The sequence below is a fragment of the Malaclemys terrapin genome, chromosome 2 (genome assembly GCF_027887155.1).
Source record: "Malaclemys terrapin pileata isolate rMalTer1 chromosome 2, rMalTer1.hap1, whole genome shotgun sequence".
NCBI classification, from domain to species: Eukaryota; Metazoa; Chordata; order Testudines; family Emydidae; genus Malaclemys; species Malaclemys terrapin.
The window spans coordinates 127,480,194-127,722,619 of NC_071506.1; the positions used below are offsets into that span (position 1 = coordinate 127,480,194).

Here is a 242,426-nt window from a genome sequence, read left to right on the forward strand (position 1 = left end):
TCCTCAGCTTTTACCGGTTGATATAATGCCATCATGCGTTGGCATACAATTTGATTAGCCATTCGTCGGACTAATGCAATTACACAGGGAGCCACTCTTGAGCCCCCCACTTTTGGGAGCTTCCAGCAGTCAATGCGGAATCAACGAACCGCCTCTCCCTAATCAAGTCGTCATATACCTTAATTCCTAATTTATTTCCCTGGATTTGGGGTAGTAGAAAGAATAAGGGCCTAATGTACCCAACATAACATATTCCTGACCAATTTGGAGGCAAGCTTCGATAAGCGTATTGCCCACATATCCAGTAATGGCCTTTTAGGGCCCATTGTCCATTCGCAAAGGGGCCATCCCAGGTTTCGGGATAGTCCTTGGGGCCTGGTTCTTCGTAATACAAAGAGTTACCCATCTCCAGGGGTCCCCCTAATACAATAGATGTACCGTCAGGATTACAATAGTCACATTTCCAAGGCCCAGCCCCTTCCTTCCAAGCGCAATTACAACCAAATTTAGGGCTATTGGTAGTAGACCAAAAATGATTAAAATGGGTTACCTGAGTTCCATTAGAATGTTGCATGCCCACTGATACCAGCGTACCACGTGATCCTTACTGTCGGTATTATCTCGCTGGCAACTTAGAAAGAGGGCATCAAAGAACCCATCTTGTCCAACTGCCTTACAGCCCTCGCCGGTATGCTGTTGGTAGGAACAACTTACCCAGCTATGATTAGTGAGTTTTACGTGGGTATGGTTCCACCGTCCTTGATATTTAGAACAGTCATACGTATGGCAACTAGGGTGATCATAGCAGTCAAATCCTAGAGATAGGGTCCAGTCACATCGGCTTTTGCCCACATACACCCCTTCTGGTTTTGTTCGGTTTAGACAAAGGATCCCCATCTCAGAGGAATAGAGTCACCAAGGGCTACTATCCTCATCCCAAACTTCTGTTCCTTTGTGGACTATACTTAAATTACTGATCCACCATTTAGCTTGCACTGGCTGGGCTACCCAAGGCCATTCATTTCAATCCCCTGGACCTCCACAAACCCAGCAGCTACTAAGATTGAAGGAACTCGCTATTATTTCTCCCAGTTGTATAAACCTATTCTCCCAACCATAACCAAGATAGACACCTATGAACAGAAATATTAATAATGAGTTCATTATTGCTTTTTCCTAAACAGTCCTTTTAGCCCATCGAGTCCTTGATACTCCCAGACGGTGTCTTCGCCCGTGCCACCCCGGACTTCCGGGGCCGGGGTGGGCAGAGGGCCGGTGTCCTCTTCCGTGGGATTGGTTCCCTGGTCAGGATTCAGAAACCGCTTTACCCGGGTGTGATGTGTCCATTTGTCGCTCCCGAGAATTTTAACTGCGGCCTGGCTAATGAGCGAAACGGTGTGTGGACCGTCCCACCTTGGCGTAAGGGGGTCGCGTTTCCACTTCTTGACAAGGACCTGGTCATCGATCCGGAACGGATGCACGGTCTGGTCCAAGGGGAGAGCCTGGAATGGCGCCGCGTCGATGCAGCTGTAACAAAACAGATTGCAACCCGGAAACCTGTTTCCATAGTAAGTCATTTCCCACTTCCCAGGTTACATCCTCCCGGAATCCTGGGATAAGTATTCGGGGAGGGAACCCAAAGACCAGTTCAAATGGTGAAAGCTTAAGACCCTTACGTGGGGCCCTTCGAATGCAGTTAAGGGCGAGTGGTAACGCATCAAGCCACTTTAAACTAGACTCTGTGCATAGTTTAGTGAGGGTATCCTTGAGAGTTCTATTTATTCTTTCCACCTGACCCGAGCTTTGCGGCCTCCAGGGTGTATGTAGCTTCCATTGTATACCGAGTGCCTGGGACACCTGTTGCAAGACTTCAATACAGTCATGAGTGGGGCTGGTCTCATAGGAAACCCAAGGGTCAGGCAATAGGGTAGCTAGGTTGAGGGAGCTAACTGTCCTAAAGGTTAAGTTAGGGGCTAGCAAGGGCCCTACCTCATATCTGGTATGTCGACTGGGATTTAAATGCTTTTCCCCAGCGCCCGTCCCCAGTATTTGAGGCACCCCGTGAGGAACCACAACCTCAGTGTCCCCTCCCAGGGTTAATTTTTCAGCCTCTTGTACAAGAAGAGCGGTTGCTGCAACGGCCCGTAAACAGGCAGGCCACCCTTGGCGACAGGGTCCAACACCTTTGAGTAGTATCCAATGGGTCGCCAGGTTGGTCCCGACCTTTGGCATAGAACTCCAGCAGCCACCCCTCCCCTTTCATGAACGTATAGAGTAAACGGCCTCCGAGGGTCGGGGAGGGCTAGAGCAGGAGGCTGAACCAAGGCTTCTTTTAGCTCTCGAAATGCTTTTTTTCATCTCTTTGGTCCACGTCCAATGGAGCAGACCCTCTTTAGTTAAGGATTCATACAGCGGTTTGGCTCTTCCCCCGTAGTCAGGGATCCAGAGTTGACAAAACCCAGTCAACCCCAGGAAAGCCCTCAACTCTCGGGGGTTTTGAGGTCGAGGGTTATTGAGTATCACCTGGATTCTTTCTTTACCTAGACTACGACTTCCCTGGCACAAATGATACCCAAGAAAAGTGACCTGTCGCCTAACCAATTGTGCTTTTTCCCTTGAGACCTTATACCCCTGTGCCCCAAGGTAATTAAGGAGCTTTACAGTCTGCTCTTTACAAGCTGCCTCTGTTTCAGTACTTAAGAGCAAATCATCGCAATACTGGACTATGTTACATGAGGGGTGTCTAGCCAGGAATGGGGCAAGGTCCCTTCTCAACTGGCTGCCAAAAATCTCAGGTGCACAGGTAAGTCCCTGTGGGACCACGGTCCAAAGGTATTGGGCCTTATAATGAGTATCTGGGTCCTCCCACTTGAAGGCAAACAGTTTTTGAGATTCCAAATCAAGGGGGATAGAAAAGAAGGCATCTTTTAAGTCTATTACAGAGAACCAACTGTGCTCTTTGGGAACTTGGCCCAAAATAGTATGGGGATTTGGGACGACTGGATAGGGAGCCTCTATTAACTTGTTAACCTGTCTCAGGTCCTGGACCAACCGATACTGCCCATTAGGCTTAGGCACTCCCATTATCGGAGTGTTGTACGGGGACGTGCCTTCCCTGATCCACCCACACTGCAGAAACTTTTGAATCAGAGGTTTTAACCCGATTCTAGTGGTCAGCTTAAGAGGGTATTGTCGAATTTGGACCGGGCTGCTTCCTTCCTTAAGGGAAATATGCACTGGTGAAGCATTCCGGGCTCAAGCGACACCTCCCTCCTCTGCCCAAACCTCAAGGTTAACCCCTGACAGCTGGCTTTCTTCATTCCTCCCCAGCATTCCGGGAGGTGATTTCCAGCGCTTATCAGGGTCATCTGGTAATTTGAAGACTGCTGCTTAGGAAGTCTAACTTCCATAGTCCCTTTATCAAACGAGATTTCTGCCTGTAGTTTAGTAAGAATATCTCGTCCAAGCAGTGCGATGGGGCAAGAGGGGCTGCAAACAAATTGGTGGGAAATTTGGTGGTCCCGTACCTTTACTAGGAGAGGCAAAGTTTTTTTTTCAAAACTGTAGTTTGTCCCTCTATCCCCTGTACCATGGCACATTCCCGAGCTCTACCTCGGGGAGCCTTACTAAGGGGGAGCAAACTAAGAGTGGCCCCAGTGTCAATAAGGGCTTCAATTGGGCGGCCCTCCACATTAATTTTTACCGTGGGATCCAGACTGGCAGCTTGCGCAGCCAGGAGGGGCCGCTGGGTCCCTCGGCTTCCCTATGGGGAAGATCCCTCCCCTGAACGTCCCGTGTTGTTGTAAAGGATGGGAAGGGACGGGGTTTTGTTTTTACGTTCCTTTCCCATGGCCTGTCGCCGGGGGCATTCATTCTTCCAGTGCCCCTCTTCCCTACAGATAGCGCACTGGTTTTGACCCAGGCGGGGGTCCCGTCCTCTCCCAGGTGGCCCTGGCTTCTCCTTAACCTTGTCCCCCCTTTCTGCATATCCTTCTCTCAGGGCCATGGCCAAAACACGGGCCTCTTTCTTTCGCTCCTCATCATCCCTCCGATCATAAACCTTCATGGCTATTTCTAAAAGTTCCTCTATATTCTTGCCCGAAGCCCCTTCCAATTATATAGCTCACTAGTGGTAAAGGGAACATATACCATAGTGAGATTACCCTCAGGGGCTACAGTTTCCTGCAGTGGACACAAATAATTCTGTTGCAGGGGCCCTTGGAGTACCGGGCCACCCTTGCTCCTGGTGTGGTTAGACACCGGGGAGCTCAGAGAGATCGGAGGGGGGTCCCGTTTGGAAAAATCCTGGTTGCTTGGCTCACTCCTTTCAGCTGAGGCATTATCCTCAGAGATGGGGGGGGGGGGATTTCAATTGAGGGTACCGGAGCCGGGAGGCCAGGATACAAAGGGGGAGGGGGCATAGGATCAGGGGCAGAGGGAATCACAGCCCGCAGACAAGATTTCTTAACAGGGAAACAGGGTTTCCTAACAGGGGCACGGGCCATTAAGGTTTTAATAGTTTGTGATCTACATTTTTGCAACCATGGGGGATGATTGGCCACAAGGTCCTGCCAAATATCTATATAGGGATATTGGTCCCAATGCCCATCCCAGATCACAATGCTATGTACTGCTTGTACAACCCCTGGTTTCAGCGTCCCGCCCTCGGGCCATTCCACCCCGAATGTCATCCATTCAAGAGTACAGAATTTTACAAGCTTGTCTTTACATAATACAATTCCATAATTAGCCTGGCGTCTAAACGCCTTCCAGTTATGCAGCATACATCCCAGGGGTGTCCAGGAGAAGGTGCTTTGTCCGGACCCCATTATGCTTTACCCAGAGTTTTCCGAGACAGAGATATCAAGAGGGGGAAGAGGTATAGATCTAGTTCTAACTCAGATATCCGCTGGGTCACGAGGTTCGGCTGACCCCCCTTGCAATCAAGATATCCTGGTCATCGGGTTTCCCCTTGCAGGAGTCTTGGGGCGGCTGAAGTCAGCTTAAGCCTCAGACCTGTCAGCAGCACTCATTCATCTTTCACACAGATCCTTTAATCAGTTACAATCTCGGTTTCCAACACACCATTAAGAGGAGAAACAAGATTACCCTTCCTATAGACAAGAGTAATCCCTGAGGTTGCTCCAAGTCCCAATAATTGTTAAAAACGGCCCATGGACTTGTGGAGTTAGTTACGTTACTCATTGGCCGTTATTTGCTTACCCTTTAACCAAAAACACAACAACAAGACATTTACAAAGCTACAATAATGTTAACATACCTTCCCGTATACAGGCTGCCTAGGGGATTTCCACTGTCCAACCCACACCTCGGGGGCGTTATTCCTCAAACCCAGGAGGTAAACGCACTTACCGCCCGAAGTGGCCGCGTCCGGCAGTCAGACTTCCCCTCCTTCTGAAGCCGTCTTGCTTCCGTGTCCTTCAGAGTTCTCTTTAGAGAGGACACAGCCGCCCCGGCCGATTATGACGATCCGAGGCCCGAGCAAAGCAACAGCTCGAGGTGGCCACTCCTCGGAATCGCCCTCGGCCGTCGGTCAGTGCCCTCTATAGGGAGAGAAGTCCCGGCGGAGTCGCCATTTGTTAGCCAAATGGGCTCGTTTCCCCCTGGAGCTGCCCAATTACCCCAAGGAGGCACGGGAGTCTAGAAGACGGCTTCAAGTTCTTTATTGATCAGTCAGCTGAGCGGGTGTCCCCCTCGACTCATGCCAGAGGGAGGAGCACACCTTACAAGCGGAGAGCAAGCCTTTTTATACCCAGTAACAAATGACTTAACGTGCATACATTCTGCTGACCTAAGGAATTTTAAATTCCTTTCTAGGGGTATATAGGATACATCTGTTGGGTCCCCTTGATTGATTGCCCTTCCAGGGTCCAGGGGTAGGGGTAATGGGATACATCTGCTGGGCCTCCTTGCTGTTGGGCCTCTTTGATTGATTGTCTTGCTATACCTTTATATATGGGAAAAACAGCTGGGATAATAGGCAAGTATTTGGCCTTTATTCTAACACTAGCCTGGTGCCCCCATCTACTGACCCAAGCGGCCTTTCCTCTGGTTGCAGGAGCTTTTAATCCAGCTCAGACACTGCACTGGAATGAAAAACCAGAAGTTACCATGATGCTAGGTACAGATCCTGTCAGTGCTGATTCCTGTTGGCTATTGTTCCAGCAAGGCCCACAGTTCCCTTTAAGCAGCCCTGGACTCCAGCCAGGCAAAAGGGCTGTAGCCCACGAAAGCTTATGCTCTAATAAATTTGTTAGTCTCTAAGGTGATAGTCTCACAAGTACTCCTGTTCTTTTTGCGGATACAGACTAACACGGCTGCTACTCTGAAACCTAAAGTATTGTGTTCTCTCCCCAAAGGGAACAATGTAAGCTGTACTAAGCACAGGCTGTATCTTAGTCTCTGTGCTTGGATAAGGTGCTGCTGATTTACCTTGCCTGTGCCAAGGATATTATTAGCACATACTTTAATGGAAACCAAAACTGAAGCTGCTGTCACAAAAATAAGCATCACAGCAGGGCATAAAATAATTTCCTAATACTTGTTTCATGTCACTTGAGGATTTCTTTGAGGTTCCAGCTAACTTCCTAATGATTAAATGTATGCTAATGTTGTTATGAATTTGCCAATGCCAAATAGAGCATAAGATACTAATGCCTGTTTTAATTTGCATTAGTAAATTACATGCTGCTAATGTGCTTGTCACTGGAGCATAATATGCATCTGTACCTACTGCATGCACCCAGCTAATGGAGTATAACAAATAGCTATTTATGGGAGGGTCATTAGAATAAGGCTATGTTAATTTCCAAGCTAATTGTTTCAGTGATACATGGGAACAAAACTCCCTGCCCACTAGGTGGCTAATGCAGACAAGGCTAAGGCTGCTGTCTGATTAGGGAACTGAGACAAGACTGAGCAAACTCTGCTTAAGTGCAGCCCTGCTCAACGTGTTGCCCACGGATACCAGCCCTAAAGGAAGGGGGACTGAGTTGTCCTAACTGAATGTGAAAGCTCAGAGCAAAAACATTTAAAATCCTTCACTGTTCTCAGTTCAGCCCAGCTCTCTCGCCATCGCTTCTCTGCTGGGAACACTTACAATCTCCTAGAGGTTGTCAGCATTACTGGGCTCATTTCTATAAACGTTCCATGGAAAGCCACTAAAGGACTGGGAGCCAGGACTCCTGGGGTTCTCTGCTGGCTTTGCCACAGATTGGCTCTGTGCATGATGACCTAGGGCGAGTCAATTTGGCCCCTAAAACTGGCTATCCAAGTTTGACTATTCAGGTCCTTATGCCTCTGGCCAAAATTTTTAAATTATTACATACACCTCCTGTGGACTGACTGGGGGCACTTTCCCCCAGAGCCCCTGCCCCCCAGCCTGAAAGCATGGCCAGGAAACTCTGCTCCTTCACCCCCCTCCGCCCCCCCCAAGTGACAGCTTGCGATTCCAACACAGTTCTCAGTACATCAGACCTAGCGTCATCTTCTCAGGCGGCAAAGTAAGATCCTCAGGTGAAAGATAATGCAGCAAACACAGGGAAAGTGTAACTTCCATCTCTGGCTTAGAATGGGGTCTCATGACTAGCCAACGTATGGTCGGGGTTCTTCTCTCAGCACAGCTTACTGAGTCCGTTTGCCCTTGGAAAGGGGGCCTTAGGGCTTGGGGTGCACACCAAATGCTGAGCTCTCTGGAAATCTGGCCCTACATGGCTTGTCCAGGGTCCTGCAGGAGGCTGGCGGTAAAACTGGAATTAGAGGGGGGGGGAGGAGTTGTGGCTCCACACCTGGCTCTGAACCACGAGACCATCCTGACTCCGGCCATGAGTCAGCACCAGGGCCGGCTCCAGGCACCAGCCGAGCAAGCTCGTGCTTGGGGCGGCATTCCATCTAATCCTTTTTGTTTTGTGCTTCACCGCTTTGGCTGCCCCTGCAGGTTTTTTCTTTTTGGTTTGCTGCTCCCGCCGCCCTGTAGGGGGCAGAGGAGGGGAGCGCCCTGCAGCAAGCCTGGCAGGGCAGTCCGCGTCCTTCCCTGCCTGCCGACCGGAGCGGCATGGAGCCCTCCCAACAGGCGGCGCAGAGGGAGGGGCCGCTTGGCAAGTACCCCGCTTAAGGAAGCCCTGGCTGCCCCCCTTCTCTCTTTTCCTGCCCCACTAGCTGGGGTGCACACTCCGCTGCCCGGGGTCTGCAGGGCCGGGAGTCCCCCTGTACCCACACTCCCACCGCCCCACAAGTATTTGGTTTTTTTTCTTTCCTTCACTGCTCCGGCCGGCCGGTTTGTCCCCCACCCCCACCCCTCGCTGCTCCGGCCGGGGGCAGGTTTGTTCTCTGTTTTCCCCCCTCCCCCCTTCGCCGCTCCGGCCAGCGAGTTTGTTCTCCCTCCCCCACCGCTCCGGCCGGGGGCGGGTTTGTTTTCCTCCTCTCCTCCCCTCCCCTCTCCCTTTGCTGCCCCAGCCAGCCAGGCGTTTTTTGCTTGGGGCGGCAAAAAAGCCAGAGCCGGCCCTGGTCAGCACCTGCTTGGAGCTTTGGTGGGGTGTGAGGGGATTTCCTGAAGGGTTCCTGCCCTTATGAATCAGACTTCCTCTTGTCATACCCCAGCCAGCAGCTGCCCCCACCTCCACAGCCACAGAGTGTACAAGTGCATCAATCTGAAACCTGAACTTGGGCAAAATGGGGAGGGTCTGAGCCTCCGCAGCCCGGACAGGCAATGTGGGAGTTATGTCAGCTGATCTCTTCCAGTCTGGGGCAGAATGGAAGTTCACCAGGCTCTGCCTGGTGGCTTTTCATGTTCGGCCTGTTCAGCTTGCCACAGTTGCAATGTTTTTCGGTTGCCCTGGATTTTGGTTGCCTGTATCTTTCTAAGTTGCAGCTGCATCCCCAACTGACGGGCTCTCAACAGGGTGAGCTACACCTGCTGCTGCCGCTTGGGGTTCCTGGCAGATGAGTTTGAGACACTGTTTGCAAAAGCTGCTTGGGTGTTGCAGGGGGGAACGTCGGTCCATTTCCCAGGGCTGTGAATAGGCATTCCTGTCATGCAGTGCCCTGGCGTGTGGCTTTTGCCTCAACTGTCTCCAGGGGCTGGTGGGCCAGCAGCAGGCCCCTGGGGTTGTGGGCATCCTGCTCCCCTAGAAACCAGTGTAACAGGAGGCCAGATACAGAATCAAGTATTTAGCAAGTTGCATTATAACTTTCTTCCCCCTGTGGCTTTGCAGCCTGTTTGCACTTCCTCCTCCTCCTGGGGGATTCACAAATATCACCTGAGTGCAGGGGAAGTTAGAGCTGGAAGAAGCATGTGTCTCTCTCAGCAACCCCAGCTAGGGGCAGAGCTCTAATAACCGCCAGGTGGGAACAGGAGCCGCACCACGGTTTTTGCCACCCTAGGCGGCAGCGCTCCTCCTCTGAGCATTTGGCGGCGGGGGTTCTTTCGCTCCGCGTCTTCAGGGCACTTCAGCGGCGGGTCCTTCACGCGCTCTGGGACCCGCCACCGAATTTCTGCTGAAGACCCGGAGCGGAAGGACCCCCCACCACCTAGGGTCGCCTAGTGGAAGCGCCGGCCCTCGATGGGAAGGGCACTGAAATGTGCTGTTACCGCAGATACCATATGGACAGAGGTACAAAGCACTTCACTTTCCCGCCACTCCCCAGTGCAATGAATGTGTGTCAGGGTTCCTCCCCACTCTGAACTCTGGGGTACAGATGTGGGGACCTGCATGAAAGACCCCCTAAGCTTATTTCTACCAGCTTAGGTTAAAGCTTCCCCAAGGCACAAATCCTTCCTTGTCCTTGGACGATGTGCTGCCACCACCAAGTGAGTTAAACAAAGATTTAGGAAAAGGACCACTTGGATATTTTGGGGAAACAGGAACTCCTCCCAAGCCCCTTCACCCCCTTTCCTGGGGAGGCTTGAGAATAATCTAGCAAAAATAATCTAGTTAACAAAGTGAGCACAGACCAGACCCTTTAGTTTTTAGTGTCCTAAAAACCCATCCGGCTCTTAAAAGAAGAATTTTTTTAGAGGTGCTTCTTTTATTATAAAGGACAAAGTAAATCAGGATGGAAGGTAATTTTACAGGGTAATAAAAAGATTTAAAACATAGAGGATTTCCCTCCTAGGCTCAACTTCAAAGTTACAAAAACAGGAATAAACCTCCCTCTTAGATTATCTTTTGTTTTAGCTTGTGAATTTTCCCTGTGCTAATCATTGTAAGTAATCGCAAGAAAATTTCTGTAATTTTAGATATATCATTTCAATAGGAGCTGGGTTACCTGCTTGGTCGGGGTCGGTGTGTCTGTGTCTGTCGCTCTCTAACCAGAGGGAACAAACAACTCCTGCCCCTGATTTGAAAGTATCTTCTTTCCCCATTGGTCCTTCTGGTCAGGTGCCAACTAGGTTAATTGAACTGATTAACCCCTTACAGATAAGTGATTCTGTACCTCTGGCCAGGAGGGATTTGATGTTACTGCTTACATAAAGGTTGTTACCCTTCCCTTTATATTTATGACAGTGTGCATGGCTCTTTACACCATAGATATAAATACAATCTAGAAAGCAACGGATTTGCTGGCCGTAATGGCTGGGTTGTCCTTGCCCATGCTGCAAAGTGTGCACAGGCACCATTCAATGGGCCAGGGACCCCAGCCAGTCCTTGTGGTTTCAGTGGATGCACCCACTTGCAATGGTCCACAGATCAGGCTGGGTGCTGCCTTCCTGCTCCCCTGGACTGTGGAGGAGAAGGCCCAATCCTTCCTCATGTCCAGGCTGTCCCATCCCATCTCAAGGTCATGGCTAACCCAGGGCTGACAGCAACAGGAGAGGGGCAGGGCATGGAGGGGCCCATCTGAATGTGCCATCACTGTGGGCTAGTCAGTGTGTTGGCACCGTTGCCGCCTCCTCCGTGAGCTGTGCCTTTTGGGTGGTGTCTCTGATGGCTTTGAGAAAGCGCATAAACCCTGTCCCGCCAGTTCCCCTTTCTGAGAGCACTGACATGCCCTCGTGGACGCAGCCCCCGAGCTGCTGCTGCTCCACTCGGCACCTCCCAGCCGGGATGGTGATGTACTTGGTGGCGATCTGTATGTGATAGCTCCGTAGGTCCGCCAGCACCGACACGCACTTGTTGAAAGCTGCGTGCAGGCCTGCATCTCCTGTTGCCAGGACAAACTGCCGGAGGGAGGGGCCAGAAGCTAGGGTCTGAATGAAGGCCCTGTGAGCCGCTGGCATGTAATCCCTCATGCAACTGAGGTACTCTGCTGAGAACCCTGCAACAGCAAGGCAAGAGCATTAGTTTGGGAAATGCAGTGAGAGAGCTCGGCACTGGCCCCCACTAAAGAAAAGGTGCTGGGCCAAAACGGTGGTGGTTACCCAGCTCAGCCCTTCCCTGCTCCTCGCTGTGTGACAAATATCACTCCTCTGAGTGAGTGAGTTACAAAAACGAATGTAAATCATTGGCCCCCTTGGTGACTGATTCTCTCTCCCAACTCCAGTGCCCTGCTCTAAACTCTTACCCCGGGAAGTGACTGCACTATTGCTGAAGTATTGATTCCCTCTGAAAACTATCCGAGCCCATTGCTTCTCTACTGAGTGATGTGGGCCAGGCAGCTGGCAAGCGGGGAGTGTGCACACACGGTTTCTAATAACCTGTTGTTAAGCTGAGGCTAGTGGCTCCCCTGTTTGTTCTGGCTCTGGCCCACGGGAGGTTTGTTTTTTGTTCTGTTCTGTTCTGAGGGGGAAATCCCTTTCTGGGGAGACCCCGGTCTCTTGCCCACACGTGTCTGGCAGGAGTCTTCTGGACTAACCCGCTGAACAATATTCTAGTGGCTGGTTCACTAGAACCGGAAGCTCTTGGTGAAAGGCTCATGTACTAGTCCCACAATAACTGCAGCTTCCAACCGCAGCTATTTCCACTTACCCTGGGTTGTGCTGTGCTGGATTCCTAGCAGTACGTCAAAGCACTGTAATGTAGAGCTCTGTGCCGCACTGCCGCCGAAAAACTGCTTGGGGCTGTCCCACACCCCCTCGTACACCAGCCCCTCCGGCATCAGGAAATTGTCCTTCCAGCTGGTTCCAAAAACACGAAGCAAGAAGCAATTGCATGGCCTTTCCCATACTGAATGTGCTAACTGCCTGTTGGGGTTTCCGTGTGGCTTGACCCGCCATGGTGATAGACATTAGTGACTTGCAGCACAGGCAACTTCTCACCAGACAATTGTTCCTGGAAACAGTGGTTCTGCTGTAACGCAGCCCAATGCAAGATCTGTGTTCTGTTAACTCGGAATGACCTTAGCACCACCGAGGCCTAACCCACCCCCTAGTTATCCCCATCGTGAAAGCGCTGTGCTACCTGCAGGAAGGGGAACTCAGGGCTGTGATGCAGGCTTCCAGGCAGTGCCTGTTGGACTGGGCTGGGAACTTAGTTCTTTATCCAACATGTGATGGGCAAAGTTTCTCAGGTAACATCACGGTAGGGTGACCAGATAGCAAGTGTGAAAAATCTGTGGTGGGGGGGGAATAGGGTCCTATAGAAAACAAAGCCCCTACTATTGGCACATCCGGTCACCCTACATTTGGAAGGGAACGGAGCTGGTGTCAGGAAGGGGAAGTAGAAGGCTAAATACCCGCTCCTGCTGGGAGGTGAGAACTCAGTGTGCATTTATAAAATGATGGAGCAAATGTTATAGATGATATTGCTTAATGATAATGGTTGGTTGTTTTTTTTTTTTTTTTTTTTTTTTTTTTTCCATTTTAAGTGGGTACATTCTCCTTCCTTATACCTAATTGGAAATTACACACCTCCTGCTTTGGGGCAGGATCAGCCCCTAACTGAGCGGGCTGGAAGAATTTTTTCTGTACTAGGCGGGTTATACTGTAATTGATGTTTTCTTACACCATCCGGTGCCAGTCCCTGTGGGAGGCAGGGTATTGGTCTGATGCAGTCTAGTGACTCCTTTGTTCCTAATAAGAGAGAGTGACCCAGAGAAGGTACATACCCTGAGAGGTATATGCGAAGGGATCTGAAAAACACTCCTGGATTTACACACTCTGCGGAGACACGGAACATTCGTTCAGGTTAATGAGTGCATTGGAGCCATAAGCAACATGTGAAACTAACCCTTAGAGCCCTGGCTTTTCAGATACCGCCCTTTGCCAGCAATGTGAGTGTTACGTCAGATATTATTTGGCTTGGAGAGATTCCATGCCCCTTCCTGATTGATTTAAAGTATTTAATCTGTTTAATGGATACATTTCTAAAATGACACATCAGCCTACTCCTGAACCCAGCACTGCACAAACTGGGGTGATCACATTCAGGGGAGCCCCTTGCTTGCTTGGCCTCTCCGCAGGATAAAGTACAATTTGTGGTAGCCCACTGGGAACTGGCTCTGCTGCTGGCACAGAGGATTGGCGCGTTGCTCTGTGGTGCCAGGCAGGGCTCGGCCCCAGCCATGCACAGGCAGTGGTTTGCAGACATCCCTTGCCCACAAATACTTGGGCAACTTGAGTGAAGTAATGCTATTGGCAGTTAGTGGTACTTGCAGTTCGCTTCATTTAGTGAGCCAAAGTGGTTTGCACAACAGTTCCCAGACCCGGCATCGTACTATGGCTTTAGCACCAGAGATGGTAACTCATGATGTGGATTCAGTTCTGAACGTCAGTCTCCTGCTCATTTCAGTGCGTAACAGTGCTGCTGTCTGTTATTTGTCTCTGCGATCCCTCTCACGGGCATGCTGACTGGCATACATGCTAAAACGTGTATTTGGTGAGACAAGCTTAGAATAAAGCGCATCTCATTTCAGCAGAGCACTGACCGTGGGATGTCTTTAGGGACAGAAAATTAGTTCTTTGGCTGAAATACACTTCTGCGGATGCCCAGTTTTGGACAGTGAGGAAGCTCCTGCATCCTTCCCACATCAGCATTCAACTCAACACATCCCTGGGAACCATTACACACTCATTCTAATTGCCTATCTGACCACAAAGGAGACTCTGCAACAGACTCAGGGAGCTAACTACAAGCTGTTGGGGGGAGGGAGCGTGTCTCTCTACCTGGAAGTAATAAAATAGGGATTGATTGTTGCATGAATGTAAATTTTGTTGTGGGATTTTTGGTCAGAATTCGCAAGCGCAGCTATCAAGTCTAAGCACTTACCGTGAATCAGTTTGAAAGCTTCACGCATCTTGCATATAGACAAGGCCACATCCTGCAGTGCTGTTTCCAAGGAGCAAAGGCCATGGTGCAATATGGCATTGACAATAATGGGGATTGCCTTAGAGGGAACAGAGGGAAAAACACTCTTGGTATCCAGGACACAAGGGTCAGACTTTCTGAGGAAAGAGACTGCAGAGTCTCCCAGGTCACTACCAGTTGTGATACTGTCGGGTTCTCCAGCAGGAGCCATCTCGGGGATTGGTAGGGAATGAAACTGGGCTTCATCCCTGGTGCCTCCTTAGCAGGGATTCACTTACAGTGGGGTCATAAAGATGCCACCCTCTTAAAGGGATGGTGTCCAAACCCCTTCTCCACAGCTCTGCAGCTAGAACCTGCAGAGAGATGCTGAGGTGACTCCAGTAGTCGGCAACAGCAGGGAAGGGTGGAAAAGAACAGAGCTAACAGCAGACTGAGGCTTAGGACCCATTTGCTCTTGTTTATGATGCGGGTCTCCCATCTGCGGGCAAATAAGGAAAAAAAACTATCTCGGCCTCTGCTGGGTGAAGAATGCAAAGTGATTGATTTCTACAGCACAGGGGTTTACGTGGATGGTGGAAAAACCTGCACTTGTACTTGGTCACCATGTCCTAGGTGCGTTTGATCACTTTAAACTGCCGTAGAATCTACTGGGCAGAAAGCTAGGTTCCTGTGAGGTAAACTTAATGGAGTTTGTAAGCAGCACTTAGTCCAGCTGCGAGCGAGCCCCCTTGCTATTTCATTAGGACTCGGTACCTTGATTCCAGCTGCAGCTGCTGCTTCAACAAGAAGAGAGACTAGGAAGAAACCTTTGTTGCTGTCCCCTCCAGGGAATGAAAACAGGATGTCGAGATTCCTAAGGGAAGAAAGATGCATTCCTCAGGGCTAGGTCAGTAAAATGACCTCAAAGAAATAGCAATTTGTAGCTGATGCTGAGAAACTGTATCCAAGGAGAACTGTGCAGTGTAAAAATATCATTAACCAGAAGCTAGTGTGGAATCCAAAGGAAAACATGCAGTGGCTTTTGTGTGCAGCTAGACTGCCAGCTCTTCAGATGAAACTGCATGTAGAAAAGCAAAACCTTTTGAAAACCTGAATTAGGTCCCAGAACACGCATTCAGGCTGACGTATAGAAACGACTGTGAAATCAGTTGTGTAAGGTGCTGCGTGCACATGTTTGCATGTGCTCTCTAAACTATCCTGCAGAATTGAATGGTTTGTTCCTTTCCCATATCTGTGTATACTATGCTGGTATTCTTTCATACAAGTCACTCCAGGAGCATAAACTAATCAATCCCTGCCTCCCTCTCTCCCCACCAAAAGTAGTTTTATCCCAGTTTTATGATGGAGAAGCTGTAACACAGCGGTGAAGAAGACCACCCCCACCCCCCCCGTTTGGGGTCGGTGGTGCACTTGTTAGTCTGTGCAGGTTGAGTTGGGGATGCTGCTGTAGCCGTAAGACCAAGCCATCTTTCCTTTCCTTGCTCTCCCCCATGCCTGTCAGTATGTGCCTGCACCTCCAGCTGGAGGCGTGATTCCAGCGCATGGAGACATACCTGCCCTAGCTTGATGGGCATTAGCACGCTAAGAACTGAATGTAGCCATGGTGGTCGGGGGGGGGGGGGGGCTGCACCTGAGTATGCACCTGCCCAAGATGCTAGGCATGTACTCGGGGTGGCTAGCCTCGCCCACCCGCTGCGGCTACACGCTACTTTAAGCATGCTGGGCATGTCTCCTTGGGAATTGCACCCCTGGGGTCACTCTGGCACAGCGCTCTACAGTCCTGTCATTCGCCAAGACAAACCAGATCTACTTACTCTGTGTTCAGGGGTCTCCAGGCACAGCCGGGACGGAGCCGCAATTGAGGAAGAAAAAAGAAAGCCGTGAGGAGGAAAGATTTTAAGGCTGTTTTTAAGTGAGGACAACCCAGCGCTGTTGAGTGGCCATGACATGGGTTTCCAGGGAACCCTAACTGGGGCTGCATAGACCGTGGGGTGTCCAGCACCCAGTCACGGATGGGGGGCTCAGGGTGGGAATTTACCTTCTATCTGGGTTCAGCTCTTTGAAGAGAACAGCCCCTAGTGTCTCACCCTGCCACTGCCAGAGCTGTGTGACCCCAAGTCTCGAAGCAGTCGGTAGCTGAAATGTCCTATGAGGAGGCTTGTACCAGACAGGAGGATGCCTGGATCAGTTAATGGGGCCCCAGCAGGTGAAAGCGTCTGGATAGCACCTGTATGATTGCACTGACTGGGTTCACTGTAATATGTTTATATGCATTCAGGTGACCTGATCTGGGCATGACCTACAGGTGAGAGCTGCATGCCTACACCTCCAACAGGCGCAGGGTGGTGGTGTCGTTACTGTATACAAAGCGCTGTGGCGTCTGACAGAGGTGGTCCCGGAGCTCTACATACCCACAGGGGTCTCTCTTCTTCCAGTTTGCCAAAACGCAGTCTGCATAGACAAGGATGGGCGGCAGGTCGAGAAGCTCCGAGATCGTGCAGTAAGGCACCGCGAGCGCTCTGGGAAGGATCTAGGTTAGACAAGAGTGTTACAGGAACAGCAGATGGCTACTGTGCTGGGTAACGAAACAGGAGAACTGGGGAGATTCACCCTGTTGGGATGGAAACTCTGCTTCTAACAAAGGCAGTTTTGCAGATCAGTGCCGAGCGGGGCACTGTGACCCCAGGGCACTGTCAGTTCCTGCCTTTCATCCACCGCTTTACGTTGACACACCAGTTCAAGAGGGTGGCACTCAGGCTCAGAGATCATGCTTTTTGCCGCAGTTTGTGTCTTCGGGGACAGAGGGTGGGTGGGCTTCTTGGTGCTTGCTCTCCATGCAGCACAGGGGAAGAGCACGGTCATGTTACTGAGCACTGCATGCTGTACAGGTAGGTAGGCTAGTAACGTTCCCCAGTACTTGCTCCTCAGTCTTTGACCTGCCCTAGTGAAATGGGAGCCAAGCCAGACACTGAGTGTTGGCATCGTTGATGTAGGACATCAGAGGGTAACAAAGGTGCTGACCTTCACTGTCTGTCTGCCGCCTCCTTGCCATACGTATCCCATTGTGATGAAGCCGAGAGCCAGGCGAGCCAGGCGCAGCTGCCTGTGTCCTCGCAGGTACTGTGTGCTGAGCAGTGGCATCTGCGAGGGGAAAGAGACATTAGCACAGCCCCGGGGAAGAGTTAGTTATCGTCTGATAACCTGCTGCGTGCAGCACTGGTTAGCTAACCTTTGCTACTTCCCGGCGGAGCTGATGTCCCTCTATCAGGTGGGGCAGGTTGGCTGCGACATTCATCCAGGGAGCGTAATAATCTGGCAGTTCCGTCTGTATGAAAGAAATCTAAATGAGGGCGGTCCTTTTAACGACGGAATGTTTTCCCTGCTGCGACCCAGCTTCCTTCTGGGTCTGAACCGAGCAGAATCCCGCCTGCCCGCTCACCGGCCTTCCCATATTAGCACAGAACTCCCACTGACTCTCCCCCGCAACTCCAGCGGGAGACTTACGAGTTCAGCTGCAGGCCGTTGAAGGCCAGGTTTTCAAAAGAGCTCGGCGTCCTGGATACGCGTTGGGCGCAGGGCACTGCTGTAAATCTGGCCCCAGTTGTGTGGGCTGAGCACTTGGCTGTGGCCAGGAAATTCCAGCCCTTCAGAGATCAGAACGTTCCTCTCGGGACGTCCTAACCAAGAGAACCTGAATCTAGGGGAGAGCTGGAAATAGCGATCGCTTCCCTCTTGGTCCCACCCCATTCCCAATTCTCCCTGCCCAGCACCTCAGTGGGAGCTGCGGTCTGAACAGACTTGGTCACAAAATCTGGGAGTGCCGCTCGTTCTCTTGCCAAGGGAAGAACAACAGGAAAGACCTCATGAGGCCTAGGGCCTGAATATTGGATGGGCTGCTAGTTCTTCCTGCTTCTGTCTTTGCTACAGCAAAACTCAGCTATGTTAAAGACTGAGGGTATGTCTATGCTGCAATTAGTCCTAGCCCAAGACAGCTGGCAAGGGCCAGCCACACGTGTCTAAGGGGTTGCTGAATTGCAGTAGAGATGTTTGGGCTTAGCCAAGGTCTGGTATCCTCCCACTTTGCAGAATCCTAGAGCCAGGGCTCTAGCCTGAGCCTAACCATCTACACTGCATTAAACAGCCTCTTAGGCTAAGCCTGAGTCAGCGGGCCTGGGCCAGCCGTGGGTTTTTAATTGCAGTGTAGGTGCACTCTTTGTGTCTGGCCACTAATCCTAGCTCCAGCATATCACCTTGGAGTCCAGCGAGCCTGCAGTGGGCATAGCAGGGAATAATAGCATGCCTTGAAATACAGTTAGTTATTCATCATTAGCTGCAAGGGGGAAGAGGCTGCAGAGGCAGAATATTCTGTCATTCAAAGTAAAACACACACAGTTGTGAAGAAATTGTTCTTTGTTTTGTTTTTACAAATCAAAATTCCATTTAACCGAGTGGCAGACAACACATTCGCTTGTCCAACCGTGCTCCCTGGGCATGGGCAATGTGGTTTGGCCAGTGTAATGAGAACAGACAGAATAAGCAATCAGGCTTGACAGATGCATCTAATTTGGGATCACTCAGACACTACGTAAGCATCATGCGAGACAGAAACGTTTTGGTTTTATTCACTTACTGATGGGGAAACTCCCATTTTAAAACCACCATGGCCTGATGGTGCTTTTAGCATGCTGTACACGTAGATCTGAGGCTTAAATGCGCTTCTTCCTATTTATTGGTCTCTCACTGTATGTTTGTGGAGCCCAAAATGTGGCCTGATGTCATACTACAGCAAGGCACTATTTCTCCTGAATTTTTGCACTATTCATGCTCAAATATATCATTTTAGGAGAAATAGTTTGGTGACTTTTTCCCCCCCCTCACTGACGTGATGAAAACCCTTTTTACAGTGGTTTGAAAATGATACAGGCACAAATAAAAAGGAAGTGCAGAGATGGTATTGCGTCGGAAAATAAAACCGGTTGATTATATTTCTCGTATAGCCCAGGATGAAATGATACTTAAGTGTCAGTAGTAGATGGAAAGCTCATGAGCAAGCGACATGAAAGTTTCTGCTCTGCTTGCTGGACATTTTGATCTTGTAGAAACTTCACTGTATAATCGCAGTAAGTATCTAGGGATGCTCTGAGGTACAACGTGTATTTACTATGGGTATTTTAAGTCAAAAATTTCAGTCCATGTAAGTCATTTCTATTGAGAAAAATTAAGTATTAAATAATCCCTTCTGTCATGTCAATGTACACAAATTTGTTTTTAAATTCCCGTATCTAGATTGTATGTAATCTCCCCTTGTCCGTTGCTAGATTCCAAGGCCAGATCTAATTTTGTGCAAGATGTTGGGCCTCCTTCTGATTTTATGCTGTAACTACTTTCTCTGGAGTGAAATCAGAATCTGGCCTGTTATGACCATGTGAACATATTTGTAGAGTATCACGTCAGTCTGCTTTACTTTGGGGCTGGAAAACCAGCCTTGCAATGAGGCTTAAGGAGCTCAAGTCATCTCTCACTTTTAGTTTATCAAAGAGAAGGTAATCAATTATCTATACACAGTGATCGCCAGTGTGGTGATAGGGGCTTTTCAACCTCTCTGACAAAGGCATAAAAAGATTTAGTGGCAGGAAGTAGAAGTTATTTAAAATAAAATGATCAACTTCCAGTGCTGGTGATTCTACCCCGTCCCCTGCTAAGAGCTTTCATTATTTAATCATCCTCACAGCCAGGAAATTACATCTTACTTCAAGGTTGAATTTATCTATCTTTTTAAAAGATCGGCCATAGAATTTCTCCCATCAGCTGGAATAATGCATCTGTATGCAGGGGGTCAGGCTGGTCCATTCTGACCTTGGAATCTGTGAATGAACTGGGGGATTCATACATCTCCTTTCCTCATTGGCCATGGGGAGAACAGGATTACCTGCATTGCTATCAATGGGTTCATAACACTTAGAGCTTTGCATTGAGATTTGATTATAATCACTGGCTTATGTTTCAGGGGTCAGGCGGGAACACCCACCCACCCCAGTTGGCCAGATGGATGCTTCACAGAAAGGAGGGTGAAAAACAGCACATGAGATTAGCTGGAGAAGGGGGATGGGTGGTCTGAAGTGGTACAGAGAATTCTTTCCAGATAGGGGCTGATGGGTCGTGCTCAGATGCTCAGGGTCTAACCACCGATTCTCTTTTCTCCCCCCCCACCCCTTGCGATTTGGGGCTCAGGAAGGAATTTTTTCCCAGGTCAGATGGCAGAGAGTTTTGTGCTTTCCAAGGTCTCTGATCCTGTGTGGCTGTGCAGATCACTTCCTCCAATTATCTGGGCATATCTAATCAATTCCATGCCATTGCCGGCCCTCAGACACTGGTGGTACCTTGGTCTCTCCCTGGGGTCCACAGTTTAGGCTCCTGAGGACTGAAATGCTGTGGTCGGACTAAAGTTTTTGGGTAAATATAGGGTTATCTGGCTAAAAAATAATGGCCTATACAGAATGGATGTACAGAAGGTCAGGTGAGATGATCTAATAGTTTACAGAACGTAAGGCCAGAAGGGACCAAGAAGCATGAAATGGTTGGGCACTTAGGTCCCATTGAAGTCAAAGGTGCATTTTGAAAATTATACGTTCAGGGTAGCAAGCGCCTAAATCATTTGAGAGTTTCATAGAATATTTAATTCATCCACTGAGTCTCTTAAACCAACCGCAAGTGTGTAGCTTATGGCAAATTACACCCATATGACAGGATGGGCTTCCAGCTACTGGTTTAAGGTATAATCTGAAAGTCAGGTGTGGTTTGAGAATTTTTTTTTAAGTTCTCAACCGTTTTTTGGATAATCTTTAAAACAGATGGTGAATCCCAGTAATGATGGAACCTGGGGCCATTCTAAAGAAAAAGAGCTCTCAGCCACACTTGAGGCTGTTTCCATCACTTCACACTGACTCTCAGACGTTTTCGGCTTCAGGGTGATGTTTGGGGTTACTGCACGTGCTAGTTGTGGTGTTACGTGGGTGATGAATGAGGGGGGTGTGCTGCGGTGAGGGGCTCTGTGCATTTGGGATATTTGTCACATGGATTTGGCAGCTGGACCAAGAAATCCACCATCAATGCAGTCTCTCTCGTACAAATAAGGAAACTGCTTTGTGCAAAGTAGTTGAAGAGTAAGGGCGGTAATGTGTTATTTCTGTTATCACAATAGTCTAGGACTCTTGGAGTGACATGTATACAGTTTGTAGCTATGGTCAGGCATGAGTCTAATTTCTGAGAACTTAAAAATTGGCCAGTAGCAGACAGCAAAATCCATTGCTTATTCAACCTGGAGATATTCTGAGCAAAAAGAGCTCTCAGCCACGTTGGAGCTGTTTCCAGTGCTTCACACTGTGACTCTACATACAAACTCTCAGGCAAGTCACTCTGAAGCCTTAAATGTCTATTACAAAAATTGTTTGTTATACATACAAATTACTAAAATATACATATGCTAAGGAATGGTGTGTGTGTGTGTGTGTGTGTGTGTGTGTGTGTAAAACATATAGCATTAAATAACTAAGTAATATTGTATTACACATACACTAATGAGCACTTGGCATATAAAATTGCAATAATTGCTAATTAGTAAGCAGCAGTGTTCTATTTTTGCTATATATAATAGAGCAGATATTATTTTATATTGCAATATAAATAATATCTGCTCTATTTGCTCTAATTTTATGTATATTGGTTTAGCAGACCAGGCAAATGTGCTGCGTAAAATTTTAACTTGCTACTGTAATACTAAAACTCTTACCAGTGGGTCTGGGAGAACAAAGCCGTATTCTTCTGAAACGTGAAACTCCTCCAGGTTCTGCAGACTCTCACTTTTGTCTTCATGTTCCATGCCTGTGATGTAGCTTCTTAGTTTCCCTGCCCATCAGTCCCTGAGCAATGAGAAATTATCACTACATCAGGAGTAGAAATTGCCGTGTCTTTTTTCATTTACTTACCTACTCTTTGGAGTTTAAATAAGTTGTAATGTATGGGGACTTTTTTGTTCCCCAGTCAAAATCACCTGATGGCTTATTTTTCTATTTTCTGTTGTGTATCAGCAAACTGAAAATAGCATCACTTCTTCCTCTTAATGCTTCTCTTTATTCATGAGGTTTGGGAAGTTACAGAGCTGAATCGATCCCTTATCAAATGTAGTGTGTAATAATCTATTGATGCAAATTGTCCTGGTCACACGGCAATTGTTCTTTAGGGCAGGGCCGGGCCAGTGCAAGGATGTTTCGCGCCCTAGGCAAAACTTCCACCTTGCACCCTCCCTCCTCCCCGAGTCCTGCGGCAGCTCCCTGCGCCGCCCCCCCCCCCGCAGCAGCTCCTCACCCCCCCTCTGCCCTGAGGCACCCCCCTATGGCAGCTCCCCACCTCAGCTCATCTCTGCTCTGCCCCCTCCCCAAGTCCTGCGGCAGCTCCCCACCCCCTCCTCCACTCTGAGGCACACCCCTCCCCCCCGTGGCAGCTCCCCCTCCTGCCCGGGGAGCTGTGCGGCAGCTCCCCACTTCAGCTCACCTCTGCTCCGCCCCCTCCCCAAGCCCCGCGGCAGTTCTCCCTCCCCCGAGGCTCCCCCCCGGCCCGGGGAGCCGTGCAGCAGCTCCCCACCCCAGCTCACCTCTGCTCCGCCTCCTCCCTGAGCACGCTGTCGCTGCTCCACTTCTCCCACCTCTCAGGCTTGTGGCGCCAATCAGCTGTTTGGTGCCGCAAGCCTGGGAGGGAGAGAAGCAGAGTGGGGCGGCGTGCTCAGGGGAGGAGGCGGAGCAGATGAGCTGGGGCGGGGAGTTCCCCTGCATGCCGCCCCCTGCCCTTACTTGCTGCAGGCAGCCCTCCCCGCGGCCCCCCCCCCCCCCCCAGCTCCCTGCACATAAATGACTATGACCAGGGCGGCCGAAGAAAATGCCACCCTCCCAAATGCTAGTGCCCTAGGTGACTGCCTAGGTTGCCTAATAGGTTGCACCGGCCCTGGGTCAGGGTTAAAGTCAGTTTTTGTTTTTCTCTCCAGGGGGCTATAAATTACGGAACAACTTGATGGCACCCAGACACAATTTCCCAACAATGGTTGTGTCTTGGTGCCTTTCATCCTGAAGGATCACACAGTGTTGGGGACTTCACAGAGAGTCTGTGAAGTCCCCATCTCTGAAGAGCAGTCATTTCTGAGCTGGGATATGGCAACTATTAAATAGGATGCAGCAATATTAAAAAAAGATTGGGCAGGAAGTGTAAGTGTGTGTGTGGAGTGGGGGGAATTAGGAAGGCATAATTCCTGCACAAATTCCTTTTGGACAATGTGGGTTCAATTTGGCTGGCAACTGTCAGGCACAGCAAGTTTTGTTCAAGGACGGTTGAAAATGTTTGCTGTACCAGGACATGCCTTGTAAGAGAAGCCATGTTAATGGGCAAGTGATCTGGCCCCTGGTTTTACCTCCAGCACCCTGGGACTTCAGCAGAGTTACTTCCAAGTAACGGAGCACCTTCCAGGTGATGCTCCTCTCGGCATTTAAATATGAATTCTGACCCAGACCAAATCTGTCTCGATTAGCAGATCTCTCCAAGCTATTTTTCACTTCTGCCTATGTGAACAGGTCATTTTATGCAGGCTTTGAAAAGCAGTTCTGTTGCAGACTTCCAAGGGTACAAAAAATCAACACCCCTAAGAGGTAGTGTAGAGTAACCCAGAGAGACCTATGCTGATCTGACCCCTGCAGTAGGCAGCATTAGCTCAACGGAAGATTTTTCTTCGTGGACTTAATCCACCTCCCCAAGAGGAGGTTGCTAACTGCAGCAACCGGAGAATCGCTCACTACAGCGATACTCACAATGCTACAGCCGCACAGTGCTTCCAAGTGTGGATGTTGTCTTTGGGCAAATCTTATCTGATTGAGAACCCCTGCTTTACAGGAAGCGCTTGACAATTTCTGTGTCTCAAACTGGGGGTCGGGACCCCTCAGGGGGTCGTGAGGTTATTACATGGGGGGCCGTGAGCTGTAAACCTTCACTCCAAATCCCACTTTGCCTCCAGCATTTATAATGGTGTTAAACTTTTGACCCCTTTCACATAGCAAGCCTCTGAGTGCGACCTCCCCTCCTCCCCCCGCTTATAAATTAAAAATACTTTCTTTACAGCAGTGACTCTCATATATATATAAAAGACTGCATTTTGGAAGTGTAATTCACTACAGTGCTCGTTTTGGCCACAGGGTGGCAGTACTGCGTGCCAAATGAACAGAGGATTTCAGCGAGGGGGGAATGTCACATTGCGTTGCATTCCAGAGGGAACCAATTCCAGCCATTCCCTGCAGGGAAACCACTCTCTCCATTTGATTTCTATAGCCAGGGAAGTTGTGTGGAAATGCCTCCTAAGGTAGGGTTACCATATTTTGTGCCTCCAAATGGAGGACACTCCACGGGGCCCCGCCCCCGCCCCAACTCCGCCCCCTCCCCAAAGTCTCCGCCCCCTCCCCTGCTTCCCGCGAACATTTAATTCGCGGGAAGCCTGAAGCAGGTAAGGGGGGGTCTGGGGGGAGGAGGCGCGGCCCAGGCTGGTCCCCCGGCGGCTCCAGCCTGGGTCGGCTCGGGCCCTGGGGTGCCAGCCCCGGCCGACCACCCCTGGCCCGCCCAGCACTGCCGGCCCCCGGCGGCCCGGCCCCGCGACCCCGGACCGGCTCCGCGGCCCAGCGCACCCCCTGGCGGCCCGGCCCAGCGCACCCCCGGCCCGGCCCCGCGGCCCAGCGCACCCCCCGGCGGCCCGGCCCCCGGCCCGGCACCGCGCCCCCGGCTCCCCGCCCGGTCCCGCACCCAGCCCGGCCTGGCACTGTGACCCCGGCCTGGCACTGCGCCCCTGGACCCCGGCCCGGCACCGCGTGCCCAGCCCGGCCCTGGCCAAAGAGGCCCCGGCCGAGCCCGCCCTCCCTCCCTCCCGATTTTCCCGGACATGCCCGGCTTTTGGGGATTTCCCCCCGGACGGGGATTTGAGCCCCCAAAAGCCGGACATGTCCGGGAAAATCCGGACGTATGGTAACCCTATTCTAAGGGTTAAAGCTGAAAGCACTTATCCTGACTGCAAGTCTCGCTCCCACCAGTCCCGCGGTGTGGGCCGTACTCCAACTGCAGACAGAGCGCTTGTTTATCTCCAGGCTTGTCTACACTTGCAGCAGCACAGCTGTGCCGCTGTAGCACTTGGTGGAGATGCAACCTACAGCCATGGGAGAGCTTCTCCCGCCGGCACAAGTACTTCACCTCCTGTCGACATAGCTACCGCCTCTCGGGGAGAAGTCCTCGCATCAACAAATCCCGACCAACCTCCCGGTACAGACAGCGCTAACGTCATTGCTCAGTGTGTCGGTTTTCCACACCCCGAGCAACATAGTTACACCGACATACATTCGTAGGGTGTAGGCCAGGGCTCGGTCTGCTGTCATGGCCTGTTGGTTCAAATACAGGTCTGGGAACCAGGAACTCCAATGCTCCATTCCCATCTCTCTCTCACTGAGGCTTACAAGTCTTAGAAACACGACCTTATGTGTATGGGCATTTTCTAGATCTGCAGAATTGTGACCTCTGTGCACAAAGGGTTACCGTAAAATCATATAATTGTAGGCCTATTTTGACACAGGAAGTCATCAGCCAGGGAGGCTTTTTTTTTTTTTTTTTTTTCCTAGTGGGGAATTGGTTTTTGGCCCCGCACTGCAGATATCAGTGATGTTAGTTTATTTTTGTGATGTACAAATATTTTATGTACCACTTCCCCAATTTAAGTGTGTCCATGGCCTTGAATAAAGAAAATCTCAGAGCAAGTCATTGACATGTGTACATCAATTTGAATGACCTCGATCACTTTTAATATGGCCTAAGTGTTTGCTTCCCAAGATCAAGTCCCCCATTCTGTCAGTATGGCCTACATTCTTAGGCATGGTAAGCTGAGCTCAAGCAGTGACTGAAAAAATGTGCGAGTTGTGGTGGATAATCAGCTGAACATAAAGAAAACACTGTATGAAATGTTATTGCTGCTGCTGTTAAGCTGTTAAGTGTAGACAAGCCAAAGTCCAGTTCCAACAGCTCTAATACCATGTGAAAGAGAAGTTAGTTGTGTTGGGCTAAAAACAAACAGTTGTTACTTTGTTGGGGCAAAAGACGGTCAAGGATGAGCGTTAAAAACTTACTTATTTTTATAAATTTCAAGGAAAACCAACTAAAAACTACCTGGACTAAGGAAACTAAGGATTGTTAGAGAAGATCAGACTCTCAAGCATTTCAAAAGAAAGTTAAGAAGGGAAAACCGAGGGTAAGCAATAAGAAACTGGGGTTCAGTAAATAAACACGCCATCAGCCTGAGGTCTCAGTGGTATACAGTTTGTTACTCAAACTTTAATATTGGACAAACACCAGCGATTGGGTTAATAACACCTTTGTACGGTGTTGTAACTTAGATGGAATATATGGGCCCAATGGGCTCTTCAAACAAATATTTATCAATCTAGCAATGGCTGGAAGTTGAATTGAGACAAATGCAGCCTGGAAATAAGGTGTAAATTTGTAACAGTGAGGGTAATTCACCAGTGGAACAATATCCAGTGTCGTGAAGGATTTTCCATCACTGGCAAGTTTTAAAAAGTCCAATCTTAAATCTCAAAAAATCGATCTACAGCCTAATTCCTTTTGCTCTAGAATGTCCCCAGAACATGTTGTACAGGAGGTCAGACTAGATGATCACAACGGTCCCTTCTGGCCTTGAAATCTATGAATTAGGCATATACATGTGAGTCTGCCCTCCCCCCTCAATCTCTCAAAGCGTCTCCTGCTCCTACAGTTACTGCATGAATGAGCATGCGCTGCTGGACAATAGTACCTGAGCTACAGGTTAAAAGCAGACCCCTCTGATTACGTAGGTCCCTGCCTGGCTTGCTGTGAAGAATTCAGCAGATAACCAAGTAGCAGAAAGTTCCAGGGACAAAGCCACAGCTCCATGGCACTTTGCCCCAGGTACCGAGAATGTAACATACCTGTTTGGGGGGGGGGCAGAGAAGAGCTGCAGTTTCCATACCTTTGTTGTTCATTACAGTGACCCAGATTTTACCAAGTTCTCTCCCAACGTGTTCTTTTTCTCTTCAGTAAGGTGAAGGTGAGCAGTAGGGTTATCGCTTTGTTCTTTGGTAGCCCCTTTATCATTAAAGTGAGCCATATGTGCAGATGAAGCCATGTATATTGTGTCGAATGTCTCCTCCTGAGTTATTCAGCCTTATCAGACCAGCTTCTTCTAGCATGGGGGGTGCCTGCACTTCTTTGACATCAGCAAAGGGATTTGTCATTGATTGTTAAACTTTAACTTGTTGTCCCCACCGAACAGGTCTTTCCAGGTGGGAGTCTGCATGCCCCGCCTATGTACGGGAACTAAATCCAAGAAGTATTTGCTGTGCTATCTTTTGCATTTGTAGAGGTTAATGGCTTTTCCTTTTAGGAACTGCTTCTTGTTAAAGCAGCCCCAGTATGTTTCATATAAAAACATCCAGCACATGATATTCCTTATAAGAACTGGCTTTGCGGTTGCAGGGGGATGTGGGGACTTGCGTTATTTCAGTCCTTCGCCACTCGTGAATAATCCCTGCCCATCTCTCTTTAGGTCTGATTCAACGATTGTTTTCCCCCTCTCCTCAAAGGTCAGCTGATATCTTTTAACTTTTGCCCACTTCTCTACACGTGCAGGTTCTGCTAGCAGCAATGCTGTGGTGCTAAAACAAAGCAATTCCCTCTTTGCATTTTTCTGTCTGATTCATAATAAAAATAAAGACCCCCTTTGAGTAACTTCCCTACCTTATCGTAACTGGAGTTCTTGAGATGTATGGCCCCTCTCAGTACGTGACGAGCTGCCCTCCTTCTCTTCTGCTTCAGATCTTGGCAAGAGAGTTGATAGTTGATCCACCCCACCCCTTTTAAGCCCTGTCTCTCAGTGCAGAGCAATGAGGAGGCACGGTCTGGACAGGGTGCAAACATGGACCAATGGACACTGCTTGCAAGAGTTCTTGTCTCGGGCGCGTGGAGCGCATGCATACCCACGCTGGAATACGCAGAGTGACCAGCACTCGAAGAAGGGGAACTTTACACAAGGAAAGAACTGGAGTTGTTTCAGTGCTGGTCCCATTATATATTCCAGTGTAGGTGACCAATAGTACTCCCTTCCTCTTCCTCAGTAAGGATGCAGATGGGATTGCTGCTTGTAGAACCACTGCTCCAAAGGATGCCTCAGCAGAGAAGTCTCGGACCCACGGCGTAACGTCTTGTGAACGTGTGGATGGAACTCCGCGTTTGCTTGGTATTTGCAAGGCAGCGACCTCTGAAAGTGATGCCACTGAGGCAGTTAGTCTACAAGGGTACAGAGCCCTTGCCCCGTGTGGAGGAGGAAGCTGGGCCAAGCTGAAACGGAGGCTTTCTTCTCTATGCATCTGAAATGTGTTGTACGGTCGTTACTAAAAATGCTGTGGGTTTAGGAGGCACCCAGATACCTCCCCTTGTCATTGTCTCTGGAGACTAGTAACCAGCGCCCAGGTGGGTGCTGAACAGAAATTAGCAGCCATTCTCCAGCAAGGGAGCGACAATTCAATGACTCACTTGCGTCTGGCCCTACCAGGGGAATTGCTCAATGTTGCCTGGGGACTCGGCAATGGCCCCAAGACATGCCTGGACTTCAGTTTTATACCCTCGGTCCATGTGCTGGGCGAACACAACATAGTGGCCACGTGCTGGGCCTTTCTCCTGTCCCCCTCCGCTGCAAGCGACACAGACGCTCGGAGTAGTCAGTCGTTCGGCCCAGTTTAAGGGACAAATCTGCGTATTAAGGACTGCAATATCCAGGGAGGTGAGAAAAAGTGACTTGGTGACAGATTAACCCTAATAGTTAAAGTGAGACAGTTTAATGCCCAATCTCTCTAGATTTTGCCTCTTTTGCCTGCCTAGATGTTCTTTTATAGACTACAGTCTAAAGAGTTTGGACCGCATGCTTACCACACACTTTAACGTTTCTTTTGGTACTGTTTGTTTGGCTAAAGATTGTGACAGGTTGGACCCCCTTGGCTGTCCCCTGGTGTGCTGGGAGGCCACGAAGAGGGGGCCCAGGCTGGCAGATTAGTCTTTTACCTGGTGTTGCTGGACTAGGCTCCCCACCCTTTTCCAGCCAAGCACCTAGGCAGGGCCACACCCAGCTGCACAGAGACACACACATCTGCTCTGGGAAGGCTCAGCTTCAAGGCTGGTGGCAGCACCCGGGTGCTGTGGCAAGCGCCTTGAGTACAAACCCAAAATGTATATGAAATGTGCCTCTTCCCTCAGTGTGCAGGAGGGTATGCACAACTTCTCACTTGACCGGGGGGGTAGTGTGCTTTGTGACCTATAACAGGAGGTCAGGTGTATTTAACCTGGGTTATATTGTAAAATCACTATTTCTTGTTTTATTCAGACAATTATACTATTAAGCTATCTGCCGTCTTCTAAGTTTGCTCGCTGTAAGAAACTGGTTTTGAGAACTACAGGCAAGTTCTTACCCTGAATGCGATCTTCTTCACAGGCCAGATGCCCTTCCAGCCTGGTTTCAGTTCTTTTCCCCCCAGTTCAGTCTTTGCTGGAAACAACTGTCATCTTGGGTGGGGTCACAGCGGAGAACTGATGACCTGGATTACCTCACTCCCCACCCCGAAATAGGATTTACATAAGGTGGGAGTCCTTTGTTTCCTAGTTTGACACCCTCCTCCCCCCGCCTCTTGTGGAAAAGTACAGAATGCAAGATGGATTCCAATATCAGGTGACACGGTCACGTGCCTGTGTAGGGCCCCCGTAGCCATTCTTCACATGCTTACCCACACAGTGTCTTCCTGTGAACCCAGACGTTAATGAAAAAGTCAAAATACATATGTTGATGGCCCATCACCAATGGACTGTAAAAGCCAGAGAACTTCAGATACAGGCATATATCTGTTGTACTTAGGACCCTATATAAGAAAAAGACCCCAAAATTGGGACTGTCCCTATAAAATCAGGACATCTGGTCACCCTATTACCCCCCCACCCCCCGTCCTGATTTTTCACATTTGCTGTCTGGTCACCCTAGTTGTACCTGGAGTGTTTGACTGGCTCATAAATTGTTACTCTGACACAGAAATAGCGGGGGCATCAAGGCATCAATTTATCTCACATAGGAATCATTGGAAATCGCATTCAGTAAATGGCTATACACCAGCCTTCGTCAATACATTCCAAAGAATGCGATAGATCTCGATCGCTTTCCCTTATGTTATGAAAACAATCTTTCCGCAAGATGAAAACGGTCATATACTGACATGATTATATTCTTAAGTATCTGCTCAGGTTTGCATGTTCCTAATGGATAATTAAAAAGAGGTGAACCAATGAAGCAGTGCAAATTTATTGTCTTGAACAGCACAAGTTGGTATATTCCTGAGGTAGAGTGCCGGGAGCTGGAGGGATTTGGTTGTGTGATTCATGAGTGGCTGCGGGAGCATTCATGCAGAGAAAGGCACCAATCTAGCTGGGTGTGGGGCTCCACATGCGGTTGTGCTGAGCGATCACAGCGCCTGGAGGGGCTCGCTGCTTGTCACTAGCAAAGCATTGTGAGAGACAACTCTCTAGCCTGGGCTAAGGGGGCACAGCGGTCCCAGGCTGTATCCTGGGGATCCCGTCACAAGGGGTGGGCAAGATTTGACACCTGGCCCCCTGGGAATAAGGGCCTTAAGACTTTTTGCTTAATGTTTAGCAACATGTTAAAACGTGTCAGGGGAGAGGGGAGGTTTCTTCCCCCTAACTAAAATGATTTACCGGTGAGTGGAAGAAGAGAATAGAATATATGGACACAGGAGGATTCCATTCCAGACAGCAAATGGTAGATGAGGAAAAGACAGTAACAAAGGAGGAGGAATTTCCAGTTCTGGTTGGATGGAGCACATGTGTACTACACAGTGACTACTGTAGGAAGTAAAGGCCCTGAGGCCTGAACTAAAGTAATGGTCAAGACTTTGCTAGCATAAAAGCAAAGTTAAGCTGTGAGCAAGAGGCAGGCCCTGCTCACAGAAGCTGGCAAGGAAAGGGCTGATGTTGCATAGTTACGGTATAAACATGGTACCAAGACACACTATACCGGAACATTCCACAGATAACATGGAACAGGCCGACCCATCCCAATGACAGGGGCAAAAGGGTAACATGATGGATAGAGTTGTTTTGATCAAACCAACAGGTACAAGGCGCGAGGCGGCACCTTACTGCGTAGAGGGGTTGTACCTCGCTGCGTAGAGGGGTTGCACCTCAATACGTCAGGAGTGACGTGTAACTTGTTTGTACCTGTGTATAAAAATGTATCCCTGGGGTGGTGTCTTTGTCCGGCCGAGGGGGCAGTGGAAAGTCCCGCCACTGAGCCGAGTCCATTGCCGAGCGGCACTTTCTAGCAGTATGCCCGGTAGACTAAGTAATCTACGGGGAACTGAAATTGTGTCAGGGTCGCAATAAACCTGGCCGAGGTGCCTTTGTACCTTACTAGACTCTGTGGTTATTGGGGGTTCTCGTCGGGTTTGCTGTGTCAGCTATCTGCGCAGAGCTGGGGCAGCACACAGAGGGAACGCACGCACGCAGCCGAGTGATATCAACAGGAGAAAGCAGAGGCACCACACCGGTAGCATCTGACAACAACTACTCAACCAGCACGCGAAGAACTGGCTAGGTTATGAGTAAACATGCCACAAAGCAAGGTAATGCAAACTGCCGTTGTTTGTACAGGATGGAATTTAGTTAATCTGTTCTAGCAACGCCTGGCCCTTTTATTGTGAATTGGACCCAGCTCCAAGTTCAAACCTATGTGCAGCCTGTAAATCTCAAGAAGGACAAGAATGTGGTGGAAGGTAAGGTTCTAACATACTGCCTCTGTGCCTAGAACCTGCTTGTGCCCTTCAATATTTCCACGAAGGATTTGATCTGCACTAGGACTGTTCAAGGCTGTTTTTGCATTACCTTCTCATCCTTCGAGTGTACCTTTATAAGCAAACACGTGCACAAAATTTTTCAGTCTAGGGTAGCTGTGGACTGATTTTTCTCACATCCATGTAATACCAAACTTCTGCGGAAAGCAGAAGAAAGAGCTCACGCTGCCACTGCTCTTCTTTGCAGGCTCTTGAAAAGAAAAACGATTGTGACTGCAGTGGGGCCTCTGTTGTCTTCCATATTTGTATTGTTCAGTTCTGTACTCCTGGTGTGCTATTCAATCACTAAACAAAGAATCTGGGTATAGGCTTTGTGCTGTGAAACTCTTCTCTCTCTCTCACACTCACACACAGTGATGCCTCAGTTACTTACAATTCAGGGGTGAAGGAGATGGGTATAGTCACATTTACCGTCATTGCCTGTTTAGTTTGGCTGTGTTGTACACTCTGCAGCAGCTTACGGTATGTCTTCTATAAATTCGACCTAATTTTGTAGTGTAGTCGGTTGTGTGTGTCCCCAATAAAATGCTCTAAGCGCATTAAGTCGGCGGACTTGCGTCCACAGTACTGAGGCTAGCGTCGATTTCCGGAGCATTGCACTGTGGGTAGCTATCCCGCAGTCTCCGCCGCCCATTGGAATTCTGGGTTGAGATCCCAATGCCTGATGAGGCAAAAACAGGGTTGCGGTGGATTCTGGGTACAAGTCATCAGGCCCTTCCCCCCCCGCCCCCCGAGAGCAACGGCAGACAATCGTTTCGTGCCTTTTTTCCTGGGTTACCTGTGCAGACGACATACCACGGCAAGCATGGAGCCCGCTCAGCTCAGCTCACCGTCACCATATGTCATCTGGTTGCCGGCAGACGTGGTACTGCATTGCTACACAGCAGCAGCTAATTGCCTTTTGGCAGCGGATGGTGTATTACAACTGGTATCCGTCGTTGTCGTACTCCTCGGTGAGTTCAGTCAGAGGCACCTGGGCAGACATGTTTTGTCTCCTGCCGGCAGTCCTATTGCACCGTCTTGATGATGATGGCTAGCAGTCGTAATATAGCATCTTCTGCCAAGCACCCAGAAGATGCCGATGGCCATCAGTCATGCTGCACTGTCTGCTGCCAGCCTAAGATGTAAAAAGGAGATGGACCAGATTTGTTCTGTATTCATTTGCTTCCCCCTCCCTCCGTGAAATCAACGGCCTGCTAAACCCAGGGTTTTGAGTTCAATCTTTGGGGGGGGGGGGGGCATTCTGTGTGACAGTTGTTTGTGTTTGTTCCTGATGCACAGCTACCTTTGTTGATTTAAATTCCCTGTAAGCCATGTCGTCAGTCGCCCCTCCCTCCCTTTCGCGGCTTTTTTGAGCCCAGACACCATAGCACTGGGATCATGGAGCCCGCTCAGATCACCGTGGCAATTATGAGCACTATGAACACCACGCACATTATCCTGGAGTATATGCAGAGCCAGAACCTGCCAAGGCAAAACCAGGCGAGGCGGCGACTGCAGCGGGACAACGAGAGTGATGAAGAAATAGACATGGATATAGACCTCTCTCAAAGTACAGGCCCCAGCAATGTGCAAATCATGGTGTTACTGGGGCAGGTTCATGGTGTGGAAAGACGATTCTGGGCCCGGGAAACAAGCACAGACTGGTGGGACCGCATCGTGTAGCAGGTGTGGGACGATTCCCAGTGGCTGCGAAACTTTCGCATGCGTAAGGGCACTTTCACGGAACTTTGTGACTTGCTTTCCCCTGCCCTGAAGCGCCAGAATACCAGGATGAAAGCAGCCCTCACCATTGAGAAGCAAGTGGCGATAGCCCTGTGGAAGCCTGCAACACCAGACCGCTACCGGTCAGTCGGGAATCAGTTTGGAGTAGGCAAATCTACTGCGGGGGCTGCTCTGATCCAAGTAGCCAACGCAATCAAAGAGCCATTGATATCAAGGGTAGTGACTCTGGGAAACGTGCAGGTCATAATGGATGGCTTTGCTGCAATGGGATTCCCAAACTGTGGTGGGGCAATAGACGGAACCCATATCTCTATCTTGTTATGGGAGCACCAAGCCAGCGAGTACATAAACCGAAAAGGGTACTTTTCAATGCTGCTGCAAGCCCTGGTGGATCACAGTGAAACGTCCCTTAACAGCAACGTGGGATGGCCGAGAAAGGTACATGATGCTCGCGTCTTCGGGAACTCTGGTCTGTTTCAAAAGCTGGAGGAAGGGACTTTCTTCCCGGACCAGAAAATAACCGTTGGGGATGTTGAAATGCCTATCGTTATCCTTGGGGACCCAGTCTACCCTTTAATGCCATGGCTCATGAAGCCATACACAGGCACCCTGGACAGTAGTCAAGACCTGCTCAACGGTAGGCTAAGCAAGTGCAGAATGGTGGTAGAATGTGCATTTGGACGTTTAAAAGCGCGCTGGTGCAGTTTACTGACTCGGATAGACCTCAGCGAAACCAATATCCCCGCTGTCATTGCTGCTTGCTGTGCGCTCCAAAATATCTGTGAGAGTAAGGGGGAGACATTTATGGCGGGGTGGGAGGTTGAGGCAAATCGCCTGGCCGCTGATTTCTAACCGCCCTGGTGTCTGGCTGCGTGTAGAGTACAGCAGGGCGCGGTGCGCATCAAAGAAGCTTTGAAAACCAGTTTTATGACTGGCCAGGCTATGGTGTGAAGCTTCTGTTTGTTTCTCCTTGATGAACATTCCCTCTCTTCTCCCCCCCCCCCCCCCCCGGTTCACTCTACTTCGCTGCAAGCTAAGCACCCTCCCCTCCCCCCTCCGAGCACCGCTTGCAGAGGCAATAAAGTCATTGTTACTTCACATTCATGCATTCTTTATTAATTCATCACACAACTAGGGGGATAACTGCCAAGGTAGCCCGGGAGGGGTGGGGGAGACGGGAAGGACAAGGACACACTGCACTTTGTTAAAGTTTTAAACACTTATTGAAAGCCAGCCTTCTGATGCTTGGGCAATCCTCTGGGGTGGAGTGGCCGGAGGCCCCCCCACCGTGTTCTCGGGCGTCTGGGTGAGGAGGCTGCGGAACTTGGGGAGGAGGGCTGTTGGTTACACAGGGGCTGTAGCGGCGGTCTCTGCTCCTGCTGCCTTTCCTGCAGCTCAACCATACGCTGGAGCATATCAGTTTGATGCTCCAGCAGCCGGAGCATCGACTCCTGCCTTCTGTCAGCAAGCTGACACCACCTATCCTCTTCAGCCCACCACCTCTCCTCTCGTTCATATTGTGCTTTTCTGCACTCTGACATTGTCTGCCTCCATGCATTCTGCTGTGCTCTGTCAGCGTAGGAGGACATCTGGAGCTCCGAGAACATATCAGCCCGAGTCCGCCATTTTCTCCTTCTAATCTTCACTAGCCTCTGCGAAGGAGAAACATTTGCAGCTGGTGGAGGAAAAGGGAGAGGTGGTTAAAAAAAGCCATTGTTCTCTAAAATGTGTCTTTTTTTAACCTTCATAACATGTGGGAATGGTTTCAAGCAGCAGCGCCCTCATTTCCCATACCAAGCACCCGTTGGGTGTGTGTGTGGGGGAGGGGGCTTAGTTGGGTTTGTGCAGCCCCTCCTTTTACATTGCTGTGACGGTATTGATATAATCTGGGACCATATAGATCATTGTTGCAACCAAGGTCCTGTAGTGGCACCCAAATCTTGTATAAAGGGGGTCAAATGGGGTGTCTAAGACAAGGCTATGGTTTACTGGTTACGATTATGCCGTCTATATGTGTGTATCAATTTTGTAGTTGAAGTTATGAATATTGGCTCTATACTGTCTGTATTTCAAATGTATGCTATGCTGCTGGGTGACATCCCAGACAAACTGGTGTTAGCTCTGCCTAGCCTGCTTGATGGCCCATTAAGGACCATCAGCTATACAATGGACCCACGGAGAGAAGGCAGATACACCTTGTAACCCAGCAAAATATGCAGGGACTGGCCCATGTGACTCCAGGCTCCATTTTGCTGTAATTTTCCACAGTAAGAACAAAGGTGTTCTTACATAGTCTTTTCCAGGTGTAAGGCTGATGCTTCATCTCCATCTTGTCTTCAGTCCTGCTTCATATCTCTGGAGGAACTTTGCTACAAGCTGAAGCTTTGAACAAAGGACTGAGGACCCATCCCAGCGGGGGATGTATTCTTGATTTGACTTGATTTGAACCTGCAGTTTATTCTATCGCTGCTGCAAGCCTGAACCAAGAACTTTATTACATACAGTAATGGCAGAGATGAGAGTTTGATTCCATTTAGCCAATTCTATCTTTTTCCTTTTATGAATAAACCTTTAGAATCTAAAATCTAAAGGATTGGCCACAGCGTGATTTGTGGGTAAGATCTGATTTGTATATTGACCTGGGTCTGGGGCTTGGTCCTTTGGGATCAGGAGAACCTTTTTCTTTCACTTGGGTATTGGTTTTCATAACCATTTGTCCCCATAACGAGTGGCACTGGTGGTAATACTGGGAAACTGGAGCGTCTAAGGAGATTGCTTGTGAGACTTGCGGTTAGCCAGTGGGGTGAGACCGAAGTCCCCTTAGTCTGGCTGGTTTGGTTTGCCTTAGAGGTGGGAAAAACCCCAGCCTTGGGCTGTAACTGCCCTGTTTGAGCAATTTGTCCTGAGTTGGCACTCTCAGTTGGGTTCCGCCAGAACCGTATTGTCACACTTGCAAACCCATTTTAAATGGCCAACCCAATTGACTGGGATGATCACTTCACCCGTCCCCCCCCACCACGTGGCTAACAGCGGGGAATATTTCTCTTCAGCCGAGCAGGAACGGGCACCTCTGAATGTCCCCTTAATATCCTTCACGGTCACCTGGTTGAAGTGGGGTGAGATTGTTATCCTCAGGAGAGTGATAAAGAGAGATAAGGAATGGATGTTGTCTGCATGCCAGCAAACACCGGGACCATACGCTGCCATGCTTTGTTATGCAATGATTCCAGACTACGTGCTACTGGCCTGGCGTGGCACAGTGTCCTACCATGGTGGATGGGATAAGGCAGCCCTCCCCAGAAACCTTTTGCAAAGGCTTTGGGAGTACATCAAGGAGAGCCTTTTGGAGATGTCCTTGGAGGATTTCTGCTCCATCCTCAGACACGTTAACAGACTTTTCCAGTAGCTGTACTGGCCGCGATTGCTAGGGCAAAATAATGATTACACATAGTTTAAATCATTAAACACGCTTGCTTTGTAAATATTAAAAGGTACACTCACCAGAGGTCCTTTGTGCGCCGTCAGGGTCTGGGAGCACACCTTGGGTGAGTTCGGGGGTTACTGGTTCCAGGTCCAGGGTGATAAACATATCCTGGCTGTTAGCTCACAGCAAGGAAGTGGGGAAACCTGTTTCCCCATCTTCTTCATCTTCCTCGTCCCCCAAACCTGCTTCCACATTGCGTGATTCTCCATTGATGGAGTCAAAGCACGGGGTTGGGGTAGTGGTAGCTGCACCCCCTAGCATGGCATGTAGCTCCGCATAGAAGCGGCATGTCTGCGGCTCTGCCCCGGACCTTCCGTTTGCCTCTCTGGCTTTGTCGTAGGCTTGTCTTAGCTCTTTAATTTTCATGCGGCACTGCTGTGCATCCCTGTTATGGCCTCTGTCCTTCATGCCCTTTAGAAAAAGTCTCAATGTTCTGGCATTTCGTTTACTGCAACGGAGTTCAGCTAGCACTGATTTGTCTCCCCATATGGCGAGCAGATCCCGTACCTCCCGTTCGGTCCATGCTGGAGCTCTTTTGCCATCCTGGGACTCCATCACGGTTACCTGTGCTGATGAGTTCTGCGTGGTCATCACCTGTGCTCTCAACGCTGGGCAAACAGGAAATGAAATTCAAAAGTTCGCAGGGCTTTTCCTGTCTGCTCTGGACAGCACTCTCAACTCAGATGCACTGACCAGGTATTCACAATGAAGCACTCTGGGATAGCTCCCGGAGGCCAATACCGTTGAATTCCATCCACACTATCCCAAATCCGAACCAGAAAGGCAGACTTCTTTAAACCAATTTCAGCGCTAATCCCCCTCGTCGGAGGTGGAGTAAACGGCCCTTTAAGTTGAAAAAAAAAAAAAAGGGCTTCGGTGTGTGGACGTGTCCAGGCTTAATTCGATTTAACGCTGCTAAATTTGACCTAAAGTTGTAGTGTAGACCAGGCCTCAGGGTGTAGATGAGAGTGCACTGTTAAAGAAACTTACCCCACTTTGCAACAGGAGTAGATCATGCACCATGGAACTTCCAGTGCAAGAGGCCATGTTACCGTGGGGTGTGTCCTGCATTTAGAAGAGTCTCTAGAGGTGTATGGTTACAGCCTCCTATACCTGATGATGCACCCATAAGAATATACACACAAACTCTGTCAGCAGCCTGCAGCATCACTGTGAGAGCTTGTATGATTTGTGTGTATACATATATGAACATGTATGTGATTTGAATTGTCGACAAAAATCTTCAAACTATATGTACTGTGACGTTGTGCAGTCTATCTCAGTTACATTATATTGACTTATTATCAAGTTTTTTATAAAACCATATAGTTACCTTACAAGAGACCTTTTGCATGAGGCATATCCCAGTTTTAGAGAAAATACGGTAATAAGTGAATGTAAGTATCATTCCAAAGCTTATAATCTACTGAATGTGATCATCTGATTTGTATAAATGTACCACTTTAGAAATATAAAATGTAACTCTGAGGGCCTATTGTAATTGTGTAGTTTTAGATACAAAAGTGTGGACCATTAATGATGGTTTGGAATCTTGATGACTCCCATTGTCTGCAGATGGCTGTATTTACCTGTGAGTCTTCCTGTATATGTGTGTGCTGGCAAGTGAGTAATGAAGTCTTGCAGTGACATGTGATCATGTCACCTGAACTGGAATCCATCTTTAACCTGGTGCTTTTCCAGTGAGGGGGGGGTGGAAACCCAGAGAGACAAAGAGTTCCCGCCTTATGCAAAAGATATATAAAGGGGGGAAGAGAAGAGAGAGGGAGAGGAGCCATCATGAAGAATCCCCTAGCTACCACCTGAGCTGCAACAAGAGCTGTACCAGGGGAAAGAATTGTGCCCAGGCCTGGAAGGTGTCCAGTCTGAGAAAAACTTACTGAAACATCTCTGAGGGTGAGATTATCTGTATTTAGTTTGATTAGGCATAGCTTTGCGCATTTTATTTTATTTTGCTTGGTGACTTACTTTGTTCTGTCTGTTACTACTTGGAACCACTTAAATCCTACTGTCTGTATTTGAGTAAATTACTAAATAATACATACTCTAATAAAATCACTTTTTAATACCTGGGGGAGCAAACAACTGTGCATATCTCTCTATCAGTGTTATGCAGGGCAAACTCATAAATTGTTCGCCCTCTATAAGCTTTATGCAGGGTAAAATGGATTTATCTGGGTTTAGACCCCATTGGGAGTTGGGCATCTGAGTGCTAAAGACAAGCACGCTACTGCGAGCTGTTTTCAGGTAAACTTGCAGCTTTGGGACAAGTGATTCAGACCCTGGGTCTGTGTCTGGAGCTAGACGGGAGTGTCTGGCTCAGCAAGACAGGGTGCTGGAGTCCTGAGCTGGCAGGGAAAACAGAAGCAGGGGTAGTCTTTGCACATCGGGTGGCAGCTTCCAAGGGGGTTTCTGTGATCCAACCTGTCACATGTACAACTAAAAAGTGCATCTGATTAGAAATATGTTAGTTTAGTTTGTAGAAACTGTTATGCATGCAGTAGTGTTCCTGTGAACAGGTCTGGCTGTTCACAATCTACAATGTATATAGAGTTTAGCATCTACAACTCAATGCCTGTCCATGTGAGTAAGAGTGCTACTGAGTGCAGCAAGGAGTACTAGACTTGTATGCATATTTGATTTTAGTTTCTATAAGATGTCAGTGTAATATACAGATTATTGGTGTGTTTTGTACTAGGTGCTTGTTAGATGTGTAATCTCGCATAAAAAGATTTAATCATTTAATGTTATGTTTGTTTTTATAGAGGAATTGTTTGTACATGTACAAAGTATTTGTTTACCACATGCTAATGGATTTGTTGTTGTTACTTGTGCAGGCAATGTAAACTGAGAATTATTTAACAATCTTACCTCATCTGTCACATCAAACACTGATTTGTAAGTTTATAACATATGTAATGGATTTCTTGAATGTTTTAGTTAAAAACTTGTTGTCTCTGTGGTGTAACAGTACAACTGTGTTTGCATACATAGTTACATGTATGTGTTTAACACACTTCACATCTGCAAGTTTGTTTCAGGAATATTATGTTGTACATGTGCTAAGCAAGATCTCACAGATTTCATATGTTAATCCTTTCAACACCATTAATCAGATCTACTTGTACTAGTTTAGAAATCAGTTTTGAGGTACTTAACTGTACACTTAGATTTAATTATTTAAAGATGGTACCAGTAATTTTTACTGTTAAACAAATTTTAATCCATACCCAGATTTACGTTGTGATCACAAACTTATACAAATTCTAAATTACATCTAGAAAACAACAATCCATGTTTTGTGAAGATGTGATTAACTATAACATTGTTCAATCTCTCATTAATATCAGTTAAATCTGTGTGGGTTTCTGTTAATGTGTCTTTCTCATAATTGGTTAGTGATTGTCAAACACTGAGACATGAACAATTTTCTATCTCATGCCAAATCTATCTAGGTCACATATTAGGTAACAGGTTACAGTGTTTGTTTTCAAAATATTTGTGCCTCCTTTAACACACATTAGGTACTCAGAGTAGTCTCTTACCCCTTTGTAAACTGTTTGATTTTTACGAGAGCTGAGAGAGAAGAATGTTGCTTATCAAAGAAACCATTGTTTGAGAACAAACTAAGAGTAAATCTCTCCATGTCTCATCTTGTTTTCTCTGATTCTCTTCTGTCTGATGTTGGAGAGATTGTGTGTGATAACATTTTGTGTGTAATATTGAGATGAAAATTTTCATCTTAGTTGTCTATTGTTTATTTGTTAATGTGAATCGTGTAAACAAACAATCAAGACACGTCTTTGTTTCTAGGATTTTAACAAAGTCTCTGTATGTATAGACAAAACAGTGTAACGCTACTAAACGTCAGAAGTGTTAACTAAAATTTAATAAATCCTCAATCTCCGTGATTTAACTTTAAATTTGTCAGTCTCAATGTAATTAAGTGTTGATGATCATATCTGTAGTATCTTGTGTCACACTTAATCAAGATGTTGTTTATAAAACTTGTTTTTAGATTTGTTCTATATACAAATGTTTTGTTGATATCAGTCCAATTAATTCTCTGTTTATGTTCAAGATAAACATCTTACTAGATATCTAGGATGGGTGATCTAGACATTAGGATGAACATTTGATTTATCAATAACAACAAGTCAGATGTTCCTAATTGTTACAACTGACATAGTTCTTTCCTTTATACCAGTTGATAGATTCTAATCTAATCTTCTCAGACATCTGTCAACATGTAACAAACATCTCAGATAATATATGGATAATGGAGAATCTGTAACAGATTGAGATTTGTGTAATTATCCATATGACTGTTTGTTAGACAAATCTGTTAAACTCACCTACCTTATCTTGTTATGGATAGTTCAAGCAGTCTGTAATCACAAGTCAATCGATTCGGATAGTTGTCTAACAATCTGTTGTTTGGCGGTTATTGAACTGTAGTAGATTGTATAGTTGAAGTGTTACAAATTATGAAAGTCTGTGTCAATTTCTCACCAGAGGAGTGTTTGTATGAGTGTACATCACTAATAGTGAAGATTCCTAAGTAACAGTAAAATAGTAACACAGGTAAATAAAAGGTACGTATTCTATCTTACCTAATTGAACGTTTATTGTGAACAATCAACTTAACAATTTTACTATTTTACTAACTTCATGATCAAGTATTTACCTATGTTACAAGATTTAGGATATCCTATGTGACCATCTTCTAAGTGCACTTTGGTTCTCACCAAAGTTTAATGCTTGCTTGACAGTTAGAAATACCAACAGTAACTTGTTAAGCTAGCTGTGACAAGATTACTAACACGTTAACATTACCAGATGAAGCATGAGATCATCTTTTAAGATCTTTTACCATCCTCTTAAAGTGCACTTGTTATGATAAGTTTGATCTTGATCTTATAGCCAAAATTGTCATCAGGAATCAAACATGTCAATACTGTAAACTAGTATCATCTAAAAAATCAATTTATTACAGTCCAATAGTTTTTGGTTGTTGTAGTTAATAGTTACTATTAACTAATATCAATGAAAACAATTTCACTTACTTTAACATATAAGAATTGTCTGACTAGAGATCTGTTGTCATAATGTAACTATGTGCTTGGAAATGACTGACTGATAAGCTGTTTAGAATAATACCAACTATTTGTGGAACTGAAGTTCTTACAGTCAAATCTTTGATCAAATTTGAGCTTGTAATCGAAAATTTGTAGATCAGAAGACTATTAAATTTGTTAATTGTAACTGATCAGCAAATCATCAGACAAATTTCATTGTAGCCTAATTATAATCTGTACGTTGAATACTACTACTGAGATGTTGGAGAGTACAGGCAAGTGTCAAGAGATGTCATTTTTTTAAAGATAAGATATTCGAAAATAACAATGGACACAAATATTCAAAAAAGTACAGGTAGATGACAAAGATTTATCAGGTGATCTGTGTAGCCACTTTTTTTCACCAACTACTATCCAGCTTTGAGAAACATGTTATCTAATGGAATAGATAACATGTTTCAAACTACAATAACCTATGAACAATTGAACTGATATCACCTCATAATTGGTATGATTTCATTTAAGTGATGTGATGAATGTTTGTTAACCTTGTTTCTAAATCTGATCTGAAATGGAATAACAGGTACAGATTAAGTTAATCCAATATTCGAGTTATGTAAGTGATGATGTACTGTTGTACAAGTGTAAACAACTAATCAGTGATGTTTGATAGTAAGTCACTTGTTGACCACTACCAGGCAAATTTATATCTAGGTATGCCAGTCAAGATCAACTGTAAGCTTTGATCGAATCAACTTTTTTACTTATAGATACAAATAACAGTTTAAACACATCTAACAACAGTTACAAGTAGAGACAATTGTGTGTTTAAACTCTTGCCATCAGTATAAGAACGTTCTTAATTCTTGCTGATCTGAAGTTGCCTCTCTAATCTGTTATTAATAACAGATTGAGTCATGAGTTGCCTCTCTAGAGTTTAGATTACATTATCTTGTTCTGACCAAGTTGAAGTTGTAGTTGTTCAACAGGATGATCTAGATGCATGAACTCCAAGATAAAGTGCCTAGTAAAAGACAAACTTAATCATAATAAAATCTTGTTCTAAATCTAAAATGTTTTGTGAGGGTATCTGCCATAATCTCTTATATTCCCATAAAGCCTTTAGACAGAAATTTCTAAGAATATTGGGTGTATAAAATCATCATTTCATCCTAAGCATTTGTACACATTCCAGTTGACCATAACCTCAAGTACACTTTGATTGATATGTTTTGTGCTGCCTGTGCCATGTAACATATATAGTAAAGGTTAAGTAAGCTTTGGGAGGCATTTGGTCAGCTTCCTTAGGAAGGAATTTGCAAGGTTAAGTACCCAAGCAGGAAGCACTTGGAGAACAATGCATCTTTGAATGTTCCAATCCACATCAGAAGTCTTCCTTTACAGGCAGAAGCCATTGTCCACATGGTCTCTTGTGACTTGCCTAGGTGACGCCAGAACTCCATCTTGGAGCTGGACTTTATTTGCATAGGAGTAAGGTTTAGACTCTCTTGTGGGTGGAGACCCCCCCCTCCTATGGGAGACCCCTCCATTTTGTCTTCAGCTGGCTAAAGCGAGAGCCTCCCCACCCCCCAGGATACTTGGAGAAACTGGAACAAAGGGGTGTGAGTGATTTCCTTTTAGCCTGGGTCCAGCAATTTTGATACAGATAAATGCTCTATTTACTGAGACAATACAAAGCAAGCTCCTCACCACTTCCAGACAGATTTGTGCATGTTAAATGGTTTGCTTGGTGACAGGATTTGAGTGATTAAAAGTGAGCAGTCATTAAAAAGTAAGTACCACTTTCTGTATTGTTTTAACTCTGCTCCCCCAGATAACAACTGTGCATCTTTTTCTGTGTTATGCGGGTGAACAATTTACCCCATGTTAAGCTTTATACAGGGTAAAATGCATAATTTGTGTTTAGACCCCATTGGGAGTTGGGCATCTGAGTGAGTGCTAAAGACAAGCACACGTCTGTGAGCTGTTTTCAGATGCCCCAAAGCTGCAGGTTTAAGTAATTCAGACTCTGGCTCGGCAAGACAAAGACCCAGACACTCCCATCTGCTCCAACAGTGTGCTGGAGTCCTGAGCTGGCAGGGAAAACTGGAACAGAGGTAGATTTTGTTCTTTCAGTTGTTAGTGTTTTTGTGATCCAAGCCATCACATGGCACATATTAGTCTTAGAACAATGGAAAACAATGTGAACTGTTTCCCTTATTACTTAGATATATGTAGAGTTCAAGTTTAAACAAGGTGTTTACAGATGTGCTTCAGTGTAGCAATGGCTTGGTTTGTATGAACTTACACAGGCACAAGACTATTGATTAGCTGGCAGCTCCCAAGTAGTTTAAAGTGTTTAAACTTTAAACTGCCTGAGCCTAATTGATAGTTTTGTTCTAGATTTTTCTAACACAATTTTCAGATCTTGGAATCTACAAATCTGCTACAAACAGTACTGGAAGTTTAAATCTGAACACATAAACAAATCTTTTGAGATAGAAGTTTTGTAATCCAAACGTGAACTGATGGTGTAAAAACCTTAGAAAACTGAAATACAAGTCTGGTGTACAAAGTTCTTGGTGTAAAGATCTTTTTGTTTCAACTACTGTGGTGTACAGAGTACAGATTAAGTTTACTTGGTGTTTACACCATCTAGACTCATAGATCTTTGTGTTCTTAGGTCAAGTTTATTTCCAGAGACAAACTGTAGGTTGAAACTGAGAACATCTGTACACTTACGAACATGTTCGTAGTGTGAAATACGAACAACAAAAAACAAAGATTTAGTTGTTAATTTGTTCTGACTCATTGTTTGTAGGTTGAGTACCATTTGGTCAAAAAATAGTTTACAGCTCTTCTAGTTGATTCAAAGGTTTAGGTTAATAACAACCTACATTGATTTGAATCTACAGCTCTTCTAGTTTGAGATTACTGTTTCTGTACACACCTTGATTCTCAGAGAATGAGGCCTATAGGCCTCAATCTGATTTTAGTTGTTTCAATGTATCGGGGGTAGCAGTGTTTGTTGCTTTTTCCAGATTCAGACTGAGGGTCCTGTGGCACCTTTGTTTAGTTTAGTTGATCTAAAGATCTATGTGTTATCGTACAAACTGAAACTGAAACAGTTTGAGACTCTTACTTTATTCGTCACTTCTTCTGTAAACACATATAATGTATTGAAGCTCACAGGGTTTCATCATGTAGTTATGTGTTTAGTTTTTAGTACATTAAATATAATAAACACTTTGATCAGATAGTTTGTTGATCCTAGACTGTAAAACTATGAACACAGAAACACTAAAATCCAACATCTACCACTTTACCTCACCCTCACCTTCTTTAACAATCTGCCAGGTAAACGGTGTGAAACTTCGTCTTTTTAGATTCTGACACTTTACAGATCAGGTTGTTAGAGATTTACTAAGTACTCTACATTAACAATCATCTGTAAACCGACACTGTTTGAGCAAAGATTTAGTTTAACTGACAAAACAGAAAACATTTTAGTCACCTACATGACAAACGATGTACAGTCTAAAACAGAGAATCTAAAGATGTTTGAGAGAGATGAGATTCTGTTTGTTAGATTACATGAGAATGTACTGAGAGATGTGATTCTGAGTTCCCTGAGAAAAATGCAATATGACAAACTCTTAGATTCTGTTAACTGTACATATGATTACACTATTTACTTTGTGGAGAGTAAATTACTTGTAAACTAAACTAATCTTTCAGTTTTAGTAAAACAAAGATTAGGTAATTACACTGTTTTGTCAATTGTACTGACTGTAATCAAAGATTATCTACATGTACTAACAGTTTACAATAACAGATCTAGTTTAAACTAGAACACAGGAGTACTTGTTTTGAGATATGTTTAGATAGTCAACAAACAATCTCAACGTAAACTCAGTTTGTGATCTCAACTGTACTTTGTTTGAGTTTAGAAACAGTGAATCAACTATCTATCAATCAAACTCTGACACTGAAACTAAAGTACAGTTTGTTGACTGAGTACTCTCAAACAAAGAGTACTCGAGATCTCACATTGTTATCAGAATCTGATTGTTCTTACTTTACAATGTGAATAGTGTCAATTGAGATCTTCATCTAACAGAAATTCAATTGTTAGTAATAGTGAGATGAAACATGTTTCAGAGATTACACTTAGATTACTGAAACAATTTGAGCTGGTAGAAAGTTAAAGAACAAAGTTATTTAACTCTGTATTGTCAATGATTAGATTCTAGCTAACTGAACAAGTTCATAGATCTAACAACTTGACTGACAGTTTAAGTTAGATCAAACAGATCAAACACAGAAAATCTAGCTGAGAAACTCTGAACAGTTACTGAAACTGTTCAGATTAGCTATGGTTAAACTCAATCTTATAGGGAGTTAGATGTGGGTTACTGAGTTTTCAAAACAGTGAGATTATCTTAGGTGAGGTTTACGTTCTGTAACACAACAGCAGCAGATTAACACACTTTCAGTTAAAAACCCACAACACTTTGAGTCAGAGACTACTCTGTTTTAGGGTGTTTGTGTGTGTGTGTGTAACAAAGATTTGAATTTGTTTGTGTGAGTTAAGATAAGATAACTAGTTTACACACGTTTAAACAAATTTAGATTTCAGGGTTTCATTGAGATTTGTTGTGTGTTTTCAAACAGACAGCTAAAGGTGAAAGATTTCACCTTTAGTGTTATGGTTTTTGTTAACTTACAAGCTCACTCAGCTGTGTGTTTAAACACAAGTTCTTTACCATCTCAGATTCAGATACTAAACTAAACCTCAATCTCTTGGAGTTATCTAACACATCTATCTGTTTGAGGTAAAGATTCAGATCTCAAAACCCAGTTAGTTTTTCAAACAAATCATAGTGTGTGTTAGTAATTTGGGTTTAGCTGTTTAGTATATTCTTGACTCAAACTGAATCTTAGATACTTTGGTTAACCATCTACCTGCTAAACTCATTTATACTGAGGTGTCTGGTTACAGGTAAACAGTCTGATTTGTTAATTGATAATCAGTTTCGAAACTCAATAACTCAAAACTCAGATAGTGATGGAGTCTGGTTTTCAGAGTTTCTAATGTAAGAGTTTAAACACTCCAATGCATTGTTTCTGTTCACTAAACAAACACTAAACTCTACTTGTGAGTTTAGATTCTATTAACAAACTCTACTCTACTTTACTCTAGAGTAGAGTTTGTTGAGTTTGTTAAGTGAAACAGTTTGTTAATGCATTAACATCTAGACTTCAACCAATGGATTGTGTGTTTCGAAACAGATCAAACACACACACAAGAGTTTAGTGTAGATGAGTATTCATCTGGTAGTTTTAACACAGTTCCAATTTACTGATCTAAACTAATGCAAAACTACCAGATGAATACTCATCTACACTAAACTCTTTGACAACAAATTCACTTTAAACTCCAACAAAACTGAGAAACAGAGAGTAAATTCAACTAACTCGACCCACCAACTTCTAATCACAAACAGGTTAACTGTTACAATCAACAAACTGAGGTTAATGACTTAAAAGCACACTATTTAACACACCAGTAAACCTGAACTCAAAATACCAATAGAAAATAGAGTGTTTGATTTAGGTGTTTTGTTGGTGAAGTTCAACAAGAGTTGAACTGTTGTTTGAGTGTTTAATCTGTTTGTTTTAAGAAACTGAGTGTTGAACCAAACAGTGTGTGATCTCAGTTTCTTAAAACAATCAACCTCATCTGAGAGTCAGTATTCTGTGTTCAGGATCTTGAACAGAATCAACACAGATCAAGAGTTAGATTCTACTCTTTGTTACAAACGAGTAAACATATCACAGTTTAGACACTGTTACTTGATCTTTGATTGTAAAAGATTGTTTAAACAGTTGCACAGAAGACATTCCAAGTCATTCTAGTCACAAAACCTGCAGTTTTAACTGTTTGTTTGTTATTAATAAAAACTGTTCAACAGTTTTTATTAATAACAAAGATGTTCTACAACAAAATTGTTCAACTTTCAAACTTAAAATCTTTGAAATGTTTCAAGAAACTGAATGAAATTGTTCAGTTTTTATGAAAGTTCAACTAGTGTTTAAGGTAAGCTTCTAGAGGTCATCTTGTTTCCATTAGGGTTCAGAAAACATTTTGATTTTAAAGTTTGACTTTGATTCTGTGATTGAAGATTCTTAAATGGATTTAAATAATCTTCAAATATGTTGACATCTTAGATCCTGAACTCAGTACTCAAACACTCGATCAGATTCATCTACACACTCAAAGATTCTAATCAATAAGATGTACCTTACCTAAGATTGTTAAAGTAGATGTAATGTGAAGATTTAGTTAACGCAGGCTTTCACTAGAGAGTGTGTAGAAAAAAAGTTGTTTAACACTCTAAGTTTTAACACTCAGAGTATCTAAAATTTGTGTTGAGTTCAGATTATGTGAAGACTCATATGTTAATCCATAAACTCTCAACTAAGCTGAGTTGAGGTTTAACTCAGCTTAGAGTTAGATTCTGAAACAGATAGTTATAGGTGAGTTTAGAGACTTCAAACACCACACCTTAGTTAAGTTGACACAATGATTAGTTCAATCGATAACTTGTGTTAAACATTATCTTGTGTCATCAGGTTTGAGGTTAAAAGTAACTTATGATTTGACTGATTACGTTGTTAAGTTTTAAGTTAGACATTTGTTAGCAATCTAAGTAAATAAATTGAACTACAAGCAACCAATTTAAACAAACAATTTGTCTAAAGACGAACAAATTGATGTCAAACTCAGCATCAGAAACTCAACCAAATTGATGGTTGCTTGCCTGTCTAAGTTAACTCATTCTGCTTAGAGTTTTATTGATTAAAATCAATGACAGAGTTTTGTGTCTTACATTAGTAAACACAAACGTTTACATTATTAGATTCAGAGGTTTTATTGAGTGTTTTGTTTATACATTTGTTTCACTTTGTCAGTTTCAGTGTAAGCAACCATTTGAGTTTGAATGAGTGATTAATCAATTAAAACTTTGACACTAAGCAACCATGAAATTTGATAAACAAAACTATTTCAAACTCAGAGATATTAATAACTAAAACTATAAGTGTTAAACCTTGTAACTGTTTCACAGTTTAGATAAACGTAAGTGTTGTTATCTGAGTTTAGTGTGTTAGTATTAGGTTTAACCTGTTTGACACTAGTTTAGGTAAACTACTGTTTGAGTTTCACTCAATTGTTTGAGTGTCACTCTCTGATCAAAAGTAACCGAGTTTCTCTCTGACAGCCTCTCAAACTCAGCCTCTAATCTAACTCTCTGATGTAAACTCTGGGATTTTATCAGATTAAACTGTAGAATCTTTAGAATCAAACTCAAAGTAACTTTTATCTCTGATTGTCAGACTCAGATTGGTTACTCTGAAACTGATTCTAGGTTTCTGAGTGACTCTGTCTGAAATTGTTTAGAATCAACTGAGTACATATGAATCTTTAACTCTAGATTAGATTAGATAGGTTTAAACTGAAACTTTAGAATCACTCTGACTCCAACCAGATTGAGTTTATTCTAAGAATAAATAAATCACTGAAGATATAGATAATCTCAGAGTTTGATTGGTGATTCACTCAGGTGCAGTTTTACTCTCACTCAAAACTTAGAATAAAGTAGAGTGAATCACCAATCAAAGTTTTGAGTGAGAGTAAAACTGCACCTGAGTGAATCACCAATCTTGTCAAACTTGGTTCAATTATAATCTTAGAAAACATTAAAGAAACTCATTCTCAATGAACCTATTGTGATTGAGTTTTAACTATTCTCAAATTTTCAAACAACTAACAGGGTTTCAACTCATCTGAGTTGGAGTTAAAATTAGCTTAGGGTAAATGTAGATGAGTTTACCCTATGAACCTATTCAAACTAAACTACAACTGAGCTTGGGTTTACTTAGATGAAACTCAAATCTAATCAAGGTTTGAGTTTGTAAATTGAGCTGATTAGATTAGATTGATTTTAACATTTATCTACAGTTTGAGTTGAGTTTATGTAACTCTAATCAAACTCAGTTTGTTAGATAAACAAAATTTGAATCTTTAAAATAGAGTTAATCAACCTTTAGAAAGTTTAAGAATCAGTTATGATTGAAACTAGATTCTGTCAACTCAAGCTTGAGTTCGTTTTACTGTAACTAATGTGAGATTAAACTCTAAACTGACTCAAACTCAATCAAACAAAGAACAGGAGTACTTGTGGCACCTTAGACTCAGACTCAGACTCAGAATAAACACAAACTTTGTGTTTATTCTATCTGCAAACTCAATGTAACTAAAGATTAAGTCTCTAAGGTGCCACAAGTACTCTGTTTAAACTATCTTAAGAAAATTAAACATGGCTGCTACTCTGAAACCTAACAAACTTTCTGACTAGTTTTAAGTTTAACTGTAAATATCTACTCATACTCGTCTAGTTTGAAAGAATCTGTTTAACTTTAGATTAAACGCAGATTGTGTTAGTCTGGTTGAACTCACATAAGCAAATTATTTATCACTGAGATTAAAATCAACTTTAACTCAGTTAGTAACCTGATAATAGAAAGTGAAACTCTGGTTAGATTGTAAGTTTGAGAGTTTGATAGTTTATCTCTCAATTTGAGATAGTGTGTTAAACTGTAAACTGGTTAATACTCAAAATTGAGAATTATCCAAGTACTGTGTTGTGTGTTGGATAAATGTAAAACTATCAGTAAGTAACCGATACTGTTAACCGATAAGGAAAGTTGGATAGATTAACTCTATCCAAGATTAAACCTTATTACTCTGGTTAGTGTTTTAGATTTAATCTGTTTAGATTAAACAGAATCAAACAGATACAATGATTAGACTGTAAAGCCTGAGTAACACTTTTAAAGTTGATCAAACTTTGTGTTTTTTTTATAGTACACAGATTTAAACACTGTTTGTAACACTTAAATTGATGAAACTAATCTGATATTTTACTTGGATTTTCTTTGTACTTTGTTTAGCATCTGTGTTTAAATAAAGATTAAGTATCAAGTGATAACCTGAGTAAATTATTCCTTACTCAGTTAATGTACAGTTTAGTTTAGTCAGAAGTGTAGATCCTTAACGTAACCTGTGTTAGTCAAGATTTACATGTTGATGGTTAATTTAAGCTAACACTACTTTGGATATCTAATGAATCTTCAATTTACAATTACAAAAGGATGTTTGTTTAATACACTGTATGATCTTTAATACACTGTATGAACACCTACTTTAATCAACAGATTATTTAAACATGCTGAACAATCTAGCCATCTAAACTTTAGGATCTATCCTAGATAAACTTTAGAACTGTATCTAAGTGTTTAAAGAAAAACATCGTAATCTAAAGGTAAACATAAACACAAAGATTCTGGTTAAAGAGGATTCTAAAACTTAATCTTTATTTAAAGATGTTTGTCTACGTAGGTCAGTGTTATCTTTGTTACAGATTAGTACACTAAATACTAGATTGGATTGCATCCCACTAAGATACTAATTAAACAAATCGTTATACATAAACATTTGTGTTTTGTATTACCTAGTAGTGGATATTAGTATTTTCTTAATCCTACAAAACAGAAGCAGAGAGCTATAATCTTTGCAATAGCTAACTTTCAAGGTTGAGTTTTTTAGTACATCTTAACTAACAGACTGTCTAAATAATAATTTACCTATCCACTGTAATATTTTGACCCAAAGATATTGCAATTAACCTAAGATTTTAGACATCAGTTCTGCCTGATATTTTAAGCCTAGTTTGGATACTATTTGTTATGTAGTAGGTAATATTGTGAGAGGTAGCTATAAGATTTTATCTGATAACTGCCTAATCAATCCCTACAATGAAGTTTATCCTTAATACAGTGACTGAAATTAGGTGAAATGTATTACTGCTGGATTAATTCAGTTCATATATGGAAAAACTTGACATCTAACTGTCTGATCAAGATAAAATCTTTATCCCAAAGTAGTTTGCTCAGCTATCAATGAGCTAGCAAGACAGATTCCTAGGAACTTGTCACTGTGACAAGTGCAGGTTGTCATTACATAGATTTGTGTGATTCATTAATGTTTTGTTTGACAGATAATTTACCTAGGGGAACTTGGTAGATTACACAGAGGGATAACACAGTATCTGTTCAGTTTAATACTTCATCATCCAACAAAGTAGTACTGTAGATTGATTAGATGTTTGATATCTCCATTGTTGTCCACAAATGGTTAACCTATCAAATAAAGGATTGACATCTAACCTTTCTTTTGTAAATCAACTTGATACTGTTTTCAGAGCTGTGCCTTTAATGGACACTCTATTACCTCAAAAAACACACATCAAATTTTGTTAATTTCTGAGTAAGTATCGAGTAAAGTAACCGAGTAAACCAATTAATCCAAACCTCAAGCAATGTCATTTCATGATTGTAACACAGGCAATCTCCCTGAACAGACAGCTCCTAATCACACTAATATCTTTAAACTTAAATTCTGATCTAAAGATTATCTAAGATTTATTTGTTTTAGATTAAATTGTCTCAGATTGAAACCTACTATGATTTGACTTTAGAAGTTGATAGTTTGATAAATTGCCTTGTCAACCTAATCTTTGATAAATTTGAGACATCTGGCTGGTTTACTGATGTTACCGTTTACTGACTGCACGTATTTCCCTAATAATAGATTATTTGAAGCTTGATGACCACACCTATCAATTATTTGAAGTGCACAAAGATGGCAATAATGAACTCAATGTAAGTGGTCAGTAAATGTGTACTACTCAACTAAATGGATAAACTGTCAAAAGTATCTCACTGTAAATTTGTAAGATTTTAATCAGCTACACACACACACACACTTTGTTGTTCACTTAGTGATCATCACTATGTATAAACTTGACAGTCTGTACATTTGAAGTGTTCACTCAGTAGTGGATAGCGACACAGTAAATCTAACTTCTTAGCTTTCTCATCAAACTTCTCAGATAATTGTTCAACAGCTTGCCATCTAAAAGTACTGAATACATGATTGCATAGATTGATCCATAAAACTTTTTTTAGATATTCACTTTAACAATGATCTGTTTGTTGGTACACAGGTATCAGCTTTGCCTGTGTAGAATTTTAGTTACAAATCAGTCGTTGGGTTGTATTATTCAACAAAGTGGATCAATCTCAAGCAGTTGGTTAGCTCAACAAGTTAACAAACTTTGCTCAGCATAACTGATCGCAACCAACCAAGTATGTTGTTCAAAACAAACTACACCATCACAACTACATATGCTGTTCAATTGAAGAAACTGTCTGTCCTATGATCATTGTAGCTTGCTGTTGATCAACTCTACATGTTTTATGACATTGTGATGAAATGGTAACCTACACACCATCAAACGTGTAAACTTTATCTGACTCTATTTGTAAAACTTCAAGATGTAGGGGTGGATTACAGTTGAGTAATCCACTGAGTTTAGTTAAGCAAGGTGATGAGTTGAAAAATCCATCCTGTAATATCTAAAGTAGTTGAATTGAAAAATTCCATCCGGTAATATCTAATTTTAAACTGTGTGTAAAACAAAATGCTGTTAGTTGTGATTACTTTATCTATACTAGACATTCAACTAATGTAGCTACATCTATTAGTAGTGAATTTGATTATTGTTTGTGTTTAGAAAATCAAGTAGTTAACTAATCCAGATTACTGAGAAAACAGTGTACACTAATACAAGATGTAACTTGGCTTAAGAAGGATCCACACCGGGCCAGTTTTGTAGGGTGGATGAGTATATTTAACAACTTCAGCCAATCATCTTCAGTTTAGGAACATTATGCTTAGGAAAAAAACACCTTTGGTTGACTTGTACATTTTTGTGGTTTGTGACAGCTGAGATTTGTTTATCAGGTAAACTTCAGTCATCACAGTAGACGTTGATATCTCATACTAAAGTTCGAAATATCTCAGACAGTGGATGGTAGGTAACAGTCCCATTGACACAAACATGTTAAACCAGTAACTTTAACAGAGCTAAAGACTTCCTCTAACAAACACGAGTTTACTCTATCCACTTTTACAGAACATAGAATCTAGAGTCACACTTACTTGCTGTCATTGAAAACCATTTATTTGAGAGGCTCCTATCAGATGAAGCACATCCATGCTTAACAGCTAAGTAGATCGTGTATCTCTTACTATCCAAAATTCTATAGATTTGAGTGATGAGGTACTTAAGATTTCATTTGTGTTGTGTTTACCATATAGTATGTAAATCTAGATTTACATACTATATGGTAAACACAAGTGTGTGTGTGTGTGTGCGCGCACTACCATCCAACGCTGATTTATTTTTAAGATAATCTTACTTCACATGTGAGCTTTGAGCGAGGACTCTTAGTTCTGCACAAGTAACATCGATACATACATGTACATTTTTCTGGGTAAATAAATGTTATGTAGATGAGCTCAAGTAAATCTGAGCGTCTGTGTTTTTGTGAGTGAAAAAGCAGCCCTGATAGCGACTGTAGCAGATCTGGAGCACAGAAAAAAAGGTTGCAAAGCTGCTCCACTAAGGAAGTGTTTGCCAAGCATGCGTACCTCATGAAACACATACAAGTGGCAGTTAGTTAAACACTGAGGAAGAGACAGATTTCAATGCACTGCTGCCGTTACGCATGGAATTTTCTTGGTCGTCGGACCGATATTCCAGATGTGGCCTGGATTAATTGACGGTCGGTAAGGTGAAACATTTTTTCTATTAACGTTCCTTTATCCACCACCTTGGCCCCAGTACAGCTATTCCCACCTAAAATCTTTTACAACCACATTTCACATCCTATCTAGTTTAATAAGTAAGTGGACGCTAAAATAGTTGTCTACAATTGGAGTTCCACCAACCTTGCTAAAGCACTTGACCTAGTTGTTTTGAAACTAATGCACTGAATTGTACAAAGCCACCTGACGAAACACCTCCATATCGAGTTTGCTGAGCCGTGCGGAAAAGAAATTTCACTGACTGATGTGCCTTTTTTTGACATACTAATGAAGGTTTGGGCTTTACACGTTGAGGACGACAGTATGTATGTGCCCATCCCCCCCAGAGCTGTCGTGTAGTCTTCAAACTGTTCTGGCTCTCCTTAGCATACAACCAAGTCTCCCACAGCCCCAGGAGCGTCGAGATACGGGCAAAAGCCTCTTTTCCAAAGCAAGCAAACTATAGGCCACCACCTCCTTGCCCAACAGGCGTGTTGCTCTTGGCATCGACGCCAACAGGAAGAGAGCAGCACGCCATACCGTGCTCCGCTGACAGGTTTCTGTTTTTACAATTCATCCTCTCACAAGTAGAGGGGGAGGAGGTCCCCTGTCAACACTACCTCCCAATCCTCTGTGAGCATGGCTGGGCCCTCCCAGCCTGTGAAAATCAATCGCCACAGTTCTTGCTGTTGCATACCGGCGGTATACACGAGGGGGAAAGGAAGCACAAATGGATTATGTCACGGATAACTGAGTCGGGGGAAGGGGGTATTTCTCTCTCACACATTCATCTATCTTCCTCAAGCCAGGTTTTCACAGAGCACACGGGTCAGTAACTTTGCTCAATGAACAAATAGGGAAAAGAGACGCACCAGACTTTACCCCGGCTCGGTAGTGCTAGAAGCAACTGTAGGGTTGACCTCACCCATCCGTAGAGGGGGAGAGGAGTCTTCTGATAATTCACAACTCCGCCCCATTCTCACTCCCACAGGTGTCCGGTTCATCTACTGAACACCCGAATGATCACATTGGGGAAGGGGGCAACCTATTACACACCAGGGAGAATGCTCAGAAAACTCATGTGACTTTTCATTACTTGTATGCTGGTGTAAGGAACCAGACAGTTGGCCACTATGATTACTGACCAAGTTTTTCTGCACACTGTGGACTTTGGTAGTAGGCCTGTCTGGCAAGCCTATGTTTTAAGAGTGGGGGAGGAAGGCAGTGTAGAGTTTGACCATGCACAAGACAGTGAGCAAAGCTATCCCCCCCCGGACAAGAAAATTCCACGAGTCTACAGGGGTGAGGTGTGTGTGACATTTCATAGCACATGCACAAGCCTATCTAAACAAACACAGAGCCGCACCACTCACACCTTTACCGAGTCCCAATATTTTGCTTCATGATTATGTGTACATCGACAAAAAGTTCCATTCCGACTCTCGATCTAAGGGAAAGCAGTTGTCAGGGTAGGCACCGTGACAGGTTGGGTCACAGAGACAGTCCCCTCCCCCCACTTGGGACTACCACCAGATGTGCCGAGACTACCTCGGAGCCCATTTTCCTTGGAAGCTTGGAACTTACTTCAGTACCCTGTCTTGTTGCACCTAGATCCAGGTCTGAATCACGCCCCCCTCAAAAGCTGCAGACTTAATGGAAAACAAACAGCTTAGAAAGTGCTCCTGGCTCTAGCACCCTGCGGTTTAGCTAAAACCGCAATGGGAGCTAAAACCATCTCTTAAATACTCATATAAAAAGAATACTCTGCTTCTTTCAGAAGCATTTTTGTGTAAATTCCTGTGGGAGCAGTGTTCTAGAAAATTGTTTCCATCAAAGTAATATGCACAGCTGTTGATAGAGAGGGTGGACAATTACGTGCTCTGGGTTAAAGTGTGTGTTTGTCTATCTAAAAACAAAATCAATTACCAAGCTGTTCCAATAAGCTGTATAAAGAAGCTTACCTGCATTGTTTAATGTCTCCGACTGTAAATGTCACCCTCACTATAAATATTAGCTTTAATTACTTACTTTTAGATGTCGACTAAGCTTTAGTTCTGCCGCCTTCCTAGCGTGGGTCCAGCAATCCCTCAACCCCTGGAGTTACTGTCCTTTGTTCCGGTTTTTTTTCAGCCTCTCCACCCCAAAGAGATGCCGATCTGCTGAGCCAGCTGAAGACCAAATGGAGGGGGTTCCGGGGCCTTTTATATTCTCTTTTGTGCAACGTCACAGCCACAAGCTAGAGTCTCTACCTGTCTGGGCAAGTCACATGGCCTGCAAAAAGCTGAATCATTCATAGACAACACAACACCATTGTTTACATGTTAGTTTGTGGGAGGCCAAGCCACAGTTGGTGTCCTGGAACCATTCAAAGTCCATTGAAGATAAGCGTAACATTTAAATATTTTGGGAGTACTTACAATGCTCATAAGGCAGATTTGGTCAACCATTACCTGACGAACCGGTTCACGCTATGCTGTAGGAAGCGCATAAGGACAGTAAACTAACAAAGACGCATCGAGCTGACGGTAAAGATATGTTTTATGCTAGGTAGTCCAGGCATACAAATCGGATGAATCTATTCATCCGATCATAACCATTGCATCATTTTTATGAGTGTGAATATGACATACGGTATAGAAATATGCCAAGTAAAGCATTATGGGGTGCAACCTCACAGGCAGCGAGTCAAAAAAAAAAAAAAAAAAAAAGTGCCATCCTCCATAGCGCCACCACAACACACACCCTCAGCACCGCGACAAGAACCCCCCACAGAGCGCTGCGCCGCCAAACCCCCTAGCCCCTCACTGAGCGCTGCTGAACCCCCCCCCTGCAGAGCGCCGCACCACCGAACCTCCCAGCCCCCCGTGGTGTGCCACCAAAGCCGAACACCTCCGCCCCCAGTGCAGCGCTGCTGAACACCCCCCCCCACCACCCACACACCTCCCGCCGAGCGCTGCACCACCAAACACCGCCGAGCCACACTGCCGAACACCCGCCCCCCGCGACACCCCACCCCCGCAGAGCGCTGCTGCCGAATCCCACCCCAACACCCCCTGCGCGCCCAGCCGCCGAAACAAAAACCCACCCCACCCCCAGTGCTGCCCGACCGAACCCCCCCCCAAAACCCTGAGCGCCCCCCCTCCCCGCCACCCCAAGATTGGCCGCCCCTTACCAGGTGCCGCCCCAAGCATGTGCTTGGTCGGCTGCTGCCTGGAGCCGGCCCTGCTTTCCCCAGTTGTAACCAAGTTTTCAATTCAGTGGTGTTCATAACTCCGAGGTTCTAGAGTTACAAACTGACCGGTCAACACCACGCCTCATTTGGAGCCAGAGTTACGCAATCGGGCAGCAGCAGAGACCCTCTGACCACCCCACCCCCCCACCCACAAAGATTCCTTTTAAAAAAAAGTAGTTGATTTAACACAGTACTGTAAAGAGAAAGCAGCGTTTTTCCTTCAGCAGAGTACAGTTTCAAAGGTTTACAAGTGAACATTGCAATGTGTGTCAAAGAACAACCATCATGTTTGGTTCACAGTTATGAACACCTTGGGAATGGAGGTTGTTTGTTAAAAGTACAGTAGAACCTCAGAGTTACAGCCCGGACAGGGTGGTGTTTTTTCATGCTATGCTTTTCTGTTATCACCAGAGGCTTGAACTCCGGCTGCTTCAGGGTTTGAGGGAGACTGCTGCAGACTACGAGAGCCCTTCCGGCTCCTAATCCTTTTTGACTTTTAAACCTCACGAACGTCAAGCTAAGAGAAACTGCATCTAGGAGTTACTTTTTGTACCTAATATTCAAATGGCTGTCCGCAGTCTGGAATTTGAAAACAGTTTATGGCGATATTCAGTCTCCCTAATCATGTAGCCTTTCCTGTTCTTGTTACAGGATATAAAAACCATTAACAGTGGTAGAAATACATCACTCCCACCACGAACGTAAGCCTCGCTTCCGTACTTTTCAAAACAAATTCACACCTTACCAAAAATAAATTGATTCACTTACAACCCCGCACTGTTTCACAGCTTCGATTCACTACTGGCCACTATATATGTTCAAATCTCTCCTCCTATGACTATAATTATTCGCTCTTTAAATACCAAGTGAGTAAGCAGCTCTTCAGCTTTCCGGTACAACCAACCGACCAACGCGTGCAACCTACTTGTTTACACCGAGAGCGGACGTGCATACAAGAAATGCAACGCTGCATTTGCCAAATCGGTCCCTTTGAGCGTTCGCTTCTCTGGGGAACCCGGTTTGCTTTTTGTGCCTGGTGGGAGCCAAGCGAAAGGGGAAGTGGCAGGAGAGACAAACCATTGCGTTATTCAGAACGCCGATTCATCCGGTCATTTCTAGTAACTGTGAGGAATTGTCGGAGGCTAGGGCCGTCCGGCGCTATTTCGGTATGGACGTGCCCATTGTTACTGTACAGATTAATTGACACCGGTATAAGCCGAGAGGAGCTTGGGTAAACTGCAGAAAAGCTTAGCCACCTCCCGCTTCCCTTCAACGCCCCCTCTGGCCTGACACGGGTCCTGGCAGAAATCTGTGCTCCATTTTTGCTCTTTTCAGAATCCATACGGACCTCCCTAAAGAGACTCAACGCTCTGCTCTTGGCTGCTTCTGATCATTAAAGACCCCATGGTGTTTTTGTAAGAGCGGGGGTGTCAGCTCTAAGGGAGCAAAAACCTACATTCCCCCAGCAGCTTCCGCAGGACACAATATTATTAGTCTTTCCCCATCCCGCACGTTCTGCTGCACGTCAGTACACAGCTGCACCTGCATGTCAGCAGTGAATGTGGAAATCCCTATCTACGATTACACATCCGTAAGCGCAAAGGGCTTCGGGATCCTTCACGATGAAAAATGGTACATAAAATGGAAGCAGATGATATATAATAGGATAGGCACCTACAAGAGACAGTAGCATTAAAGGAAATAATACCATCATCTGCATTGCGTTCCTGGTACAGGACCGACCCGGTATCTGGCAAAACCTGTTATTTTTGCGACACTTGGTCTAACAAACACGGAGTCTGGCCTTTGCAAAAGAGAGCTGTGCAGCGTGGGTGTTCATCACGGGAGATGGAACTCCATGCCAAAGCCAGGGCTGTTATTATAGTTATACATGTGTATGACAAAACATCTTCTCGGCACCACGCTGAAATTCTATTGCAATATTCGGGAATATCACATTCATCAAGACTTGCTTGACATACTTTCCCCTGTGGAGGTAATACAAGAGAGAATTCTTGTTCTTAGAGGAAGAGTTCGATTTCCCGGTTGCTGTAGTTTAACATCCTAACATGGGTTGCCTTTGGGGACAGGGCCGGCTTTTAGACCAATTCCACCAATTCCCCCGAATCGGGCCCCGCGCCCAGTGGCAGGGCCGCCGGGGTGGGGGCAAGTGGCAGAGAATCCCTTCCCTGGCTAGAGGCTCCTTTTTAATTTTTACTCACCCGGCAGCGTCTTTGGCGACACTTCGGCGGCAGGTCCTCCACTCGCTCCGGGTCTTCGGCAGCACTTCGGCAGCAGGTCCTTCAGTGCTGCCAAAGACCCGGAGCGAGTGAAGGACCCACCGCCAAAGACATGGAGCGCCGCCCAGTGAGTACAAGCCCCACGTGTTTTTTTACTTTTTTTTTTTTTTTTTTTTTTAAATATAAAAGTCATCCCTGCCAGGGCCCCGTCGAGACTGTTCGAATCGGGCCCTGCACTTCCTAAAGCCGGCCCTGTTTGGGGACCCCTTCTGCCCTCTGCCATAACATTGGCCTTACACAGGTGGCTTGTTTCCCAGTGCCATCATTCAGGATTTGCCATTTCAGGCCATATGAGGAGGAGATTTAAAGGCACCGGATGTGCTAGAGCCAGTGACAAGTGGAAGATAAAGGAGTCTTGGCCTTTTGCATCTTTAGCCATTTATTTTAAAAGTGTAAACATGCAAATGTGCTCCTAGTATTGCCTGTACCTGTTTCTTATGCATAACAGGTGCAAATAGTGTGAACCAGACTTCAAAGACAATAGAAGAGTCTTTGTTTCGTTTTCCCAAGGAGCGCACTCCCATTTCAGTTCTGGAATTACCTGAACAGTGTTAGAAAAAGGCAGACTCTGGAATTAATGCTAAATAGTCAAACTGAAACTGATTCCCATAGCTATTATTTGTTGTTGATTCATTTACCGTATGTTTGGTAAACCAATAATATAAAAAAATTAATAGAATGTGACCTTTCCCTATGTAAAATGCCAAATAAGATATGCTTTTTGGTCTAAGCAACACCTACCTCCCAATGGGAGCTAAACCATCTGGGTGCTAGAGACGGGAGTACTTTCTAAGCCATTTTCCGTTAAGGTCTACAGCATGGCGGCGAGAGCAGCGGCGTTGAGAACCGATGCACACCACCGTGCAAAAGACCACACGCTGCAGGTGTTCAGGCAGTGAGATAACTCCGTGATGTACACCGTTACTATGGAGACACGCTCGTCTCCACAGGAAGGGCCGAAACGGCCCTCCGTCGCCGTAAGTTTGATCGGTGCCCTCGCTCTTTACGGTGCCGAACATTAAACCTACACATCTGAGATTTCACATCTTCTGCCGGGCTAAACAGTCTCTGGGTAAATTTTCAAAGTTCTTACACTTCAACTCACTCACGCTCCCTTGACAGCTGAGAAAAAGTACACGAGGCAAGGCTAGTACACCAGCATTCTCTCGCTGGAACAGCTATTCGTGCCAATGAAATTAAATCAGAAATACATTCAGTGCATTTTATGAAGAACCTTGTTACGTAAAAATAACATGGCACCTTAGAGACATGCCTAAATAAATTAGGTCAAGCTTTCGTGGCCTATAACCCACTTCATCCGATGCGTGGAGCGGAAAATACAGCAGGCAGGTATAAATATACAGCACATGAAAAGATGGGAGTTGCCTTACCGACTGGGGGGGGGGGGGGGGGGGAAGAGATCCACTGCTAACGAGGCCAATTCAATCAGGGTGGATGTGGCCCATTTCCTACAGTTGACAAGAAGGGGTGAATATCAGAGGGAGAAAAAAAAAAAAAAAGTTACTCACCTTTGTAACAGTTGTTCTTTGAGATTCATTGCTTATATCGATTCCAATTAGATGTGCGCACGCCGCTGGTCACTTCAACACAAAAACCATTTCCACTTTGCCAGATATGTAGAGGGCTTCCTGCTGCCCGGCAGGATTTGCCTTACGAGGTCCGAACACAGAAGCTCCGTACGGTTCAGCCATGCGGCTTCCAAGCAGTGAGGTGGAGAGACCGCAGGTCAGGATGACAAAGGCGACAGTGGTCCTGAGTGAGCAGGTCGGGAAGAAGAGGCAATGGGACTGGAACGTCCACTGACAGTTCTAACAGCCTGGTGTACTAATGCTGGCGAGGCCGCGCTGGAGCTACCAGAATCACCCTCGCCCCGTCCCTGTAGATTTTGTGCACGAGGGGGAATGGAGGAAAGGCATAAAGCGGGCAGCCCGTCCAGGGAAGCTGGAACACGTCCGCTAGGGAGCCTGGGCTGCGACCTTGGAAGTGCAGCCTATAGGACTAACCTGCTTGCTTAATTATAGTTTATATATATAAAGTATTTATTGTAATTGGTTTAATATAAATCTATAAACCTAAGTAAGTTTGGCTGTAAGGCGAGAGACCTACAGGCCATATCCTGTATGTTAAGTAAAGGCAAAGTTAGCATATCTATATTAACACCTTTTACTCAGAAAGCAAATTTGACCGATATCTTGTTACCTAAATAGACGAGTACCCACGCCTCTGTCTACGACCTTTATCTAGACCAATAGACAATGGGGAATGGCATGGGGGGGGAGGGGGCTTTCAATTTGTACCCACAGCCTTAAACAGGGACACCACAAGGAAAAACATACGTGCTAGAGTATTCTCACTTACATTCTTTTTCTATTCTCTCTCGTCTATCTAAGGGTATGTCTACACCCAGCCGCTAATTCGGCGGCTGGCAATCCAAGTTCTGGGTTCGACTTATCGCGTCCAGACAAGACGCGATAGTCGAACCGGGAAGTGCTCGCCGTCGACTGCGGTACTCCAGCTAGACGAGAGGAGTACCGCGGAGTCGACGGGGGAGCCTGCCTGCCGCGTGTGGACCGAGGTAAGTTCGAACTAAGGTACTTTGAACTTCAGCTACGTTATTCACGTAGCTGAAGTTGCGTACCTTAGTTCCATTTGGGGGTTTAGTGTAGACCAAGCCTAAGTTTCAAAGGAACTAGGCTAAGCTTGGTTTCCCTAAGTTTTATTCTTAGTTTGTCAGGTTTTGATTTTAAGTTTAACTTAGTCAGGTAAACCCTAAGTTAGTTTTGATAGCTTTTAGCATTCGATTTTTCTAAGCACTCAAGAACTGAGAAACCTGAACTGCAAGGCTGGTCCAGTCTCTCTTACCACCAGGTTATCCAGGAAGGGTGCGAGTATATTAACCAAAGCTTTGTAGCATAATACTATATTACCATATGTATGTTTGGAATAGCAGTAATGCTATTGTAACTCTGGGTATTTTACCATTTACTTACTATTTCACTGATTTTAATAAAAAGTCTTTACGACTATATCTGTCTCAGTGTGAGCTTCCTGTCATACCCCACAGGGTCCGTTATAAATTCTGCAGAGCCTGATTCGGGACAAGAACTTTTATCTTCCGATCAAACGGACTGGCGAGCCTAAAGCCCATACTAATTTAATTAAAATTAAATTAATAGGATTATCAATAATCATATAATATTACCACAAACACCCTAAATCAGGCTACAGAAGGAGCAGAATGCTGGGCATTTCCCGTTGCTGCGGGTGGCAAAACAAGTCAACCTGGGGAAACCCTCCCCCCCCCCCCCTCCATTGGAAAATGGGGTGGACAACATCCGGCCAGAAGGACCGCTCCTGTGAGGAGAAGACCTGCTGAGGCGGTCCACCAGCAGGTTCCGGATCCCAGGAAGAAAGGACGCTACCAGGTGACTGGAGCGGGCTATACAGAACTCCCACAGTCAAATGGCTTCTGGCAGAGGGGGAAGGAATGGGCCCGTTGCTTGTTGATGTAGAACATGGCCGTGGTGTTGTCCAGGAGAACCGCCACACGACGACCACACAGGTGCGCTGGAAGGCTTGACAAGCAAGGCGCACCGCCACCAGCTCCCTGACGTTGATATGGAGGGAAGAGCTCGGATGGAGACCGCAGGCCCCAAGTCCAAAAGGTTTCCCAGATGAGCGCCCCATCCCAGAGCTATGTATCCGTGACTAGGGACAAGGAAGGCTGGGGGCTGTGAAAGGAGTCTCCCTTGCACACCACCCAGGGATCTACCACCAGAGGAGGGAGGCGAGGACCTGCTCCGAGACGGTGACCACCAAATTCAGGCTGTTGCGCCCCGGGCGGTAGACCGACAAGCCAGGCTTGTAATGGCCGGAACCTGGTGTGCCAGGTCATGTACGTACACGAAACCATGTGGCTGGGGGAGGGGGGGGGGGAAAAAAAAAAATCGGGCAACGTCTTGCTGTCGAGGTTGGGAAGCTGTGAAGGCCCCGAATGAGGCCCGCGATAGCTTCGAAACGGGAGTCCGGTAGGAGGGCCCATGCCTGAACGGAGTCCAGGACCGCCCCGATGAACTCTATCCTCTGGGTCCATTCAAGGGTCGACTTTGCTACATTGAGGAGGAGACCCAGCCGTCGGAAAGTACAAATGACCAGGCGGAGGTGGGATTGCACCTGCTCTCTGCTGCGGCCCGAAGCAACAGTCATCGAGACAAGGATACACTTGCACCCGCCGTTGACGGAGGAAGGCAGCCATGACAGACATATGCTTGGTGAACACCCACGGGGCCGTGGAAAGGCCGCATAGGAGGGCTGTAAACTATTAATGTTCATGGATGAATACAAAGCGTAGGAAGCGCCTGAGCGCCGGATGAATCGACATGTGGAAGTACACGTCCTTCCATGTCAAGGGCAGCGTACCAGTCTCCCTCCATGGAAGGAATCATGGTGCCCAGGGAGACCATGTGGAACTTCAACTTGACCATGAACTTGTTGAGTCCACATAGGTCCAGAATGGGCTGGAGGCTCCCTTTGGCCTTGGAGATTAGGAAATATCGGGAGTAAAACCCCTTGCCCCTTACTTCCTGCAGAACCTCCTCTACCGCCCCCAGGGCGAGGAGCGCCTGAACCTTCTGAATAAGGACTTTCTCTTGAGAGGAGTCCCTGAAGAGGGACGGGGAAGAAGGGTACAAGAGAGTGTGGAGGAACAAAATTGGAGAGAGAGAGTATCCTGCTTCCACTGTGCAAAGGACCCAGCGGTCCAAGGTTATTTGAGACCTAGCCCGGCAGAAATGGTATAAACATTTCAAAAGCGGAGGGGACGGATCCTGGGATGAGTCTAGTACGCCGTCCTCAGGCGTCCCTTCAAAAGGCCTGCTTGGAACCAGACGATGGTTTGGTGAGGTCCTGGCCTTGCCCAGACGGGAGGCTGGAGGGCTTCCTCCTGCCATTCGGCCCCTGCTGCCTGTAAAAGTCCCGCCTCGGCCGAGGAGGGTAGTAGCATTGCTGCGGCTGCTGAGGCTTGACGTTTTTCCGCTGGGTTGCCAGGGTATGCGTACCGAGGGACTTCATGGTCGTCTGCAAGTCTTTAGGCTGCAGAGCCTTAGTCAGTCAGTCTGCTCCGCGAACAGAACCTCCCCACCGAAGGATAGGTCCTTCAGCGTCTGCTGAACCTCCAGGGGCAGGCCAGAGGCTTGCAATCAGGAGATGCCCCTCATGGCAATCCCAGAGGACAAGGTACATGCAGCCGAGTCTGCAGCATCCAGTGAGGCCTGCAAAGAGGTCCGTGCCACTGTCTTGCCTTCATCAGCGAGGGCCCCAAACTCCTCTGGACTCAGGAGGCACAAGGTCCTTGAACTTCAGCATGGAGTTCCTGGAGTTACAATTCTAACAACCCAGGAGTGCCCACTGATTGGCGATCTGGAGCTGAAGCCCACCCGTAGAGTAGACCTTACGGCCAAACAAGTCCAGGCGCTTGACATCCTTCGACTTGGGCGCAGGGGCTGGCTGTCCTTGCCGCTCCTTTTGGTTCACAGCCACAACCACGAGCGAACAGGGCTGTGGATGTGTAAACAGGTAATCGTATCCCTTCAAGGGGACAAAGTATTTGCGTTCCATCCCTTTGGCCGTAGGGGGAAATGGAGGCTGGAGTCTGCCAGATGCTCTTGGCATTAGTCTGGATGGTCCCGATGAGGGGCAGGGCCACCCGCAAGGTACCTTCTGGAGCCAAAATGTCCACCACCTGGTCCTCCGATTCCACCACCTCCTCCAGGATCATGTTGTGTGCAACCCTGCGCAGGAGGTCCGGATGGGCATGGATATGTACGGGGGCAGGCCTGGAGATGGAATGTGTCTGCCATGGCCCTGCCCCCGGCTTCAGGATGGCCATGGTCCAACTGGCGGCGGACCAGGTCTGAAAACCTCAATCTCATTTCTGACCCCGAGGAACGAGAACCGGATCGTGAGGGCCAGGGAAGCACCAAGCCGATCTGCGCTGGTGAGCAGCAGTGAGGAGAAGTGAAGCGGAGCCGTGTTGTGAAGTTGGGGAGCGGTGCCGAGACCTGGAGCAAACCTGGAGCTGGGCCGAGATGACGAACAGCGCCAGGTCCAGGATCTGCTCTGCAACGGCAACCGGCGGGCAGAGCAGCGGTGCCGTGATCGGGAGCACCAACGCAAACCAGAACGGTGCCGCAAATATGACCGGCATTGCAATGGAGAGCGGCGCCAGGACTCCAAACAGTGCCAGGAATGGGAGCGGAGCCGAGACTCAACCAAAGGAGCCAACGGGTGGATCGGCGACAGCTTGCCCCGAGACAGTGCCGTCCGCTGGGGCACCAGGGCTTTGGCGTGGAGCAGAGGACATGCCGATGCCGTCATGGCGAGGCAGTCCCTCGCCGCAGCAAAGGTGTCGAGGGTAGAACGCATCTGAACTTCCACCACGCTGCGGGTTGGGGAGTCCAATGGCACCAGACTCAACGGTTCTCCCCCTCACGGCTGGAGTCGACGGTGCCACAGCTATGACCTTTTCTCCCAGGCACTCCCTTCCAGGACGCGCCCCAGTGGCTGGCTCCAGGGAAGTGGGTCACAGCGCAGGTGCCGCTTCGGTCTCAGCGTGGGTCTCGGTCAGAGTCCCACCACGATGCTGCTTCCATGACCTCCGCCGGGGCACTGCGCACCGAAGAGCTCAGTGCCGGGTCCTGCTGCGCCGAAGGAGGCTGGGGATTAAGTGCTGCCTCCATAAGGAGCTGCTTCAAGCAAAAGTCCCCCTCCTTTTTAGTCTGAGGATGAAAAACCTTGCACTTCTTGGCTTGGTGAGCCTCCCTCAGACACTTTAGGCAAAAATCATGGGGGTCACCCGTTGGCATGGGCTTACAGCAGGACCTGCAAGGCTTGAATCCCGGGGACTTGGGCATGGAGCCCCAAAAAAGAAAAGTTGGGGTGGAGGGCAACACCCCCAACCCAACTACCAGCAACTACAACCAAAAACAAGAACTACAAACTGATGATATCCCGTTTGAGTTCCAGTCTGGGGTGGTAAATGACAATTAAGGGTGTGCAGTCAATAGGGGGGGGATTTTACTGTACTAAAGCAGATTCTCCTAACGTACTTGGGCAGCTCTTTCTGAGGAGAGTGCCCTCTGTCTTTTATGGTGCTTGTGGGGCACCAGGGAAGTAGTCCAGTGCCAGGCCTCTGCTCCTTGTTGCAGTGCCGGGAGGATCACTAATGCTCAGGGTCTCTCACCCTAGAGTCCTTCCTTGGCCCCGAGTCGCAAACCAATGCCGGAGTGCTCCGCACTGAAGCGCTCGGCTCTGATCCTTGGTGGTCTGAAGCCATTTGACAAACTGCAGATTCCATGAGCAGCTGCTTCAAATGGAAATCCCACTTCTTTTTCGTCCTAGGTTTAAAAGCGCGGCAGATTTTTCAGTACTGGATCTGATGCGCCTCCCCAGACAAGAATCATGGGGAGGAGGGGTCACTATTTGGCATGGGCTAGTGGCATGCTGCAAGACTTACCCCTTCTTGGGCTCCGGGACATGCCGCGAGCCCAAGGTTTTGAGGGGATAGGGAAATATCCCACACAAACACCTATACTACCTACAAAACAAGAAGAACTAAACTAGGTAACTACGCTAAGGGAGAACTTGCAAAGCAAGCAAGTCACAGTTCCAACAGCTGCCACAGATAGTAAGAAGGAACTGAAGGGGGGGGGGGGGGGGTCTGTTTGGCAGGGTCATATATTGATCACCATGAAGGCGCCAGTCCAAGGGGCTCCCTATCCAACCCGAAGGGAGCTACTAAGGGAAAAACTTCCCAACGACCACGCACGCAGCGCACATAAACCTGATAGGAATTGACGTAAACAAGCACTCGAAGAAGAACAACTTTAATATCTGATATATATCCAGGGATGAGCCCATTTTTCTATAACTAAAAGATTAAAAGTTTCATACTAAGGGTACCATTTTTGACACCTTTTTTGCAGAGACAAGGTGGATAAGGCAATATCTATTACTGGACCAACTTCTGTTGGAAAGAGACAAGCTTTCGAGCCATACAGAGCTCTCCCTCAGCTCACCAACAGTATTTGGTCAAATAAAAGATATTACCTCACCCACCTTGTCTCTCCAGTATCCAGGGACCAAGATGGCTACAATTACGTAACAAAGGTGTTTATCTCTGGATACACGCCACTTGGCATAAACTGTCTGCAGCATCACTGAAATTCAGTACTGCTCCCACGCTCTCCTGTAGGACACTCATATGCCATGCGAGTCTGCAAAGTAGCACTTTTACTGGCAGCTGCAGCATCATTAAACTAAATAGAGCTTCATGGTACAAAGCCACACTCTTGCATAGAGCCCCTGAATTCTGAGCTTACGAACTGAACAGTGCCAAGTTCAATCAGTACAAATAAGAATGCAAGATACTCTCAGTACTCGAAGCATAGCTGAAGGCCTAGTCAGACAGTCTGGACTTGCTGGCAGCCAGTGAAAGAAAGGAAAGAAAAAGGCAGAAACAAGAACATTAAATAAATTAGCCAGGATAATAACAAACCTACTTGTCATTCTGCTGGCTAATTTATTTTGTGATCTGTCCCATGGAAAAAGAAGTAAGTGAGAGAGCTAGGTAACCGGGGCGGGGAAGAAATGAGCAGAAGGAAAGAGCTACCTTTCTGACTTCTGTAAATGCAGCTCAGCTGAGGAATTTGGAGCAGAAAAGTTCCAGGATGTTGAAAAGGTGCCTCCTTCATAGCAGTTAGGCAGGAATGCCATGAAGTAGCCCCCAGACCCATGGATGAATAAACAATAGCCGAACAAAGTGATTTTGAATAATGAACATGGGTCTTCATTATTCTTTTCCTTAAGCTGTTTTATCTGCGTCCGGGCAGAATGGATAGAGAGCACGCTGAACTAACTTGTTCATCTTTGTTTCCAGAATATTGACCATCAGACTATAAAGCCCCAGCTCCTGCAGTCAAGTGGTTATATGACGATTCCAGCCTTCATTCTTAAAGAAAATGGAACTTTCTAGTCCTCACGGCTGTGGAGAAAGCTTCAAAATGAGTCCCTAGTGCACCCTAAAGGCTCAAAAAGCAGACGGTAACTACAAAGGTTACAAAGTCTCATGATTTTTAGTGAGCCGGACAGGATTATTCAACATTTGGGGTTGGGAATACTGTATGCTCAAGAGCTCAGCTAATTCAGGCTGGATTGCTTCACCCACATTACCCCATATCACCTGGGTGAGCATCCAACTTCCTCTGTTCGATGAAGGAGGCGTTACACCATGGAATTGAACTTGCTGAGCCTTTTACATTTTAACCATTCAAGCTGCAGAATTCCCCTAGGAATATAAAAATGGTAGCTAAGAGACCTAAAAAACACCCACCACCTTCTTCAGTGTATAAATCACTTAAATGTCAAAGAATGTTCAGTTGAGTAAAAGCCAATAAGTCTGGAATAGCTTTTTGTCACAGATTTGATTTAGAAAGGGTTTCGGTCATTAAAGGATTTACCAAAATGCAGTAATTTTACACTATACTTTTTGGGTTATTAAACATAATTTCTACAATGAAGAGGATTAGATTTTACTAAATTTAATCATAATCAGTCAGTCATACTGCTTATCTATACTATTAAATCTGATGCCTTCAGTTAAATGTTAATAGGAACAAAATGAACTGTTTTTAAGCAGCAGCAAATTTTTGACATTAGTCTACGTAGAACTCAATACATACAGAACTATCAGGGTTGGAATGGACCTCAGGAGGTCATCTAGTCCAACCCCCTGCTCAAAGCAAGACCAACTAAGTCCCCAAATGGCCCCCTCAAGGATTGAACTCACAACCCTGGGTTTAGCAGGCCAAAGCTCAAACCACTGAGCTATCCCTACCCCCCAAGTTCAAGTATGATCTTTCAGTTCAAAGAAAACTAAAAGCTGTAAGCATTTAAAAATTCCTTCTTCTAAGAGGTAGTTTGGAATGATCACTCTGTTTTGTATAGTTGTATTTAATCACACACACAGTCCTAAAAATTGGTTCCATATACCTAGTGATGCAAATAAGAAAAAAACCCACCACACAACACTTCAATTGCTATAATTTATTCTTTATAATACGCAATGTGTAGTATCTCTGTGTGTCCAGAGCTGACATATCACTGACATTTGTTACAAACGGACAAAACACAAACAGGTAAAGGGGTGAAGGTTTGAACGGCACCTTGAATTCGCCAGCAGTTGTTGCAGACTCTCTGGACTGACAATCAAAAGCAAGGCAGAATCCAGGGCGAGCTTGAAAGGCACTCCAGAGGGCCAGGACTGTGCCGGAAGCGTCAGAGGGGCCGACGTGACTTCCACCTTAACCATGGAGGAGGTCCCTCTGCTGAGCCTAAAGGACCAGAATCCCACAACAGCAAAAAGAGAAGGACCGCAACCCTGATTACAGGGAGGTCCCAAAGGCCCAAGTGATTAAGACCTGAATTCCCCCCATAAGTGAGAGGGACATGACCTGAGCCCCAATTACAGAATGGTCCCTCTGGCTAGCCTGCAAGAGCAGCATAATGACAAGATGCGAAGGGTACAGACCAAAATCCTAAATTACAGAGAGCTCTCGGGGAACCAAGACAGCTCCCTAATCCCACATAAACGAGAAAGAAGTGACCTATGCCCTGCTTACAGGGAGGTCACACCAAGCAGCCTGTCAAGGGTTCGTAAACCCAAGAGACAAAGAGGGGAAGGATCTGAACCAGTTACAGGGTGGTCTCGCCGCTCTAGGTCCCCAAAGGGCTCACTAACCCCCTGTAAGCAAGTGATGTGACCTGCCACCTAATTATGGCACTCAATGAGAAGGGACTAAAAAGAGCCGGGAGGGCCAGGGACGAGACCCGAACTCTTGAGACCGGGGAGGAAGGAGGAAAAAAAGAGGGGGAAGAAAAAGAAAAAACACAAAAATCGCTAAACAAGGTGGCTCACGTACCAAAGGGAAAAGAGGTCCCTCAGACCTAAGGTTCTTGGCAGTCCATCATTCCCCCAGAAGGAAGAGGGGTATGACCTGAGCCGTAGATGCAGGGAGATCACACGGTCTAGAGGAACTTAAGCAAGGGGCCCAAAGGCCCCTTCAGCCTTAAGACACAAGACCCAAACCATCAATCGTGCCACTATATGGGGAAACGGGGGGCCATAAAAAAAAACAAAAAAAACAAAAAAACCAAACAAGAGCTCTTTTTCTAGTTCTGGGAAGAGCTCATTCAAACAAATAAAAAAATAAAAATAAAAAAAAAGCTGCAGCGATTTACAAATAAATCAAAATAAAAAAAAGGAAAAGAAAGACCTTTCACATCCATGCACATCACGTTTGCTCTCAAAACACAGACATACCACATGACACAGCACTTCCCAAAGCAGAAAAAGAGCTAACCGGGAAAGGCTATGGGCACAGGGTCTTAAAAAGGCAACAAAAGGTCACCCTGCTCATGCCACAGGTGAGACCAATGAGACCAGAACCCTACTTACAGGGCGGTCAGGCCGACTATGCAGCGATAATTCTCTATTGCTTGGCTTTCAAAAGGAAACTGACCTGAACCCTGGTTACAGGGTGGTCCACGCTGACTATCTGGCCATAATTCTATATTACCTAGGTTTCAAAGGGGACAGATATGGACCCTGGTTATAGGACTGTCACACTGACTAGCCAGCCATAAGTGTCTATGACCTAAAGTAAAAGGAGGGGCGCGACCTGAACCTTAGTTCCAGGGCGGTCATACCAGTTCGCCAGCCAGAAACATCTATCACCTGGATTAAAGAACGAAAAAGAGACCTGAACCCTGGTTCCGGTTGGTCCATCCGACTTGTCAGACAGCCGGATTTAAGAGAATGGGCCTGGACCCTAGTTCCAGGGTGGTCCATGCCGACTAGTCAGCCACCAGGGTTTAGCACCTAGAGCTCACAAGGGGAGCGACCTCAACCCTACTTACAGGGCGTCACTCGGTCTCAAGGTACTTAAGGGCTCAATATCCTCGTTGAATGAAAGATCCAGACCTGAATTCTTCTGAAGCGAGCGGTCTTTCTGACTGCCTTGCTGGAGCACCACACAGTGCCAAGAAAGCCAAAAGGGGAAAGACCGAAACCCAAAGTTACAGCAGGTCACTGGCGTCCAACCTAGTAAGCAAGCCCGAAACCCCACCACCACCAGAGCCGTGAGCTGGACCCCAATTACAGGGAGGTCACCGAGTAGCATGCCAACGGTTCTTAAACCCACCACAGCAAAAGGCGAGACCTGAACTCTACTGACAGGGAGGCTACATTGCCCATAGGGATTAAAGAGCTCGACCTCCTCACTGAGTCACAGGGGTGTCACCTGCACCCTACTTACAGGGAGGTCTCGCCTTGAGATACTTCCCCCCCCTTCGCCTCCCCCCTAGTTACAGGACGGTGGTTGTGCCTGGTGCGTATTTTCTCCTCCTCTTACATCTTCTGTTTCCTCCTTCCCATTTTCTTCCTCACGTGCTGGAAACAAAAAAGGAGAGGGAGTGTGCAAAACAGGATTAAGAGAATCCTTAGGTCTTCAAATATAAACAGTGTGCATTAAAGTTGCTACCTTGTCTTCTTTCCTCTACAGGCAGCCTTCGACCTATAGCTGGAAGGGAATTCCGAGCTGTCCCATCATGCACTTTGACGGCACACTCGACACCCAGGCCTCCAAGTCTCCTAAAGTGCCAAAGGCTCAACTGATGCCCTACTGCGGAGCCAGACTTCTGGCTTCCTCACTATAAAATAAATCAGCAGTACCTTCTGCCTGGAGGGCAATGAGAAATGCACTTTAATAGCAAGAGTCACAGACACAACATGCACTGTACTGACTGGTTCAACAAACAAACAGGTAAAGGGGTGAACGGAACCTTGAATTCGCCAGCAGTTGTTGCAGACTCTCTGGACTCCAATGACCAAAAGCGAGGCAGAACTCAGAAGGTGTCGCTGCAGAACCGAGGGCGAGCTTGAAAGGCACTCCAGAGGGCCAGGACTGTGCCGCGAGCATCAGAGGGGCTGACGTGACTTGCACCCTAACCATGGAGGAGGTCCCTCTGCTGAGGCTAAAGGGCAAGAATCCCACAACAGCGAAAACGAGAAGGACCGCAACCCTGATTATAGGGAGGTCCCAAAGGCCTAAGCGATTAAGACCTGAATTCCCCCCATAAGCGAGAGGGACGTGACCTGAGCCCCAATTACAGAATGGTCACTCTGGCTAGCCTGCAAGAGCAGCATAATGACAAGATGCTAAGAAGGATTTTGGTCTCTACCCTAAGAGAGGGTGAGCTCTTGGGGGACCAAGACAGCCCCCTAATCCCACATAAACGAGAAAGAAGTTACCTATACCGTGCTTACAGGGAGGTCACACCGAGCAGCCTGTCAAGCGTTCATAAACCCGAGAGAGAAAAAAAAAAAAAAAGGAAATGATCTGAACCGTAGTTACAGGGTGGTCTCGCTGCTCTAGGTACCACTGCCTCCAGATCCCCACGGACGTGACCTGCACCCTTCTTACAGGACCGTCACTTTGACTCAGAAGCCAAAGGAGAAGAGTCACGTGAAAGGAAAAAGGAGACACCTCTGAACTCTAATTGCAGGCAGGTCTCGCCGCTCTAGGTCCTCAAAAGACTCACTAACCCCCCGCAAGCGAGTGATGTGACCTGCCACCTAATTATGGGGCACCCACTCAAGGACAAGGGACTAAAAAGAGCCGGGAGGGCCAGGGACAAGACCCAAACTCTGAGGGGGGTGGGGGAGACAAATCGCTAAACAAGGTGGCTCATGTACCAAAGGCAAAAGAGGTCCCTCAGACCTAAGGTTCTTGGCAGTCCATTTCCCCAGAAGGGAGAGGGACGTGACCTGAGCCGTAGATGCAGAGAGATCACACGGGCTAGAGGAACTTAAGCAAGGGGCCCCAAACACCTTTTCAGTCTTAAGACACAAGACCCAAACCATCAATCGTGCCACTATATGGGCAAACGGGGGCCATAAAACAAAACAAGCCACCCACACACAAGAGGTCTTTTTCTAGTTCTGGGAAGAGCTCATTCAAACAAATAAAAAAAAAAAAGCTGCAGCGATTTACAAATAAATCAAAAGAAAGAAAGAAAAGAAAGACCTTTCACATCCATGCACATCACGTTTGCTCTCCAACACAGACATACCACATGACACAGCACTTCCCAAAGCAGAAAAAGAGCTAACCGGGAAAGGCTATGGGCACAGGGTATTAAGGCAACAAAAGGTCACCCTGCTCATGCCACAGGTGAGAGGAATGCGACCAGAACCCTACTTACAGGGCGGTCAGGCCCACTATCCAGCCATAATTCTCTATTGCTTAGCTTTCAAAAGGAAATGGACCTGAACCCTGGTTACGGGGTGCTCCACACTGACTAGCTGGCCATAACTCTCTATTACCTAGTGTGACACAGTAGGCAGTGGGGTGGATTGACCTGGGAATGTCGTTTAGTTTTACTGGACTGTCTGCGTGAGGGATGGGAGAGCAGGGGATGCCTTTAGGTGAGGGACGGTACCTGAGCCTGTAGCCTGAGCCAGGAAGGGGGGTGGGGCAAGTCAACACCTTTGCCCAGGAAACTGGACAAAGGGAGAGGGGGTTTCAGTTTTGGTTTCAGTTTGGGCTGGCTGGGAAAAGACAGGGAACCCCAAGTCTGGGGTCTAAGATCCTGGCCCCCCAGAGGGATCTGGCTGAGGGATCCTGGTTGTACCTACAAGCCCTGCTTGGGGCTGTGTTCCTGTTGTCTAATAAACCTTCTGTTTTACTGGCTGGCTGAGAGTCACGGTGAATCGCAGGAAGTGGGAGGAGTGCGGGGCCCTGACTCCTCCACACTCCGTGACACCTAGGTTTCAAAGAGGAGAGATGTAGACCCTAGTTATAGGGCTGTCACACCGACTAGCCAGCCAGAAGTGTCTATGACCTAAAGTAAAAGGAGGGAAGAGACCTGAACCCTAGTTCCAGGGAGGTCCATGCCGACTAGTCAGCCACCAGGGTTTAGCACCTAGAGCTCACAAGGGGAGAGACCTCAACCCTACTGACAGGGCATCACTCGGTCTCAAGGGCTCAATATCTTCATTGAATGAAAAATCAAGACCTGAACTCTTCTGAAGCGAGCGGTCTTTCTGACTGCCTTGCTGGAGCACCACAGCGCCAAGAAAGCCGAAAGGGGAAAGATCGAAACCTAAAGTTACAGGCAGGTCACTGGTCTCCAGCCTAGTAAGCAAGCCCTAAACCCCACCAACGACAGGTCTGTGAGCCGGACCCCGATTACAGGGAGGTCACCGAGTAGCATGCCAACGGTTCTTAAACCCACCACAGCAAAAGGTGAGACCTGAACTCTACTTACAGGGAGGCTACATTGCCCTAAGGATTAAAGAACTCGACCGCCTCACTGAGTCACAGGGGTGCCACCTGCACCCTACTTACAGGGAGGTCTCACTGCTCGAGGTACTACCGGGTTCAAGCTTGCTCTCTCTCCTCCCCCACCCCACAAAGAAGAGTGACTTCCACCCTAGTTACAGGACAGTGGTTGTGCCCTGTGCATATTTTCTCCTCCTCTTCCATCTTCTGCATCATCATCCTCTTTTCTTTCCTCCTTCCCCTTTTTTTCCCCTCATGTGCTGGAAAGAAAGAAAGGGAGCGTGCAAGTTAGGTTACGACAGGATTAAGAGAGTTGGGGGTGGGGGATGTCTTCAAATATAAACAGTGGGCATTAAAGTTGCTACCTTGTCTTCTTGCCTCTACAGGCAGCCTTTCACCTATAGCTGGAAGGGAATTCTGAGCTGTCCCATCATGCGCTTTGACGGCACACTCGACGCACAGGCCTCCAACTCTCCCAACATGCCGAAGGCTCAACTGATGCCGTACTGCGGAGCCAGGTTTCCAGCTTCCTCGCTGAAGGAACAATAATCCACACCGTGTAGAGTCAAGCACAGGAGTTTATTACGCACAGCGCTGGCAAAGTGTCACTTTGTAATTAATTCTTCTGCAGTGTCTGAGCCTAATAAGCAATAGATTATATAGGGTGCTCATTGGGCAGAGAGAAGCGACAGGGATGGGTTTTCCCCAAACTCCTGGATAGGTTCTAGCAACAAAACAAGATAAGCACAATAAGCCAATGGTCTAAAAGATTACATAATGGTTCCTCCCAAGGCTCAAATTACCGGTGTGTCAGCAATATGTTAATTACCCCCAAACTATGTCTACTAAAGTGTATAGGTTAAATTCTAATTTTGGGGTTCAGGGGAATGAGGTAGCAGCTCTCCCGGTTGACCAACAGGTATATTCCTGGAGATTTAAAGCGAAAAACGCAGTAATTAGTACTTAACAACAATTGTTCATAAGTTTACCCTTGCATTTCGGTGGGCTAGGATTGGCATACATCTGTGAGGGGAGGGTGTCCTAACTCATGTGAATTATATTGGGCCTCTCCCTGAACTCTGTCTGGGATCTGAGGAGTATTGTACCACTATCTCCTCCCTGCACGAGGGAGTAACCATGAGGCCTTTCTCAGCGCTTCATGTGTCTATAACTTGCGATAAGGACGCCCAATTACATTCCGAGCTATGCTAACTCCGCTCACTTACTTGAAACACACAGGGTTATCCGTTTACCCCAGCTTCCTCTTAGCTGTGTATTGTTCTCCGTTAGCCAGCCCCCATAGCCCAAGCCAAGCTGTGGACTCCGGCCTACATGAAAAGTTCTCAGGAGAAACTGTAGTTAAGATTTTACATCCATAGCTAATGGATTCTGACCCTTCAGTCCCTCCTCTTGACCCTAGGGTTCCCTAACCTGCCAGGTCAAATATAAAACAATTTTCAGCTTACTTTACTGGCAACTCCGAAGTATCAACACCATGAGGAATGTCAGAACGGACACTCTCCACCTAATTTGGCAGAATAGCACCCAGATCCATCCCCAGGGGATCTCTTCACCTGAGATGGCATTGCCCATAATTATTGATTTAACCTCCACTGCCTGATTCCGTGCCTCAGAGTATTTAACGCTGACCTGGTCCACGGTCTCCCCTATCCGAGTGTACCTCAGACGGCCTTCCCCAATGCGCCTTTGGGCCTCAGCCACCAACTCCTCGATCTTCGCCTGCAGGGCCTGTAGACCCTCCTCTAGATACTTACTGCCGTAGTGCCATTCCGGATCCCACGTTAGGTTACTCGTCATTGACGGAGTACGGTGGAGCCGCATCCTGTCAACAGTCAGGGTTGCCCTTCGGGGGATCGTCATGCACACGGATGGATGTCTCGAGGGGGAGGGCTTTCCATTTAGCTCGATGGAGTGGTTCTTGGCAGTCACACACCAGTAGGTACTGTTCATCTGGACCAGCTCCGTGTGCACCAGTTTCTCAGTGACAGCCACTTCGAACTTCAACAGATTTGTTAGAACATTATAAGGGCATATACATAGAATTTCCGTATCAGAGTGGGTGCAGCATTCACTAGGGTACAATGCTTTCCCGGAGAACTCAGAATATGCAATACTTTTTATTTTAGTAACATGACCTCTCCATACTGGCAGAGAGGTCACCATTCTAGCTCGTTGTGAGTGAGGGATTCCCAGAGGCACTAGGAGACTGAAGATTATGCTGTGACCTGTCCAAACCGGTCTTTGGATTCATTGATTTTCTGTTTCCCCATTTCCATGAAGGGGTACTGGGGAGATTGCCATCCAGGAGACCTGTTACAATGCCCTGTGTAGTGATGGCCAAGGTTTGCCCTGCATTTCAACAACTTTCCTCCAATTCCTTTATTTGGGTACCATTTATTAACAGGCTGCTGAATTCTTGACCCAAGTATTTTGTTATATCCACTGAGGTGGATAGAGTGTGACAGATCCTTTAAGCTGTCTAGGATCAGTCGACTGGCCCTATTAGTATCCAATCCTCCCTTTTACATGGCACACTACTTGCGTCCTTCATCGTGCACCACAGGGGCAGCAGGAGCCACAGCAGGAATCTCCTCATGGTCGCCTTTCAGTCCTTCTTCCTGTTCACCTGTGGAGAGACTGAGTATTGACAAGCACTGGTTCAAACAATTTTAACTGATTTTGGTGCCTTTGAAAAGTTTTCATTTTTCCCTAATCCTTAAATGCAGATTTGTTCAGACCGCTGTTATTATTCAGCTGGGTTTGATTTTCTTTTACTTGGTCGTATAGGTATTTTTTATTTTTATTTAATTTATTGTTTAATACCTTTATATAGTTCTGTAACCTGTCTGCAAAGGGCCCAGTAAAATCAATTTGCCGATTCTGCCACGGTCCTTTTGGCTGTAGTTGATGGTTCAGGGGTACTTTCTTCCTTCTACACATATTTTCTTATGCACATGTTACACATCTTTTAATTGTAAAGCTTCCCCTCCTTTGCCCCCCATGGCTGGCCACCACCATTGCTTCAGGGCAGCTTTTATTTTCCTCCATCCCAGGTGAGCTGGGGAGTGGGTGGCATGGAGCAGCAGAGCCCTTATGCTCTCAGGGGCTACTAGCTCCTTACCCCTCCGCCCACCCCAGCCCATGCCAAAAGTGATTTTTATACACACAGCCTTATCCTTCTAACTTGGTTTTTGTGTTCCTTGCTTGAGGTTTTATGATGTGCTTCTATTTTGACTACTGCCAGTTCTGATGGTAGTTTGACAGCTTCTGTTAGTTTAGCTGCATTTATATTATTAATGGGTTTGCCGGTCCGCCTGACCACACACCCATGTAGTCATGCACTACTCCGAATGTGTACCTGCTGTCTGTGTACACTGAGTCTTTTGCCCTCCCGCACTCTAAGGGCTTCAGTGAGGGCTGTCAGCTCTGCTTTTTGAGCTGATTTTGAACCATTCAGCTGACCTGACACTATTACTGTTCCATTACTAACTACGACTGCTCATTCTGTATTTGGCACTTCATTTTCATACTTTCTTGACCCATCTACATACAAAAGGATGTCTGGATTCTTTTAATGGCTTTAACTCTTTTTAACACTTCCTCTTTCCTATCTATGAGACATTCGTGTACCTCTTTATTTATGTTCAGGTATTCAGCTACGTTTTTTCCTTTGTTCCTCACGCTGGAGCAGTTGGGATTTTGCAGGTACACAGTGTTGACTCTCACTGACTCTTCTGGGTTTCAGCACCAGTTAGTACAGTGGGGTATTGAGTCTTACTGTAGTTAGGGTAAAGATGGAACAGCTTTCCCATTTTGGGTAAGCCCAAGCTGGGGGCAGAGGCTAGAGCTTGCTTTACTTTTATGAATGCCTCCTTTTGTTCTGCCCCATATTACTGACTTATTTGCAGGTTTTCCCCCATAAAAAGTTTTTGGATCGGTTCTACCATCTCTGAGTACTCCAGTATGTATGTCCTGCAGTAATTAAGGAGGCCCAGCACTTTCTGGACTTCCTTAAACTGTCCGTGGTCTTTTTAACTCTCGAATTGCCTGCTTGTGAATAAGACTAAGACTATTTTGATTCTTGCCTCAAAGCTAATTTCTTTTAATATGGTTTTGCACCTGAGGATTTTTTTTTTTTTTTTTTTTTAAAAACAGACTAGCATTTCTTGATCTTTACCCTTCTGCATCCTTGGTTTTTGTAACTACTGTTAAAATTCTTAATTTTTGTTTTGAAAGACAAAACATGTTTTACTTTGGGGGGGGGGGGGGTGGAGGGTGGCAGATTATTACTTACAATATCCCTTCCTTTAACAAATATTTTTGCTGATTGCAGGCAAAACAGGAGTTAACCCCCACCATACTTTCCTAGGTTTTTATAGGCAGGCCAGGTTTTAATGGCTTTGACCTTTTAAGGGAAATTATTTTACTGTTCAGTTATTAAATCCATGAGGTAGTGTAACTCAGTTTCTTTTATATAGTAGACTAGGTATGTCTTTATACGGCCATTTATGGGCAGTTCTCTCCTTTATTAGGAAGGTAATTTTCATCAATGCGGATGCTTTCTGGCTTGCTTTTGAATTCAAAGCCATTAGCAGCTCAGAGACTCGGTCTTAAAAAAGGGACACAATCAGCTTTCAGAGTTTTGATTACTTTACCTTCTGCTTCCAAAACACACAGGAATTTGAAAAATAAGACAACATATTGTGGCTCCTTTTGGAGTCCTAATAGGATTTTAATTAAGTAACATGTTTTGTTTGCATTTTTTACCCCTTCTACAATATATACTGCACATGTTCTGGGGAAAATGCACATCTCTTTCATAGTTTACCTTTTATAACTATATTACTTTTTACATAAGGTTTAACTGTGTCTTTTGTGCTTACAGAGTTTTTATGTATCCCTTAAAAACATGACAGTCTAATCACACACACACACACACACACACACACACACACCCACCCACCCCTGTTGCTTTAGAGGGGCACCATCTTTTTTTATTTTTCTGCTACAACTTTTATCTGCTATTTTGTTACCAAAAATAAATTTAGAACTTTTATTTTTCTGGGTTTGATTGCCCTGCTGCAGCCATGACTTTGGTTTTTATAAAAAATATTGAACGTTATGAAGTATTGAGGTACCTTAAGGATTAAATGCAAAATACCAAAGCTAAACAACACTAGTGATCTGTATTGGGCAAGAGTGTTTAGTTTTGCAACTTTAAATGAAAGATTTAAATGGATTTAGTGGTATTATTTTAAAACAAAAACCCAATTTATTTTAAGCTTACAAAAACAGAGGTTTCCAAACCAGGAGTGTTGATTTAGGTTTAAAACCTTACATATTTACTTATTATATAAATTTTACAAAGCTGTTCATAGATTACATTTGGGGGTAGTTAAGTTTCTATTGAAAAAACTCTTAGACTTTGGACAAATTCGCTAAAAAAAAGTATTTCAATCAGATGGTCTCTTTGCCTAGATTATTTACAGACATTTCTTTGGAAAAGGGCCCATTTTCCTTCAGAATGGCTGCAAAGAAGCCAAGAACACTTTTTTGTAACATTTTTACAATGTTTAACTGCTTAATTCCCTTCAGCCACTGCAGAGTTTAAACAAAAAAAAGTTGTTTTAAAACACTTGCTTATCTCCCAAAATGGCACCTTCATTAAGTCAGATTTCACCATTCCAAGTATTGTTCCAGAGGTCTGAATTCCCCATTCCTGTACTTTGGGATTTTTTGTGTGTGTGGTTATGTTGAGTATATCCAATATAACTATTACTGCTTTGTCACTCCACCATTTAACAAATTCTCTCTCTGGTCCGGCTGCAACAGAGTTTGCTTTTTTAACTGCTGCTTGCGGAGTTTTGACATGTTTATACTCCAAATATTCCCGATGGCTGACTCTCTTCTCCCCCTTTGATGCCAGGGGTTTTAAATCACCCTGGCTGCTGACCTTGTTGGGAAATGTACGTCTTCCCCTTGACACCATGATCTCAATCTTCATGGCCGTCAGCCTTGATAGGGATGTGCGTCTCCCCCACCACTTAACACCATAGTCTCAAGCTCCACGGCTGTTTAGCCTTGATGGGGATGTGAGTTTCCTCCTTTAAATTCTGTGGTCTCAATCTCCACACTGACAGCTTTGATGGGGGGGGGGGGGGAGAATAGTGTATGTCTTAAGTTACACACAATTGGCGGCCTTATTGGAGACTTGTGCTATTCAAAGGTGTGTACGTCACATGCCTGGAGGGGGGAGGAGGGCGCTCCCCAGGGCTTGCAATGAGGAAAGGGGACCACCAATTTTCACTGCCTACCGCTTGCGTACCCAGCCAGTCCTGGGCTTAACTCACAGCCAATCGCTTGTTGGTGGTTTGTCCAAGTCCTCCGTAACACACCCCTTGAACAGTACATAACCCTCTTGCACATGTCTCCCCCTCCCAATTGATACCCCCCCCTTTTTTTTTTTTTTTTTTTTTTTTTAAAAAAAACCCTCCGCTTGTACTAACATGTCCAGGTTCCTTTGCACTTAAATTTAAAAAGGGGATGAGAGACCTCTATCCCTAGCCTAATGAGGTGGTAAATTAAACATACTCACCTCTTGGATCTCAGTCTCAGTTCCTCAATCAGTTCACAAGCTTGTATCCCGGACGAGCATCCATCTGAAGGAACAATAATCCACACCGTGTAGAGTCAAGCACAGGAGTTTATTACTCACAGCGCCATAGGTGCCAACTTTCTCTGGTGCCAGTGGGTGCCTGTGCACCCCACCCCTTTCCTCACCCCTGCCCCCATTCCAACCCCATCCCCAAAGTCCCCACCCTAACTCCGCCCCCTCCCTGCCCCTATTGGATCCCTTCCCTGGCCCTGCCTCTTCCCCCTCTTTACCCCTCTTCCCTCCCTGCCCTGCAAATCAGCTGTTTCACAGCACAAGTGCTGGGAGGGAGGAAGAAGGTGAGCTGGGGCAGGGTGAGGCCACGGGGAGCTGCCTGTGGGTGCTCAGCACCCACCAATTATTTCCTGTGTATGCTCCAGCCCGAGAGAAAAAAAAAATAAATAAAAATAAAAAAAAACAGGAGAATGATCTGAACTGTAGTTACAGGGTGGTCTCGCTGCTCTAGGTAGCGCTGCCTCCAAATCCCCATGGACGTGACCTGCACCCTTCGTACAGGACGGTCACTCTGACTCAGAAACCAAAGGAGAAGAGTCATGTGAAAGGAAAAAGGAGACACCTCTGAACTCTAATTGCAGGCAGGTCTCACTGCTCTAGGTACCCAAAGGGCTCACTAACCCCCTGTAAGCAAGTCATGTGACCTACCACCTAATTGCGGGGCAGCCACTCAAGGCCAAGGCACTAAAAAGAGCTAGGAATGAGACCCAAACCCCTCGAGATGGGGGGGGGGGGGAAAACTCTCTAAACAAAGTGGCTCATGTACCAAAAGGGGAAAACAAGAGAGATCCCTCAGACCTAAGGTTCTTGGCAGTCCATCATTGCCCCAGAAGGGACAGGGACATGACCTGAGCCGTAGATGCAGGGAGATCACACCATCTAGAGGAACTTAAGCAAGCAGCCCAAACACCTTTTCAGCCTTAAGGTACGAGACCCAAACCATAAATCGTGCCACTAGATGGGTAAATAGAGGCCATAAAAACAAACAAGAGGTCTTTTTCTAGGTCTGGGAAGAGCTTATTCAACCAAACAAACCAAATAAAAAAAAAACAAAAAAGCTGCAGCGATTCACAAATAAAAAAAAAAAAAAAAAAAAGACAGACAGACAGACCTTCCACATCACATTTGCTCTCCAACACAGACATACCACATGACACAGCACTTCCCAAAGCAGAAAAAGAGCTAACTGGGAAAGGCTATGGGCACAGGGTATTAAAAAGGCAACAAAAGGTCACCCTGCTCATGCCACGGATGAGAGGAATGAGACCAGAACCCTACTTACAGGGCGGTCAGGCCGACTATCTGGCCATAATTCTATATTACCTAGGTTTCAAAGGGGAGAGATGTGAACCCTAGTTCTAGGGCTGTCACACCGACTAGCCAGCCATAAGTGTCTATGACCTAAAGGAAAAGGAGGGGAGTGACCTGAACCCTAGTTCCAGGTGGTCCATCCGACTTGTCAGACAGCCGGGTGTAAGGGAACGGACCTGGACCCTAGTTCCAGGGAGGTTCATGCCGACTAGCCAGCCACCAGGGTTTAGCACCTAGAGCTCACAAGGGGAGAAACCCCCAACCCTACTTACAGGGCATCACTCTGTCTCAAGGTACTTAAGGGCTCAATATCCTTATGGAATGAAAAATCAAGACCTGAACTCTTCTGAAGCGAGCGGTCTTTCTGACTGCCTTGCTGGAGCACCACAGTGCCAAGAAAGCCGAAAGGGGAAAGACCAAAACCCAAAGTTACAGCAGGTCACTGGCGTCCAGCCTAGTAAGCAAGCCCTAAACCCCACCAACAACAGGGCCGTGAGCCGGACCCTGATTACAGGGAGGTCACTGAGTAGCATGCCAACGGTTCTTAAACCCACCACAGCAAAAGGCGAGACCTGAACTCTACTGACAGGGAGGCTACATTGCCCATAGGGATTAAAGAGCTCGAACTCCTCACTGAGTCACAGGGGTTTCACCTGCACCCTTCTTACAGGATGGTCACTCTCTCCAGACGGTTAACAGAGCCAAGGGGGAAGAGACCTGCACCCTACTTACAGGGAGGTCTCGCTGCTCAAGGTACTCTCTCTCTCCCATCCCCCCAAAGAGGAGTGACCCCCGCCCAGTTACAGGGCAGTCGTTGTGCCCGATGCATATTTTCTCCTCCTCTTCCATCTTCTGTTTCCTCCTTCCCATTTTCTTCCTCATGTGCTGGAATCAAAGAGAGAGAGTGTGCAAGATAGGATTAAGAGAATCCGTAGGTCTTCAAATATAAACAGTGCACATTAAAGTTGCTACCTTGTTGTCTTGCCTCTACAGGCAGCCTTCAACTTATAGCTGGAAGGGAATTCTGAGCAGTCCCCTTCATGCCCTTTGAGGGCACACTTGACACCCAGGCGTTCAAGTCTCCCAAAGTGCCAAAGGCTCAACTAATGCCTTTCTGTGGAGCCAGGTTTCCTGCTTCCTCACTATAAAATATATCAGCAGCACATTATGCCTGGAGGGCAGCGAGAAATGCACTTAAATAGCAAGAGTCACAGACACAATGTGCACTGTATTGACTGGTTCAACAACAACAAAAAACAGGTAAAGGGGTGAAGGTTTAAACGGAACCTTGAATTTGCCAGCAGTTGTTGCAGACTCTCTGGACTCCAATGATCAAAAGCGAGGCAGAACCCAGGAGGCGTCGCTGCAGAACCTTGGGCGAGCTTGAAAGGCACTCCAGAGGGCCAGGACTGTGCCGGGAGCATCAGAGGGGCCGACGTGACTTCCACCCTAACCATGGAGGAGGTCCCTCTGCTGAGCCTAAAGGACCAGAACCCCACAACAGCAAAAAGAGTAGGACCGCAACCCTGATTACAGGGAGGTCCCAAAGGCCCAAGCGATTAAGACCTGAATTCCCCCCCATAAGCGAGAGGGACGTGACCTGAGCCCCAATTACAGAATGATCACTCTGGCTAGCCTGCAAGAGCAGCATAATGACAAGATGCTAAGAAGGGTTTTGGTCTCTACCCTAAGAGAGGGTGAGCTCTTGGGGGACCAAGACGGCCCCCTAATCCCACATAAACGAGAAAGAAGTGACCTATGCCCTGCTTACAGGGAGGTCACACCGACCAGCCTGTCAAGGGTTCATAAGCCCAAGAAAAAAAGAGGGGAACGATCTATACCGTAGTTACAGGGTGGTCTCGCTGCTTTAGGTACCACCCTCTCCAGATCCCCACTGACGTGACCTACATCCTTCTTACATGACGGTCACTCTGACTCAGAAACCAAAGGAGAAGAGTCACGTGAAAGCAAAAAGGACACACCTCTGAACTCTAATTGCAGGCAGGTCTCACTGCTCTAGGTCCCCAAAGGGTTCATTAACCCCCTGTAAGCGAGTGATGTGACCTGCCACCTAATTACGGGGCGCCCACTCAAGGACAAGGGACTAAAAAGAGCCGGGAGGGCCAAGACCTGAACTCTGGAGACGGAAAAAAAAAAAAAAAATTCGCTAAACAAGGTGGCTCACGTACCAAAGGGAAAAGAGGTCCCTCAGACCTAAGGTTCTTGGCAGTCCATCATCCCCCCAGAAGGAAGAGGGACGTGACCTGAGCCATAGATGGAGGGAGATCACACGGTCTAGAGGAACTTAAGCAAGTGGCCCAAACACCTTTTCAGCCTTAAGGCACGAGGCCCAAACCATCAATCGTGCCACTATATGAGTAAATGGGATCCATAAAAAAACAAACAAGTTCTTTTTCTAGTTCTGGGAAGTGCTCATTCAACCAAAACAAAAAACAAAAAAGCTGCAGCAATTTACAAATAAATAAATAAATAAAGACCTTCCACACCCATGCACATCACATTTGCTCTCCAACACAGACATACCACATGACACAGCACTTCCCAAAGCAGAAAAAGAGCTAACCGCGAAAGGTTATGGGCACATTGTATTAAAAAGGTCACCCTGCTTATGCTTAGGAGACCTGAACCCTACTTACAGGCCATAATTCTATATTGCTTGGCTTTCAAAAGGAAATGGACCTGAACCCTGGTTACAGGGTGGTCCACGCTGACTATCTGGCCATAATTCTATATTACCTAGGTTTCAAAGGGGAGAGATGTGAACCCTAGTTCTAGGGCTGTCACACCAACTAGCCAGCCATAAGTGTCTATGACCTAAAGTAAAAGGAGGGGAGCAACCTGAACCCTAGTTCCAGGGCGGTCATACCAGTTCGCCTGCCATAAATGTCTATCACCTGGATTAAAGAAGGGAAGAGACCTGAACCCTAGTTCCTAGGAGGTCCATGCCAACTAGCCAACTACCAGGGTTTAGCACCTAGAGCTCACAAGGGGAAAGACCCCAACCCTACTTACAGGGCGGTCACTCGGTCTCAAGGTACTTAAAGGCTCAATATCCCCATTGAATGAAAAAATCAAGACCTGAACTCTTCTGAAGCGAGCAGTCTTTCTGACTGCCTTACTGGAGCACCACGGTGCCAAGAAAGCCAAAAGGGGAAAGACCGAAACCCAAAGTTACAAGCAGGTCACTGGCATCCAGCCTAGTACACAAGCCCTAAATCCCACCAACCATAGGGCCGTGAGCCGGACCCCAATTACAGGGAGGTCACTGAGTAGCATGCCAACGGTTCTTAAACCTACCACAGCAAAAGGCAAGATCTGAACTCTACTTACAGGGAGGCTACATTGCCCATAGGGATTAAAGAGCTCGACCTCCTCACTGAGTCACAGGGGTGTCACCTGCACCCTTCTTACAGGGTGGGTCATTCTCTCCAGACGGCTAACGGAGCCAAGGGGGAAGAGACCTGCACCCTACTTACAGGGGGTCTCGCTGCTGGAAGGACTGCCGGGGTCAGGCTCGCTCTCGCTCCCCGCACCCCGCGGAGTCACTTCCCCGCTAGGGACAGGGAGGCCGTTCGTGGTGCTGCATGGGAAGGGCTCGAGATCGGGAGTCTCTATCCTGCTGCTCCGGGTGTTTCTGAAGGTTCAGAAGCAGCAAGTCCCGCTAGGGCGGAGCAGGTGCCTCGGCGCTGCCGCCCTGCGTGCGGGTGCGGATTCCGAGGGCGGGGCGGGGCGGGCTCGTGCCCCGAGCTCCGGAAAGCTCGGTCGGGGAGGCGCTGTCCCCCCTCGCTGCGGCGAGGCCAATTTCTGCCGGCCCTGCGGACCGCCCACAACCGCGCCCAGATTTCCAGCCAATCACAGAGCCCCTGTCCCGCCCTATCAGGTTTTCTCCTCCCCGCCCCTCGTCCTCTCACGATAGCTCGCCCGCTTCCCGCCAGCTCCGCCGACCTGCTCTTCTCCCCCCGCATATCGCCCTAGCTTCCCCTGTCTCAACTGCCCCCACCCAGCGGTGACGGAAGCGGGGATCAGCCCCCCCATTTTTAAAAGGGGGAGAGTCATGCCCCTCACTGTCTAATATGGGTATAGTTTGGGGGAGCAGGGAGCCGCAGTGACCCCTCCACCTGCAGGCCTTTGCAGCGGGTATCAGCTGCCTGAGGTTTGCAGTTTGAGGGGAGTAAGCTACACCCATATTAAAAAGTGGGGGGCATGGCCCGCTGCCCCTCCTCCATCTACAAAGGCTACAGCCCCCTTGCCCTCACCCCCACTGGAGGCAGCGTCAAGAGTGCTGTAGGGTCCGGGTGCCTGGCCAGCGGCCTCCTGCTTCTCAGGGGTACAGGGAGCCCCCGCTGAGGCACTTTCAGCTGCACCCCTACTGTAGCCTCCACCTCCTCCCACGCAGCTGAGCCCATGGTGAAACATGGGGCTGGCTTGGCACAGGCAGCCCGTGAGAGGGTGAGGCAACGGCACCACAAGAGAGCCCTAGCTTTGTGCAGACAGTGCCATCACCCTCCCCTCCCACGGTATAAGGGAGAGACAGGCCCACCTCTGCTGTCTCCTCTCCCCCCACAATGCTAGCTCATGCCACAATCCATATTCTAAAATTTGCCATATTGCATATGTAACAGACGGTACATGCACAGCGCTGATTTTAAGGTGTAATTGTAGGTAGTGCAGACGTACCCAACCCAGCTTTTATTTACGCGGCACAGGTAACAATTGTAGAGACGATTTAGCATCAGGGGTTCCAGTGCAGGTTAGCAACCTCAGTACCTAGCCAGGGTCCTCAGTGCGCTTGTACTGGGGCAGCCAGTACGTACCCCCAGGTCTACACTCCATTGTTGCCTGCGCTCGCTGGATTAAAGCTAGTGCAGGTATATCTACCCCTGCCACAATTGCACTTTAATTTGTGGTGCAAATGTACCCTCAGCCAGGGTTCATGGGTATGTCATCCTATATATATTGTGTGAGCCAGCTCTTCATCAGCATTTAGAAAATTTTGAGGTTTCCCTTTTAATGTTTGTTTTACTCCTGGTTTTAATGTCGCTAAAGGTAGTGTATTAGATTTCTTTTTGCATGCTCTAATGTATAAAGAGAGCAGCTGTGTTTTCTTCATTTTGCTGGCCATTGAAGGTACGTCTGTACTAGAGCTGGAACGTGTAAATTCCAGCTCGAGACATACCTGCGCTAGCTCTGATTAAGACAGAATGCTGAAAATAGAAGTGCAGCCATGGTGGTGTGAGGGGCTGGTTGCCCTGACTATGTACTTTTGGGCTCTGACTGGATCATACTTGGAGTGGTAGTCCTGCTATGGCTACATTTCTCTTTTTAGTGCATTAGCTAGATCAGAGCTAGTCGGGTATGTCTCCTCTATCTGGAAGTTACACCTTCCAACTCTAGTGTAGACAGACCCTGAGTAAGGCCTTGTTTACACTAGGACAGTGGTTCCCAAACTTGTTCCACCGCTTGGCCTGGAGCAGCGAACCGCGGCCACTGGGAGTCGTGATCGGCCGAACCTGCGGACACAGCAGGTACACAAACCGGCCCGGCCTGCCAGGGGCTTTCCCTGCACAAGTGGCAGAACAAGTTTGGGAACCACTGCACTAGAAGGGTTTTGCCCGTGTACTGATACTAGTATAGCTGAAGGGTTAAAATCCATGTGCATTTTATATAACAATCTGGTATATGGATTGTGTCAGCTCTTTTTCAGACCCAAAGTCCAGAGTTTGGTCAAGAGACCAGAGGCCTAGCTAATAGTGATCAGCTAAGAGAAAGCTGGAGTAAACAAGATAACATTGCCTTTGCTAAGATACGCTTGGTCAGTAGAAATGCCAGATGTTGAAGCAATAACTAAATAATTGTGTCTTATTCAAAGTTTCAAATTGAACAAAGGATCCCGGTTCCTATTGTGTCAGTCTCTTCTGTAGGGAACATTCTTCCCACAGATCCAACCTTGAGTTTATGGAAATTGGCACATATCAGTATAAAGATATGGCATCCTTCCACCTCCCTTTCACAGGGACCAATGCCCGGCCTTAAGACCTAAAGAAGACAATCTGTATTATCATATCCTTTCACTGTTTCTTTGCTTTAACCCCTAGGAATGTACCTGTTGGACAATCAAAGGAGTTGCTCCATTCCTATGGACCCCAAATCAGAATTCAACATATATATTTTATACTAATAACATTTTATCAAAGTATTAATTAAATGTTAACTTGCTAACTTGAGACCATGGGCGGAGACATTATGTAACCTTTTAACCATTGGCTAATGTGCTATCTTGTCTTGCTGCAAAACCTATCCCGGGGTGTGGAACTGCCTACCCCGTCACTTTCCCCCGCCCATGGAAAAATCTATATATTCTATTGTAATCAATTGATTGACAGTGTCTCTGAGCCTAATAAGCAAGGTGACACTCCGCCAGCGCTGTGTGTAATAAACTCTTATGCTTGATCTCTACACGGTGTGGATTTATGTCCTTCAATAGCTATACTGGCAAAACCCTCTACTGTGGATGCCATTGTGCTTATATTAGTAGAACTTATGCTAGTTTGAGAACATGCTCTGTGCAATTGCCCAGTCTTCAGCTACATGGTTCTCAAATTACTGTATTCTGTAGATCACCAGAAAAGGCTCCTTTCACCTCATTTAGAGAAATATTTAAGTTTAGTAAAAATAATCCAAGTTGAAATGGTAACATGAACTTCTGGATTTACCCAGCTCAAATAAGATATGTAGCTGTTTCCAGATTTTTTAAAAAAATATTCCTTTATTTTGTAATTAATTAACATCCAATTCAGAATTACATAAGGAGAAGACTCCTCCAAAATAAAATTAAAAGGTTACAAACATTTCCTAGGCAAATTGAGAATCCATTAAGAGTTCACAGTTGAGGTGCAGGAAGAGAAAATATTCCCCAATTTTCATTGCAATAGCCCACAGAAAAAATATAATGAAGTCAGGTCAAAAAACTATTCAAGTCTAGAGCAATTTTTATGAGAAATCAAATTACTATCTTTTAACTAAATTATTTAAACTACAGGAATTCCTAAGGGCTTATAAATGCCTTCTAGGCACTAGCCTGTGTTAGGCAGAATGGAGTTCTCACGGGGAACTCCTACTGCTACATTGCCTAAGGAGGATGCAGCATACTCTCCTCAAATGCTCGCCAGCTCTGCTGGCCAGTGCTTGTGGTGTCTTCCGAATCCTCACCTTGTGGGGTTTGCTCCTTCAGTGGTTTATGAGAGAACAGTTAATTGAACACCCCTTTAAGATGATTGTGGGAGTTCAAACCTCTAACACCAAGCTATTGTTTCAGGCTGTCTGGAGACAGACTCAGACAGCACTATGTTGATTATATCTGTCAGGCTGTCTTTGGAACTGTTAAGGACTAGAAACATCCGACCCTCAAATGAAAGCTTGAATTCTGCAGAAAGTGAAGTAACTCTCACCCCCAAAAGCTTCTAACTTATCTTAGCAAATGGGAAAGTGCAATTTTCAAGCCCTATGACTGGCATGAATTTACACTAGATATAAATCATTAAATATGTTTAGTGGTTATGTACAGGAAAATGTACATATACAACAAATTTAAGTTCAGTCTTTGCTTTACAGTACTATTACTTTTTTTTTCTTAAAAAAAACCACTCAATCTTTACGGGGGGATGGAAATAGTTAACCTGAATAATTAAAAAAACAACTCCAAATTAAAAGCTGGTTATATATTGCACTGTCCATTCAGAGGTTCCATGCTGGAAGTACTTTGCCATCTGCTTTAAACTGACTGCTTATATAATTTCCAGCCTTCTGGTGTTATTGGCTATACACTGGCAGACAGAATAAGGGAAAAAACACATTGCTGTTAACAGAATCAACAAGAATAAATAAAACATAGCAACGTAAGCAAATTATTTAGCTGGGATTTCAGCCGTAATAAGTATGTCTGTTATCTGTCAGAAGGTAGACTCAAGCCCACTTCCATCATAAGGTAGCTTTCACTACTACCAGTCTTGCCTCAGACAGCAAACTATATTTGATGTTATAATTGGGCTTGAGTTTACCCTCCGACAAACAACAGACATATTTATTATGGCTGAATTCAAAAAATACATGGTGGTGAACTTGGAACAGGATACAGTCCAGGACTAAAAATACAGTAAAAGATGACCAATATTGATGATCAGATTAAATTTGAAATAGTTTAGTAAATATCTTCATACAGTCAAAAAACAGGCTAGATTATTAGTTTAATGATAGGTGTGGAGAAGGTAACTCCCAGACTGATAGTGTTCGAGAGTATTGTGAACACAGCTTGCTCCACTCTTGAAGGGGAAAGTGTACCTTATCACTCAGCTGTTCAGCGGCGTGCAAAAGGGAGGAGCGGGGACGGGGCATACTCAGGGGTGTGACAAACTGGGACTGTTCTTAATGTGGTCTTTGAATGCTGAGAGGGGAGTGTTGGCTGGGAAGGCAGGGGAGTGTGGCTAGGATAGGATGACCAGATAGCAAATGTGAAAAATCGGGATGGGGGTGGCGGGTAATAGGAGCCTATATAAAAAAAAAGACCCAAAAATCGGGACTGTCCCTATAAAATCGGGACATCTGGTCACCCTAGGCTAGGATGGTCTGCATGGGGGGATGGGAGACTGGCCTTGAGGGAGAATACCTGAGCATGTAACGTGAGAACCCAGGAAGGGGTTAGAGGCCAGGTGACCCCTTTGCCCCAGAAACTGACCAAGGGCTGGGGGAGGAGACGCTAGGGAGGGGGGGAGTTTCAGGGGCTGGCTGGTGGAATGGCTGGGAGACAGACGGGGCTCTGACCCCCCAAGGGGGCTGTGGTGCCCTGGGATCCCAAGATGGACCTAACTGAGGGGGTCCTATTGTCTATGCCTGCAAGACCTGTCTTGGACTGTATTCCTGTCGTCTAAATAAACCTTCTGCTTTACTGGCTGGCTGAGAGTCATGGTGAATCGCAGGAAGCCGGGGGGGGGGCAGGGCCTTGTGTCCCCCCACACTCCGTGACAAGGGGAGAGGGTGGAAAGAGGCAGGGAAGAGAAGGGGTGGGGATGGGGACTTGGGGGAAGGGGTGGAGTGGGGGCGGGGCCTGGGGTGAGCGGGAAGCTTGGGGGTCCGTGAAAATTTTTAAATCAAAATGGGGGTCTTCGGGTTGCTAAAGTTTGAGAGCCGCTGCATTAGGTGCTTATCTGCATCTTTAGGCACCTATATACCTTTAAAAAACTGGCCCAACATTCTGTAATATGATAGAGGCGCTATTTACAGAGACTGCTAACTTTTCTAAATAATTTAAGGATGAAATTTATCTTTCTTAATCACAATTGGTAAATTTAAAGATAGCTTATTTTTTTTTTCTTTCAAACTGTACTTTAAAATCAAGTTGGCAATGAAATGTTCAAATGTGCTTCAAAGTCACATTGCAACTATCAAATGCAGATTTTGGCATGTAAATATTAAGCATATTCTAAATAAAAGAAAACTAGATACATGTTCTACTGCACTGACAGATATGAAATTTACCTTGGATTTTCTGACTGATCCATGTCTTCTAATCTAGAATTAGATTAGAAAACTGAGTGGTATGAGTATTTAAAATTAAGCATACAATACACATAGTCTCATAGCTCTAGAGCATACAGTAAATTTATTGTGAAGATTACTTTTACCCAAGTAGTTTGGCTCTCTCTTTAACCAGAGGACACCCTCTCATTCTCCATAGTGGTAAAATGGCCTTACATTTTCTTCCATGCTTCTCTTTACCTTCCTATTTAGCCAGGGCCGTCCTTACCCGTACGCCAAGTATGCAGCTGCGTAGGGCACCAGGAAACTTGGGACACCAAATTTCCTGGTGCCCTGCGCAGCTGTGTACTGCTCCAGCCCCTGCCCCGACTCTTCCCCAGGCCCCCTGCCCCTGCCCCGCCTCTTCCTACCCCTGCTCCGCCCCCACTCCACCTCTTCCCCAAAGCCCCCGCCCTGCTCTGCCCCCACCCCGCCTCTTCCCACCCCTGCTCCACCCCAGACCCGCCTCTTCCCGGCTCTGAGGACTGCAGGAGGGCCAGGCCTGCACTCACCAGCAGCAGGAAGTGCAGGGACCTGGCCCCAGCTGCGCCGCCGGTGAGTGCTGGGGGATGGTTCCCCCCTGCCCCAAGCCAGCTCCCCCTCCCCCCACGGAGGCCTGCTCCCCACCTCCCCGCACAGGGGGGCTGCGTAAGGCCCCAAAATAGCTAGGGATGGCCCTGTATTTAGCCCTGTGGGTTTTGGTTGCCTTTTACACTGTTTCAGTTTTTATTGGAACATGTAGTCTCTTTGTTTGTATCTTGAGTACAGTTTTTACTTTCCCAAGTGCTTTTCCCAGGTATTACTGAATTCAAACAATTTTCTTTAACTCCTTTTGCATTCTCAGGGAGTTTTATTTTCTGAAGTCCAGTATTTTTCATTATAATTCTTTCTACAGAAACTCATCAGAATTTACAACCTGATGAAATTATGTTTGATTCCATCTTGAGAGGACAGCAGTGATAAGGCCAGCACGTCCCTGCGGCCTGCGCTGCTTTCCGCAGCTTCCATTGGCCAGGAATGGCAAATCATGACCTCTGGAAGCTGCGGGCAGCCATGCCTGCAGACAGTCAATGTAAACAAAGTGTCTCGTGGCCCGCCACCAGATTACCCTGACGGGCCACGTGCGGCCCGCGGGCTGCAGGTTGCCCACTACTGAGCTAAAGAGTCATTTTCAATAACTGGTGGCATCAGTGAATAGGGTCTGATCGTCTATCACTGAAGTCAATGTAAGGTTTGACTCATTGCTGGCCTATACCTTTTGGGAGGGAAGGTATCTGCCAACAGAAGCGGGGGGTCCATCAGTGGATAAAATATTACCCTTCTTCACAACAACATTATTTTTACAGGGTCTGGGTTATCAGTAGAAACACTTGCTAGTCTCCCATCTAATTTCTCTAAGAAATCTAGAGAACAACCAAGGATCATCTATTTTTATCTTGTTCTTCAATCCAAATGGTCTGTGCTGTGTAACCAAAATACTAATCGAGAATAAATCAATGTATCCTAACGTTTGGGGAGACACAAAAATAGTTGGTATGAACAGGGGGTTGGCCCTGGAGTGCAGTAAAGTAAAAGTATCCCATCCAACTTTGAAAACCTCAAGCATATAACTGAGCTTCCACTGAGCAGGGTTGTATAGCATCGCCTTCTGTAAACAAAGTTTCCTGTACTGCAACCCCTCATCTTGCTTTGTTTTTATGCCCCTTCAGTAAACTTCATTTACTATTAATTTCATCTCCCAACTGAAGGTCTTGGTTTCACCAAGTCTCTATCATTCTGGTTACATCACACTTCCTGAAAACACAATTCTAATCCAACAATCAATATGTTACTAGCATTTGTAGCAGGCACATTTATCCTTTACTTCTTTCACTCTTTTCTACATTTTTTTACTGGTTTCATTTTACCTTAGGAAAGTTCCCTTTGTGTATCTCTCACATCCACTGTTGAAAGAGTCAGCTTAGAAATCCCATCTATTATACCCTACACACTTTAAAAAACAAGTACTTTCCAATATGCGCCTGTGATAGGCTGTCTACCTCCCTATACACACACACTAGGCCTGAAGAGGAAAAATAGGACAATTAACCTGGAGGAGAGCCAGGACCGGAGAAGGCCTAATGCTGATGAAGCCAAGCTGGGTGAGGAGCTGAGACAGGCTTAGGCCTAGTCTATACTGCAAAGTTTTGTATGCAAAACGGGAGGTGTACACACTATAAAGCTACTTTTGCCGACAAAATAAAACCACCTCAACGAGAGGCTGTGATGTTATCTGATTAAAATATGACCATATAGATCATTGTTGCAACCACTGTTATATATTTGCAACCAATCTTGTACAAAGGTTGTCAAGTAAGGTGCCTATGGAAAGGTTATGATTTGCTGAATATGATTATGCTATTTGTATGCATGTATCATTTTTGTATTCGAAATTATGAGTATTGGCTCTATACCTGTATTTCAAATGTTTGCTCCTGGGGTAACGCCCACAAGGTATTTAGCCTGCACATCTTGAAGGAACTATTCAAGTAGAATGGCCCATTAAAGGACATTTAACTTACAATGGAAGACACCTATCTACTCTTAATGGACTTTCCTGCTGTGACTAGGCAAAATCATGCATGGATATGTGACTTGGAGTTCAAACACCATCTTGTTACTGTAATTTTCCACAGTAAGAACAATGGGATTCCCTCCACATGGCAGAAGATATAAAAAGCACTGGAAACACCTCCATTTTGCCTCTATCCTGCTCCAGTCTCTATCCTACTCAAGCCTTTGGACTAATGGAAGTATTCTAACCAAGGAATTGAGGACCTTCCAATGATTTGGAAGCAGCCAGAGACTTGACTTAAGCCAGCAGTTCATTCCATCACTGCTACAAGCCTGAACCGAGAACTTTACAATTAATGTATGTATTTGATTCATTTAACCGATTTTAACTCTCCCTTTTCTTTCTTTCTTTCTATAAATAAACCTTTAGATTTTAGATACTAAAGGATTGGCAACAGCGTGATTATTGAGTAAGATCTGAGTTTATATTGACCTGGGGGTGTGGCTGGTCCTTTGGGATCAGAAGAACCTGTTGTTTGATGAGCCTGGTTTTAAAGAACCACTCATCTTTAAATCCAGTGTTTTTGGTGGTGATGCAAGGACTGGAATGCCTAAGGAAACTGATTTCTTGTTAGCCAGTGTGGTGAGACAGTTTACTTTCGTTGCTGGTTTGGTATATCTTATGGAGGAATAAAAAACAGTTACTCACTTCTCGTAACTGTTGTTCTTTGAGATATGTTGTTCATGTCCATTCCAATCAGGTGTGTGTGCGTGCACGTGCACGTTGGCCAGAAGATTTTTCTCCTAGCAGCATCCGTCGAGTCGGCCGGAGCGCTCCCTGGAGTCACGCCTTCATGGCACCCAATATAGAGCCCTGCCAATCCATAACCCCCTCAGTTCCTTCTTGCCGGCTTCTCCGACAGGGATAGGAGGGTGGGTATTGGAATGGACATGAACAACACATCTCGAAGAACAACAGTTACAAGAAGTGAGTAACCATTTTTTCTTCTTCAAGTGCTTGTTCATGTCCATTCCAATCAGGTGACTCCCAAGCCAAATTTAGGAGGTGGGGCCGGATCTGTCCACTGATTGAAGTGCTGCTCTTCCGAAGGCCGCATCGTCTCTGGCCTGCCAGGTGATTGCATAATGCACAGTGAAAGTGTGTATGGAAGACCACGTCACCGCTCTGCAGATTTCCTGGGTGGGAACTTGCACCAGGAACGCCGTCAATGAAGCCTGCGCCCTGGTAGAGTGCGCAATGATCGGACGTGTGGGAACACCTGCCAGGTTGTAGCACTCACAGATACAGGACACGATCCATGATGGAATGCGCTGGGGCGAAACCAGCTAAACTTTCATCCTGTCCACCACTGTCACAAAGAGCTGGACCGACTTTCTGAACAGTTTTGTTCTCTCGATATAGAAGGCCAGTGCTCTGCTCCCTGTTGCTGGAATGAGGTTTAGGGTAGAAAACTGTGAGGAAGATGTCCTGGTTGATATGAAACTGCGAGATAACCTTGGGAGGAAAGCAGGGCGAGGTCTGAGCTGAACCTTGTCCTTAAAGAACATGGTGTAGGGCGGGTCTGAAATCAGGGCCCTGAGCTCAGATATCCTCCTGGCCGAGGTTATCGCCATCAGGAACGCGACCTTTTAGGAGGTAGAGCAGGGAACATGTTGCTACAGGCTCAAAGGGGGGCCCCATGAGCCTAGAGAGGACCAAGTTGAGGTCCCAGGCAGGGACCAGTTGATGGATATGAGGGTAAAACCCGTTGAGCCCTTTTAGGAATTGGCTGACCATGCGGTTAGCGAAAACCGAGTGGCCCTGTACACCCTTGGCTGAGATGGCAGCCAAGTGCACTCTTATAGAAGGCAACAAGAGACCTTCTTGCTTCAGATGTAGAAGGTAGTCTAGAATGTGTGGCACCGAGGCTAGCGTCGGGGGCGAGTCGCACTGCGCCAGCCAGACTAAAAATCTCTTCCACGTGGCAAGGTATGTGGCCCTCATCGAGGGTTTCCTATTGCCAAAGAGGACCCGTCTGACCTGGTCTGAACAGGAAAGTTGCGATGGATTCAACCATGGAGCTTCAATGCTATAAGATGGAGCAACTTATAGGGATAGCTCAGTGGTTTAAGCATTAGCCTGCTAAACCCAGGGTTGTGAGTTCAATCCTTGAGGGGTCCACTTGGGGATCTGGGGCAAAATCAGTACTTGGTCCTGCTAGTGAAGGCAGGGGGCTGGACTCGATGACCTTTCAAGGTTCCTTCCAGTTCTGGGAGATGGGATATCTCCATTATTTTTTTTTTTTTTTTTTAACTGTAGGTTTGGGTGTTGGAGACGTCCATGATCTTGTGTGAGAAGGTCTAGGGAGAACGGCAAGGTAATCGGGGCTCCCATTGACATGTCTAGGAGGGATGTGTACCAGTGCTGATGGGGCCAGGCCGGTGCTATCAGTATGATCTGAGCATGATCTCTGCGGATCTCGAGCAGGACCTTGTGAAAGAGCGGTATCGTCGGGAAGGCGTATAGGAGAGGCCCTCCCCAATTGAGGAGGAACGCATCCACGGTGGAGCCCAGGCTGTGATTCTGGAAGGAGCAGAACTGCTGGCACTTCCTGTTGTGTTGTGTGGCGAAGAGGTCCATCGGGGGAAATCCCCACCTCCGGACGACTGAATTTGCGACATCCGGGTGAAGGGACCACTCGTGGCTGCGGAACGACCTGCTGAGCTTGTTCTGAATCCCGGGGATAATCCACAATGCAGGTGGATTATATATTCTACGCAGAAGTCCCATAGGGGGTTTCCTGGCACAGGGGAGAGGAGCATGCACCCCCGTTTGTTGATATAGAACAGGAGTGGCCAACTTGAGCCTGAGAAGGAGCCAGAATTTATCAATATACATTGCCAAAGAGCCACAGTAATACATCGGCAGCCCCCCATCAGCTTCCCCACCCCGCTCCCATCGCATCCCATCCACCGGCAGCCCTGCAGGTCAGCACCTCCCCCTCATCTCCCTCCCGATCAGCTGTTCTGTGGCATACAGGAGGCCTTGGGGAGGAGCGAGAGCATGGCAGGCTCAGGGGAGGGGACGGGAAGGGGTGAAGTGGGGACAAGGTCTGTGGCAGAGCCAGGAGTTGAGCAGTGAGCACCCCCCAGCACATTGGAAAGTTGGAGCCTGTAGCTCCAGCCCTGGAATTGGTGCCTGTACAAGGAGCCGCATATAAACTCCTGAAGAGCCGCATGTGGCTCCGGAGCCACAGGCTGGCCACCCCTGATATAGAACATTGCAGTCATATTGTCCATCATGACTGATACACATTGCCCGGTTAGGTAAGGGCGGAATGTTTGACATGCCAGGCGCACCACTCTCAGCTCTCTGACACAGATCTGCTTGCAAGCAGAGGCCTTGAGTTCTCCAGTCCCCCAAATGAGATCCCCAGCCCAAATCTGATGCTTCCATCACCAACAATAGGGGTGGCTGTGGGGCAGCAAAGGGAACCCCTGAGCACACCTGGAAGGCATCGATCCACCACCGGAGGGAATCGAGGACCGGGCAAGGCAGGGTCACGATCATGTTCAAGCTGTCCCGGGCTGGGTGATAGACTGACGCTAGCCACGACTGGAGCGGCCAAAGCCTGAGTCTGGCATGTCGTACCACGTATGTACAGGCTGCCATGTGCCCGAGAAGCTTCAGGCAGTTTCTTGCAGTAGTGGTGGGAAATTGCATGACTCCCTGGATCATGTCATTGAGGGCTTGAAACCTCACCTGTGGGAGGAATGCCCTGGCTTGGGTCGAGTCCAGTACTGCCCCTATGAACTCTATCCTCTGGATAGGAGACAGAGTCAATTTTGCTTCGTTTATGAGCAGACCCAGGTTCTCGAAGGTGGCTCTGATAAATGCAACCTGAGTTTCCACTTGCATCCTGGAGCGGCCTTTGATCAGCCAGTCGTCAAGGTAAGGAAACACCTGTACCTGATGCCTCTGCAGAAAAGTGGCAACAATCACCATGCACTTGGTGAATACTCAAGGTGCTGCTGACAGGCTGAACGGGAGAACAGTAAATTGGTAGTGGGAACCATTGACCACAAACCTGAGGTACCACCTGTGGTTCTGAGCGATTGCGATGTGAAAATACGCATCCTTCAAGTCAAGGGCAGCATACCAGTCTGCTGGATCTAGTGAAGGGATGATGGAGGCCAGGGAGATCATGCGGAACCTGAGTTTCTTCATGAACTTGTTGAGCTCTCACAGGATGGTGCCAGAGGCGGAGGTGTCAGGACTACAGGCGCCAAAGGCAGGTATGCAGCGGATAGCGGAACGAAGGTGGCTGAGGCCATGGAAGACATCGCGGAGCGGTGACCCTGGGTTCCTCCCTGTCCTTGGTGAAAGGCCCAAGGGGTCCTGAAGGACCACTGAGGCGGGTTCTGCCACTGTGTAGGCCACGCCTGGGGCTCTCTCCTGTCTCTCCCGGACCACGATCTGTGACTTCTGCTCCTCTCAGAGCAATAGGAGTCGGACTCTGACTCCGAGGTCTCTGAGACTGAAGACCACCTCGAATGGTCGGTACCTCGAATGTCAAGAGCTCGGGGAGCGGGTAGGCTCTCTGTCTGAATAAGTTGGTGCCAAGAGGCATGGCGAGGGGAAATGCCTCAACATCATAGCCGGCTTCCCCTTCCACTGCACTGGAGGATGGGGCGGGTCCGCCGGCGTTGAAGGTTCCTCCCTCCTGGCGGGCAAGAACGGTACCGTTAGATGTAGGAGGTTCCAAGCAGCCTGATAAGCTTTTGGTGTCGACGGGAGCTGTAGCTGCTGTGTAGGCACCGGAGACCAAGGCCAGACTCGACTGGCCCTGGCAGGGGATCCAGAGGAGTGGCCCACCTGGGGTCTCACGTTTCTTGGTTTAGCCAGAGGGGAGCGATTGTCTGGCTTCTTCTTCTATTGAGGCACGAGCAAGTGGGAATGGTGCCTACTATCAGACAGGCCCTGGGGGGAGCCATGTTGGTGCCGAGTGTCTTGGGAGGAGTCCTTTCTCAGCGCTGAGCTCGATGACAGTGCTGGGGCGCTCCGTGTCGAGGATGACGCATTAGAGGTCAGGTCCCCTGAACCCAGGTCAGAGTGGGGGCGTAGAGCTGCCTCCAGGAGGATCACCTTGAGCCGCTGTTCCCTTTAAGAGTTCTAGGATGGAATTCGCGGCAGATCTTTTTGATGGGTCTCCCCCAAGCACCGTAAACATGAGTGCAGATCACTCTTCGGCATGCGCTTCACACAGGCCACAGTTTTTAAAACCCGGGGACTGCGGCATGCCATAGTTCCGGGGAGCTGTAGAAGGGGGGGGCAGAGAACCCCCAAAAATCTCTATACTAAGAACACAACCTAACTAACTATATACAACCAGAGAAAGAACGAGTTTGCTGAACAAGAGCTAAGGGAAGTTCCAGCCACCGTCACTAGCGGTAAGAAGGAACTGAGGGGGTGGCGGGTCGCCAGGGGGCGCCCAGGCCAACCAAGCGGTTGCTGCTGGGGAAAAATCTTCCAGTCAATGTGCACGGGGGGGGGGGGGGGGGAGGAGGGAGGGATGAGGGGAGAGAAGAGAAAGAAAATGCTGTGCTGCTTTGGCATTCCTCAGCACAGAAAGGTTACAGAGCTGCTCAGGATGCCGCTCCCAGCAGCTAAGGAGACTGTGGGAGAACTCTGAGAGAATCACAGAACCATAGGCAGGCCGAGCAGGCTGCTGTGGAGAGGTTCAGAATAGGTCAGTCAGCCTGCTGTCTCCCCCACCCCAGGCACGCCATTCTCCTCTCCCTCCCCCACACATTTCAGTTGAAAAAGCACCTGACAATCTACTAGGCTGCCCCTGGAACAATGGGATTGAGAAACCTGCATCACGTGATGCTGCACCTGCCCCATGAGGCATTGCAAACCCTTCCCAAAGCACCCTGCAGCCAGTTGCATAGTGGGATAGTTACCACAGTGCACTGCTCCCTGTGGTGATGCCAGAGCTGTTAGTGTGAATGCACTCTGCCGACACAAGGAGCTAGTGTGGACATGCAACAGCGGTTTTAATTAAAGCGGCATAACTTTTGCCGACAAAACTTTGTAGTGTAGACAAGGCCTTGGAAAGAGAGGAAGTTGGAAGTACGAGAAGAGGGCTGCAAGGAGGAGCTCTTAAGTCACTCTCTAGAGACGGGCAAGTTGGCTAGGTACAAGAAGGAGTTCTATTGGGAGAGTAAGGGCTTGTCTACACTTACCTACGAGCGGCGATGGATGCATCGGCGGTCGGTTTAGCGGGTCTAGTGAAGACCCGCTAAATCGACTGCAGATCGCTCTCCCGTCGACTCCTGTACTCCACCAGATCGAGAAGAGTAGGGGGAGTCAATGGGAGAGCGTCTCCCGTCAACATTGCGTAGCGTGGACCCCACAGTAAGTAGATCTAAGCTAACTCAATTTGAGTTACGCTATTCACGTAACTCAAATTGCATAGCTTAGATCGAATTTCCCCTGTAGTGTAGACAAGCCCTAAGTCCTGGAATCCTGCCTTGGACTACAGACTTTGGCAAGAAGATGGGAGGAGTTAGGTAGGCATGGGGGAGTGGACGAAGTACCAGTGTTAACCAAGAGATGGTCCAGAAGATTGAGAAGAGAGGGAGGAGGGAATCCATGGGAACAGCAACTGGGTCGGAGTTTGAGCAGACTGTGGTTGCTGGGCATAGAGTCCCTGGGTGGGATCCAAAGTAGTGGGCAGGCACAGGTTCCCCTATCAGCCACTGGGAAAGTACCAAAGAAGTGGATCAGAATACTGCCTGAGACTTCAGATAGACAGTTTGTCCAGTGGGACTTTGATACCCCTGGAAGAGGAAGACTATAGTGATCTGGCCGGAAGGCTGAGTCACAAAAAGAGAGCTGGAGCTACCACGGGCCAAATGAGCAATGGAAGGAGGTCCTAGACCTAATGAGAGCTGATCTCTAGACCCAGCCATGAGGAGGCATCACAACAAGTGTGCACATTACAGCACCACTCAACTATTCCACTCCTATGGTCTTGCTCATGAACTCACCACCTTCCCCAGTGTCCGGGAAGATTCCAGATCCCTAAAAGAAAGGTTAGAATTAGATAGGTGAACAAAATAAACTTACTCATCAACTTGTGATTCTTCCTTAGTGCAGCATCTATTCAATTCATTTCGTTTTATAATCATGATGATAGAACAAACAAGGACAGGCAGAAAGAGACAGAAACTTAGCAGAAGCCAGTTCTTCAAAGTGTTCTGGTGAAGTCTGTCAATGATTGCATCTAGCAAGGAAAGAAATATCACAGATCTTTATGATTTAGGGGTCTCCAACCAGAGGAGATATTATCCTGTATTTACCTGTTAGTGATAGAAAGGAATGGAACAAAAATGTGACTATAGCAGACACACCTGAAACCTGCAAACATGAGATTCCCCAAACTGTCACACTTTGAAAAAGGATGCTGTGAACTAGCAAGTTACTTTGATACTTTAAGGAATGATTGCACATAATGTTCAAAACATAGTACAATTGCCAGCTGGTATTCAAAAGTAGTTCAGGACCAGAACAACACACTATTGCATTATAGGATTGAAACGCATTAGCACAGCTATGATCAACAAAATCACTTAACATGTAATTTAGATTAGATTTTAAATCAGCTGAATCATATTAAGAGTCTTAGATTAAACAATGTTAAAATATAACAGCCAGTTGACTGTATCTAATCAAGATAGTACAATACATGATCACTTTCTTGTATCCAATAGCAATTCATTTATTAAAATGCTGTTATCCATACAATTAAAGTAATATAATAAAAAGAAAGAATAGTATTAAACTTTTCTTTTTCACATTTAAGATGTAGAACCTCATTTTATGTATTTCCTCTTATAACGCAAACTCTTAACTGTTCCATGGTATATATTTCAGATATTTTTTCTTTTTTAGTGAAGGAAAAGTACAGAAAAGGGCAATAAAAATGATTCGGGATATGGAACAGCTTCCATAGGAGGAGAGGTTAAAAGGACTGGGACTGTTCAGCTTAGAAAAGAGATGTCTAAGAGAGATAAGATAGAGCTCTATAAAATCATGAATAGTGTGGAGAAAACGAAGAAGGAAGTGTTATTTATCTCTTCACATAACACATGAACCAGGGTCACCCAATGAAATTAATAAGCATCAGGTTTAAAACAAACATAAGGAAGTACTTCTTCACACTACGCACTGTCTACCTGGGGAACTCGTATATTTGGGTTCAAAAGAGAATTAGGTAAGATCCTGGAGAATAGCTCCATCAATGGCTGTTAGCCAAGATGGTCAGTGATGCAACCTCAGCTCTGGGTGTTCATAAACCTGATTGCCAGAAGCTGAGACTGGACGACAGGGATGGAGCACTCGATATACTGTCTTGTTCTGTTTACTCCCTCTGAAGCATCTGGCACTGGCCACTGTTGGATGACAGGATACTGGGCTAGCTGGATGATTGGTCTGACCCAGTATGGCCATTCTTATTTTCTTAAATGTTTCACTGGGAAAAAACCAACACAGGGTACAGAATTTCCCAAGATAACTAACCACTTTTGAAAGTACTGTCAATACTCCCTCCATATCCTTTTGATGAAATTTTGCAATCTGGTGGCTGCCAGCCAGACCTACAGTGACAATTTCCTCTGTTGTTGCACACCTGAAATAAAAGGGGGGAAATCCTGTTTAATTACTTTTTATACTTTGTAGCTGGAAGTCTCAAAATATGGGGAAATCCCATTACACATGCTTTTAGGAAACCGTTTTACTTCAAGATCTCTCTTCTTTATAACCAAATTCTCAATTCTTAAAAACTAATCAACTGTCTGTTTCAGAAAACACATCAAATGTAAAGTACCACAGACTATTGTCTAGAAAGAAAACCAAGAATATGACTCTAAGTATCAGGAAAAACCAAACCAATTAGCCATGGCACGAAGACTTTGCATGCTAAGTGTCAGCCCAAAGTTGCTTTTTCAGTTGGCAATTTATAAGGAAAATATCTGCAAATCCAAAATATCATTAATCTAAACAATATTATAATAATAATAACGTGCTGTTACTTACTCCATGGTCATTGCATTTTTTCTTTACATCACAGTTGTATTTCAGGACAGCAGCATCTACACATTTCTGGTTCATACAAATCTAAAAGCCAAACATACATACAATTCAAGGTCAACAGAAAGCATAGAAAAAAATTCTCTATGTTTGATGGTCCTTTTCAGGCTGTTTAAGAGCAGAAAGCTGTTTACCAGATCCTATTTTATCTCAAAATATTTGGAAATAGTTCTTGGCTAGTTTAGAGTAAATCAGGGGACAAAACAGTTAATTTTATAACTCAGTAAGCCAGTGCGGCTCATCATTGCTCCAATATTACTAGCAACTTCTAAAAAGTGTATGTTTACATGGAAAACATTTACATTGCTAACAGTTTAAAAAAAGATTTGTTACCTTTTGCTTACCACAGAGAGTACCATCCTTCACCAACATTGGATCCTTCACTTGAGGCCCCTTCATATAATCTAAAGTTATGCATAAGGAATTCTGCACCCTAGCATAAATGACAGCAGCCTTTTCCTTAATGAATGGTCTATTACTCGGATATTGACAAACTAACTTCCCACACTGGAGATCCCTACAAACATATGAGAAGAAAATTAAAATTACATATTTGGCATATGACAGTTCAAAATATTAAATATTCAAGCATACCATAATTTCTGTGAGAAGGGATAACTATACTCTGTACAGAGGGCTCAATTTTTGGGATCCCTTAGGTTTGCTTTGGTCCCTTGATGCAAAACACCAAGCTTGGAGAATCCACCTCAAGCTTGGTAAGTTGTTTCAATGGTTAATTACCCTTACTGTTAAAAATGTGTGCCATATTTCCAGCCAGAATTTGACTATTTCAACTTCCAGACATTGGATTTTGTTACACCTTTGTGTGCTAGATTGAAGAGCCCATTATTAAATTTCATTCCCCATGTATTACTTAAAGAAGTACTGCTATGACATATATAAAACACAGAGACTGTTGCACATGTGAAATATTCCATGCACAGTAAAAAAAGGGTTTTAAAAAATTAGTGTCTAGGCTCCTCCTCCATGTGAAGCACCTTCCCAAAGCATCCCGATACTGTGGCAAAACCAGAGGGACACCTGAGAGAACACTTCTTCCCACATAATACCACAATGACAGCTGATATTTTCTTGCCAGAAGTCCTAGATTTATATATCACTGACTGAGGACAGGCTGTTCTTACTAGAGGGACCACAATGCTGGAATTTGTTTCCTGTGTTGGCCCAATGAAGCCTGAATTTTACTTCTGTGCCAAAAAAAAAAAAAAAAATGCCAAGCACAATATTTTAAAATTCTGTAAATGTTATTTGTCAAATAAATATGGAAGCTCCAGCATGGCACTGGGGAGCACAGGCCACTCTATACCAGTTCCCTGGGCACCCGAAACATACAGCTGGGGAGGGCTGCATGACCACTCTTGTGGCTCCCTTTGCTTCCCCATCAGAAAGTCATTTTTCTGCAGGGAAGCAAATAAATCTGTGGGGGACATAAATTTTGCGCATGTGCATTGGTGCAGAATTTCCCCAGGAGTAAAATTTGTTAGTCTTGACTCTTCAGGGAATGCTGCAAAGTCCACCAATCTACTCTGCTTGAAATAAAGTGATTACATTTGCAAGGACTCTTTGGGTCACTTTGGTTAGGAATAACGTTTTTCACTTCCTTGCTTTTTTTAACATGGTATGGAGTTAGTGGTCAGTTTGTGATTTTTTTTATGCAGCCAGTTGTCTGATTAATTTGTTTGTTTGTTTGATTTGCCCACAGGACTAGATAGTGGAGATAACATTTTTAAATTAAAATAAATTGCACCCCTCAGAGCCCATCAAAATTAATTTAGAAGCAGATTTTTAAAAAAGTTTTAAAGCGTCTTTTGAAAGTATTTTATCAACAATAAAACATTCCAGTTTCAAGTTAATAGTTTTTGCTTCAATTTTAATTTCTGTAGGGCAAGAGGAAATGTAAAGTTTAAAGTATATAGACTCCAAATATTTGTATATCAAAGCATTTATCATAAAGGCAAAAATAGGTGAACTGAAATGCCTGGCAAGTGAAGAGAATCTACACAAAATAGGAATTTCTGAACCATGCTGGGATGACAATAATCAATGGGATTGTTATTTACTATTTGTATTACGATAGCACTAATGCCCCCATTTGAGAATGAGAACCCTATTATACTAGACACTGTACAAACAAGTTAAAAAGATATTATCTGCCCTAGAGGGATCACCATCTAGATTTCTACTGAAGCAAACAGAGAGAAGGAGTTAACAGTAAAACAAGGACATTTTGCTTAATAAGCAGTCATCTTAGTTCTCCCTCTGCCTAGGCTTTGTCAGACGGGATACTAGGTAGACCTAAAGTATAAACCCTATAGAAGAACAGAATAGGTCAGCAAAAGTATACTGTGTAACAGGGTGCCTTGCCCCATTTGGGTTCAAGAAGACTGGGGCTGGCCAGCCCTGTTCAATTTTCAGACCCTGCTGGAAGGAAGCAAATGATTATAAAACCAGCAAGTGGCTCAGCTGAAGAGGAGCTGCAGGTGGGAGAGAGGCTCCTGCAATAGACCCTGAAGCAGAGGGACTGAAGTGCATGTGTGTCCTCCTTTCAGTACTGAGAGAACCAAGTGGGGAAAAAGCATGTGGGAGCTGTAGCCTATGATGGGCAGAGAAACTGTTTTGGTTTGATACTTTGCCTGAGTTTTCTGCTAAAGAGTAAAGCTGTGCCCCGAAAAAGATGTGGGGATGGCAGTGAGCTCTTCCTGAGCTGGGAAAACAGGCCAGCAGCTGTTTACATATACTTAAAAGATGCCATGGTTTTCAATTAAATAACGTCTCTGAGTGGAGAAGACCATACAGATCCTCAAAGGTATTTAGGCACTGATAACAATGGGCGTTAGGTATCTAAATACCTTTGAGGATCTGGGCCTAAAAGCCTAAATCAGCATACTGGTAATCTGCCACTGGGCAAGCAAGCTATTGCCTGCTCCTTTTGGGCAGTAGTGGTGGAACGTCAACTGGCAATCAAGCTGCAGTCGAATTCCGCCACCCTGCCTAATTCTTCTGGACAGTTTCTCCATATGATGGTATGCTGGTTGGGTAAGAAGACATTAGAGAACATTTTGATCATGATGCTTGTATGAGAATTTCTCTTATTACAGTAACATCATCCAGTAATTTCACTGCTACCTAATATGTCAGATGAAATAGACCAGCAATCTAGCATGTCACAGTCCAGTGCCAATATGCCAAAGGAAAGTAGGCAATTTAAAGATCACCGGCAAACACTGTAACACAGGAAAAATTACTTTTATTTTTTTAACCACTTTGTTTCTGAACTCTAGTGTACAGAAGCAAAGTTCAGAAACAAACCCGCTAAAAATTTTCAAAATCCGAGTTACTTTCAACACAATCAGCCAAGATGTCATGCTTCATCTTGTACTACTCCTATAGGGAGACATTTCTATTTGTCAAAACATACTTCCATTCGCAAGTCTGGTAACCCGCCTGAGTGGAGCCGCAGTGTCCCATCCTATCCTTTTGACCATTAATTTCTTCATAACATGCGAGAGAGCCACTTTTTGAAGCTACAAATACAATAACATTGATTAGACTTCATAATAGACTTACAGTAGTCAGAATTGGGAAATGCTTTGTTGGAACATCTAGCACATGCCAGTGCAGAATTGTTCTCTGCAATATCTTCAGGTGCACTGTCTAGTCTAGTTTGCTGGTCACAGACACAGGGTTGCTACAAGACAAACTTGGGCTTCCTTCACAGCTATTCAGTTATGGCCTCCTCCTAGAACAAGTGGGCAACCTTCTCTTTTTCATTAGTCCCAAAATGCTCTGACAAGACTGACATCAAAAAACAGGCAGAACAGGCAATTGCCTCGCGCAGCAAAAATTAGTGGTAGAAAAATGTTCAGTAATTGTTTATTTGGGTGACTATAGACTGGTAGAGGTATCTATATACCTAGATCAGCAGAACCTCTAAAGCCAATCCTGTGCTCTACCATAGGAAGGTATATGTGTCAGGTGTGGTACTGAGAGTGTTTGACAACCGTTGGAAATGTGTCTAAAACGTGTGTACGTTGTTTCTGGAGTTAAAGGAATAGGTATAGAGCTTTCCTATTAAACAGAAGATATGGCGGTCCACATGTGGAACCTGTAATGTGTTCCATTTAGGGGCAAGGAGAGGGCTCCGGTTGTTAGCACCAGAGTTGGCATGAAGAATCTTTTATTCCATACACCAGGAGTAAATAACCTGTCTCTGATGAAGTAAGGGGCCTTGTAGCTGCAGGTTGACAGCATTTTATGAACCAGATCAGCCTGGACAAGGATGGCAAAGACCCATCAGATCATCTCATTAGGCTTACTAATATAAGCCTCATTCACCTGCACATCTACCAATGCGATATACGCCATCATGTGCCAGCAATGCCCCTCTGCCATGTACACTGGCCAAACCGGACAGTCTCTACGCAAAAGAATAAATGGACACAAATCTGACATCAGGAATTATAACATTCAAAAAACAGTAGGAGAACACTTCAATCTCCCTGATCACTCAATAACAGACCTAAAAATGGCAATTCTTCAACAAAAAAATGTCAAAAACAGACTCCAACTGCAGAACTGGAATTAATTTGCAAACTGGACACCATCAGATTAGGCCTGAATAAAGACTGGGAGTGGTTGGGTCATTTCAAAACCTAAACCTAATTTCCCCCCTACTAATTTTCCCCATGTTACTCACACTTTCTTGTCAACTGTTTGAAATGGGCCACTCTCATTACCACTACAAAAGTTATTTTTCCTCCCTTGGTATCCTACTGTTAATTGAATTGTCTCGTTAGACTGACCTCACACTTGGTAAGGCAACTCCCATCTTTTCGTGTATTTATACCTGCTCCTGTATTTTCCACTCTATTCATCTGATGAAGTGGATTCTAGCCCACGAAAGCTTACGCCCAAATGTGTTAGTCTTTAAGATGCCACAAGGACTAATCGTTGCTAATATAATAATGTTTACAGCAACTGCTATAGTTATGGCTGCAAAACACTTTCCATGATAGCCTTAATGTGTGGTATGCATCTTTCTAATCTTCATAAAATGTGGGTGTATGATAACAGTTAAGGCCACTAGAAATTCTGTTCAGTCACATACATAATAGGAAATGTTGCTAAATTCTAATTACAGGCTAACTTGGAGTATCCACAGCAAGTTTCTGAAACTAAATTAGCTTCACAGTGAATTAACCAGGCCTTCTAATTGCTCCAAACCAACCAAAGCAACTTTACAAATGATTTTAGAAAGTCCATGACATGGTTAAAAAAACAAAAACTCTTCACACCAAAATACCAGCGCCATTATCTCCTCTTCAGTCCCCCCAACCAAAATGCCCTCTGGACTTAGGGGAATGAGCAGGCTGCTAGGATTCAGGTAGTCATGAGTTCTAGTCTCACCTTTTACACTGACTGGTCTTAATAAATCTCTGCACTACATACATGTATTTTATGCAGGCAGGCTTCACAGCACCACCAGAGGAATAAAATATAGTTATCCATATTTTACCCATGTAGTCACTGAAGCATAAAAAGGTTAAGGGAAATACTCAAAGTTGGCTAGAAAGTTTGTGGCTAAGCTGTGAACAAAACCCAGATCTTTGATGCCATAAACCCAAGTCTTATCCAGAAAACCACAGTGCGTCCACGCAAGTTGCTTCAAGTATCTGTGCTTAGTTATGTCGTCTGTGACAAATAATAATTATCCACCTTCATAAGGTAGAAACATTGATAATAGCATTCACTAGAATTATATTTTGGAAACAAATAACTATCATTATTACCTTTACCAAAGAGTTTTTTACACTGTTTATCAGCAGTTTGGCACACTCCTTTGAAACAATAGGCTGTATTACGGTTGCATGGGTGCCCATCCATGACCCAGAAGTCAGGTGTACAGTGTGCAGAGGAACCATTGCAGTACTCTATTAGATCACAATCATCTTCGCTAGTGCTTCTACATAATGTACCCTTTTGCACAAACTAGTAGAAAAAAAACAGAAATAGGGGGCCTGTTCATGATATATAGAAAGGTTATAACTAGAGCTGTGTGGAGGATGGAGATTTGCAAAGGATTTCAAGATTCTGATACCTGTCTTCTGATTAGGAACAACAACCCCCACATTTCAAATTTCTCTATGAAAGAAAATAGCATGGGGGAAATCATTTAAAGTTGATCTAAATGTTTCATTTTGATTTCACAATTTGTATTTTAATATTACATAATATATCAAATAAAATATTAAAGACAAAGAATTGAAATTATATTGTCAGAATTCTTTTCCCTTGTTTTCTCTTTAAATTTAGACAAAATTTACATGATCTTTCAAAGCATTTAGACTTTGACAGAACTGCACTCCCTGACTGAAAATGGTTTCATTGACATTTTTCCAATCAGCTCTAATTATAACTACTAAGGAACAGAATTTATGCAAATCAAAATATTTGATATTTATACTGATTAGTCAACATAACAGGAAAACCTAACAACTAGAAACACTTTTTTTAAAAACATAAGACAGCTAAGCCTTTCAGCTTTTTGTTTTTAAAAACAAGTTTTTGTTTGATGACTTGAATAACAAAAAGCTGATCCCATGATACAAAGTGAAGATCCGCTCCCTGTTTGGTCATTTGAGTCATTGGCCTCTGCTTAACTCCTATGGCATGTGCACCTTTACTGGAAGTGCTCAGATAGAGTATTAAGTATGTGTTTATACAACTGCTTCCGTCAGGTCTCATTTACAATATTGCCTTGAATTATCAATATAATTTTGACAATATTTTAGGTAGCTTGATATGTCAACAATGACTTGTTCTCTGGTTCTTTCTGTACGTAAGTATAGTAAGCAATAATATATAGTATGCACAATTTCCCGCAATCCTAAATACTCCTAAGTATTGAACTGGATTATTCACATACTTAAAGTTAAGCATTAAGTATCGGGGCTATTGTTAGATATGTGGGTTATAGTTAGAAAATGTGTTATGTTCTGATCACTCAGAATTTATAGCTTACCCTACATTTCCAACAACAATCTCCACTGATACATTTGATGTCTCGTCTAAATTTACAGGTGTGTCGGCAACACTGATTCCATAGACATTCCTGAAAATAAACCATAGAAACATTATAGATTTTAGAACAGGGGTTCGCAAATTGGGGGTTGGGACCCCTCAGGGAGTTGCAAGGTTATTACATGGCGGGTCGCGAGCTGTTAATCTCCACCCCAAGCCCCGCTTTGCCTCCAGCATTTATAATGGGTTAAATATATAAAAAAGTGTTTTTAATTTATAAGGGGGGGGGGGTCGCATTCAAAGGCTTGCTATGTGAAAGGGGTCACCAGTAAAAAAGTTTGAGAACCACTGTTTTAGAATATACCACATTTTAATCCTGGCAAAAGATACCAGTTTGGTGACTCTGGAAATGGAAGTCTCTTTTTTCCCCCAAGGAAAGAAGTTAATTAAAAGTCCCTTTCTGACAGGAGGCATTTCAAAAACATTCTCAAGGGGGCAGTTTGGAGGAAGTTCCCAAAGCCTCAGCTCATGGCTTACTGAATAATGCCAAGGACCCAGATATCTGAGGTAACTAAGCTTTGGCAGAAGGCTTCTGGAAGTATTAGTAGTAGTAGCAGTTCCAAAGTTGACATTTTAACGTCTGCACTTGAGGCCACAGTGGTATTTTAATTCCCGTACTGAAGCACAACATGGAAAGCGCCGATGAGTTCATCTATCTAGACTACAAGCAGAGTTCAAACAGTCACCGCGAACCAGACATTATTTGACAAATAGGTCTTGCCACCTCCTGTATGGAATCCAGGTCTCAATTATGGATGTAAAAATATCATTGCACTGAGACAAAGTTCAGGATTTATCAAATCTGTGTACTACCTGTATTGCTATATAGGTCAGAAACCTGGAGCCTCTTGCGGGAAGACTTGGAGCAGCTAGAGTGGGGGCAGGCAAACTTTTAGGCCTGAGGGCCGCATCGGGTTTCAGAAATTGTATGGAGGGCCAGTTAGGGGAGGCTGTGCCTCCCCAAACAGCCAGGTATGGCCTGGCCCCTGACCCCTATCTGACCCCACCCTGCTTCTCGCCCCCTGACGGCCCCAGCCAGGACTCCTGCCCCATCCACCCATTCTGCTCTCTGTCCCCTGACCACCCCCAGACCCCCTGCCCCTAACTGCTCCATCCAAGCCCCCTCTTCCTGCCTAACTGCCCCCTGGGACCCCTACCCCATCCAACCACCTCTTCTCCCTGACCGCCCCCAGACCCCCTGCCCCTAACTGCCCCCCACCACTGCTCCCCACCGCCCCATCCAACCCCCCCTCCTTCTTGACTGCCTCCCCCAGGACCCCTGCCCCATACACCCCCCCTTCTCCCTGTCCCCTGACTGCCCCTGGAACCCCCACCCCTGACTGCCCTCTGCTGCCCCATCCAACCACCCCTTCTCCCTGACCGCCTCTGGAACCCCTGCCCCCATTCAACCCCCCTGTTCCCCACCTTCTGACCGCCCCCACCCATATCCACACCCCTGGCCCCTGACCACCCCCCGAACTCCTCAGCCTTCTATCCAACCCCCCTCCTCCACTCCCTGCCCCCGTACCACGCTGCCTGGAGCTACAGCCATGTCACCTGGCTGGAGCTAGCCACGCACTGCGCAGCACAGAGCACTGGATCAAGCGGAGCTCTGCAACTGCATTGCCCCAGGAGCTCGCAGGCCCGCCACCCAGAGCATTGCACCCACGGCGCAGTGAGCTGAGGTTGCGGGGGAGGGGGAAGAGCAGGGTAGGGGCTGGGGGCTAGCCTCCGAGGGCAGGAGCTCAGGGGCCGGGCAGAACAGTCCCACAGGCCGGATGTGGCCTGAGGACAGTAGTTTGCCCACCTCTGAGCTAGAGGCATTCCATATGTGCTGTCTGAGCCAAATCCAAGTACAAAGTGGTTTGTGTGAAATGTCACAATCTCACAGAGATTCGGCCTTCCTTCAATAGCTCATTATATTCAAAAGCAACACTGCATGCTCTTCGGCCAAGACACCAGAATGGACAAAAACACCCCAGCACACGGTGTTCTCAAACTCTCCATCGACACATGAAGGGGTGCACATCCTGGCCTACCTTGCGCCATCCATGAGGCCACCCCAGAGATTCATGGATTCGCATTACTGAGCCAGATCTGGGAACTTCACTATATAATGCCTAGTGTGATGCTATCAACCATGATCAATCTGGCTCTTGCAACAGTCCTCCATAGACTGTATGTGTTTGACCATGATGGTGAGGCTCGCTCCTTCCAGTTTTCCCATCTCCCAGCCAGCAGTGGTTGACAAACAGCCTGATTCTTTGCCCAAAGTCTCTTCTTCTAGGGACCCCAAAAGGGAGTGATAGGCAGAATAGCTCATCTTCTCTTTATTCAACATATCAATTAGGCCTAATTTCTGACACTCCAATTTTTGTTCATTGCTTTCCGGTTCCACACTTCTCTTGTTTGCCAGACATGATCTTAACACAGTCCTTTAATAGGCTTTTTTGTTTCGACTAATTTAGTCATTCTGTCTCCTTTTACACATTTTTCTAACAATATTTTGTTATAGGCATTATTACATTTTATGAACTTTCACTTCTCACAGTTGAGTCCACAAATAAGGTAAGTTTTAATTTGTAGGCCCAATTATTACAACACCTCCTGCATAACACAGGCTATAGAAATTCCCAATATATTTCCTGTTTGAACTACAGCAAACCTTTTAGAAAAAATATCCAATATTGATTTTTAAATGGTCAGTGATAAGAAAATCCACCGTCACTTTTGGTAAGTTATTCTGTAGCAAGGTCAAAAGACTCACCGATGTGGCACCTCCTGCTGGTCGTCCTGGCAATTAGCTCTTTTCCAGCCTTGGAGCGCCCTCTGGCAGCTAGTGGCTCACCTGCTTCAGACCCCCATGTCCCTCCTGGACCCTGGTGCCCCTTTACCTCGGAGTTCTGCCCCAGCAGTACCCCCACACTCTGGGTCTCCCCTCCCAGGGGAACCCCCAACCCTCTAAGACCATCTTGCCTCAGTGGCTACTGCCAGTCATCATCTAGCCCCCTCTCACTGGGGCTGACTGCAGTCTTTAATGGCCATTCATCACTGGCAAGGGGGTAGGACCAACTGCCTCTGCCTATCCCTAGGGTACACCTCTGTAGCCCATCCCTGCTTCGGCCCTAACCAAGGCCTCGGCCTGGAGCTCCCCAATTCCTCTTGCCTTTCCCCAGCACTGCTCTGCGTCAGGTACCCTGTGCTCCCAGGCAGCTAGGTCCTTCTCCGTCCAAGGCTGGAGAGAGACTGTGACTCAATTCCTCCCTTAGGCCTTCTTATACTCCCAGCCCGGCCCTGATTGGCTGTCTCAAACCCGCTCCTAATTGGCTCCCTGGGGCAGCCCTTTCCCAGGGCAGTTTTTAACCCCTGCCATACCGGAGTGGGGTGACCGCCCCGCTACATATTCCAATGGTTAATTATCCTCATTGTTAAAAATATGTGCCTTATTTCCAATCTAAATTTAGCTGGCTCCAACTTCCAGCCATTGTCTTCCAGACTGAAGAGCCCATTATTAAATATTTGTTACCCATGTGGGTACTTATAGGCTGCAATCAAGTCACCCTTGAAGCTTCTCTTTGTTAAGCTAAATAGATGGAGCTCTTTGAGACTATCACGATAAGGCATGTTTTTCAATCCTTTAATCATTCTCTTGGCTCTTCTCTGAACCCTCTCCAATTATCAACATCCTTCTTGAATTGTCAACGCCAGAATTGGACACAGTATCCCAGCAGTGGTCACACCAGGACTAAATACAAGGTAAAATAATCTCTCTATTCCCACTAGAGATTCCCGTTTATGCATTCAAGTACTACATTAGCCCTTTTGGCCACAGTATTGCACTGGGAGTTCATGTTTAGCTGATTCACCAGGACCCCAAATCATTTTCAGAATCACTGCTTTGCAGGATAGAGTCCCCCATACTGTAAGTATGGCTTACATTCTTTGTTCCTTGATGTGTACATTTACATTTGGCAGTATTAAAACACATATTGTTTGCTTGCACCCAGTTTACCAAGCAATTTCAGCTAGACTGGTTTAAGTTTTGGTGAAGTTAGGAGGGGTTTATAATAGAATGGTGCAATAGCTCCAACCTTAACTACAGAGAGGCTACTGTCTCTAAAATAAGCAGAAAGTCACTGTACTGTTTCAAAACTTTAGTACCGGAGAACATTTGCTGACCTACCAGTATCAAACCAAATATTATTAGTATATAAAAACAGTTATGGTTGTTACACACATAATACAAAAACACAAAAGGAAATTAAAAGTCACTTTACAGTACATATCCTCTACTCTTCTACCCATAGGCACACATTTTATCTTCATCACAACTGCCATACACCACAGATCATGGATCGCAACCTTAACTCTATCTCCTCAACCTCCCCTTCTGTACACATCCTTTTATGGAACTTCCCCATCTCAATGCTATTAGTTGTGAATGTCTAATATAGTATATTTTTGTGTTGGGAAGGAGTAGATTAGTAATGGAGGTAATGGAAGGCTCTCATCCCAAGAAGGGGCAGATAACATTGTGGTAGATGGTCTCTGGTGTATACTAATTGTAGTAGAGTTAGGGTGTGTGTTTATGGAGGGAGGAATGTTTTGTTGGGAGGGAGTAGATTGGTGAAGGGTGTGATAGAAAACCAGCATATAGTGTTCTTAACTGTTTTCACAATGAATTTTTTTGTATAATTCATTTCCTAGGGCTTTTATGGGGCTTAATCCTGCAAGGTGCTGAGCTCTCTGATCTGAGCCAACAAAGTACTTAACCAAGTGTTTAACTTTAATTATATGAGTAGTTTCATTGACTTTTTTCATATTTTTAAAGTTAAGCACATGTTTAAGTGCTTCCCTGGATTGGACCTATAGTACACAGTACCTTGTAGATACATTGAGATGGACACTTGTCTTAACATTTCAGAGAGGAGACAGATGAGGTGAAGGAAGGGTATGCCTGTAGGGGTGCTTCCTGGAGCTCTGCCACAGAAGTATAGCTGCCAAAGGCAAAGGTTTTATCTGTCAGTAGCTTCACATAAAACGTACTCAGATATGGGATAAAATATGGCATAAAAGCGTAGTTAACGATGGTGGTTTTATCTATCAGCTACCTGTTGGTGAATAAACTGTCAGTTAAAATAAATAACATCTGTTGCACAAGCTTCCTTCAAGTTTATCAATTTTGAAAATGTCACTTAATCAAAAAGGCAGAATGCCATGGACAAATTTCAACAACAATAATTTCAAATACTTTCTATTATAAATTTAAGAAATCTAAGAAAGCTACATTTGAAATTCAAAGGGAAATTTCACACTGAACATCTATCTACATTTAGAGAAAAACAGAAATTTATGTTCCATTTTAAAGCTCATTTCAGAACACAACTCTGACTGTGAGATTGAGAACAACCACCTCCATAGCATTCCAAAGTTGAATGGTTTTTCTAAAGGGCTCCAGTTGGCTTTTCATCCAGAGGTCTTGTTAGCACCTCTTGGACCCAAAAGGTATCTCTTATATTTAATTTTCTCTTCAGTCTCAAGGTGTGGAACTGTGAATTATTTATTCATATTAAATTTCAGGGATTTATTTCCTAACCTTTTTTGTGCCACAGTCACAGTCCTCTCCTTCCTCCACTATTTTGTTGCCACAGACGGGAGCTCTATAAGATGCATTCAAATACGGTTTGTTCAAAAGGCATTCTCCTTCTCCATTTGCAACGAAACTTTGAAAGTCTCCTATACTGCAGTTGCTAAAGGCCTTTGTCCCACTGGAATGTCTAAAACATAAAGTACAATGTCATCGTTAAAATATTCTCCATGCTTTGTAAAATGTATATCCTTTCATGCCACTGAAATACTCTCATAAAGCAAAAATGACTTTGGTTGCAAAATTAAGGATTTGTTTCAATATGTCAACTTGTCTGCCTTGCGGTTGAATGTGGCTATTAACTTGGCACCTTAAGTGCATTGATTTGCCTTCCACATTCTTCTTGGCTAAAATAAATTAAATAGAACTGGCAACCTCAAATTAACATAATTTCTCCAAATTGGAGGCCTCATACCCAGCATGTCTGCCTCAATGAAGGAATAAATATAATTTTTTAAAATATGTTTGCAAGTTTGTGCTAGAATGGTGTTTGGGTCTCAGGCAGACTGCATGCTGCAGCCAACTGTGGGCAAGAAGCAGGCATAACATGCAATGGAGGATGCCCTCTTTAAACTAGGAAAACATAAGCAGAGCAGCAAAACCTTTCTAAACTGTTACTGTCTCAATCTCTACACTAAAGATACCGCAGGCCCTTCCTTTTCTGTCTCTTCCAGAACACTTGTTTATTCTCCTCAGTGAAAATTGAGCAATTGAGGTTAGTTTAATAGTAATCAATCTAGCAGTTACAATTAGGAAACCTATAACATAAATATCAGATTATTTTTTCTTTCCTATCATCAGTGGTTATATTGAATTGAGTGTATTAACACATACAAGCCCATTGAGAGAAATTTGGAGCCCCAGTACATCATGTTTGCTGGGTCCCATCCCCTCCCTTTTCACCCCAGTTCAGACATTCCCATTACAAACATTGGGGGGTGGGGCTGAGCTTATGGGGCTGGTACGATCGTCTCTCCTTTCCCTCCTCTTGTCATCACAGACAATATAGCATCTCACAAGAAGACGGAACTCTCAGTAAATTATATTTTAATGACAGATTACATTATATGCTAATATTAGAAACATTTAGGCCCTCGAGTAATTTTACGTAATAGAACTAACCATGTGAGTAAACTTACTTACATCCATAAGAGTTTGCACGATTGGGCCCATAGTGAGTACACATCTGTACATAGCATAAACTGGAAAGCTTAAAAAAAATGGTGGAGAAAACGGAGAAGTGTAGACTAGTTTTAAACGAAGAGTGACTGAACATTTGAAATTTGATAATAAAAGACCATATGATCTCTGAAGGTCCAAGTTAGGGCTTTTCCTGTATTCAGTGGCACATCATGAATTAGTGTATTTAATTTCAAGACTGTAGCTCGGCGGGAACATAGACATTAAAAGTCACATTGTTATCAACAACTGCTTAGATAGAGAAATAGGATGTAAAAGAGGAGAGAGATTTTGTACTTAAGTGAAAAGTGAAATGTTTCCTGTTACTGTTAGTCTCTGAAAGTACTATTTATTTATTTTAAATTTTTAAATCAACTTAGTGTTCATGGCAAGTACCCGACTGACAGGCAGCCTCAGACTGAATTACTCCCTTTATGCACATGACAAGCAACAATAGAGCAAGCTTTCCTGCACTATGTCACTAATCTGCTTTAAATCTTGTGGGACCATCTCCGGGATGAGAAAGTAAGTCAGTCTGTTGGCTCCTCTGCAGAGATTCCCAGCTGATGACATTTGTGTTGGTATAGTTTGGTTATATGGAAACATACCAACAAAGAGGAGGACTGTGACCTATACCTATATCTATCTAGATATCCATCCATCTATCTATAGGTCACAGTCCTATTCTTTGTTGGTATGTTTCCATATATCCAAACTATCCCAACACACACAGGCGCACACACACAACTTCCAGCCACTAATGAACTGTGATGGATTTAAAACAGTGATATACAGGTACAAAAGTCTACATACATCCTAATATGGCATTAGTTAGAATGATAGCACTTGTAAGCATATTAAAACGGTTCTAAATATAATAAATAATGTAATGCTATGTGAGGTACATAAATTAATAATATTTAAAAAAAAAAAACTTACACTGCTTTGGTATGCATTATGCAGGTGTATCCTGAACACTGACAGTCCCTAGAATCGTCATATGCTATTCCCAGACTAAGCCCGAGCAGCTGTGCAATGATGACTGAAAATGTCTCCAGTGTTATTGTTCTTTGATACTAATATAATAAGAAAGAAAGTACTAAAAGTTCATTCAACTGTGGAAACAAACTGTGATAAAAATCTAAATTTTTTGTTTTCTGCCCTGCCTAAAGTACACAAAGATATCTGTACTAGACATAATATATGAAGGAACGCATACTCCATTGTAAGGCAACTGCTCTGTCCCCTTCCAGGATTAGAAGAAAGTTACAAAGAACATATGTAATCCTGAATTCAAACACTCATTAATGTACTTATTCACTGGAGGTCGAATCCTCTGTGCAGTGCCTAGGCTAAGTAGACAAGATGAGTGCAGAGTAGAAGTGCAGGGGCAAGAATCTTTCCCCCTGATCCTATGGAGTGGCTACCGAGCCCCATGGCTCAAATAATCTGTGATGCCTTTTTGGAGCCAGTGCCCAGAGCAGAAGACCAGAGGACCCCCCCAAACAAGGATATCCTTTGGCTCCATTCCTATCTCATCATCCCCTGCATGCTGCTCCACAGCATCTGAGACAAGGCTCCTCTTCTAATGGTGTTTAACCTCTGAATAGCTCTGTAAATTCTGTGTTCCCCCTTCACAGCATAGCTGCATTGATTCTGTTGCCAGGGGATTCTTCTTAGTTGTAGAGGTGGGTGCAAGATTTGCCCCTACAAGCAAAGGTCAGAACTGTAAGTAACCGATACAGTGTATTAATTATACAGGTAAGTAGATTCTATTATCTCATACCAGAGCAACCCCTCCGGAATAGTTTCTCAGACACAGATTTCCTGCAAAAGATGCCCCTACATAATTTGGTTGGTCCCTGTAACTAAAGCACAAAAAAAGATTCTTGATCATAAATATATTCTTTCTAAAAGCAATGACAGTCTAAAAGATTTCTAGTGCATCTTTAATAATAAAGTAATGTTTTTCTTACACAAATAAATATGCTATGTCATGTGGCCGCAGAATAAGATGGATATTTTTCCACTGTAAAAACCTTCGTAATAATTCATCAGCTTCCCCTGTTGTAGGAATTTTGTTACTATCTGCCCAGAATTCCAATGAAGACAGTACAATTGTCATATTAAGAGGGGTAAACATCTGAAAATGTAACAGAGGAAATACAAGTTAAATTACATGATATGCACTGTAGTACTGTAAGACCTATAAGCAATGGCCATCAGGGACAAATGTAGCAAACTATGGGTTGGACCATCACAGAGTGTATAACCACAGATGTCCCCATAATAAAATGTTGTAATCTATGTTATGGAAAACACAGTACTGAAAGATCCTAAAATCCAACATCTTAGTCCATATCAATCCTTTTCAACCTAGTCAATCAAAATAAATTCTCAGTGCATCACAACTGTTGGTTCTTTTTATTAGAAAGACAAGGTGAGTGAGGTAACATCTTTTATTGGACCAACTTCTGCTGGTGAGAGAGACAAGCTTTCAAGCTTACAAAGAGCTTTTCTTCAGTTCAGTGTGTGCTCAAAAAGTTTGTCTCTCTCACTAACAGAAGTTGGTCCAATAAAGGATATTACCTCACTCACCTTGTCTCTCTAATATCCTGAGACCAACATGGTTACAATGCTGCAAACAGTTCTTTTTATGACCAAGTTAACTTAAAATAAAGGACAGTTACCTGTTCCGTAACTGGCGTTCTTCGAGATGTGTTGCTCCTGTGTATTCCACAGTAGGTGTGCATGCTCACCACGTGCACCGGTGCCGCAAGTTTTTCCCTTAGCAGCATCCATAGTGGGGGAGCACCGCTGTGACCCCTGGAGTGGCGCCGACATATCACACTATAAAGGGGGCTGCGTGCTCCCCCCACCCTCAGTTCCTTCTTGCCAAACAACTCCGACAGAGGGGAAGGAGGGTGGGATGTGGAATAGACAGGAGCAACACATCTCGAAGAACGCCAGTTACGGAACAGGTAACTGTCCTTTCTTCTTCAAGTGATTGCTCCTGTGTATTCCACAGTCGGTGACTCCAAACTATACCTGACGGAGGTGGGTAGGAGTTCTAAATGATAAAGGTTAAGGGTTACCCGGGTGGAGCACCGCCCTACCAAACCCGGTATCGTCCCTTGCTTGGGAGACAATCACATAGTGCGATGCAAAAGTATGGACAGAGGACCATGTAGCAGCCCTGCAGATGTCCTGAATAGGGACATGAGCCACATAGGCCGCAGACGAGGCCTGGGCTCTCGTCGAATGCACCTTAACAATAGGAGGCGGGGGAACCCCAGCCAGGTCATAACACGTGCGTATGCACGAGGTGATCCAGCGGGAAATCCGCTGGGTGGAAACAGGTTGCCCTCTCATGCGCTCGGCCGTAGCAATGAAAAGCGGAGGGGATGTCTGGAATGGCCTTGTTCGATCTAAGTAAAAGGCCAGCGCCCTACACACATCTAGCATGTGTAGGCATCGTTCCTCATTGGAGGAATGGGGCTTAGGACACAGGACAGGCAGAAAGATGTCCTGGTCCATATGAAACTCCGAGACCACCTTCGGTAGGAAGGCCGGGTGCGGGCGAAGCTGGACCTTCCCCTTATCAAAGACAGTGTACGGGGTTCCGAGGTCAGCGCCCTAAGCTCCGAAACCCTGCGGGCTGAGGTGACAGCCACCAAAAACCCCACTTTCTCAGATAAGTGGGACCAGGAACAAGTGGCCAAGGGCTCAAAGGGAGGTCCCGTGAGGCGTGACAGTATCAGGTTCAAGTCCCAAGAGGGAACTGGGGGTCTAGCATAAGTCGAACGCTCTGTCCAAACCCTTAAAATACCTGGAAGTCATGTGGTGGAAGAACACTGACTGTCCTGCCACCGGAGGGTGGAAGCCAAAATGGCCGCCAGGTGCACCTTGATCGAGGAAGGAGCTAGCCCTTGGGTCCTAAGGGACAGGAGGTAGTCCAGGACCAGCTGGAGCGGAGCGGACGTGGGGGAGGAACCTCTCTCCCTCGTCCATGAGGAGAACCGATACCACTTAGCCAGGTAGGCCCTCTGTGTGGACGGCTTCCTGCTTTCAAGCAGGACCCGTCTAACAGCCTTGGTACACCTCCCCTCCTCCGCATCTAGCCACGGAGCAGCCACACCATCAGGTGGAGCGGGGCCAGGTTGGGATGGAGGAGACGACCTGCCTCTTGGGAGAGGAGGTCCGGGCAGAGCGGCAGCCTGCGAGGGGGGACCGCCAAGAGTTGCAGTAAGGTCCCGTACCAATGTTGACGGGCCCAATCCGGGGCTATCAGGATAATTCTCGCCCCGTCTGACTTCACCTTCTGTAGGACCCTGCCTATGAGGGGGAAGGGCAGGAAGGCGTACATCAGGGCCCCGACCAATCGAGCAGGAAGGCGTCCGTTATGGCCCCATCGCCTTCTATCACCCTGGAGCAGAACCTGGGACACAGGCGGTTCTGAGCGGTGGCAAATAGGTCCACTTGGGGAGTGCCCCACTGAAGGAAAATCCATTCTGCCACCTCCCTGTGCTGGGACCACTCGTGTTGATATGAGAACACCCTGCTCAGGCGATCTGCGAGCATGTTGCTCTCGCCGGGTAGGTGGAAAGCTCGGAGGAGGATGTTGTGGGCTATCCAGAACTCCCACAGGAACTGGGCTTCCTGGCATAAGGCCCTGGAGCGCGTGCCCCCTTGCCTGTTGATGTAATACATTGCGGTGGTGTTGTCCGTGAGAACTTTGACCACCTTCCTTTGTAAGTGCTGGTGAAAGGCCAGGCACGCTAAGCGCACAGCCCTGAGTTCCCTGACATTTATGTGCAGGGTCAGTTCCTCGGGTGACCACATACCCTGGGTCCTGATGTCCCCCATGTGGGCTCCCCAGCCCATGTCCGAGGCATCCGACACTAGATCTAGTGAGGGAGAGGGGTCTCGGAAGGGGATACCCCGGAGCATTTTGCTCGGGAGGGACCACCATTGGAGGTCTGCAACCACCGTTGGCGGCACCGTGACAACCTTGTCCAGGCCGTCCCTGGCCTGGGAATAGCGGGAGGCCAACCAGAGTTGGAGGGGCCTCATCCGGAGCCTGGCGTGTCGCACCACTGTGATGCATGCTGCCATGTGGCCGAGGATTTGAAGGCATATCCAAGCCGTGGTTACGGGGAAGGCCGTGACCGAGGCGACGAGGCCTTTGAGCGCCTCGAACCTGTCCCTTGGAAGGCAGGCCGTGGCCGCCTGGGAATCCAGCAGCGCTCCTATGAATTCTATGCACTGGACAGGAACTAACGTGGATTTCTCCTCATTTACCACTAGGACCAGAGCAGAGCAGGTGCGTAGCAAGAGGGATATTTGCTGCTGCACCTGGGACCAGGACTTGCCCTTGAGCAGCCAATCGTCCAGGTAGGGAAAGACCTGCAGCCCTCTCCTCCTGAGGTGGGCCGCTACCACTGCCATACATTTGGTGAAGACCCTGGGGCCGTTGAGAGGCCAAAGGGGAGGACTGTAAACTGGTAGTGGTCCTGACCCACCAGGAAACGGAGGAAACGCCTGTGACCCTCGAAAACGTGGATGTGGAAGTAGGCATCCTGAAGGTCCAGCACTGCAAACCAATCCCCCGGGTCTAGAGAGGGAATAACAGAGGCTAGGGACAGCGTACCAAGAACTGGTTGAGCTTCCGCAGATCAAGGATGGGCCGAAGCCCGCCCTTCGCCTTCGGGATAAGGAAATACCTGGAATAAAACCTCTTGCCCCGGAATTCCCAAGGCACCCTCTCCACGGCTCCCAGGGAGAGGAGGCGCTGTACCTCCTGACCTAGGAGGAGCGCATGTTCCGGGTCCTCCGCCGACTCCCTGGCCGGAGGGCAATTGGGAGGGGGCAAAACAAACTGTACCTGTACCCCAGGGATATAGTGTTGAGGACCCAGCGGTCCGTAGTGATACGGAACCATCGCAAACGGAAGGCAGGTAAACGATTTGCAAACCTGAACTTTATTAATTGGGGGGGGGAGGTGTTAACCTGGCAACAGGCCCAGTGACCCCCCGCAAGCAGTCAAAAACGCCGCTTCCCTGGCCTCCTGGACTTAGAGGGCCCCGGACGAGGGGCCGAACGGGATTGGCATTATGACCGGCGCCTCTAATCCCGCTGCTTCTTAGGCGGGGGCTCATATCTACCCCAAGCCTGTGGAGCGGAAGTGTGAGGCCTAGGCTTGTCCTTGGCCGGCGGGACGTACAGGCCCAGCGTCTGCAGGGTAGTACAGGAGTCTTTCATCCCATGCAGACGCGTGTCTGTTTGATCTGCAAACAGGGCCTGACCATTGAACGGCAGGTCCTGCATGATCGACTGGGACTCAGCCGATAGGCCAGAGAGCGAAAGCCAGGACGCCCTTCTCATGGAAATCGCCGCGGCCATCGAACAAGCAGCCGTGTCCGCCGCATCGGAGGCCGCCTGGAGTGCCGCTTTAGCCACCGTCGTACCCTCATCAACAAGAGCCCGGAACTCCTTCCTGTCCTTCTCGTGGAGGGAGGGCTCAAACTTGGGAAGGGACCACCACAGGTTAAAATCATATCCTCTCAAGAGTGCCTGGTGGTTGGCCATTCTGAGCTGAAAGCTCGCAGACGAATAAACCTTTCTCCCAAAGGAATCCAGCCTGCGAGCGTCTTTCTCCTTAGGGGTAGGAGCGGGTTGGCCATGTCTCTCTCGGTGGTTCACCGACTCCACCACTAGAGAGTTCGGAGTTGGGTGGGAGTATAAGTACCCATGCCCCATGCCCCTTTGTGGGCACAAAGTACTTCTGTTCGGCCTTTTTGGAGATCGGACAGAGAGATGCCGGGGTTTGCCAGAAGCCAGTAGTAATATTGGCCACCCCCTGATGGAGCGGGAGGGCCACACGCCCCAGCGTCGAGGAGGTCAGGACATTAAACAACGTGTCTGATGGCTTCTCCATCTCCTCGGCCTGGAGCTGGAGGTTTGATACCACCCTCCTGAGTAGCTCCTGGTGGGCCTTGAAATCCTCCTGAAAGACCGGAGGTGGTGGCACCATGGAGTCATCCGGTGCCGAGGAGGTCGGTGCCACGGTGTCGTCTGCACCCGGCTGTACCGAAAGCTCGACTTCCTGACCCGGGGCCCGAGTCGGTGACAGAGGGTCGGTGTCCACTGCCTCATCGCGGTGCCGAGGCGGCGACGTCGGCTGGGCCTGGGACGCTCCCACCACGGAACAGGGTCCCGGCGGTGCCAGTGCCTGGGCCACGGTGCCCACTGGCACCACTGTCCCTGCCAGGGAACGGCCTGGCCCTGGGACATGCGGTAGCCCGGAAGGGCCAGCTGGTCTTGCGGCACTTAGCGGCTCGATGAGGGGCGGCTGCGTGCCGAAGCCGAAGTCCGGGACAAGCAGATGGTGTCGTACGAACGGCTGGAGCGGTCCCATACATGACGTCTCCGGCCCCTGGAGGAGGACAGGTAGGAGTCGGGAGTGCTGTCCCTGTAGTGCCTCCGGCGCCCAAGACTACGACGCCTCGGTGCCTGGGACTCCCGTGACGAGCTCCAGGCATAGTGCCTTCAACGGCAGGTGCCAGAGCAGGAACGGTGGTGCCAACAACGACAAGACCCAAAGCTGGAGCACAAGTTCCGACTACCTTCACTAGTGGCAAGAAGGAACTGAGGGTGGGGGGAGCACGCAGCCCCCTCTATAACACGATATGTCGGCGCCACTCCAGGGGTCGCAGCGGTGCTCCCCCACTACGGATGCTGCTAAGGGAAAAACTTCCGGCATCGGTGCATGTGGCGAGCACGCACACCTACTGTGGAATACACAGGAGCAATCACTCGAAGAAGAACTAAGATTATGTCTACACTGCAAAAAAAAGAACAAAAAAACAGGTGCATTCTTAACTTGGGTTAGTTAACTCAGGCTAAAATATCAGTGCAGACACAGCAATTTGGCTTTCAACTGAGGTTAGCAGTCTGAGTTCAATCCCAGATCATCCTATATACTTTAAACTGCACTGCTAACCCAAGTTAAAAGTCGAGTTTGGAAAATTGCCCATCTGGTGCCAAGATTGAGGCTCATCATACTACCAATACTTTATACACCATCAGACATAACCTAAGGAAGCTTAAGACAGAAATAGAATCACGGATATCATAACAGTAACAAGTGCCCACAATTAAGGTAGTCAGAGCAGTTTTACAATAAAAAAATTCTAAAGGGGGACACATTGCAAGTCCCTTTATTTTCAGATGGCTGAGAGTACCTGGAGTCTCGGATGTCTCTCAGGAGTGAATGATCTAATCCTGGCGGTGAGGAATATAAAATGGATTTTAATCTAACTGCTGCAGACTGAGTATCCTGAGGGTGAAAACTGATACTAAATAATCACCAGAGAATAATATCATCTGTAAAATATCTGGACTTCATGTGGTAATAATATTTTCTTCTCCTACTGCATCTTCCATCAAAGGTTCTCAAAGCATTATAAGTCTCACATAACCCTTGTGATGTAATACACAGATAGGTACACCTCTACCCCGATATAATGCTATCCTGGGGAGCCAAAAAATCTTACCGTGTTATAGGTGAAACCGCGTTATATCGAACTTGCTTTGATCCGCCGGAGTGCGCAGCGCCACCCCCCCAGAGCACTGCTTTACCACGTTATATCCGAATTCATGTTATATCGGGTCATGTTATATCGGGGTAGAGGTGTATTATATCCAATTTACAGACGAAAAAGACACAGAAATGTGAGGTGACTTAGCAAAGTCACACAGCAGGTCGGTGACAGAACCAGGAATAGAACCCAGGAGTCCTGATCCCAGCCCCCGGCTCTAATGGCTAGGCTATGACTACCAGCAAAATGAATTAAAACATCCACATTTCCCATATGAATATTGAACGAAAAAAGGTATAACTTACACTGTTGACAAAGCCAATAAGCTGGACTATTTTCTCCGTTACGACATCCTTGTCTGAACCCATATAGTCATACTGAAAAATAACACAACTTTTTAGATTACAACACCACATCACTGCTGTGCAATGTTTCTTTGAACATAACATTTCCCTTAGGAACTGATGCAGTGTCCAAATGAGTTCTTTCTATTTGTGCCATTTCCAGATTGTGGTACCTGCCTTAATCTCAGGGAGATTAGAGAGGCTATTAAAATAAAAAACTCAATAATAATAATGGGGGATTTTGACTATCCCCATATTGACTGGGTACATATCACCTCAGGAAGGGATGCTGAGATAAAGTTTCTTGATGCCTTAAATGACTGCTTCTTGGAGCAGCTGGTCCAGGAACCCACCAGAGGAGAGGCAATTCTTGATTTAATCCTAAATGGAGCACAGGATCAGGTCCAAAAGGTGAATATAACTGGACCGCTTGGTAATAGTGACCATAATATAATTACATTTAACATCCCTGTGGTGGGGAAAACTCCACAGCGGCCCAATACTGTAGCATTTAATTTCAGAAAGGGGAACTACACAAAAATAAGGAGGTTAGTTAAACAGAAATTAAAAGGTTCAGCACCAAAAGTAAAATCCCTGCAAGCCACGTGGAGACTTTTTAAAGACACCATAATAGAGGCTCAACTTAAATTTATACCCCACTTTAAAAAACATAGTAAGAGAACCAAAAAACCACTGTGGTTAAACAACAAAGTAAAAGAAGCGGTGAGAGGCAAAAAGGCATCCTTTAAAAACTGGAAGATAAATCCTAATGAAGAAAATAGAAAAGAGCATAAACTCAGGCAAATGAAGTGTAAAAATATAATTTGAAAGACCAAAAAATAATTTGAAGAACAGCTAGCCAAAGACTCCAAAAGTAATAGCAAAAAAAATGTTTAATACATCAGAAGCAGGAAGCTTGCTCAGTAATCAGTGGGGCCACTGGACGATCGAGATGCTAAAGGAGCACTCAAAGAAGATAAGGTCATTGCGGAGAAACTAAATGAATTCTTGGCATCGATCTTCACTGTTGAGGATATGATGGAGATTCCCAAACCTGAGCCATTCTTTTTGGGTGACAGATCTGAGGAACTGTCCCAAATTGAGGTGTCATTAGAGGAGGTTTTGGAACGAATTGATAAACTAAACAGTAATAAGTCTCCAGGACCTGATGGTGTTCACCCAAGAGTTCTGAAGAAACTCAAATGTGAAATTGTAGGACTACTAACTGTCATCTGTAACCTATCATTTAAATCAGCTTCTGTACCAAACGACTGGAGAATAGCTAATGTGACGCCAATTTTTAAAAAGGGCTCCAGAGGTGACCCTGGCAACTACAGGCCAGTAAGCCTCACTTCAGTACCGGGCAAATTGGTTGAAACTATCGTAAAGAAGATAATTGTCAGACACGTAGATTAACATAATTTGTTGGGAAATAGTCAACATGGTTTTTGTAAAGGGAAATCATGCCTCACCAATCTACTAGAATTCTTTGAGGGGGTCAACAAGCATGCAGACAAAGGAGATCCAGTGGATATAGTGTATTGAGATTTTCAGAAAGCCTTCACCAAAGGCTCTTAAGCAAAATAAGTAGTCATGGGATAAGAGGGAAGGTTCTCTCATGGATTGCAAACTGGTTAAAAGATAGGAAAAAAAGGATAGGAATAAATGGTCAGTTTTCAGAATGGAGAAAGGTAAATAGTGGTGTTCCCCAGGGGTCTGTACTGGGACCAGTCCTATTTAACATATTCATAAATGATCTGGAAAAAGGGGTAAACAGTAAGGCGGCAAAATTTGCAGATGATACAAAACTACTCAAGATAATTAAGCCCCAGGCAGACTGCAAAGAGCTACAAAAGGATCTCACAAAACTGGGTGACTGGGCAACAAAATGGTAGATGACATTTAATGTTGCTAAATGCAAAGTAATGCACATTGGAAAACATAATCCTAACTATACGTATACAATGATGGGGTCTAAATTAGCTGTTACCACTCAAGAAAGAGATCTTGGAGTCATTGTGGATAGTTCTCTGAAATCATCCACTCAATGTGCAGCGGCAGTTAAAAAAGCGAACAGAATGTTGGGAATCCTCAAGAAAGGGATAGATAATAAGACAGAAAATATCATACTGCCTCTATATAAATCCATGGTACGCCCACACCTTGAATACTGCGTGCAGATGTGGTCACCCAATCTCAAAAAAGATACACTGGAATTGGAAAAGGTTCATAAAAGGGCAACAAAACTTATTAGGGGTATAGAATGGCTTCCATATGAGGAGAGATTAATAAAACTGGGACATTTCAGCTTGGAAAAGAGGCGACTAAGGAGGGGATATGATAGAGGTCTATAAAATCATGAGCAGTATAGAGAAAGTAAATAAGGAAGTGTTATTTACTCCTTCTCGTAATACAAGAACAAGGGGCCACCAAATGAAATTAATAGATAGCAGGTTTAAAACAAACACAAGAAAGTATATTTTCACGCAATGCAAATTTTTTCACGCAATGCACTGTCAACCTCTGGAACTCCTTGCCAGAGGGTGTTGTGAAGGCCAATACTATAACGGGGTTCAAAAGGGAGCTAGATAGATGGGCCAGGATGGGCAGGAATGGCGTCAGATGAGAGGATACTGGGCTTGATGGACCTTTGGTCTGACCCAGTATGGCCATTCTTATGTTCTTATGTAAAATATTCTCACCCACTTCTCAGAGAAACTTTATCTGTTTTTCTTCATGTCATATCCTTCCATCTCCTCCTAGATCATTTGGTAGAATGGACAAAGCAGCCATCATAAGAACATGAGAATGGCCATAATGTATCAGAGCAATGGTCCAGCTAGCCCAGTATCCTATATTTCAGAAGTGGCCGGTGCCAGATGCTTCAGAGCGAATGAACAGAACAGGGCAATTTATCGAGTGATCCATCCCCTGTCATCCAGTCCCAGCTTCTGGCAATCAGAGGTTTATGGACATCCAGAGCATGGGGTTGTGTCACTGACCATCTGGGCTAATTGATGGACCTATCCTCCAGGAACTTACCTAATTCTTTTTTAACCAAGTTATACTTTTGGCCTTCACAATATCCCTTCACAATGAGTTCCACAGATTGACTGTGCATTGTGTGAAGTACTTCCTTATGTTTGTTTTAAATAGACTGCCTAATAATTTCATTGGGTGACCCTGGGTTCTTGTGTTATGTGAGGAGTAAATAACACTTCTTTATTCACTTTCTCCAGATCATTCATGATTTTATAGATCTCTATTATATCTCCCCTCAGTTGTCTCTTTTTCAAGCTGAAGAGTTCCAGTCTTTTTAATCTCTCGCATATGGAAACTGTTCCATTCCCCTAATCATTTTTGTTGCCCTTCTCTGTACTTTTTCCAATTCTAATATATCTTTTTTGAGACAGGGCGAGCAAAACTGCACACAGTATTCCAGGTGTGGGCGTACCATGGATTTATATAGTGGCGTTAGGATATTTTCTGTCTTATTGTCCCTCTTCTAATGGTTCCTAACAATCTGTTAGCTTTTTTGACTGCTGCTGCACATTGAGCAGACGTTATCAGAAAACTATCCACAAGGACTCCAAGTTCTCTTTCTTGAGTGGTAACAACTAATTTAGATGCTATCATATTGTATGTGTAGTTGGGATTATGTTTTCCAATGTGCATTCCTTTGTATTTATCAACATTGAATTTCTTCTGCCATTTTGTTGCCCATCCTCCCAGTTTTGTGAGATCCATTTGTAACTCTTCACAGTCAGCTTTCGACTTAACTATCTTGAGTAATTTAATATAGTCTGCAAACTTTGCCACCTCACTATTTACCCCTTTTTCCAGATCATTTATAAATATGCTGAACAGCACTGTTCCCAGCACAGATCCTTGGGCAAGCGTGCTATTTACTCTCTCTACTGTGAAAACTGACCATTTATTCTTACCTATGTTTTCTATCTTTTAACCAGTTAACTGATCCATGAGAGGACCCTCTTATCCCATGACTGCCTACTTTGCTTAAAAGCCTTTGGTGAGAGACTTTGTCAAAGGCTTTCTGAAAGTTCAAGTACACTATAATGACTGGATCACCCATGTCCACATGCTTTTTGACTCCCTCAAAGAATTCTGATAGATTGATGAAGCATGATTTTCCTCTACAAAAGCAGTGTTGTCTCTTCCCCAACATATTGTGTTCATCTATGTGTCTGATAATTCTGTTCTTAACAATAGTTTCAGCCAGTTTACCTCATACTGAAGTTAGGCAATTACAGGCCAGTAAGCCTATCTGTGAGTCATCTGGTACAGAAGCAGATTTAAACAATAGGTTACATACCACATTTAGTAGTTCTGCAATTTCATATATGAGTTCTTTCAGAACTCTTGGGTGAATACCATCTGGCCCTGGTGACTTATTACTGTTTAATTTATCAATTTGTTCCCAAACGTCCTCTATTTATCCCCTAAAAGGAATGGCTCAGATGTGGGAATCTCTCTCACATCCTCTGCAGTGAAGACGGATGTAAAGAATCCATTTAGCTTCTCTGCAACTGCCTTGTCTTCCTTGAGTACTCCTTTAGCACCTCAATCATCCAATGGCCCCACTGATTATTGAGCAGGCTTCCTGCTTCTGATGTACTTGAAAAAAAATGCTGTTAGTTTTTGTGTCTTTTGCTAATTGCTCTTCAAATTCTTTTTTGGCCTGCCGAATTATATTTTTACACTTGACTTGCCAGAGTTTATGTTCTTTTCTAAAGATGTCTTTTTGTCTGTAACTGCCTGTCTTTGTGGATAGACTGAGCCCAGCTCCCCTGGACTACAGCAGGTGAGCCCAATCCAGCTAGTTAAAGAGGGCTGGGCTACACCTCGGCTTATAAAGAGCTGCTATGCTAATAGGCACCTGGAAGGAGGAAGGACTGAAACAGGCTGAGCCCTGGGGAGAAAGAGCCACACTGGAGTGGGAGGGATCAGGACTCAGAGAAGCAGCCATGCAGCTGCTGCTCCCAAGAGGACCAGAGCTGACTGAGGTTGGGAGACTACCAGGAGCTGGGGTGCCAGAGACCTCTGGGAAGGGTGGCCCTGAAACCTGGGGCCAAGGATGGAGTTAAGACTATTTTCTGTTTGCTTGATAATCTCAGTTTAAAGAAATAAATCTCCTTGAAAAGACTGGGTATGGCAGCACATGCTTTAGAGGTGGGGAGAAACAATGGCCCTGGTGACCTGGCATCTCTTACTCTGGTGTTTAGCCATGGTGGCATTTTTTGGTTCTCTTACAGATTTTTTTTTTTTATTTGGGGTATACACAGTTTGAGCCTCTGTTATGGTGTTTCATCCTCACAGGGAGGAAAACACCAAAGAACCCCACTACAGTAGTATTTAACTTCTAAAAGGGGAACTACCCAATAGTTCTCTAAAGCATGGAGGATGCCATTAAATGTTTGTTGCTGGGGTTAAAAGTACTGTGGCATTGTGGTAGGGCAGATGACATACACACCGGGCCACAAGCCAAGCAAGTGTTAAGGAACTCCTGTGGTCACAATCAGCCCCAATCCGTTGCACCTGAGAGGCTCGTCAGGCCTGGAGACAAGCCCTTGAAAGAGAGGAACTCCATGCGATTGCAGTGGCACTCAGAAGCAAGCAGGCCCTGGCTCCGGCACCCAGACTGGAGGCCCTGTGTCACTAACTGACACATAGTTTGTGAATGCTGCCTGCCTAAACCTGCTGAGAAAGGAGACAGGTTGGGCTGATTTTCTTTGTTGAAATTCCCCCGAGGATTAAGCCCTGATCTGTGTTCCCTCTAAGCTGCACGGTTGGACAGCCGCCCAGGAGTGATTCAAGTGCCGTGCACTTAATTAGCAGAGCCGCGCACATCCAGCAGCATGTGTTCAGGTGCCCCTCCCCCCTGTTGCTTTGCATCCAAGTTGCTCCTTCAGCTGCTCCAGTGACCCTCCTGCTGGCTGTGCAGAGGGCGGGGAGGAGAGGGTGTTGATGTCACGGTGTCCCCGCCCCCAGACCCCCATCTCCACAGAGAGGGGAGAGGGGACAGGGCTCAGGACTCGAGCAGGAGAGAGTTGCTGTGATCGGAGGTCTGAACTAGCTTTCCGGGTGAGTGAATGGGCCTTAAAGGGACAGCGCAGGGTCTCTAAGACTTCCCCAGCAGCCACTCACACGATTTCTGTCTCTGTTTCTCTCCTGCCCATGTACCCCTCTCCGCAGAGTTTTTGACTGGTCTATGCATTTCATAATTTTTATTTCCCTCTTACACTTAAATTGAGTTCTAAAATGCCTAACCTGTCCTGGCTGGAGTAATTATCCCTGTGGTAACTTTTAAAAAATATATATTATATCTAGGTTTTTTGTTGATGCACCTTGGTGCACATAACAAAATTTATTCCACACATGGATAGAAAAACTTAGAGGAAACATTGGCCCTGACCTTTATTTGCACTGAGGACTGGGAACTGAAACTGCCTGAAAGACTGCTTCCCTGCACAAGGAAGGGGGGCAGATAAATGTTTTCCTTTGTTTGGATTGTTTTATATCCCCTGAAAGGGGACAGACTCACTAAAGGCACAGCCAGAAGGCTGTACCCAGACCCCAGAACCAGACCACAGGGCTGGGGCTGCCCAGAGAACAATATAGCAGTTAAGTGAGGTGCCTGCTCTCTCTGCAAGGGGGCAACCTTGGGACATTAACCTTAGACAGTCATAAATATGCATCAGTTTTTGAATCTGCCATAGGATTAATCAAAATGGTTAAGACATCAGTGGGGGTAAGGGAGAAGCCACATCTACATTTTGTAAAGTGTGCATGCTCCTACTATATGCAGTAGAGAAAGAGAGGAAGTTTCTAGAGCTGGAATCAGCTTTTGCAATAAAAATTAAGACAATACTATAGGAAAATATAAATGATTAATTAGTTTAGACTTACCAGAGCCTTGTCCAAAATCACATGCATTTCCAGATATCTGGAGTATCTGAGGAAATTCTGTTTTGCCTTAAGGAAAAAAGTATATTAAGGAATTACTTCTACATTATACCTCTTGTGCTCATTACTAGCAGTGTAAATGAGACACAGAGAGCAGAAGTCACGAAACAAGAATAGCGAATGCCCAAGCTTAATTAGTACAATTCAGAAACAATTAAATCAATCTGTGGAAATAGTCCTGGACTTCTTAGAAGTCACAAATTAAGGAATGTATACGATTCTAAAATCATCAACAGAGTTGGACTTCACTTAATTACTAGAATTTTTAAAAAGGAGAATAATAATGGGAAAATTTAAATTAATAAGTGATCTCACAGCTGAGAATCATTTTGATAATGACATTCACTCTCCACTATTAGTAAAACCTCTGAACCAAAGTTACGGAAGCAACATGTACATGAAAATCTGACATTTTGGAGCCAAATTTGTTCAAAGATTACTTGAACTGGTCTCCTCTGCCCAAGGGAAAATTATGTGAGGTCAAGACCTTAAACACTAAACTTCTGTGCGGAATCCACACATCCCATCTGGCCTAGATCCACAACTCTCTCTCTGGTGGGATAGTTAGGTGTCCTGCCATGCACACTGCACTGTCAAGTCACTGGCACCAGCATCATTTAATTTCTCACCTTAGTTCCCAATTTGACCTAGTAATTTAGATCAGCACATAAAAAGTCTGAAGAGACAAAGCTACGTGGTTCTCTGAGGGCATGGCTGAAAACCCTTCTAACCAGTCGTGTAGGGGCATTATTGTTGAGAAGTGAAAGTGGTAGGTAGAGATCCAAAAATATCAAAGGAGACTGTCTATATATGTACTTATGTACTTAGACTCGCTATTTAAATCTAGAACTACCAATTTTCAGGTGCCCAAAGCTATGTCAGGTCCTGAATGTTAGATTGAGGATCCAGGGAGGATATTTAGGAGTCTAATCCTCAGTCCAATATGTGAGGTCTCAGCTGTGCTGTCTCACTTGTCGTTATTGGGCTTGTGTGCAGAAAGCCCTCCTCATCGAGATGGGAATATCCCCTTTAGTAATATTACATCTATGAGCAAGGTGGACATCATGATCTCCCAAACCAGTTCAGGGTACTGGATCACATCCCCACAAGCATCCAAGAATCATTGCTTCCCAGCTACATTCTTTCCTAATAAAGTAACGGCTTCTACTTGCCATGTAGCAGCCCTATGCTTCAATCCACGGTCCAGGAAGATAATGTGTGTTATCACGATACCCAACCAGAAGAGGTAAAAGATTGTTCTTACCACAACTGAGTTGTCCAGTGTCTGAGTATCAGACATACTGAATAAACCAAAATTACCACAGTGCAGTGGCTCTGCCCTATCTTTCAGACAAAACACAAACGGACAAATTCTGCCCTCAGTAACATCCACGCAACCCCACAAACTTTATTGAGGATGTACAAGTGTAACTGAGAAAAGAATTTGGGTAAAAATACTTAGTGTAGTAATTTTAAAGTAGATCAGATACTAACACAGGGGTGGGCAACGTCTATGCACGCGGCTCACCAGGGTAAGCACCCTGGCGGGCCGGGCCAGTTTATTTACCTGCTGACGCGGCAGGTTCGGCCGATCGCGGCCACCACTGGCCGCGGTTCGCCGTCCTGGGCGAATGGGGGCAGCGGAAAGCCGCGACCAGCACATCCCTTGCCCGTGCCGCTTCCCGCTGCCCCCATTGGCCAGGACGGTGAACCGCGGCCAGTGGGGGCCGCGATCGGCCGAACCTGCCGCGTCAGCAGGTAAATAAACTGACCCGGCCCGCCAGGGTGCTTACCCTGGCAAGCCGCGTGCCGAACGTTGCCGACCCCTGTATTAACATATTAAACATTTTCTCAGCAAAGCAAACCAACCAGCACCTACTTTTATTCCTGTATCCAGCTTTCGTGTCATCCCTTCACTCCATATAACAGAATCATTTTCTACAAAAAGCAGACTCTCTATGTTTTCATTCCATATTTGATAAACTAGATGCTGAAATCCAGGTGTAGAGTCCAAAGGTTCAATTCCATAGCTGACATTCTTTAACTGCAGTATCCCTCTGAAAAAGCCAAAATTATGTGAAGCTATAACATAGTTTGAATGAAACCACAGTCAGTCTGAAAGGCAACAGATACTGTAAATGCAAAAAAACCTTCTGAATTATTTAATTTCTGTATTTAAATAAAAGTGATGTCATTACCTAAGTCCAGAACAGGTGCTGAGTGTCACAACTGAATTTGGAAAACCTGCAATATAGCCTTTGTAGAAACAATTACGCTAGAAAAAATAATTTAAGAAAAATTAATGGCTTACTTATCAGTAAGGGGAGTTCACCACCCAAGAGCTGGAAATCATTTTAGTATTGAAATGCTGAGGCAGTGCACATCCATAATTATTTAGGTTATGTTGTCACTCTAACTTTAAAGGATATGCTCCCAATGAAAAGTATATGGGGACAAAGGGCCCACCATCTGTAAACGTGAGTAGAGATGAGTGAACTGGAAAATTCCAAATGATCAACTTTTCTGTCTTTGTACCCCTCTTAGGGCCAAATTAAACTTTTGTGGACCCCACCCCGCACTTGGCCCATGCTCTGCTCCAAGGCCCCAGCCCTGCTCTGCATCTTCCCTCAAGGCCCCGCCCACCACTCACACACAGAGGGGAGGGAGCAGAAAAGAGGGGGGGCAGAGAGGGGCAAGCAGTGGGTAGAGGAGGGGTGGAGAAGAACAAGCAGTGGGAGGGGCCTCAGGGGGAAGAGGCTGAGTGGGAGCAGAGCCTAGGGGCAGAGCACAGGCTGAGTCAGGGGCAGGGCCGCAGTCCAGGCACCAGGACCCCTTCTGAGTGTGGGCCTGACGCCACGGTGTCACTGTAAACCCAGTACTGTTCCCTCTACTGAACTTCACTCTTCGGGAACCATTATCTATTTATCTTAGGTACTTGTATGGCCTCCATCACCACAGTATCTGAGCATCTCAATGTATTTATCTTCATGACACTCATGTAGGGTGACCAGATGTCCTGATTTTATAGGGACAGTCCCGATATTTGGGGCTTTGTTTTATATAGGCGCCTATTATCCCCCACTCCCATCCCGATTTTTCACACTTGCTATCTGGTCACCTTACACTCATGAGGTAAGGAAGTTCTATTATCCTCATTTTACAGATGGAGAATTGAGGCACAGAGAGACTAAGTAACCTGCCAAAAGCCACACATGAAGCCTGTGCTGAGGAGAGACTTGAAACCGGGTCTGCCAAGTCCTAGACTAGCACCCTAATCATTGGACCATCCTTCCTCTCCAATATTCTAATACTATGAGCAAGTACTTTGAGAAGGTACTGTTAGCCTGTCGATAATATTAAAGAGAAAAGCTTAGGGTGCATTGCTCTTCTGAAACTAGCATCTGCCATTGCCATTAACTGCAGATTAAATCCGACTTTGGGGATCTGGGGAGAACAGTTTATGGATAATAAGCTAATATTATCTATAGTGAAATGCTCAGGATTGTAAGAAACCCATATTTCTTTTACATCTATGTTTTTCTTTTGATTTTACATATAATTGAGATCTTCACAATTATGTTATTGATTTTATGAGTTTCAAAAATGTTCAGCATTGGCACTCCACTCCACTCCAACTAACTTAAATGGGAACAAAATTAGGTCAACACTAACAGCTTTAGAAAATCCCACTCTAAAACTCTGTTGTAGTGCCTTTACCACAGATGCTTTCTTGATAAGGCTGTTAATTTAATACAGTTCTAAATTTGAAAATAATAATTTTTACTCTTAGTAATTCTAATGGATATTTGTACCTTTCATTGAAGAAGCCCATACCAGGATTAGCAATAAATAAGAAAAGTCTAAGGTACTTTCCAACAGGAGAGTCATTTTAATACTTAAAAATATAAGTAAAATCCCCAGAAAGTATTTCTAACAGCGAGTCTATTTTGAAAAAGCTAAACCTGCAAGACACTGTAAATAAATCTTACCTTAATATGTGGGAAATTAGAATGAACAGACCCCTCTTGGCTGTAAGTATACACCCTGAAATTATTGGGTAAAAAAACTCTATTTAAAAAAAAGAAAAGAAAAAAGTTTGAATTCCAAAATAAGTATTATACATTCCCGAAAAATTAAAGAGCACTCACACTTATTTCAGCATGCTACAAGGATTTTTTTCCACCCTTTAGTTCAATTTCTTGAGTCACAATTTAATATTTTATGTTTTCTTTCCGATTGGAAAATTGTTGAGTTAGATGGGGTGACAGTAATGATCAGCCTTCAAGGTACACAGCTACAAACCCTTCTGAGGATTCCAAGTTCTTTTGCTGTTTGCCAGTCAGCTTCTCAATCTTCTCCTTAAGTCTTGAAACTCAAGGATCTGTGAGGGTATTTCCTACTCATCAATTGTCAGTGCATAATAATAAGAATAACAGGCTAAAGCAACAAGATAGAGAAGTATAAGTTTGGACTCTTACAGACAAAAAATAATAACCAAAGACCAGAAAACAAAGGGAAGTTAAAAACAAGTCATCCAATACCTGACAGGATTTATTAGAAACATTTATAATAGCAGATCACACAGTACCCAGCCAAAGGGTGAGGAAGAAAGTCAGTCACTTACTGTTGCTTCAGGTGAAGGGTATATGACCTCTCTTCTATTGTAATAACATAGGACACCTGGTTCTAACGCATCCAGAATGACAGAGAAAAAGAGATTTACTAACACAGTATTTTAAATAGCTCAATAATTCTGCATCTACTAAACATGAACATAAATTTAAAGTGCTCAATGAAGAAGTACACTGCAAGTGTTTCTCAAGAGAAATGGACCAATTGAGATTAAAATACACCAGACCAGGGTTGACCCCTCTTGACATCTACCAAAACATATTGTGTTGTGCCCTTCCAAAGCTCTGTGCTGTGCAGAGTGACTCAATCTTTTCTTTCTTAAACTGTATCATATGTTCCTTTTAAAAGCTCCTTGTCTATAAGCAACCACAGCTAAGGAGAAGGAGGAAATGTTAAAAGGAAAAACAATATAACAATTCAAAATATGTAGTTACAATTAATAAACTAGGTGAAATCCTGCTCCAATTACCACAGGGGACAAAATCACATATCAGTATACACTATATAATTTACAAGAATATTTTATGTGGCAATAAAATTTCTATACAAAGTGATATAGTATAGGAAGTTATTTTCATGGGAACCAAATAATTATACTGATAGTGCAAGTGAGCACAAACCCACCAGGGTTCCTAATATCATGATGTACAGCTATCATAAAAGTGACTGTAAAACCATTTAAAAATAATTGAATACAATCATCAATAAAAATGATTAGACTTTAAAAAACAAGTAACATTATGTGCAAATTATTTACATAAGAATTGCCATAATGGTTCAGACCAGTACTAGTCTAGTCTATTATCCTATCTCCAGCAATAGCTTGTACCAGATATATCAAAGGCAGGTACAAGAAGTATAGTGGACCATTATGGAATAACCTGCTCATAAATTAAATTTATTCCTAATTCCCTTTCATTAGTGTTTGGATTATACCCTGAATAAGGAGGGTTTATATCCCTTATAAAAATTATGTTATCCAATAAAACTTTTATTTCCTTTTAGCAATCACACATATGTTGCCTTTCATTTCCATTGAATATTTCATTGTGCTTGCTCTTATTTTATACATATCATCATCATCATGTCCCCTCTTGTTCATCTTCCTTCTCAACTGAACTCTCCTAATCTCTCCTCATACAGAAATTTTTCCATGTGTTGAACTGTTTTGTTGCCCAACTCGAGAACTCTTCTATTTCTGTAACACTTTTCAGAGACAAGATGTCTAGAACTGAATGCAATATTCCAGGTGAAAGTGCGTTATCAATTTGTGTAATTGGATAATATTTTCAGTATTATTTCTATCCCATTATTTATATACACTTTATTTGTTTTTTTTTGACCGGAGCTGAACTCTGAGCAAATGATTTCAATGAGATATTCACAATGAACCACGGGGATCTTTCTCCTGAGACATTACATTAATTTAAAACACTGCAATACATGCAAATAATTTAAATTAGTCCTTCATTGAGCATTACTTTGCATTTGACAAGACTAAGACTGCCAGTAAATTTCATGCCAATACCTGTAAGATTTTGGAAGCTGAAACTTTTTAAAAAATGTTGTACAAGAGATTTGCAGCTCCCCTTTAAATCTAGAAGTTTAAATGCTCGAGCTCTTCGCCATATCCAGGTCAGTATATCAAGATGATTGACTGTACAATATTTCATGATGGTACACAAATTATAAAAGCCACAAGAATTTGTGCACAGAAGGATTTCTAGTTGTACCTTCAGCTAAGCAAAATTATTATATACGAGTCCATATTATTCTTAATTATAAGCACTAATACCTGATTTCCATTTTGATATGATGGCATTGACCATGGAACCATGATTTGCAGAAATGTTCGTTGAGAACCTAGGGAAGAAAATATCTTCACTAACTATATTTATTAATATTCCCCCTGTCATACATCACCCTTCACTATCTGCCTAAACTGTTCCTTCCTATCCATCCTCCCATCTCAATCACCAGCCATGGCTTCCTCTCCATTTCTGAATGCAATATAAAACTGCCATCTTGGTGTCTGGCATGCTTGACTGACTCTCTCTTCAATCTGCTCTGGGTCCACATCCACCTTATTCCCCATATAAACGCATACTACTCCTCTAATCTTGGCTTCCTCTCTTTCTGCTTCATTCGCCGAAACTGGGGGAAGGTTTTAAGCTTTTATTTTTGCTGCCTGTTTACCTGGCACTTTCTCCCTCTGAGCCAATCCAATCAAGTTTCTTCTTCAAATGTAAGCTTAAAACTTTTCCCTTCACCTAGCTAAATGCCTTGCTCCCTTCCTTGAATTTGTGTCAAATGTGAAATTGCTTTATCAATGCCCTGATTTCTAGCTCTCCCCTTTTCTGCAGGCTCTTGGCCCATCATGCCCTGTCTCGCTGTTCCCAGTTCTACAGTGTCACCTCCATTAAGGCCTGTTGTGCTACACTGCTTGGAGAGATGCAACACGAAAGATCTTTCCTGGAACACATAATGATGAACACTGGGTGAGAGAACAAAATCTGCCAGGGCCTGGGACTCACAGGATTCAACTCCCTGATTAATTTACCTCAGAGGTCTGGCTCTCCACCAAGCCTCTCCCTTCTTCTCTCACCTGGAGGGTCAGGGATAGGGGAGCTGTAGGAGGTACAGCAGAAAGCTTCTCAGTGCTGAGGGTGGCTCTTGAGGGAGCAGTGACATGGGAACAGAGCTGATGTCTCTGGGGGTGAAGTGGCATGGAGATGTCTGTCTCCAGGGAGCCAGTGACATCAGAAGAGCTCTCGCAGCACCCACCCATACAGAATGACACACCGGGGGGGGGGGGTGTCCTATCCCTGAAGCGGGGGCAGTTGCCAGAACACCATGCAGTGAAATGGGGATCTCTCTCCCCGGAAGGAGGGAGGCAGTGATATAAGGTAGGTCTCTTTTCCCTGGAATGGGGGAGAATTGGCATGGGGGACTCTCTCTCCTGGGTGGGGGGAAGAGTGACATGGGGGACAGTGAGGGAGGTCTCTCCCAGGGAGTCAGTGATGGGGGCAGTGACATGGGGGGGTCTCTCCTGGGGGGATGTGACTGGGGGGGTCTCTCCCAGGGGAGAAGTGACATGAGCCATGTTTCCCGGAGGGGTGAGGGGCACTGACAAGGGGGGGCCTCTCCCTGGCAGGGGCAGTAACATGAGGAGTGTCTCCCTGGCCCGGGGAGGACGGGGGGGCGGGGAGCAGTGACATGGGAGTCTCTCCTCGGGGTGGGGAAGAGTGACATGGGGGACAGTGAGGGAGGTCTCTCCCAGGGGATCAGTGATGGGGACAGTGACATTGGGGGGGTCTCTCCCGGGGGCCAGTGACATGACCCGTCTCCCCCCGGGGGGGGCCAGTGACATGCGGGGCTCTCCCGGAGGGGCGGGGGTAGTGGTGGGGGTCTCACCCAGCGCGGGGAGGAGATGGGCCAGGAGCAGCGCCAGGACGGGTCCCATGGTGCGGGGTAGGCGGCGCCAGTTGGAGCTGGGAACGGTCGGGCGGTGAAACGGCCTCCTGCGGCCTCGAGCCGGCTGGCAGCGCGTGACTGAGACCGAGCCCCGGCCCGGCCCCCCTCCCTCACACACAGGTGGGGCACTGTGGGGGTGGGGACTGTGGGGGGATTGGGAGCCGTGTGGAGGGGTGTTGGGAGGGGGGCTGTGGGGGTGCTGGGAGGGGGGTTTGGGAGGGGGGCTGTAGGGGTGCTGGGGGGGTTGGGAGCAGTGTGGAAGGGTGCTGGGAAGGGGCTGTGGGGGTGCTGGGAGGGGGGGTTGGGAGCCGTGTGGAAGGGTGTTGGGAGGGGGGCTGTGGGGTGTTGGGAGGGGGGGTTGTGAGCAGTGTGGAGGGGTGTTGGGAGATGGGGCAGTGTGAGGGGTGTTGAAGGCCATGTGGGAGGTGGGAACTGTGAGGTTGGTGGGAGGTGTGGGGGATGTTGGGAGCAGTGTGGAAGGGTGTTGGAAGGTAGGGCAGTGTGGGAGGTGGGGGCGGTGTAGAGGGGTGTTTGGAGGTGGGGGCAGTGTAGAGGGGTGTTGGAGGCAGTATGGGAGGTGGAGACTGGGGGGGTTTTGGGAGGTGTGGTGCAGCGTCGGGGGTGTCTGTGTTGGGATGCTAAGCGCTAACACATGCATCTCTCGCATTATGTTGGCAAATCTATCACACATCCATCCTCTGTGCAGTGCATGTGGGGAGGAGAACTCACCTAGAGCTACCTGAAGGCACTAACTACACTGCACTTTATGGACAAGCTATATTTTATTCACAAAAGCAAAACAGCTTATAAAATACATCACTGCAACTATAATCTAGTCTCATTTTTTCTTCCCAAGAACCAGGATCTCAGCCTTCTCTTCCTAGCTTCGGTTTATGCTTGGTCCATTTTAGTCTTCAGGTCTCTGCTATTACCTACATACTGTGGCAGAAAAGCGGGGAAGGGAACAGACGTATCATTGCATATAGCAACAACAAATAAATAGAACAACCAGGCCAGACTCTTCAAAAGGGGATTTATGTTTGTTTGTTATGCTTATGCATTTCCTTAATGTGTATAGTTCAGCATTGGGAGCACAAACAGCTTTAACAAAATGCACTTGATCTAATACACTGCATGCCACTGATTATTTGTAAAAATATTCAAACACAACATAACATTATGAGGTTTATATTTTTCACCAATACAAATATAATTATGGATATTCCAGAACAGACGTTTAGAAAAACCTACGGCATAATGAGTAGAATTTTGAAGAATAAACCGGTATGTATTGAAACTACACCACTTCTGACCAGCTTTCTCAGACAATCTGTGTTTTATCCTCTTTCCTGAATTGTGCCTAACACAATAGGCTCCAACCCTGATTGGGGCCTTGGAGTACTTTTGTAATACAAGTAATAAATAAAATGTAAATGGTAAAGTGTGAGAGAGAGTGTGTGCTACATATTTGAAACTTACCTTTGATTGTCTGACAGGCTCAAGTCTTCTGATCTAGATTTAGATTTTTAAAAAATGAGAGAGAAGATTATTTAAAACGAATTAAATGCTTCACATAGTCTCGAAACTACAGAGCATATTCAGTACTGTCTCTTTAAAATTCCAGCAATTCAGAAGAGAATTTCTTGCTATCTAAAGTGAATTCTACTGACGAATACAGAGTTCCTCTAAAATACATTATTTTCCTGCAGGACAGGAAGACTTTCAAAGTGCAATTTCTGTAAAAAAAAACCCAACTTATTATGAAAATGCCATATATTGATTTTGGCCCCTGTCCTGCATCAGGTTCCGTTAGTGCAAATCCCTGTGCCCATGACTTACATGTAGCCTTGGCAGAATTACATTTTTATTTTTTTACAACTCTGATGGATAATATCAATGTTTACTTTTACCTATTTAAATGTTCAGAGTTGTGCAATATTATGAGTTTTAAGAATTTTTTTTCAATCTGTATTCATTTACATTTTCACAGTTGTAGAAAGTTATGGTGGAGGTCAGGCAATAATTATTTAATTACAGTAGACATTGAGATTCAACAAGTTAAAACTTTCTGACCATTAAAACAAAATGTCAACATCACATGTCAAAATAGCCATATTAAATACCTTTAAATCACAGTCTAAGAAGTTCTCAGTCATTTTCCTTTCTTTGCCTATGGGCAAATTTTGATTACCATTGATGGAAATTTTTGTTGCTGTTGTTTGGTGTGTGTTCAGTGAAACTGACATTTACTGACACCAATGAAAATCTAATCCTTCCAAGCCTATTTACATGGGACTGGAGACAGAGACACAGGCATAAGGGCCCAAGGTAGTAGATTGAGTCACAGTTTGGCTCCATCTTTCTAAAACTAATTTGCAGATCTCTCTTTCTTCATACAATTTAAATGCCCTTAGTTGGTCCCCGACACTGCTATTCACATTTCCACTTAGACTGGTGGATTTTGGTTGCATTTCAAGTTTTTTAGTTTTCAACGGCATATGAAGCCACAGTTGTATGTATCTTAAATATTTAATTTTTCCTTTTTCCATTGTGATTTTCCCAAGTATTACTGAATTCAAGCCAATTTTCTTTAACTCCTTTTATACAGCTACAGGCCTGACTTTCTGAAATCAGTTTTTTCTGTTACTGTCCTTTCTACTGCAACAGCGTATTTAGCATGGTATGTCCATTATTGCCCAGCTCCATTTGTGTATGCTCACGAAATCGTCTCAGAAGTTTAAAAGCATACAGTTCCCAATGCACACCACTGACTGTCCATTCAACCATCTTATATTCATATGATCTTGCTCATGAACTCATCACCTCCACCACTGCCTAGAGAGATCCCAGTTCTGTAAATGAAGGCTTGGAATTAGTTAATTAGGTGAACAAAATTATTTACTCATCGGCTTGTGAGTCCTCCTCCTTTGAGCAGAATCTACTCAAATCATTCCATTTTACAATCATGATGATAAAACCAACAAGGACAGGCAGAAAGAGACAGAAACTTAGCAGCAGCCAATTCTTCAAAGTGTTTTGGGAAGCTCTTTCTAAGATCATATCTAGAAAGGAAAACACACAACAGATTTCACAAATCCAAGCTGCTCAACTCCCAGCATTCTGTGTCGTTTATAAGGGGAAAGAGAGAGAAAGTTATCTGAGATTATAAAAGCATACAGTCCTTTCTAGAATAAAATATTGTTTCCATTTGGTTAAAAAATGGAAATTGTGATAACTTTGTGTACAAGTTTACTCATTTCCTGAATCTCATTTATAGTCATGGCTTAATAATAAATGAGGGTTACTTACTGGAATGAAGTTCTCTGAATATATTGCCTCAACATACACAGTCTGTGGCATAAACATTTAGAGCAGTAAAATTATTGGGACCACATACAATCACCCTCAGGACCTAGCATTCAGAACTGAGGTTACTGAAAGGTGACAGACTCACTCGTCCCTTAGTTCCAGTCACACAATTATAAGGCTGATTGAAAACTCCAACAAAGTAGGGTGCATGAGTGTGGATGAGCAGAGGAACTCCAGTAACCTTCCTTTCTTGTTCATGAAATTGCATAGGCACATCCTTGCTCTTGGAAGATTAATATGCAGTTACTACCCAATTAAAAGGATATGGTGGAGGATCAACTGACTGGAAATTGTAATAGTGCTCTCCCTAAAGGGGCATCTGATGTAGCTCCCAACTCAAGAAAGTAGCTCATCTTTCAAAAGGCCTGAAATATGTTTCCCTTGCTTTTTTTTATCTTAGATATATCAGAAATATAAAGTCTTCTGTCCCTCGCCCTTGTTTTTGCTGGAAGGACCCAGAGTAGTGGATTTGGGAGCTCAGGAGGATGTTGAATAACTAACAAAAGAGCTTTTCTTGTGAATGTTTGTTAGGTGTTTGAAGTAAAGTTTTAAATAGTTTGAATAAAATCACTTATAATCAGTCAATCATATTTACTAGTTATTTGGTCATCACTAGAGACTTCTAGGAAAAACAAGGCTGGTAAGATCTGAATTTTTGGCATACATTGAAAGGAAAAAATCCAAATCAATCAAAGACCCACCATACACTAACATACAATTCCAGACCTTCTGTATACATCATAAAGCAGAATAAAGGACACAAGCCTTTTTTTTTTTTAACCTTTGCAGGTCAACTTTAACATTGAGCTTGTGAAATTTTGACTCCTCATTTGAGACTATATGGTTTAGAAAAAATAGTGACATTATAATAATATTGCGGTTTAGGCAGAATTCAATAATCATCTTCGGTAAAAGCTTTAGATTCACAGCAGCACCAATTTCTTCTTCTAGACTGAAAGCTCTCTAGTGTAGAGATTATCTTTATTCATGTACCTTGTACAGGGCTGAGCCCATTAACAATGCTTAACAAAAAAAAAAAAAAATAGAAAGAAAATCTGTAAAATGGGGGATTACTCAGTAAAGCTTGGATATCACAGACCCTCCTCACCAACACTGGAATTTTTTTACCAGCTTCTGATGCACAAACTGTTTCAGTTTTGGTCACAAGTTTTAATTCCACACAATTGTATTCCCTAAAGTATTTTTTTTACTTTCTTTAGACTTAACAGTTTTGAAATCAAAGTCATGGATATGTTTTAAAGTTAACTTTTCAAAACAAAGTGAATATTTGTATTTTGTAGTTTAAATATTTAGGGATCAATTTTAACAGTGAAGAAAGAGAGACACTGATTGTGCTAACTAAAGTGGACAGAGTGCAGGCAGGGATTATGAAAGCTTTTCCATGCAGTCTTATCCTCAAATGACAGATATCTTTCCAGATCTCAAAAGCATTTGTACTATATGGTTGAATTGGAGAAACTAGCAGTGTGTTGAGAAAGAGATGATTCCAAGCCTGATGTATTAGCCCAGTGTGCCATCTATCTGTCAACAGAGGCTGTATATCTGTTTATAAGATAATATAATACTTTAGCATTTTATTAACACAGACACTATTATTATTATTTATTTGTATTATGGTAGTACCTATTAATAAGTATAGGCCAGACTCCGCCCTCAACTGTGTCTGTGTAAATCAGAAGTAACTGAGACTAGAATCTGATGCTATGTCATTAAGCAAATGAAGTCTAGTAGTATTATTTATGTATTTGTATTTATTAAAAAACTAACAAAACATATCTGGATGCTCTGTGAACCTCAAAAATTCAATACATTAAAAAAAATCCCAGCAACTTCAGTAGTATATAATAATATTTAGTAACCACATAGCACAAAAAAAATACCAAATTCCTCATTTCCTGTATTACAAACATTCTTTTTTCGCAAAAATATAGAATTTCAGTTTACAGGTTCTCCTCTTAGCTACCCCATCACTGGTGGTGTGATTTTCTGGATATTATGATGGTATGTTTATCTAAGATGCCCATCACCAAAGTATCATGTCCCCACTCTTTTTCATTTAGAGAAGAGTCTCTGAATTCAGGTCAGTGAGATGAAGGGCATTTGTTTTCCCAGATTTGCTTGGATTACTAACCAGAGTCCAAAAATCGAAGCCCACTGTCAATACTTCCCCCTACTGGAGAGCCTTTCGTTGTGCAATCTGGAGGATTCCAGCCAGGATTACAATGACAATGTTTCTTATTGTTGCATACCTGAACGCACAAGGGAATATAGCAAAATTACTCATTTAGTGAGTTTTCCTCAGAGATGAGTACTGTTGGGTACCTTCTAAGACAGTGGTTTTCAACCTTTTGTCATTTGTGGACCCCTAAAAAATTTCAAATGGAGGCACAGAGCCCTCTGGAAATCTTAGACATAGTGTGTGGACTCCTGGGGGTCACGAATCACAGGTTGAAGACTAGTTCTCTGAGATTACACTTTTCTTGTCAACCTCCTTGTTCTAGCTAGACCAAGGACTAATCCTGCTCCCACTGATATCAATATGAATTTTGCATTGACTTTAGAGGGATAGGGTGAGGCCCACATTTTACTGAACAGTCTGACACTTCAGAAAATACACCAGACAATGAGTTGAAAATAAGACAGCATCTAACCTCCTCAAAAAGCTGTATAAATATAAAGCATAAACCCCTGTGAGGCAAGTATGCTATACTTTACTGTTCCTTGGACCAGAGAGGTGGACTGACTTGCCCAAGGTCAACACCAAGGTAATGGCAAAACTGAAATTAGAACTCAGGGACTTGCTAGTTTTCCCTCCTGTCCTCAATCCACTACACCAGCATGGTTCCTCCCACTGTCTACAGTCATGTTACATTTTTTATAAATCTACACTAATGTGGTCATGTGCAGTTCCCTCCTGTTCAAAGATACAGATCTTGACCCTTATTTGATTTTTTCTTTTACTAATCTGCCCAAGCAATTAATCATTTCATAATTATATTGTGCATAACAATCTCTTTCTCACATTCTAATTTTGTTACTGGTTCTAAGAAAGAAAAATGGTGTAAATTATTTTACTCAATTATTCCCATAAATAACTGTCAGTGGTATTGTGATTTTGGACCCCAAGTGTAAGCCCAAAAGGACTTTTACAGCCAATCCATAGACACTTCAAAATGGGGTTTCATAAAGAAGGAACTTCCTGAACAATATTAATAGAAGCAGTAACACCAAAATAGTAATATTATTGTTACTTACTCCATGACCATTGCATTTTACTTGTGGATTACAATCATATCCCAGGACTGCATAAAACTGGCATGTGCGGTTTATACAAACCTAAACAACAAACAAACCCATAGCATAAAATTCCAATTCAAATGAGTCCGACAATCTTAGCATTCAGTATACTGGCTGCATGCTCTGAAAAGAAGCCTAGAATGGGAAGGCCATATTACAGCTTTATGGAAATACCCTAATGCTTGCCAAAGGGTAACTGGCAATGCAGAATGAAGACAATTTCATTGTTGCTGCCTGTATTCTATAGGAGTGGCAGATTAAGAAGGGATGCTCAAGAAAAACTGCAATGAAAGAAAAGATACTGTTAATAACCACATCTACAAATAGTATGTATGTTTATACTTTTAAAAACAATGTAAAAGCACTTTGATTTGTCAATACATATGTTTTCTTAAGTTGAGTACTACTGTAACTGCTGGTGTTCTTCTCCTCCTCTGGTATAGTTTATATTCCATTGGCTGCTGAGTCCATTGCTAAGGGCCACTTTGTGCCTTACCCTTAGAGGGGTGCATGAGATGTGGGAGGAAGAAAAGCAAGGTGCTTTTTTCATTCTGTTGTGCAGCTCCAGTATGGGCCACACACAACTGCAATTGCCGGCAATGCCAAGTTGGAGAAGGGAGTCAAAGAGTCCAGGGACTGCCTCCTCCTTGCAACCCGGGGTACAATCCACCCCAAAAGGGAAGGAGAGCAGGGCCATGGCCTCATACCCCCTTCTGCACTGATCTGTGGAAAGAGACTAATGCATGGGGCACAGGGGTGGAAGAATATGCTGCACCCCATAATGAGGTACAGTAGCAGGGAGCTCCCATGTGCATTCGGGAGCTTCAGGAATTCCGACTCTGAGCCTCCCCCTGGGTGGCATGGATTAGCATCACTCTTTGTTCTGGGCTGTGTTCAATTTCTACCTTCTCTAGACCTTCAATATTTTCTACTCTTTTATCATGTCCCCTCTTATTAATTTCCTTCTAAAGTAAACAATCCTAATCTTTTCAATCTCTCTTCATATGACAGTTTTTCACGCCTCTAATCACTCTCGTCACCCTTCTCTGAATTCCTTCTAATTCTGTAATATCCTTTATGAGATAGGGTGACCAATACTTCCCACAATATTCTACATAAAGGTTTACCATCAGTGCATATAATGGCATTATGATATTTTCCATATTATTTTCCATCCCATTTTTTATGCATCCTAACATCTTGTTCCGTTTTTTGACCGCAGCTGCACATTAAGCAGAGGTCTTCAATAAATTATCCACAGTGATGCTCAGATGCCCTTCCTGAGTTGACACAGTTAATGTAGAACTATGCAGAGTGTATCAGAAGTACATATTTTCCACCGATATGTTTTACTTTGCATTTGCCAACATTGAATTTTATTTGCCATTGTGTTGCCCACTTACACAGCTTGGTTAAGTCTTTCTGAAGTTCCTCACAGTCTTCTCTGGTCCTGACTACCATAAATCACTTTGTGTCATATGCAAATTTGCTACTTCATTGCTCACCCATATCATTAGTAAATATATTAAACAAAACTGGATCTAATATAGAACTATGAGGCATCCCGCTGTTAATCTTTTGCTATGATTAAAACTGTTCTTTGCTTCCTGTCTTTTAGGCCAGGTTTACCCTACACATTTTTTTCAACATAGCTCTGTTCAGGAGAGTGATGGGGTTTGGTTTGTGACTGACATACCTGCACCATCCTACTGTAGATGCAGTATCTGTACTGGCAAAACTGTGCCAGTTTACTTTTGCCAGTAAAGTCTATTTCGCTCAGGAGGATTGGAATAAGCTATGCCTGAAAAAGCAGATTTTTGCTGTTATAAGCTGTTTCTACCCTAGGAGTGATTTTTGACAACACTTTGCCTCAATCCCCCTGACTACTTATTCTCTTTAGTAGCTTTTTGGGAAGGACTTTGTCAAAGGCCTTTTCAAAGTCTAAATAAATTATGTCAGCTAGTTCTCCTTTATCCACTACTTTACTGACACATTCAAAGAATTCTAATAGGTTGGTGAGACATGATTTTCCTTTGCAGAAACAGTGTTAATGTCTATCATCTCATGATCTTCCAGATATTTTACTATTCCATCTTTAATTATAATTTCAGCCAATTTACCAGGTACAGATGTAAAGTTTACAGGTCTCTAATTCCTGGATCACACCTAGACTCATTTAAAAGCAACATTTGCTACTCTCCGATCCTCTGATTTAGTTGGTGTTTTTTTGTTTTTTTTTTAAGAGAGATTGCATATTTTTATTAGCAGCTCAGTCACTTTGTACTTGAACGCCTTCTTAAATCAGGCCTTTTTCAGTGCCTGTGTTGGCCAGGATTCTCCACTTGTACCACTGCTTATTATTTTAGTAAATATTTGTTTTTAAATTATCTTCTCCCCTAAAACAGCACATTTCAACCTTCATTTTATTTTATATATTGGTGGAGGGAGGAATCCAAAATCAGACTTAGAACATGATCATGGTTGTACACTTAACTAGGGTAACACTATTTTGCAGCCCCCTAATGACAATTACTGAGACTGTAAGCAATTTGTGGAAGGGACTCTTTTTTATATATGTTTGTATAGCACCAGCTACAATGGGACTAGGACCTCTAGGCACTACTGTAAAACAAATAATAATGATGATTAAGTAGTAATAAAGTAATTCTCTAACACAGTTTAAAATACATTATAGTGAATTAAAACAAGGCACAGGGATTAGTCATGTGGCTAACACTGGAATGGGTTACCTAGGGAGGTGGTGGAATCTCCTTCCTTAGAGGTTTTTAAGGTCAGGCTTGACAGAGTCCTGGCTAGGATGATTTAGTTGGGGATTGGTCCTGCTTTGAGCAGGGGGTTGGACTAGATGACATCTATCATTCTAAAGGTCTACAATAATCATCCATAATCACTCTAGACTGAAATTTTTCCTCTGGAGTTAAATGAGTAAGTAAATAAAACATCAGTAACGAATAACCTTGAGCTATGTTGCCAAAGGGTAAATATTTCTAAAACTTAATCAAGTTTACAAAGTCCACATACATACTGACATTTTAGATGCTTATAAAATATTTCCTTACTTTACCAGGCCCACACTTTGTGCCTTCTTTAACCAGTAGAGGGTCATTCTCTGTGGGTGGCTTCATATAATCTAAAGATATACATACATGCTCGCGCACTTGAGCATAAATGATAGCAGCTTTTTCTTTAGTGAATGGAATGCGACTTGGATATGTACAAACTAACTTTCCACATGTGACATCCCTATAAAATTCAATAGCAGAGGAAAATAAAATGATACATGTGACAGCTGATTGAGCAATACATTAGAAAAATGAAACTGTAGAAAACAAATGGGGTATTGCACATAATAGAGCGATATAAAGGTCATGAGCAGGGCAAAGAAGGCAGAAGACTGATCTTTGAAATAAGGAGAGAACTGATGCAAATCCACCAGAGTACTCTTGCCTGCAAATGGGAATGAGGCCACAGTGGGGCACATATAAGAACATCAGAATGGCCATACTAGGTCAGACCAAAGGTCCATCTAACCCAGTAGCCTGTCTTCTGACAGTGGCCAATGCCAGGTGCCCCAGAGGGAACGAACAGAACAGGAAATCATCAAGTGATCCATCCCCTATCGCCCATTCCCAGCTTCTGGCAATCAGAGGCTAGGGACACCATCCCTGCCCCAATAGTTTTGTGCTTCATGGACATGCAAGGATTAAACTTAAGGTCATGGTTTTTTTCAGTTATGTTCATTCACGGTCCACACCTCAACCTTTATGTACCATGTGCTCTTCTGGTGGAAGAGGAAGCAGGTGTGCAAGGCATTAAGGTCTATTCTGTCCAGTGTGGAGCAATACGCCTAGTCAATAACCTTACTTGGATTCAAGCACAGCTTCTGCTAGTACTTGCATTCCATGCTACAGTATCAAGGTCTAGATGCTCAACAACTGCACGTTCTTTGAGAATGGCCAAGGCTAATGTATACAGAACACCTGAGACTAAATGGAAATTTTATAAAGAAATTAAAGTAGCCTGAACGGATAGTAAACATTTGCACCATACAGTAGAGGAAAGCAGAAAATAAATATGTTTTTTTCCTTAAAAACATACATCCAACTACAGGTTCGAAATCCTTTCTTCGGATCATTCCCACAGTGTCCAAACCTATCTGTTTGACTATTGATTTCTTCATAACATGCAAGAGGAGCATTTTTAGAACCTGTAAGTTTTGAGATAAGATTAAGTATAATTAAAAGGAACACTAAATCATTTATTAATCTATCAGTACTTCTAACATACTTATCATTGCAGTACCTAGGTGCTATACATGGATTAGAGAAAAACAGGAAGGATAAAAATCTGTATTAAAAAATCAGATATCTTTCTGTTTAAACTGTATTTTTATTTAAATTAAATACAGTTTTCTTTGTAAAAATAAACTTACTTTAAAATTAAATTTCAAATTGTAACAACCTATCATAAGGCCTAAATTTACTATAATCTAGTAATCATTTAAATTAAATACAAAAATAATATTAAGCAGTACATTTACTGCTGAAGTTTTAAAGAAAGTCAAACCACTGAACTGGTGGAAGTCACTGACTAAGCACCTGGAACCAGAGTTTGTTGAAGTCTTAAACCAGCTTTAGACAGCAGTAGCCTCTTCTTCAGGTGCAAAGAGAATAATTTATACATTTCAGTTTATTCAACTAAGTCAGTTCCAAACTAGTTCATTCAAAGTTGAGAAACCAATTGGGAGATGAAAAAGCAGGAAAGCTTGTTCTCCTCTTCCAGTCTAAGAATAAAAACTAGGTGTGAGAGGATAAGATCTACTAGGTTTAAATCATGAAGGAAATGGTGACCTGAAGAAATCAATTCGATTCACTACAATATTTCCTTTGTTTAATAAATCCATTAGTTTTAAAGCAAAACATGTTTTGATAAATTTTCTTGTGTATTCAGCACATTTAGGGTTGTTTTATTTAACTAATTTTTAAAAATTGTAAATGTTGGTTTTGTGCATTTTTTAATTGAATTCCAATTTTCATCCAAATAGAGCTTGACGCAAATCAGAAATAAAAAATGAATCGCCATTTATTTTAAAAATGAAATGCATCAGTCATCATTTTCTAACAACAAAAAAGCAAAAAATAAAGAATCTGAATAAGTGTATATTAAGCAATATATCTGCTTAAATAAATGTACATATATTGTATATCCTCCTGATTAGCAACAGGTAATACCAAAATTCAAAGAAAAGGCTATATTTAGTTGCAATTCAACAATGTTTTAATGGTTACAAATCAGTGAGCAGCAACCCTTCTCTAGGAAAATAGTGAAAAAGTACAAATGCAAAACATGATTAAATTTGATTATTTAGATCAAGGTTTCCTGCTTGCTGATTTGAATAATGATTTAAATTAATCTACCCTGCAGCAAAGAGTGAGATCTGTTCGGAATTGGTTTTCTAGTCTGCTATTTGGTTAGCAAAAAAGAAGACATATTTTACAAATGAATTTTAATTTACAATCACCACTTCGTTTTTACTTTATTTCTATCAAATCTAAGCTTCTGGATAACCGCCATGCCTTTATAACAATGTTTAATATCATTGGACAACTTTAGACAAGTAATTTGGCCACTCTATACCTCATTTCCCCACCATCAATACAAAGGAATAAATATGGTTAATCACTGTTATAAAGCATTTTGGATATATGGATGAAAGTTGCTATGTAAGTCTTTATTATTAATTATTATTATTACAGCATTTAGTGGAACTTGATTTTAGAACAAACAAGAACATAATTGTCTCCATTACCTTTTCCATAGATCCTCTGACACTCTATATCAGGAGACTGGCAACGTCCTTTGTAACAATAGGCAGTATTGTGTTCGCATCTGTGTCCATTCTGAACATAAAGATCAGGTGGACAGAATGCAGATGACCCATTGCAGTACTCATTGAGATCACACTGACTATCAGCCGTGGGTCTACATTTCTTATTCTTTGCCTTAAACTAGAAAAAAGTAGGAATAAGGAGACTGTGCATGGTTTACAAAGATTATGGTCTATAATGTTTAAATAACAGAATATATGTAAAGCACAAGAAAAGATACAGTGAATAAGAAAATAACACCACCACATATATGCTGTTTAACGTGGTTGTCACGGACTGTGATGAATGTGAAAATTCCTTGTAAAATTCTTATATATATACTATATGTATGACTGCAGGTCACCCAGGGTTCTTTTAAATCATTTCATCAATTTTTCCCTTGTCATGAAACATAAACTGATAGCCTCCCAAGCCCTCTGTCAGAGTGGCCCTGGTGATTTAGCATATGGCACTCTTCCCCTACGGGAGTACAGAAAAAATGTCCCACCACGATGCCATCATACTGTTAGAGGTATCAGCTTTTGGATGACATGTAAAATATGATCCTTTATCTCAGAAATATTTCATTTTAAAGCCCTAATCCCGCAAAATTATGCACATGCTTAATTTTACACATGTGAATAGTCCTGCTGACCCTGTCTGGAGAACTTGTTCCACTAGAAGGTGCAGAGATGAGATATATACCAATCTAAACTTCAAAGAAAGGAAGAGATCATCAAACCCTAGTGCTAAGGGAACCTTATTTGGGTGAAGTAAGGGAACTGAGCAGAAGGACAAACTGTAGATAAGGCACTGGACTGGGACTCAGGAGAACTAGGTTCAATTATCATCTCTACCACAGACAGCTTTGACCATGGGCAAGTCACTTAATCTTTCTGTGCTCTGTTTCTCCAGGTGTAATATGGTGATAATAATATTTCCCTCTCCCAACCTTTGTCTGTCTTGTCTATTTAGTCTGTAAACTTTCTGGGGCAGAGGCTATCTTCAACTATATTTTGTACAGAAAGCTGTATAACTAAGATAAAGACAGAGGTGCTTGCTCTCCCTTGTGCAGTACTGTTCTCTTATTTTATAAGTTGTAAAAACATTCACATAGCACTTCACATTTTCAAAGAAGGCAGGATTATTTAGTGGTTCATGTAGGAGACTGTGATTGAGAAGACTTGTGTCATAATCCTGGCTCTAACTGGTTTATAATGTGTCACAAGACAAGCCCATTGTAGCATAGCACGGACTCACCACCGCGGCGCCTCCCGGGAATTAGCTCTCTCAGCCCTAGAGCGCCCTCTATGGGACGGTGTCTCACCCACTGTTACCTACCCCTCTGCAGTCCCTTTATCTCTCCCACGTGTAGGCCCCACGTCCCTCACACTACAGTGCCCCTTACCTTGGGGTGCTGCCCATCACCCAGGGAACCCCATTCCCCTGAGCCCACCTCACCTCAGTGACACACTGCCAGTCCTCATCTAGCCCCTTTACTCAGGGGCAAACTGCAGTCTGCAATGGCCACTCATCATTGGCTAGGGGGTTGGACCTGCTGCCTTTCCCTGCAGCCCCAGTACCTCCTTAGGTCTTCCTGTTAGGCCTCAGCCTGGGAGGTCGCCAAGCCTGAGCTCCCCAGCTCAGCTCAGCCTGCCCCTCCCCCAACACTGCTCTGTTGAAGGTACCCTGTGCTCCCAGACAACCCGGTCCTTGCCATGCCAAGGCTGGAGTGAGACTGCTTGCCTCCTAGCTCACAGCCCTCTTTATACCAGCCCTATCAGGCCTGGATTGGCTGCTACCTGCCTTCCCCTGATTGGCTCCTCGGGGCAGCCCTTTCCCAGAGCTGATTTTAACCCCTTTCTCTCCGGAGCGGGGTGCTCGCCCCGCTACACCCATGCAGTACTCAGGAGCTCCAGTGGTGCCCACTGTGGCACTTAAGCCCTACCAAACCCGTGGATTTTCTGAGCTTTGACCAAATTGATGAACTTCACAGGACTTCTAGGCCAAGACATTTTTTGACTAAAAAAGGGAAAAAAGAATTTTCAAAATAATATTTTCCCCCAAACTTCCATATCAGAAAAGTGTTGTCTGATTCAAATTAAAAACGCCATTAAAATGCTCCCTTTGGCCAAAGATCACCCAGGCAAATGTCAAGTATGAAGGGCAGTTTTCACAAAGTGTGAGTATGAGTGCACACAAATGGAAAGCTGGTTTTCATCTTTAACTATGGAGTGAACAGAGTCTCTCCAAAATTTAGAAATTGTGTTAAACATATGATAATCCTGAATATACACCTTACCTTACAGTTTTGGCAACATAATCCAGTACCACACTTTGCTCTTGGCTTAAGTCTACATTTGTTAGTGCAGCATTTATCTTTTGCACACTCCTGAAAAATAAACCATAGACGCATTAGCTATTCTAAAATTTTCCTTCTCTAAAGAGTCTGTCTGTTCAAGATTCTCATTCCTTAAGAATAACAACTTGAAAGATCCGCAAAGAAAAATGAGTGTCAAGCAACAACAAGGTTAATACCAACATGAAAACTGTTTATAAATATATGTAAGTCCTTCAGTGACTTTCCCAAATTTCAGTTGGGTACTAACTCTCAAAGCACCATTCTTCTAAACTGAGAACAGTGGAATTTTACACTACTTAGGCTTTCTGGTATTGAGTACTAACCTGTGCTGAGCCACAGTCACACTGCTCTCCTCTTTCCACAATACGATTGCCACAGACTGAAGCTCTCTTGTAGGACGTATTCAAATAGGGCCTGTTAGAGAGGCAGTCTCCTCCCCTATGTTTTATAAAACTTTTGAAGTCTCTAATGCTGCAGCTGCTAAAGGCTTTTACTCCATTGGAAAGTCTAAAAATAAATTATCAATGAAAAATTATACCAATTGAAGATATTAACGATCCTGGAGTACTTAATATCATTAATGCTACTTTCCAAAATATTCAGCTGAGGGTCTTTCAGTTCATTTTGTAAAACTGCATTCAAATAATGTCTTAAGAATAAAAATTGGCAGAAATTAGCAACTAGAATACCATCATTTTGTTTTATTGAGAAAGATATTAATATTCCTTTATCAGAGATATCCGCTAACTTAATTGTGCCTTTATCTTCCCAGAGGTAAAACATGGAATATCTAAATATGTTAGGGTTATTAACGGATAATGGAAATACATTTTCATTTATTTTCTTATAAACTAAAACTTTATGTGAAATATTAACAAAATCACATCACTGGATTATTTATAATGGCCTTAGTTTCCTTTAAATCACATATACACAAAACATTACATAAATAATAAAGAGTTACAATATCCTGAGCCATTTTATCAATACACAGATCAAATCTCCCTGTACCTGAGAAAAATAAATTGAAGTTGAACAATCTCATTGTAGAGCTAGATTCTGATGATGGTTTTTGTAACACGGACATCTGTCCATTAAAAACTAGAAAAGATATGCCATACCTCAAACAGAAGTTATTTATTTGATGAACAAATTACCAGGTGAGATTCTATGGCCTGTGTTATGCAGAACACCAGAACAGATGAGCATAATATAGTTCCTTTTGGATTTATGAACTCATTTCATATAAATTAATTGCCACCAGCTACTAATGATTATTTGTCACAATAAACCTAGGCCCCAATACTGAAAACACTTCAGTGTGTGAACAGTTTCCCTGAGTTAGTCACAGGCATCTGTTTCCATAGGGTCCCTTGGCTGGATTTGACTCAGTGACAGCAGGGTTAAGTGATCCTATTGACAGTCCCCTGAGCCACTGGTTAGCTTATTAGCTTGTGAACACTTTCAGAAGATTTCCGGAGCAGTACAGAGTAGCTCATTTTTAGCTTGGCTTGATCTTATCTGAATTGACTATATATATTGAAAATACAATTTGAGGCTTAGTCATATGACCTTGAATGTTTTATCCAAAAAATAATTAAAAGCAGTTTCCTAGAAAAAGAGCAAAGTAACGCCCAGTGAATGCCACGGGACAAATTTTGCATTGTTACATGCATGCAATCACACAGATTTCAGTGAGATTGCTCCCTTATTGCAGACTTGCAGACTATTGCAGACTTTGTCCAACAGAGTTTAGACTCTTTCCACCACTTTCAACGGTCTAAAGGATTTTAAGCACATGACGGCCAGTAACTGTAATGATCATGCCAGACTTTGAAAATTAACCCTTTCCATGCAGAATCACACAAACAGAAAACTAATTAAATAAAGCATTACAAAAATATGAACAAGCCAACAGTGAATTCTGTTCCACTCTAAGCTCATTAATACATGGGAAAGGTAACAAAAATCTACTATGCCTACTATGAACCTTACAATATAAACATGAATAATGTATACTTGCATGCAGATGTGAAAAATTATTTTCAGATATGTTCTTTAGAAATTAGTTATTTTTTGGGTATACATAACTAACACCCAAGACTTCCATTGACAACATGCTAATTTGAGGGTTCTCACACTGCACAGGAGGCACTCAGCACTTCACACAACCACTTAAATCATAATCCATGGTCATTTATAATGATTGAACTTGCATGCCACAGGAAAACAGTTCTCAATAATAATAATGCAATGTTACATGATGTATATAAATATAAAAATCTTACACTGCTTTGGTGTGCATTATGCAGGTGTATCCTGGACACTGACAGTCCTTAGAATCATCATATGTTATTCCCAGACTAAGCCCCAGCAGCTGTGCAATGATCACTGAAAATGTCTCCAGTGTTACAGCCCTTTGATACTAAATAAGAAAAAAACCTGAAAATTATCATCAAAGTAACTCAGTTAAAGAAACAAAAACGATGATAAAATTCTAAACCTTTCGGTTTCCTGCCCAATGTAGTCAGGTCGTATTTTATACAAATTTCTGTACTTTTATGTAAAGAACCTTAAGATGCTTGTCTTCAATACAAGGCCAAAGTTCATGTTGATTTACATTCTGGAAAACTCAAATGAGAGCAATGAAGATGCCCAGGATGTGAAAAACAGTGCAGAACTTGACATGCAATATGTAAAAGAAATGCATATTGTATTGCATATGGTAACTGTTCTTAAGATTCAATCCTGCAAAGTGCTAACTTCTGCCTTGATGTAGCAAAACATTTAAAATTGTGCTTAACCTTAATTCATGATCAGTCTCAAGTTAATGGGACTACTCACATAGTTATAGATAAGCATGCTTAAGTGCTTTGCTGGATTAGTGCCAGAATACTCAGCACCTTCCGAATTACAGCTCTAAAGTTAGGGTTACCATTCGTCCGGATTTACCCGGACATGTCCTCCTTTTGTGTGCTAAAAATAGCGTCCGGGGGGGGGGAATTTGTAAAGCACTCACAATGTCCGGGATTAGCAGAGCGAGCGGCTGGGAGGGCTGCAGGGAAGTCCCGGGCTGGACTCAGGAGCAGCTGTAGAGGAGCCGGATCCGCCCTGCATTCTGAGCCGGCAGCTCCCTTGCAGCCCAGTCCAGCAGCACTGTGCAGGGCCAGACCGGGTTTTGTTGTGCAGGGCCAGGGACCGGGTTTTGTTGTGCTGGGGAGCGCAGCCACGTGTCCGGCTCGGCTGCACAGAGCCCAACACCCTGTTCTGAGCAGCAGGGTAAGGGGGACCGGGGGCAGGAAGGTTCTGGAGAGGGCAGTCAAGAAACGGGGGGGGCTTTTTGGGGGGAGTGGAGAAAGTTTTGGGCAGTCAGGGTACAGGTAGGGGGTAGGGTCCTGGGGGGCAGTTGGGGGGGGGTCTTAGGAGGGGGCAGTTAGGGGACAAGGAACAGGGAGTCTTAGGTAGGGGGTGGGGTTCTGGAGGGCAGTTAGGAGCAGGGGTCCCAGGAGGGGGCAGTCAGGGGACAAGGAGCAGGGGAGGGTGTTTGGGAGTTCTGGGGGGGGCTGTCAGGTGGCAGGGGTGGGGAGATGGATCGGAGCAGTCAGGGGACAGGGAGCAGAGGGGTTTAGATGGGTTGGGAGTTCTGGGGAGGGGGTGGGGAGTGGTTGGATGGGGCGTGGGAGTCCCAGGGGTCTGTCTGGGGGTGGGGGTGTGGATAAGGGTTGGGGCAGTCAGGGGACAAGAGGCAGGGAGGCTTAGATAGGGAGTGGAGTCCTGGGGGGCAGTTAGGGGCAGGGGTCCCAGGAGGGGGCAGTCAGGGGACAAGGAACGGGGGGAGGGTTGGGGGTTCTGGGGGGGCGGGAAGTGGGAGGGGCAGGGGCGGGGCTAGGGCGGGGCTCCTCCCGTCCTCTTTTTTTCTTGCTGAAATATGGTAACCCTACTAAAGTACCTTAAAGGGCTAAGAGGAGACTATAGAGCAAGTAAAACCCTAAAATTCAAAGTTCTACTGCAAGATATACTTATGCACTTTAGGCCAAATTTTTCTAACCAAGTGCCTAAAGTCAAGAATCCAAATCCCTATTTAACACATCTAAATACAAATGAGCTCTTTCTTCACGGATGCTGAGCACCCACCACCACTCCTTCTGAAGCCAGTGTTACAATGTTCACTAGCAGTGTAAATCCAATAATACTATACCAAGGCAACTCCTCCAGCATAGTTTCTGAGACAAATCCTTCCTGCAAATGTTGCCCCTACATAACTAGGGTGGTCCCTGTAACTAAAACACAAAAACAGACTCTTGAATATAACTATGTTCTTCGTAGCAGTGTTTAAAATGACAATGTTGTTTGTTTTTTATAGTTTAACTTTTACTTTCTATTGTTTACAATATAAACACTCTGAGAAATCTGAAAATATTTTGTAAACACAGTACATCTAGAATTATATTTATAATAATTCATAGTGTCTGTTCTATTATTTTTACAAGAGATGTTTGTTGGTCTTGTGAAATTGTGTTGGTCCATGCTATGACAGTCTAAAAGATTTCCAGTGTGCTTTTTTAATAATAGAGAAATGTTCTTCTTACACGAATAAATATGCCACATCATGTGGCCGTAGAACAAGGTAAGATTCTTTCCATTGTAAAAATCTTTGTAGTATCTCATCAGCTTCCCCTGTTGTACGAATTTTATTATTATCTGTCCAAAACTCCAAAGAAGACAGTACAATTGTCATATTAAGGGGGGTAAACATCTGAAAATACAACAGAAGAAACAGATGTTCAATTATATTTTATGCATAGCAGTATTTTAATTTTATAAAGATTAACCTAAAGGCCCAACTGAGCAAAATGGACATCATATAACAGCACTTGGTTGCGGGGGCACTTCTCTCCAACATCTGTAAAACTAAAAGAGGAATGGGAAGAGAAAAATGCTAACAAAATACATAGTGCTTGCCCAGCAGACCAAACCCAATGGTTCTGAGAGGAGGGGTTTCTGTTAATAAAAAGAGGATTCATAAGTATTGCATATATTCAAATAAATAACAGGTTATAAGCCCTAACCCTGATCATGTCCACAACACTACAATTTCAGAGGCAAACAAAAATTTTCCATTTTTTTTTTATTACAAAAGGCTGAATGAGAATAGAAAATTTTTGATAGGGAAAAAATTGATTTTCTGATTGGCAGCTGTTTAATAAGCCTAGAGATGCACCAATACAGCAATCTCTTCAAAGTTCCTCCTCCTTTGTGAGACATAAGGAAGAAATGGAAAATTGGAAGCACCGAGGAGCAACCCTTGCTGGCGTCAACAGGTTTAGAGATATCAGGGCTCTGGACAAGTGATTACAAAGTGGAGATCTGTTACTGTTTGTATCTCTGGAGAAAAGCAGACACCTAGAATCAAAATGACTTATGGCAAACAGAAAACAGATAATAAAGCTAGACAAAAACTTTATAAAAGTAAAATACTAATTAGAAACCAAAAACAAAAGAACCAAGAGTCAAAACAAATGCTAAAAGAGGAATAAAACAATTTTAGGGCTTGTCTACATGGGAACATTTTCCAGTTATACTGTTATAATTATACTGGTATAGTTAACAGTATAATAACCCTGTGTGGACACTCATATCTTGGAATAAGGGTGGCTTTTTTCAGTTTAGCTTAAACTGCTAATAAACTAAACCAGAAAAAGGGACTCTTATACCAGAATAAGAGTGTTCACGTGGGGTGTGTGTGTTACACTGGCATAACTTAGTGGTTTATAGTCACATGCCACCTTATACTGATATAACTGCCCCATGTAGACAGGCAGACAGATTTTCACTTTCCTGAGGGACACAAATGGACAAAAACTGGGGACGGTATACTGCAGAGTTCTTACACTCTCAGATGGATGAGAGCACCACGGTCTGTGGGTGGAATCTAGGGTTGATTATGATTGGCTAACATTGTGAAAGAGGCTAAACCTGCCTACACTAGGTGCTAATGTGTTTTTAAACATCACTGAATTAAAATATGTTACATAACATAACTGTCTGAGGCAACAAGTTTAAAAACCCCATCTTTTTAACCAGTCTAGACAAGACTTCAGAGAAATACAACACAAGCTTGAGGTGATGCACTTAAATGTTTTTTCTCTAATTGCTATAAAGATCTCCTTGCTGTCATGAGCCAAAAACTTGAGAGCCAAGAGTTAAAATCAAAACTAAACAATTCCCTGGAGAAAATGAGAAAATCTAGAAAATCTTTGACCTTTAATAATATCAAAGTAAAACATCCAAATTTCATTTCAATATGAAACAAAAAAGGCAGTAACTTACACTGTTGACAAATCCAAGAAGCTGGACTATTTTTTCTGTTATAAGATCCTTGTCTGAACCCAGATAGTTGTACTGGAAAATAACACAATTCTTTAAGTAACAGCTAAAAATCATTACAACACAACATTTTTTGGTCAGTCATTTCCCTGATGAAGCAGTGGAATGTTCACATGAGCCTCAAATTCTGAGCATTCAAATGTGTCTAATTATTTTCATTCTCGGTTTCCTTCCAAGTCCATAAACAAAATATGCATTGATCCTTTGACAAAATGGCTACTATATATCTGATAATACCAGATTCCATTATTTTAACTGACATCCATGATTTCTTTGGCTTCAGCCCGCCACAGCAGTAGGGCTGGAGTAGCTGTCAGCCCCTGCCCAGGAACAACGGCAGGAGAGTGGCCTGGGGATGGAGCAGTCCCCAGGGCCAGAGCAGCAGCCTGGGGCCGGAGCAGTGGCCACTGCCACTGAAGAAGTGGCCTCAGGAGCAGCAGCTGGGGCTGGATTAGCGACCAGGCTGGGTAAGCCCCACTGCAGGAGCAGCAGCTGAGGCTCTGACTGTCCTCCCCATCCCGGCAAGGGTATTTTTAGTAAAAGTCAAGGACAAGTCATAGGCTTATGTGAATTTTTGTTTATTGCCCGTGACCTGTCCGTGACTTTTACTAAAAATACCCAAGACAAAATCTTAACCTTAGTGATAGCTGATTATTACATTCCAGACCTTTAGAAGGACAGCCTTAAAACCATGCATTTTTATGACGTGTTTTAAAAAGTAATGGAAATATATGAAGTAAAGCAAATTTGACTGATATGGACTTACCAAACCCTTGTCCAAAATGACATCGATTTCCAGATATCTGGGGGATTTAGTGACATCTGACATTGACTGAAAAAAAGCCTTCAACATTTCGTAATTATTTCAACATTTTACCTTTTGTATCACTTATTAACACTGTGAGATTAATTAATAAGGAGGTACATTCCTTAACACTAGATTTTTAGCTTGACTACCTATGCTCAGCTGTGCTGCTCAAAAACACCACCATTATCCTTTCATGGAGAGAGTTCTATATTTCTGGAAACAATCATAACCTTATAAACCTATGGTACATTATTTGTTAGACTAAAAGATTCAGTAATACAAATAACAATAACAGATTCCAAAAACTTCAGCATAATTTGGTCTTAATTTCTGTACCACAATATTAAGAAAATAGAGATGAGTATAAAACAGACTACACAACTGATAACAACACTAAAGGTATGTCTACACTACGGGATTAATCCGAATTTAGAGAATTCGAATTTTGGAAACAGATTGTATAAAGTCGAATGCATGCGGCCACACTAAGCACATTAATTCGGCAGTGTGCATCCATGTACCGGGGCTAGTGTCGATTTCTGGAGCGTTGCACTGTGGGTAGTTATCCCATAGCTATCCCATAGTTCCCGCAGTCTCCCCCGCCCATTGGCATTCTGGGTTGAGATCCCAGTGCCTGATGGGGCAAAAAACATTCTCGCAGGTGGTTCTGGGTACAGCCTCACCCCTCTCTCCATGAAAGCAACGGCAGACAACCGTTTCACGCCTTTTTTCCTGGGTGAACACTGCAGATTCCATACCATGGCAAGCATGGAGCCCGCTCAGCTCAAGACAGCATCATGAACATTGTAAACACCTCGCGCATTCTCGTGCAGTTTATGCTGAACCAGGACCAGAAAAACGAGGCGAGGAGGAGGCGGCAATGGCAGCGCAGCGACAAGAGTGATGAGGACATGGACATGGACACGGACATGAACACAGAATTCTCTCAAACTGCAGGCCCCGGTGCTTTGGAGATCATGTTGTTAAGGGGGCAGGTTCTATCCATGGAACGCTGATTCTGGGCCCAGGAAACAAGCACAGACTGGTGGGACCACATAGTGTTGCAGGTGTGGGACGATTCCCAGTGGCTGCGAAACTTTCGCATGCATAAGGGCACTTCTATGGAACTTTGTGACTTTCTCTCCCCTGCCCTGAAGCGCCAGAATACCAAGATGAGAGCAGCCCTTACAGTTGAGAAGCGCGTGGCGATAGCCCTGTGGAAGCTTGCAACGCCAGACAGCTACCGGTCACTCGGGAATCAATTTGGAGTGGGCAAATCTAATGTGGGGGCTGCTGTGATGCAAGTAGCCAATGCAGTCACTGAGGTGCTGCTACGAAAGGTAGTGACTCTGGGAAATGTGCAGATCATAGTGGATGGCTTTGCTGCAATGGGATTTCCTAACTGTGGTGGGGCGATAGATGGAACCCATATCCCTATCTTGGCACTGGAGCACCAGGATACCCAGTACATAAACCGCAAGGGGTACTTTTCAATGGTGCTGCAAGCACTGGTGGATCACAAGGGACGTTTCACCAACATCAACGTGGACTGGCCGGGAAGGGTTCATGATGCTCGCGTCTTCAGGAACACTACTCTGTTTAAACGGCTGCAGCAAGGGACTTACTTCCCGGACCAGAAAATAACCGTTGTGGATGTTGAAATGCCAATAGTTATCCTTGAGGACCCAGCCTACCCCTTAATGCCATGGCTCATGAAGCCATACACAGGCAGCCTGGACAGGAGTCAGGAGCTGTTCAACTACAGGCTGAGCAAGTGCAGAATGGTGGTAGAATGTGCATTTGGACGTTTAAAAGGTCGCTGGCGATCGTTACTGACTCGGTCAGACCTCAACCAAACCAATATCCTCATTGTTATTGCTGCTTGCTGTGTGCTCCACAGTCTCTGTGAAAGTAAGGGGGAGACCTTTATGGCGGGGTGGGAGACTGCGGCAAATCTCCTGGCTGCGGATTACGCGCAGCCAGACACCAGGGCGATTAGAAGAGCACACCAGGAAGCGCTACGCATCAGAGAAGCTTTGAAAACCAGTTTCATGACTGGCCAGGTTACAGTGTGAAATTTCTGTTTGTTTCTCCTTGATGAAAACCCTCCCCATTTATTGACTCATTCTCTGTAAGGAACCCACCCTCCCCCTTCGATCACAGCTTGCTTTCAAAGGAAATAAAGTCACCATCGTTTAAAAATCATTTATTCTTTATTAATTGATTATAAAAAGAGGGAGAGAACCCGGGTGGGGTTTGGGAGGAGGATCGGCGGGAAGGAAAAGGCCACTAAAAAAAGGTTAAAAAAATGACAGCCTTTTGCTTGGGCTGTCCACTGGGGTGGAATGGGAGGGTGCACGGAGCCTCCACCCCACCCCACCCCCCGCATTCTTACACGTCTGGATGAGGAGGCTATGGAACATGGTGAGGGGAGAGGGGGGTTATACAGGGGCTGTAGCACCAGTCTGTGATCCTGCTGCCGTTCCTGAAGCTCCACCAGACGCCGGAGCATGTCTGTTTGCTCACGCAGCAGCCCCAGCATTGCATCCTGCCTCCTCTGATCTTCCTGCTGCCACCTCTCATCTCGAGCGTCTCTCCTCTCCTCACGTTGGTCCCTCCTGTCCTCACGTTGGTCCCTCATGTCCTCACGTTCACTGGCATCTTTCCTATACTTTGAAACCGTGTCCTTCCACTCATTCAGATGAGCTCTTTCACTACGGGTGGATTCCATGATTTCCGCAAACATCTCATCTCGCGTCATCTTTTTCTGACGCCTTATCTGAGATAGCCTTCAGGACGGAGGAGGGAGGCTTGAAAAATTTGCAGCTGCTGGAGGGAGGGAAAAAAGGAGAAAATTTTTTTAAAAGATACATTTTACAGAACAATGCTTATACTCTTTCACGGTGAACAACACTATTCACATTACATAGCATATGTGATTTCTGCGCAAGGTCGCATTTTGCCTCTTAATATTGAGTGCCTGTGGCTTTGCTGCTAGAGATCACAGATGCAGATCCGGGCAACATGGAGGACGGAATAAGGCTGCACTGCCCAGAAACCTTGTGGCAAGGCTTTTGGAGTACCTCCAGGAGAGCTTCATGGAGATGTCCCTGGAGGATTTCCGCTCCATCCCCAGACACGTTAACAGACTTTTCCAGTAGCTGTACTGGCCGCGAATGCATCCCAAGTCCTCAGGGCAAAGTAATCATTAAAAAACACTTGCTTTTAAAACAAGTTTTATATTTTAAAAGGTAAACTCACCTGAGGTCCCTTCCATGGGGTCATGGTCTTGGATACTGGCTTGGGAGAGTACTTCAGTCAGGCTGAGAAAAAGATCCTGGCTGTTGGGGAGAACGGAGTGCTGTGTGCTCTCAGCAAGCTCGTCCTCCTCCTCCTCCTCCTCCTCTTCCCGGTCCACAGAATCCTCAGGTGTGGCTGATGAGATTACCCCCGCCTCGGAATCCACGGTCAGAGGTGGGGTAGTGGTGGCGGCCCCCCCCTAGAATTGCATGCAGCTCGACGTAGAAGCGGCATGTCTGTGGCTCTGACCCGGAGCGACCGTTTGCCTCCTTTGTTTTTTGATAGGCTTGTCTGAGCTCCTTGACTTTCACGCGGCACTGATCTGAGTCCCTATTGTGGCCTCTCTCCATCATGCCATTGGAGATTTTTTCAAAAGTTTTGGCATTTCGTCTTTTAGAACGAAGTTCTGCTAGCACTGAATCCTCTCCCCATATAGCGATCAGATCCAGTACCTCCCGTACGGTCCATGCTGGTGCTCTTTTTCGATTATCGGCCTGCATGGTTACCTGTGCTGATGAGCTCTCTGTGGTCACCTGTGCTCTCCACACTGGACAAACAGGAAATAAAATTCAAATGTTCACGGGGCTTTTCCTGTCTACCTGGCCAGTGCATCCGAGTTCAGATTGCTGTCCAGAGTGGTCACAATGGTGCACTGTGGGATAGCTCCCGGAGGTCAATACCATCGAATTGCAGCCACACTAACCCTAATTCGAAATGGCAATATCAATTTGGGCGCTACTCCGCTCGTCGGGGAGGAGTACAGAAATCGATTTTAAGAGCCCTTTATTTCGAAAGAAATAGCTTCGTTGTGTGGACGGGTGCAGGGTTAATTCGATTTAACGCTGCTAAATTCAAATTAAACTCATAGTGTATACCAGGCCTAACTCTTCATTATTAGCAAAACTTCTGAACCAAGGAGCCACAGAAGTAATATGCACAGCTGGCCAAACCAGCCAAATGCCATCACTTTCCAGATTCTTGAAAAGTGAAAAATCAGACATTCTGATGCCAAATTTTAGTCTCAATCAAAAATAATTTCCCTCCCACTCCACTCTATGAATTGGTCTCCCTTGTCCAATGGAAGCTTCTGGGGGACCAAGGCCTTAAACCTCAAACATCTCTGGAGAACTTCATGCCTCCTGTGCCATTTGGGTCTTATTTTTGCTCTTTGAAATGCCACCAGTTCTCTGATGGGATAGTTAAATGTCCCTCCAGTCACTCTTCACTCTCAACCACTGGCACCAGCAACATCTTGTCTGTTGTCTCTGTGGTCCTCAATACCTTCTTTGACCCAGCAAACAGGATCTACACATGAAGTTCTAGGAGAGGGATTTTTTTCTGTGGAAGGCCAGGATTGAAAATCCATCCTCTAATCAAGCCACGGTGGAAGGGCATCAAGAGTGAGTACTTAAAGTAGAAGTAGGGAGCCAAAAATAAGGCATGACTGTTTACATTTGCAAGTGAAAATTAGACCTGCAGTTTAATACTGACAGGGAGACTCTAATCAGGGAGATTTACAGGAGTTATCCTCATTCAAAAGCCTGAGGCCTGAGCTGTGCATGTGTGGCTAAAGCCATCCTGACTGAGATAGAATTTGGGCAACATTGTGTCTGCAGATACCGTGATGACACAGAGCATCATGTTCAGGCTAATGGATCACACTTCTTCATGAATAACTTATTCCCAGTACTATTGTTTCTTATCAAAGTAATGACTTTCATATGCCCAGTTTCTGCATATCAATGACATAATTAAAAATTAAATCCAGATTCAAGACCATCACAGTGAATTTCCTGTGCCCTAGTTTTCAGGTTAGACATAATCTCTACCATTATGAGAAAAAGCGGCACTCACTTCAATATCTCTATGCAGCTTGTAAGACACCTTTCCTGTCACCTTTTCTCTCCCTATATCAGTGTAGTTGTTTGCAAAAAGTGGACTCTGAGTGTTTTCATTCTTTATTTGATAAATAATGTGCTCAAACCCAGGTGAAGAATCCAAGGGTTCAATTCCATAGCTAGCATTCTCAAACTGCAATAGCCCTCTGAAAAAGCAAACAGTGCAGGGTACATAAAATTATAGAATGATCTGAATTAATCTGCCATCAGCTTGAGACCTTAAATGTTAGATACTATGTATAGTGGGCACCATTAAAAAGTCACCATTTTCCAACTGTTACCGCACAGAAGTATCTGGGATACTGAATTTTACTAGAGGTTTTATTATAATTAATTATATTAAAGTTATATTAAAATATTTCATTACCTGAGCCCAGAGCAGGTGCTGAGTGTCACAAGTGAATTGGGAAAGCCTGCAATATACCCTTGGTAGTAGCAATCATCCTAAATAAAAAAAAATAAAAAAAAAAGAAAAATGAATAGTTTGCTTATCAGTAAGTATAGTTCTCCAACCAGGTCATCTCCACATCTATGCATTTTGGAGCTTCCACAGACACTTGTATGGAACTTGAAACCATCTAAAAATAGAAGTGTGGAGGTAGAACGCATCTCAGTATTATGACTCAAAATCTGAGGTCAGTGCCCGCCAGAGTAACTAGGCAGGGAGCTGGAGAGATGAGTGAGGGACTATGGGAGGAAGAACCTTTCCCCAAGGCTAAAAAGTGGCTCCACAGCTGTTCTGCATAGGATACTTTATCCTAATGACTAAAGTAGTCTATGCAAGGCCTTTACATATTTCCCCGGTAGGATAGGAGAAAGGAGTTAGGAAGATCTGCATTACAGACTCCCCAGCATACTCCCCAGCATGTTCATACTCACCCTGGTCTCCTCCCCACCTTCAGCACTGATGCATAGGGGGCTCACATGTAGAAGGGTTCAGTGACACAGAGGGCCCAGCCCATCCTATGCAGCCCACTAAAGTCCACACACCTGATCTCTTTCACACCAGAAATGCCAGTACCAATGCACAAGAATACTCTGTATCTGTATGGAAAAGACTGGATTTGCCCTTATGATTGCATCTTGGCCCCCACTTTTCATTCTTATATTTCTATCAGAGACATACAAAATGGCTTAGAAGGGAGGAGGCAGTGATAGTTTCAAGGTAATTCCTTAGAGATCCTAAGCTCTATGCTCCCAGGTAGATCTCTAAATTTGGAAAGATGGTTTCTCAAGATCCACCCCATCACAAAGGCTGGGTTGCAGCAAATGGCCAAGCCCGGCTTGCCCTTGCTCTGAGATTCTCCTACAGCATGCATCTGTCTGTTATATTGCTAAGCAATGCATGGCTCTCTTTTCCTTCCCTCAGACAAAAGCTGAGCACTAATTCCTAAGTGGTATTCATAGCAAAGGCCCTGTAACTGCTGGAACTGCTCACAGTTCCCATCTATTTCCTGCTCTACTTTGCAGAAGGAACAGCCAAACATCGTACTCTACCTCAGTGGTGGGCAACCTGCGGCCCGTCAGGGTAATTCGCTGGCAGGCCACGAGACAGTTTGTTTACATTGACTGTCTGCAGGCACGGCCGCCCGCAGCTCCAAGTGGCTGCGGTTCGCCGTTCCCAGCCAATCGGAGCTGGGAACGGCAAACCACTGCCACTGGGAGCTGTGGGAGGTCAATGTAAACAAACTGTCTTGTGGCCCGCCAACGGAGTACCCTGACGGGCTGCGTGCGGCTAGTGGACTGCAGGTTGCCCACCACTGCTCTACCTCGAGTCAGAAGGGGATGCTCACCCACACCTGAGGCAACCCCTTCCCTGTGTGGAGCACAGGGAGGGAAGAAGTCTGAGCCTATGGATAGTCATTAAAAGAGAAAACAGAGGAAAGAGGGTGAAATCAGCAATGATGGAAAAAAGGCAGAAAAAGAGTAGGAATGAAAGAACAGAGAGGGAAGGGGAATAAGAAGCTTTGGAGAGACGCCAAACCAGTAAACAAAAGAGTCTTGATGAGAAAGGAAAAAGATTATACGCTTTAAAAATTAAATGGAGGTGAGGGAAGGGCATGCATCTAGATGAGATGACCCAATGGGAGAACAACAGGTGACCCACTTTTCTACCTCTTGAGATCCTTTCACAGATCCACCCTGTAGACCACAATACAGCACTCTGAGAGAAGGAATTAAGGGACCCATCCGGAAGTATGCTGCACTTCCTCAACTCCTATTGTTTTCAGAAAAAGCACATTAGCTTGTGTGAGGAAATTCTAATAAGTTAAGCAACGGATTACATTAGGAGAAAAGGCAGCTAGTGTGACACCAGCTTCAGCTAAATCCTGGAGTAGAGCATCTGTGGAGGACAGTTTGTGATGGAGGATCTAAACATTACCGATGGTAAATGTACAGGACAGTAGAAAATCCTCAGTTTTCCTGTCCTGTCCTTCCCCTATGAGTTTAAGCACAAGTGATATGTTTGCTCCTTTAATGTCCATTCTGCAAGTTAACTACTGTAAGCACATTTCAGTCTAACTAGTCGTTTTCTTGAAAAAGTTGCTAATTAGCCAACCAAAATAAACTTGAAATAATTAATCTTATTGTTAATTCTCCATAGAGAATGTTTCCTTGAAGAATCTCATGCCAGGATTAGTAGAATGTCAGCAATAAATAACTAAAGATAGGGAGAGGTTTTCTGATACTTAAAAAAATGTAAAATCCCCAGAGAGTATTTCTAACAGCAACTCTGTTCTGAAAAAGCTAAGAAGCTACAAAACAAAGTACCGGTAATTAAATCTTACCTTAATATGTGGGAAATCAGAATGAACAGCCCCCCCTTTGGTGTAAGTATAAACCCTGAAATCATCAGATAAAAATAGTCTATAAAAAAGAGAATAAAAATGTTTGAATTAAAAAATAAAGATTACACATTCCTGCAAGTTTAAAGAGCACCCACACTATTTTCAACATGGTGCAATGATTTGCATTACCCCTTAGTTTTGTTTCTTAAGTTACAATTTAATGTTTTATCGCTTCTTTCAGACTAGAAAATTGCTGAGTTAGATGGGGTGATAGTTATGTGCAGCATATCTACAAACCCTTCTGAGGATTCCAAGTTCTTTTCCTGTCAGTTCTTTTCCTTTCTTTGCCAGTCAGCTTCTCAAACTTCTGCTTAAGTCTTGAAACTGAAGAATACATGGATCTCTGAAAATACTTCCTATTAGAGAATCTTAGATTCTCCTATTGTCAGTGCACAATACTAGGAATAACTGAGGCTACAGCAAAGAAGATAGAGAAGTATCAGCTTGGACTGTTACAGACTGAAAATTATAACCAATTATTGGAAAAGAAAGGGAAGTCGAAGACAAATTATCCAATATTTGATAAACCTTATTAGAACCTTTTGTGAGCCACATGACTGATTTATAACAGATAAGAACCAAAGGGTTAGGAACAAAGTCAATCACTTACTGTTGCTTCAGGTGAAGAGTATACGGTGTCCCTTCTATTGTAATGACATAGGACACTTGGTCCTAAACCATCCAGAATGACAAAATTCAGTAACACAATATTTTGCAAAGCACATAATTCTGCATTTATTAAACATGAACATAAATTAAAAATGCACCATAAATGTTTCTTAATGGGAAATGGATGGACAGTAACATGGTTATCAGTGCAGTTTTGACATCTCTTGACAGCTACCAAAACAACTGCCCTGTATCATTCCAATACTCTGTGGAATGATTGTCTGTGGTTTCCTAAAAAGGCTCATCCACCACTCACCCTTTGACTGACATACACTATTCCATGTGTTCAAAATGTGTGTCTATGTTTTATGTCAAACACACAGGAAAAATAATTTAATAGCCAATTCCATCTCAAGATATGTAGATGTGTGCAAAGGCAAAAAATGCCAGTGATAGTGACCGTGACCAGCTGATGGAAGTTGCAATGAATAAAATGGGAACTGAAACGTCATAGCCTCAACTGGTGAGGGAATCTGCTGAAAATATTATAGACCGCTGGAATTCTTCCTTAGAGGTTTTTAAGGTCGGGCTTGACAAAGCCCTGGCTGGGATGATTTAGTTGGGGATTGGTCCTGCTTTGAGCTGGGGGTTGGACTAGATGAACTTATGAGGTCCTTTCCAATCCTGATATTCTATGATTCTGTGATTGATTCTATGAATCTAGAACCCAGACACATGCCATTAAGCCAGTGGACAAATAGGATGGAAGTAGAAATAACACATGTCACCTAATTCAGAAGAGCATCATTCCGAAGTCACACAAAGGAATTCATAATTTTAGAATCAGATGCTACTTCTTACTTTTGTGAACCAACACTTGATTGCTCTTGTTAATTTGGGGGGAGAATTACTGAAGATTATTGTTAAAGAATAACGTGATTTAAGGCCCCTCCCTTAATCTCCAAGACATGTATGTAAACATAAGTTTTCATTGCCACTCTCTATTCTTATTAATAAAATGTTGTATGTTAACAGAACCTTTCATCCCAGGATCTCGTAACAGTTTATAAAAATTCAAATAGAAAAACTGAAGCATGGAGGTGACATGACTTGCCCCAAAACAGACTATACAATGAGAATTTAGAGCCAGAAATAGAATGTGGGAGTTCTAGCCTGTCTCCTGCTCTGACCTCCAGGCAGGGTGGATAAAAATCAATGATTTATTTTTTTCAAATTGGATTTTTTTTATTTAAATCGGATTTTTGGATAAAATGCTTTTTGAGGAAAAAACCTATCTAAAGATAGTTTTAATTAGGATACATGATAGCTCAAAGACATCTCATCATGGAATAGGGATTATCAATTCTAATTCTATAGTATGAGACAATATATTCATGTAATGTTTAAGAAGAGTTTTGTAAATGAGTTCCAATAGTTCATGAATTAGAGACCCAATCTTATGGGGTCCAGGGGCTTCTGTATAGATTATTTAGGTTAATCTTTCTATCTACCCAATGGGACTCAGTGCTCAGTTTAGAAGATAGCATCAGAGATGCTTATTTTTGCAGTTCTCAAACTGTGGATTTGTGTCTCCAGAGATAACTTGTTTGTTAACAGCAGAAAATTTTTTAAAATAAATAAATAAATAAATAATATATAGAGAAATAACAGACCTCAACCCTATTGTCCCTCTGCAAATTTGTGTACACAGAGTCAATCCCTTACCTCTCTCTAAAAGTGCAAAGTTTCTAAAAGTTCAATGAATAGAAGATTGTTGGGGGCAGAATAGATCTGGACAAGGAGAAGAAGTCTGGAGATAAATGTGAAACGGGAGGGACAGACAGTAGAAACAAAAGTGAAACTGTTTGAGCAGCATATTCCAGAAGTCTTGAGGTCTTTCTGAGTGTAGCCTTCATTGATTTGAGATCTACCATACCATTCTCTCACTAGAAAGGAAAACCTATAACCTATAAGAGACCCAGTTTGGGAATATTTTAATGAAGTTCCTCTACCTGTGGGTAAGACAGGCATGCGTGCAAAATGCAAACAGTGCAACAAAGAAATGCAAGGCCTGGTTGCCCGAATGAAACAACAGCATGAGAAGTATTCCTTCTCAGGAGGAAGCCGCGTTGAAGATGATGAAAGGAACATGTCTGAACATGCAGGATCTTCAGGTTGTGACTGAAGACTTTTTTAATTCATACATCTTTCTTAAGGATTGCCTGTCTTCCTTCTGGACTATTCTTAAATTCTCATGTTTGCGCAAAAAATATAGTTGTTACTCTATGGTACTATCATTTTAGATGCAGTTGTGATAAAAAATAAATAGCTGAAATAGGCAGATCTTCCTTTTACAATTTCACCTTTAAAGTAGTACTGAGTGTCAGGGAATGCAATGAGTAATACTAAATGAGCAATATGGTAATAATAATTAAATAACTGCATTGACTTATTTTGTTTAGGAGAATCCATCCTCAACATACAGGATTCTGAAGACTGTCCACCTTCAAGATCACCATCATTTTCTATAGTTTCAGAGTTATCTGCCAATGATAGTGTTTCAGTCACATCATATATGTCACATAGCCACAGTATATCACCTGTAGCAAAAAGGAAAAAAATCTCCATCATCTAAAACCAACCATAGATAAGTTTGTGATAAGAAGCAGCAGATTACAAAAAGAGGTAACTGATGAAAAAAAACCCTCTCTTTTCCATATGATTGAGAACCCACACTTCATTAACATGGTTCAGTCATTAAGACCAGGATACAGTTCACCCAACAGAGCAGATGTTGCAGGCAAATTGCTGGATAAAGAGAAATTGAGCAGTTTGCAAAAGGTCTAGAGCAGAGGTTCCCAAAGTGGGCGATACCGCCCCCTGGGGGCACTGGAACGATCCAGGGGGACAGTAGTAGCCTCGGGTGCAATTGGGGGGCGTTGAATAAAAATAAGGAGGCGGTGGAAGCATAAAGAAAGAAGAGAATATAAGAAAATTTTGAAAAAACGTTCGTACGTGTTTCATCTGTTGTGTAACATAGAGTTAAAGTTGTAGTGATTACTTTATTTTCCAAATAGATTCACAAATTATAACCGATCAGGTGTCAAGTCCGCCAACAGCTCTTAACAAGCAAGTGTTGGCAGGCGAGCGTGTCGTGCGCATTGTCGGGAAGTCCAGCATGCATCGGCAGGAATATGTGCGTGTAATGACTTGTTTACAATACGATACTATAAATAGGCGACATGTATGAAATCTAATTTAGATTGTTTCTGAATTGTGTAAAAAGCAGTTAACAATAGTGCAATAAGTATTTAAAAATTTTTATTCATATTCGATACCTTCGATCTTTACGGATTACGGATCACATACAAAGCAAATTGTATTACTGTTGTTTCAATAAAACAGCAATTTACACCTGAGTATTTTTATACATTTTCTTACATATCTACCATACGTTTGTGTGTCTCTAGTGCTTACTAATAATAAAATCGTAGCAGGCTTGTGTCGGTACAGTACTATTTGAAGTGTACAGTCAATATATTTGTCATATTTTTTATTACAATATTAACGAAAACAGGGGAATGAAATTGTAAAAAAACTGTTAACTATTAACATTTATTTATATCTATCGAATCATCTGTGTTAATTGGTAAATAAGGCATGTGTTAATAAGGAACAATTATTTAAATAAGGTCAAACTAAATTAAAACTATTTTATTTTTAATTGCATATTGATTATGTTTTAAATTAATTATTTCTTGATAAATTTAGTTTGATATTTGACAATTTAATATCAAATACATATATCTAATGCTGAGCAAAGATCAAAACCCAGTTTATTAGTTTCATTAGTATTTTAGTTTGGTTGTCTTTTGCCGTCTTACGCAAAAACCACTGTATACCTGATGTCGTGGGCGATATTCTAATAACACAACTATTGCAAAAAATTTTGGTTCCGGCAATAGAAATTGCACTTTTTCAATTATATAAATTGTTATATATCTTGATCATTTTATGCCCCTATTATGATAAATAAACACATACATTTTATTTTTTTACAGATAATATCATGGCTGAACCCAAGAAAAAATGTAAACAATATAGTATTGAATATTTGAACTATGGCTTTATTCAGTCGCCTACAAACAATACATTACCGATGTGCCTGATTTGCCAAAAAGTTTTATCAAATGAAGCTATGAAGCCTTCAAGACTACAAGAACATTTGACAAAAATTCATGCTGATAAGAAAGATAAGGATTTATCTTATTTTCAAGCACTTAAAGAAAAATTTTTGAGACAGCCGACATTGGCAAAACTCTTTTCAATAGCATCCAAAGAAGATGACGATGGGTTGCGTGCTTCTTACAACATTTCGTTACTGATTGCTAAATTGGGAAAACCGCATACTATTGGTGAAGAACTAATTCTACCGGCTATAAGTGAGGTAATACGCACTATGCTACACAAGCCAGCATCTGATATTACCAAGAAAATTTCTTTGAGCAATAATACAGTGCAAAGAAGAATTGATGAAATGGCTCAAGATGTTGAAGACTCATTATGTGAGTATTTAAAAACTTCCCAGTTCTCTATACAGCTTGATGAGTCAACTTGCCAGGAAATGAAGCCTTACTTTTAGCATACATGCGATTCATAAAAGAAGAAAAAATTTGTCAAGAATTATTATTTGCTAAAAATTTGCAAACTGATACTAAAGGAGAATCGATATTTCATGCATTGGAAGTTTTTTTTAAAGAAAAAGAAATCCTCCTGAGTAATATCTTGTCAGTTGCTACTGATGGTGCTCCAGCGATGATAGGGCGCTACAGGGGTTTTCTTGCATATTTAAAAAAAGCGGTTCCGAATGTATTTGCTGTACACTGTGTCATTCATCGTCAACATTTAGTTGCCAAAAATCTGAGTGAACGCCTACATAGGTCATTACATTATGTCATTAAAGCAATCAACAAAATCAGAAGCAATTCATTGAATGACAGATTGTTTAGACAACTTTGTATTGAAAACGACGAAGAATTCAAATCGCTTGCTGCTTCATACAGAAGTTCGTTGGCTATCAAAAGGTGCCTGTTTGGATCGGTTTTATAAACTCTTTGACTCAGTGCTAGAGTTCCTAGAAAACAAAGATGATGCTTTACGAGCCAACTTGATTGATTCCAAAAATGACATAGCTTATTTGACAGACTTGTTTAATAAATTTAATTAAACAAATTTACAGCTCCAAGGCGATGAGCTGAATTTCATCAAAACAAAAACTGTTATTTCCGCGTTTGTGGCAAAACTTCTTCTGTACAAACGAAATTTAGGACGAGGAGAATTCAGCCAGTTTCCAAATTTATCAACAGTAGGAAAACACGATGAAGACTTGCTTACCTGTTGTCAGCACTTGGAGGCTCTCCATTCTGACTTCAATCAACGATTTGAAGATATTCTTAAAATGAACATACCCTATTGGGTTTTGGACCCTTTTTCAAGTACAAACACAGAAGAATCTCCAAAATTACAAGAAGAACTGATAGAAGTAACAACAAATGAGGAATTGAAATTTAAATTCAAAGACGGCTACCAACAGTTCTGGCAGCAAAAGCAGAGACCTACACTTTATCCTGCATTATGGGCTATAGTACAAAAGTTTTTAATTGCATTTCCTTCATCATATTTAGTGGAACGTGGGTTCAGTGTGGTCACAAATCTGTTAACTAAAAAAGAAACCGACTGCAAATAGCTAATCGCGGGGATTTAAGAATGCTGCTGACAAAAATAGAGCCGAACATTAATAAATTGTTAGCAGTGCACCAGGTTCATCCTTCTCATTAGGATTATTTTTAATGTTATTCGTAATTTTTATTTTAATATTATCCTTCGTTATCTTAATTTTCTGTGTGTAATGCGAATGTTACTATGGTTGATTTTAATAATTTTATAATTTCAAGCTTCAAGGTGTCTTATTTACAACATCTTTCTTTACTATATTGTAGGACATAGGTAGAAATATAGATACATAAAAGAACGCAAATTTGTCACTGCATCTTTCTGTTTGTTCACTTAAAGAAGGTAGATTTCCAGGGGGGCACTGAGTAATTTTTTTTTCTGAAAAGGGGGCGGTAGGCCAAATAAGTTTGGGAACCTCTGGTCTAGAGGATGAAATTATTAACCTGAGTCTTGATAGGTGGAGCAATGTCCACAATGATCCTATTGTATGTGCTTGTGTGACAACAGAAGAAGGGAATGTCTTCCTTACAGAAACAATTGATACATCAGGAAATGCACACACAGCAGAATACTTACAAGAAGTAGCAGTAAAAGCTATAACAAACTGTGAAAAAAAAATCAAATGTCTAGTATGCAGCTTGGTCACAGACAATGCTGCAAATGTATCCAAGATGATAAGAAATTATTTAGAAGAGAGTGAAGAGAGTCCCAAGCTAATAACGTATGGTTGCAGTGCTCATTTGATGCACCTCCAAGCCAAAGACTTCAGTGTTCCAGAAATAAAGGCTAATGTTGTTGAAATTGCAAACTACTTCCGTAACAACCACTTTGCAGCAGCTGCTCTGAAAAAAGTGGGAGGAACCAACCTAACTCTCCCACAAGACGTGCGATGGAACTCAGTAGTGGACTGTTTTGAGCACTATATCAAGAACTGGCCTAATCTGATGACAGTTTGTGAACAAAATAGTGAAAAAATAGATGGCACTGTCACAGCCAAAGTTCTCAACATTGGGCTTAAGAGAAATGTTGAACACATGCTGAGTACCTTGAAGCCTATTTTTGTAGCCTTGAACAAAATGCAGGGAAATAGCTGTTTTATTGCTGACGCTGTTGAAATTTGGAAGGAATTGAGTGAAATCTTAAAAAGAGAAATATGCAATGACAGAGTTAAACTACAAGCATTAAAAAAACGAATGGGACAAACACTAGCTCCAGCTCATTTTCTTGCAAATATTCTCAATACTCAGTACTAGGCTCAAACCTCAACTGCTGAAGAAAAGGAGTTGGCTATAACATGGACATCCAGCAATCATCCCTCCATAATGCCAGCTATAATAAACTTCAGAGCTAAGGGTGAACCATTCAAGAAATATATGTTTGCTGATGATGTTTTAAAGAAAGTCACACCAGTGAACTGGTGAAAGTCACTTAAGTACTTGGATTCAGAGACTGTTGAAGTGATAATCTAACTTTTAACAGCAGTAGCTTCTTCTGCTGGTGTAGAAAGAATATTTTCTTCCTTTGGATTAATTCATTCTAAACTGAGAAATCGTTTGGGACCTGAAAAAGCAGGAAAGCTTGTTTTTCTTTTCCAGATTATGAAGAAACAGGAAAATGAAGGTGAAGACGACTGAGTTAGCTGCAGAAGCCAATATTTTAAGTTTCTCATGTTGACCTGGCTGACAGTCAATTTAATTTTTGTTTTTTAAAAACAAATATTTCATTTAACTATTTTAGTTAAAGCAATTTTAACAAAAACAAATCTGATTTTAAAAAACTTGAATGTTTAACTAAATTCGTATGCTTGTTTTGTTAAAATATTATGTTCGCTGTTGAAAAAAAATCCAGAATATATAACATTGTTGCTTTACATTTAAATGTCTGTCTGGTGATGTTCTTCTCCTAATACAGAATGGCAAGAAAATCCTCCAATTATTAATGATTAACCTGTTGAACTGGAGATAGTTCACCTCCCAATCACTTCATAAATATCTGCTTCAATTACCTTTGGTAAATGAAATAACCAAACAATCATTCCTTTTCTGATATAGCTGTAAAACTCACCTGAAAAGTTTTTGAAATAAATCACTTAAAAAATGTATAGTGTGTACCTTCTAAAAATGAAACCTACATCTATCTCTGAGTTGTGAAGAATATGTATTAAGGTTATAACAACCAACAAGAATGCACTTTTATGTAAAAATCCATGATTAAATTGAGTGTTCCTGACTAGTGATTTAAATCAAATCCACCCTACCTGCAGGTATCACCCCCTATAATGTTTATGGTTTTTATATATGGAGATATACCTATCTCATAGAACTGGAAGGGACCCTGAAAGGTCATTGAGTCCAGCCCCCTGCCTTCACTAGCAGGACAAAGTACTGATTTTGCCCCTGATCCCTAAGTGGCCCCCTTAAGGATTGAACTCACAACCCTGGGTTTAGCAGGCCAATGCTCAAACCACTGAGCTATCCCTTCCCCCCCCCCCATGTGATGGTATTGCGACTCATCACAGGAAAGACACAGAAACCCAAATTTAAGATTTAAAAAACTATTTTCAAATCTTATGTAGCCTATGCTGCCAAGTTGCACATTTGAAGCCTGACCTAAAGCAAGTCAGTGAAGAGACTCCCATTGACTTCAATGGGTTTTAGAATGTTTACTACTCATGTGCAAAAAGTTATAGACGTTTAAGTCTTTGCAAGAGTGGTACCTTAAATTGTAAATTTATTTATTAATAGATTATAATAACTTGCCCTTTTATTTGTAGTTTTGAGTCTACATGTTTTATTATTGATTTAGCAACCAAATTATTTTATAAAACATTTGTAGTTCCACTTTAAGGTTACTGGTTTGAGTGCCAAAGAACTTTGCCAAATATACCTCCCTTCTCAAAGACACATTGGCCCAATGAGGGACTGTAGGATGTTTCACTGGAAACACCTTACACATTATAGCCACAAATGTGCTACAAGGATTGTAGCATTTAAAGGATTTTAACAGATTCTCACTGTACCTCCATTTACACATATTTATTATATAATTTAATATCTAATTATATAGATATTAAATTAACTACAAGTACCAGATCTCCAGTTATATTTGAGGATATCCTCTGTGGAGCTGTGATGTGCAATAACAATTGAGAACCTAAAGGAGGGAAATATGTTAGTTATTATTTTTATGTAGTAATAACATTACAAACATACCTAAATATTTGAATCAGACTCAAAGCTCCACTGTGCTAGGGGCTGTATAAGCACAGACATAAATAGGTTCCTGCCCCAAGAAATTTATCAGCCTGCAAAGATTTACATGCATGCTTCACTTTAACAAAAATTAAGCACATGTGTAAGTCTTGGTAGGATCAGGGCCTAAAGAGATAAATGATGAGTGAGGGAGAGAGACATTCAAATATATCCACTTTGTAAATGCATTTGCTTTTAAAATGTATATCTATAAATCAGTAAACAGCTATCTATCCTCTGCTGCCCCTCGCTTTAGGCTGTGTCTACATTACTGGCTATGTGGGCAAAATTTGTCACTCGGGTGTGAATATTTCCCCCCGAGCAACACAAGCTACACTGACATAAACACTACTGTGCACAACACTATAGTGGGAGGAGAGCTTCTCTGCTTGCAAGGGTGGTTTTTTTTATGCTGACAGAAGAGCTCTCTCCCATCAGAATAGAGCATCTTCACCAGATGTGCTGCATCACTACCACTGCACTGCTGTACATGTACACATGGCCTTAGTTATCATTAAGTTTTCATATAAATGCTGCATCAGAAGCAGTCTTGAAGAGAGCAGTTTTACAGACAGATCAGCTGTCATCCAGCATGGTAGGGAATACAGTGAGAGAGAATTGTGGGAGAAGCAGACACACAGGTGGTCAGAGAGGAACATGCAATATACAACTCCCAGGCTGTGTTAAAGAATCTCCACTAACTCCAGTCCTCACTCCCACTCTGCTCTAGCTCCACACTCAACTCACCTTCCCTCTCCAAAGGGTGTAGGATTTGGGGGGGCTTTTTTAGGCAAGGGGCTCAGTGAAGCAGGTGACTGTGGAGGGGGAATCTCTCCTTGTTAGCAGTCTCAGTGGGTGGAAATCTCGCCTGGATTCACAGGATGGGGGGGGAGGGGAGGGAGTAGAAGGAGTTGGTGAAACAGGTAGCTGTGGGGAGAGGTCAGTGAAGTGGGTGACTAAGGGGCAGGTGTATCTCAGCTGCGGGGTGACTCTGGGGAGGTCTCTTCTCTTGGGGGCGACTGTGGGGGAGTCTCATATTAGGGGAGATTCTCTCCTGTTGGAGGTAACTAGGGGCATCTCTCCCATTTTAGAGTGATTGTGAGAAGGGGCAGTGAAACAGGTGACTATGAGGCAGGGGTCAGTGACTGTGGAGGGGATCTTTCCTCTTGGGGTGGCTGGGGAGGTGTCTGTGAGGAGGTCAGTGCTGGGGGGGTCTCTTCCTTAGGGGATGATGCGGGGCAATGCAAGAGTTGATCGGGAGCTGTGGGGATCAGAGTAGGGGGGTCTCTCCATTGTGGGGACGGGGAGTCAGTGCAGGGGGTTGGAGGGGCAGGGCACGGAGGGAGGAGCAGAGCTGGAAGGGGCTGGCGGTCTCTCCCTTTGATGGTGGTCAGCACAGGGGGTGATGGGGCTGTGGGGGTCAGTGGAGCAGGTGACGGGGCAGTGCAGAGAGTGGGGGGCAATGCAGGGGGCGGCTGGGGGGAGTGCTCTCCCTTGGGAGGTGATGTGGGTCAGCGCAGGAGTGACAGGGCTGGGGAGGTCAGTGCGGGGCATGACAGGGGGCAGCACAAGAGGTGACAGGGCTGTTGGGGGGCCGTGCGGGGTGATGGGGCAGTGGGGGTCAGTGTGGGGGTAACGGGGCAGCGCAGGGGTGACACGGCTGGGGGATCAGTGTGGGAGTGATGGGGGCAGTGCTGGGGGTGATGGGGGTCAGCGCAAGGTGTGACGGGGCTGGGGGGGGCAGCGCGGGGGGGTGACAGGGCAGTGTGGGGGTTACGGGTCGGGGGGGCAGCGCGGGGGGGTGACGGGGCAGTGTGGGGGTTACGGGTGGGGGTGACGGGTCGGGGGGGCAGCGCGGGGGGGTGACGGGGCAGTGTGGGGGTTACGGGTCGGGGGGGCAGCGCGGGGGGGTGACGGGGCAGTGTGGGGGTTACGGGTCGGGGGGGCAGCGCGGGGGGGTGACGGGGCAGTGTGGGGGTTACGGGTGGGGGTGACGGGTCGGGGGGGCAGCGCGGGGGGGTGACGGGGCAGTGTGGGGGTTACGGGTCGGGGGGGCAGCGCGGGGGGGTGACGGGGCAGTGTGGGGGTTACGGGACGGGGGGGCAGCGCGGGGGGGTGACGGGGCAGTGTGGGGGTTACGGGTCGGGGGGGCAGCGCGGGGGGGTGACGGGGCAGTGTGGGGGTTACGGGACGGGGGGGCAGCGCGGGGGGGTGACGGGGCAGTGTGGGGGTTACGGGTGGGGGTGACGGGTCGGGGGGGCAGCGCGGGGGGGTGACGGGGCAGTGTGGGGGTTACGGGTCGGGGGGGCAGCGCGGGGGGGTGACGGGGCAGTGTGGGGGTTACGGGACGGGGGGGCAGCGCGGGGGTACCCCGGGGTCCCCCCCCACTCACCCAGCCCGGAGAGCAGGGCTGCCAGCAGCGCCAGGCGCAGCCCCCGCCCCATGCTGCGGGCGGCTTGCGCTCCCCGCGGCGGGCGAGTAACGGCCCCGCCCGAGGGGGCCCGAGCGCGAGGCTGACCCCGCCCCCCGGGGCACGCGGCCGGGGCTCCGGCTCCCTGGGGCGCAGCGCCGGAGCAGCCCTGATCTCAGCCCGGCCCCAGAGCAGAAGGTGCGGGACGGGGGAGCCCCCCAGAGGCATGACAACGCGAGGCAGCGGTTTTACAAAACTGGCATCTTTAATTATTACTTTAAAAAAACAAACAAAAACCACATAGAATGGAAGCCCCTTCAGTATAGCCCAGCCCTTAGAAAAGTGGCATTTGTATTTTCTGTAAATCCTCCTACAAAAAACAAGGTCCAAGCTGCGACACAATTTGGAGTGCAAAGGTTTAGACAAGTACAATTTACAAATAAGTCTAAGACAGGTTCTGATTGTTCAAATAGTATTCAGACAATAGGGCTAAGTGTTAGACTTACACATGAAATCAGTAGTCATCTTCAATATTCACCATGTATTTAAAATTTGAGGCGCTACTTTATTCCATAGAAATAGTGATCTCAGAATGACGTTTATTGCATTACTGCCCTATTCTGCACATAATATTGCTAATTGCTATAATACCATTGCTAATGGTATGCTGGGAGTGTGAAAACTCTATTAATATTAAAGGCACACAATTTAGCACAGTTATAGCATAGGCATTCACAAGTTTAAATACAATTAAGCAGGCCTTTTCCTGGGGATAGTTTCATAATTCAGATTCCCCTCCCACCCTGTACACTGAGTCATTCATGTCATGAACTGTCTACAAAAGACCTGGGAAGAAGTGCACCTTATTGACAGAAAGGCTGAATAGCTTTAGCTAGGCAACCCCCAATAAGGTAGGAGAGAAATAAACCAATGATAATCCTAAAAACAAACAACCCACCTTGCGATATATTTTTGATGAAGTTGTACATATTTTAATAGAGTTTAAATCTTATTCTTTACGTTTATGGGGAACCACAGTAGTTCAAGTATTTTATTATTACAAATGCAAACTTTATATATATTTATATAAGTATATATACACACACAGATTTTTTGGCAAATATGGGGAAATTTACAAAACAAGTTTGTGCTAAGTGGCTAAGACAAAATGAGAAAGCTTAGCATTATTTTGAACAGTAATTGTTTCACCTTCTGTAATTTGTGTAACAGACACACCATCGTGGCAGTCATGCATCTACAACACTGTGTCAATATAATCTAGTGGAACATAATCCAATAATCCAACTTCACCTTGGTTCAGATACCTCAACTGACATCCAAGAGCATCTTTTTTCAGGCACAGATTTAAATCGGATTTTAAAAATAACATGCTTTAGCCAGTGTCAACATCCTGACTGACACTAAAATCAAAGTTTGAAAGGTAGGTTAAAATTATGTACATTGGGGTCAGCGAGGTGCTAGGGTATAAAGTGCTCAAAAAATTCTCAAAGGGCCTAGATAAACAATACGCATAATTCCTCTTAATATTTTGCAGTGTCTCTTGCTGTCAGACTGTCTAACGTAATCAAAACTCAAGCTCACTCCCTTCCTAAAACAAGAAAAGGCTACCATTTTTCGTACCTTTATTTTAATATCCCATTTAACGTATTAGTGGTAAATTAGTAGAGGTTTCTGGTCTAGCTACTTAAAATTGCGTATTTAAAAACCATTTAAATTAACCACCCTAGTATCCTTTATTGTCTATAGCTTAGTGTCAGTCAGCATGAAGTTAAAATTTTCTTTGTTGTTTAAAAAGTGTGTTTATATTAAACACACCAGTAAAAACATATACCCAAACATGTTTATAGGATATTTCATCTTCCTTTCAAAATATACTGGCATCTTATTTCACTTGTGCCCTTAGTTGTATATACAGGAATAATGGTTTCTAGTCCAGGCAAAACAAGAACATGTAAACAATATTTTTGTTAAATCAAGTGGCCTGATTTTTACAATTCCATTTTTTAACACCTGCCCAGGTAATAGTTTTTTTTACTCTTCATTGTACGTATAGAAAGACAATAAGCCACATGGAATATTTAATGATTGTGTCTCATCATAAGATGTGGGAAACAAAAAGTAACTCCCAAGTGCTGTATTTTAGATTATTTTACTGCAGACTGAACCACTTCCAACTGGATAGTCCAACTTCAGTTTGCAAAGCCACGATACTCATACACGGAGCTAAGAACAGACTTGATGTATTCCGTTCCTGTAGCTTTGGTATAGGTATCTTTGTTTAATATCTTACATTCCTTGTGTTTCCATCTCATTTTCCATATCCAGTACTGCAGAAAGGCAGCTCTCTGGGATATCATGGGCCATTTGATGCAAGAAGGATAAAGAATTTCAGCTCGGTTTTAGTGAACAGGTCAGTTTGTGAGAGGGTAAAAGAGAAACTAAAAACTACATGGGAGGTAAAGGTGCAGGTCGAGAAGGAAAATAGTGTCCCTGAGGTACGTTCTTCTGTTGTGGTGGAGGTGGCCTGTAAGGAGGACAAAGATGTCAGTTTAGGTTATTACATCCATTATATGCATATAGAGAATGCTCCCTCTTTCTCCTGCTCTATGTTAGAGTCATGTCTTTGATGGTCTCTCCCAATGCATTCCTTCCCATAATTTCAGCTGCCACCTCTGCACTAATGACTCCCATCTAACGCTCTCTCTCTTCACAGGCTTTTTTTTTCTATACTATATGAAACTTCTAACATTTTCCGAGTCACACTGCTTTCCCTAATTAGGCATTTTGGAGTGAATTTTTCCTCTACCCAAACCAATTTAAAACACAAATTACTACACAGTACAAACTATTATATACAAGTGTCTGTTTGTGCTTCATTAATTAGCACCTTAAGGACACAGGCATCAATACAACATTTTGTGCATTTAAATAAATGGTTAAACTAAAAAAGTTGTATATTTATTATATATATATTTTAGAGTGAAACTAAATAGAAAGATAAAACTGGATGCTCAAAGCTGATAGAAAGCACCCACACTTTTCGTAATAATGTACCTACCATTAAGAGTGTAAGAGGTATCATCAGAGAACATACATGTTTTATAAATTTCATTGCACCCCTTTTTTTATTATGGCCCTTTCACTCACATGTGTAGCTTCATTATTTGGTGTATACATGATATGAGAAAAACCCTGACACACATGATCACAAAGAGAGGGTTAGAGTCAGAATGACAAGCTACGAGTGTCCCCAAATTGTGTGCTCAAGTTCTCAACTTTACATTTGCACTAGTATGTATTATAAAGGAGTTTTCCCAGTAGCAAAATTGTCATTACTGACCTTGTAGGTATCTTATACTGCTGCTGCTCCTGGTGTGGCTGAGGATAATTGTAAGGCTGGTGATAAGCTGGTTGATTATGATTAACTGCATAAGGTGGCACAGTGAATTTGTTTGCTGGCATGTCCTATGAGGAAATAAAGAACATCAGATATTCAAAAAGAAAGAAAAAAAATCACACAAACAGGAACTGGAGGAAGATTTGCTTCTTTAGTAATTTCACTGGAATGTAGGGCCACTCACTAGCAGATCTGGAGATGTCACATTGTCCCTGATCAGCACCCTTCCCTTTTCAAACTACAATACTTTCTAGACTGCTTATGGTTTCAGAGAATGCACTTCCAGTTGGCTCTCAAAGATAGTTTAAGCAACATAAACCACAAGAGTCCATTCCCCCTCCCTTAAATTTAACTACTAAGTAGTTAAGAAAATAATCGATTTCCTCACTGGCAACACCCCTTTCTACTACAGATCGTAAATTAATTACTACATTCAATATGTAGTTGGCCTATCTATTGGTGTTACAAAATGGCAAATCCTGATGTGCTTTAGAAGGTTGCTGCTTGAGAAATGTTTAATGGATAAAACTAAATCCTAGGCCTTCCCACCATCCAAAAAAACTTTTACTTTGTTTAAAATAAAAGCCTCCTGATTAAAATAATCTCATTTCCTAGCAACAGTCTGATGTGGTATGTAACAAAAAGGGGGAAACACTACTATATTTTGATTTAAGACTTTGCAGTCACCTTTAATAGTTTGGCACAATTACTTGTAAAAGTGCATTATAGGTCAGTAGAAAAATCTAGACAAGATGTTAGTATGTACCATCTATATTTTAAAGCACATTTTATATATAGATCTTAAAAATGTAATGAGATTGCAATCTCTCAGTTGTGCTTCCAAGCTGGTATTTTTACTGTAGCTTTGCAATATCAATAATGCACTATACTTGGAATTATTTAGATATTTTCTTCTTTGAAAACTTTTGGGCTTCAGAGGATATCTTCCTCATTAATATTATTGGTTGTTGATACAGCCCCATAAGGAGTACAGACAAATAAGAAAGGGATTCATCATCCATAGCCTATATATAATTTATAGGCTATTACTGTAAAATTTTACGTCCTACAGAAAACATAGTCATTAGTATTTCTTACAGTGTATACATTACATGTGAGGGGAGGGAAGACCTGAGATACGAGATTATATTGCTTTAAAAAGCAAAAACAAAAAACCCACCAACCAAAAATAGGTATTAATAGTTTTGGAGTAATTCTTGCTTTTATTATCCATTTATCAATTCAACCCTCTACCCACTCTGTTACTTTCAAAACAGACAATAATTGCTCTCAAAGACTAAGAAAAAACAAGTCTCACCTACCATGGGTACGCTCCTCGAAGTATATGGCATGTTCTGCTGAAAGTTTCCTGGGTCTGTCTCTGTGCGAGGAGGAGGAGTTGGCACGCTTGTATGTGATCTGGAATTAGATTTGTATTGGCCACATGGAGTGGTCAACCATCTTACTATAATACAATAGGATTATCATCATCATGTTATGACACTTCTTATAGATACATACTGGCTGAATTTAAGTCTGTGTTTAAGAACTATTATTTTACTCCCTAAATTCGTCAGTAAAATGTATGTCACTCTTTACATGTGCTTATGTCCAGACATACTGTGAGCCTTTCTCTTCCAAGGAATAGATAATGTCCCTTTGTCCCAAAGAATGTGCCCAGAAAACAGAAACAGACAACATCAAATGACACTAAAAGGAATGGCCTGAGGTCCATTGATATCAGGTCACTTGCCTCCTGTACTGCAACTGCATGGAATAAACCTGCCTGATCTCCACTCGTGGGGATCTCAGGTTTACATCTCAGGACTACTGACAATCAATTCTTTGGAATCATCTTCTGTAGAGGAGTCTGTGGTCAGTTTATGAAGTATCAGCAAAAGGGGTGGGGGTGGGAAATCTACTTACCGATGACAATGTGATATCGTTCTCCTGAACCATTGCTTCAGCGCCTTTCTCTTTGCAAATGCCACAGCAGCAGCTAAAAGGAGTGGAAGGACCAGGAAAAAGAATACCAGCAACCCATCTCTCAAGGAGGTGTCTTTGTCTGGTAGGGAGAGGGTGAGAAAGAAAAGCAGACAGAATTAGTTTTCATAGTACCACCACTACTAAGCACTGCAATAGCGCTGGGTTTTGATAGGACTGATTCTACAATTTTCCTCCATTCTGTAGAAAAGAAAAGCTAAAGTTGAGTGTAATTGCCAGGTGCATGCCAAATGTATTACTTTTTGGTGGTCATTTCAAAAGGGACAATATGTCAAAGAAGAGTAAAACGTATGTTCTCCAGTATCCCGGTGCTATAATAGTATAGCACAGTAATATAGTAGTAACAGACTCTCTTCGATGTATCATTCTGAAGGGCCTGTCACCAGCTCAAGTTAAACAGGGCCGAAACAGAGCTCCCCTCTTCCCCCACTCCCCTCAAATCCTCTTCACATCCTTCCTTCTTGATTGCTGTGGGAAAGACCACTATCCTCCCTTAGCTCAGGTTCACAACCTTAGAGTCATTCTCCCGTTCTCCATTCATCCAGGCTGTCCCCAAGGCTTGTGGCATCTTTCTCCACAACATAGTGTATGAAAAGTCATAAAATCATAGAAATGTGGGGCTCAAAGGGATCTCAAGGACGTCACTAGTCCATCCCTCCACACGGAGCCTTTATGCCCCTTCCTTTCTCTCCTGATAGTTCAGACACTTTTCCATACTCTAGAGAGTGATTTTTCAACTCAGTAACTACAACTGGCTTCCCCCTAGGCTCCTATTACTCCATCCAAGAGAGCAGTCAACATTATCCTCCTGACCTATTGCAAACCATGTCACTCCTGTCCTTATCTCTGTCTCTGCTGGCTCCCCATTGCTTACCATATCAGGTCTTTCCTTGCCTTGAAGGTATTGCACCAGTCTACAACTTGGATCCTGTTTCCTACCGCATCCCCCTTGCCCAGCCATGCAAGCTTCACAACTCCCTTCAGTTCTTTTTCCAATAGTCTCTTTTACACATGGAATGCCCTCCCAACTCCAGTGCACTAGACTACCACTCTCTCATCATCCATGTCCCTCCTAAAGACATACTTTTTCTGCTAGGCTCCAGACACTAACCCATGTCTGTCTAAAACCTCCAGGAGAGAGATTTCACAAAACAAATAACCAAAAAACATACTAAACTGACCATAAGATCTTTGAGGCAGGGACTGCGTTATATTTGTGTTTAGTGCAACACAAAGCACAGTCTGCACACAGCTAATAAATGCTAGTTAAATGGTAATGTAGTAGTATGCTGTGCATGGTACCCTAACCCCCCTTCACAAGGCATAAGTCACACATTTACACTGCAGGTGTATATGCCAGCAGGAAAGAGAACACTAAACCCCCCCATTCTCCCCCTCCCGCAAGTATTATGGGTGTTTACTCAGACTGTGCATGCAATCATGTACATAAAACAGCTATTTGAATCTGCCATTATTTCTAGAAACAAGCCTTCACATTTTGAATGTATAGATTGGAATTGACAGATTCAAATCTGCCCCTCCTTACAAATTTTAGTTCTAGGTTGAATTCAAAAACTGGAATGGGTGCCCATTTCCAGTTTGGACACAACTATTCTTGAAAGATTTTGGCCCAGGATGACAGAAGTCATTAAAAACAGCTGGAATTGCAAGATTTCCAACATTCTAGAGGACAGAAGTCTCCAGCACTACAAGACTCAAAGCCTAAGCTCTTGTGCTCGAAAGAAAACTCACTGCAGTTTCAACCACCAGCACTTCAGCCAGTCTCATTTCCCAGGACAGCCAGACAACTAGGCACTGTATTTGCACACTCTGTCCAAATAGCACCAACAGCAAGAAGGGCATACTGCCCTGAAGTCATCTCATCACTACTTGCCATTATAAGGAGGTCCACTGTCTATGCTTCCTCCGTGTCCTTTCGTATCACAGTAGGGAGGGGCCCAACCTGAGTCACAGTGACAGTTCTTGTTGTTATTGCACACCTTTAAATTAAAAAACAAAACAAAAAACCCACATATTACTGCCATTGCGACTGTAGCTCCACATAAGACTGATCCACCAACTGGCAGGGGGAGAAAGAGAAATGCTGCAAGGTGTTTTCAAAGTCTACAGCCCAACTCCTGAAACAGAACGTTCCAAAAGAAAGGGTACTTACCTTGCTGTTACTGGAGTTTTTTGAGATGCATGGTACCTATGTATATTGCACAGTGAGGTCCACATGGGCTTCATGGGCCGGGGACTGGAAAAATTCTTGGTAGCAGTGTTCATTGGTCTGCACCTGCACCCTGTGCTGCTTTGTGCTTCAAACCAAAGGTGTAAGAGGAGGCACGGACCGACCACCTCTCCAGTTCCTTCTCTAATGCAAATCGCTCTAGGAAAGGATCCGAAGCAGAGGGGAAGGATGGCAGGTAGTGAAATATCCACATGGACCATACATCAAAGAACTCCAGTTACAGTAATGTAAGTAACCTTTCTTCTTCACATGATGGTCTCTGTAGATATTCCACTGTAGGTGTCTCCCAAGCAATATTCAGTGAAGAGGACAGTGAAAGGAATGCTGCACCATCGACTGCAGGACCATTATAATGAAGGAGGAGTCTGCAGAAGAGGCTTGTATCAGGATGTAATGTCTAGTAAAGGTGTGAAGAGCCCCATACTGCCACTCTACAGATCTCCAGGAGTGGAGCACCCTGAAGAGAAGCCACGGAAGCAGCCAGGGCTCTGGTCAAGTGAGCCCTCAGGCTGTGAGGAGAAAGTCCCTGCAAGATCACAGGAAAGGCACATGCAACCAGAAATGGATTTGGAATGTCAGTGCGAATATTGCTTCTCCTTTTGTTTGCTCAGCAATGGAAACAAAGTCTCGGAGATTTCTGGAAATCTTTGCAGGTGGAAAGCTGAGGCTTGACAGAGATCCAGAGAATGGAGCTTACTGTCTTCTCTGGTGGCATGAGGTTCTGGGTAGAAGACAGGGAGCTGTATTTATGACTTGGTGAATGGGAAATTCAGAGGGAACCTTTGGAACGAACTTGGGCTGTAACCTCAAGGAGACCTTCCCCCGGTGGAACACCATAGAGGGAAAGCCCACCAGAAAGGCCCCAAGCTCATCCACTCTTCTGGCAGTGGTGATTACAGTCAGGAAGGCCACCACAGACAGGTGAAGAAAGAAACGGGCCAGTGGTTCACAGGGAGGATTCATGAGTGTTGACAAAACCAGGTTGAGGTCCCAAACTGGCCTTGGTTTCTGTGCGGGGGATAGGTTCCAGTAAGGCCTTTCAGAAACCTTACGATCATAGGGTGGGCAAAGATTGAATAGCTATCACTGGCTGATAGAACATGTTAAACACAGCCAAATGCACACACAGAACAGAGACAGGCCTGAGTCTTTGAGGGAAAGAAAGAATTCTGAGAGGACAGGGATGTCCAAATCCTCGGGTATGCAACGAAGTTGACACCACACAGAAAATCTCCTCCATTTAGCTCAGGGGTGGGCAAACTTTTTGGACCGAGGGCCACATGGGGGTTGTGCAACTGTATGGAGGGCCGGGTTGGGAAGGCTGTGCCTCCCCAAACAGCCTGGCCCCCTGCCCCCATCCGCCCCTCCCACTTCCCGCCCCCTGACTGCTCCCCTCAGAACCTCCAACCCATCCAATCCCCCCTGCTCCTTGTCCCCTGATCGCCCCCTCCCGGGACCCCCACCCCCTATCCAACCCCCCTGCTCCCTTGTCCCCTGACTGCCCCGACCCCAATCGACACCCCCACCCCTTTACAGCCCCCCCAATCCAACTGCCCTCTGCTCCTCATCCCCTGCCCACCCCTTCCCGGGACCCCCTGCCCCAACTGTCCCCCGGGATCCCACCCCCTTATCAAATCCCCCCTGCTCCCTGTCCCCTGACTGCCCTCCCGACCCCTATCCACATTCCCGCCCCTGACAGGCCCCCCGGGACTCCCACTCCCAACCCTCCCTATTCCCCATCCCCTGACCGCCCCCCCCCAGAACCTCTGCCCCATCCAACTGCCCTCTCCTTCCTGACTGGCCCCCAGAACCTCCCGCTCCCTTACCCAACCCCCCGGCTCCCCGCCCCCTTACCAGAACCAGGAGCTCGCAGCCACGACACCTAGCCAGAGCCAGCTGCACTCCCCACACTGCCCAGCAGGAGCGGCGGGCCAGAGCGCAGTCCGTGCAGCCCATGCAGCCCGCGCAGCGGCATGGCTGCTGGGGAAGGGAGACAGCAGGGGAGGGGCCGGGGACTAGGCTCCCCGGCCGGGACCTCAGGGGCCGGGCAGGACGGGCCCGCGGGCCGGATGTGGCCCGCAGGCCATAGTTTGCCCACGTCTGATTTAGCTGCATAGCATCATTTCAGAGAGTTTCCTGCTATTATTGAGGATGGATTGTACCTCCTTGGAACACACTCTCGTTAAGCTCGTTATCCATCCAAATACCAGGCTGTTAGATAGAGGGATGCTCGGTTGGGATGGTTGGTCCTGCCTCTGTTCTGTGTTAGCAGATTCAGAAACAGTCGGATTCCTATGCATGGGAGCATTAGCATCTGGAGGATGCTGGTGAACCAAAACTGCCTCAGCTAGTAGGGTGCCACAAGAATCACTCACACTCTGTCCTGCTTAATTTTTTTTCTAGGACTCAGGGCCAGTGATGCAGTACTAAACTGAATAGTACTGGAACCCTGGTTTTGCATGTTGTGGAATCTGTCCTCAGGTAAGTAAGCTGTGCCTGAAATCGAATTCAGAGTTGCGCCGATCAATTCTGTACCTTGTTCTGGAACTAAAATGGACTTTTCTAGGTTTACTGGACATTTCTGTTGCTGCTCTGGTGTGGAACCAATGGTGCAGCCAGCAAATCGCTCCCTCCTCCTCTCTCTTGCCAGTGTTGGGGATGGTCCCACCCCTTCCTGAAGCTGGCTGTTTAGGAGAACTCGATCTTTAGCACCGACAGATTGGACCAATGGTCCCCATGAGTTCCTAACACACCCAATACGAGGGTGCGGCATCTCACCCATTTGGAAGGGGGGGGGACGACGACCAGGAAGTGGGGGGCGGTCTTCTTATTAGAGGCTTTAGGAAGGGATCTTTACTATTTCTTACCCTCCTCCCATCTCTTCCTAGAATCTCTAGGCTTGGCATCTGATGGTCCAGAGCTGGGAAGTATCTGGCCAGGAGGTGCACTACTAGGCGACTCCTGTTGACGAATGGGGAGCGAGAGCAGGGGTCTGACAACCAGACTGGGAGCATATAAACCGCTCCATTAACTGTCTATGAAGCCAAAAATTGCGGGATTGCCAGGTTTGAAATGAATGGCAAATATTGGGATTAGGGGGATTCTCCAAAGTAATATCCACAGAAATCATGAAGATCACTCACTGGGAAGATCAAGAGGCAGGCCACCCCAGATTTGAAGCCTGGGATTTTAGGCATGCTAAGAACCCCAAATGTTAGGATTAGGAAGGGGGTGATGAGGATGGAGAAAAAACCTTAGACCCCCCAAAACACTAGCTAACTACTAAAACATCAAAACTAGCTAGCTAAGGTGGGGGAAGAACTATTTACACAATGGAAGCTAAAATTTTAGCAGGAATGCTAGAGAAGCTGCAGACTCTGAGGAGTTCAGCCCCAGACCACGAGCCATAGAGAGGAATTGGAGGGCATCCCCTAATGCCCTTGGTTCAGAGCACGAGGAGGACAGGCGTGACCAATGCACACTACTAGCATGAAGTGTCTGGTCTCAAAGTGCATGTGTGCCCCACAGTGGAATACACATATAGGGACCATCACTTGAAGAAGAGCTAGTACTTGGTTTCTATACACAGCATCTAGAATCTTTCCTCACAAACTGCTCAATATGATCTTAAAACCAGAGCAGTTGTACTGGACTGAGAGCTGTCCTTGGTGCAGCAGTAGGTTGTGAAATGCCCCCACTCCCTCTAAGCCACCCCCTCCAAGACCATCATTCCAGCAGCAAATGACACTGTAGCAAAGGAAGGCTGTGAGATAAATGCCCAAGTTATAAACACATGTTGGGTTTTCTATACATTTGTGAAGCATGGGGACATTATTTGCTGACAAGCCAACGTTTCTATTAGTCCAGCACTCCCAAACTGTTAAAGTGAACTGCAACATAATAGGATATTGTATTTGTTAAATCTCAAAGATTAAATACAACTTTAAGCAAGAGTCAGTTGGGAAACCGCCATCTTGAATCTGATTAAATAGAGAAGGACTGAGAATGCAGAGACAGTTGCAATGTATGAAAAAGAAGAGGAGTTTAATTTAAAAAGAACTAAAAATCCCCAAACCCATGCCCTTCAGATGCTTTAGCCACTGTTACAGTAACCCAGAGTACTAGAACTTCTCTTCTAACAGTGAAAGTCCCTGCTTTCCAATCGGTTCTGCATTCTCATGCCTATTCTGAACCAGACAACTGCACTTTCAGCAGCAAGTGCTATGCTTTATCAATACAAAGGCAGCTTCTGCTTCCACTTCCACGACGAGGGTTATAGTTATGTAGCTAGTGAGATAGTGGCAGACATTTCTAGAAACTGTTTAAAAAATTCGTTATAATGTTCATTTTTATACATAGATTTATTTTTGTTCAGTAAGTGTGTATCTAAGATGTAATAGTTAGTCTCTGAGGTTTTCCTAGATTTTAAGGCCAAATGGCACCACCGTGATCACCTAGTCTGACCCTGTACATAAAATATGCCAGAGAATTTCACCCAGTAATTCCTGCATCCAGCACAATAACTTATGGGTGAGCTAGAGCATTTTTTAAAATCAAGATTCAGCATCTTTCTAAAAGTTTTCAAGTGCTGGAAAATCCATCACATCCCTTAGGAAATTGTTCCAATGGTTAATTACCCTCATTGTTAACATTTTGCATCTTATTTTCCTTCAGTGTCCATTCACAATAGTAATCAAACTATGCTGGCCAGACTGGGTTTAAACCTGTTTAAATGCTGTTTTGCCAGAGTTTTATAAACTCCGTTTAAATAAAATCATTTCTGGACTACGCAGCCTATAAGCAGTTGTATTAAAAGAAACATTTTTGTAAACAGTAATGCTTGGGTTATACTAGCCACACAAAACATTGTACTAAAACCTGTTCAGCTCACATTATTTAATAACCTGTGAAGATGGAACATCAAGGTGACTTTCATGTTAACCGCACAGAAGAGCAACTTCTCATAATAAAGCCCGCCCTTTAGGGTTTTCAAACAAAAAGTAGTGTTTCTACATTAAACAGCTTTCTGTTAGTTCAGGAGTGGGCAAACTTTTTGGCCCGAGGGCCACATCTGGGTATGGAAATTGTATGGCGGGTCATGAATGCTCACGAAATTGTGGATTTTGCGGGAGGGGGTGCGGGCTCTGGGGTGGGGCTGGGGATGAGGGGTTTGGGGATGCAAGAGGGTGCTCCAGGCTGGGACTGATGGGTTTGGAGGGCAGGAGGGGGATCAGGGTTGGGGCAGTTGTTTGGGGCACAGGAGGGGGCCAGGGTGCAGGATCTGGGCAACACTTACCACAAGCAGCTCCCAGAAGCAGCAGCCTGCCCCCTCTGGCTCCTATGTGGAGGTGCGGCCAGGAAGCTCTGCACACTGCCCTGTCTGCAGGTGCCGCCCCTGCAGCTCCCATTGGCCGTGGTTCCCGGCCAATGGAAGCTGCAGAGATGGTGCTTGGGGCGGGGGCTGCGTGTGGAACCTCTTGGCTGCCCCTACGCACAGGAGCCAGAGGGGGGACATGCCACTGCTTCTGGGAGCCAGCAGAGTGGGGCAAGCCCCTTACTCCGCTCCCCGGCTGGAGTGCCAGAGCAGGGCAAGCCCCAGACCCTGCTCCCCGGCGGGAGCTTGAGGGACGGATTAAAACATCTGGAGGGCCGGACGCGGCCCCCAGGCCGTAGTTTGCCCACCCCTGTTAGTTACATTCTTTAGGTAGTGATCAATGAAAGGTTTGTAGCACTAAAACAACTAATTATTAAACACAAGTTACTGGGCTCGATACTGAGGTGAGTGAAATTCCATAAACGAAGTCAGACTAGATGATATAGTGGTCTGTTCACACCTTAAAAATCAATGAATCTGAGCTTTCTTATTGAAGAGCATCCCGAGAAAATGATATTGCCCAATATGAGAAATACCCAAGAAATACTGCAGGACTTTCAGGGAACATTCAGACCAGGCTGGATCAGAATAGAAAGGCACCTTTATGCCTGACTTACCCCATGTCCATGGCATTTTTTCTCCACATCGCAGTCATAGTTCAGAACAGAGACACTTACACACTGGAAGTGCCTACAGATCTAGGGAAGTAAAAAGAAACAAGATGACCCCCAATCCAAATAAGATGGTTTTGGACCAACAAATATTACCACCTCCACACTTCCTCCCTTCCCGTTCTCCAACCCCTGTTTTACCCTGGACTCTTGCTCAGTGTATGAGTTCGCTGCCTGTACTACTTCCACGCTACCTTCAATTAGTGCTGCACAGCAAGCTCACACCACTTGGAGAATGCACACTCTTCTCTCACCCTGGAAGCTTTAAGTCTGATATAAACTTGTTTGCTATAATAAGGAATTCATAAGGTTTGTTGCAAATGAGCTGCATTTTCATCTAAAATCCTTCCCACAAGGTCTTAATACAGAGCAGTAGTATCAGAATCATCCATGGTGCAAATGTACAGATAGAAAGGTACCATACCACTGCCGGGGAAGAGTACGGAGCAGCCCCTATGCTGAACTATAGAAGGAAATAGTTGTGTCTCCTTTTCAGCCAGCTTGATAATTACAATGTATGGACGCAGACCTGAATTTCCACCCGTTGCCTGAAAAGCAGTTTTTGTATAGCTAGTTCTTCTTGATCACCGATATCCAGAGATCGTGGGTCTTAACCGAACTTAACACTTGCTTTTGTTTCTTCTAAAAAGAACTTCCCTTTAAAGGAATTTATTCACAGAGTCCATTTCCAGGGAGAGTGTTACTCAGTTAGTGTTGGGGAAGGAGGAGATGGGGAAGTAATGAATTGTTAAGTTTGGCATGAGTTGCATGCACCAACATGAAGGTGAATTAATATGTATGTGTATGCATGTAAACAAGGAGCTGCAGATGATATACACACATCTAACAACTCATTTAGGTTTTATCCTAGGAATATTTTAAAGTTATTAATTTGTTATTGCTTACTTTTCCAGTATTACATTTTGTGCCTTCATTCACCATTCCAGGATCTGGAACATCTGATCCTAGCTGGAAATCCACACCCCAACACGTAGTGCTTCTGATGGGGGTTTGAATAATTGCAGGTTCAATCCCAAAAACAGGCATGGTTTTCACATTCTCACACTGCAGCTTCCCACACATGGCATTCCTACAACAATAGTATAATTTAAGAACTGTTATGGTTCTGGTGTTTAATTCATGTAGAGGAAAGGATCTTTCTGGCCTTCCTTTCCTAATGGACAATTATTAAAGATCACATGAGATACATTCCCAAATACTAACATCACACTGAAGTGAAGAGCAGAACAAGAGTGAGCTGTACATCAGTCTAAAACCACAAGGACATGGATTTATGCCTGCTGTTGGCAAAAGTTTGTGATCCGCAAACAAAAGCAAATACACCCCTGCAGCACCGCTATGTAGTTAATGAGGGAAAAAAAACAGTCTGCAAAAGAGCATGTCTACATGACACCATTATTCATAGTGCTTAGGGTAGCAAAAGAACAATACAATGCAAGTTCGTTATTTCCAAGATGCCGCTTTTTATATATTAATTTATTAAACTTTGCAGCAAAAATTGTTTGAAAATTCATGCCCATTTAGATAAAGACTAATATTATAATAGAGTTATAAAGTAATTTGAAATTTTTTGTACATTTATGTATTTGTAACCTAAGCTCCAATAACCCAGATTCAAAATTTAAGGCTTTAAAAGAACTTTTCTAAGCTACTTTATTTTGGTTTTTGAAAGACACACACAGCATCAGTGAAGGTAGATTATGGGGCAGTGTGTGTCTGACAAATCTCTATTGCCAAGTTGTGCTATGTATAAAGATTTGACAGCTGGCTAATTCTAAGGCATCTGAACGTGGATTTTTGGAGACTTCCTGAATGATACCTATTATGCATTCCCTTCTTCCTTAAACCAAACTCACCAGCTGGAACACTTTTTGTAGTCATGGCCATGGTAACCACAGTTGCCAAATCTGTCACCTTTGGAATTCACTTCAGCAAAACAAATGTTAGGGGCAGCCTTTGCTCCTGCAAAGACAGAGGGGGAACTAGGTCAGCTAACAGAGAGTTAGAGAAGCATCTCACATTGTGCACATACTTCTCTCTAGCCCCCCAAAATCATGTCGCATCTGCAGCATGAATAATCAGAAAGTTTGACCAAAATACACAAATGGGGTAAAACTGTTGGTCCAGATAGGTTCCAAGCTAACAGTACTGAGAGAAAATACAGTCACTTAGAAAGAATTATTATTAGCTGGACATTAAGTCTTGATGAATAGATTTAGCCTTATAAATAGTATCTGACAACATGAGTGTATCATAGCAAGGAAATTAGTAGTCCTTGAATCCATAGCACCACAATGAATTTTATGGCACAATAAAATGTAATTCGTCATAAAAACCAGAAATATTTAAAATCCTTTGCCAATTCCGGCTGGTCTTTTCTTATAGATTAAAAAAAAACTAAAATCCATATTCGTTAAACAAATTGGGTGTTTTCTCTCTTTTAGCCATGGCCCTCCGAAACGTTACAATCATCATCCTTACTTGAGCCGAAGATAGCCTGACACTGCGCATCGTAGTACTGGCAAACCCCATTGTAACAATAGGCTTCATCATTCTGGCACGGGTACCCATTCTGAACAGTGACGTCTTGCTGACAGAACTGGGAGGTCCCATTGCAGTACTCTGGGAGATCACATTCATTGGTACTTGCCCGGCACACAGTGCCTCCTGGAAGAAACTGGAAGGGCGGGAAAAAGGAAAAATAAAATCCCAAGCGAAGATCTAAAAAGCCATACATCAACATACATTCTGACCTAACAAACTGAACATGCACTTTGCTGAAGTCACCCTTTTGTGCTGGAAACATGCAAAAACCTTCCCAGCTCAGCAGAGACTATTTCCCTCCTGGATCCACTAATCAAGCCCAGCATTCCTTTTTCCTCACAGTCAGTGGAGAATGCTTTAAGACATGAGATTCTTCCAACACCATCCTGGGATCTCTTACCCGACATTTTTTACAGCAGTCGCCATACGCACATTCAGCCCCTGCTCGGAGTTTACAAGTATCTGATTCACAGCAAGGATCACTTTCGCATTCCTGTAAATTAAAGCAGTAACAGTAATTCAGTGAATGATAAAGAATCATATCTGACCCCTGCAGAAATGCAGGCAGTCTGCATTTAACATAGAATCATGTGAGCAACATTGGTGAACTGTCCCAGTTACTAACCTTTGGTGAACCACAGTCACACTCCTCCCCAGCATCCACCAACTTGTTGCCACAAAATGGGATGCTATAGGTTTCATCAGGGTTGGGAACGTTAAGCAGGCAGCTTCCACCTTTGTTCAGAGTTAACTTCTCAAAGTCTTCTGCACTGCAGCTGCTGAAATTTCTGGACCCTCTGCAACAGAGTATTAGCCATTCTTTACACTATGTCTACTTAGGAGTTCTTCTTGACCAGCATTCCTGTGCAATAAAGAGTCAGTCTAGCAAAAAATAGAGCCAACAGCTAGAGACAGACAAGGACAATATAGTAAGATACCTCTGAATGTGGAATGAGATATAAATCTTTCTGCTACATTCGTAAAGCAAAAATCTTTATTTAAAGGAAAATTGACCACCCCTTAATAAAATATTTAAATAGTACCATGAGTTCAATGATATAACCTCCTGATGACAAAATAACAAACAGAGTCACAATCAGAAAAATAATACAGTACAAGGGAATAGGTGTCATCTAAACAAAGGTCTGGGAGCCATGAACTCCTGAGTTAAGTCATGTAACCTTTCAGTTCCCAAATACTAGGATAATATAGGGTTGTCCACATAGCAAGCTAATGAAAATAAGCTAGGTTGTGAATTTAAAGTGCAATAGCTATTCCACACTAGCTCCCCAGGTGGACATTTCTTATTCTGCACTAAAAGTGCCTTTGTGCAGTTTTACTCCTGGCCGAATTCTGTGCCACTGCACATGCGCAGAATTTATGTCCCAAGCAGATTTCTTTGCTTCCCCATAGAAAAATTACTTTCTGACAGGGAAGCCAGAAGAGCGGTCATATGACTCTTTTCAGCAGTATGTTTCGGGTACCCAGGGCAGCTGGCAGAGAGGCAGATCACTGTGGGGCTGGGAACAGGACAGGGAAGGACCCAGCTGGTGCCTCCTACCCTGCACTGGGCTCAGCTGCTAGCCCCAGCTGGGCTGGGGAGAACTGGACTTCCTCTTCCCCTGCATGGCATCCGGGGCTGTGTCAGACCCACCCCCAGATTTCTCCCCCACTTCATAAAGCTTCCTGCACCCATCGCTCCTCAGCTGCAGGGGGAGGGATCACTGTACAGGGAGCTGCCCCCATATCCGCCCCCCCTCATACTCAGACCCTCTCGCAGAGTCTCACACACACACCCCGCACCCAGAACCTCCCCCGCTCCAACAAGCCCCACTCCCCCTGCACCTGGACCACCCCAACGAGCCACCCGCTCCCAGATCCCCACCCTACCGAGCCCCAACCAGCTGCACCTGGATCCCAACCCCACTGAACCCCACTCCGCCAGTATCTGGACCTCCCCCATTGAGCTCCCCACACCGACCCCACTGCCCAGCTGTCCCCTCCCCCCCACATCTCCCCACTGAGCCCCAACCACCTTCAACCGAGACCCCCCTGCAGAGTCCCATTGCCCCGCACCCAGAACATCCCCACAAGCCCCGGTGAATCCAGATCCCACACACATCTGGATCCCCCATTGAGCCACCTGCGCCCAGACTGCCCCACACAGAACGCTCTCAAGCCACACCTGGATCCCCCCCACACTACGCCCCTCCACACTTGGATCCTGCCTGCCCACACCTGGTGCACTTGGCACAGGACAGGGCCCTGGGGTGTTTCTGGTGCAGGCCCGGTGTCATAAACATACAGCTAAGGGTACCATAAAATCCCTCCTTTACCTGTAAAGGGTTAAGAAGCTCAGATAACCTGGTTTGCACCCGACCAGAAGAACCAATAGGAAAAAAGATACTTTAACGCATTTTCTTACTATTACTTATTACTGCTGCCACCATGTCAGGGTTCCCTCCCCACTTTGAACTTTGGGGTACAGATGTGGCGACCCGTATGAAAAACCTCCTATGCTTATTTCTACCAGCTTAGGGTTAAAACTTCCCCAAGGCATAAATTTCTTTTTTGCCCTTGGTATCGCTGCCACCACCAAGTGATTTAAACAAACATGCAGGGAAGGCTACTTGGAGCCCTACCTTCCCCCAAAATATCCCCCCAAGCCCCTACACCCTCTTTTCTGGGGAGGCTTGTGAATAATATTCTAACCAATTGGTTAAAAAGTGAGCACAGATCAAACCCCCTGGGTCTTTAGGACACTGAAAAACAATTAGGTTTTTTAAAAAAAGTTTACTTAAAAAAAAAAAAAAAAGAAAAGAAAAAAGAATCACCTTTGTAAAATCAGGATGGAAGATAACTTTACAGGGTAACAAAAAGATTTAAAACACAGAGGATTTTCCCTCTAGGCACAACTTTAAAGTTACAAAAACAGGGATAAACCTCCCTCTTAGCACAGGGAAAATTTACAAACTAAAACAAAAGATACTTTAAACGCATTTTCTTACTATTTTTGTAATATTAGATGTATTATTTTAGTAGGAGCTGGATTACTTGCTTAGTCTTTTTCTTTGTTTTCCGAGAGAAAACCCACAGAGTACAAAACAAAGCCTTTTTCCCTCCCCAGATTTGAAAGTATCTTTTTTTCCCATTGGTTCTTCTGGTCAGGTGCCAACCAGATTATCTGAGCTTCTTAACCCTTTATAGGTAAAGGAGGGATTTTATGCTACCCTTAGCTATATGTTTATAACACCTGGTCTTTGCGCTGTGTCAGGGTTGGGTGCAGCCTCACCGTTAAGTCCATGTCCTGGGGAGGGGAGCTGCACAGTGATCTCCCACCAGCACCTGTGGCCTGTGCTCCCCAATGCCATGCTGGAGCCTCCACATTTATTTGACAAATAAAATTTGAAGAATTTTAAAATACTGTGTGCAGAATTTTTAATGTTTTGGTGCAGAATGCCATCAGGAGACGCAGGTGAGCTTAGTCCACTTTAAGTGGACAGCCTAGTTTAGTCTGCATTAATTTCATGTGTCGATAACCCCTAATATTTGCCTTCCTCCTAAACATGTTGTGAAAATTAATTAACTGTTCATAAGAATGCTTGGAATAGTAACTGTGTCCTATAAATCTTTGATCATCATCTATGGACATATCCTCCAACCTGGCATAAAGGGAAAATTACTTACGATGCTCCAGAGTTCATAATACAGCTTTCTGCTCCACATTGACAAACTCTTTCATCATCATGGTTCATTCCCAGATTATGACCCAGCTCATGAGCCATAATTGATGCAAACATCTGCACACTGATTTGCCCAAACTACACAAGACCAAAACAAAAAGAGTGAATTACTGTAGTGTCTGTACTGGGAAGAAGTCAATGTTCCCCAGTCCCTTCAGAAACTTCGTACTAGGCTTAGTCACTGCACTAACGTGATCTTCAGAGTTGGGTAACCTAGATGGTTTTTGCTTTCTAACTTGTACGAGTACAAAGTTGACCAGTAGATTGGTAATAGGTTATAGAGCCTTGTGTCTCTAGCTCAGGGGTGCGCAAACTTTTTGGCCTGAGGGCCACATCGAGTTTCCAAAATTGTATGGAGGGCCGGTTAGGGGAGGCTGTGCCTCCCTGAACAGCCAGGTGTGGCCCAGCCCCGCCCCCTAGCCGACACCTCCTGCTTCTCCCCCCCGACGGCCCCCCCAGGACTCCTGCCCCATCCAACGCCCCCGGGCCCCCTGCCCAACCCCCACTGCCCCATCCAACCCCTCCTCTCCTTCCTGACTGCCCCCCGGGACCCCTGCCCCCATTCAACACCCCTATTCCCTACCCTCTGACTGCCCCGACCCCTATCCACAACCCCGCCCCCATGACCACCACTCTGAACTCCCCTGCCCTCTATCCAACCCCACTGCTCCCTGCCCCCTTACCGTGCTGCCTGGAGCACGAGTGGCTGGTGGCGCTACAGCCGAGCCGTCCAGAGCACCAGGACAGGCAGCCATGCTGCCCGGCGGGAGCCAGCCACTCCACCGCGCAGCACAGAGCACCAGGTCAGGCCGTGGCCTGGTAAAAGCTCACAGCCCTGCCGCCCAGAGCATTGCACCGGCGGCGCAGTAAGCTGAGGCTGCGCAGGAGGGGGAACAGCAGGGGAGGGGCTGGGGGCTAGCCTCCTGGGCCAGGAGCTTGGGGGCCAGGCAGGAGGGTCACACGGGCTGGATGTGGCCTGCAGGCTGTAGTTTGTCCACCTCTGACCTAGCTTAATGGTCCTCCAGCTCTGGTCCAGGATCACTGGTGGCCTGTGGAGCACCTTCTTGTCTGTCACCCGGTGCTCTCTCTTCTCTGTTTCTAGCTGCTACACAGCATTACAGAAGCTAATCTATGTCGAATAACTTACTATTACTTTTCCATATACACCATTCCCAGAGAGGTCATGTGATCATGGATGGGCGGAGTCATCTTCACTCTATTAGATCTGGGGCATATTATGGGAATGTTTGAGAATCTCTGCTCCAAGTCAACAGTTTGAAAGGCAACTCTGGCTAATTTAGTTGCCTACTGAAATAAATTGGGAGATCCCAGTTCAATTTCCACTGGGCACGTATCCACACAACAAAAACCTCAAAGGTGTCACTTAGTGTCAATTGTGATCGTTAGCAGAGAAACTACCTGATCACAGAGACTAAGTGCATGAGGAACAAGAGAGGAACTGAACGCTGCTGCAGCTATGAGGAGTTCTGTTAATTGACTGTTCCTGCCGCTGCTTGTGGAGGGGCTGAAAAGCCCTGTCTCTATATTGCTTTCGTTTCTCACAGTCATAGTGCTGTGAATCTCTAATTTTCACAACAGTGATATTGAAGTTACATTGCAGTTTCACGCAACAGGATAGTTGCCTGGCTAAATCCTTGCCCTCTGATTTGGCAGTGCCCTTTGTGAATCCAAAGGTCATGCACAGACTTGGGGATAGATTTCTAGAGGAGCACTCTGCTGTATTAATTTAGATGAAATATATGGGTCCAAAGAGTGAAAGGTGTTAACATAAACCAGGCACTGTCCAACATGAAAACAGCGTTAAACAAGGTTCAGAGTGTGGTATATAGAGACCTCAGCCTGCTTAGTACCATGGCACAAGTCCTTTTAATTTTTTATTAAAGGAAGGAAGGAAAAACAGTTAAAGCACTTGAAATGTGAAGTTTTAAATAAGACATTTATTTTAACATAATTCCTTTTTCATCTTCCCTTAAGCTGGGTAAAGTTTTTAGAAAGAGGGGAAAAAAAACCTTGTTTGACAAGTCTTTCAGATAGTATGAAAAATGGTAATAACTAACTGTCCCTTTTGGGGGAAAAGAGAAGTTAATTGAGATGGGCTGGAGCGGTCATTGTTGCTGTTGTTGTTAAAGTCCAGTCCCGTTTCCTAGAAGGCAAAAGAAGACACACACACACACCCCCCACCCCCCCACCCCCCAAAGGGAGAGAAAAGAACAGCAAAGATAGAAAATGCAGTTTCTGTCTTTGGTGTCGTCTTTCACTTGCAACTTCACAGCTGGAAAAACATAGGTCCACCACACAGTTTTATTAGGCACTCTGAGACCTGGCAAACTTGTACCAGCATTGGTTTGTTTACAGCACTGCTTTTAGCTGCCTCTTTCTGGTTACAGGCTTACAGCAGTATTGCAAAATATAGCCTTGGCCAGCTAAGCCAGACTTATTAAACAAAAGAGGAAAGAGATAGAAAAAAGAAGGCATAAGGTGGGGAAGGAAAAGAACACACAGGGGGGAGGGGTCAATGACAAACTTTCACATCCCAGGCAGTGCTGGGGATTCAGCCAGAGCTGATGGATGTGGCCAAGTCATCTGGCTACTTCTTTCTGGCCCAGGCTGGTCAGGACATCTTTCAGGATTGGGAAAAAGAAGGTCTGGGGCCCTAGGATACAGTGGAGTTGGCAGCCATGATGGCAAAGCTCGCTCCTTCCTCTTCTCTCGCCTTTCAGTCAGCCAGCCCAGTGCTAGCCAGCTTTCCCTAGCAGCCTCTCACTCTCTCTCTCTTTTTTTTTTTATTTTTTTTTTTAAGACCCCCGCCAATTCGATCTAGTTTCCGACACACCAATTTTGGTGAATTGATTTCCGGTCCCATACTGTTCTTGTTTACCAGACATGATCTTAACACAGTCCTTGAATTATACCAAAATACCTTTTTGTTTTGACTGATTCAGTCTCTCTCTTTTTTGCACCCTTTCCCCATCAGCATTTGTTAGTACAAGTTATTGTGACATTTTCTGAACTTTCACTTTTTACAGTTGAGCTCGCAATTAGGGTAAATGTGTAGATCCAATTATCACAACAACCCATAGCTCACACTGACTTCAACCAGAGATATGGGGGCTCAGCGCCTCTCAGAAAAGAGCCAGGCCTCTGATACTCAATGCTGCCTGCAGAGGAATGGCATTGACAGCTCCTAGGGTCTTAGACCATGACCTAATCTGGGACTTTGAGTTGCAGTATATACACAAAGGGGAGAGTTAAAGGAGGCAGAAAGCAGCAGTGATTAAGAATTCTCTTGCTTCTAGAGGTTGTCAGATCCTTAATACTGTCTCCCTTTTATATTGAAGATACAGAGTTCACATTAAAGTTTTATTTAAAGGGGTATTAAAGATATCCTACCACATTAATCCCTCCTGCATGGCTTTTGGAGCATACTGTTCCTACATAGGCCATTCCTGCAGTTCCACCAAACCCCTTCTTCCTAGAGCACATTAGAAAGAAAAAAATTAAGGAATAATCAACATAACTGTGCTGGAGGCATGACAGCCTATAATACAATGACCAGCTGTGCAAGAGCTCAGTGCATCTCTCTGTGCCACATAAAAGCAGTAGTAATACTGCTTCTGCTTTTCAATTATCTAACAGGAAGTACAGTGCTAAGAAAGTATGGCTCATATCAATACCATGCTTTTATTTAGACAATGCTTTGTTTTTTAAAACTGGGCCCATATAATTTAGAGAGAATCAATGCCCACTCCACTCCAAAATAAAAACGTAAGTAATATACCAACCCTATTTTTTTCTTTAAGTTTGTATTGTAGTGGCTGCTTTGTTATTCTCCATTAACTTTCCTTTCCTCAGCTTCCCCTCTGAGTCTTTAAATTTTGTTTCTCCAGTGTGCTTCTAGAAAGTCTGAGTGTAATACTACACCATGTACAGTGTTTTACCTTGCATAACAGGCAAGAGTATAGTGAAGACTTAATATCAAACTTTATCAATAATATCAAGCTTTTTTTGTGTGAAATAAATTTGCTGGAAGGAGCTACCTGCCAAGCTGCCTTCTGACACACTGTAGGTTACCAAGCCCCCATCATGTGATCTCAGTACAGTATGCTACAGAGTACTTTAGTAACAAGAATGTCCCAAATGCCGCTTCCAAATATTAAACAAACTCCAGCTTAAGAAAGTGGGTGCTAATAGTGCAACAATGCAAATGTGCTAGTGACCTGGAGAAACACAAGCTAATTCTACACAGAAAGGCTCAAATCATGTAACCAGCTTCTGGATATTGATTACAGAAACAGCTTATGCGCCATTAAATCATAACATTCAACAGTCTACAGCTGTGATAGTTATGGTCTTCAAGGGAAAAGCCCTAGATCTACAAGTCTATCCAATACATGATGTGACAAAGGCTTCTCTATGAAGTCACCCACAGCTGTGAGCTTTGTAATAAGAGAAATTAAGCAGCATCATGTTCGGAACAACCCAAAAATTGTTCTAATTTTAGAGATATCCCCATTTGTCAGGAACCAGATGTTTGTCTTCTAGTGGGTGGCAGAGGAAGCTTCTGAAAGATGAAACAAGTTGGTGCTGAATGTTCACAATGCTTCAGTAAACAGCATGTGCAGCAGATTGTTTCTGACTGCTCATAGTAAAGCCGTTACCATGGAATCTTCATTGAATGTAACCTTTATGTTTGAAGTTACTAATTAATACAAGTAAGCAAAGTCTCCTAGCAAAGCCCTTTCCTAAAATTATTTCTGGATAGGGAAAAAGATTCCCAGCACTTACAGAACAAACTGGGCACTGTCATGTCGTCGACGCGTGACAAGATTCTTCTCTCGCCACTGTACAAAGTTCCCCAGCACATCGCCGGCACTTCCGTCTGTGCTAATCAAGTTTTCGTTCTTCCAGATCTCCAAGCCAACCAGCACGATACGAATATTTAGCATAATGTAGATCTGAAAAGGCAAAGAAAAGGGGAATGCAGAGTGAAGCTGAGGATGGCCAGATATGAGCATGCCATAAGGATAAATCATTTTTAGTATTATATATAAATCATACTGCCAAAATCTAATTTTTCAGTTTTCCTATGTAATAAGGATGTCAGTTTTCCAAATCATATATGCCCTGCTATTAAATTTTAGTGGGCTAAAGGACTAGTGCCTATATACCACTGTGATAGGGTGCTATAGAAAAACTGAAGATAGACAAATAGAAAGACTCCTGATCACAAACCAATAGTGTCCCCAGCAAACCAAAATCAAATTAAAACAGAGCACAACAGATCCATAGTTCGTAAGGCCAGAAGAGACAACTGTGATCATAGTTTGACCTAATCTGGATAATACAGATCACCACATTTCCCTGAATTCATTCCTGCTTCAAAACCAATAGTTATGGTTGAACTCAAGAATATCTTTTATAAAAACAAACAATCTTGATTTCAAGATTTCCTGTTATGGAGAATCCACCTCAATCAAAGTAAATAAATACTACCACCACCTTACAGCTCCCACTAGCTCCATGGTGAGATGTCGTTGATTCAACGGTAATTCTAAGGGAGGAGTGCTTCCCACTGAATCATCAACATCACTTCCAATAGGACACTGGATTTCCCTTGTTCATCCACTTACTGACAAGGTCCTGACCCTGCTTAGCAGCATTCTGACAAGATAACAGACCAAGGTGGTCAATTTATAAAATTAAACACTTAAGTTGCAAGGCTACAACATTCAATATTATTGCCAATTTAGACACAGCATAGCTTTAACTTACACTATCCAGGTAATTTGCTAGATGCACCATCTCTTCTCTCACAGCAGCTTCACTCCTACCCAATAGCTCATACTGCAAGATAAAGAGGTTTATTAGTGGAAATAAGATGTGATCGACATGATTATAAGACATAAGAGGAAGAATAAGATCTTTTAAGTATTATTGTCAGGCTCCAAGTCTCATGTTTGGAAGTTACAGCCTGGAACTGTTGTCAAAAAAAAAAGCACTAGAAGAGGGCAAACTAGTAGGCAGCACCTTTATAGATGCAGTCAGATCATCATCTGTTCAAGAGAGGCAGAACAGGAAGGGAAGTATTCTCCTTTGACCATTAGAATCCTTGAATGTAAAGCTCTGACCCTCTGACGTTTTACGGTATATCCTATTTTGCAATGGTAGTAACATTATATATATTTGAATTGTCTAGGTTATGTCTGGTATTGTCTTTTAATAAATCCATTTGTAGTAATGAGGCTGAAAGAATGTTTTAATACAGAAAGGTACATTACTTTGCCTTAAAATGTTTTATAATTATTTGGGGTGAGGGTGTTTAAGTTACATCTCCCTCCGCCATAAGCAAAGAACTAAGGAAAAAACAATATATAATCCTACCCTTTCTTTGTCCACAACTATGAACAGCTCCACATATCTTGTCTGGGGAAGTATAGCTCTTTTCCTCTGCAAACAGGAAGAAAAAAAAAAAACACATTTTCTTTGTAGTTAACTACAAGTTTACCAAGTTCATCTGTAAAAACAAAGTGAGCTCATCCTAATCCATGCTCATATTTCACACTCAGTAAAACAAGTGCTTTACTAATGTAATCATAGAATCATAGACTATTAGGGTTGGAAGAGACCTCAGAAGGTCATCTAGTCCAATCCCCTGCTCAAAGCAGGACCTACCCCCACTAAATCATCCCAGCCAGGGCTTTGTCAAGCCAGGCCTTAAAAACCTCTAAGGATGGAGATTGCACCACCTTCCTAGGTAACCCATTCCAGTGCTTCACCACCCGCCTAGTGAAATAGTTTTTCCTAATATCCAACCTAGACCTCCCCCACTGAAACTTGAGACCACTGCTTCTTGTTCTGTCATCTGCCACCTCCATCCTCTTTGGAACCCCCGTTCCGGTAGTTGAAGGCTGCTATCAAATCCCCCCTCACTCTTCTCTTCTGCAGACTAAATAAGCCCAGTTCCCTCAGCCTCTCCTCATAAGTCACGTGCTCCAGCCCCCTAATCATTTTCATTGCCCTCCGCTGGACTCTCTCCAATTTTTCCACATCCTTCTTGTAGTGTGGGGCCCAAAACTGGACACAGTACTCCAGATGAGGCCTCACCAATGCTGAATAGAGGGGAATGATCACATCCCTCGATCTTCTGGCAATGCTCCTATTTATACAGCCCAAAATGCCGTTAGCCTTTTTGGCAACAAGGGCACACTGCTGACTCATATCCAGCTTCTCGTCCACTGTAATCCCCAGGTCCTTTTCTGCAGAACTGCCGCTTAGCCAGTCGGTCCCCAGCCTATAGCAGAGCATGGGGCTCTTCTGTCCTAAGTGCAGGACTCTGCACTTGTCCTTGGTGAACCTCATCAGATTTCTTTTGACCCAATCCAATTTGTCTAGGTCACTCTGGACCCTATCCATACCCTCTAGCGTATCTACCTCTCCCCCAACCTTAGTGTCATCCACGAACCTGCTGAGGGTGTAATCCACCCCATCATTCAGATCATTAATGAAAATGTTGAACAAAACCGGCCCCAGGACCAACCCTTGGGGCACTCCACTTGATACCGGCTGCCAACTAACATTGAGCTGTTGATCCCTACCCATTGAGCCTGACGATCTAGCCAGCTTTCTATCCACCTTATAGTCCATTCATCCAATCCATACTTTTTTAACTTGCTGGCAAGAATACTGTGGGAGACCATATCAAAAGCTTTGATAAAGTCAAGATATATCACATCCACCGCTTTCCCCATATCCACAGAGCCAGTTATCTCATCATAGAAGGCAATCAGGTTGGTCAGGCATGACTTGCCCTTGGTGAATCCATGTTGACTGTTCCTGATCACCTTCCTCTCCTCCAAGTGCTTCAAAATGGATTCCTTGAGGACTTGCTCCATGATTTTTCCAGGGACTGAGACTGTAGTTCCCCAGATTCTCCTTCTTCCCTTTTTTAAAGATGGGCACTACATTAGCCTTTTTCCAATCATCCGGGACCTCCCCCGATCGCCATGAGTTTTCAAAGATAATGGCCAATGGCTCTGCAATCACTTCAGCCTACTCCCTCAGCATCCTCAGATGCATTAGTTCCAGCCCCATGGACTTGTGCATGTCCAGCTTTTCTGAATAGTCCTTAACCTGTTCTTTCACCACGGAGGACTGCTCACCCCCTCCCCATACTGTGCTGCCCAGTGCAGCAGTCTGGGATCTGATCTTGGCAGATGTGAAGACTGAGGCAAAAAAAGCATTCAATACTTCAAGCTTTTTCCACATCATGGGTCACTAGGTTGCCTCCTCCATTCAGTAAGAGTCCCACACTTTTCCTGACCTCCTCCTTGTTGCTAACATACCTGTAGAAGCCCTTATTACCCTTCACATCCCTTACTAGCTCCAACTCCAATTGTGCTTTGGCCTTCCTGATTACACCCCTGCATGCTCGAGCAATATTTTTATACTCCTCCCTAGTCATCCGTCCAAGTTTCCTCTTCTTGTAAGCTTCCTTTTCGTCTTTAAGCTCACCAAAGATTTCTTTGTTAAGCCAAGCTGGTCGCCTGCCATGTTTGCTATTCTTTCTGCACATCCAGAACACACCCAAAAGACAAAAGACAAATAAAAAACCTCATGCGAAGTAATAATTGCTCTGCACATGTTTTTGACTAAAGACTGGCCACATAACCAGTAAGTCCTGCTAAATTTTGAAAGTAAGGGATTTTTTTTATTCCCATTCATTTTTTTTTAGAAAGGCAATGTATACTTCTCTGTAGATGAAGTAGGGAAAATGGCAGTAGCTGTGATAAATATTAATTGTCAGTAGTTGCTAACAAATGCTGTAGAGAGAATAAGCATACATGTTTTTCACATGCCTCACACATTTTATTGCTACCATCTTTTTAGTTCAAATTTAAACTTTAAGTGAAACAAGAAACCCCGAACAAACTTTGTTACTTTGCTGGTTATGAGAATGGTCCCAGTTTCAGCCATCCTGGCTTCTGACACAGAACTCTGCTGATGAGCCTCAGTCCTGACAGCAGCATTCCTGCCCTCATCATCCCCCGTCATGCAGCTCTGTCAACACATCTCAATCTATCCTACAGCAACCTTGTTTGTACTAATACAGCCTGGAGGAAACTGTAACCATTTTGTTCAAATATGATAGACTTATGGAGTTCTTACAGCAGGTAGAAAAATGCCTGAGTCAGAATCCTTAACTGTGGTAAGCTCTGAGAGAAACCTCATACACCATTTCCATCTTATTAGTTGAACAGTCATAAAAGCAATTCCAAATTGCAGTGCAGAGAGGACACTAGAATACTCACTCGCAGCAACTGAGTCATGCTGGGAGGATGCTCATCCTCTGTGTGTTCTCTTTCAGGGGCTGTGTTGTTAACTCCACACATCATGGGCTCCTTCTTCACATCCTCCATTCGATATATAATGTGTTTGAGGCCAGAGGAGGAATCCATCGGCTCAATTCCATATGTGACATTTTCCACTTGCAGCAGTCCCCTAACAATCGGATTAATACGCATTACCACCAAGTAACTACTAGACTAAATCCAGAGGCTGCCGTTATCAAGACGTTTGGGAAGGATGGGGGAGGGAACAACAAACATCTTACAGAAAGAAATATAGAACAAATCTAGGCCCCACTCCTGCAGACACTTGTGCGCTGTGCTTAACTTTAAGCATGCACGCAGCCTCATGACTTCAGTGGAACAATCCACGTGTGCCATGTTAAGCATATTCATAAGAGTTTGCAGTATCAAGGCCTTAATCATCGACTCTGAAAACAGAAATGTTTCAGTTCAGTTAATGTTGCTATTTACATTTCTGCAACAGCAAAGCAGTAAACAGTGATGTGAATGTCAATAGACAAATCAAGAAAATCCTGAAGGTGCTGAAATTATCTCAGTTCAAAGATTTTTCAAATTAAAGTTGATCATAAAATACTTTAAGTGTCAAGTCTCAGTAAAACTGCTAATCAAGATTTTATTTTAAAACTCCCTAACACTAAGGAATAATTGCATACAATACAAAAGTGATCATTTAAATTAACTTTCTATACAAGATTGTAAAAATACTAAGAACTACAGATGCAACAATTCTGTTGGATTTACTGATGGCTGAACAGTGAAGTCAGTTGTTTTGGAGGGGTGGGGAGGAATTCTGGATTGGAAGTTTTGAGGACAAACGGTAGTCACACCAATCAAATAATTTTGTTTTAATCAAAATATTTGTTAGTTTTGTATCAACAAAAGACTGCAAAAACATGATGGTGTTAATTAAACACAATACTCTCATGCAGCCCAGCACCAACAGATGAAATACAGTTTGGCTCAAAACTAATTAAGTCAACAGGAGAATAAGATTCTGTTTCAGAGAATTGGATTAGAACAATGCATAGTTGTGATAACTACATACACAAGAAGAGTTCTGTTACCTGAGTCCAAAGCAAGTGCTGACAGCAACAATAGAATCTGGTATTCCCTCCACGTATCCCTGATAGTGGCAGTGTTCCTAAGGGAAAAAATAAAGAAATTAATTATGTATTAGTTCTATACTTACACAATGCAACTGACTACAACTGCTGCTATTGTTCACCTTGCTGCACTAACGCTAGGATGAGATCTCCTTCTCTAACCTGAAGAAGTACGTGCATGAGATGGTGCCACACACGTGTTTATCCTCCACACAGGTAAACATGTGGAGTTAATCTAAATACCAGATGCTCTAGGACGCTTGTATTATTATTAAACACAATGAAAGCCAGCCTCCTAGTACTTGCAGGTCCATTTCACAGCCCAACAGGACCAGCAATTCAGCACTACTGAATTGTCTAAGGGACATCTACACTTAAAACACTACAGCGGTGTAGCTGCACCATTGTAGCGCTTCAGTGTAAACACTACGTACAAGTCCCCTGTCAGTGTAGGTAGGGCTTAAATTCAGCTGGAGCTGTCTGGAGCAGAGCTCTGGTAAATATTTTCAAACCCCCTGGAGTTTTCCTGGCATGGGGAGGCTCTGGGAAATAGGAAGGGAAGGGGGGAGATAGCTCAGTGGTTTGAGCATTGGCCTGCTAAACCCAGGGTTGTGAGTTCAATCCTTGAGGGGGCCATTTGGGGATTTAGTTGGGAATTGGTCCTGCTTTGAGCAGGGGGTTGACTTAGATGACCATCCGAGGTCCCTGATATTCTATGAAATACTCTATGAGAATTTAATCCCTGGGTGTAGGTAATCTACCTCCCCAAGAGGTAGCAGCTAGGTCAATGGAAGAATTCTTCCACTGACCTAGCACAGTCTCCACAGGGACTTTGGTCATCTTAAATATGCCACCCAGGCATATGGATTTTTCACACCCCTGGGCAACATAGTTATGGCAACCTAATTTTCTAGTGCAGACCAGGCCTAAATCCCACCCCATTAGCTCGCTTACCTGAACACTAGCAAATATACTCTTAGGCCTGGCCTACACTAGAAAATTAGGTCAGCATAACTACATCACTCAGGGATGTGAAAAATCCATCCTCTAGGCGGAGTAGTTAAGCCAACCTAAGTCCCTGTGTAGACAGTGCTAGGTTGACGGAAGAATTCTTCTGTCAAACTAGATACCACATCTCAGAGAAGTGGATTAGCTACACTGATGGGAGAATCCCACCCATCTATGGTCCCTAGACCCCTGGGGGTCTGCAGACTAGATCTAACATTTCCAAAGGGGTCCGCACCTTCATTTGAAATTTTTTAGGATTGTGCAAATGAAAAAAAGGTTGAAAACCATTGGTCTACACTGAAAGGCTACAGAGGCTGTAGAGTTTTAAGATTTTACAGGTATGTCTACACTTAAGTCTACTCTCCTAATGTCTGTTCTAATATTAATCAACCAGACTCTGAAACACCATCTGTGAACAGTCTCTGGACTTGAAGCTGAGCTGTCCAACTTCAATGTTGTTTGTTGTCCCCTTCCCACCCCACCCACAAGAAATATCTTAAGTTCAACCCAGTCGCTGTGAGCCAGTGAGGAGGGCTTAAATTCTCCCCGAGTATTTCCAGGCACCAAGGCTCCTGCAGGTTTGAAAATATTTACTGGAGCTCCGCTCCGGTCAGCTCCAACTGAATTTAAGCCCTGCCAGTCAGCCATTCAGCCTTCCAGGAATGAATTTTGCATGATACACTCTTTGGCTTGTGTATAGCCTCTCTCTGGCTAGAGTGAAGTAAACATCTGCTATTATTGCCAATGGCCAGACACTCTGTGCTGCCTAAGCATGCCTCGACCAGCCCTGACGAGGCATTGTCAGGAAAACAGAACAATGTGAGATGAAAGCCATTATCCACTCAAGCTTGACTTCCAATGAGATCCCAAGACAAGACACAAAACGATCCATTCTAATGCAGCAATTCCATCCCCTGGGAGCGAAACATGTGGTTTCACAGCCTACTAAATACACAAGATTTACATCACACCCCCATCACAAAAACCCATACAGGGGCATGCCCAACATGCTCTATACTTGACCTGGCCCTGTTTTGTAAATTATCCTCAGGGGCGAGTACAAGGCAAATGCATTTCATTCTGTGCCACACAGAATGTTCACTGCATTGCAGCTGTAGCTCTAAGGTTCTCTAGTAGACATATTTTTGGAGATCACTGTAGTTGTCAGGCGGCTGAAATAATTTGTTCTTTGGCCTCGTGCCTTACAAAGTTCTTAAAGCATGTAATAATCCCCAGAGCAACAGGGCTTGTCACGGCCTCTGGCTGAACTAAAGCCTCACTATAAGCACAAACTGTGTTCCTCCTTTGATTCAAGTACCTGCCTTTCCATAGAAAGGCAGAGGAGGGGGGGGGAAAAATCAAAAAACTCAACTGCTTCATTTTCAAGCAAGAGATAGTGTGCATCACACCACACACACAAACAACAAAGCAGACTTTTTTTAAACAAGGGAAGGGTGGATGAAGTAAAATGCGCATATACTTGTTATGACATTAGGCACCACTTGTGTTTGTTCCATGAAACCAGTTAATCATTCTTTGAAAATGTAATGTCTAATGGCCATCTGGTGAAGCAACGGGGGTGGAAGCAGTCCATATGGGAAGAAGAGTTGTGCACACTTTTTCTAGTTAAGTAGTTCTGATTATAATCCATGGACCACTAGTGCTATAGGATCGCAAACATTTAACGATCCAAGCAGTTGGGAGAGGAGTATGGCTAAGAGGGAAACGGTCCATGAAAGTTGTTATATTCTATATCTGGTTTTATACTGCTTCAAAGTGCCATAAAGAGTTATATCTGACAGTCATTAAGGTGAACTGCCAACAGGGTGTTTTGTCCCCCTCGATTGCTCTGACGCATGGCAGACAGGACCAATGCCCTGGAAGGGGACGTGGCGTTCAGCGAACAATAGAAACATTATGTTGCTCTTGTACTTACAGTATAGAAATATACCAGTATAACCAGAATATAAACAGAAAAGACGCTCAATGGTTAATCAAGACAAGTATTTCCTTTTTTAATTAAAAAATTCAGATAAAAAAAAAACCACACACACACAAACAGGAAAAATCCAGTTTTTTAAATAAAACGTGAGTGCACACCCACCTGCCTGCCCTCCCACCCATCACAGAAAAGTGTGATTTTTCTAGTGTTACGTGCCAGGGGCCAGATTCCCATCTTAAATCTCAAGGCATCTTCCCAGGTTAGGAGTGAAATATGTTGTGCATTTTGCAGATTAGAACCTACTCCTTTAGAAGACGCTCCAGTCAGTTTCTTAATACATCACTCTTAAATAATGCAGAATTATGAAGCCCTAATCACCCTGCTTCAACAAGGATACAAAAGAAAGAAAACCCACCTGCATGTCCGGATTTTCAGACTGCAACTTCCCTTCCTCACTGTAGGTATATACTGTGAAATCTTTGGGTAAAAATTCTCTGAAAAAATGGGGGCAGGGGAGGGGAGAAACACAAAAATGTTGATGCAACAAGAAAACAAATAGATCCTCGTCAATAGTGGTAGTATTGAAAAATCTGTATTGAAATAAGGAAACTGATATAAAAAAAAACAAAAAAAAAAACCAACCATGAACCACTGAGGAATTATGCAGTTACTAGGGCCTATTCCTCTATGTAACTATACTATGGCAAAACTCAAGGTACTGAGATAGGAGATTTAATGCAAGAATCGACCACCTCCTCAGGGATGAAACACAAAAAGACAAGAGAAAACATCAAAACAGAGCTAAATGCTCACTAGCTGTAAGGCAGGGAATAGAAAAGTGCAGCAGTCAGAGGCCAACTGGCTGCGGCTGGCTTCTCTATCTCCAGTTTTGAAGGAAAGCATATTGGGAAATATTTTTTAAAAGGGTGACCCAGTACTGAATTCAAAGATGGCCAAGCAGCCAGAAAGCAGAGAAGTCAAATCCCCATGCTTTTGAGGACCGGGGATCTGATGAATGACAGCCTGAGACCCCACAGCCTAGTGAGTTTGGCCAAGTTGTCTCTTTTGTTTATTATTACAACATGCTGATTATGAGGAACATCAACTTAAAAAAAAAACCACTTCTGACTGATTTTAACCTATTGTTGTTACAAGCCTTAAAAATCACTATACAAGGACTAGAGAAAAAAATATCTCTATGTTCAGTGTGTGTTTACAGCCAGTTTCCTCATTTGCATGGATCTTGACCACAGCAACAAGGGAAAGAATTTAAAAATAAAACTGTAGAAGCCAAAAGGCAGCAGCTAAAAAAGGTAGGTGTTTTGTTTGAAGTGAGATGGGTCCTTTTAATCCCTGCCCAGATCCCCCTTCCTGTACTTGAGGTTGATCACCACATCATCAAAGCAGCTCAGAAAAATGTTTAGTTGGTACCCTACTGTGGGGGGATGGGAGGGGAGGGAGGGAGAGTTAGTCCACTTTCAACTGTTTCCCTGTACGGGTTTAACAGAGCTAATGTGCAAACACACTTCGGACACACCACCTCCAGGACTGAAAACAGCATGTTACCTGGAAACAGCATCCAGGACTGGAAAGATCTAATGCAGTTGATAGGAAGTGAATAATCCCAGGGCACAGTTACCAGTAGCCAGAGGGAAAGACGAGTCACTTACTTGTTTTTTTCTAGGTGAATTATGTGTTTCCTTCCCGCTACATGAATAACATACGACATCTTGTCCTGAACACAAAAGAGAGAACACTTACACGTTGTAATAACAAAAATGCTCTCTCAACCATCATCCAAAACCCTGGAGTAAACAGCAACCACATGACCAGTTATTCTAAATGTGCCACTAATGTAGGGTGACCAGACGTCCCGATTTTAATCGGGACTGTCCCGATATTTCCTTGTTTGTCCCGCATCCCGACCGATGTGCGGTCGGGACACTGGACAAACAAGGAAATGCTCCAGAGCCCAGAAGTGCTCGCGCCCCGCCCTGCCCCGACTCCGCCCCCTCCTCCCCCGATTGGCTCCCTCCCCGAATCCCCGCCTCTACCCCAGGCTCACCATTCCTCCTCCCTCCACAAGCGCTGGGGCATCGGCAGCCCAGCCCCGTTTGTTCCCCTGCGGGACCCGAGCGGGACGGGGGGGCTGGGGCCTGCTGCCCCCACTCCGCGGGATAGCACCAGCTGGGCAGCAGCCCAGACGCGACTGGCCAGGGGCTGGGCGAAGCGTGCACGCTCCTGGGTCCCCGCAGCAGGCCCGGGCGCCAGAGCCGCAGCCGCCGAGCTTGACCATCGGCCACTTCCTCCCCCCGCGGCAGTGGGAGCTGCAGCAGCGGCTACTCCCGAGTCCCGCTGCCCGGGGGGGAGAACAGGCACCGCGGGCCGCCCCCCTACTCTCCCTACCACCCGACTGAGTCCTGCCTGCGCTCGGGGCCAGGCTGGACTCTCACTCACCCTGGCCCCGCACTTCCCCTGCGTCTCCGGGGCCTCCCTCCAGCGCTTGTGGAGGAAGGGTGGTTTTGGGTTTTTTTGCTCCGCCCCCCGCCATGCCCTCCCACCCCCGCGTCCCGATATTTGACTTGGGTGATCTGGTCACCCTACACTAATGTCACCTTCATCAGCCCGGCTGTTAAGGAAGGCCTTATATTCAGCTGGTAAATATGCCCAATGGTCTGTGATGGGATGTTAGATGGGGTGGGATCTGAGTTACTACAGAGAATTCTTTCCTGGGTGCTGGCTGGTGAGTCTTGCCCACATGCTCAGGATTTAACTGATCGCCATATTTGGGGTCGGGAAGAAATTTTCCTCCAGGGCAGATTGGCAGGGACCCTGGAGGTTTTTCGCCTTCCTCTGCAGCGTGGGGCACGGGTCACTTGCTGGAGGATTCTCTGCACCTTGAGGTCTTTAAACCACGATTTGAGGACTTCAGTAACTCAGGCATAGGTTAGGGGTTTGTTACAGGAGTGGGTGGGTTGTGCAGGAGGTCAGACTAGATGATCATAATGGTCCCTTCTAACCTTAAAGTCTATGAGCTGCTATAACTCAGCCGTGAGGGTTTACTTAAGGCCATCACTATGCACATTCATTCTCAATTCACATATATTTAGTTCCCAAATTATTGCCTGCCTTGGCCATTTCTACACCTACAAAATCCAAGAGACTGAGCTAATAAAGAAACTCCCATTCTTAATCATTTTGCTGATTTCAGACTGCAGGCATAAACAAAATACGGGTAATCCCGTTATGTCACATGACACTCCAGACACAAATTCCAGCATAGTTCTAACTCACACATAGAAAGTTATTTCAAAATTAGCTTTCTGAGTTTAATTGTTCCATCAATAGCATGATTCGAAGTCTCCTGGAAAGAAGCTTAGTGCTTTTCATATAATCTTCTCAGCTGGGAAAGGACAATGCGTTTTTTCCTTCAGCATGTATGTTCTGGTCCTTTATGGCCTATTCTCTCCACTGCCTGGTACTATCCCAGTAGGTTGGGATCTGTTTATTTAAAGGGACAGTTTAAACTGACTGGTGACAACATTAATTATCACAATATGAGCAAGCACTGGCTTACCACTGCAGTCAGCTGCAAGGCATCTGTGATACAGCATCATGCCCCGGTCACAGAAATCCTGTTAATCCTGACCAACTGACAGTCAGTTTAAGCCTTAAGTGCCTTAAAGTGCACAGACTTTGTCCTACTGTGGGGAAGTTACATGGCTTGATGGGTCTATGACGCACTAAACACCATCATCTGAAAGCCAGCACAATGTCTTGCATATGTTGTGGGAGGCTGGACACTTGCAATCATTTGCAGTTACATTGTTCAGGGGATGGACTAAATGAATTTAGGGCCAGTTTTAGACAAAGAAGAACAGGAGTACTTGTGGCACCTTAGAGACTAACAAATTTATTAGAGCATAAGCTTTCGTGGACTACAGCCCACTTCTTCGGATGCATCCGAAGAAGTGGGCTGTAGTCCACGAAAGCTTATGCTCTAATAAATTTGTTAGTCTCTAAGGTGCCACAAGTACTCCTATTCTTCTTTTTGCGGATACAGACTAACACGGCTGCTACTCTGAAACCTTTTAGAAAAAGCTGATTCAGAAGCAGAGAATGATTTTGAACACTTCCAAGTACCTGTACTGAGGAGGAATTGGAGGCCGCTCGCCGCTCTCTTGTTAACCTCTGTGGATGTATAATTTCATAGGAAGACAAATGAGAGGTCTGCTGGAAACCTAGAAAAGAAAAAGCAAATGCTGTCACATTCATGTCACTAAGGAAATAAAACAGACAGACCATGCCCAAGGAATGAAACAACTTCTCTTTGGAAGGATGGTCCAGGGGTTAAGGTGCAAGTTTGGGATTTGAGAGACCCAGGTTCAATTACCTGTTCTGCCACAGACTTCCAGAGTGACCTAATGCAAGTCACTTAGCCTCTCTATGCCTCAGTTATCTATCGGTAGAAACAGGACAATAGCACTGCCCTACCTCTCCTGGGTGTGATGGGGATAGACACATTGTTAGGTGCTCAGATACTACAGTAATGGGAGCCACATAAGTACCTATGATAAATTTGGAACCAGACTGACTCTTATAACTGGCTTTCTATCTAAGACATTTTATTTTTAAATTGATACAAATGAAGGTATTAACCACTGATAGCATACTTAATATCGGGTATGGTATCTTCTTCACACAAATATAGGATACTATCCAACCTTCTGCATCAAAGAGGGACAAACTAAGAAGCTTATACTCAGCATTTAATGACCGGACTAGAGGAAGAAAATAAATTCTGCCAACCAACCTATTGTTCATGAAAGTATCGTACTCCAAGGCAGCAGCATATGTTTAAAAAGATCAACCCCCTTCTGAAGAGGGTGCTTCTGACAGGTGCAGGGGAGCACAGGGCAGAACACCACCCATCCGGATAAAAACTTTCAGGCCACAAAATGACTTACAAATACACACTGCCACAAAATACAGTGGTCACCTGAGAACTGGAGAGTAATAAACTAAGTTAGCCAGACTGCCTCAAATAAGAAGCTCATTCAAGACTCAACAATCTGATAGTCTCTTAAAATACCAACAACAATACCTTACACCTTTCATGATGTTTCAAAGCACTGTATATCAGTATCATTATCCCCATTATGATATATGGGGAAAATGAGGCACAGAGAGGGGTAGGAACTTGCCCAAGGTCACCCAGCAGACCAGTGGCAGAGCTGGGAATGGAACCCCCACGTCTCCTGAATCCACATCCACTAGGCCACACTGCCTCCCTAGATTATACTAGAGAGGCTCCTAAAACCTACTTTTCTCCCTCCCCGGGGTGTAGCAGCAGCAAACCCAGGCAGCAACTCCTACAAAACTCAGCAATGCCAGTCAAAGCTTTTACATGTTAAAGGCTGTTCAAGCACAGTAGGCCACAAAAGGGCATTTTAAGGACTTACTGAATGCATGCAATATATAATGGAGAAGTAGCCTCTTTCAGGAGAAAGTCTAGCATAGAATATTGTTGCTATATACAGGATTTATACAGGCATCCTAGCAACATGATGCAGATGCTTCCTAATAAGAACAGCTGGACAACTGAGTTGGGATAAAATGCTTCTAATGAATTTACGCTATAAAATAAGGTAGCACATGTGGGTGTATGATCAGCCAAAAAAACCCAGGGTCTGTGCTTAAGCCAACAGCCATTCCCCTTGGAAAGATGGTGATGGGAGCTACACAAAGGGTTTTAAGTACAACAGATTTTACTGGCACATAACGGTGTAATCAATGAGCTCACCAGAAGGGCACAAGCTTTAAAACCTAAAATAAAGAGGGAGGGAAATATTTCTATTTCCTGTAACAATTCATCTCCAAAACTACATTGCCATTCTTGTAGTTTATGATCGCTGAGGATCTTCCACAAGGAAATATCTACAGTCCAACTGGAGCTCACACTAGCTGTTTGCCACAATGGGAGGAAAGGGAATAAAGCAGCTACTGACCAATCCACAGCACTTATTTTAAAGCAGCAGCTCAGCTTTGAAGAACAACTCCATTTTCTACTACAGAATGTATTTACTGCTTTGTAAGTCACACTTTGGGTCACCACCATGATGTAAGCACTCTCCCACTGGTGGCCTGCTCCATCACTGGAGAGTAGGCTGGAGTTTTCAAAAGGCATCTAAGAGAGTTTGAAATTCAATGAGACTTGGGCCACCAACTATTTAGGCTCCTTTAAAAATACCATCCCTCGTCATCATCAGGGCTAGCAAACTGCACTGAAATTTTAAACATCTGGGAGCACTCTTTGCTTGGCCACTTGCTGCAGGGATTTTGAGGAAGTTGGGTAAGACAGTCTCTCCAACAGGGATTGGTATTAAAATAAGCCAAAACATCTTACGTATTTAAAGCACCGTGCCAGTTTAACACTGCCTCTCCGTGTTAATACTGCACACACATCCCAAAAAGCCCTTTTATTCCAAGCACTGCTGTCCTGCGGTCCAGCTGATGGAGCTCAGCAGGTACGTTCCTTAAAAAGGACAGCAAATTTTTAACTCTGGAGTACCTTTCCTGTTCAAGTATTTGGCTCTGAACAAATAACAGTCAGTTTGGGGGGTCGAGGTCCATGTGTGCTAGGCACAGACTAGTAGCATTTTGCTTTGACAACACTGCCTTGTGTCACCATGGCTACTCTCTAGATCTGAGTTGGGGTCCCCTAAGGCTGTTCTTGATTCAGCACAGGTGTCACTGTAGAATTATGAGGCCTTTCACACTTGAGCTATATCTTCACTGACAAATAATCTGTGTTTTTACCACGGCAGCAGCAACCCGGATGTCAAAACATACTGGAGACAAGGCGCTGCAGTTTTACCATGAAGTAAACTAGGTAAAATCCATCGCAAACAAAGGATATGGGGTCCAGCCTCCCTAGGTACTTTGCAGTAAAAGTTACAGGTGCCTTGTCTCCACTTGGTTATGTCACTATAAAATCCTAAGGCATGTCAGTTCTCATTAAAACAAAGAAGGCTTTTTGTCAGTGAAGAAAAAACTTTGAGTTTTACTTACTAGTAGATTCCTGCACCAGTCCTGCTGTTCACTGACTGTTCAGTGCACTCTGCACTGTACAGACAGAGAAGGACAGGGAGCTCTGTCTATATTACACTTATGCAGTACAGTTCAGACATTTTTGACACAAGAAGAGGGTGGGGGGTAAACTTACCCATGGTGCAGCTTTGTGCTTCTCTCTAGTGGATCATTGTTGAAAGGGTTGACAAAAAGGAGGACACTCTTACTATGAGATACGTAGCTCTGCCTTGCAAACCCAGAGAGGAACTGTACCCTATGTTTAATGATGGATACTTCACTGAGAAGAGAGACACAAACCTAAACCACCCCCAGTTTTTAATCGGAGAGTTTATCCAAGTCTGTTTTGTCCACACAACATGATACTCTGCACGTCTTTGGCCTTTTTAAAGTGCTCTCAGACAGACGGGTACAATGGCACTCTGTACAATGGCAACTAGTTAATTGCTAAATTAAACTTTGGCTTCCATGGCCCGGCCCAGCCCATATTGTACTCCTCTCAGTGTGTTGACAGGGTCTGGCTTCAGGTAGAGAACAGCTGAATGTATCTCTTTGTGTATGTCAGAGAACAATGGACTGCCTGCAGTTGGCTCGGCCCCTCGTGGGAGAAGAGATCTGAATGTGAGGGACTCATCTCAGAACCAGGACTTCAGTCCCCCACAAGGCAACACGTCAAGCTGCCACTAGACTGACAGGCCAATCCAAATCACATTTGTGATACTGCAATTAATAATGAAATCTAGCTCATATATAGCACCTCTCATCAGCAGATCTCAAAGCCCTTTCAAAAGAGGTCAGTATCATTATCCCCATTCTACAAATAAGGAAACTGAGGCACGGAGAATTAAAGTGACTTGCTTAAGGTCACCCAGCAGGCTAGTGGCAGAGCAAGGAATAGAACCAGGTCTCTCAAGTCTCAATTCAGAGGTTTTAAACATCACCAGAATCCCATCTTATTCTACAATAATATTGTATCCTGGAAGCTAACTCTCCACTGTACTGTGATCTTGTGAACAAAGTGCTGGTTAAATTTGCCATCAGTAAGGCCCTGCATAACTCCAGCCCTGGCTATGTATCTGACCTAGATTTGTCTATTAGCACCCCTCACCCGCTCTGCTGTCAGCCATGCCAATCTAGATACCCCATTCATCTACTTTTCCCCACAGACTCCTCCATGCACTCTTTTACTTCTCTCCCTAAGCAAGGGACACCCTCCCAGCTCCAATCCACCAAGCCATCCTCTCAGATCTCTCCTTAAGACTCAGTTTTTCTCCAATGCTCATGAGAGGGGACCCAATAAATCAGCAGTATATTTATCCGTTTATAAAGTCTTCAAATGTGCACACATCTAAACTGAGCCACCACATGATCATAATACAGCAGCCTTTATGGAAATACTGCTACGCTTCCTCATCACCTCCTCTTTTCCTATTTTTACATGCTTGCTCATGTCTAGATGAATTGGCTTTAAGCTCTCTCTCTTTTTGTTTCCGCAAGGCACCTCACACACCTTTGGGCACAGTTACAAAACTACAACTAACAGTGATCTACAGAGGTTCTGAAAAACAAGCCTGCACAAAAGAAGACCTGCTTTTCCTATCTTAGGTGGCAAACAGCATCTGGAAGACTTCATAGCCCTGAAAAGCAAATCATTTTCCTCACTAACAATTGGGCTTATACCCAGAATTAGTTTTAAGGACCAGACAGGTTCTGTATTGACACTGCTGCAGTGACAAATAGAGATTGGAACCCCAGGCACTTTTCCACCAACAATATCTCAGCCTGGAAGCAAAAGCAATTAGAGTATTTTCAATTCCGGTCTCCCACACCCTGCTATCCATTCAGAGAGTTTCAAATCACACTATCAAAGTGTAGTCACTCACAGAGCTACAACACTTCTTGGAAAAAAGGAAGGTGTAGTGCATATACTGCAGTAAAACATTCTTTAGTTACTCTGATTTATTGATTGGAGGATATGCCAGAAGGCTATAACCCCAGCTCACAATAGCCCTTGTTCATAAAGTCTAGAGAGGGTAAAGAGCATCCGAGAGTCACATCCTCAGTCAGAAAATAACAGAGGGAAGGGCCGCTTCCTTCCCTGGGATAAGCCACCACAATCTACACCAGGGGTCGGCAACGTTTGGCACGCGGCTCACCAGGGTAAGCACCCTGGCGGGCCGGGCCAGTTTATTTACCTGCTGATGCAGCAGGTTCGGCCGATCGCGGCCCCCACTGGCCGCGGTTCGCCGTCCCGGGCCGAGGGATGTGCTGGCCGCGGCTTCCCGCCACCCCCATTGGCCTGGGACGGTGAACCGCGACCAGTGGGGGCCGCGATGGGCCGAACCTGCCACGTCAGCAGGTAAATAAACTGTCCTGGCCCGCCAGGGCGCTTACCTTGGTGAGCCGCGTGCCAAATGTTGCCGACCCCTGATCTACACTCTCACAAGTGATGACTCCACACTTGCCACTTCTAGCACTTCCATTTTCAATTGCAGAGAGATTCTTCTTCACATCCTGTCCCAGAGTTCTGTAAATCATTACTGTCCACTATTAAACCGTTTCCATATCCCACACCAAGTGGTGGCTGCATTTGAGTGGTGAGTGAAGGGAACCCCATATACTTTGTGGAACATTTTGGGACTCCTTCAGGATAAAAGATTAAGATTCCATTAAATATGGCAGATTTCACAATAGAGTGGAGGAAGTAAGTAAGTGAGAAATGGAGCACTCTATTGAGGTGGGTCACTTTTTTTTATAGGGCAAATGCCGGAAATCCTTTCTCTTATGCCCAAATTTCATTCCTCACCCACAGAAATGTTAGGGTACACTTACCCCATAGGCTAATATATATGTGTGCGTATTGATGACAGGTATGTACGCACATCAGTCTCTTGTGGTGTACTTGTTAAGTCTGTGGGTACAACATTGAAAGACCCCCTATGCCATTCTCTATTGGTCTAGATAAAAGGTCATAGACATAGGCGTGGGTACTCATCTATAGGTAACAAGATATAGGTCAACTTTACTTTTCTGGGTAAAAGTCTTGATATAGATATGCTAACTTTGCCTTAGCGTAACATACAGGATATGGCCTGTAGGTCTCTTTCATTAAAGTCAAACTTACTTTAATATAAATTATAAACCTATTACAATAAACCAAATACTTAAACTATAAGAAAAGAGTGTGTGTGTGTGTGTATGTGTATATATATATATATACACATACACACACACACACACACAAGCAAGCAGGTTAGTCCTATAGGCTACACTGCTGCACCCCTCCTGCACTCCAACCCCCTGCCCTGAGCCCCCTCCCACACGCCACACCCCCTTCTGCACCCCAACCCCCTGCCCTAAGCTCCCTGCTGCACCCTGCCCTGAACCCCCTCCTGCACCCCAACCCCTTGCCCTGAGTTCCTTCCTGCACACCGCACCCCCTCCCACACCCCGCACCCCAACCCCTTGCCCCAGCCCTACATTCATGACCCTGCATACAATTTCCCCACCCAGATGTGGCCGTCGGGCCAAAAAGTTTTCCCACCCCTGGTCTAGTCATTTGTACCACACTCCTCATCAAACCTAACCACCTGTTTTGGTCATTCTTTCTTAAGTGTAATTTCAGTTGTGACCACATTCCCAAGCAGAAGAGCAGCTGCACCCATTGCAATTATTTTGTCTCATTAATATTATCCTAATGACTTTTTCAATTAACCAGGCTCCAATTGCCAAGTGGAAGGTATGGAATCGGAAGTGGGAGGGGAAGGTGAGTCACAAGAGGAACTTTGCAAGTGGTTCACTGTGTGTGCGAGTTTGAGAACCATTAAAATACAGCACACAATCATGTCAGCCCTGTACAGTTTTAAGGCAGCATTTTAAGCAGTTAGGGCCCTTTCTGCTCACGCAAGAGGATCTGTAGATGATAACTAGTATCATATGGGGCTTCTCCCACCCCAGCCTTTACAACCTGGACACATTTACAGATCTTTCCATGGTTTAATTGCAATCAGAACTACAACACCACATCATATAGTCTGTGTCTACATTAGAGGTATATGCCCTGACTGTGACACATTGCCAGTGACTCCCAACTCCTCCCCAGATCCCTTCAAGTGGTGTTAAAGACCCTGGTATGAACAAAAAGTCAAATGAAGCTTTGCTACGATGGGCAACAAACTAGTAGTTAATACCAGATCGTTTTCCTAGCATAGGTCACACCGACTGTCTGATCCAATGCATTAGTTCAGACTGCTGATAGCCAAGTCAGAGCAATAAAGGCAGGTAAAAAACTCGCCCCACCTCTCTAAACAAAGAGATGAATGGATGCAGAGATTCTGTCACTGAGAGAAGACCCTACTCCTAGCAGCATCCCTGGATCCAGCAGTGCACTGGAAGGACCAGCAATAACTGTACAGCATGACTCAGGCACAGGGCTCCCCTTTTCCTGGAATCTTTTGCCTCGTGCTGCATGGATTTATTTATTTTATTCTGGGTGCGTATATCACCACCTCTTAAAGGGAGAGAAGAGACTAGACTTTGACACCAGCTGATTTTGCTTGCTCCTTCTCATGGTTATTATGAACTTTACTACACAGAAGACCTCCACTAATACTGCAGCAACTGGGTTTCCCTACTTCAAAGTATTCTACTGAATTTCCAATTCACAATACTGAGCCTTCTGGGAGAAAAAACTTGCACACGGAAGCACATGTAAAAAACAAACAGTGTTGTTCACGTGAGCATTGAACTTGCTGTGGGAGTACCACCAACCCAGGAATTGGCTCATTTACCATAAACTTGAATGACTCAGATACACAATAAATTAAACCTAGCAACTCAGAAAACATCACAATTAGCAATAATAATGAGTTCTAACCTACTCATGATTATTAAAACACATTTATAAAAAGATACCTATTACTGTAGTATCTGGATGCATTAAGTACTTAGAAATATAATTAAATAATTACATTGAGTAACAAAAAAGGTGAACTACACAATTCATTTTATGCTCATGCACAATAAGTTGTTCCATGAACAACATTAGAGCATTGGGGGAGGGAGGGGAAGGGGCGAGACCTTAGAATTTTACTGCATTTGAGGCCTTCTATGGGATTAGAATACAAACAGTGTACTTCACGGCAGAAGTAAGTTTTCATCTTTTATGGCTTTGGGGAAATTAAGATATTTCTGCTTTGTTTTGAAAATACTGCTTGGGCTCACTTTTATGTATTATTTAGAGATTAATACAAACCCCATCCTCCTTAATGCAAATGCCAAGCTGCGTGTGAGAGCTGTACACAATCTAGGATATAGACCCAGAATGCTGAGAGTTTAACCAGGGTTGTCGAGGAGCCTATGTGTGTACTGGTCTTCAGCAAATGTGCGATCAGGCTACAGAAATGCATGTAGCATGCAGGACTGTGGTATGTGTGGAACAAGCCTACCTCCAAAGATCTGCCCGTTTCATTTAAAGTCACCAGCTTCTTGCAGGCATTCTGATCTCCGAAGCTCACACTTCATAGGCTAGACTGTGCCTAGCCCTTACATAGTGCTGCTCTATTTTCAAAGCACTTTAGAAACAAGTCAGGTTCTCCCCGTGCCAGAAAGCGATTCCTCACTGTCCCCTGCCCTCAAACTTAAATTTTTTTATCCTAGACCAGAAATCTTGGGAGTGTTCTCTGACCCTACACTTTCTTATTTCTTGCAGCATTTTCCCTCCAGGCCAATGGGAGCTGCTGGAAGGCCTGGAGCCACGAACCGCAACCAGTGGGAGCCGCGATCGGCCGGACCTGCGTGCGAACGCGGCAGGTAAACAAACCGGCCCCGCACGCCAGGGGCTTTCCCTACACAAGCGGCGTTCCAAATTTGGGAAACACTGGTCTAGACCGTTACCATGCCTGCTTCTGGCCTTTCTTAATTCCTACACTAATGTCCAGAAAGCACCAGATGACTACTCTCTTGTACAGGAAGTGTGATTCTTTGCCATCTTCACTGGCTTCCAAGCCATCTCTGAATCCCATTTTTTTTTTTTTTTTTTTGAGTTTTCTTCCTGGTTTTCATAACATACCAAGTACCTGCTCCACTGTCTCTGACCTTAGACAGTCACTCTCCAAGCTCCCTAATCTTAGGCTCTCCTCTCCCCCAACCCCATCATACTAGTATCTCAAACAAATTAAGTATGGTGGCTATTTTTGGTTACCAAAACAAACTAGACTTCATACAAGTTGAACCACAAGAGAGGATATACGCCAGGGGTCGGCAACGTTTGGCACGCAGCTCGCCAGGGTAAGCACCCTGGCAGGCCGGGCCAGTTTATTTACCTGCTGACGTGGCAGGTTCGGCCGATCACGGCCCCCACTCGCCGCAGTTCGCCGTCCCAGGCCAATGGGGGCAGCGAGAAGCGGCGCGGGCGAGTGATGTGCTGGCCGCAGCTTCCCGCCGCTCCCATTGGCCTGGGACAGCGAACCGCAGCCAGTGGGGGCCGCGATCGGCCGAACCTGCCACGTCAGCAGGTAAATAAACTGGCAAATAAACTGCTTACCCTGGCAAGCTGCGTGCCAAACGTTGCCGACCCCTGATATACACCAAGATATTTAATGTTAACCACATAACTCAAGGTCCCATAAAGCTCAGGTAAAGCCAGCAGTTACGTTTCTCCAGTGTTAAGCTACCAGAAAGTAAATTTTCAAAAGTTCTTTTTTTTTTAAAGAAGCACTGAAAGAACCAATTTTCACTATTTTAAAGTTTATTCTTCCTCCTTTTATTCCACTACAGGGGAAAACAACCTCCTATCCCCTGACTTTTCTGCTGAGTTCTGTCCTCATCTGTGTTGCTGAGACGGAGGGAGCTCTCTAAGGCAGCTCAGCAATTTTCATGTGTTAAACAAGAGAATTCTCATAACTGAAGATTGCAACTGCCAGGAAAATTCAGAGCATAAATGTTGAGATGTGCTTTGAAAATAACTTTTTTAATTGATAAAATATGTAGTTAGAAAGTCAGAATTGGTATAAGATTCTAAATATCAGGGAAAAAAATAAACTCTGAAAGTCAGAAACTCTAGTAAGCACGAGGCATAGCTCCCCTCCCACGCAATGTTAGAACATTTTACTACTACTTGATCTTTCTAGGGGTACAGGTAGGGAAAATAATGCCCAACATACATAACTGATGGCATTTACTAATGTACATCTTTTTGTGATAATGGCTTCCTCAGTGACTTATCATCAGTTTCTGAGTGACACTCCAACTTCCGTCTATTTATTTGGGTGTGTTCAAAATAATCACATTATAGGTGGAAGAAACCATTCATGGTGACCTGATATAATAAAATAAGTAGTTCCTGGCTTTCAATTTCCCCTGAAGTCTTCAGTGTTTCTCCCCTCTTATTTATAATGAGGTCTGAGCCACAGGAAAGCTATTATCTTCCTCTGTTAACACGTAGATGATGACTAGTTGAACTGAACACTTAGAAGATACTTAGTAGTCACACAAACATTTGATAGAAACACTTCTGAAGTGGACAGTATTTTCCACAACTGCAGGCAGGAACTGAGTTGTTAGCCCTCACAAGAAGAACTGACCATTCTAACATTATAAACAAATATTCAAAAGACACATCATTTAAGACTGTTCCTGATTGCTCTTTTACTGGTGCTGCTCAGTCTGTTCAAAACTCTCCACTTCTGAGCCATTACCTCTGCACCTCTACCAGAGCTTAAATTCTTATAGATTATTTCCTGGAGCCCCCCCATGCTCTGCAACATGCTATAAAAACTCCAGGGGGGTTGCAAATATTTACTGGAGCTCCACTCTGGACAGCTCCAGCTGAATTTAAGCCCTGATCTCTACCATTAAAGTCTCCCTCTTCACTTTAGCCTACAGCTCCAAACCCCTCTCCTCCTTACATCCTTTAGTGTCGTCCCCCTTGACCTCCCCGCAGCTGTATCCTGAAAGAACACCTGCACTTTTAGGGCTTTAAGTGTGAACCGTCTCTTCTTTTTGCCGCTAAGCCATCTTCCTATCTCACTCACCTAGATGGGGGTCCTGCCCACCTCTGACATGCTGTTGCTATTCTGAGGGTACACCAAACCAACACTTACTCAGTCTTCTGCACTAGGATTCAGTCTACCCCAAACAGCTTACAACCTACCCTGAAAACATAGCAGGTGAAAGAAACAGACACAGGAGGAATGAGACAGGGAAGGGGAAAGATAACAGCAACATAATCATGTGACTCACAGATATACTGCTACACTCCAAACCCGTCTCCTGCCCAAACTAAAATTCTTGGCCTCTCTCTCTAACATCTCCTCATGGTTGTGTAGCTGTCAGCTCAAGCTTAATATGGCTAAAAGCTCCTAATCTTTCCCACAAGCCCTCCCTACTACCTCCTTTCTTGATAACTGGACAGCACCACTCTGTCACTAAGGCCCATCATTTGGGCATCATCTTTGACTTGGACTTCTCTCTAGGTCCTCCAGGCTATGAATCTGCCCAATTATTTCTGCATAACACCTCTAAGAAATGGCCTTTCTTATCTATCCATATAACTCGCATCAGCTCATGTCTTGATTACTGCAACATCCTTCTCTCTGGCCTTGACAAATGCAATCTTGCCCCATTCATATCCATTCAGAATGCTGCTGCAAAAATTATTCCCCTAGCCCACTGCTTTGACTGTCACCCTTCTTTTTGCATCCCTCTGCAGTGCTTGCTTCACCCCCGCAATCACATTAAACACCAGCAGCTTGTGTCTTCACTTTCAAGGCCCTTTGTGGCCTAACCACATCCTACCTATCATCTCTCATTCGCCACTAGATGTCGATTCCCATCTTCTATCGTTCCACAATGCCAGCCTCCATCACCCACTTGTTAAATTTTCACACAATCACCTTTGTGCTTTCTTCCATGCTGCCCCTCATGCTTGAACGAGGTCTCCATAAATGTCTGCAAAACTAACTCATTATCCTCCTGGAAACTCCTTTGCTGTGATGCCTACAAAAACTTGACAACAGTTAGGTTAACAGTGTGCTGAGACCACAGCCTCAATACTGTCTTACTGTTTTCTGTACTCCCCCATCTGTCTGTATCCATCTACTGCCTATTGTCTTATACTTAAATTGTATAAGGATCTATACTTGGATAGGGACCATCTTTTTATCCTGTTTCTAAGGGATCTAATACAATGGGATCCTAGTCCATGACTAGGGCCCCTAGGCGCTATGGTAATGCAAATAATTAATTAAAATGTGGTTTCTCGGCACACAGCATCAATGTCACAGCTTCAGATAACACCAATCAATAAATATGCCAGGAAACTCTAGCTAAGAACCTCTTCATTTACGATAAACAGAGGAATCCAAGAGAAAGGGTAGGGCAGGGTAATGTCCTTCCATTACAGGGAGACAATAAATGACAGACTTCAGACATTTCAGCCCATAGCATGTGCACAACAGGAAAATCAGCATTATAGGAGCACACTAAACAAGGGATGTCAGAGAACAGAAGATCAATTCCCTATCCAGGGGACAGGGAAGTTTAGATGCACACAGGAAAGTTGCATAGCCACCCCTACTCATGTGTTTTTGAGATATAAGATATAAGGGAACCTCTCCCTATCCTCAAACATTTTGGGGTGAGGCATTAGCAGTCTGTATAAGATAGCTCCTCAACCACCTCATTTTTGGAGGGGATTAATGCACATGGTACCTTTCTAGGTTTGAGAGGGTTACACTTTGTGCTTTTTTAGGTGGTTCTATATATAGGGTCCCCTAGCTGGTGGGAGATAGGGGGCTGTCCATAAAGATTACCACCACATCCCATTCTTGGGGGTCTGTGTAGACAACACCCCCAAGTTTGTAATGCAGGTTGATACACAGAATGCCCTATAATCCCGTTGTAGTAAAGAGTATGTATGACACCTTCTGGGTTTGTGATGGCGGTTGCAGGGGTGAGTACACAGGGTGCCCTCACCTCTACAGTTTCATGGAAGTCTGTACAAAACACACAGCATCACCCATGTTTAGTTGGAGGGTGAGGGGATCTACATACAGAATGCCCTTCATGAGTCTGGAAGATCCTCTTTACCACACACTGGGGTTTCTGAGGGACAGAAGTGAATACAAGGTGTTCACATCACATCCTGAGTCTAGACAGACATCCCCAATTAGGCACTCTCCCTCTCAGAGGGTTTGGGGATTGGCAGTCTGGGCGCCCCATGGTTTCAGGGAGTCTATTCAGGGCACTCTCCCTTGCCTCAGGTTTTGGGGATCCCTGTGTGAGGAGTTTCCTGGATTTGGGGGCTGCTGCATTGTGCATATCCCCTTATGAGAGGCTTTCAGGGATGCATATGCAGGCAGTGGGTAGGAGGGCATGCCTGTACGAAGTGCCCCCCTTGCCCAGGGTTTTTGGACAGCTGTGACCCAGGAGTCCCCTTGGTAGGGGTGCTTCTATCACAGAAAGCTCTCCCTTGACCAAAGTTTTAGGTGTCTACATGAAGGTCGGGGGGGGGGGTTGCTTTGCTCCCCTAGCCAGAGATGGGGGAGTGCCTCTGTGGCATTCTGATAAAGAGTGCTCCCCTAGCTGAGGATTTAGAGGTCTAGATACCAGGGTTTCCCTGAAGAGGGGAACTCCTATCACTGGGGTCTCCCCTTTGCCTCAAGTCTGCATGCCGAAAGCACCTCCCGGTGTATCAATTCAGTTTAATTTTATTAGACCACATATGACATTATGTCTTTTGCAAATACAAAAAAAAATATGCAAACTAAAAAGGTGACATCCATGTCATACTACTAAAATATCAATCAGAACTCAATAAAAACTCTCTTCTTCAGCACAATGCTAAAAGGGCAAAAAATTGCCACCTATTTAATTACTAACAGGGACTAAAATACTAAAAACGTTATCTTTTGAGATGGTGATAAAGATTCTTTTTCAGACAGAAAAGGTAAAACCCAGCATACTCTCAAAAGTCAGAAAACTCTACAATCCAGAAGATAATGAGGTAGATAAGCAGTTCTCAAACTGTAGGTTGCAAACCTGTTTTAATGGGGTCACCAGGGCTGGCATTAGACTTGCTGGGGCCTGGGGTTAAAGCTGACGCACAAGGGTCACGGGGCTCAGGTTGCAAGCCCCCCACCCGGGGCTGAAGCCCTTGGTCTTTGGCTCTCCCCCTCCATCCACACCCACCCAGGATGGTGGAGCTTTGGCTTTGACCCCCGCGCCCGGGGTGGCGGGGCTCGGGCAGGCTTAGGCTTCCCTCTGAAGTCACGAACTAATTTTGGTTGTCAGAAGGGGGTCGTGGTGCAATGAAGTTTGAGAACCCTGAGGCTGATCTTCCAACACTCCAGGTTTCCATGGGCAAAAACAGAGATGTGAAGGATCTTTTCCATATCTGCCTTTAAAGAAACCAGTTTCCCTGGTTTGGAAACTTAACTGAGTACATGCCTTACATAAATGAGATTTTGATAACTCATTCAAATTCGGTTCAACAACAAGGGCCATTTTCAAAGCAGATAACCAAATGCAAATTTGTAATCATGAATCACAGCTAGATCTTTTTGTTAGGTACATCCCAAAGGCCTCCCCTTTGTCCAAGCTCCTGGGGTCCCCACATTTACTCCGAGAGCTCTCTGGGCTTGGGGCCCTGCTGCCCAGAGTGCACCCCATGCCAAAGGCCGTAGTGCACTCCCCTAATCCAGGACCTCTATGATGTGCTCTAATCCCTGGGAAGAAGAGGTAGGGGCAGACGGCTGTCACAGGGCGCTGCCCCTTACACAAGGTTTTGGGGACCATGTGCTCACACAGCCTCATGAGCTCTGTGGGGTCCTGTACAGAGCACTTCCCTTCCCTGAAGTCTGGGGTCTGTGCTGGGACCCCCTGGATTTAGGACCTCTCTGTGCGGGGAGCCCTGGGGAATGGGGGGCTGCTGTCCCCCAGTACTGCCCTTCACACGGGCTGGGGACTCTAGGCTGGGACCCCCCAGGTTCGGGACTCCTGTGTGCGGGGAGCCCGGGGTCGTTTCCAGGGGCCCCTGCCAGCCCCACCGCGGGTCCTTCCCCGCAGCCCCACTCACCTGGCCGCTCCGCCGGCAGGCCCGGCCTCGCGAGGAGCAGGAGGAAGAGGCAGCTCCCCGCGGCCCGGGCCCAGGCCATCCCCGTCCCCATCCCCGGCTCCAGCTCGGGCGGCCGCTCGGCGTCCTATGGAGCCTGCGCGGCGCGGCCTCCTCAGCCCAGCGCCAGCCCCGGCCCCGGCGCGGGCCGCCTCCTCCCGCCGGCCGGGGGTGGAGCTGGGGCGGGGGCACCCCAGGGCAGGGATCCGGACCGCCCAGCACAAGGACCTGGGGACACGCCGGGGGCGGGGGCACAAGGACGTGGGGCAGGGACACCCCAGGGACACAGGGGCTGCAATTGGGGGAGCTGCTGCCCCCGGGCTGGGAGCGGTTTCCATCACACACAGGGTTTACAGTTGGGTTCAATGGTTCTCAGCCCCCTGCCCAGGGGCAGGGATCCAAGGGGGGCAGGCACAAGGAGCTGGGGTGGGGATACCCCAGGGGCAGGGATCGTGGGGAAAGGAATAGGCACAAGGAGCTGGCACAGGGGATACCCCAGGGGCAGAAATAGGGTGACCAGACAGCAAGTGTGAAAAATCGGGACCGGGGGTTGGGGGGCTGTTGGTATCTATATAAGAAAAAGCCCCAAATATCCGGACTGTCCCTATAAAATCAGGATATCTGGTCACCCTAGGCAGAAATTCGGGGGTGGGGGAGGCACAAGGAGCTTGGGAAAGGTACATCCTGGGGGCAGGGTGGATTACACTTGGTAATTTCAGAAACAAATTCACAAATAAGTGTTGCACATTTACCTGTGTATCTGTATAGTTGAAATTCAGACAAATGAACGCCAGATAAGAGAAAAATCAAAGAAACTAAACTAACTCTCAAAGTATCAGGAAATTTCATCCAAAATTAAATCGAGGCTCCTTGCTCACCTCTGCAAAACAACACATACAACAAAGGGTGTGCTCGACACAGGTCGAAGAACTCTTCATGGAATGAGTCTTCCTATGGCTCAGACTTTGGTATTATAACAAAACAAAAATCCAGGGATATGAGAAAAGTGTTGAAGATGAAGACTTTGGGGGAAATTAGTAAATATGAAACTAGGACATGTTTAATTTCTGGGTTCTGAGATTTAAATACAGGTTATCTGATACCCTCGAGTAAACAAGGGCAAGAGTCAGAAGCTGGAATGTCTCAGGGAAGTGACGTTATGAAGAAAATATGTATGTTAATAAAAGTGCAATCTGCATGTTGGACATATCATTCCCCCCACCCCACAGGAAATCATAGCTGGTGATAATATGGAACTAAACCACATGACATAGTGACTCCTCTACACAGGCAGTTTTTACCATGCCATAAAAAGGGAGCTAGTATGTTTGCTAGCTTTCCTGGACCTTATGTAAGACCCTGACTAACATCTCTTATTTGTTATGTTTTTTCCCAAAGTGGATACTATACTTGATTTATTCAGGGGATATTATCTGACACCTTTGAGAGAAAACAATATCTCCAGTCTGCTTTACTATGGTAGGTAATATCCTGGTTATTGGTCATAGAGCATCAGACTCCAGCCTTAAAATCTAAGTGATGGCCCAGGAAACCTGAGGGGCCAGTGAGGCACAAGGATGAAAGCATTATCAGATACAGTAATTGGATCCCTCACATCCTGCAATTGTGATTTTATAAATATTTTAAAGAAAACCTAAGGAAAAAAGACATTTGTATTTCAAATCCCCATTAGTGGATAAAGTGGGGCACTTGCCTGTATATTCTTAAAAATATTTTTTTAAATAAAATGTTAGGTCTTTGGTTTTCTTGGAAGGCCAGAAACCAATTAAATCCCTAGCAGAATCTGTTGCTGGGAAACACCATCAAGGCATGAAGAACACTACAGTAGCATATAGTCACAAACATTGACCCTGATGCTGCAGTCATTAATGTGTAATTTAATTGATAAAATAACACAGTAGAGGGGCTGAGGCTTGCCTCTGCACATTCATTTATCAGATAGAGGGATCCTGGCTTTTATTAGATAAACAGTTCTCCATGAGGCAGCCTAGGGAAACTTAGGCGCAAGTAAGTTTTAAAACCAGTATGATCCCTCATCATCCTCAAAAAGTGGTGATCCATCAGCTAGGTTCAGCTGAGGGACTGAAGTAGGGAGTAGTAGCACAGGGAGGAAATTAGGGTCCTCTCTACTTTGACACCTCTTGTAGGAAAGCTGTAGAAAGAATAAGAAAAGGCACATCACAGGAGTTCCCGTGATTATAGCTAAGAGGTAAAGCTATTTTATTTTCTGAGGGTTCAATGGGAAGCACGCTTCTTTTGGAGTCACTACTGAACCAGTATCTCAGCATGGTAGCAGGAGTGCTGTAAGATGGTTGTAGTATTTATTTACTAACAGTTGCAGTGAATTATTTGCCTTCGCTGGAAATCTTTACATCACTATTGGTTGTTTGTATAAAAAATATTCTTGAGTCCAACCACAACTATTGGACTTGAAGCAAGAATGAATTCAGGGAAGTCCTATGGCTAATGTTACACAGGGCGTCAGACTAGTCAGGGTTTCTCGCAACAAATGTTTTGGTGGCCTCAGAGTGCGGCCACCAACTCTCGCGGGTGACCGCACTGACACTTTTTCCTAAAATTATTTATTTTACCTAAAATTAATAAAGTAATATGCACATATATACATCCAAATCATTGTAATTTATTTATGTAAGGTTTTGGGGGTTTTTTACAGACAATAATAAAAAACATGCACAATTATCTCTATTCTTTATTGGCCCTAACAGAATAGAAACCACAAATAAGGAGCTCTGTACATTCTTGTCTTTTTTATTATTGTTTCTTTTGCTTTTTTGGTAAAAGTGGTTGTCTGTATAACAATTGTGAAGTAAATTTTAAAATGCTTTGACATAATAGAAGTCCAAATAATAATGAAAAACATATCTGGGTGGCTTGGGTCTGCAGAGGGGATGCACGGATGTGCCTGGCCCAGGGCTCCTCTGGGTGGGGGGGGAAGGGGAGCGGGCTCAAGGCTTTGGCCAGCTCGGAGCTCCTCCGGATGAGGGGAGGAGCACTCCGGGTTTTGGCCAACCCAGGCCTTCTCTGGGCAGGTGTGCGGAGGGTAGGTCATGGGGCTTTGGCCAGCCCTGGGCTCCGGCCACGGGGGAGCCGCTGGGGGCTTCTCCAGGCAGGGGGCTTGTGGCTCCAGGTGCACCGGGTCTCGGGGCTCCAGCTGCCCGGAAAGGAGCGCAAGCAGAAGGGGTGGAGTTGGGGGCTAGCCTCTCCAAAGGGGGGGCTTTACCTGCTGCCCATGCGCCCGCTACTCACCTCCTCAGCCCCCGCCCGGCTCCTGTGTCCCTCCTCACTCCCCCATCCACCGCTCACCTCCTCACTGCCCCGCCACAGACACCCCTCTGTCCACCTTGTCACTCCCCCACTTGCAGCCAGACCCCACCTTATCACCCTGCTGCTGGCTCGCCGCTTGCCTCCTCACCCCCGCCCCCATCCTCCCTGCTGCTCACCTCCTCACCTCCCCCACTCGCCTCTCACCTCCCCGCCTACTGCTCACCTCACCGCTCGCTTCCTCACCCCCCCCGCCCACTGCTCGCCTCACCGCTCACTTCCTCACACACACACCCCTGCTTGCCTCCTCACTCCCCAGCTTGCAGGCAGCCTACCCACTCATCTCCTCACCCTGCTGCTGGCTCGCTGCTTGCCTCCTCACTCCTCCGTGAGGCCCGCCGAGCCGCTGCTCACCTCGCCGCCCACCTTCTCACCCCTTCCTCGCCGCCTCACATTGCTCCTTAAGCACTGTGTTTCCCACCTGTGTCTCCAGAGAGGCGGTGCATGCAGGAGCAACAGGGATGAAGGGGAGCAGCTGATGCTCCTCCCTTCCAGCCCAGGAAATGGCCATGGCCGCAGGAAAACCCCCGTGGCTGCATTTGAGAAACGGGAGACTAGATGATCACAATGGTTTTCTGGCCTTAACATCTATGACTTTGTACTTGAACATCGTATGCACCAGCCTAGAAGAGATACCAAGGACCCACTGATAGCCCCAAGTCACAGCAGGACTCGGGCTCTGAACACCTCAGCAAGGCAAGCTGCTTTGCT

At 44.6% G+C, this 242,426-nt stretch overlaps 4 protein-coding genes across 6 annotated transcripts; all 4 read right to left on the bottom strand.

The window, feature by feature from the left end:
* Positions 1 to 10,029: 10,029 nt before the first annotated feature.
* LOC128832287 (indoleamine 2,3-dioxygenase 1-like) lies at positions 10,030 to 28,117 on the bottom strand. 3 transcript variants are annotated; one of them, XM_054019543.1, is made up of 11 exons: positions 28,047 to 28,117; positions 21,994 to 22,123; positions 17,434 to 17,529; positions 17,226 to 17,345; positions 16,616 to 16,734; positions 16,019 to 16,033; positions 14,958 to 15,057; positions 14,166 to 14,283; positions 13,006 to 13,057; positions 11,928 to 12,076; positions 10,030 to 11,277 (listed from the first exon to the last, which is right to left on the bottom strand). In XM_054019543.1, the coding sequence occupies exons 2-11, from the start codon at positions 22,081 to 22,083 to the stop codon at positions 10,886 to 10,888; spliced, it is 1,251 nt and encodes a 416-aa protein (XP_053875518.1). In that variant the 5' UTR covers positions 22,084 to 22,123; positions 28,047 to 28,117; the 3' UTR covers positions 10,030 to 10,885. The 3 variants fall into 3 exon arrangements, with proteins under 3 accessions (XP_053875518.1, XP_053875517.1, XP_053875519.1); XM_054019542.1 differs by lacking the exon at positions 28,047 to 28,117 and adding an exon at positions 27,280 to 27,483; XM_054019544.1 differs by lacking the exons at positions 16,019 to 16,033; positions 28,047 to 28,117 and adding an exon at positions 27,280 to 27,483.
* A 62,932-nt stretch (positions 28,118 to 91,049) lies between these two features.
* Positions 91,050 to 143,512, bottom strand: LOC128832286 (disintegrin and metalloproteinase domain-containing protein 32-like). Its single transcript, XM_054019541.1, has 21 exons — positions 143,442 to 143,512; positions 141,823 to 141,890; positions 140,020 to 140,081; positions 139,385 to 139,463; positions 137,594 to 137,670; positions 137,275 to 137,452; positions 135,339 to 135,404; positions 128,373 to 128,444; positions 121,444 to 121,610; positions 121,254 to 121,335; positions 120,407 to 120,543; positions 118,238 to 118,418; positions 112,583 to 112,672; positions 111,351 to 111,549; positions 108,980 to 109,085; positions 105,874 to 106,057; positions 105,487 to 105,567; positions 104,971 to 105,079; positions 103,519 to 103,675; positions 93,795 to 93,827; positions 91,050 to 92,086 (listed from the first exon to the last, which is right to left on the bottom strand). Exons 1-21 carry the CDS (start codon positions 143,488 to 143,490, stop codon positions 92,080 to 92,082), a joined length of 2,184 nt encoding a protein of 727 aa, XP_053875516.1. The 5' UTR covers positions 143,491 to 143,512; the 3' UTR covers positions 91,050 to 92,079.
* Positions 143,513 to 144,193: 681 nt separating this feature from the next.
* Positions 144,194 to 183,047, bottom strand: LOC128831278 (disintegrin and metalloproteinase domain-containing protein 32-like). Its single transcript, XM_054017595.1, has 21 exons — positions 183,042 to 183,047; positions 174,291 to 174,352; positions 173,621 to 173,699; positions 171,199 to 171,275; positions 170,788 to 170,977; positions 168,958 to 168,974; positions 165,592 to 165,628; positions 164,769 to 164,840; positions 163,028 to 163,194; positions 162,637 to 162,718; positions 160,727 to 160,863; positions 158,762 to 158,945; positions 158,379 to 158,468; positions 156,019 to 156,217; positions 154,308 to 154,416; positions 153,269 to 153,452; positions 150,147 to 150,227; positions 149,023 to 149,140; positions 146,404 to 146,563; positions 144,981 to 145,013; positions 144,194 to 144,440 (listed from the first exon to the last, which is right to left on the bottom strand). The coding sequence occupies exons 1-21, from the start codon at positions 183,045 to 183,047 to the stop codon at positions 144,434 to 144,436; spliced, it is 2,091 nt and encodes a 696-aa protein (XP_053873570.1). The 3' UTR covers positions 144,194 to 144,433.
* A 2,880-nt stretch (positions 183,048 to 185,927) lies between these two features.
* ADAM9 (ADAM metallopeptidase domain 9) lies at positions 185,928 to 238,474 on the bottom strand. Its single transcript, XM_054018140.1, has 22 exons — positions 238,317 to 238,474; positions 223,295 to 223,392; positions 220,822 to 220,886; positions 219,567 to 219,645; positions 216,163 to 216,239; positions 215,039 to 215,228; positions 212,112 to 212,177; positions 211,503 to 211,574; positions 210,516 to 210,685; positions 209,121 to 209,202; positions 205,654 to 205,787; positions 202,592 to 202,763; positions 202,367 to 202,459; positions 201,904 to 202,099; positions 201,279 to 201,384; positions 200,308 to 200,491; positions 199,348 to 199,428; positions 193,000 to 193,105; positions 191,028 to 191,166; positions 190,424 to 190,520; positions 189,045 to 189,169; positions 185,928 to 188,228 (listed from the first exon to the last, which is right to left on the bottom strand). Exons 1-22 carry the CDS (start codon positions 238,405 to 238,407, stop codon positions 188,150 to 188,152), a joined length of 2,502 nt encoding a protein of 833 aa, XP_053874115.1. The 5' UTR covers positions 238,408 to 238,474; the 3' UTR covers positions 185,928 to 188,149.
* Between the last annotated feature and the right edge of the window lie 3,952 nt (positions 238,475 to 242,426).

What these genes read in the sequence shown, in the direction of transcription:
- LOC128831278 (XM_054017595.1), bottom strand. An exon ending in CTGATTTCCCACATATTAAG is followed by an intron (nt 171,276 to 173,620) that starts GTAAGATTTAAT and finishes TTTTTTATTTAG; the next exon opens with GATGATTGCTACTACCAAGG. An exon ending in TTCTTGGATTTGTCAACAGT is followed by an intron (nt 163,195 to 164,768) that starts GTAAGTTACTGC and finishes TTGTATTTTCAG; the next exon opens with ATGTTTACCCCCCTTAATAT.
- LOC128832286 (XM_054019541.1), bottom strand. Translation starts at nt 143,490, where the DNA reads ATGGGACCCGTCCTGGCGCTGCTCCTGGCCCATCTCCTCCCCGCGCTG. An exon ending in GACATAGCATATTTATTTGT is followed by an intron (nt 121,336 to 121,443) that starts GTAAGAAAAACA and finishes TTTGTGCTTTAG; the next exon opens with TTACAGGGACCAACCAAATT. An exon ending in ATAATGCATACCAAAGCAGT is followed by an intron (nt 118,419 to 120,406) that starts GTAAGTTTTTTT and finishes TTTATGTTTTAG; the next exon opens with ACATTCCAGTGGGACAAAGG.
- ADAM9 (XM_054018140.1), bottom strand. Translation starts at nt 238,407, where the DNA reads ATGGGGACGGGGATGGCCTGGGCCCGGGCCGCGGGGAGCTGCCTCTTC. An exon ending in ATTATGAACTCTGGAGCATC is followed by an intron (nt 202,764 to 205,653) that starts GTAAGTAATTTT and finishes ACTCTGTTGCAG; the next exon opens with AGGGTCCAGAAATTTCAGCA. An exon ending in TACAAAAAGTGTTCCAGCTG is followed by an intron (nt 200,492 to 201,278) that starts GTGAGTTTGGTT and finishes CTATTGTTGTAG; the next exon opens with GAATGCCATGTGTGGGAAGC.
- LOC128832287 (XM_054019543.1), bottom strand. Translation starts at nt 22,083, where the DNA reads ATGGAACATGAAGACAAAAGTGAGAGTCTGCAGAACCTGGAGGAGTTT. An exon ending in TCCGCCGGGAAGTAGCAAAG is followed by an intron (nt 17,346 to 17,433) that starts GTTAGCTAACCA and finishes TTCCCCTCGCAG; the next exon opens with ATGCCACTGCTCAGCACACA. An exon ending in GCGGCAGACAGACAGTGAAG is followed by an intron (nt 16,735 to 17,225) that starts GTCAGCACCTTT and finishes TGTCTAACCTAG; the next exon opens with ATCCTTCCCAGAGCGCTCGC.